Source organism: Rhinichthys klamathensis, unplaced genomic scaffold (genome assembly GCF_029890125.1).
Source record: "Rhinichthys klamathensis goyatoka isolate OS25496 unplaced genomic scaffold, OSU_Roscu_1.1 h1tg000135l_1, whole genome shotgun sequence".
Lineage (NCBI taxonomy): Eukaryota > Metazoa > Chordata > Actinopteri > Cypriniformes > Leuciscidae > Rhinichthys > Rhinichthys klamathensis.
This window is the reverse complement of record NW_026606670.1, coordinates 1-255,968: the sequence shown is the minus strand read 5'-3', so window position 1 is coordinate 255,968 and position 255,968 is coordinate 1. Positions and strand designations below refer to the sequence as shown.

General features: G+C 37.0%; 18 protein-coding genes and 1 long non-coding RNA gene across 44 annotated transcripts; 10 read left to right on the top strand and 9 right to left on the bottom strand.

Annotated features, from left to right (window-relative positions):
• The first annotated feature begins 4,758 nt into the window (after nt 1-4,758).
• Nucleotides 4,759-6,300, top strand: calhm2.1 (calcium homeostasis modulator family member 2, tandem duplicate 1). 2 transcript variants are annotated; one of them, XM_056257087.1, is made up of 3 exons: nt 4,759-4,815; nt 5,103-5,728; nt 5,844-6,300. In XM_056257087.1, exons 2-3 carry the CDS (start codon nt 5,183-5,185, stop codon nt 6,225-6,227), a joined length of 930 nt encoding a protein of 309 aa, XP_056113062.1. In that variant the 5' UTR covers nt 4,759-4,815; nt 5,103-5,182; the 3' UTR covers nt 6,228-6,300. The 2 variants fall into 2 exon arrangements, with proteins under 2 accessions (XP_056113062.1, XP_056113061.1); XM_056257086.1 differs by lacking the exon at nt 4,759-4,815 and having other exon boundaries at nt 5,077-5,728.
• A 2,106-nt stretch (nt 6,301-8,406) lies between these two features.
• On the top strand, nt 8,407-14,231 carry si:dkey-51a16.9 (RING finger protein 122). 4 transcript variants are annotated; one of them, XM_056257096.1, is made up of 6 exons: nt 8,407-8,970; nt 11,727-11,883; nt 12,527-12,569; nt 12,680-12,721; nt 13,131-13,210; nt 13,608-14,231. In XM_056257096.1, exons 2-6 carry the CDS (start codon nt 11,774-11,776, stop codon nt 13,726-13,728), a joined length of 396 nt encoding a protein of 131 aa, XP_056113071.1. In that variant the 5' UTR covers nt 8,407-8,970; nt 11,727-11,773; the 3' UTR covers nt 13,729-14,231. The 4 variants fall into 4 exon arrangements, with proteins under 4 accessions (XP_056113071.1, XP_056113068.1, XP_056113067.1 ...); XM_056257093.1 differs by having other exon boundaries at nt 8,407-9,444; nt 13,128-13,210; XM_056257092.1 differs by having other exon boundaries at nt 8,409-8,970; nt 13,128-13,210.
• A 6,161-nt stretch (nt 14,232-20,392) lies between these two features.
• On the top strand, nt 20,393-21,180 carry atoh7 (atonal bHLH transcription factor 7). The gene has a single exon (XM_056257091.1). The coding sequence runs from the start codon at nt 20,506-20,508 to the stop codon at nt 20,938-20,940; it is 435 nt and encodes a 144-aa protein (XP_056113066.1). The 5' UTR covers nt 20,393-20,505; the 3' UTR covers nt 20,941-21,180.
• Nucleotides 21,181-23,606: 2,426 nt separating this feature from the next.
• On the top strand, nt 23,607-31,631 carry pkd2l1 (polycystic kidney disease 2-like 1). Its single transcript, XM_056257066.1, has 15 exons — nt 23,607-23,944; nt 24,282-24,395; nt 25,268-25,395; nt 26,220-26,473; nt 26,566-26,790; nt 27,375-27,603; nt 27,763-27,933; nt 28,862-29,043; nt 29,204-29,324; nt 29,420-29,518; nt 29,667-29,788; nt 29,883-30,000; nt 30,113-30,207; nt 30,696-30,834; nt 31,006-31,631. Exons 1-15 carry the CDS (start codon nt 23,653-23,655, stop codon nt 31,174-31,176), a joined length of 2,460 nt encoding a protein of 819 aa, XP_056113041.1. The 5' UTR covers nt 23,607-23,652; the 3' UTR covers nt 31,177-31,631.
• Nucleotides 31,632-33,013: 1,382 nt separating this feature from the next.
• Nucleotides 33,014-39,548, bottom strand: tial1 (TIA1 cytotoxic granule-associated RNA binding protein-like 1). Of its 7 annotated transcripts, none has more exons than XM_056257074.1 (12): nt 39,386-39,548; nt 38,174-38,270; nt 37,699-37,851; nt 37,519-37,573; nt 37,337-37,424; nt 35,864-35,939; nt 35,450-35,558; nt 35,258-35,353; nt 35,072-35,156; nt 33,841-33,964; nt 33,536-33,675; nt 33,014-33,424 (listed from the first exon to the last, which is right to left on the bottom strand). In XM_056257074.1, exons 1-12 carry the CDS (start codon nt 39,412-39,414, stop codon nt 33,310-33,312), a joined length of 1,167 nt encoding a protein of 388 aa, XP_056113049.1. In that variant the 5' UTR covers nt 39,415-39,548; the 3' UTR covers nt 33,014-33,309. The 7 variants fall into 7 exon arrangements, with proteins under 7 accessions (XP_056113049.1, XP_056113050.1, XP_056113051.1 ...); XM_056257075.1 differs by having other exon boundaries at nt 37,699-37,848; XM_056257076.1 differs by having other exon boundaries at nt 37,699-37,797.
• Nucleotides 39,549-40,483: 935 nt separating this feature from the next.
• Nucleotides 40,484-47,242, top strand: bag3 (BCL2 associated athanogene 3). The gene is made up of 4 exons (XM_056257063.1): nt 40,484-40,783; nt 43,680-43,988; nt 44,843-45,136; nt 45,292-47,242. Exons 1-4 carry the CDS (start codon nt 40,592-40,594, stop codon nt 45,985-45,987), a joined length of 1,491 nt encoding a protein of 496 aa, XP_056113038.1. The 5' UTR covers nt 40,484-40,591; the 3' UTR covers nt 45,988-47,242.
• A 6,369-nt stretch (nt 47,243-53,611) lies between these two features.
• inpp5f (inositol polyphosphate-5-phosphatase F) lies at nt 53,612-69,792 on the top strand. 2 transcript variants are annotated; one of them, XM_056257062.1, is made up of 20 exons: nt 53,612-54,045; nt 57,315-57,395; nt 58,514-58,650; nt 60,155-60,283; nt 60,529-60,696; nt 61,472-61,528; nt 61,630-61,828; nt 61,916-62,095; nt 62,393-62,460; nt 62,580-62,704; nt 62,791-62,868; nt 62,985-63,105; nt 63,328-63,456; nt 63,873-63,990; nt 64,109-64,307; nt 65,214-65,285; nt 65,389-65,462; nt 65,551-65,679; nt 65,877-65,964; nt 66,415-69,792. In XM_056257062.1, the coding sequence occupies exons 1-20, from the start codon at nt 53,940-53,942 to the stop codon at nt 67,532-67,534; spliced, it is 3,378 nt and encodes a 1,125-aa protein (XP_056113037.1). In that variant the 5' UTR covers nt 53,612-53,939; the 3' UTR covers nt 67,535-69,792. The 2 variants fall into 2 exon arrangements, with proteins under 2 accessions (XP_056113037.1, XP_056113036.1); XM_056257061.1 differs by having other exon boundaries at nt 60,511-60,696.
• Nucleotides 69,793-70,423: 631 nt separating this feature from the next.
• Nucleotides 70,424-79,459, bottom strand: mcmbp (minichromosome maintenance complex binding protein). Of its 6 annotated transcripts, none has more exons than XM_056257054.1 (16): nt 79,278-79,459; nt 79,029-79,114; nt 78,538-78,678; nt 78,329-78,370; nt 77,733-77,825; nt 77,467-77,590; nt 77,192-77,346; nt 76,845-76,942; nt 76,592-76,761; nt 75,109-75,232; nt 74,746-74,863; nt 74,455-74,620; nt 71,946-72,079; nt 71,226-71,390; nt 70,952-71,040; nt 70,424-70,868 (listed from the first exon to the last, which is right to left on the bottom strand). In XM_056257054.1, the coding sequence occupies exons 1-16, from the start codon at nt 79,333-79,335 to the stop codon at nt 70,742-70,744; spliced, it is 1,890 nt and encodes a 629-aa protein (XP_056113029.1). In that variant the 5' UTR covers nt 79,336-79,459; the 3' UTR covers nt 70,424-70,741. The 6 variants fall into 6 exon arrangements, with proteins under 6 accessions (XP_056113029.1, XP_056113030.1, XP_056113031.1 ...); XM_056257055.1 differs by having other exon boundaries at nt 77,733-77,822; XM_056257056.1 differs by having other exon boundaries at nt 78,329-78,367.
• A 622-nt stretch (nt 79,460-80,081) lies between these two features.
• On the top strand, nt 80,082-89,053 carry sec23ip (SEC23 interacting protein). 3 transcript variants are annotated; one of them, XM_056257053.1, is made up of 18 exons: nt 80,082-80,276; nt 81,277-81,782; nt 82,634-82,841; nt 83,106-83,299; nt 83,392-83,481; nt 84,188-84,308; nt 84,495-84,584; nt 84,727-84,868; nt 85,556-85,764; nt 85,955-86,052; nt 86,178-86,345; nt 86,432-86,527; nt 86,608-86,781; nt 86,897-87,052; nt 87,230-87,332; nt 88,055-88,240; nt 88,335-88,500; nt 88,588-89,053. In XM_056257053.1, exons 1-18 carry the CDS (start codon nt 80,147-80,149, stop codon nt 88,667-88,669), a joined length of 2,919 nt encoding a protein of 972 aa, XP_056113028.1. In that variant the 5' UTR covers nt 80,082-80,146; the 3' UTR covers nt 88,670-89,053. The 3 variants fall into 3 exon arrangements, with proteins under 3 accessions (XP_056113028.1, XP_056113027.1, XP_056113026.1); XM_056257052.1 differs by having other exon boundaries at nt 81,277-81,791; nt 88,055-88,234; XM_056257051.1 differs by having other exon boundaries at nt 81,277-81,791.
• A 1,416-nt stretch (nt 89,054-90,469) lies between these two features.
• On the bottom strand, nt 90,470-100,077 carry csgalnact2 (chondroitin sulfate N-acetylgalactosaminyltransferase 2). Its single transcript, XM_056257049.1, has 8 exons — nt 99,973-100,077; nt 96,017-96,887; nt 95,494-95,710; nt 93,281-93,382; nt 91,847-92,028; nt 91,454-91,548; nt 91,281-91,362; nt 90,470-90,874 (listed from the first exon to the last, which is right to left on the bottom strand). Exons 2-8 carry the CDS (start codon nt 96,666-96,668, stop codon nt 90,582-90,584), a joined length of 1,623 nt encoding a protein of 540 aa, XP_056113024.1. The 5' UTR covers nt 96,669-96,887; nt 99,973-100,077; the 3' UTR covers nt 90,470-90,581.
• Nucleotides 100,078-100,901: 824 nt separating this feature from the next.
• ret (ret proto-oncogene receptor tyrosine kinase) lies at nt 100,902-164,115 on the bottom strand. 5 transcript variants are annotated; one of them, XM_056257046.1, is made up of 38 exons: nt 164,094-164,115; nt 163,814-163,840; nt 163,607-163,701; nt 163,249-163,367; nt 162,028-162,146; nt 159,620-159,689; nt 158,537-158,603; nt 155,582-155,661; nt 149,498-149,574; nt 148,282-148,312; nt 147,290-147,450; nt 142,965-143,077; nt 142,629-142,750; nt 141,230-141,353; nt 140,721-140,807; nt 139,442-139,519; nt 133,549-133,619; nt 130,755-130,867; nt 130,555-130,671; nt 114,165-114,398; nt 112,892-113,185; nt 110,523-110,761; nt 110,225-110,420; nt 109,075-109,274; nt 108,322-108,604; nt 108,052-108,183; nt 107,814-107,924; nt 106,842-106,952; nt 105,859-106,115; nt 105,575-105,722; nt 105,341-105,448; nt 105,026-105,240; nt 104,823-104,945; nt 104,597-104,667; nt 104,024-104,161; nt 103,644-103,743; nt 102,459-102,606; nt 100,902-101,480 (listed from the first exon to the last, which is right to left on the bottom strand). In XM_056257046.1, the coding sequence occupies exons 1-38, from the start codon at nt 164,101-164,103 to the stop codon at nt 101,323-101,325; spliced, it is 4,947 nt and encodes a 1,648-aa protein (XP_056113021.1). In that variant the 5' UTR covers nt 164,104-164,115; the 3' UTR covers nt 100,902-101,322. The 5 variants fall into 5 exon arrangements, with proteins under 5 accessions (XP_056113021.1, XP_056113019.1, XP_056113020.1 ...); XM_056257044.1 differs by lacking the exon at nt 164,094-164,115 and having other exon boundaries at nt 163,814-163,991; XM_056257045.1 differs by lacking the exon at nt 164,094-164,115 and having other exon boundaries at nt 108,052-108,180; nt 163,814-163,991.
• A 4,603-nt stretch (nt 164,116-168,718) lies between these two features.
• On the top strand, nt 168,719-171,886 carry pcbd1 (pterin-4 alpha-carbinolamine dehydratase/dimerization cofactor of hepatocyte nuclear factor 1 alpha). The gene is made up of 4 exons (XM_056257026.1): nt 168,719-168,763; nt 170,863-170,994; nt 171,105-171,185; nt 171,388-171,886. Exons 1-4 carry the CDS (start codon nt 168,761-168,763, stop codon nt 171,478-171,480), a joined length of 309 nt encoding a protein of 102 aa, XP_056113001.1. The 5' UTR covers nt 168,719-168,760; the 3' UTR covers nt 171,481-171,886.
• Nucleotides 171,887-172,786: 900 nt separating this feature from the next.
• Nucleotides 172,787-174,149, bottom strand: LOC130089630 (uncharacterized). The gene is made up of 2 exons (XR_008807595.1): nt 173,710-174,149; nt 172,787-173,670 (listed from the first exon to the last, which is right to left on the bottom strand). It is a non-coding gene; the product is annotated as an uncharacterized LOC130089630 (long non-coding RNA).
• Nucleotides 174,150-174,524: 375 nt separating this feature from the next.
• sgpl1 (sphingosine-1-phosphate lyase 1) lies at nt 174,525-186,450 on the bottom strand. Of its 2 annotated transcripts, none has more exons than XM_056257042.1 (14): nt 186,277-186,450; nt 182,515-182,680; nt 181,206-181,273; nt 180,392-180,539; nt 180,056-180,135; nt 178,976-179,104; nt 178,621-178,709; nt 177,564-177,672; nt 177,355-177,453; nt 177,106-177,252; nt 176,182-176,420; nt 175,861-176,007; nt 175,513-175,633; nt 174,525-174,710 (listed from the first exon to the last, which is right to left on the bottom strand). In XM_056257042.1, the coding sequence occupies exons 1-14, from the start codon at nt 186,286-186,288 to the stop codon at nt 174,546-174,548; spliced, it is 1,719 nt and encodes a 572-aa protein (XP_056113017.1). In that variant the 5' UTR covers nt 186,289-186,450; the 3' UTR covers nt 174,525-174,545. The 2 variants fall into 2 exon arrangements, with proteins under 2 accessions (XP_056113017.1, XP_056113016.1); XM_056257041.1 differs by lacking the exon at nt 186,277-186,450 and adding an exon at nt 182,997-183,093.
• Nucleotides 186,451-190,985: 4,535 nt separating this feature from the next.
• On the top strand, nt 190,986-191,877 carry neurog3 (neurogenin 3). The gene has a single exon (XM_056257043.1). It carries the CDS (start codon nt 190,997-190,999, stop codon nt 191,645-191,647), a length of 651 nt encoding a protein of 216 aa, XP_056113018.1. The 5' UTR covers nt 190,986-190,996; the 3' UTR covers nt 191,648-191,877.
• A 755-nt stretch (nt 191,878-192,632) lies between these two features.
• pdlim1 (PDZ and LIM domain 1 (elfin)) lies at nt 192,633-202,389 on the bottom strand. The gene is made up of 7 exons (XM_056257040.1): nt 202,155-202,389; nt 200,689-200,840; nt 199,643-199,730; nt 198,177-198,361; nt 196,870-197,015; nt 196,528-196,645; nt 192,633-193,358 (listed from the first exon to the last, which is right to left on the bottom strand). Exons 1-7 carry the CDS (start codon nt 202,245-202,247, stop codon nt 193,172-193,174), a joined length of 969 nt encoding a protein of 322 aa, XP_056113015.1. The 5' UTR covers nt 202,248-202,389; the 3' UTR covers nt 192,633-193,171.
• Nucleotides 202,390-212,293: 9,904 nt separating this feature from the next.
• On the bottom strand, nt 212,294-222,927 carry rel (v-rel avian reticuloendotheliosis viral oncogene homolog). Its single transcript, XM_056257039.1, has 10 exons — nt 222,811-222,927; nt 222,086-222,121; nt 221,079-221,218; nt 220,814-220,962; nt 219,985-220,076; nt 216,037-216,177; nt 214,391-214,495; nt 213,694-213,909; nt 213,218-213,361; nt 212,294-213,117 (listed from the first exon to the last, which is right to left on the bottom strand). Exons 1-10 carry the CDS (start codon nt 222,815-222,817, stop codon nt 212,342-212,344), a joined length of 1,806 nt encoding a protein of 601 aa, XP_056113014.1. The 5' UTR covers nt 222,818-222,927; the 3' UTR covers nt 212,294-212,341.
• A 4,995-nt stretch (nt 222,928-227,922) lies between these two features.
• papolg (poly(A) polymerase gamma) lies at nt 227,923-236,883 on the bottom strand. 3 transcript variants are annotated; one of them, XM_056257035.1, is made up of 22 exons: nt 236,725-236,883; nt 235,996-236,163; nt 234,533-234,599; nt 234,327-234,405; nt 234,078-234,187; nt 233,941-233,994; nt 233,745-233,856; nt 233,570-233,659; nt 233,204-233,342; nt 232,963-233,035; nt 232,755-232,875; nt 232,588-232,672; nt 232,456-232,509; nt 232,027-232,146; nt 231,203-231,312; nt 230,961-231,082; nt 230,702-230,865; nt 230,162-230,274; nt 229,831-230,033; nt 229,573-229,653; nt 229,325-229,384; nt 227,923-229,250 (listed from the first exon to the last, which is right to left on the bottom strand). In XM_056257035.1, exons 1-22 carry the CDS (start codon nt 236,739-236,741, stop codon nt 229,152-229,154), a joined length of 2,241 nt encoding a protein of 746 aa, XP_056113010.1. In that variant the 5' UTR covers nt 236,742-236,883; the 3' UTR covers nt 227,923-229,151. The 3 variants fall into 3 exon arrangements, with proteins under 3 accessions (XP_056113010.1, XP_056113011.1, XP_056113012.1); XM_056257036.1 differs by having other exon boundaries at nt 230,162-230,271; XM_056257037.1 differs by lacking the exons at nt 227,923-229,250; nt 229,325-229,384; nt 229,573-229,653; ... (8 more) ...; nt 232,755-232,875; nt 232,963-233,035 and having other exon boundaries at nt 233,200-233,342.
• Nucleotides 236,884-245,953: 9,070 nt separating this feature from the next.
• bcl11aa (BCL11 transcription factor A a) lies at nt 245,954-252,565 on the top strand. The gene is made up of 4 exons (XM_056257025.1): nt 245,954-246,482; nt 249,832-250,182; nt 250,681-250,872; nt 252,513-252,565. Exons 1-4 carry the CDS (start codon nt 246,428-246,430, stop codon nt 252,563-252,565), a joined length of 651 nt encoding a protein of 216 aa, XP_056113000.1. The 5' UTR covers nt 245,954-246,427.
• The last annotated feature ends 3,403 nt before the right edge of the window (nt 252,566-255,968 follow it).

Genomic DNA, 255,968 nt, shown 5'->3' with positions numbered 1-255,968 from the left:
TGACGTTGGTGCCTTGGAGGCCTGTCTGAAACCAGTATTATTAGAAGGTAGGCTACCGTCATGCTGATGCTGAAACATCTTGTGAAGTGACTGGCTGGGTACACCGGGCAGCTCAGGTGCGTCCATCAACACAATAAGAACTTTTCACTTTTTGTGTCACTCCACTTGCCTGTGTTTGTGACGTTCCAGAGAAGAGAACGTTAATTGTGCAGAAGACAGGACAGGACAGGAGCGAGGAGCGAGGAGCGGAATCTTTGAAAGTCAGACCATCGGCATCTGTCTTTCTCTTTAATTGGAACTATTTTGTTTGGCGAAAGAAAACAACTTGCCAATTTTTGCCTAAAATGAAAGGTAAGCTTCTCAATGTTAACAATAGTTTTTAACTGTATATATCAACTATATTGTTTATTGAACTATATTAAAACAGTAGCATATATGCCTACTTGCAATTGTGCTGTTCTAAATCAGCTTGGATTACCTGTGGTTGCTCACTGACAGCTGCTCTGATAAGCGCCAGAGGTGGGTAGTAACGAAGTACATTTAGGCCTTGTCCACAGGAACAGGGGTATTTTTATAACCGTGACTTTTTTTACGCGGTTCGGCCATTCGTCCACACGGAGACGCAGTATCAGAACACTGAAACCGAACATTTTTGAAAACCCCTGCCAGGGTGAGGATTTTCAGAAACGCAGTTAACAGTGTTGTCGTGTAGACAGTAAAACCGGGGTTTTTGCCTTGCGACGTCAGAGTGTGCTGTGCACCCGCGCTGCGCCGTTATCATAGACAGTAAAAGGCATAGACAGAAAAAGAAATGGACACAGCGACCCCATTGATTTCAACAGAGAAAATTGAAGCCCGTTAAAAGCTGATCGCCAGGCGTACTGCGCAGGCTCAAACTGAGCCTGTCACGTGAGCAACCTGTATGTCTTCTAATAGCTATGCCGAGTGAAATCTGAATAATTTCCTTCCGAATCTCACAGAGACAGAGAGAGTGAGTATTAGCGGTCCTTGATCTAGCAGCAGGATCAACTTTATGACTCTCTATGGGCTTCTCCCTTGACTTTAATCGGACTTTATTCCTCCACGTCCCCCCGATTGCCTGCGAGCTTCTCCTCCTGTCTATACGGTAATTTCTCTACTGTGCGACGGAGAGTTGATTCGTAATGACGCAATCGTTAGCCTATTTTTACAAAAACTGCTTCTACGGGGCCATAACGTAAGATACAAGGTAATGGAGCCTCTTATACATTGTCGTGATTTTTTAGAAATAAATAATGGACAAATGGAGTCTTTGGACGCCTCAGATGTAAAGTTATTTGCTGTCAAAGTGACGCCAAAATGAATGGGAGTCAATGGAATGCTAACAGGAGGTGAAGTTCTCCCGCGAGGCTTCAACTTCCGGCTGATGGATTACCCCCTTGGTAAAAGGCTGTTATCTGGCTACCGGAACCTGTAATAACTTTTTGTTAGGCTTCTGATTGGCCAACGTAGCTTTACGGTTAGGGTTATATCGCCACCTGCTGGTGTGGCATGCGCTTGATAGCGTGTTTTTGCGTTTTCATATGGACGGGATTTTTTTTAAACGCAGGAGGAAAAACTCCGGTTATAAAAATACTTGTCCGTGTGGACAAGGCCTTACTTCGTTACATTCACTTGAGTATTTTTTATGGAAAATTTTTACTTTTAAGAGTAGATTTAAATGTGGGTAGGCCTACTTTTACTTTAACTCGAGTACATTTCTAATGAAAGAACTGCGACGTTCCTCTCGTTACTTTATTTGAATGCAAATGTTGTTAATTGCGTAGTTTATTCCAAGCGCGCTGTATCTTTTTTATGAGCATGAGCGATGCTCAATTTACAAATGAATCACTCTTTTGAGTCGATTCTGTTCAAAGACTTCATCAAACAAGTAGGCAGATCTGTCTAAATCGGTTCGCGAATCAGTTTGAATGATCTCAGTTTCCTGCACGCACTGAATTGTCTGAATCGCTTTCAATTCACACTCGACTCGGAGTCGTAAGTTCGTAACAGGAAGAACATTCGATTTCATTTCATTCAGGAAATACATTTTACAACCGAACAGATTATTACGCCACGATAGCACTTCTACAAAGTATGACATTATCCATTTTTTGGACATTTATAGGTTTACATTAAATAAGCTTGTCCACAGTTTATGAAATGAACACCCGCCATCCCGCGGTAATGTGTGTGTATTGCGCAGTGGCGTGCGAACTCGACTTGAAAAATACCTTTGCCTGCCTTAGACACAGTTAAGTTTAAACATGCAGAAATATACATATGATTACATTTTGGAGAACAGACAGAAGAAGATCCGTCGATGTGCATTTTGATCGTTGTTTGTGTTCAGATCTTCACTAGCGGTCATGAGCGCGAGCACATGTGAAGAGTTTTAACTCTTTCTTCTCTGTCAATGGTTCCCTGTCTTTGAATGCAAAACTCTGCAGAGTAACTTTATTTCGACATTGTCTAATAATCCAAATGTAGTTGTATAAGTTACTATTATACAAACCAAAGGACTGGCAATGTTTTTTTCGGGCTACAGATGGCAGACATAATGATTGTCTCTTCTGTTTTTGTTGCAAAGATAGCCTATCTAATTATGATAATAATAGTCATTTAAATTAAAAATATCTTAATAATAATAATAATATCATGTTATATACATATATATATATATATATATATATATATATATATATATATATATATATATATATATATATTAGGGCCGGGACTTTAACGCGTTAATTAAGATTAATTAATTACACACTTTAACGCGTTAATTAATTACACAAGTTATTTTAATCGCACTTATTTTTGCACCCCGGAACGTTTCTCACTGGATGAGTTTCGGCGGACCGATTATACTGGCGGACCAACTAGCGTTCATGACGAAGAAGCTGACGAGATCGCTTTGGTTGGCCGGTGGCTGGGAAATTTTGTTACAAAAAACGAACGGATGGAAGCGTCGATAAGAGCATGGTTGTGTGCAAGGAGGGTAATCCATTAGCCGGAAGTTGAAGCCTCGCGGGAGCCGCCATTGTAGCAGACCATCACCTGCTGTTAGCATCCCATTGACTCCCATTCATTTTGGCGTCACTTTGACAGCGAATAACTTTACATCTGAGGCGTCCAAAGACTTCATTTGTCCATTATTTATTTCTAAAGAAATACGACAATGTATAAAATGTTCCATTACTTTGTATCTTACGTTACGGCCCCGTAGAAGCCGTTTTTTTAAAAATAGGCTAAAGATTGCGTCATAACCACGGGACTTTCTGTCGCACAATAGAGACATTACCGTATAGACAGGAGGAGAAGCTCGCTAGCAATCTTTAACTGTCTATGAGGCAATCGGGGGGACATGCAGGCACAAAGTCAAGGTAGAAGCCCATAAATAGAGAGTCTATAAAAGCAATGGGACAAAATATTTCAACAACGTTTTTGAGGAATTAGGTGATTCAGATTTGGCTTGGCACAGCTACTAGAAGATTTTCAACTGCCAGACTGTCGTCACGCTCAGTTTGAGCCTGCGCAGTCGCTCAGACATCAGACAGGAAGTGCAATAATCGGGCTTCAGTCTTCTCCGTTGAAATCAATGGGGTCGCTCTGTCCATTTCTTTTACTGTCTATGGTTGTGTGCAAGCTATGCAACAAGGAATTCGCTATTGCTATTAGTGTAGTGTAGCAATATGCTATTGCTACACTTAATGGCAAAAATTGCACTGGTCTGCTGGACTTGGTTGAACAAAAATGAACAATATGGTGTTGCTTAAGCTTATGTATTCAGTCATTATTCAATGGTATACTAAAAATCCATGTGAAAAAAATTACTTCTTACTGTTCTCAGGTCAAATATTTATGCGATTAAAATGCGATTAATTTCGATTAATTAATTACAAAGCCTCTAATTAATTAATTAATTTTTTTAATCGAGTCCCGGCCCTAATATATATATATATATATATATATATATAAACTACCCTAGCAAATTTCACATCATATTTTCCACCAAGATGGCCAGTCAATTTGAATGATGTCATTGCATATTGATGCAGTTGCAATGACATCACAACATAATTTTGCAACTTTTAACTACAAATCGACCTGTTTGTAGCAACTTCGCCTGAAAATTAGTTGACAACAGGGAATCTGTTTGTGTGTTCACAGTCCATGGGAATCAGTCGTTAAAGTGTTAGTTCACCCAAAAAATTTCCCAACCCATAAGACTTTTGTTCATCTTCAGATTGCAAATGAAGATCTTTTTGATGAAATCTGAAAGAATTCTGTCCCTCAATTGGGAACTACGCAACTACCATTTTTCGCTTCAAAAAGTTCATAAAGAGATTGTAAAACCGATCCATATGAATTGAGCTGTTTAGTCCAAAAAATTCTGAAGAGACACGATCACTTTATATGATAAACAGATTGAATTTAGGCTTTTATAACAAACTATTATAAATAGTTATATAAATAGTCTCGCTAGTTGACTTAATGACTTGTTTTGCTGGATGTGAGGAGGTTTTTTTGATTCATGTTGCCCAGCCTGTTTTAGTTAAATGCTCATACTTTCCACTGGGGCTGGAACCAGATGTAGTTCCTGCTGATGATTCACTGCTGCACACAACAGACAAAGCGAAGAAGGGATTTCACTACTTCCAAACAACATGAGCTACCTACAGAAATCTAATTTGTTTTAAAGACTTCTTTTGCTGTCTGCATTTGGTTGTCCATACTTGTAAAACTTTATGGATGTTCAGCAAGACCATTTGTACCTCGTTGCAATGGAATGTAAGTCTTTCTGTTTCTGGATGGTTTTCAGTTACTAATTTTGGCTCAAAGTGTCACGCTGAGACTTGCCCAAAGAGAATTTATTCGAAGAGCTTTTCTCCATGAAATCTCCATGAGTCTTTGAATTTAATGTGTATCTCATAATAACCTGAATTGTACACATGCATATTTCTTTGGGTCTATATTTTTCTGTTTTTTTTAAAGAGTTTTTTTAATACTGGTTCTGCTTTCTTGTATGATGGTGTCAGATAACAAAAAATAGGCTAACTCATTTACTCATCTGTCAGTGTTTCAGGTTTCATTTACAAAGACTCTCTGAAAGACTGTTTAATCGCCATTAAATTCACATTGAGAAAATCAGGAGAAGATGGCTTCTCTCATCTCAGAAAACTTCAAATTTATTGCACTCTTCTTCAGGAGTAAGGATGTCATGATCTTCAATGGTCTGATAGGTTTAGGAACAGTGGCCAGTCAGACAGCATACAATATTTTTGCATTTAATTGTCCATGTTCACCAAAGAAAAATTACCGGTACGGTCTGGCTGCCATTGGTGTACCAGCTCTGGCTTTTTTTGTGATTGGCTTGACACTCAATCGAAATACCTGGGACGTTGTGTCAGAGTGTCGGACCAGAAAATGCCGGAAACTATCGGTGACTGCTGCTTTTGCTCTTTTGGGCTCCATTGTGGGCAGAGCAGTCGTTGCCCCCATCACTTGGTCTGTTATTTCCCTCCTGAGAGGGGAGGCGTATGTCTGTGCTTTAAGTGAGTTTGTAGACCCCTCTTCTTTGGATAATTTCCCTCCTACTACAAAGATTCCAGAAATCATGGCCCGGTTTCCATGTAAGGATGTACCTGCTCCATTTATGAACTACTCAAGAGTGATTGAACGCCAGTTAAAGTATGAGTCCCAGGTACTTACCAATTTAACATAGTCTTTTTATCGTCCTTAATTGAATTAATACTTCTGATTTCATGAAAAATGTCTTCTGTATGATATATATAACCTCTTTTTTTTCTTGTTTATAGCTGTTGGGCTGGTTGCTGGTGGGAATCATCTCCCTTACTGTCTTTCTGCTTCTCTGTCTAAAACACTGCTGCTCTACCCTTGGCTACCAGCAGGAGGCGTACTGGTCCCAGTATCGTTCCAGCGAAGAAGCTCTTTTCCAGCGTACAGCTGAAGTGCATGCTAAATACAATGCAGTTGAATGTGTCAAGAGCTTCTTTGGCTTTGCAGCCTTAGAAGATCAGGAGAAGGAGCTTCTTGCAAACTGTCAGGGAATCAAGAATGTCATACCCAGAATGGAGTGGAACCGCGTCACTGGAGTTTACATGTACAGAGAGACTGGTGACACTCCCCTGTACAGCCGCTTGAACAAATGGGACATGTATACAAAGGAGCTCAGCGATTGAAAAAGATTTTGGGGGTAATAAGTTGGGTGTTTTATTCTGTCTTCAGTGGCCATTTTATACATTCTGAATTATTTTTTTTGCATGGTAAACATTATTTTAATGTCATTTTTGTTTTTCAATACACATTATGATATGTTTTAGCTTTGTAGATAGGCAATTGACACGTCAAAAGGTTATATTTTCATACTGCACAACAGACTATTTAGTGTCTGTTTTATGATACATGATGTACTCTCAGGTTGAGATGACCTCTTGTTATCCTTTGCTAAGCAATAAAGTGCATCTGAAAAATTTGTCTAATGAATGAATAATATAACATCTTTCGTAGTACAGCGGAATACCTTATCATTTTAACTAACACTGACATAATGAAATGTAATTTATGTACATTTAAGACTTTTAGCAGATGCTTTTATGCAGAATGACCTGCAAAAGTGGTTAGCATATGAGACCACTGCGATCAACAGATGGCAAGCGTGCAATCTGTAATGCTAATGAAGTGCTTCCTGTACAAATAAACAAGTGCTACACATAAATCTACTAAATTTAATGGAGATACTATACTGCCTACACTCTTTAAAATTGTTTCTTTATTGGCATCTGTGGTTCTGTTCTATGGAGTAACTTTAACATAGAACCATTGCACAAAAGGTTCTTTGTAGTGGAAAAACGAACTGCCTTGAATACTATCACAGTACTTTAAACTTGATTAGGATAGGGCGTGTAGCAGAGATGTGACACGGGAGTACTTGGGAAGGTTGAATATCATTTGGGCTGCAGCATTCTGCATGAGCTACAGAGGTTTGATTGCACACACGTTGCTGACCAGGAGTTACATTAGTTGAGACAAGAGCAGTCTAGTGCTTACTACAGTCTGAAAAATGTTCTGCAGAGGAAATCTGCATGGTATAACTGTGGTTAGTAAGTGGGTTGCAAATGACAAGTCATTGTCCGGTGTGAGGCAAAGATTTTTTTTTGCTTTCTGTGTGGGTGAGATGGTTGAGTTGTCTATTGAAATGATAAGGTCTTCTTGGCAAGGATGCTTCTTGGCTTAAAGGAGCAACAGCTTGGTTTTTGATCATTCAGCTTCAGGTGATGGGTGTTCATCCAGGCAGAGATGATTGCCAAGCATCCAGTGATTTGTGAGGGTTGTCAAAGGGTGGAAAAAGAGAGAATTCATTGAGTATCATTTGAATAAAATTGATAATAGAAGTCATTAGAGGCGATGCATGGTGTACAGAGAGAATAAAAGTGGTCAGAGTACAGATCCCTGTAGAATTCCATGGGGTTGTTGATTAGATGAAGTGGATATTTTCATGATATCACATATCTGATCATATGCCCAGTTAACTGAGGGCTAACTGGCTAAGAGAAAGATTTGGTGGCTCACATTCATCAGGGTTTACATCCACTGGAAGCAATACCAATTAAATTCTCAAATGCGCTTCAAAAAGGTCATGTGACTGCATCATTTGCTCAGAGAAGACAATGGAAGTGAATGGATCCCATTTGTAAACACTGAAAATGCTCACTGTTTCAATAGTATAGCCAGAAGATGTAAACAATGGTAACACAGTTATTGTGTAAAAAGGACTTATTGCTTTTCGGTGTAATGTTATATCCTATTTTTCCATGGTAACGCAGTGCCATAAACACTAACGCCCTGGACCAAAACGAACTGGAACACAAATAATTTAAATAATCCTTAAAGCACAAATAATATTCTTAAAATAATATTTTAAGAATAAGTAAGAATGAATTATTTAAATTAAGAATTATTGATAAGAATGGTAAGAATGTATTTAATTTAATTTCAACATTATGTCACAAATGTTATCAATTGCTTACCTTGAAATCTTTCTGCAGGAAGATTTAGCAAAAAGGGAAATGTAACATTGTATCAATTCACACTGATATTGCGCAACAGGAATCACTAGTTGCTTATTTCCTTTTACTACATGAACAAAACTGAGAAATTAGCTGTATTTTTGTTTGTTTATTTTTTGCTGTGACAAAATCACTGGCGTCACTGCTTCTGTCACATGCTCATTTTTTTCTTTATGGTAGGGTTGCTCCGAAATCCCCAGATTCTATTCTATTCTATTCACCCTTTTGCGTCACTCTCTCACTGTTTTTACTGTGTTGTCTCTTGCTGTTTTTGTGCCTGCCAGTCAAGCAAAGTGAATTAACCCTCATTCTCCTCCCAGCCCTGTCTTACACAGACTCATCAGAGAAAATCTGACTCGGCCTGCCTGCCTCCTCGCCTGGCCACTGTCACCTCCTAATAGCCTTCAGCTGGAGAGAAGTAGGAGGAAGAGAGAGAGCAAAGGATAGAAAAGGAGAAGGGGAGAGCGAGGAGGGGGCGGGTGAAAGGAGAGCTGTGATCCAGACAACGAATCACATGAGCAGAGATCTGTTTACAAACTGAGCAGGAGAGAAGTCATCGGCACCATTACGTGGAGGCAGGGCTGCTGGAAAAGGCGACAGGAAACACACAGGAATCTCATCACTTTGTCTGGAAAATGCATTATATCCTTTGTGTATTTGCAGCGGAGAACCCAGACCAGATGGTGTGAGGAAGACAGCATTGAATGGGCTGCACACACAAGCTCTGGCTCTGAGGGCTGTATGCCACTGCTCTTCCTCTTTCTTTGTTACGGGGAAAACCGTTGATTGTAACGTGAGGGCGACAATCTAGAGCGAGAAGACTAAAGGAGAGTGGCTGACGGCAACAGAGGAAGGGGTGAGCTTTGTGACAATGTTTTGAAGATAAACAAAGAAATCTGTGACTGTGTAATGTACATTTTCTCTCTCACTGCTTTGTTATCGTGACTCTACAGAGGTAAAAAAAAAACAGTGACAACAACTTCATGTCAAGCGGACGTAGATGGTGATCCATTGTTGATGTGAAAAACACATTGCAGATTTGACATATCTGTGCTTCTGCTTGATTTTGGATCATGTTGCTGGAAAAAAGAGCTGTTGGTTTTCTTTTAACTTGCCTGTGGTTGCACAAAACATTGTAGATACCGAGAAGTAGGTGTTGATATCTGTGCCCGTGTTGACACAGGTCTCAACAATGACTGACTTGTCTTTGTAAATGTTTCAACACAAAGAAAACAGAGTTGCCCTGCCTCCCTCCATATGTCAGTGAAGAGCTGCTGTGATCATAATGTGTTAACCAGATGCGCTGAAGCTTCAAAGCTGTGTTTTTGTGGTAAGAGTTTTGTAAGTGTAAAACTTGTATTATTCATCTGGTTTTGAGTGAGGGGATCGGCCCACACCTTTGGGCCGATTTCAGCGCTGTCTCCTTGGACACAAGTTGCTGGATCTTTTGGTATTGTGGAGCAATCTAGCACCTATCCAGTGGTGTAACGGTGAGTATGAATCATAACCCCCTCCTCCTTCTCTTCCCTTCATTTCTAGTGGCTACATAATCTGGACAGCTCCCTAACCATGTGTTGTGCACAGAGCCACCGACCCTCTCACTGGCTTTCTATCAATGTTTAACTAAAATGCTGCTTAAATTACTACCACCCCCTCCTTCACCTGAAAACCCAAGCCTTTTTACCTTTCTCCTGTTTGGCACACTCTTTTCCATGACCTGAACTTGAGCGCAGCCTAGAGAGACACTTTTTGTCTGTCTGTTGTGAGAGACACAACATTGTGTGGTTGTTTGGCAGCATTCAACCCGAGGTCAGTTATTTTAGTTTTCCCACAAATGGTGCTTCCTGCCTGGGTTGGTGAGGCCTTCACATCTCTTGCCTCCCCCTCAACCCCTCATAGATAGGCCAGATGGTGGCTCTATGGCAGAAAGGGTGCACCACTAGTGTTTGTCTTCATGAACAGACAATTGGCCAGGCTTCACTCTCGTTGCCAAATGTTCTCTCGCTCTCTCCTTTGAAAATGCAAATCTGTATACAATAAGAAAAATAATAGTTTAATGTTTTAATAAAGGGAAATAAAATTCATTACTTGCATTTAAAGGGCTTGAAATTCTTAAAAACAGTCAACCTGTTTGTTAACATGTTTATATTACATTGTCTCCCCCATTAGGAAGTACTGTTCCTCGAGCAGCATTTATTTCTTTTTCTTCTTTTTTTCTGAAGCATTTGAAAGTTGTAGTCAGCTCATAAAATTAAATTTGAGTGTTTTTAACCCCTTTTTACAAAAAGGAACGCTGACATCTTCTTTATGAAAAGTGCATTATATAAAAACCAATTTAATTAAATCATAAAAAGCATATACAGTATAATATTTGTAGCCAAGCACAACTACAGCATTTTCATTTACTGTCTCGCCGCTTCAGCACAATGGAGCGTTTCTTGTCTGCTTTTGTTTCATCCACAAGCACAGCACAATGAAGTGTGCATGTTTATTCTTTATGTTAACGGTGTTTTGGTCCATGGCAGTTGGAAAATATTAACCATCATGCTACAGAAAACACTACTTTGTCAGAAAGCCCAGGGCAATATTAAATCTATCAAATTATATACAACTGTAGCGTTTTGGATTAAGAGATAACCATTTTGCTCCCAAATACAACTAAAAGCCTTGTAACATCAGCTGAATGTGTTTGTGTTGCTATTTACATGTGTTGCCTCAGGATATAGGTTAAACCATTGTTGTCTGAACAATGGAAATTCTCCAGTGTGTGATGAAATGGCTTGAACCCTGAAAGTCAACATGGTGCAACAAGGACTTTTGGATGACTTCTACCAGACTTAAGTAAATAAATGGCTCACTTTTCATTTTGAGAAGTGTTTTCTATCACAACAAAGACAAAGATTCATGGTGTAAAGGCTGCATTACACTCCATGAAAGTTCTGTAAAAGTTTGAATGTGCACATTAATCTGTAGCATTAATAATATTTTGTTGTATTAAATGAACAGTAGTATTTTGCTGTGATTTGAAAAAACAAGTTGGATTTTACCCTGATACGTTTTGAGGGACAGAGCCCAGGTACGATCTATAAAAAACTATACAGTAGCCTAAATAAAGAACTTTAAAACAAAAATGATTGCGCTTGGCTGTTGAACACATCATTCGGCACCACTGTGACATCTCTTTTTTTTTTTTTTAAAGATGTATTACAGTGAAAAGTTCATGCTGCTCAGCAAGGTCCAACAATGAGAGCAGTGTTACATGGAGTTGAGAAACACGAGGACAGTCCGCAGGCTCACAGTATGCAATATGCATGCAGGGGCCACTGAGAAGAGTACACATGAGAATCACAGTGATGGTGTGTTGCCTTTCAAGGGTCTGACAGAAAGAAATATGCGACCCACTCACATAACAGATTCATGAAAGATGGGTGATCAAATCAATGTCTATGCTTTTATCACATTTGAATTTTGTATTCATTGTAATGATAAAAAAAAAAAGATGAGCAAAAATGAATGCTATAAGCAGTCCTGAGCTGTGAGCTCCCATGACTCTCACCATAAACTCTAACAAATATTTTTAACCAAAACATGGTTTTGTTTTGTCTCTTGCAGCATGCATATGTGACACAGACTAACAGATTACAGACAAGTTCTGCAAAATGACCACAGACATTACCGGTCGTCTCCCACTCAACGTCTATGTCATCATTCTTGGGATAGGCCTCTTCGTCTTCATGTTGAGCATGATCTTCTGTTGCTACCTGTTCAGGTATACCTAATAAGGTTACACTTTATTTCGATAGTCACTTTAGACATTCTACTAACTATAAGTAACTTTTCAACTACATGTCAACTAACTCTCATTAGAGTATTAGTAGGCTGTAGTAGACTGTCAGCAGACTGTTAGGTTATAGTTAGGTGTTAGGGTTCGGGTTAGGAGAACAAGTTGACTTGTAGTTGCTAAGTTACTTATAGTCAGTAGAATATCTGTTGGGGGATCAACAAAATAAAGTGTTAGCAGATATTAAGCAGACAGTCTATTAATACTCGAATGACAGTTAGTTGACATGTAGCTGCAAAGTTACTTATAGTTAGTAAAATGTCTAAAGTGGACTATCGAAATAAAGTGTTACCTGGAATGGCTATAAAATGACATAAAATTCTAAAAGAATTGGGCCATAGCTGTATTAAGCATCATAAGGCAAGTGTAGCACATTTTATTTCGTTCAGAATGGTAACTCATAGTCCTTTCCGTAGGCATAATAAGAAAGAAAAAATGTAATACAAGTCAATGATACAATAATAATGCAATAATACAGTGCAATCAGTAAGGAAAAGTACAGTGCAGAAACCGCAGTAGTGAACGATTGCAGATACAGGTAAAAACATACTTTTTAATGTATATTTCACAGACTGAGACGACAGGGCGCACAAGAACAATATGGATATAATGAGGTAATTTCTTTCCTTTATGAGGTAGTATGCAGTGAGTTTTGTCTGTTATGTAATATACAATATATGTGTACGATAGACATTATATTATTTACATTATTTATTTTTTACAGGTCGTTCTAAAGGGTCCAGGGAAAAAATTGAGTCTTCTTGGAGTAAGTACCTGTCAAAGAAATACCTTAAGTTCACTTAAACATAAAACATCTCTAATTTCTATCATTTTATCACCCTCATGTCATTCCAAACCTGTATGTTTTATTATTTTTTCTTCAGTGGAACACTAAAGGAGATTTTAGGCAAAATGTCCAAGCTGATTCTTGCTCCCCGCACCCCCCTCCCCTTGCTTCTATACATCTACATATCTTTCTTCTTTTTTTTTTGTTTTGTTCCAACAAGGTTTGAAATGACAGTGAGAGGAATGATTAAAATTTTGAACTATCCCTGTAACTCTATTAACAATGCCTTGAACCATTACAATTGTTTAGAAATCGCAATATAAATATAAAGCCTCTGGCTGTTTCTGTTTTTTTTTTTTTTCATTCATCATCTTTCATTTTGCAGCAGACCTGTGCGGTTTGCCTGGAAGAGTTTCGGAGCCGGGATGAACTAGGGGTTTGCCCTTGTGCTCATGCCTTTCACAAGAAGTAAGATCTCTTTCTCAACCTCACAACCTTTCTCATTATGTTTCCATATTCAGTAAATAGTGCATTAGGAGGATGCCATATTTTAAAACACTGATTGATGCATTACAATGTGAACATTTAAAACGACACATTCCTTCAAAAACTTTAAAGCATGCCATAGATTCATGACACACAGAATACTGGCTAATACAAGAATGTAAATATGTAGGAACCTCAAATTAAGCTGTCAAGGCATTGCCTCAAAGAACACCTGTCAGACTGTTGTTTCTCAAAGACATTCTGCAGTTTCAGCCTGTCATCTTGTGACGTGGCTATAATGCATAACAGCGCTTGAGTCTATATATAGCTGATGCATTACAGACCCGTCTCTCCTCTTTTCACCTTGTCTCCTGCTCAGGTGTCTGGTGAAGTGGCTGGAAATTCGCAGCGTCTGCCCCATGTGCAACAAGCCCATCTGCAGGCTCCAGCCAGACCCTCTGCAGGGGGCCGAGGGGCCCCAGAACCCCCTGGAGGTGTGACCGAAGAGGGACATCACTGCTCAGAGATAGGCAGGCTCTCACACACACCTAAGAACAGCATTAAAAATCACCACACCACTGGAGCGGGTGGACTAGTCCCAAATACACATCCACCGTCCCTGTCCACCAATCACCATTTCCCAGTGGAACTGAACTGATGTGCCGTGTTCTTGGTCATAATGTACTGTAGCATGCAGCAAGAAAAATCGATGCCTTGTGGACTCCAAACAGACAAAGAAGAATATTCAAACCAGGGGAGAATGTACAAAACATGAGGTCTGAGTTGACACTGTGCAATATGTGCAGTCATACAGTATTCCCCGTCTAAGAGAGACTCACTATTACTACCATAAAGAGTCAAGTTTAGGAATGCCCAGTTACAGAATCCAAAGTTAGGAGCTGCTCAGTGGCCCGAGTCCTGACCTCAAGGATCTGTGAGCTCATTGGTTTTTACTCTTGCCAATATTTTAACATTTGACACTCATAAATGTGTTTCTGAGTGTTCTGAGTGCTAAAGGGAGCTCTTGGTCTTGGTGAGAACCCATGCTGTAATCTGGAACCCTCAGATTTGGATGGAATTTGGCCTAATTTAAGTTATTTAAGGTGGATGTTTTGTATATGGCTCTCAATAAAATGTAAAGTTTTTGTGATGGAACCCATTTTTGTGTTTATTCATTTCTATGAAAAATCATGTAAAGTTTTCATAAATAGAAACCTGTTTTATTTTGGAACACCAAGGATTAATCCCATTGTTACAAAAAATCTCCAAATGAGTTGTGTATATAGCTGTCCGATTTTTATACTTTAATTCAGCAAGGATGCATAAAAATGCTGTTTGCACAAAAATATTCTGCACAACTGTTTTCAACATAGATAATAATAAAAAATATATTTTGTGGGCAGCAAATCCGAATATTAGAATGATTTCTAAAGGATGTGACACTGAAGACTGGAGTAACGAATACTGAAAATTCAGCTTTGCCATCACAGAAATAAATTACATTTTTCAATATATTAAAATAGAAAACAGTTATTTTAAATTTTAATAATATTTCACAATATTCCTGTTTTTACTGTATTTTGATCAAATAAATGCAGCCTTAGTGAGCATAAGAGACTCCTTTTACAAAAATCTTTCGCAAACTTTTAAACATTAGTGCTTAAATACAACAATCGATCCTACAGTATCCAGAAGAAAACAGGCTAGACTGAAGATGCCTCCATAACCCCTTTGAAATGACCTGTGTTGTTGTAACCTACTGTAGTCATAATATTAAATAATCAAAACATTTTAGTGTACATTTCCCTTTAAATCACATCTATCTATTTACTAGAACATTCTCCATGACTCAATACAAGTGACAAATGAACTCATGACTTGTGTGATAACTGAATTATCTTGTTTGAATTGCTCAGCATCTCCTATTTGTTGTGCTTAAACATGATCGTTTCCAGTGCAAGAGTCAACAAAACACATTAATGAAAGGCTTGTAATTTTAAAAAGCTAGGCTGGTCAGCTCATAATCTTTGTGGCCAAGTGTGAACTTGCTAGAAGCAGCTGAGGAACACAGGGACATGTTCTCTGAGTGTTGGACAAACATGTAATTCTTCTTATTAAAAGAGGTAAATAATATTTCTGAGCTGTAGGCCTACAGATTTGCTGACATGTTGTGATCTGCTGCAATGTGTTACTTGAGGATGTCTGACACTTTGAGGCCAATAAAGTGATAATATACACAGGGGCATATGTCAATATATTAGCATTTATATGCATAATCACTGGCTTTAACGTCATTAACTGTCACCACAAATTAGCATACTTACAATGCCATATTTAGGCTGCATAGCTGACTCACACAGAGGCTTCACTTCATAGTCCTCAAACGGAACACTTTTTGAGTCACTCTGATGGCTCGTGTATACTACATAGAAACTTCTCATCCTTAAAAGCATAAATACTTGTGAGGGAAGTTTTATCTCATCAAGGAGGAAATGAAGAAATGCGCGTGCTTACTAAATTATTAAATTAGGCCTTGTTTGAATAGCAAAGTGAATGACCTCAAATCAAATAACAAAAAATGACCTTAAGGAACAGCTTCGTCTTGGTTGTGCATCGCTTTGTTGTTTTCATTTTTTGCTTATGGTCTTTTTACAAGTAAAAGCAGTGAAAATGCATTGATAACTGCTAAAAAGAGTAAACTGAGCGCCCCCTGGAGGTCAGAATCACGTATGACTAGATTCAGTCAAGCTTCATTAAGTTCCTAAAGCATTTAATATCTACTAAAAAAGTAAATAAATAATTAACAAGAAACCTGTAGAAATGCATGAAAACAACAAAAAGCAGACATAAAATATTGTAGGCCTATTTGTATGTGTTTATTTTTTTAGAAGAGACCCATCTTTCTTAAAAAAAACAACCTGAAAATATATATATTTTTAAGAAGTGTTCTCGAAAAACATATAGGCCTACCCCAAAACATGTTGTTGTGTTTTTTATAGCAAGAGTAAGTGTGGTTATCTTGGCAGTTTGCGGTGATTTTATTGGACGGTGCATGGCGACATTTATCAAAAGGAAGTTAAAACGATTGGAGCTATACTGAATATGTTGTTAGTCTTCATAAAGTGTATTTTCAGATGTGCCTTAACATGTGACGCAACTGCATGGGTTGAATTAAGAATCAGATGACTGTCAATTCCCCTTGAGCCATTTGAGACAGTAATTGCAAACCTCTCTCAGCTAGACTGTTGCACGCATGTTTTTAAATTGGGATGTATTCAATAGTGGGAAGTATTAAAGCAAGTTCATTCACCAAAAGAAGATATTTTGAAGAAGGTTGGTAAATTGATGGCAGCCATTGCTTTCCATAGTATTTTTCCATTACTAGCCAACTAACTGTTACCAACATTCTTCAAAATATCTTCTTTTGTGTTCAACAGAACAAAGACATCCATGGAACAACTTGGAACAACTTGAGGGTGAGAAATTGATAAAAAAAAAAATATATGTTTCTGGGTGAACTATCCCCTTAATGAACACTTGACTGCAGCATCCCTGGATCAAAAAAAAAAAAAAGTGTGTCTATATGTGATTATTCTTAATCAGAGTAACAATGGTGAAAATTCAGTGTTAACCCTGGAGTGCAGACTTGGTGCGCCCAGAGACGGCAGGGCACAATTTACCCACACTTCCTTTGGCTTTGAGTTGCCAAATGGCTCAATGCAGATGACATAAACGTTTTCATTGTCTGAATTCTCGGAATCCTCACCACAGGCTTTTTCACAACTTATCTGTCTGCCCTGCCCTTCTTTTGAAACCTCATCAGCTCCTTTTTTAACACTGGTTGGCACACATCTATCTGTCATTCTTATCCACTATCTAAGCAATCTGTTAATTTTATTTTAAATAGTTGTATGACTTATTTGTATGTAAGGGGATTGTTGTAACAACCATGTAAAGATGTTACAATTTACCCCACCCCTGTCAGCCAGTGTTTAGCTAGCTGTATTAGCATAATGCTTTGAAATTAGCAGGTTAAAATGGTATCACATTTTGCCTGAGAAACTACAATTTAATCTAATATAAATTTTGTGATTTTATCTGCAAAAGATAAACAAAATTTAGGATTAGAAAAAATACATTCTTACCTAAAAATCTATTTTTTCTTTATGAAATCTGCATTTACCGCCTTGACAATGGGATCTGGGAGGAAGTGGGTACATAATGAAATGATCTCCTAGCTTATCCCTGATTAGTGGAATTCTCCCCATTTTACAACCATACCCGGTCTCCCCCACATATACTTAAATATTTTGGTTCCATAGATAAGATAGATTGATAGATAGATAGATAGATAGATAGATAGATAGATAGATAGATAGATAGATAGATAGATAGATAGTAATAATAATAAAACAATGTGATATCTAATTATTATACAAAACAAAAGCAACAACTGTTTCACAGTTTCACATATCGAGCTCTGATAGCATATAGGTTTGCCAAGCATTTTTGTAATTTGTATGTAAAGCTGATTTAAAAATGTGCTAATATGCATGTTTTGCTGCATCAAATGCAATTCCTGGAGATTTCTAAATAAATATACAACTAATCGAGAAAAACAGGAAACAACATGCGTTTCCATAAATAATAATAATTTAATATAAGTGGATTCTTTTGTCTGATTGATTTTCTACAATAAGACTCCATTGACCAGTTAAGATTAAACATAACAACCAGAAGGGAAAAAAGGGTTCAAATAGGCATGAAATTACAAGCACCTTCCTTGACCTAATTACAGTGACTAGCCTCATCTCACCAGATGCCCTATTTTGATGGTGGTGTTGGTGGGGTGGGATGGGGTGGTGGGGGTTCAATTCTCGTCATCTATGGAGGTCAATGTTTAAACAATATGCCTCACTTTTCTGAATGACCTCATTGGTCAATATGCCTTTTCTACAAAAATATCTTTAAATATTTGCATTTGAAGTCAGCGAACATAAAAATGCTCTCCAAATAAACATCAGCCATTGTCTTCTTCTTGGTGGTCATTTGTTTAATAGGTTACGTATTTAAATGACAGCAGCAGTTTCTAGCTCAGAGATTATATTGTCATATAGATGAACTTTGAAAGAATTCAAATTATTAATATTGGTCAGCAGTACTTATGCATACTCATTTAGGCCTATGGTTTGGCTGTCAGGGAGTTTAATCATATCAATAGATTTCACTTTTCCTTGTGTTTGGAGGATTACACATTCGCTTTTTAAGAACATTTTCTCCTTTGGAATCAATGGTAATTGCTTCAAGCTTTAAATGAAAATCAGATTTACTAAATCCTGGATTAAGCTGTTAAACTGATAGACCTTCTCACTTTCCCCTCTTCAAGACGGAGTAAATCTTTAATCTGCTCAACACTGTCTCAAAGTTACAGGACTAGCTTGTAACATATGGCCTTTTTGCATAGGACAGCCTCGGACTCCAGACAAGCCGATCATGTGAATGAGTGAAAAACAAGGCTGTTCTAGATGTCTGGACCAAGCCCTTTAAACAAGACAAGCAGCAGCTGGCCAGCCATGCCAATCTGCAATCAATGAAATCAAACCAGTGGATTGGGCTTATATGCCCAATTGAACAGCAAAATTACTTATCCAATGCAAAATGACCTGACAGCATGAGTTTATAAGGCTTGAATCGTGTTCAGCTGGGACATCAATTATGTACAAGATCCAGAGATTTATTATTTGTGCAAAACTTACTGATGGATGATTGCGTGTACCTGCAAGAAAATATGTAAAAGAGAAATAATTACATTAATATACTTCATATTAATGTTGTTATAATTAATATCATATTGTGCATTTTATATACTTATTATATTCTTAATTAAACTGGTTAAAGCAGCTTTTTTGATACATTAATATGGAAACTTAAAAATATTTAAAAATATTTTAAAATATCGGTACAAAAAATATAAGAAGTAAATATTAATACTAAACCATAAAAGGTAGAAATGATGATTTGTGATTCATGTTTATTCTTCAACAGGCTTTTGGGGCAAAACTGTGACTGTCTATGACCATCTGAATCTATCCCTGCTTTATTTGATTCACATTGAACAGATTGAGAAAGACAGCTTGTCGAAGTCTTCTGTCTGTCTCAGTTCCTCTGAGACACTCAAATCAATTATTTATCGTCCCAGAAATATTTTTCATGGTGTTGTCATCAATTTACTTATGTAGTTTAAAAACCTTTCTACTAAACATAGAAACTTAATTTAAGCTAAATGTAATTTCATTAAAGTATGAATTGATACTAATATATAATATAAATTACGTTAATTTTTAATATATATATATATATTGTTTATAAAATATACTAATATATCAGTGTAGTAATTTAACAATATAATGATCAATATATATATATATAATATTTAAATATTCATATTTAACACAATTAAAACAGTATATTAAACATTTATAGCATATGTTAAATATTATATTTTATATATTATATTAAAATAAATATTAAATGAACTACCTTAAATATGAATATTTAATACATCTAACATACATTATAAATGTATAGTAGAAACATATACTAATATAGCAGTATAGTAATTTAATAATAATAATATAATTATATATATGCAATTAACATACAGTACATTATATATTTATAGCAAAAAACTATTACTTTATTCATTCATATTGAAGATTATATTACAAGGTTAATGTCTTCATATCATATAATACATTTAGATTTTAAATCCTATAACACTGTAAAATAAATTGGCAAAATTGATTCCATGCAATGACTTGTAAACAATGTTCATGGCTAAGATGCATGCACTTTTAATTAGGTAATCCTTGTCATTCACCCCTGGTCGTTGCAGTGGCCCAGGACAGATGGTAAGTTATCTATGTTTTTAACGCATAGACCAGCCAAAGTTAATTGGAATGTCATTAAAGTTTGAGTTAATGGGGGTTGGGGTGGGGAGCTAGTTCGAGTGCACTACTCCTGCTGTTGGATATGTGTGTTTCATTAATAATAATGGATGTTTGGATGGAGCAATAAGGGTGGGGCTCCACCTGCTGCCACCTGTTAATACCAGAGCTCTATATAAGCATCAGTCATCCTTATGGCAGACCACAACCACTATCCTCAAGGACTGCACCACTATCTGGATTTTGTTCACTACAGGGACAAGAAGAAGACATTGTGTCTGAGGAAATTTTACACCTCAAAGGATCCGTTTTCAAGACCAACGTTGGCCTATGAGGACCTTTGGCCCAGAAGTCATGAAGTCCCGCAGACCGAGCTGTGCAGATTCAGGGTCGGAGTCTGACTCCAGAGACCCAGAGAAGTTTGAGAGTGCCATTCGGCGAAGGATGGCAGCCAACGCTCGAGAGAGAAAGAGGATGGAGGGCCTGAACACCGCATTCGACCGCCTCCGCAAAGTGGTTCCTCAGTGGGGTCAGGACAAGAAACTCTCTAAATATGAAACACTGCAGATGGCCCTGAGCTACATTATGGCCCTCAATCGAATCCTGACTGACGCCAGCAGACACACAGCTCCAGAGAAAGACTGGCTGAATCTACAGTTTGACGGCCTACAGCCAGAGACCTATTCTTGCTTTATGAGCTATAACTCCCCTGTGGAAAATAACTGTATGCATCCCTCCTTCTCCTACCACTACGAAAGCCTCTAAGCTCTCAGGGACTGATAAGCAATGGTGCATTCACTTGTATCTTTCTTTGCATAGATACAGGAGTCAGTAAATATGTATGTATTACTATGTAATATTTTATGTTTATGGTTCTGGAAATCAAGTGTTTGATTAGCTTTAATAGAGTCTAAAGCATTCTAGGGGTAGAGTTGCTTAAATTGTTGCAAAAAAAGGTATGTTTTTCTGTACAATTTTAGAAAATCTTCCATCATGCATGTTGTAAATGACTCGATAAAAACACAGATCACAGTTCATATTTTTTCATTGCTTTGTATCAAATCTTTGTGTTTAGTGTGTGCTCAGCTAAGTCAAAGCTGAAAAACATTCAAAAAATACACTGTGATCTTATTTTGCCAAAATGGCATCCTAAATTGCTGTTCCAATTTCTTATTGATTTTTTAGTACTAAACTCAATAAGGGAAAAATGAATTTGGACAAATAATAATAATAATGGATTTAAAATTGTATCTTGTAACAGTGTTCTATGTGATAGGTGATGTATTTTGAGCTGTAGTTTAAACAGGATTTAAAATGTTTTGTTTATAGTGCAGTTACAAATAAACTCTATCAAAGACTTTGTGTACAGTACATTAATGTAAGAATAACATTTTATCCACTATATATACTATAGCCTACCCTAATCTGTTTAAAAACTCATCTTATATCTGTAGACAAGACGAGAATTTTAATGTTAAATTTTGTATACTTTTAATGACATGCACACATTTTCCTCCATTTTGAAAGAGATTTGCTATAAAATAAAATTTTACTACAGCATTTTTTTTTTCTGTATAAAGGGCTAAATACAAATACCAGTTCTCATGGTGTGCACACTGGACAGATAAACACATTTCGGTGAAGCCCTCTGTGTCCCAAGATAAGCAGCACCAAACAAAAGTCTCTGCTGTCAGTTCAGTGAAGGAATAAATAATGTTTAAAGGACTGAATGACGTCACGGTTGAACTATGTGTCCCATCATGTGCTGTGTACAGACACTTTTAAAGATGAACGAAAATATCCAAATAATAGTAAAATATTGTTGATTTTTATTTTTTATTTCGATAATCATTTTTTCTTTTGGCTTGGCTAATATCACAAACCAATAGAATGTCCTTCAGAGTTTAAAGATTACTAGGAGAGTTTAATTTAGAGAGGAGATTAATCTCTTTGCTGTCCGATGACTGTGTATAACGTGTCTTTTCAGTGCTAATGAGGCGTGAACGGCCAGAGCTCGGCCGAAAGCGTGTACATAAAGCGAGATACACCCATCTTAATCCGTTTAGCTTCAGCTGTCATTATGACCATCATATCAGTATGTAGCTCCTAAACTCAAAGACACCCTACAATGATTTAAAAATTATTAGCCTACTAAATTAGGCAGATTAAGGTCAAGACATTGTTCATTTTATTTTATACTAAAGTCCATATTTCGTGCAATCATATTAAATCTTGCAAATGTTAGTTTACAAATGTTTGAATGAGAAACAAATCGCTGGTATGCCTACTTGAATACGAGTAAATGGTTGCTTATTATGTATCACAGAGGTTTTTAAACCTCCAGGGGGCCACAAGGAGGTGCTATGATATCTGGAAAAAAGGCAAGGAAAATTTGAAGGGGAAAAGTATCAAAAAAAAAAAAAAAAAAAAAAAAAAGTAAAGTAAATATAGCTTCACCTACAGAATATACTCTGTTATCTATTAACTCTCTCCCCGCCAACGGTTTAATTTTTATTATTATTATTATTTTTTTTTTTATGTTGACAGCCACAGCAGCATTTTTGGACATTTTCACAAAAATGTCATGCCCCCCAGAATATTTTGTTGTATGAATATCTGGACATGCAATATAGGCCTATATCAAAAGAAAGAACAGATCTGCTTTTTTTTTTTTTTTTTTTTAAATCAACACGTATGTGGTTAAGTTCAATAAAAAAGCAAAATTTTTAGCAAAAAGCTGAGAAAATCGCGTTTTTTGTCAAAAACTACATCAAGATCGGATTCAGAACGATGATCAAATCTAGATCGAGTCCATCAACACCTAGCCCACAAAGCAGTCCCAATCACTTCCTGTGTCGATATTTCAATGGAGTAGGCCTAACATTAGTCTGTTTTGATTTATATGCTGTTTATTGTTGTTTTGATTTATATGCTGTTTATTGTTGATGATGGCATTATTTTCATATGCATCTGCTTACATATGAGATTGTCGTTTCTGCTTCTTCTTTGCCTGTGTTTTGATATGGAGATACATACTTGTCCGGTCCAGGAGATAAAAACACGTGAAGCCGAAAAAGTAGGCTAAACATTTTCAGATATTATTTCAGTCATTTGTTTTAGATGTCTGCTGACAGCTAATAGTTTAATTCTCGGAATAATTGAATTACTATTTCTGTGCATCTTTACAATTAAAGTTTGATCTTTGTTTCAGCATGTCTAAAACAATGTGACGCAAATTCACATTAGCTGTGCATTGTCAATGATGCTGTTATAGAATCTTTAGCTGATGTTTCAGTTTCCCTAATGACATGGATTGTGTTTTTAATGGATGTGTAAACAAAAGACCAGCCCCTCCTTCCACAGAATCAGAGGATTCAAAGAGAAAGGTATAAATACAAGTTGAACCTATCCTCAGGCAAAAGCTTCACTTGAGCATTTCATGATACATCCATCTACCTAACCTCTCCATTTACCACAATGCAACACTTCAATAACCAGGCGGAAAATCAGCTGGGCAACACAGTATCGTGCGAGCTGGATGACTTTGAGAAAGGAGCCTGGGTGAATCAGGCCTACAGTGGCTCTCCTGCACCCATCAGACGCCCCATCAGCACCATCTACAACCCTCAGCCCATGTTTCACAGTTCTTTGGAGAACATGAACCAACTGAATCTGCCTAACCCCTATTTAGCCGAGGATAAGGTGCGAACCCACCCCACTGAGGAGAAGAAGTCTGGATGCTGCTCCTTTTTCTTAAAAGCCATCAAAGGTAAGGGAGGATCCATGCATCTTCCTATTTTCCATAATATGATTATTCTAGATTTACTTTAGCACTGTTAGCTTTTATTTATGTATTATTATTATTCCATGTTTACTATTCTATTATTATTATTCCATTTTGTTTGAGTGTTGCTAATATTGTTTTTTATAATTTATTATTAATGCAATAAAATACATATTTGTATTATTTAATAATAAATTAATCATTTATAATACTTTAAAAATACGTAATAATACATTACTTAATATTATTGTAAGTTAATAAAAAAAAATACAAGCATATATATATATATATATATATATAAGTGATTGTTTCGGTTTGGTAGGACTGTGGGGAACAGCTCTAAGAAAAGACACAAAGGAGAATCCTGAGCTCAATGTCAAAGCAAATCTCAAAGAACTGGTCATCTACATTGTTTTCCTAGTGGATTTGTGTCTGTGTAAGTATTAGGTCGATTGTTTGCTATATTTATCCCTGTCTGAATGCACTGTTTTTACCTGTTAGGACCACCTGTTGGAGTTGAAACCACTTAATGGATTTATTGATAACGGATCAATATGTAAAAAGTTCTTTTCACGATTTGTTATCACAACTTCTTTTCTTGTTAATGTGGTTCAGAAAACATATTTTGAGTGTCTGTTGATTAAACCAATCTCCTTCCTTCTATTAACTCATATTTTGAATGTCAATGTCAACTCAAAATTCTAAGGTAACCATGTTACTTACTAATGTTAAACCAACAATTTTTTTTAAAAAGTTTGTAGCTGTGGATATTAAGGTCATAGGTATATCCATTAAAACATTCGCATGTATAAATGTAAAACTGTTCAAATGTCATTAGCTTGCTCTTTTGTCTTTTTGATCATACTGGCTGTAATCTGAACTAATCCCATGGTTTCCCATTATCTAGTGCTCTATTATGATCAGAGATGTGTATCAGACTAAGTGCTTGTTATAAAATGTCCACTGCTCCCCTGTGTTACAACGCAGCATTGTCCAGGGGAAAATAAGGCTTTAAAGGAACACAAGCGGGACCCTGCTGTCTTTTACTGATAAGAGCTCAGGTCAGGCAATCGAGGCTTTGTTTGTGCTGGTCACATTGTTCAAGAGAGCTATATTTGTGTGTTCAAACAAATAACCCTCCCCTCATCCCTGGCCGCAGCATTCGTGACGTGAGCACTGCTAATGGATGAAACTTCAATGAATTGATATCCTTTATCTGTGTGAATGGTGAATGGTGTAGCACGTCTGTGCAAAGTTCAATAAGTGATGTGATTGTTGTTGACTGATTGCAATCATGTTCTCATGCAGTGACCTATGGCATGACCAGCAGCGCCACCTACTACTATACAAAAGCTATGACTGATCTATTTGTGAATATACCGAGTGGCAATGGATTCAGCTTTTACTACATCAGCAACGTGAATGATGTCTGGACAGTGAGTTTTAGCAGATTCTATTATTCTGATGTGAATAAAAATCAGCGTTAAGGTGTATTTATCTATTTATAATATTAAATTATTTTAATTATAAATATTGGTCTTGCCCTGGTATTTTTAAAGTACAATAAATAAAGTAGGCCTACAATTTATTCCAACACAAATTCCAATTTTTGGATGTTTGGATATATTTACTTAAGACTATATATATATATATATATATATAATGTGTACATTTAATAATAAATGTTATATATATATATATATATATATATATATATATATATAGATAGATAGATAGATAGATAGATAGATAGATAGATAGATAGATATATAGATAGATAGATAGATAGATAGATAGATAGATAGATAGATAGATAGATAGATAGATAGATAGATAGATAGATAGATAGATAGATAGATAGATAAATAGATAGATAGATAGATATATTTATAAACATTTAGTAATAAATGTATATAATAATTTATAATAAATGTTTGTTTTTGCCTGGCTGAATTATTTTATATAGTTAAGTAATGTATGTTAAGTATGTTTATTTTAATAATATTAATATTATTCAGTAATTATTTAAGAAAATAATTTCAAGTTTTTGCTAATATGATTTATTTGATTTTAATATTTTTTTGTAATATATTTTAATGTTTTAAAATAATATTATTGTTTGTATAATAGAATTTTTTTATGTAGTTTTAAGTATGTTTATGTAGTATTAACATCATAATAAATGTTTGTCTATTCGTGGGACAGATCCAGTACAGCATCAAAGTCCCTCTTGCTATGATTTGTTCTTTAATCTTTGCAGTACATGGAGGGCCCATTACTTGACAGCCTGTACTGGACTAAGTGGTATAATGATGAGCCTCTTCAGAATGAAAATCAATCCTTCATTTACTACGAGAACTTGTTGTTAGGAGTCCCCCGCATTCGACAGCTCAAAGTGAAGAGCAACTCCTGCAAGGTGCACAAAGACTTCCAGCAGGAGATCTCCGAGTGTTTTGATGTGTACAGCGACAAGAAGGAGGATGACAGCAGGTTTGGAATGATCAACGGAACAGCGTGAGTGACATTTATGATTAGCAGCAGTCGTATTTCTCTCTTTGGGTGTTGAAATGTGTTTATTTATGAAATATAATCCTATTGTTCTTCAGCTGGCAGTACCACTCAGAAACGGAGATGAAAGGGTCAAATCACTGGGGGATACTGACCACATACAGCGGAGCGGGATATTACCAAGACCTGGCAAAGACCAAAGAAGAGAGTGCAGCTATCCTGAATGACCTCAAAGACAACCTGTGGCTTGATCGTGGAACTCGAGTTCTTTTCATTGACTTCTCCGCATACAATGCCAACATCAATCTCTTCTGTGTTATAAGGTACTTGACCTAAATCAAGATCATATATAATGCATTTTTTTGCATTTGCATGTCCAAAATTACACATTTGGTTTACTAGGTTAGTGAATAAAATAAAATTTCTTCATCTGTTCTTTAACATAAGCTATCCCTTTCAATGTACAAGGCAGACAAAAAAAGAAAACACCAATAAATGTTTGTGTTTATATAATATGTGTGTGTGTGTGTGTGTGTGTGTGTGTGTGTGTGCACGTACAAATATATATATGCATATTATATATATATAGGCTACATACTGTATATATATGCACACATATACATACACAAATAGATATAGGTGTATGTGTGTGTGTATATATATATATAAAAATAAATATAATAATATATATACACACATATTATTTAAACAAACTTTTATGTTCGAATCGATTAATCACGATGACAGCACTAATTACATTTAAATATTTATTATATTTATATATTTATTACAAATTATTTATACAAACAATAAATATGAAACATATAAAAAAGTTCAATCTATAGAATTTTGTTATTGCATTATATTATTTATAAAACAATAAATAATAGTTTTCTTCTTTCTTCAGATTGGTGGTTGAATTTCCAGCTACCGGTGGAGCAATTCCATCCTACCAGATCCGTACTGTAAAGCTGATTCGTTACGTCACCACCTGGGATTACTTCATCATCGGCTGCGAGATAGTGTTCTGTGTCTTCATACTCTATTACATTGTGGAGGAGATTCTGGAATTCCGAATCCACAAACTGTCCCATTTCAACAGCATCTGGAACATTCTTGATTTAGTGGTGATACTGGTAGGAGGAAAGCAAATCATATCAGATATCAAAACATCCGATATCAAACATATTTGAAAGACTTTTTTTTCTAGCTATAATAATTAAAAATCATCATATAATTGGTAAACATTACTTGACAAGAGCAGACTCTAATAGTAAATGTGCTCTTTTTAACAGCTTGCTGTTGTGGCAATAGTCTTCAGTGCATTTCGGACCATCAAAGTGGACAAACTACTTGGAAACCTTCTAGAACAACCTGGCATCTACGCTGATTTTGAATTTCTTGCATTTTGGCAAACCCAGTACAACAATATGAATGCAGTAAATTTGTTTTTTGCTTGGATTAAGGTAATTTTTTATTAAGTTTTTAAAATGACATACTGTGAAGGGTAGAGTTTCAAATGGTCATACTTTGGGCCGGTTGCATAAACTGTCTAATTTCTTACAGAATAGTAAGATTGATTACTCCTAACTAACTGCTAGTTGGTCATATTAGTTCTTAAGACAGTGTTAATATCCCCCATAGCCAACTCATCTTTGATCACCAAAATGACATATTTTAACGTTTTTTCTTTGAAATGTTTATCAACTACACCCTTGCCTCATTTAGTATACGTTGTTCTATGAATATGCAAATTAGCCCCGCCTCCACTCACACCAGCTCAGAGATCCACTTGTTGACGATCACACATTGTTGTGATTGGTTACAAGGTAGTTTTTGACCAGCGATTTCAAACTGTGTTTTTCGAGACTGTTTTGGTTCACTGTAGTTTTAAGGAGAAAATACTCAGCAATGGTGTTGACTTAAAGCATGTTAAAAACACCACATAAACATACAAACAACATATAAAGCTTGATTTTCACCACAGGGGGACTTTAACATAATGACTATGTTTATGCAACTGGATTTTTATATATTATATATATTATATTTTATATTATACTTACATAAATTATTCATTTAAATGTTAGTTCATTCTCAGAAAAAAAAGGTACAATAAGCGGTTACTGGGGCGGTACCCTTTCAAAAGGTATACCGTTGTACCTAAAAAAGTGCATATTAGTACCTTGAAGGTACATATTGCTACCAAAAGTGTACATATTAGTACTTAAATTGTAAATATTAGAACCCTTTTAAAGGGTACAGTCCCAGTGACAGCTTTTGTATAATTATTTTTATAAGAGTGTACATAGCAGTTAAAGACACATAAAATAGGACCTCAAATTTTTTGTCTAGTAACCTGTTTTGATATTACGATGGCTTCTATCTCTGCAGATCTTCAAGTACATCAGTTTCAATAAGACGATGACCCAGCTTACGTCCACTTTGGCTCGATGTGCATTAGACATCTTTGGATTCGCCATTATGTTCTTCATTGTGTTCTTTGCATATGCTCAGCTGGGTTACCTGCTCTTTGGAATGGAAGTAGAAACATTCAGCACATTTAACAAGTGCATGTAAGGATGTTTTTTCTCTCCGTTAAAACATATTTATATATTTTTTTATGCTGTCAAAAATATTAATTTCTGTGTAAAAAAAAAACGGTTTAATTTCAATTAAAAAAAAAACTTTATTGAAAATAATGTCAGTTCTTTGCCTTGTTTCTCCACTCTGCAGTTTCACACAGTTTCGAATCATCCTTGGAGATTTCGATTATGATGCCATTGACAGGGCAAACAGAGTACTTGGACCAATATACTTCTTCTCCTATGTGTTCTTTGTCTTCTTTGTGTTACTGGTAAGTTCTTCAGACGTATATAATTTGCTTACAATTGTTTGTTCTAAATCATAAGTGCATCTTTATCAATTAACATGATGAATTGGCATTAACAGAACATGTTTCTGGCCATCATCAATGACACATACTCTGAGGTGAAGTCAGAACTGGCTTCTCAGAAAGACGAGTTCCAGATTTCAGATCTCATCAAACAGGTAAGTCATCCTAGACTGGAGCATACAGTGGATACGTCTGCAAATCTATTACATTTATGTGTGGAAAACCGTGTAAACTCCACGAAAACCAACACTGTTGTGTTTGCATTGTTTAAATGCATGTGGGAAAACTATACTTTAATTACAGAGTTATGCAAAGACCTTTATGAAACTGAAACTTAAAAAGGAAAAGATCTCTGATGTTCAGAAAACCCTGGATTCAGGCTCAAGTGATCTGGAGTTTAAAGATTTCAGGGATGCTTTGAAAGAGTAAGTTTCAGGTGGAACACTAACACATTTATGTATAGTAGCAGCGCTGATGCAGAAGAACTCATGTATTCTGGTAATGTGTCCCACATGTCAGAATGGGTCACGCTGACCATGAGATCTCAGCCGCTTTCTCCAAATTTGACCAAGATGGGAACCAGACTTTGGACAAGCAGGAGCAGGAGATAATGAAACAAGAGTTGGAGGAAAAAAGGGTGTGTTTGAGTTTTTTGGGGTTTTTTTTGTAAGTTAATGTTTCTAAGATGGATCTCCATGTTGACATTATTCTGATATGGATATCTATATTCTTTTTGTATTTTCAATTAGGAAGCACTCAATGAAGAGCTTCGTAATCTTGAAAACAATGTTGAACCTGCAGAGGACCACAGAAAGAAGACAGTTCCTCTAGAGGACTTTCAGAGGTTTGTGTACAGAAACATTGTGTCGCAAACTCTTAGTGTCAGTAGTAAAACCTGATGTTCAGTGTTATTTTAGTATTAATTATATGCTGTATTGTATTCATATTTTAGTAACTTTTATTAACCTTTTTAATGTTAGTCAATAGAATTATTCATGTTCATGTTATATTAATGCTAACAGATACAACTTTTGATCTTAAAAATGTTATTAATAAATGCTGAGATAAAAGTAATTTAGTTAACTAATGTTAAATAAAACATTTATTTTCAGTTCAATTTTTTTGTTTTGTTAATTTTGTGCTTTTGTCATTTTTTTATTGTATTGTTTTTTTTATTATATATATTTATTCTTTTTTATTATATATTATACTATTTTTTGTTATATTTATCTTAAATTGTATTTTTATTTCAGTCATTTAATTCTTTCTCAATATATTTTAGTTAGTTGCCAAGGCAACATGTCTCATTTTTAAGTTATTGTTCTATTCCAGGCTTATTCACAAAGTTGCTCAGCTTGAAAAATCTGTGACCACTATAATGTCCAAACTGGATGTTGTTATGGAGAAAATTAGACTTCAGACATTCAACACAGAAAACAGAGACATGGATAAGCAGACGACCAGAGAAGATGTGAGTTTTTAGTTCTATAGAACTTATGACATTGTACTTAAAATGATTTAAAATAATATATTTAATAAAATACAAATAAACAAATTGTTTTTAGATTATATATTACATAGAGGAATCATGGATATACTGTATTATAGCAGATATGTAAGCCATGCTGCTGTATTGTGACAGGAATCAAGACCGGGTTCAGGAGGGAATATTCAGGTAAACCTGGAAAGAGTCTTGGCTCAGGGAGCACCATCCTGGTCATTAGCTGGTCCCATGGGGAATATGAGGAATCGTTTGCACCCAGATGTAGGATGGCCAGTCGTCACCGAGAACAGTAGTTCTGCACGCCACTGATTCATCAAAACCTGACTTTAAAACTGACTAACAAATAGGCTTAATCTAAGCCTGATCTGTGGATATAGACTCAGATATGACAGTAAAGAGGAAGGTATTACTGTAGAATAGATGTAGTACTCTGTTACCAGCGGCACATGAATCTGCTTGTCTCTTCTCCATACTGACTGTTTAACATGCAGTCACTGTGGCTCTTATAAGAGGGAATAAATAGCAATATGATTGATGGTCTTATTATATTTCACTTTAAGGCTTGATTAATGTTTCAGCACAGTGTAATTAATATATTGTGGTGTTAAATACATTCCCTATAGTTTCTGGGAATTTTTCCAACTATATTAGGCCACAAACTATTCTTCTGACCTTCCTCCCTGTTTATGACTATTTTCATGATTACTATTGGTTCTTGTGAAACAACTTCTGTACAATTAAGATACAAGCAGAAATTAATATTTCTAATGACTATGAAATGTCATTAGACTTTCCAATTATATATGGAAACTGTATTTAGCTAAATTTAATGAGAATAGTCAGTTACATTTGACATGAAAATGGTCATCAAAGTGCAATGTGTATTATTAGTCTATGGAATCTTATTATATACTTTAAGACATTTTCCTTAATCTCTTTCTTTACTTTGATATGAACTACTTGTAAATGCTGTATTTTATAGTGAGAAGCATATCAGTGTATACTCGACCTACTATAGTTTATACACTAATCTTGGAACAATATTGCTAGTATATTTAAAAAGATATATAATATTTATCTTTTCTGATTAAAATTAATTATAGGCAAATAAATAATTGAAATTGCAAAACAAATGGTTTTATCATTTACTATGTTGAAACCAGACCTTTTTTTTTTTTTGAAAAAACAAAAGTGAGAAAACATTTCTTGTCCAATGGTTCATTTATTGAAACTCATTTAGACTAAAAAGAAAACTTGAAATGCTAAGTTGTATTCAAACATTTCTGCCTTGTACATTCAATGCTTTGAGCAACCTCAATATTACGGTTTGAAGCATGCAATTCCTTAACATCCCCAGAAAAAAAAAAAAAAATCCAAACCTCATCTCTGGCTACTCAAAAATGGCACGCATATTTGTTAAAACAGCAAAAGGACAAATTTACAGTAGGCTCTAAAATAAATCATACAGCTCTCTACGAGGTTCTCAAATTGTTAAACTGAAATTTGTGTGACTGAGCAAAAATTAAGGCTTGCTTGTAACTGTCAGTCACACATGTAACGTTTGTCTAACATACCGGTATGCTGCGTTAGTTCTACAAAGGTCTGTCAAGTAGAGCGCATGCTTTGAAACCCTTATTCCAGGCCAAGATATCAAAAGATATTTACAGGTATGGCCATCATGACCCTTTCTCCATAGTGAACGGGAGAGATTTCACTGTCTGTAAATTGGAGTAAAAAGATACATTATACACACCGTATCAAAGAGCTCTAGAATCTGAGGAGAACAGGGAGCTAATGTGGATTAAATATACACCACTGCACATAGAAATTCATTTACACGTCAACATTTACAAGACACAGGTCCAATGAACCCCCAAAAAAGTGCCTTTACTTACATTTGTTTGCCAAGTCAGAATGCAGAATGAAAGTTTTTTTTGTTGCCATTTGTTGTTTTTGTACAAAATTCAAAGTCCATACTGCAATGAACAAGCAAACGCATGATCAGTTTGGGGGGAGAGAGAGAGAGAGAGAGAGAGAGAGAGAGAGAGAGAGAGAGAGAGAGAGAGAGAGAGAGAGAGAGAGAGAGAGAGAGAGAGAGAGAGAGAGAGAGAGGTTTTAAAAAACCATTTACACCAAGGGCTTTCTCCAATGTACCTGTGAAGTTCCTGAAGCTGGGATTTAAGGGAAAATCAGCAGTTTTCCTCAAGATATGCAGTAAAAAATGGTGGGGATACAAGAGATATAATACATCTCCAATTCCACTAAAACAGGAACAAATCTCATGAATGAATTCAGATCTCCATTGAAGGCGCTCATCTCAATTGCCTCTAATCTAAATTTGCATCTTTACAATAAAGGATTCCTCCCCATCCAAAGCTTGTAGGGAAAAGATGATGTGCAATTATCAGTTTATAGTGTGTATAATAGAGAACGAAGGTCAGATCACTGTGTCTGGTACCCGGCCATGCCAAAGTTAGCCTGGTTCATCACTGGGCCAGGCTGAGCCTGAGAGGGTTGTGTCCCAAAGCCTCCCACCCAGGCAGGAGACTGTGATTGTCTAGAGCAGAGAACAACAAAAAGTGGATGTAAACATTTTCCTACATAGGCACTACACTCAACACAAGTAAACCAAGATACATTACACACATAGAAATACATGAAAACTTACTCTACACCAAATCCTTGCTGATTCCATGTTTGTCCGTACATTCCATAGGATGGTACTTGCCAGCCATTCGTCATGTACTGACCGTATTGTTGAGGATTGCTGTACATTTGATTCCAATGTCCCCACTGACCGTACTCCATCTGTAAAGGAAGCATCAAGAACTTGAGCTTGACTTTTCTACTGTTAGAACACTGAAGATGAAAAACACATGCTGGCCTATCTATCTATGGGATAGATTCAATGCCACATTAAAATGAGATTGAGATTAATAATACTACTAATAAAGCAAATTCACAAGCACTTACCGGTTGGACATTTTTGGCCATGTCAGGTGACTCTTTGCCCCAGTAGCACTTCACAACATGACCTTCGATGGTGGTACCATTCACTGAGACGATGGCATGAGCAGCACTTTCATGAGAGGAGAACCTGACAAAAAAATGATGCTGGTGATTGAAGAAATGGAAGAGCACAGCCATCCTATGGTTTACAATAAAATCAGAGGGACTGTCTTTGTCACCATCTTGATATTTCCTTTGAAATTAACAAGTATATGACAGAAATAATATATTAATATATAAATAATATATAACATCGTTATTACATATAATAAATTATACATGTATATTATACAAGATCAGGTACGGTTTTGTTTATGAAAAGGCTGCCTTCATTTGATCAAAAATAAAATAAAATCAGTAATATTTTGAAATAAAATTTAAAATAACTGTTTTTTACTTGATTTTATTTCCCCAGATGTAATTTATTCCTGTGATAGCAAAGCTGATTTGTTTTCAGACATTACTCCAGTGTCACATGATCCTTCAGAAATCAGTCAAATATGCTGCTTTAAAAACATTTATTATTATCCATTGATTTTTTCAAAAACAGCTGTGCTGCTTAATATTTTGTATGGAAACAGTGATACTTTTTTCAGGATTCTTTGATGAATATAAAGTAAAAGAAAACAGCATTTCTTTGAAATGGAAATCTTTTGTAACATCATAAATGTCTTTACTGTCCCCACCACTGATCTATTTAATGGATCTTTTCTGTATTATTTCTTAAAACAATCTTACTGACCCCAAACCTTTGAATGGTACTGTAATTAATAATAATTTATTTTAGTGTTTTTATTTCTTTCAAAGACTTAGATGTGTAACAAGAGGTTGTCTGATTGTTTTTTTTGTGTGCATTATTTTATGTTGCCCCCTTTTGGGAAATCAGTTTAATATTATGCTGATATTTGGCCTTATTGATATTGGTATTTTGCTGGCTTGGCTGATTAAGAGAAGTTGTCAATCTATATTACCCAAATCATCTATTTTTTTTGGTGAGAAAATAGTAAAAATGAGCAAATAAGGATTGATTTCATTTCAGCAACTTTGTGCACATCTCATTTTGAACCATTTAATTGCAGCTCATACTATTTAACCACAACAAGCAACCATTAACGTCTTACAGACTGTCCACATCATAAACCATCTAAATATAAGATGACTGAAAACATCAGAGGAATAGTTCCTTGAATGATACCTGATAAAAGAATAACCCTTCTCCGGGAAAACTCTGATCTCCATTATCTGTCCGAAAGGAGAAAACGTCTGTCGCATAAGGTGTTCTGTTTGAAGAGAGCAGTGTGAGTCACATCACAAAGCACTAAGAGCGAGCATGCCTACTAATACTCAGAACAGGTGATTAAAAGGGCAAATGCACACATACCTGTGAGACCTGACTGAATGCCCCCGCAGTACACTGTGCAGTTCTGAGGACTCGATTGGTTTACCACCTCATCAAACCTAAGCTGCTTGGAGCTGTCTGAAATTGTCCCCAATTACAGTCACATTAAATTAGCTCAACTCAAAGACAGTTAGCAAACCAAAGAAAGACAAAGTGGATTGAGATCAGACTTACTTTCTTGCACACTCTTGGGGGCGGGTGGTTTCCGAGTTGCCCAGTTAGTCCGGATTTGCCGTCCACCAAGCCACTGACCGCCCATGTGTACTATAGCATTCTCAGCATCCTAAAAGAGAAGACACTACAGATTTAACAAACACACGTAAAAGCAAAACAAAAAACACAACCTCTCAGCAGCACTACTAGTCTTTCAATAGTTCATCTTTATAATTAGGAACTACCCACATAAATGTCCTAGTTTTCTTTTAAGTACTATTACTAAACTGACTAAAACCTTACACTCAAACAGCAAACTTAACAGTCTGACTCATCCCAGTAGATTGAATATCTGTAATACTACAGCTATAATATGAATTGTAGTAAACAGAAATAGAATAACCTTCACTCTGTGTTCCTGTACTGGAGCCTTACCAGTTTGTTATAGAAGGACACAAATCCATACCCCTTTGATTTCCCTGTTGTCATATCCTTCACCACTCGTGCATCCCTGAAAGAAAAACGTAACAACGGAAAAGTCAGTCCATTGAAGGCTTGCTAGAGGATCTAAAAAAGAAAGGAACCACACACACATTGCACTGTACTGACACTGTTACAATATCCTAAGTTATTCTAACAAAACTTTACACTAACAACTGCATATTCTCTTGATTACTGGTACTTTAAAAATTATATAAAATAAAAAACAAGTACAAAGTCATGCAACCTACACTACTGCATGTGTTTAAAAGCTCCTGCAAACATTGCAACTTTTCTTAGACATCTCCTGTGACACAACATAATGGTCCAATCTTCATCTTAATAACTAGTACTTAATCTCTTATATTAGTAAAAGTCATCAATGTCATTACCATGCATTCCTAGTTTGAATTGCTGTCTCTAATTCTACTCAAGAATACATAGAAATATCAAAAGAGAAAAAAAGGAATTAAACGGCATACATGGCCTGTTAACAGATTTCTTTATTTTTCCTGGTCAATTCTTTACCACCAATATGGAGTTTGGGAAGCTGAAAATTTCGAGAAATTAACATTTTCAGAATTTTAGGAGAATCAAACTATCAAAACACAACTAGGAAAACCATCATAAAACAAATTTACAAGCAGATATTCATGAATTATCTAGGGATTGTTAAAAGTCTACACTACGTCAGCGTTAATTGAAAAATATTGCAGTATACAAATATGAAAAGCAAAGAGTAAATAGAAAAAAAATCTACATCTGAGTTCCCAGAGTGCACAGTTCCTTGCTGTTAGCCTTCAAGCTCCTGTCCAATCCTATGAGCATTTCTGTAAAATAACCAGAGCTCTATTAACTGACACTCAGAGCTAAAGGAGACTGAAATTTTTGCAGAGTAGCAGTGCATAATGTTTTTTTGTGTGTTGACAACTACAAATTTAATTTATGTAAATCAAAACTACTTACCAATTTCAGAAAAGCAGTGAAGTGATGAAAATTTTTAAGGTGCACTTTACAACAGATCGATCTGGGTACACAATATTGACTATACTGCCCTGTGCTTGCTGACAATATTGATTATGGGACTATTACATTTATCAAGGAGAAATAAAGCTTTCATTACTGACAGAAATGTGACTAAAGTGCCAGCTAATCCCAGCACAAATGACAAACGTAAAGTAAATGCTCATCTTTGCATCAATTTATTCCTAAAATTAGCAAATATGTTAACAACTATCAACAACCAAAGGTAACCAAAATAAAATAAATAAATCTATGAAATTGTTTCCACGGTTTTAGGGAAAACAGGGGTTAAAAAAGATAAAGAGCGAGGTCATATGACTCAAAGTAACCTCACACCACCACTCGACATTATTCAGACAAAAGCAAAACATATTCCATAGAAAGGTGTGACTTCATGGAACTTACGAGATTTTCCCAAAAGGTGCAAATGCAGCTCTGATGTCATCAGTTGTGATTTCAGGGCTCAAATCTCCCACAAAAACATGAAAGTGATCTGCAGAAAAATGACATTTAACACAAACTATTACATTTAAGAGTAAAAAAAAAAAAAACCTAAACCACAATTAATATAAAAGACAATAACTTACTAGATGTATCTTTCTTCTGACTGCTAGGAGTTGTCGCCCAATTTACCTTGACTTCCTGTCAATAGAAATACACTTATTGAAGCCATTAACATTATATTCAGGGTGCAACGAACCACAATAAACATCAAACCACCCAAATCTTGTTACACTTGTCTAATGAAACAATGCCGCAAGATGCACCTTTCCCAAAATCTTCCTTCCGTTCATGGCGGCTAAAGCAGCTGCAGCGTCTCTGTGTTCAAAGAATTCGACAAAGCAATACGGATCATTGCTTGTTTGCTGCAAAACAGAAAATCCAATAGAAGAGTTCACCTTCCTGCTGCTATCGGACTGCTGAGAAGAAAAGCCAGGAAAATATATTATTGCAAAGTCATGGGTATTGGGTGGAAGAATCTGTTTAATATTTTCTGTCATTAACATCATTTTGGCATTTTGGTTTGATTTTAAGAAATAAGAAATTTTAAGAAATTATGATTAGTTTGTTCTAGGATCATTTAAAAGCAAATTTATTCCAAATATTAACATAAATGTTGAGTTTGGCAGGCATTTCCACATAAACCCATTTCCACTCACAAACTCATAATGGAGGAGCTCAAATACAGAAAATTTCAGGGAACACTTGGAAAAACATAATTTGTGATGATTTTTTTTTTACCTCTGTTATCATTTTACAACTTTTACATGGCCCAATCTGAGTAAATAACTGAAGGATCAAGTTCTCCGTTACATCTCTTGAAAGATTCCCCACGTAGCTGAAAAACCAGATAAAACATACATTAATTTAAAAGATATAAACAGTAATTATAGATAACCCCCTTATAATTTAGCACATGTTTTTAGACTACATCATCTAGAGAGACTACATTAGATCTACATATGGGTTTTTAAAAAGAAAAGAGAACATGATAGATCACTGATATGGCTACAAATTAATCTTAAAACGCAAATATAAACTTGCTGAGGCCCTAATCTGGCCAAAAACAATCAATCTTCTGAGTGTCCTTCTGGGGTTATTAAAACTATAAATTATAATAAAATAATTCAAATGTATATTTCAGAGTCCGTATGGCTATGAAACTAAAAAAAAATACATATTTATTAGAGCAGAGATAAAATACCCTCCATGTGAAAGAGTAAACTGATGTTCAGTTTTATGTGTATATTTATAGATGAGCCAGGTATAGATCTGACTGCCCCCCCTCCTCCTCCTCCTTTTTTTTGCATGAGTGACATTAGGATGGGAACACACATTTGCCCTCATAACTGAACTACTGAAAATATGCGTTACAGATAATCATCCAGTCAAATCAGTTGACATTTTAATCTGACGGCGTTGTACAAAATCCACATTTCTAGAAAAGATAGCAGGCCTGAGATTAGATTTGGCCTTTACTAAATCAGCAGACAACGACATAACGTTAACTTACTCGTTTAAACACATAGATACTGAACATAGTTTATTAATTTACATATTAACCCCATATACCATAACTTAGGAAATGCAGTTCACATTTAGCTATATTATTTACATTTGATTGGATTTAATTATTTTGATGTATAGCCAATTTGACTACTTAGCCGCTAGCTTAGCTTAAGAATGCTACAGCTAAACATGTTTCTCACGCTCGTCGGATGAAGATAAAAGCTTTTCGATCTTTCTACTGTACGAAATATGAGCAATAGTAACTGACTGAACCCCTGTCGATATTAAACAGCGCTTACTAAAAGCCCTTGATGTCAAAAACGTTTGTAGGACGTCCTATTTGGAGCTAGCTGTTAGCTAGAACTATGTCAGTGAAGAGATTGTGCTAACGATTGAGCGGTTATTCACTGAGCACTGACTGGATTTGTGTTTTCCGCTACTTACAGGGTTTTTGGGTGGCTCTCGTCTTCCATTCTTGGATGCCGGAAGAAGTGCTAACAAAACTTGTTTTCAGTATCTCAAATGTGGTTTATTTTTAGGATGAACAATACTGGACTGGTGCTACTTTCAATCTTGAGTCGAAAATGGCGGAACCCGGGTAGTCAGGAAGACAGCCACTGCGCATGCGCAGAAGCAGACGATTGATCAGCCAGACAAGGAAAGGGGAGATTGATAAAAGCGTCGTGCTTGTATAACTGCAGGTGTCAATATATATCATGCTTCACAGGTATTTTACTTGATAATGTGACCTTGGATGTTAATGTATTTGTATGTTTTCTTTCAGCCAAATCTTTCAAGGCTTTTTACTTGTTTTCCAGTGACCACTTAAGTTTCAATGGATGCCTGGTCTTTGGCAAAAAGAAACACAGATAGCACTGATACCATGTAATAAATTAATGATGATTGGTAGTGATTGTAGATAGAGATTTTTATATTTTAAGAACCAAGAAAACGTCTGAAAATGTCATCACCAAATTCGATTCTCAGTACTTCTTTTGTAAAATATGTGTGTGTGTGTGTGTGTGTGTGTGTGTGTATTATGACAGAAAAAAATAATTTGTTGCAATGTATTCTTCATATTAAAGGGTGCATGAGATGAGTGTCTAAATATTATAAAATGTCAAATATTTAATTAATAATAGATTTACAAAACACTACTAAAGCGTACAACATGTTGAAGAGGTATAACTGCTATAACTGTCCTAGTATTACACATTATTTTGTATTAAATTGTATAGGTTATTCAATTTTATCTATAGAAAGAATCGAGGGATTATATGGGTTTTCCTTTACATCCCAAATATTTTAGCATTATGTGATAGATGACAAATGTGAAGAATAGTAGAATGACAGAGTATAGATCAGAGATATATTTTTTAAAGTATTGCTTGTCTGTCTTCAGAGGTGAACAAAACTAAAACGCAACAAGTGTTCTCGGTCCAATAAATCAGAGGGATAGGCGATTACGCGGATCAGAGCGGATCTCTGTCTGGACGGTCAGGGGGTCATTTATGGCCACACACGTGGGCGTTACAGTGAACCCTAGAACTTTCTCGGTAGTCTTCGGATGGACCTTACTGCTTCCAGAAACCCATCCCCATTTACAGTACGTCATCAAACGGACCCTTTAAAACGTCTGTAGCGGCTGTAATGGCACAATATTCGGGAGCGAAGCAATATCAGAGTATGAAAACACTGTCTCCAGTCGAAACGATGGCAACTAACGATCCTCTACCACCTGGGTGGGAGATCAAAATTGACCCGCAGACAGGTTGGCCGTTTTTTGTGGATCACAACAATCGCACAACGACGTGGAATGATCCGAGACATGACACGAAAAAGGTAAGATAGATCTTGATTTTGGTTTTGGAAGTTGCGCTGTCAAACGTGATCGGGTTTCAGGTGATTTAAAAAATGCAGATAGATGGCGCGTTTAATAGATTACTTTGGGTTACGGCATTTTACTGGGTGTTTCATCGAAAAGTCAATTTTGTTGAGTGCGTAGGCTACGATCCCACTCAGTATCCAAATCATACTTGAGCAGACTGTCTAGGGTTGAACAGCCACGCACTTGATATATTTGCTTTAGCTCGAGCAGTCACCTCTATTGAAACAGCGCTTCGCGTGCATTCGAACGGCTTGATGGAATATGCACAGGCGAAATATATTAGTGTGATGATCTCAGCTGAAGTGATTAGTGTGTGACGCACTGCAGTCATATGTGAGAGTGTTAGAACGACTCCACAATGTTTATTTAAAGCCCCGAGAAATACGCACACTGCGCTTGTTCTCCACGTCCCTGGAACTGAACAGCAAAACACGTCCCTCAAAGTTTCCCTTACATGGGATTTGAGAAAGATCCACCCACTCATGGATTCTGACATTACCAATGAATGGGCTTGAAAGTTACACATTGGAAGTGTCAAACTGTTCTGGAAGTAAAAAATGTGGGGTGGGGGGGACACGAGGGTTTGCCAGTTGGCATCCTCCATTAGGTAGATCAACACTTGTCCGAAGTTAGTGTCACCAAGAATCTACTGGAAAGACACAGCTGCCAGGAGATAAACTGGGCGCTACTCTTGGCGTCCTTGTCGAAGAAAAAAAAAAGCAGAGGGCGTGAGGTCATACTAGCCGTTATTCTCAGTTTACCAACTTGGGTTTGAATCAGTTTTGTAAAACTACATCTAAATCTCCTAATTTGATAACATTATAAACCAATCAGGTGTTTTAACCTTTAGGCCTAGGAGTCCTAGAGAAAGGAATCGGAATCAGTGTTGCATTTTAAGCTTGGCCGATAATAAATTGGTAAGTTGCCATTTTAATGTCTTTACATATTTGTTTTTATGTTTACAATGCAAAGACTTGTAGTTGTAGCCTACATTACATTTTTATTTGGGATGGAGAAACATTTAGCTGAATGTCAACATCTGAACTATCATTTATCATTTTCTGGTACTTGATGCATTGTCTGTTTTTCCTCTAAAAAACATGTTAAATTACATTCTCATTAGCGAAATTTAAATTTGAATTTCACAGACAAAAAACTCAATTGAAAATTGTCAGTAGTGAATCGATGCATGAGACACAGCTCAAACAGAAGTCACATTCAAACCAAGCAGCTTTCTGTTGCCCAACACAGCAAATTTGCTTGACTAACTTGAACACAAGCTGGGGAATTTTTTTTTGCCATCACGCGATACTCTCAATCACGTAGATTCCAATTGAGATGACTAGATTTCGTTGGTGAAATTTCGCAGACAATGAGCAAAAGTAACTGTGGCCGCACTTTTATTTAGCAATAATTGGCCCCCTGTTGAAAACTAGTATCTTTAAGTATGTATACTGGCAGTTCTGCGGCTTCGAAATCAGAATAGGTGTTTTGTGATAATTTGTTAGGGATATTATTATATCGTTTGATGTTTGTTGTGTCTGTGCTGATTTACATTGATGAGTAAGGGAGGTCCTCCCCCTCACAAAGAGTATTTTAAGACACAGTGTCAACAGCACAGGAACCCATTGAAAAATGCTGCCTAGAGTGAGTCATGGCATTAGAATCGACTGCATACTGGGTATATCCTGTAAGCCAATGCAGTCGCTTAACAGTTGTTGTGTACTGCTTGTTTTTACCCACTCATGTTTCTTGTTTGATCCTGGACAGCCTTGTCATTGAGCGAGGGCGGACTGACCTTTTCATGTCAAACGGATGAGAGAAAACGCGAGCTGCGTTTAAGCTGAGTTTTACATTTACAGTTGTGGTCAGAATTAATGGCACCCCTGGTAAATATGATCAAAAATGACTGTAAAAAATAAATTGCATTGTTTATCCTTTTGATCTTTCATTAAAAAAATGAGCAAAAATCGAACCTTTCATTGAAGTAAAAGAATGGAAAGTGGGGAGGAAATCACATTATGAAATAAATTAATTTATTCATTTGGCCGCAGTAACATAATAAATAATATAATTGTACTTTAGACAGATTTACAACGGGTGGAATTCGCATATGACTGAGTATGACAAGTCGTAAAATTCTACAACTTGACAGTGATGTGAAGCTAATAGGAAAAATTTAGCAGGTGTAAAACACTGTTAATCACATCACAAAATGTGTCATATGTCTATGAGAGTGACTTTCAGTTCACAAAATGCATATAATCATAACTGATAACACTAAGATAATACTGGAGTTTTTAGACGTTGTGCTTTGTAGTAAAGCTCTATTTGAACACTTCTTACGTTTGTCAATGTTTAACTCCCAAAAGTTTGTCCCCATTGTGGCTATGGTGTATATATACCCATTATTTTCCTTTTACAGTTCAGATTAATTATGAGAATAATGATCTAGGTACTGATTATGCAGGGTTATTACACAAAAAACATCTACATACCATTATCTCTGGGTTGTTCTTAATATTTTTGGCCTTAGCAAAGTCATTGGTGCAAGTCAAAATATTTTGTCATGCTGCTTGTTAATAATTGGAGCTTACTCAGTAACCCAGTCAACCGCATGCTTTCGTTATTTGCCTTCTCCTGCAAAACAATTTGCCGTATAGCTACTAAATACTTCAGCAGAGAAGGAATGAAGAGCATCATCAGAAGTGATGTTGTTGATCAGATCTATGTTTACCAGAGTATATTGCATTACTTGCATTATGGTGTTAAATTTGTCATCATTGCGTGAGGATATAACTAGTTATTTTTGAATAGTGTTTTCAACTGCTTATTTATTTATTTTTTCAGATTTTTTCAAATGGCCCCTCTATGTCCTCAGAGTCTCCTCAGGACATGCACAAAACCTTTATTCAAGAGATGAGGCAACCAATGCTACGCCAGGGCTACATCCCCATCCCAGTCTCCCATGAAAACACTGAACCCAGGCTGCAGCAGTATCCAAGTTTCTCTTACTTCCATCCAGCAGTGCAGCAAAACTTGAGAACAGATGGACGTACACCTTCCCCGACCCCAGCAACACACTGTCGGCCTAGATCTCCAGTGCAGGCCCCATCAGAGGCATGTTTGTCTTGCTCTCCTGCTTTACATGGGCCTGAGGTAAGCCCATTAGATCCTTTTAGATATGGCAGTTTCTGTCAGACTTTGGATACATTATGAAAGATTCACATTCATTTACTGACTATGCTTCTGAAGGATTTTTACTTGGAAATTTCCCTTGGTGCCCTGTATTTTCTTGCTAAAGAATTTGTGCAATAACAGTGGCCTTTTTAGCTGTGCAATATGACGCCCATCTACATGTTCTGTTCCACTGTATGAATTGTTTAGGTGAGATACATGTGATTGATTTTTATATTTATTCTGTGATTTGGAAATGCAGCATACACTGAGCCCAAGACAAATTTTCCTAAGGGGAAAATAAAGTATATTGTATTGTATTGTATTGTAAATTTGGTTAAACTTTATTTTAAGGTGTCTCAACTATACATTTAAGTACTGAGCAATATTAAGTAACTACATGTACTTGCTATAGGGTTTAGTTTAGGGTTCGTTGCATGTAATTATCCATAATTTATAGTTATTACTATAGTAACTACATGTAACATATGTAACAGTGACACTGTAAAATAAAGTGTTACCTTACATTTTAAAAATGTCATAGTTTTATAGGTTTCTGAAAATTAACACTTGCTAAAAGTGGTAATATAAACACATTATTGCTGATTCTAATGTTCTGTCTTTATTTACTTTGGCACTTCACATTGGTTTGTCAACCATTGCCCAAGTTAATGCAATACAACATTATTATTATTTTTTTTAAATAAATATTTTATATATATATAATCAATTGAATGCATCCTTGCTGAATAAAAGTATTAATTTCAATGGTAGTGTATAGTATAAAGGTAGTGCTAGCTTTTTCCAAAATCAAACTGTATTTTCATTTTCACTAGGTTCATCAACCACAGGGGACACACCAACAAATTAGTGGCCTTCATCAACAGCCCCGACCCAGCAGTACAGGTCTCCGGACAGGCTATATCCCTATTCCGGTGATCCATGAGGGTTTAGGAGGGGGCCTACAGTCCCAGCCTAGCCAAAGTTCTCATCCCACACGCGAAAAAATCCCAATCTACCGTGAACAAGTGCCCATTCAGATTCAACAGAACCGCGCTGCCAGTCCCATCCCGGTCCCCTTAAGGGCCCAGTCACCAGTCATTTCTCAGATCATGGGAGAGAGACCCCAGGTATGTGTGTTTTTAGTAAGATGTTAGGTATTTTTTGGCATAAGCTCAAGGCGTTAATGTTAATTTATGTAATATTTAATATTTATTTACCATTACTAAAGTGTTCAGAAGTAATATATGAAATTAAACAAAAGTAAATATGTTAACATTGCCAGATCCAGCAACACATTGGACATGCAGTAATACCACCTAAAGCTGAACAACCAGTTGAAGAAATTGTCAGAGCGTCGCCTGCATTTGAGTTTCCCATTCAGAGAGTTAGTGACGTTTCTCAACAAATATATCATCAGCCAGTACACCAACAGCAACAAAAACAACAACCTACACAAATACCTCAGCCAAAAGCACAACAACCTACACCGCAGTCACCGCAGATATCAGAGACATCCAATATTACCATACAAGTTCCTCCAGCACCAGAACCCCAGGAAACAGCTGCCCCTCAAACACCTCAAGACGTCCCACCTCCATACGTCCAGCCTGAGGAGACTCTGGAACAAGATCTGAGTCACCCAGGACTGATCAAAGTGCATCAGATATTGGAACGTGTGGAGAAACTGGCACAGGAGGTGAAATGTTTCGATGGGAAGAAGAATGATAAAAGATACTTGTTGCTGGAGGAGATGTTGACCAAAGAACTGCTGGCTCTGGACTCGGTAGACCCTGAGGGTCGCCCAGATGTGCGTCAGGCTCGGAGGGATGGTGTCCGCAAAGTTCAGACCATTCTAGATGAACTGGAGGTGTTTGGAGAGCAGTTGGAAAAGCTGGCTGGTGACAAGTGCCGCGAGGCGAAAGGAGAGCCAAGTATGATTTATCAAGCAAATACAGAAAAGGTCAAGGAGATTTCATAATCGCACAAATTTGAGAAGAACACTAATCAAATCCCCATTCTTGTTTTTACTTGCACAATTACTATTAGTTGCATGCACGAATAATTGAAGTTTTCTGTTGGAAATTAAATTATCTTATGTGATTTGTTTACTGAGTGCAATCATGTGTGCTGTTATGTGATGCTGCTGTTGTCAAATCTCACCATGCCAGTGTCTTATAGCAAAAGACAGTGGTGACACGTTTTATTCAAAAATACACATGAAAACGAGGCCTTGAACCAGAAGAAAGTATTTTAACGTCCAATAAGTATCTTTTATACCATGTGGAATGAATGTTAAAATGCTTTTTAATAATCCTCAAGAACTTTTTTTTTTTGAAGTAGTGGGCCATCACAGTGAAAAAGTTTTGATTTGATTTGATTTGTAACATTTTTCATGTGTGGACTAAAATAGAAGAAATGTATACATTTGAAATATAAAGGCATTCATTTTGGTTTTGAATTCTGGGAAGGTTTTGTTTATATATATATATAAATAATGTATAAACAATTATTGCCTTTTAATATAAATGTTTGAACATCATACAGGGAGAATAATTCGTTGTTGAGAGCGAGCTTTGCTGACAGAATTCCCTGAGATGGTTTGAACTCTTGTCAGTATTGTTGTTTGTTGAATGACAGTGACACAAATAATGCTATATTTTTATTCTATTTTTCTGTGCCAAAAAGAACATTTCAGATAGTAAGAATGTTCTTCTTAAAAATGTTGAATCTAAAAAAAAACACATTATAAAATTTTCACTGAATATATGGTCGCCTTATGTTTAAGGAACGGTTTGTTAAAGCAGTCAGGGTCGGTCCAAAGTTGTGGTGATTCATGAACTCAAGAGGTACCAAAATAATTATGTTTTATCAACATTGTGCCCTTGAGCAAGGCAACTTAATCACAACATGCATGAAATGGACTTGAAATGAGTGTACCAAAAATTACTTTGTATAATGTGTCAGCTCAATTCTGTTTAAAAGAGAGTGCTGTATGTCTCACATTACTGTGAGGCTTTTTTTTTATCACAATGACCTGTTACTGACTCTGATATCGTAGTAATAATAATGCGAACAAAACTGGTTTCAAAGTCTGTTTTGTGAAATAGTATGCAATGTTCAGTGTTCACAGCTTGGAAATTTGCTGTTTGTTAAAATGTCGACATGATATGGTCACATAAGCATAACTGCAAATAAATATTTTTTGGAAAATATAATAAAGCAATTTGCTTACATTAAGTTGCATGGTTTATAATTTTACACCCACAGTTTAAAAAAGATGTATGCTGTGTCCAGTAACTGTGTTTGAAGTGCAAAGGAACAAACAGGATCACTACTGCGTGGACTATCCAGTGGTTTATTAGGTATTATTTTTAAAGCGCCTACGGAAACGCTACAAAAAGAAGGAACGTGCGAGGGCTAATTTCTATAAAGACCCATTCAAATTCTTAAAGAAGTTATTCACCAGTGAGAAGAATGGCATTTTAAAAGCATCTAGGGTTGAGCTAGAGAGATATTTGAAAGAAACACATACAGATGCAAAAAGGCATGAGCCTATGTCAATTCCATCAGACATCCCACCTATCAATCCACCAGAATACCAAATGGAGGTCTGTGCACCTAAGTGGAAAGAGGTAGAGCAGGCTGTGAGAAAGGCAAGGGCTTCATCATCTCCAGGGCCTAATGGAGTTCCGTACAGAGTGTACAAAAGTGCTTCAGGAGTTCTACGAATTCTGTGGAAATTGATAAAAGTAGCATGGGAAAAACAGGTTGTACCTAGAGCATGGCGCAGAGCAGGTGGAGTCTTTATAGCTAAAGAAAAAGATGCTACAAGCATCAGTCAGTTTCGTCCTATTTCACTATTAAACGTTGAAGGTAAGATTTTCTTCAGCATTATTGCTCAGAGATTGTCCACCTACCTATTAAAGAATGGCTTCATTGACACCTCAGTTCAATAAGCGGGCATTCCAGGGTTCTCAGGATGCTTAGAACAATGTTATCTGGCAACGAATTCAATCAGCTAAAAAGGAGAGGAAGGAGCTCCATGTGACATTCCTGGATTAGGCTAATAATGCATATGGTTCAGTGCCACATGAGCTTCTTTGGGCAGCATTTGATTTTTTCAGAGTACAAATGTCAATAACAAATTTAGTAAAAGCCTATTTTGGAGATTTGCTATTTAGTTTCTCAACTCCAGAATTCAGCACTACATGGCAATGCTTAGGGGTTGGAATAATGGCAGGATGCACCATTTCTCCACTGGCTTTTACCTTGGCAATGGAAGTAATAATTAGGGCATCAAGATGGGTAGTAGGAGGAGAGCGATTGGCTTCTGGAATGCGACTACCACCAATCAGAGCATACATGGATGACATGACAACCATGACTACAACAGTAGCCTGCACTAATCGGTTATTGGGTAAGTTAACCGATAATATTGAATGGGAACGAATGCAATTTAAGCCCTCTAAATCAAGGAGCATCTCGATAGTTAAAGGAACAAAACATTCTTCATTAATGGTGAGGCAATACCAACAGTTTCTGAGAAGCCAGTGAAGAGTCTTGGGAGATGGTACGACGGGGATCTAAAGGACACAGTTCGAGTGGGAGAAGTTAGACGACAAGCAGTGCAAGGGTTGAAGAGCATAAACAGCTGTGCTCTACCAGGCAAACTAAAACTCTGGTGCTTTCAGTTTGGTCTATTGCTGAGGTTGCTGTGGCCACTGACTGTGTACAAGGTTTCTTTGACAACAGTGGATAAGCTGGAAGCGTTAATAAGTTCATACATTAGGAAATGGTTGGGAGTTCCACGCTGACTCAGCAGAGTGGGACTTTATAGTAAAGGAATATTGCAGCTGCCAGTCTCTGCTTTAACCGAGGAGTTTAAGTGCGCCAAGGTCAGACTGGAAATTACCTTAGAAGAGTCACGCGACAAATGTGTAAGGGAGGCAGCACCTGTGTTAAAAACTGGTAGAAAGTGGTCAGCAAAGAAATCTGTGGTAGAGGCAAAGGCTGCCCTTCAAATTGGTGATATCGTGGGACAGGTACAGCATGGAAGAGGGGGTTTTGGGCTCAGTTTAGCTCCTCCTATGGCACAAGGCAGGCCCAGCTGAAAGGAGGAAGCTGGTTGTCAACGAGGTGCGAAAGCAGGAGGAGAGGATGAGGTGTATAAAGGCCATTTCACAGGCCAAGCAGGGAGAGTGGATGAGATGGGAGAGTGTGGAACAACGCAAGATGTGCTGGCAAGACCTTTGGTCAATGGAAGAGAATAGGATCAGTTTCCTTATCAGGTCAACATATGATGTTCTCCCATCACCACAGAACCTAAACCTCTGAGTAGGAGAGGATCCCTCTTGTCCTTTGTGTTCATCGCCTGCCACATTATGGCACATTTTGACAGGATGTAAGGTGGCTCTTAGCCAAGGTCGGTTTACTTGGCGCCATGACCAAGTACTGCGATGTTTGGCTTTAGCATTGGAAGGCAAGCGTATCATGACCAATAAGTTGCCACCTGTTCTAGCAAAACATTACACACAGAAGACAATATTCCTCCGCCCAGGCGAGCAACCACCAAGAAAAGGTGTTAAAACCAATTCTCGCCCAGGACAACTGGAAGCTGCTAGGGACTGAAAAATGCTGTCTGATCTTGATCAACAGCTTATTTTTCCACCTGAGATTGCCACCACTAACCTCCGACCAGATATTGTTTTGTGGTCTGGATCAGCACGCATTGTTCAACTGATACAGTTAACAGTGCCATGGGAGGATGCGGTAGATGAGGCATATGAGAGGAAGAAACTGCGGTATGCTCATCTGGCCACTGAAGCAGAACAGCGAGGATGGAGAATCCAGGTTTATCCAGTGGAAGTGGGTTGTCGAGGATTTGTGGCACACTCTACAACCCGGTTCCTCAGAGACGTCGGATTCAGTGGCCAAGAGTTGCGTCGCACAGTAAAGAACTTATCTGAAGCAGCAGAGAGGAGCAGCAACTGGCTGTGGTTGAGACGGAAAGATTCTGGCTGGCTGTGTACAGGCCGCCACGCTACGGTTTCGTAGAATTCTTGAAAAACTCGAAGAGTCTGTTGGTTTATTTGTATAGTTTGCATAGTAATTACAGTTATTACGTTCCTGTGTATATTGCGTGAATAAGGGTTGGTGTTTGGGGAGATATTGTGTTTTGCGGTAGGTAGTATGCCATACGGAACCATTGCCACTGAACCTACTTTAACGAAAACAGTGGGGCTCGACAGCCTTAGTCAAACTGGTTGGCGCGTATGGTTGGGTTGCGGAGAGATTGTGAGATTGTGGTTAGGTCCCATGTGAACTACGAGGAAGGAGCAACCTCAGCAGCAGGAGGGATGTGAAGGTCAGTAAGCTGGGCTGAGTTGAGTGGGGGACGGAGGGGGGTGACTCTGGGACGCCAGAGTCACTGTCGAGCCCTCTTGAGGGGTCGTGGGCTAGTCGACGAAACACTGAGGATGGAAGGTGCCCACTTGAAAACCCTAGAGATGTCCCCTACTCGGCTCAATCCAGAAGGTTGTCGTGCTGGTCCACTGGGGAGACCACACTGTAGTTGCAGCCGTTGTGTGTGCTGCTGACGCGGCAAGTACACTGCAGCCGTTAACGCCGGACAGAAGGAGATTCACATCACCATATGGAAGGAAGCATAAATGGATGGAGAAGCATAGGTTACTGTAAAGCTACGTCTTAGTTTGTGCTTATCTTGGCGAAATCCGAGTGCAAATCAGCATGAGGTTTTAACATCTACTCACGTGTAATGGAAATTTTTTAAACATGTAGGTCAACCAAAACCACAGTAATTAAAAAGGTCAGCTATAGGAAAGTCAAGAAATTAGTCAGTGGTAAAGAGTCCTTTTAGACAAATTTGCAGGATAAATGTTTCTTGAAATCTAGAGTGAGACCACAGCATTATGTAATCAATTGGGGATAATATTACATCTAGAAAGCATTTTAATTCCTCTTAGGATGGGGATCAAAGACTATAATGTACAAAGGAGTTGCTGAGTGACGCCTACATGCCAACTACATCTTTACCAGCCAGACAACGAACATTTCACTGACCACTGATTACATCTCTCCAGTCATTTTAGGACGGACTTCAAAGACTATAAATTAATATAGTCTATATTATATTAATATTAATATAAAAGGGGGTCAAAACAAAAGGTTGGCCTTAAAAAAGTGTTTTACGTAAATGTAAAAGGCCTACGTTTCAGCGAATTTCAACCTGATCTCATGAAAATCAAAACGCTAAACGCGCCATTTACGCGCTAAAACTAATTTATTATGTGGTGATTTCGTATGAATCGTATGGAAACGTTCAAAAGGTCCACCCTATAACCCCAACCCTAAACCTAACCGTCAGTGTAAGTAGATCGTAAAAACATTCAGAGAGCGTATTTTATAAGAATTAGCTACCAATTCACCAAATGTAAAATAGCATGTTTTTTTCAGATGTTTCAAAAGTTAGTAGGGTGCTCATTTTCAGGTTCCATTGACACAGATTTAATTTAGCATGCGAGGCACAAACAGGAGTGCTGTAACAGTGGAATGTTAGGATGACTCTATATGGGGCCCTGATTAGACAGTGTCTCCCCACCCCCTGAAATGCAATTTTGCAAGGGGCCCAAGGCAATAAACTGTCAAGGAACTAGTTATAAACTGCTAGAAACTAGTGCTTGTTTACATATAAAAACAACGGAAACAGCAGTTCACACAGAACATATTTTTGCTTTTGATGTATATGCACTGCATTTTATGCATTCGATATAGCGTCCGATAATGCTTCTAACAAAAGTAGGGGTGTAACGATATTTGAACCGAACCGAAAAACCGCGATACACCACCCACGATACGTATCGCGATACTCTCATGGCGAACCGAACACGCCCCGCCCCCTGCTGCCCCGCCCAGCCCCGGCTCATTGCACCTCATTGTGTTATGTGTACACAACGAATACAGGGCTGTTGCCTAACCACCATTAACCACATATAATCGCAATAAGCTCAGTGTTTTGTTACTTTTGATAATAAGCAAGGTGTAATCTTTCAAATTATGTCTATTTGATCACGAAATGTAAACAATAAATGCCGTTTTGGCGCTCTTAGATGTGGCGTGACAGATATCACTGTATGCATGCGGCAGCGCGGAGCGCGATCATCTCTTCCTCAGTTACAGAATAAACATGAATGGACAACCGAACTAAGGTATGTTGAAAGATACAGTATACTTACTGAAAGGCATTATAACTCGTGTAAACACTCAATCAGTGTTTCAACAGCGGAAATACGTCAATAAAACGCTTAGTTTTTCACATAGCTTTATATTTACCTCAGGCAAGTCATTCAGTGTCCACAGTGTCCACAACTCTTTCACTAAATAAATGGTATATATTAGCCTATATATTATATTTTACTTAACCTGTTTATGATATCTTGATTATTTAATGTATGTTTAAAATAGTTGTCATGAAAATAACAGCAACTGTGTAAATTATTATATAACATTAACAAATTAGAGTAAAAACATGTTAATGCAAAAATTGCCTTATGTGTAGTTTACATGTTTTCATACAATTTGTCATTTGAGTGTTGATTATTATTAAATCATTTAGCCTAAAAGTCTAGGCTCTATTGTTAAGCTTTAATGTTATAGTAATGTGCAAGTAAGGGCTGTAGTTTACAGCATTAGCAGATAATTTTGTTATCCTTGAGAAACGTTTACTTGTAATTGAATTAATTTAAAGACAAGGACACAATTTGTTCATTAAAGCACTGTTTAATAAAAAATAAAAGAACCGAACCGAACCGAACCGAGACCTCAAAACCGTGGGACGAACCGAACCGTCAGGTTTGTGTATCGTTACACCCCTAAACAAAAGTGCTCAAGTGGTCTAATGTTGCTATGGTTTCCTATTCCTGCCCATATTTTTAAACATCACAGCAACATTACTGCTCTAGCGCTTTTATTAGAATCATAATCAGATGATACATAGACAAAATTGGAATACAGCAATGATTTATCAATTTTTTTAAACATTACATTTCCCAAATACATTCGATCATTAAAGGGGACCTATTAAGTGATATTCACTTTTACATGGTGTTTAAACATAAATGTGTGTCGGCAGTGTGTGTACACAACCACCCTATAATGGTAAAAATCCACCCACTCCTTTTTTTAATCCCGATACATCATAAACTGCGTCTCAGAATAAGACAGCAAAGCATTTACAACACATTCTGGGGACACCAGAGACTATTATTATATTATATTATATTATATTATATTATATTATATTATATTATATTATATTATATTATACATCTTGTAAAAAAGGGGCATAATAGGTCCCCTTTAAGATCAGTGTCCCCACAATGTCAAGGCTACATATATATCAACTTTTACAACACTTCAAATATCGAATCAGCAATATAATATTGAAACAGGTCAACAATTATATAAGGTTCTCTAAAATACAATGCAATACTAGTAACGATATAATATAAAACAATACATCAAAACAAGAATTGCATCTAGTCACAGATGACCTATGTTCGGTGTGACGGAAGAGGTCACGTGTGTGTATAACTGGAGGAAATCGTTTCATTCGCTGCTACTCCCCTCAGTGGAAAATATTAGACAGACCGGTACATTTCCGAACCACTACAACACTATTAAACTGACATTAAATGCGCAGCCATTTTCGATGATCGGCCAGTACCTGACATAGAGGCATGATGCTTTATCAGATGCTTATAAACGTTTACACAGGTACAGAGCTAGCAGGTTAGCTGGCGTCTATCTGGACTGCCAGTGTACGACAAGGGAGCTGCTGCTTCATTTCCTCGTTTCTCGGATCGGGAACAAATCCAGCGGTTTAGTGTCGGGACGCTCTTATGTTTTGGTATTATGATGAACATGGAGCTGTTTCAAGCTAAAGATCATTATATTCTTCAGAGAGGAGATAACGCGCTGTGGTGCAGCAGGAAGGATGGATCTGTGGCCGTGAGACCTGGTAATGGTTGCATTTTAACTTATACCGGTGTATGTGTTTCAATGTTTTCGTTTTCACTGTCTAACGTACATTGTTGCCATTCCTCGCGCATAATGTACACGACACGCTGCTTAAAAACAGAGACAAAATTAGTGATTTGTGCTCCTGACATGTGAAGACGGATCACTGAGTTGTATAAAAGTGAAGCGATGGAAATGTCAGTTTTTTTAATCTGTCGAGCTAGGCTGTTGTCTTGAAAGATGCCCAGTTGTGGTGTTTTCATTGCCCTACTTTCAAAGCAGCGTTCATGAAATGACTTTCAGTGCAATGTTGTTTTGATGTTTTGATCGGATGATGTCGTGGCTAAAACCCCTTTTACTAATTACAGACAGTATGTGGTTTGGGGGTCAGTATATTTTGGTCAAGGGCGTCTAGATGGGACAATTTACATGAAAATAACATTTCTGTCATCATTTACTCCCCATTTTATTCCAAACCTGTGTAACTATTTCTAACGTGGAACACGAAAGTAGATGGTACAGAATGCTAGGCACCGACAGATTCAGTTACCACTACTTTCATATCATGTTTTTCCCCACACAATAAAAGCGAATAGTGAAAGTGTCACTCCCTAATATTCTGCCTGACATCTACTTTCTTGTTCCATGGAAGAGAGCCATACAACACGAGGATGCACATTTTTGCATCAAAATGATCTTGGTTTGATATTATGACATCCTTTGGACCCAGTTCCAATTGTGCAGGCTAGATCTGTGAGTAATAGTACATAACCAGTTTACCGGGGTTACAAATGACCACTCTTTGGGAAGAAATGTCGGTAGTGAATAAATATTTAAATGTCCATCAACTCATCTTACCAGTGAGGTATTTCTGAATATGCTAGATAGTGCTGTTAGACGTCTCACAAGAGAATGATATTGTTACACAGTTAAAAGGTGAAGGTTAAAGTCAGGGTCAGACATGTGACTGTTCTCCTGGAGAAAGTGGTGTGTTCAGGCAAGGCATAGCCTAGTAGTGCTAGATAGTCAAATGAGAGTTTTCTGCCCAGGCATTAAACCAATAAAGTACTAGGTACCGATCTGTTTCTTTAACCTCAGGCAGTTTTGACATCGCTCTTGTGTCATGTCTGTCATGTCTGCTCATTGTATGTCTTTTATCAGAAAGGACAGTGTTTTGCAGATATAATTTTTTTCGTTTAGATTATTTTTTTACCAAAAGGTTTGCATACTCAACCATCACCGGCGTTTTATGGTCACACAGACAACTAAAAATGCCTTCTCTCACACTTTTTTCTTTCCATCTCGCCTTTGAATGTTTACCTATCCACACCACTTCTATCTCTTGCCAACTCTAAAACTAGATGGGCAGCTAGTCCGTCCTGCAGTGCAGATTATCGGGAAAATTGCAGCCTGCGAAGATTTGAATAAGTTCTAGCTGTTTTTAGGCTGTGTGCAGCCGAGCTGATCAGGTTTAGGTTGCAGTCTGTTTCATTATTTAACTGGATAAGGGTTTCCACTGTATTCATGATGCATAGATACAGCCTCAGTTCTTTTTAACAAATTCCTTAGTTGCCAGCATGTCTGGGTGAGTTTATACCACCGTGTTACTTAACAGTTTGCTTATTATTCAGTCCGTCTGTGTAGTGTGGCAGATGAATAGATCATAATGTCAAATTAAAGGTTAGCCACTTCAAACTTCAATTGGATAGTGGATAGCCTACTTGTATGAATAGATCACAATGATACTTTTAATTACAAATTATATTATCACCGTAACAATTTGAGTGCAATGTTGAATTGAATTTAGTTTCAGAATTTCTTGGTATTTGGTAAGTAACTGCTGCTACCAAGATATCATTCATCTCCACGGATCCAGCTTCCATGGCCTAGTAGTTGGAGAACTTTCCTCAAACTGGAATTATGCCCAATGCCAAGCTCATGGTCATTATGGAGGGTTTTTGGCAACTTCATGATGCAGCTCATCCAGCTCCCACCCATCCATCATCAGACTGTGAATGTCTCTTCCCAGTTAGTCAGGAGATGGTTGAGTGCACGACAGTGGCAAATGTGCTAAGAGTGTCCACTTCCAAATGGAACTATGATATCTGTCAAAAGATAATAGGAGCTATTAAGCTACCATACTCTGTCTCAGATACTCCATAAAATGCTGTCTTTGCACATGACATCTCAGACCAGCTCATCATTCCTAAAAATGTAGGTGATGCTGATCAATCATCTTAAGAGGAATTACTCTGCAATGAAATTGGTGACTTAGGTTAGCAGTCATCTTTGTGAGGAACCTGGCTTAAAAATGCTTTTGATAGTTTTTTTTAGATCAATTGTGAGCAGCCACATAACCTTAGAAAGTCGAAGGAAGCTGTGATGGTTCTTCTGTCCCAGATGCAGCAGTGCAAAAAAAAGAGAAGAATTTATGTAAGACAAAAATTAATAAAAATTATTTGTGTGTGTGTAATTGTAAATAAACAAAAATATACACATTAAATGTAATGATAAAATAAATGAGCAATTAATGAGAAAAATTATTTTAAAAAACACTCGAAATGAACATATATTGTCCAAAATATTTTTACCACAAAATATTTCAAAACAAAGTGTGCTTTATCTGAGGGCAAAAACTGGCAACATTTGAGTTACTCCTGTTTTCTGTAGCTTGAAGTGCCTTCAGTTTTCTAAACCCTATTTTAATCCTGGGTAGAGAAACGTTTCACGTGCAATTTATAATGGGTTTAGCACCACTTTTTACCCAGGGTTATGAAACTTGTGCAGTGTGAAATGATGTGGTGTTAGAATCTTACAGCTAGATGCTTAACAACAGACACCTAAACGCATACCTTATATTCATAGGTGTTTTGGACAGTCATGGAAACACATTGCATTGTATAAACAGTCGTTTCGTAGTTTCAGGAGAAACATGTCAAATGGTGATGGAAACATTGAAGTGAAGAAGAGACAACTTAAATCTTGACTTTATAGTCCAAATTCAGGAAAATTCAGAAAGAAACTGCATAGTACAGTGGGCAATGTATAATGTGATGATGTGCAATGTTAGAGCCTGTAAATAGGTTATGTAATGCATCCAGTCATTAACCCAGGGTTTAGAAATGTACAGTTTGAATCTTCAGCATATGAATACCTATAATTAATTGTTAATCCCGGGTAAATTGTGAGCAGTGTGAAATCCGAAGCAAGATTATTAGGAGCTGAAAAAATGTTTTGAACACTTGTGACTTATTTTAATCCTCCTTTCAGCAACCGACCTCCTACTAGCATGGAACCCTGTCTGTCTGGGCCTTGTCGAGGGTATTATTGGAAAAATACAGCTTCATGCCGGTAAGTCTGATCGTAAGCCTGGTATATTTTGTGTATAAAGGATAAGAATTAACATTTTTAATTCACTGTAATGTTTGCAATGAATTCAGTGGCTCTAAAGCTTATAGTCTAATGTTGTTATAGATAAAATATCATTCAGATCCTGATTTAATAGAATACGTGATTGTTTTTTTTCTCTGTAATTCAGTTTGCAGCAGGAAGAAACTGGGTACCAGAGACTCATAATTAACATAATGAAAGGCAGCTCCAGCATCAGAAATGTCAGATAAATTTGGTTTATTATTTTTTTGTAATTGCTAAATGTCTCTCAGTGCTTTGTAGCCCATCTGTTCTGATGTAGCTTTAGCAGATTAAATAGAATGGCATTGAATATTTGCCTTATTCACATGCTGTGGTATTTACAGGATACGTAGTTCAAAGAATATTGTCATGAATGATCCATGTATAGGAATCCATTTCCATTAAACAAATGCCTCTTAATAGATTAAAAAGGAAGCTCTTGAGGCATTATTGGTACAGAAGTGAAATGATGGCATGTATGATACTTTCATTTCATCATTCGGTGGCTGATTTGAGAAGTCAACCTCTGTCTATTGTTAACAGGTTGACATTATGTATAATGCCAATCTCTCTTCCTTTTTCAGAGAAACACTTGCTTTGTCTGTATATATACATATATTTTGTACTATTATTGATGGCTAAAATAATTGTTCGACTTTTTTGCAGTTTTTCAGGATAAGGCTACACAGATGAGCCATATCATGAGTATCTTGCTACATACAGTATTATACATGCCTTACTTTGTAACATAATCCAGTGGGCAAACCTGATATTTCCTTGCACCGTTCCTACAAAGAGCCCAGGCTGTTCTCATTAAATTTTCCACCTAAAAGATCTCAGAGTTGTCTGCTGCAGGGTGCACTTTACGGCTTTTATCTGTTGATTTACATTGAGTTGTCAGTGAAAGTATGACTGCATCTCGTCTCAATGCAAATGTCTTTGAAGTCATTGTTATGAGAATGCTTGCCATTGGAATGAATCATGCCGGATAGAGCAGGAACATGAGGCGTGGAACTCTGCACTCATGACACATTCCCTTCCTCCCCCCTTTTGGGCAGATCTTCCTCTGGGTCTGATCCTGATTCGCCAGAAAGCACTGGTGGGCCAGTTGCCAGGAGACCACAAAGTCTACAAGATCACCAAGATAGTTGTCATTCCACTCTCAGAGGATGAACCACAGGATCTAGAATTAGAGGTGACTAATACTAACGGTTTTGTGCAAACGTTCTCCATTTTGGATTTAATTAAAGTTAGTATAGAATCAGACAAAGACATAATGTAAAAATTGGCTAAATTAACCATTACATTTCATTACATAGATTTGTTGCTCTAACATATGAAGAGTTATTTCTTGTCATTATCCATGTTGGTAGAGAGCATTCATTGGATCTGATAGAATTTTCTGGTCTGTCTACCCGAATTCCCACTTGTTAGTGTGCCTAGACACTTAGGCCAAGACTTTAGGTATTTTAGCCCCCTTGTGTAGTAAGTGGTTGAGGTGCAATTTATGAATACCCAGGATTAATTGTAACCCTTGGTAAATTGTGAGCAGTGTTGTGAAATGTTAAGCAAGATAAAGCAGGATTCCATTTACCAGGGTTTAGAATGACCCAGGGTTAAAAAATAATAATAGAATGACCCAAGGTTAAAGGGGCTATATGTAGAATTCGGAAACCCTTGTTATTAGCGACACAGGTCTGGATATGTGAGACTATAGCTTGAATTAATCAAATTTCTTTGGATTACTCCGTGACATTACAGTACCGAATGGCTCTTTCTGCAATATCCTGAACATTGTATAAGCATTCATTTCATGTCTCATTGAATTGAAGAGAGGCTCTTGGGAGCGTGCATAAACGTCACATCTTTTTGATTTTCCCGGCAAAAATGTCTTCAGGCTTTCATAGACAGCCTAGGAAGTCGGGGAAGGTCTCTTCTTTTTAAGTTTCGTTACAAGCTGTTCACATATTGGCAATAAATAGAGATTAATACATGAAAATTCTTACATATAGCCCCTTTAAGTTTTTGAAAAACCTCATTTGGAATTGAAAAACAAACAACAAAACATTAGAAGACTTATTTCTTGTAGCAAGCATTTGATCCTGATAGAATTTACCCAAATTCCCACTTGTTAATCCGTCCATTTGATGCTTAGACCACAACTTTAGATATTTCAGCCCTCTCGTGTAGTAAATGGTTGACGTATAACTAGTGCAAGAGTAGTGGTGTGTGTTTCTAAGGGTTCAGAGGAAGCATGATGTTTCTAAGGAGTCAGTCTCTCAGCAGAGCATCTGGGATTAAAGGAGATGTTTAACCATGTAAGTGAAACAGTCAGAGGTCACTGTTATCCATTCTCCTGGTGTGCTATCTCTGCTTGAGTAGTTTATCACAGAATAATTGCCTTGAATTACTTTGAGATAGCAGCCTGCCTATGTAGTTTGACTCTAGTTGTTCTGTCTATTTAATGGGCACATGAATCTGCTCTGGCATCAGCAGGCTAGTTTTAGTGTCCATCTTGGCACCCTTTTGGTTTTAATTTAACCAATTACTGTAGCAGCATTTTTCAGATGGACTTTGAGCAGGGAAACAGAGATGTTCATGTACTATATATGGATATAGATTTGTCACCAATAACAGCAGATTGTTAGCAATAACACTAACTCTTTATCAACTATTATTTTTCTTTCATTCTCCTTCAGCTCTGTAAAAAGCATCATTTTGGAATCAACAAACCAGAGAAAATCACCCAGTCACCGGACGAGTCCAAGTTCCTGTTAAAGACCCTGAGTCAGATCAAATCTAATGTTGCTGTTCCCATGAAGAAAAAGGTTTATGGGTCATTTGGAAATTTTGATCATTGAAATCACTTTAAAATGACAATAATTTTGAGACTAAATATTCCCGTTTTACCTAATCGGTTTGATATGTTAGCATTGTTAATATAAATAAAATCTGAAAATGTAAAAACAGAGCCCTCTGATTCACACATAAATGTACTTCTCTTTAACTTAGTATTGTCTCTTTAACCTCCTTTTGTTTGTTCACTCCCATCCAGTATTCCCCTGCCTTTCAGGTCAAGGAGAATAAAGAGAAGGAACGTCTGGAGAGGCGGCTGTTTGAAGAGCTCTATAAGATATTCATGGACTCGGATTCATTTTACTATAGTCTGACCTATGACCTAACCAATACAGTCCAGCGACAGGGAGCGTTAGGCAAGTCAGATCAACCCCTGTGGAAAAAGGTGAGGGTTTATGTTTTATATATTTTGAAAGTTAAATGTCTACTGAATGAGTGTTTTAGCTTTGTGGTTTCAAATTATTATTTTAAAAAGACCGCAAGTATAAATGTAGCCATTAGCCATTTATTTACTTCAACTCCTTCGATTTTCAATGAGCAACGGGTTAAAAAAATGACAAAATACTAACTTGAGGATAATGACATTTTAAAATGTCTTTTAATATTGATATTGGTGCAGATACTTGAGAAAGCAGGAAACTGTTGAGTTTATTTGAGTGATGATGTTTCACACTCTTTTGCACTTGTCCCACACATACAGGATGCAATACATTTATAGCCAAGCTTCATTTCTCTTTTTTTTATTGAATAAACCATTATCTCTAGAAACTTCCTGGATATTGCACTAAACAGTAGATCTCTGACAAATTTGTATCAGTTATTTCTTAAGATATAGCTAACAATGAACAATGACTGAAGGGAAAAAGCGATGGTGGGTTCACCACAGTGTTATTGTTTGCTATATACGTATATATATATATAACAAAAAAGAATGACAAAAACCCATAACAAACTTATTAAAACGTTCTTAAGTCAGTGCTTTTTTTGTTGGGCTGTGGTTGCTGTGTCATTTTCCAATCCCATTCTGCATTGCCCCTGCAGTCATTTCCCGTCTCTCTGTATTCCCTAATAGAAAGTCCATAAAACACAAACATGAACACATTCCGTCTGACAAACTCACAGAATACTGATGCCCATATTATGTTTTCTTTTTCTTTTAGGTGGATGATAGATTCTTCTGGAACAAGCATATGGTCAAAGACCTAATTGACTTGCAGGTCCAAAACTGTTTTCTCAAATTTTCCAGAATCGTAATGGGTAATGTTTTAATATGTAAACAAGCCCTGAATGGTGATGATAAAAAAGCCCTGTTTTGCAGGTGCCTCAGGTGGACTTTTGGGTGATTCCTATCATCCAAGGCTTCGTGCAGGTGGAGGAGCTCGTGGTGAACTACAACGAGAGCTCTGATGAAGAGAGAAGCAGTCCGGAGACGCCTCTGCAGGAACCCACCTGTGTGGATGATATTCACCCTCGCTTCACCGTGGCCCTCATCTCCAGAAGAAGCCGCCACCGTGCAGGTACAGTACATAAGTAAAAAAAGAAATTCAAGTTTACTTTGCATGCCGTCAATATGATAATACGTCATCATGTGCTTTCCAATGAAGGAATGCGCTACAAGCGGAGAGGGGTGGATGCAGACGGACATGTGGCCAACTATGTGGAGACGGAGCAGCTAATCCACGTGCACAGTCACACGCTGTCCTTTGTACAAACGCGAGGCTCTGTCCCTGTGTTCTGGAGCCAAGCTGGGTACCGCTACAACCCCAGACCTCGGATAGAGAAAGGTGAGGCGGATCTGTGTAATTCTCTCTTCAAATCATACATGTGATGTAACTCGCAGCGCAGTCTAGCACTTCTGTTTATAGACGAGCTATTACTGTGATTCATCAGCTTAGTCACTGTCCTGTGAATGGCATCAGGTGTGAAGCAGGTGTGTTTTTAAGGCTTCTTAGTTGAACAGAGAGGATGTTGGGGCTCATTGGTGATGGCTCAGCACTTTACTGTGACTTTGATTCTGTGATCCACCTGCAGCGTTGTGTGTTTCCTACATGATGTGTTATCTCAGATGTGTTTTGTTGCAGGAGAGAGGGAAACTATGCCTTATTTTGCCTCTCACTTTGAACAGCAAGTTGAGATTTACAAAAAACTGGTAAGGTGTGTTTAAAATAACAATACTAATATTGAATCAAATACTAATATTTATTTGAACATATTAACAGCCCTTACAAAAAGCAATAAATATCATCCTTATATTTTTTTCACCATCAGGTCATCATTAATTTAGTGGACCAAAATGGACGTGAGAAGACAATTGGTGATGCTTACCTCAAACAAGTGCTGCTGTACAATAATCCCAACCTAACATACGTTTCATTTGACTTCCATGAGCACTGGTAAGATACCCAACCTTGTGACTTTTATAAAAGAGCCTTTTATGGTCAAACCTCAACAACAGATTTTCTCATTTGTCACTTCCCAGTCGAGGGATGAAGTTTGAAAATGTGCAGACTCTCACTGATGCCATCTATGACATCATCACAGACACGAGATGGGCCTGGTGAGTCTTTCATTGGCGCTTTAGTTCTCTCATAAAAACTACTTTTGCTCCAGAGTTAGTCAATGTCAGCTGGACTGCTGGTTGATTCTAATCAATCTACTCTGATTTGCAAATAGGGTGGACCAAGCAGGAGTCATCTGCCAACAGGAAGGCATCTTCCGGGTTAACTGCATGGATTGCTTGGACAGAACTAATGTGGTACAGGCCGCTATCGCCCGTGTGGTCATGGAACAGCAGGTATACAAATTCACATTTGAGATTGGAACATGCTACACTGATAAATTCACACATACAAATTAAAGTCGTTTTTGGATAAGATCATATGATAAATGCCTTAAGGTGTAAATAAAATGGTGGTTTCTAGGAGCGCTGCCATACCGCACCCACAGAACAGTATAGTGTCAGATGCTTTCAGTGTGCCAGTACATTCAAAGAGTCTTTTCATCTGTTTGGTTCCAGCTGAAAAAACTTGGTGTAATGCCACCCGAGCAGCCACTGCCCCTCAAGTGTTACAGAATCTATCAGGTGATGTGGGCCAACAATGGAGACACCATTAGCCGTCAGTATGCTGGCACAGCTGCCCTAAAGGTAAATAGACTGAATGCCTGCCATTGATTTTATGCTGTCCTCATTGCCCATTTACACCACCAACTGTCAGCATATAGTATCTAGATTGCAGATTGACAAGTCAGTAATCTTTTGACCATTCATCTTATCTGCCTATATTATATAAATCATCTAAATATTATGTAAATAATTTATTTACTTAAGTAAATTCATGATTAATTTATTTGTTAATAATTACTTTAAGTAATTAATTTTTTGAATGGTTTTGTAATTAAATTTGGGCATCCTACAGGAATTCCCACAGCATCTTTTTAAGGACGAATAATAGTAAAAATTTAGACTAAAGCCTTTAGTTTCATAACATAACTGAAGTAGTACAATGATGACGACCCAATAAGCTTGTCCGCTTAGTCTGATATGTGCAATCTCTTGTGTAGGGAGATTTCACACGAACAGGAGAGCGAAAGTTAGCTGGGGTGATGAAGGATGGTGTGAACTCAGCTAATCGTTACTATCTGAACCGCTTCAGAGATGCCTACCGACAGGCCGTCATTGGTGAGCATGGGAGATTGTCATTTGAATCCTTATTATGTATTTTTGATGTTAGGCACACAGTGCTATTAGCACAGCTTAGTGCCTCATCTGCCATGTACTGTATCTCTGATCCTCCCAGACCTCATGATGGGACATCCAGTAACAGAAGATCTGTACTCCATCTTCAGCAAAGAGAAGGAGCATGAGGAGAAAGAGAAGGAGAGCCAAAGAGGAGCTCAGGAGCAGGTCAGCCTCCTGCTGCAGACGTACATGCAGATGCTGTTACCTGATGATGAGAAGTTCCACGGTGGATGGGCTCTTATAGACTGTGATCCAAGGTGGGAGCCCTCAACTTCATCATGCAGTGTTTTTAGGAGAGTTCTCATTCCAAGCCAGTTGTATGATGCAGTTTCAGAAAAAGATGCTGTATTAGGGGGCTGCACACACAGGACGCATTTTTGCATTCAAATACGCAAGACACTTCTTGTGAAAAATGTTTCTTTAACTTGAACGCCATATTTTTAGAATGCTGTGTAGATGTTAGTCTAATCCATATTTACAAAGAAAAATGATGAAAAAGCAGGAGAGTGGAATACAGAAATGCGTTCTGCGTGAACGGCCCTTAACTGTGTAATCACTTTTTTTCTTTATTGGGAAATATTCAGTTACAACCGAAGAATAAAAAATTACAATAATACAAAAAATTAATTGCAATAAAAATTACTGTAATAATGCTAGGATCTATTATAAAGCTTTATTAAAAAAATTCATATGTTTAGTGTATTCTTCCTCCTACAGTTTGTTGTCAAGGGCTCAGAGGTACTTGTGCATATTGTTTTTTCATATTTGTACAATTATTGTTTGGGTGAAGGAGCCATATTTCCTCAAATCTTTTGAGCATCTGTTGGTGGTAGGCCATGGTGATAGATGCCTGAAAACTGTTTCTGATTGGGTTGGAATTCTTCTTAAATCTTTGCAAATTGAAAGAGGTTAGCTCTGACCATCATATGTAATGCTTATTTGAGTAAATCTTCATACAAGATATGCTCGAATAAGCATAATATATTATGGTCAGAGTAAACCTCAGATGATTAAATACATTCTAGTGAAATGTCATGCATTTTCAATTTCCATTTGTTTCTTTTTCTCATATATGCCCAGGGTTTAATGGTAATATTCATGAGCCTCACTTTGAAGATTTTGACCTTTTATTGTGCTCCTGTTGCTTTTTTCCACACTTTTAGTCTCATAGATGCCACCCATAAAGATGTTGACGTTCTTCTGCTGCTGTCCAACTGTGCATATTATGTAGCCTAGTAAGTGCATTTTCTCTCAAAGTTTGTGTTTTTTAAAATAAGAAATCCTTTTTTTCTTGTCATTGATTTAGTAATGCCACTTCAACAAATTGTTTCTATTTAGTTATGATGAGGAGGCGGACAAAGTCAACCAGTACCAGAGACTCAGTTTAGAAGGTCTTGAAAAGATCGAAATTGGTAATAGCTTGTAGATAAACTTGTGGGTGTAATTTTTGTCAATAGAATGTTCTGTGATATGACAGTTAGCCAATGTTGGTTTTTGTAGGGCCAGAACCAACTCTTTTCGGAAAGCCTAAGTACTGCTGCATGCGGCTGCACTATAAGAATGGGGAGATCAGCGGTTACTTCCATACGCTGAGGGCTGTCACACGGAATCCAGAGGATGATGGGAAAGGTTTGTGCTGGGATACCATGATTTGTTGTGGCACTAGTTCAGCTTCTGTATTGCGTAATTCTGTGAATGACATTATGGGTTAAGTTGGTAAAATATATAACTTGGCCATGTGTATACTGGTGTAGCTTGAATAGTTTTGTGTTTGTGTTAAATAATTGATCCTTTCCTCTGCACTTGTTGGGTTGTTTGCATTTCAGACACACTCCAGTGCATCGCTGAAATGCTTCGTATTACAAAGCAAGCTATGGGGCTTGACGTCCAGGTCGTTGAGAAGAAACTAGAGAGGTAAAAAGAAGAAACTTTTGTATGTGGGTTTCTTCAGTTTACACTAACATTTTTAAGGTTTTTACCTTATTTACAAAGGACACAAAGGCTTTGTTCACACTGCAGGGGAAATCAGATTTTGTTCATAAATCTGATTTCAAAATAAGTTATGTGTCTGGATATGATTGTTTTGTATGGTTGTTGTAGGTTACTGTGAGACTTAAGTAATGGATGTTTCAACTCGCTGCACAACAAATGACAAAAAGATAAAAGAAAAAAAAAGAAATCCAATCTGATCATTTAGACTGAGACACATTAACAAAAATCTCATTTGTTTATGGTGTTTTGGATCAGGTTTAAAAATAGATTTAATGTTATTTTTTCACATTAAGACTACAACAACTTTTTTGGGGGGGGCTTTTTTTAACATCCAAATTGTTGATGAATCTTGCTTTAATTGCTTTGTTTCAGGAGACACAGCAAACCACATGAGGATATAATGGGAATTCAAGGAAAAGCTGTGGACCAAGTCCTTGGGTCTGGTTTGGCTCAAGGCAAAAGTTTCCTTCTGAACAAGTTCTCATCGCTAAACCAGAAAGTGAAGCAGACAAAGACTAACGTCAACATTGGAAACTTCAAGCCCTTGGGGAAACTGGGGACCTTCTCTAAGCCTGAGGTGAAAGTGAACTTTCTCAAGCCCAATTTACATATGAACCTCTGGAAGTCAGACAGCAGTTTAGAGACCCATGATGGCAATACTGGTTCGGCAGCCCTGAAAGACCTTAAAGACAAACATTCGGATGAGATTTCCTCTGATTCCGATTCCTACAACTCGGATGAGCTGCCATGCTCGGGCTCTCGGGAAAACGTAGACTATGTGCTTCCTAGCTGTGGAATTGTAGCATCTGCACCACGACTTGGCAGTCGCTCGCAATCAATTGGCAGCGTCGAGCTTGCTGTGCCCTCTGTCATCCGAGTCACAGGCTGTGATAATAAGACTGCGGATAGCTTGTCAGTTGGCCAAGATGGCCAGTCTCCTGGGACAGCCTCTGAGGCAGAGGAAGCCATTCTGATTGACTTCGGGACACCTATTGATGCTTACTGCCACCAGTTTGTCCAGGATGCCAAGACCAAACCAATAGAGGTGTTCGAGGAAGTGGCTCCAGCACCCAAACCGCAAGCACCTCAAGCCCTCTCAGCTCCTGACACAAGACTGGGGACTTCAAATTACCAACAGCAACTCCCTCGCCCATCTCAACTTGAGGTGGAGACCACCGTCCGAGGGGCAAATCTACTGACTGTCCAGCCTGTGGGCTCAGCCACATCATGCGGGTCACAAAAGAGTTTGGAAGGCATCACAGGACCCTCGCCGGCAGACAGCAACGGAAGCCGTGTGGTGTCGCCCTTTGCGAAGATCAGGAGCTCCATGGTGCAGGTGGCTAGTTTTACCCAGGCCGGACTTACCCAAGGCATTAACTTTGCTGTAGCTAAGGTGCAGAAAAGCCCAGAGACAGACGCTGTCAACGAAACCCAAGAGAACGAATTGCGAGCGATGTTTACACAGTGCCAGACCAGGATCATTCAGATATAGCGTGTTTAGCAGATGCATTTTTAGTGTTAGATCGTGACTTCCTCAAAAGTAATGGTAGCATAAGCTCACAGAAGTCAAGCCACACCACTAGTTTCCCCTCCAGTTAACCAAAACCAAAGTTTACAGCAAGTGTTTAGTAGTAAGTAGTACGTCTAAGATTAACCCGACTGTGCCCCTGAGTCCAAATCGAATCCTAAACATCTATATATTGCTGGTTTGCATGTTAAGAAGCAGGTAACTCTGAGGTATATTAGGACAGGCAAGTTGTATTGCATGTCAAGAAGACCCAATACCTAGATATGTCATGTGACCCCATTTGTGCAGTACAATTCACTGGCTGTTGTAGCTGTAAAACCTTTTTCGATTGGAATATCTATCAGTGGGCAGCTTAGACAACCAGACAATACAGTTATATGGATATCTTTGATGTGGTGTTTGTCATAAAAATATACCAAAATAGGACCACAATAGTTGTGTAGGATCTATGGTCAAATTATATTATTCAACTAAGTATTATATGTAAGTACTGTAGCAGTTTCCTTTAGTACTCAACAATTAAGATGTTTATAGAGAGGGAATTATATTTACATGCTCTTAAGTTTATAATCATAGCTGATGGAAACAATCCATCTCCAGTTCTTTTGGGCTCTGTAGATGTAATCACGCAGCTAAATAATTTGACTAAATCATGACTTAAACTGATATTTATTGTCACATGTTGGTTTTGAGAAAAGCTTATGTCTTAAAATCCGTTTTATTTCATGTTTTTCAGTTGTATGCTGTGGGATAATGTAACAGTGGTCTGCTGATATCTTAAAATGCTTAAAACGTACGTTGGGGAACGACCTGTTTTAAGTACCTGTAAAAACATCAAATTTATTTGCAAAGGCATTGGACTTCTGTATGCAAATGACTTTTGACTGGTATTTGACACAGGTCTGATGCAGGGTACCCATGACACAACTTTTTTGCACTCTTAAATGGCAAGAGCAAGCCTTATCAGATTGCTAAATGCCAAGTCTACCTATAAATCTGTTTTCATTAAAGTCATTCAGGTTACATTTATGTTTTATCTGTAGTATCCATGTGATGTCTTTAGATTCGCTCTGGCCATTTGGTTCAAGATCAAGAAGTGATACAGATTACATCATCTTTTGAGGCTGCCTTACCCAATATATTCTAGATGCAGAAAGAACTTAAAGCCTTACTGGGTGATATCCAGTAGAACCTAGGTTAATTATGCATTATTTAATGATGTTTAAGTGCAGATCCTGTGGGATTGATCTTTGTGTATTAAGCGACTTTGAAATAGTTCAAAATCTTATGGGCCACATGATATCTAAATAAGACAATGTGATTTCAAGTGAACATCAGTGAGAACATTATATTGGCTTTGAGGGCTGGTTTATAAGTTCTTTGGGCCGCAGTTTGTTTTTCAAACACGTCACAAGCTTTTTTTCTCACACACTATTTCTTATCTTTTTCTCACATGTACTGTAGCATAGAGTGCTGTGCAAGACACTGGTTTACACAATGCTGTTGCAATGCATACACATTCAGACATTCCTGGAGCTGGTACGTGATTTATTAACCTTATGAGATTGGAACTGTCTGAGCTTTAATATATGGTGGCTGTTATGCAATAGTGATAAATACATGCGCAGTAGGTTTTGGTGGTAAGTGGACTTTTTTGTTACGTTTTTTTTTTTTTTTTTTTACTATTTAAGACAGCATGCACTGGACTGCACTCTGTTCTTTTGTTTTGAACTTGAAATGCTCTTATTTGGTGGAGGATCTTGATAAACATTCCTCTTGGTTTGGAGGTGGGGATAGATTGTTTTTTATGTATGAATTTTTAATTTTCTATGCATAAAGACTTGCACTGTCTCTGTGGTTGTTCCCCAACATCTTATAATGTTGCAAATGGTCACAAAGTGCTTTTGAATCCACTTTTTATTTTCAATGTTTGTAACTGAACTGACATGCATCGTATTATATTTCGTCCAACAGTCTTTTGTTTCAAAAACACATTTCCAGCTTCTTCCCATTTAAGAGAACGTCCTCCATATTTTTTAGTGAAATGTTTTCATCTATTGTACCCCCCAATGTTTTTTTGCAGATTATTTATTCCAAATTCATGTTCTCAAGTGTATTCCCTAGTATTTTTCCTATGTTAATAATAATTGTGTTAACTGCTGTATTTTAAAATATTATGGGCTGTACCTGGGAGGCTTTTTAAGTAAATAATTAAAAAAGATTGTCATTTTGATTCATTTACAACTTTGATGACAGATTAACTAGAACATAAGCTTTCACTAGTTCTCTTTCATCACCAAATACTGCAGATATCACTTGCGAAATGTTTCTTCCTAACACACCGCTCACTGATCGCACAGTAAACTCTCCTTACAGTGTCGGTATGTGGTTCCTCCCAGTGAAGACCTTTTGATTGCCCAGAGCTACACTGCAAAGCTACATTCTTTGCATTCAGATGCAGTGTGAGAGGTTTGTGGCTCCTTCACTCAGGTTATAACAGAGAGGAATAGGCTGGTGTTGCATTGCCCGAGACATTTAACATTAACTTGTAAGCACTGGCACTTTCAGGCTTTTGCTATTTTTAACTCTAAACATGCTGATGAGCCTTCTTGTAAGGCTTTTCAATTGCATGATTAATATTGATGGTAATACAGCAGAATAACTGTTGTTGCCATTCTTATATTTGGTAATACTAAACAGATACAACTTTTCATTTTAATCATAGATTAGTAAATGTTGAAATTAACATTAAGATCAAAGTATTGTTCATTGTTGTAGGTCATCTTAACTAATGTTAACAAATGGAACCTTACTTTAAATCGTTACCCCATATTTTAAGTAAGACTATATAAATGGAGAGTATTCACAACTTTATTTTTCCTAATACCCCTGTGCCACAAATGTACATATTTGCTGTAAGGCAGTTAATCTTTGTCACATGTCTGCATTTGCATATAAATGTTAATATACAATGCAAGTACCAAAATCAAAATTTAACAATGCATTCATCAAAAATCTACTTCACCAGTGTCTGTAATTGACCACAAGTTTAAAATAAAGTAAAAAAAAAAAAAAAACTGTACAAATCAAATGCTATATGAAAACTACATTTGAATCCAAAATATTGACACGTATGGTTCATGTTGACGTATTTGAAAATAGCAATAGATTTTAAGGCTCGTTTCCGTTCACACATTTCTGCTGCTGTGTTTGACTTATTCTCAAGACCTCTAGCTGCTTGGCTTTCATCCAGCCATCTCTAGAGAGTGTGTTCTGCCCGTGACTTAAAGACAGCAACCTGAAACAGAATACAAATTGGCATTTAATTTGGGTATGGTTAACAGAATTAGATTAGCTGTGAAAGAGCAATTAAAACTTCACCTCGCAACAACCAGCAATCTATGAAGATCTTCCGCAGACATACTCTGAGGGTCATCTTTTCGCATTTCTACGAAATCCTCTTCTACTGCCTACAGATCAAGACCACCAACCATGAGACAAGTGCTGAATTAGGAACATCATATTAGCATACTACTCTTACCATATCTTTTTTTTAATGGTAGAAATTGCAAGGGGGAAGTACGCGGTTCTGAATTCAGCAAATAAATTAAATCACCATAAAAATTTGGACAATCATATCAGACAAAATTCTGACCTTTGTGATCTCATCCGAAATGGTGTAGTTCAGGGCACGTGCCATGCTCAGATAGATGCGATACTTGTTGATCTGAGATGGAACCTGCGCCACTTGCACAGCGCTCAGGTACTCCTCCAGGTTAGGTGGATTAAGGGTGGGCCGTAGGTGAATCCGACAGTCAGACTGAGAAAGCAAAGAAGAAAATCTCTTTAAATGTTGCTTTTTCTACTCTGCCATGCGTTTTCGAAACGACTGAGCTCTTGATATTGTAAATTCTCATTTGTAGAAATGTCAGAAGCCATTAAAGAATCATGAAACTACCCCTAATAAACCTTTAGTGCCTTTTTAAACTTTGTAAAATACTGTGTACCGAGCTTCGTGCCATTAAATAAGTGGCTTGTCCTGCCCTCTCCCTCTAATGTTCTTGTGATAGAATTGCCACCATGGCAACTAGAGAGCTGACGTACAGGAATAGCACAGCACATTCCACAGGCTGTTAGCATCACAGCAAAGCCACGATATGAGCCCAGCCAGGGAGCTGACGGCAACCCTGTGGACTGTAATGGAAATATTAGGCTGTCTTTACAACTGTCTGATGGAAACAACTCCCATGGGAGAGGCAAATCATTTTCACCTGCTGGAAATTAAGATGCCGGTCTCTCTAATTCACCCCCAAATACACATGGGTAATATTTTAATAATAAAACGCTGAAAGAGACTCAGACCTGATGTTCTTACCGGGAGGAGTGATCGGCCCTCGGATGCGATAAGCACGTTAATATTGCAGGGGAATTCCATCTGGTGGTAGTTGAAGTCGTAATCAACCTTCTGCCAGGAGATCAGGTTCCCCAGTGCAGTGATATTCTGCACACCTACACCCAGAACAGACAAATTATACAAAGACTTGTGTCTCTATGAACAACATGTAAGATAAATACATTGATTAAACAACAGAGCAATGCAGTCTAAAAGGAAAAGGCTTCAGAAAAGGATGTTTACACTTCCTTCAAGCATGCAACTGTCTCTGACAGAGGTTGGATGAGTGTGCTGATATTAACGTAGAACGTCAAGGCTATTGATGGAGTTGGAGGCAATCCAATTTAAAGGAGTCTCAAGTGTCCCCAGAATGTTTCTGTAAAGTTTCAGCTTAAAATGCCCTAATTATGCTCAACTTTTTTGCAAATCCTGCGTTGTACAGACCCCCAATTGCAAAGCAGTGTGGTGTAAAATGATTTGCACATACAAATTTACCTATTTTCTTGGGCACATTCCCTTCATAAATAAAATTAACCCACTGCCTCCCTCAGTGGCTCAAGGAGACTTACTTAAGACTGACATTATAGTGAGGATATAAACATGGCGGACCGTGTGTGGCTCACCCAGGACGGGATCTATGCTAATAGGGCAGAGGGCAGTCATGGCCGGGGCTTGGCCTAATGTGACGTCACATTAGGCAGAAAACTGGGACACTCTTTCTGATTTATGAGGGATTGTAAAAAAATAAATAATGAGTGGGTAGATTTTAACTATTGGTTGCTTACACACCAGACACAAATTTATGTTCAAAGTACACCATGTAAAAGTGAATTTGCATAAATGGCAGACTTAATTGTGCCGGCTCTGACCTGCCTCATCCCTGAGTATTGTTGCAATTGCTGTATAAATGCATTTATGCCACCTCTGGGCAGCATTAAACAGTCCATGTAAAGACACCTAAATACCACTTCAGAAGTTCTTTCTGTTCCACATCTGCAGTGTAAAATTGGCATAAGAACAACGAAGTCTATGCACATCTCATTATGAATAAAAAAGGCTTTTAGAAACAGAAATACATGAACGTATCAAAACCACAAGCAGTCACTTCCTGACAGACACTAAACTTACTGCTCCTGAGTCCAAAAGTTTAAGAACATAATTTCTTGGAATTAATACTTTTTACATTACACTACATTATTATTTATTCAGTAATGACATGAATTTCTGAATGTCTCAGAATTGGTTTTATCTCTCTCGTCACTGACAACAGCACTTGAGCTCTTGTAGAGCAAATGGCTTTCCTAAGAATACAAGTTAAGTGCACTAAAACTTAGGCCTAAGCATTAAATGACTAGGTTGTAAATAGTTGGTTACTTTTAAAATGAAGTATAGTACAGTGTGCACTTTATATGCTTCTTGCTTGTTGCTACTGTGTGCAATAGTGTAATTATTTTCAGAATTTATTTTCAGAATTTTAATTACCGGTATGCTTAAATATTTATTTTCAGTATTTTCAGCACTGAACTCTTTTTTTACTTGTTCTACCTCACCGGTTTTTACTATTTGGTAAAATATCGTTTTTTTTAATAAATGTTCCTTTTTTAAATTGAGACTTGTAACATTTGTTATCATCATTGTGTCATTTTTATGATGTAAATTGAGGGAGCAAAAGCAGTATCGGCTCCAAATATCGGCTCAAGAAAATCGGCAGCCCGTATCGGTCATCGGCTAAGGCTGATGAAAAAAAATCGTATCGGCACTAAAAAACCATATCGGTCGATCCCTGTGTCGCATGATCAATGTCACATTTTCTTTTGATTAGTGACAGAAATAGTGCAGAACATATTTGACATGAATTTTATGTCAATGTTTTATTGTAATCTTACAACTGTTTATTACCATGTTCACATAATTTCCAGTAGGTATGTTTACATGCACTCATTTTTGGCAGTCCGAATGAATGCATCTAATTTCAGAGGCTAAACGTTTTTTTTTTTAAGTTCTAATAGTTAATGTAATATAAACTTTGCATTCACATATTCATTTAAATGTGCATTACATCCAAACTAAATTTCAACATATTTGCATTTTCTAGTCATCGCATTCAGAAATGGCAAGAGCCACTGCGAGAATTTTGTTTTTGCTTTGATGTCATACCAAAAACATTGTCAAAAAAGCTTTTATTAAGTACCTAAATATGTAGCAAATATTCTGTGTCCTTTACGTAATGAAACGTATGCATGTTTGTAAGTTGCATATTGTCACACATTACAGCACTGTGCATGTGTGCAATATATTTTTTAATCCAAATGTATCCGAAAGTACTCAGATTCAAAGGTTTAAATTTGCTAAAAATGTCCCTGTCATACATTAAGATCTACTCCACCCCTTTCAATAAAAGGATTATAGGTTGCATGTAAACAGACTTTTGGACTCCTACTGTACATCTAGGCAGCACACTACTTTTCCCAGCTATAATCGGTGCTCTCACCTGTGGTATCCAGTTGGCCCTGCCCCAGCTGCGTCTCATCCAGAAACAGTGACGTGTTATTGGCCAGCTGAAGAATCCCACTCATCAGGCGGTTAGCTGTGTAGTCTTTCCGTGGCACCATCCGTTGGTTGTTCATATTATGCAGGCTCATGCATAGCCTGAATGACTACCAAGAAAAGGGAATCAAGCTGAATAGTAGTAGCAATGGCAGCTTCTAATATTACAGTATTTAATCAATTATTTCTATAAGATATAAGTAATATAATTCAAAGATCCATCTAGATGACTAACAGATGGCACAAGCTGTTGGATGACATTGTAGAGATGCTCAGTGTATGGAGAGCTGAGAGGACAGCCACTGAGATTCAATGTGAATTTGCCCAAAGGAAGAACATCCCGTCTGCTGTATCTAAAATAAAGACACAATGCAAACTTCATGATGTGTAGTCTGAAGGACTGTGGGTAACTTTTTTTGTGTAAGAAACATGTCACTCTCTTTAAAAAAAATATCTTAATACGTCTGGCAAATAGGTGGAATAGGACTTTCCAAAGTATACAATATAAATGCTTAAATAAGGGCAATAAATTAAACAGGAACTCCATGCAACAGAAAGTTATACTTCAGACATGCAACACTCGAAATGAGAAACGTACACATTGGAGATGAGATGGAGAATGAGGTACTCAGCAGCGAGTGAATCCCCCATTAGGACATGTGTGAGAAAGGTGAGCAGCTCTGCTCTGACTGAAGCCAGTTCTCCAAGAACACTGCTTAAATCTGAAGACAGCATACATACATCCGAAGTCAACAATCACTGGGCTGTCACGATACAAAATGTCTATAGTCAATGCCAAAAATTCACAACTCTAGCTACCAATTTTGATACCACAAAAGATATTGTAATAATATTAAATAATAATGTCATAATTTCTTAATAAAAGTATTAGTACTTGTTCAAGTAAATAGTCAGAAATTAAGAACAATGATTTTCATCTCATCAATATCTTTTAATATTGACAAGATTTTAATCTTCTTGTCAAAATAATGTCATTAATATTAAAAAATAATAGACAGTTGCTTGCAGCTCTATTCAACTGTTGTTATTGTTTACTAAAACTATTAAAAATCACTTCGCGTTAAAGGGGAACTTGGCAACTCTAACCATTTCTTCGCTGATTTTCACTTTTGTTGTCGCATGTTTTTTCATCGAGCTCCCCCCACAGCTGTGGGGCGTATATTTCACAACACTGCCGTAAAAAAACTCACTTGCGGCACCCTCCTCCCCCTTTCTACCTCTGCTCATGCGCATTTGTTATTATCGGAGCCGGGCAACTTTATCGTGTGGAGCTATGTCTACCGAGGTGGGTAATACATCATACACAGTATCATAGAATTATGTCGAATTGCCATAAAGCAGTTTGTGTTTCTCGCTCGTTCTCGCTTCTCACGAGACTTCCTATTTCCAACTTACCAGGACGTTAGTCCCCGTGTTGCAAGGATGGTTTTCCGCCTGGGAACGCTGGGGGGAGCGGGGAAAGTCACCATTTTCACCAGAACAGGTTATTTAACCATCCAAATGATTTCTAAACGGTTTTATTAAGTTGAAATAGTTGCCAAGTTCCCCTTGAATTGAAAAACCACTGATTTAATAAATTATTAGATGAGAAATGAAAACCTAAAAAATTTAAATTAGAAATGTTGCTTAATAAAATAAGTGCAAGTGTAAGTAATAAATTAATAAAAACTGAAATGGATATAAATTAAAGCTAAATAGAAATAAAAATAATAAAAAGACAAAAGCACAAGAGAAAGATAAAGAAGAGAAAGATGAAGAGTGTGATGAAAAGGGAAGGTCTCCATAAAAAAAATCCGAATGCAAGTGTTCAAAGGAGACGCACGAAACGCATTTGAAACGCACGAAAATACCAAGTGAAAACAGCATTCTCTCTCGCTCACTTGATTTCCTGGATATTGTATTAAATTTGCGGGCGTCAGGGAGCCGCTATCAATACACGGGAGACTCACAGAACTTCCGGGAGAGGTGGAATGTCTGCTATAATAGTAAATAAATAATACTAAAACAACGCTGATGTACACTGCAAGACCTAATTCACTGATCCATAAGTGATGTCTTACGGTTACCATTATTCTCCAAGGCACTAGAGGGCAGTAGTGGGTTGTTGTGCACTAGAGGCTGGGCATACAGCATGTGCAGTCGTGGTACAAGGGATGCTGGCGGGCTGTGAACTCTTTGCTCCTCCACAGTTTCCATTCCCTCCGTGGGGTCCAGCAGTGAAGACGCCTCTCTGAAAACATGAAACAAACATTACAGTTTAAACAGAGAACCTTCTATTGCAATTACAACCATCCCAAAATCATTGCAGATTACCTTTCATCTGCAATCACACTCAAGGCAGGGTCCACAGAAAGGATGCCAAATACTTCCAGCATGTCATTCAGTTTGAAACTATCCCAGTTCTCATATACCTGCCAATTACAGAGGATGGCCGAGTTACATGGCTGTCTGTGTAGGTGGGGAATAATTCAACGGAGCAAACCATCATATTATAGCAAGCAAATTACAATGTTAACATGTGCCTGCTCAAGACAACTTGATTATAGTGTTAGTCTTAAAAGTATGCATTAAAAATGACAAACTACAAAAAAACAAAACAATTTAATTGAGTGTCTGTCAAGAGGATGGTTTAAGAGTTTAAAATGAAGGAACAGTTAAACCTTAACAAGGCAGGCTGGGCCCTTTTCTCCAGGCAAAGGGAAGTTGAGGTCCAGACTGGATGTGCAGTGTGACGGGGACGAGTCCTGACTAGGGGCTTTTGTCTCCTGACGCTTCGGCTCCATGTTGCCATGAGACTCAGCAGAGCTGTGAGCTCCTGTTTGAAGAGAAATATATTTTAAATCTTGAACATGAACCCATATGCTTGATAGATTAAAAAATGTCCACATACTCACTGGAAATTTATTTTTCAGTTAAGTTAATTTGTCCTTCTTACCTTGACTGACATCTTTCATCTGTTGGGGCTGTGTGTCCATCTCATCATCTTCCTCATAGCTGCGCTTATGCCTGTTCGGGACATAGGATGTGGAGGGCACCACTCGCGCTTGACTGGTGCCTGCATAGCTGTTCCGAGTCGTTAAGAATAGATGAACTATCATATTGGTCAATAAGGACAAGGGAAACCACCAAAACTATGCTGTGAAAATGCTGGTAGAATCTGAAGTGTAAACAAGATAATTCTTTGGTCCATGTAAAGGATATTTCCTTGACCCACTGAGATTCTCCAGGGATGGGGACACAATAAAAGGTCTGTCTCTCTGACGTCACTGTTTTTTTTGAGTTAAAGTCCACCTGCTGATATAAAGTCCATTTGATTATGTCTATTTAAAGGCAGCTGTACAGACCAAAATAGCTTTTATGTACTTTGTCATGTCAGTTTCTCAACTACTCTCTGAGGGCATTTACATTTATGCTGTTAGGAGACACTTTAATCAGAAGAAACTTACACTGCATTGAAAGCATACATTTTTATAATTGAATGCATGTTCAGTTCGTAGGGATTCGAACCCATGATATAAGTGTTGCTTTGCTCTACTTTTTGAGCTTCAGGAAAAAATACAGAAGAAGTGCTTTTTCACACTTCTGTTTAAAATGTTTAAAAATATGAAATATGTGTGATAATATTCACAAGTTTATGGAAAAATAAATATGTATTAATGTTAATTGTTTTGAATCAAATTAGGTTCAATTTGACCCCAACCAACCATAAAAATCGTACCCACATTTTATTTAAGGCTTAGTATATAGATGCATTAGTCTATGCAATATGTTAGTGAACAAGGCAAACATTTACTCACCCCACACTCTGTGACATCTTTGTATTTTCCACATTTCACCTGCTGAGAGTTTAGGTTTAAAGTTTAGAAATGACTCAAAACAGGCTTTTTATCTCAAAATTCCTAAAGGTGGTAAACAGAATGAATAGACTATATTTATGTATACCATTGTGTTAGAGAAAAAAAAAGTGCTAATGGGTTTTTAATCAGACAGGGTTAGTAGTACTTACTTTAGAGTTTGATGTGGGATCATTCATCTCATAAACACCCATGAAAAATTCTGGGTCAAACATATCTTGGACCATGCAACGGAATTTCACAAGACTATTAGGCTTCATGTAGTGCAGGGGAACATCATTCAGAGATGGAACCTAGAGAAAACAGCAGATGAATGACACCAACGTCAAACGGATGAACTTGAGGACTGATCCCTCATTAAAATATTAATTTTCTAGCTAATAATTATGACTGTCATCAAAAACCCGAGAATACTCAAGTCAGGCCAATATGCATGTCAAATGAATCGGTCTTTTGCATAATATTGATGTCATCTGTCAAAACAAACCGCTCCTCATATCAGTAACGTTACACAGTTGACTGGCCACTATTCTAAAGTAAGCACGTAGATGAATTTACTTCTGCAAGAATACTGCACTAATAGCTATTAGTGTGTCAAAATACTAAAAATACCAGAACAGATACGATTTTAACAGTTAGTTACCCATGCTTGAGCATCGTTTAGTTTCAATTTCTCTTTGAAATACTCCACAACTTTCTTCTCCCAGTCTGGACTGGAGTGACTCTGGGCTGTAGGAACAAGAAAAAACATAACACAAAAGCAGTGAAATTCAGGTCAGTACATGACAAGTAACAGTTAAACTTTAAAAAGCATAGCAAATAATGACGATCACATGCTCCTCTTCAAAAAGTAACTTAGTAGGAAATACACATTTTGACTGCTGCTTCTTACCAAACATCCCATCAACAACACCCAGTGGATTATTGATCCAGTCGTGAACCGTAGGCATTGCTGCAGGATTAAGAAACTCACAAAAGTTCAAACTTAATACTCCTTTAACAAGAACTAGCTGCTACAACATGCACGTTCCAGAGTTCAGCACCGCACAATACACCGTGGCGGGAAAATTGCGTCATAAAAACTACCATGTGACCAGGGCGCATGTTCGCCTCGCTCCCCGGTCAAGAAGACTAGACAGTAGTTCACCGATATGTACAGTGGCTTTGGTAAACAAACTAAGTAGTAATGGGTCAAACCCTTTCTACAAACATTGTGCAATAATCATTGTTATAAAGTAAATATTGAATAATTATATATTACATTAAAAATACGTAAAATTAATTTATAATATGTTAATAATAAATAAATGACTAGTTATGTTCAAGTACCAAGATGAATTTAGTGTTCTGCTTGAAATTTAGCATTTATTCAACCATTTAAGTAAGAAGTTCTTGTACATGTTTGTAAATATTTTAATTTAATATTTATTAACGGTTTAAATGTGCTTTTGCTTTCTTGTATGACAACTGGTTTTAAAAGAAAAACGAAAGAAATTAAAATATCGACGTTGTTTGTCGTTGATTACTTTGGTCTTAGGACGTCAACGTGACGCTAATCTGTATATCATGCACTAGGCATCATAGTTAGATTACCGTATGAACCTTTCAGACTATCAATGAAGCAAAGATCTGTGAAAATCCAGAGAACCCCTTTATCTCTACAGTGACGAACCAGGAAGTGTTGAAAAAAAAAGAAAAGAAAAAAAAAGAAGCTCTGCCTGTTCGACTGGAGGACAAGCTACGTGTAATTTGTGATTGAAAATGGCTGATAGGAAAGCCAACATCCCTAGCAGCAGCGCAAATCTGCTGTTTTCAGGAGCCCCGGAGTTCAACTTCAGCCTGCCGTTCCTCCCTGTCAGTCAGGCCACCGGCCCGGCGGTTTTATCAGGAGGTGAGCTTATAAATTCTTCAAATGAGCTGCTTTAGTGGCTAGTGATGTTAGCTTTCCTCTGTTTTTCTGCTCAAAGGTCTCTTATCTTTATGACATGACATGCTTTCTGTAAGATTATTAAACTCTTAAATCCAGTAAACAGAGTTTCCCGTTTTTAGTGATGTCAAATATTCTCTGAATTTTGTATTGATTTTATTTGCTTGATTAGTAAAGGAGAACAGTTGACGTTACACTTATATACAGGGCAAATAAGTACTAAACGGTAACATTTTCAGTGTGAAATTAATCAGATTTCTTTGCTATGGTTTTAATTCAAAACTGCCATTAGTCTTCATCAAAATTATGAGATTGCATTGCATTGTCACTCAATGTCCTTAAAACCACCTGTCATCACACCAAAACGTAATGTAAATTACATTATATAGTATAGGAACGCAATATACATTTGTGTCTTTTTCAGAACTATTACTGCTATATCCAGAAATAAGGACAAGGTTCATTTAAAAAAATGCTACGCATTTCCCCCATATTCTCCAACTCTTATTAAACACTGTCAGATATGTATGAAAACATTAATAGAATCAAGCAAATATCAAAGTCCGTCTTCATCCTAAAGCTCTACCGTTCATATTCATCTTTTACCGGTGAATAGTTTAATGGATTATAATTTTAATAATAATTTTTATTATTATTTATTTTAATAAAAAATATATATATTTTAAGAGGGTTTTGAGGCTTTCTGTTAATGCAGGGCGACCAATTAAATCCAGGGAAGTATTTATTATAGCCTGAGTGCACTCTGATTATTCTTTATTTTTTTATATATATATATTTTTATAAAATGCTTACCATTGATGATATGCATTTTTTTTATTATATTCTAACTAACTGATTATATTATGTTTCTCTATGTTATAAATACTAATATATATTAATATTTTATACTAGTATTATAAACTATAAATTTCCTTTGCATTTCTTTATATCATCCTCTGTAAAGATGATGCCAGTGAAGTTGGAGAAGAAGACAGTTTTCTTGGTCAGACGTCATCAGCAGCTCCTCAGTCCTCCACGTTCAATTATTTCTCAAGCGTCACCAACAGCAGCGACCCGTTTGCTTCTATTGGGCAACAGCCATGCCCGCCTCCAGCCGCCACTGTCGTTCCATCAACAACTGGCCCGTCGCCTGTATCCATTGCAGCTAGTCTGCCTCTGAACCCGCCAGTATCTCACATGAACCCCAGTCAGCAGTATGGCAGTGTTGCTCATCAGACCCCTGTGGGTACATACACTCCTCCGCCTAATGCACCGACTCCTCCTCCGCAGAGCTCCCAGCAGTCCTATAATCCATACCGGCACACAGCTGCCAGTAGCAAAGCTAATCCCTATCTCATGGCTCCTGAATTACAGCAGCAGACCCCAAGCCAAACACCCCAGCATCTAAACCCCTATTCTCAGGCGATACCTGCTCCCTCGTTCCAGACTCCACCCACAGTGTTCACCAAGGTTGCTCATGTAATGCCATCTTTGTCTTTAAATCACTATGAGCTTAAATTTATAGTTATAAGAAGGATTTTACTCAAAATAGCATCTGCTGCCATTATCAGAGCTGTTAATTGTCTACTGAGACTGACTGCAGTTAATGTTAGAAATGCATGATACCATATTGGTTGTCGGGCTTTATTAGAGATATTAGTTTTTATTGGTATATCAATTGATATTTGATTCATATCATTCGATATTGATATTTAATTGTTGATGCTAAATTCCTATATTTTACATTTAGATTACCTTTGCCATCATCTAATGCTCATTTCAAGTTAATCTTTAAAAACACTAATAATACAATAACATCAAATAGAATCCTAATTTTACATACTGTACAATACAGTGTTATTTTAGTATTTAGTATTAATAATATTTTGAATTATTATATTTTCCATTTTAATTTAGTTTGTCATTTTAGTACTTCAACTTAAAATGATTTAACTTATTTCATTCTTATTTCATCTTATTTATCTTTTATTTTATCTTTCAGTTACCACTTATACATTTTTAATAGTTTTAGTTATAAATACTGATACAGCATAATGTTGTAATAACTAAATTCACTTTATTAAAAAAAGTTTTTCATAAAAATAATTAGCAGATTTGTATCGATCAGAATATTGATATTGGTGAATCCTTATATAATGTTAATAAAATCGAGAAAGAAAAAGCTGTTTAAGTTTATTCATTTAAGTGTGTTTTTAAGCATGCTTAAGAAACCTGCCATATTTTGTTTATATATATATATATATATAACTGTTTTAAAAAGGGATTGCACTTTGTTCTTATACTGTTTTGCTCTTCCCCAGCCTCCCCCAACACAGATTCCACCGCCCCCTGCAACTACTAGCATGGCTGGACCGTTAGTCCCTGCCAACTCAATGGTGCCATACACATATAATGTTTATGAACCTGTACAACATCACTGGTTCTACTGTAAACAAGTGGAGTCAAAGATGGTCTGGCTTCCCTTTAGTATTCTGGATTCCATTCGCTTGGAAGAGACATTCAACTCTGGTAAGACAGAGTGTTTTCATGGCAGAAAAATTGCACAAGGTGCTGCCAAAATATTGGCATTAGTTCTCTAGCTTATGATATATAGCCGTGTGTTTACTTTTAAGATAACTAAATTGAGTGAATGTTAGGCTAAATGCCTCTGTCACTGTAACTTAATTAGTTTGAGATGAACTGATTTAAAAGTGTTTTTCTATGTATGCTAAGAGCATGTGGCCACTCTTAGTCTATTTCACAACATAGTCACTTCGCAATCTGTTGCTTCAGTTCAGCCAGATCCAGAGAATGTGATTGTGTGTACGGATGGAGGGCGCTATGACGTGCAGCTGTACGACCGCACACGGACCTCTGTGTACTGGGAGGAAGAGCCCACCGAGGTCCGCCGCTGTTCCTGGTTCTACAAAGGAGACGCAGACAGTCGCTTCATCCCATATTCAGAAGAATTCAGTGAGAAGCTGGAGGTTTGTGCTTCCCTATACTTTTTTCTCATCAGTACTCAGAACAGACTATTAGGATGACATTTTAACTGCTCAATGGTGTCTGCTGTAAACAGGTCGAATATAAGAAAGCTGTTACCACTAATCAGTGGCATCGGCGACTGGAATTCCCATCTGGTGAGACCATCGTAATGCACAATCCAAAGGTACAACTTTTTAAAATGCTCTAAAGGCAGTTTACATGACACCGTTTTCAACTAAAAATGGAAAACGTTTTATGCATTTTGGCCATTTATTTACACAATAACAGTGTTTTGATGGGCATGAAAATGGATTCAAAGTGGACGTTTTTCAAAAAGATACAGTTTTGGTCTTTGTGTAAATTACAAAAACATGAATTTGTGAAAACGGTGAGGTCATGCGCATGCGTATTACATGTTCAGTCTATTGACCTTATTCACATCAGCGCTATCTTTGTTTTTTAATGGAAATGAAAGCGAGGCTGTGAGGGAGACATGCATCTTTTCAGTGGGGTAGTACTGTTATTTAATATGTTTTTGGATTGGTTTGCTGACGAAACGCTGCAAAAAAATATCTTTCCGAGACAAAATTTCTGTAGACACAATATGAGCTGTGGAAATTTATAAGTGATCTAGGAGCTTTATACAACTTTTTATAGCTGATTCCATTGAAAGCGCGGTAAATCTATCCCTCACAGCCTCGCTTCCATACCTGTCAGGGCGCTGCTCTGAATAAGGTCTATAGATGGGTAGTGTTTCTTTACAAAATGACATAGAAAGAACGTTTCTGGTTTTAATACATCGTTGTCATGCAAACGTATTATCATTAGATTAGACACTAGATATAGTAAACACTTTTTCTTGTAGCTTAAATGATTGTTTGGTTCCTCAGGTGATTGTGCAGTTTCAGCCGTCTGCCATGCCTGATGAGTGGGGCACGACACAGGACGGTCAGACCCGACCTCGGGTTGTCAAGAGGGGTGTGGACGATGATCAAGATGAAGTTCCTGATGGTAAATCGTTTTTTTGTTCTCAGTTTCTCACTAAAGCCAGACAAAAAATAAGTGATTTTGTTTTGCTTTCTCAATCCCCCAAGTTTCAAAATACAACTTGTCAAACAGCCTTCAAACTCGGTATTATTTGATGGTGAATGCATAGCATGGCAGATTCACTGAAGAAAATTGTCTTTTCCTGTCTAGGCGAGATGGCTCAGGTGGATCATCTGGTGTTTATGGTGCATGGCATTGGGCCCGTCTGTGACCTGAGGTTTAGAAGCATTGTGGAGTGTGGTATGTGTTACGCAAGTTATGAATACAGTTTTCTAAGGCTTTTAGTCAAACACTTCCAGTAAAAACGAATCCTACTGTTTTGATGTGAATTCTTGAACACAATATATTGCGCTTCAGTCAAACTGTGTTTGTGTGTTTGCAGTGGATGACTTCCGCAGTGTGTCCTTGAAGTTGTTGCAGAGTCATTTTAAGAAGGCTCGTGATGATCATGTCATTAGTCGTGTGGAGTTTCTGCCTGTGCATTGGCACACGGCTCTGCACGGTGACGCTACAGGGGTTGACAGGTAGAGACACAACCTTCAGCCACATTCAGAGGAAGTCTTACTTGGGTGCTCTATATTAGGCCCAAAACTAATGGTCCCGGTTTTGCTTTTGCTGATTACTTTCTTTTGTACTGACCCTTCAGCCACCAATATATCATTTAAATATAAATATAATATTGTCAATTCTATTCAAAATATACATTACTGTTCAAAAGTTTCCTTTTTTTTTTTTAAAGAAATGAATACTTTTCAGCAAGGATGCCTTAAGGCCAACTCACACCGCACTGACAGACAGCAACAGACACTTCGTCTTTTTTTTTTTTATATCAGTGTGTTACCCATGTCGTGTCTGTTGGCGTCTGTCTAAGCTTGATTTGATCATATTGTGATCAAGGAATAAATTACATTTTAACATGTATAAAAATAAATAGAAAAGTTATTTTAAATTGTAATAATATTTCACAATATTGCTGTTTTTACTGTATGTTTGATCATATCCCTCTCTGAAAAAAAAAAAACGGAAACTGGTTGGGCAGAAAGTTTAGGAAACTTTTTTTTTTTTTTTTATTATTATTGAAAAATAATTCTCATTCCCCTAACAATCGGTGCTCCTATGAACTTTTTGCCCAAATTATGTTGTCTGTTATATCATAAACGTTTTGTTTTGTAATTTAGTTCTTTCTGTCTTTTACATTTTGAATCATGTAGGAGGATAAAGAAGATTACTCTGCCCAGCACAGGTCGTTTGCGTCACTTCACTAATGAAACCCTTTTAGACGTGCTTTTCTACAACAGCCCAACCTACTGTCAGACCATTATGGACACCGTGGCTTTTGAGATCAACCGCTTACACACACTATTCATGGAAAGAAACCCAGACTTCAAAGGCAGAGTGTCCGTGTCTGGACACAGCTTGGGTGAGAATCCTTTCCTTTTACATGCTTTAGCTCTGAATCATTGTCCTTAAATGATTTAGATAAAGCTTGAACTAAAGGGATGCACTATTAGAGTACATTTAGTGTTTAACAACACCATGTATTGAACTAAACTAGTATTCATATTTGTATTACAAATTTCTTTCAATTTAATATTTCCCCTAATCTATAGGCTCTTTGATACTTTTTGACCTGCTGTCCAATCAGAAGGTCTGCTCACCTTTATCAGGTCCATTAACCAATGGAAATGCTCTGCCTAATGTGAAACAGGTATCAGTACATTTTGGATGAGGATGATCTTAAAATGCTGCACATTAATTGAAGTAGTATTATGGCATCCCTGGAACACACAACCTTTATGGGTTTTTAAGATGACCTCATTTTAATTATTGTAGGGAAGTCCCGTCGTCCAGGCCAATGAAGTGGCTACTGTAGCAGCTGCTGAGGAAGAGGCCAAAGAGGAAGAAGAAGAGATTGGCAACCTGTCGTCTGTTCTGGAGATGCTGAGTTTGTCTGAGTATCTGAGTGTTTTTGAAAAAGAGAGGATTGATATCGAGTCTCTGGTGAGAGCATTTTAAATTTGGTTTTACACCTTTTATATTAAAACAATAAGCAACTCATCACTGCTATTCCTCTATCTCTATTACAGCTGTTATGCACAATAGATGACCTAAAGGAAATGGGTATTCCTCTGGGGCCACGTAAAAAACTTGCCAACTTTGTCAAAGAGAAGTCTGCAAAACAGGCAAATTTTCAGTTGTTTGCATCAGGTTTTTATTTGTCCATTCTGATGTGATGCTTTGAAACTCATGTTCTTCTCAACAGGCTGCACGAAAGGCTGTGAAAGAGAAAACTGTAGAAAAAGAGGAACCAAAAGAGACTAAACCTCCCGTCCAGACAGAGCCCACACCAGATCCTTCCATCAGCAAACTGCCAGTAGGAAGGAACATGTCCTCAATCCATGTAGATTACAACTATTTCGAAATAGGCACAGGACAGGTAAAGCTTGAATTTACACCTTCCCAAATTATCTATGGACCAAGATGATTGAATGGTCATTTTGTCAGAAGCTGATTGTGGGTCTGAAACGTGAATATGCTCTGTTCTCCTCCAGGTGTCGGTGGTATATCATGCTCTAGACTTTGAACCGGTGAATTTCTTTGCTCTCGGCTCTCCCATCGGGATGTTTCTGACAGTACGTGGGGTGGAGAAAATTGAAGAGTCTTACCAGCTTCCCACCTGCAAAGGCTTCTTCAATATCTACCATCCAGTGAGTTGTGTCTTAGATCGTCTACTGCTTCTCTACAGCTGCATCTGATCTTTTGGGAATCATGGTTTACGACTAAAGTGTCAGTGTAAATGAAGAATAATGAACAACACGATTTGGAAATGTAACATTCTCAGTGTTAGCTGTGTCGCTAATACATTAATGATATTGTGTTCTCAGCTGGATCCAGTTGCATACAGGATTGAACCATTGATCTTACCAGACATTGAAATGGAACCGGTTTTGATCCCTCATCATAAAGGGAGGAAGAGACTTCATCTCGGTATGTATTAAACACAAGGTTCGTACGGTCTTTAAAAACCTGGAAAAGTCATGGAATTTTAAAATAGCCTGAAAATTGCTATTTTAAAACGTTAATTCGATCTCTCTGACTGCGGCATTCCATCAGATTTTGTTTTGCAGCAATGAGCATTATAACCAATCTCACACATTCCTGTTGAGCTTATGATTGTGATGGCCAATCAGAGGCGTTCAGATTAATCATCGCTGAAACTAATAGTAAATAATAAAATAAATGTTTATTTTGTATTAAACCACATAGCTTGTCATAAATTATTTATGATCTGCTGTGATTTGAAATTTGAATATGGATTTTTATTCTTATTTTATATGTATACACAGACGTTTCATGAAACGTTAGGTCATGAATATTTGCCTCAAAAGTCATGGAAATTTATTGGTAGAAATGTTTATTGGTAGAAACCCTGTTGACAATTTCTTTGAATTTTATCAGTTAAAAAAAATTATATAAATAATTCTATATATATATATGCTATATAAAAGTTAGGTTATTTAAATAATTTATTATTATTATTTTAAAAATAATGTGTAAATTGTACAGGGCAAAATCTTCTGGTGTTGATAAAGCAAAGAAAAGTAAAAAAAATAATTAACTATTATTGTAATTTAAATGTAAATGTAACTTATAATAGAATGCATTAATTTTCTTGGTTACAAAATAAATTTTTTGTGTCTTGCATCCAGAATTAAAAGAGAGTTTATCCAGGATGGGCTCTGACTTAAAGCACGGCTTCATCAGCTCTCTGAAGACTGCTTGGCAGACTCTGAATGAGTTTGCGCGTGCTCACACCTCTTCCGCTCAACTGCACGAACAGCTCGCCATGGTCGCCAGTCAGATCAAAGCACAAGAGGAAATGCAGGAAGGGGAAGGTGAGTCACCCACAATGCATATCCTCTTAGTGTCGTCAGTTCACTGTGCACACTTCAACGCAAACTGAATCTGAATCGAATGCTTTGTTTGCAGAGGAGAGTAAGATGGTTGAGAGTCCAGAGCCTCAGAAGGAAGAGGAGACGCACGTAAAAGTGGGCCTGCTGAATGGAGGGAATCGCATTGACTACGTCCTGCAAGAGAAACCCATCGAGAGCTTTAACGAATACCTGTTTGCACTCCAGAGTCATCTGTGTTACTGGTATGTGATCTGCCATAATGTCATTATGTAATTGTATTATTGTCATTCTGTGAAATACAATAAAGACTATTTTGTCTCTTTCCTCAGGGAATCTGAAGATACAGCTCTGCTTCTTCTCAAGGAAATTTATAAGTCCATGGATGTACGGCCAGATCATCCAGTGCATTAATGTAATGGGTCGCTAAAACTCCTTATTCATCAGAAATCATATTGCTTTGAAGATAAATAAATATTTTAAACCGTTTTCAACTCTTCAACTGGACTGTCCCAGCAGTTTTTGTTATTTTATTTTCCTGTAGTCTGTTGTATAAAAATGAATACACTTGTATTATTCCATGTGTCTTAAATTAAGGAATGAATAGTGGATTTCAATACCACTGCAACAGTTTAAAATACATTTTTTATAGCTTATAGAGCTGCAAATGTTTGTGTGCAATTGCAAATGGAATCAAATGGTATTAATATAAACTTTATCTAGAGTTAGAAAAGAAATATTGACTATGTACTGTGTAAAAACTACAACCAAGAATCATAATAAACTGAACTATTAGTAGCGGTTGTGTTGCTCTTGCTTGTTATAGTTATGTTAAATGTATCTTCTGTAAATTTCAATACCACTGCAACAGTTTAAAATACATTTTTACACAGTAAACTGATATTTACTGGCACATAAGCTTATGTTTTGGAAGCAAAATATATGACAGAACTGCTGACAATCAAATAGCAGGTCTATTTTTCAAGGTTCACACTGCTGCATCATTTCCCATAAATCCTAAAAGAGTTTCTGTTGATTTCGATCAAGCACTAAAATCGAATCACACACCTTCATGGTTTATTTTGGGGACAAACATTAAAGATAGCTTGTTGTATTTATTTTATTTGTTTTAGAAAATGAGCAATGGAACTCAACATCCTGATCAATTTGAGGCTTTACAATAGATAGCAAAGGTTATTTTCAATCCACCTGCCAGTGGAATTAATACATAATGTCCTCAACAGATTAGTCAGAGAATTTTTTTTTAATACCTCAACATTGACTATATACCACAGATTCATTTCAAAGTGGTTGCAGAGGCCAAAGCATTTAGATCCTGTTTACCCTCTTGACAGATAACACTATAGCACTGACCAGTGTCCTCACACATGGTGCAAAGTAAAAGTTTGACACATGCATCAAAATGCATATCAGGTCCATGCTATTTCACACAGCAAAGACGTGGAAGACTTGGGGGAAAAGTCTGAATACTGTTCCAGCAGAAACATGACCTACAGTACAAATCCAGCATGGCAAATTTAACTACATCCATATGTGGATGATTGTCCCTTTTAGCAACGCATCTCCCTTTTTATCACAGCGCACCGATTTTCAACAGAAATAATTAGTGCTGTCAAATCGATTTATCAAAAGTTTGTGTGCATATACACGCGCGCACACACACACACACACAAATTATATATTTACAAACTTTTATGTTAGATGCGATTAATCAATTAATCTATTTGACATCACTAGAAATAAAATAGAAACTAATGGCTTTGTCAATTAATGGCAAAACAAAAAACAAAAACAAAGGCATGCTCTTTACATGTCTTCTCAATGGCCATTATTTAGAAATCATGAGCAGAACAACTGTGCAAATCATTTGTATAAAACATTTATGCAAGCTGTTGCATTCAATTCAATGAGACAATTTATGCAATACAACTTTGCACAAACTTCATGAATGAGGCCCAAACAATTTCTTCAGTAACTCATTTCCCCAAAGGGACTTTTCATTATTCACATACAGTACGTAATAAACAAATCTAAAAAGTCATTTTAGTGCTTAACACCTAAACCTAAATTGGCATTAAAGCAAACTATTCCAGAACGTAAATCAAAGTAAATGGTTTGTGTAGTACCAATCAGTACCATCCTCCCTTAACACTTAGTCTTCTTTGTTGTCATAAAGTCTTCTGTAATCCCAGGATAATTATTTTGATTTGACTTCAGTTCAAATAATACAAAAAAAAATAAACATTTTGACCCATTCCTTCATTGCTGTTATCAACAAAGTTGTGCTCATTGCTGCATTGTTGATTCATTCGGCTGGTTTGCTCTGAGTTTTGTAGGCCTGCTTTCGAAGGTGAGTCTCAATCTCCTCCCGGAACACAAGCATGCCCAGATGAGAGTGTGACGCCTCATTCATGGCTTTGGACTGGATGCACATGCGGTACTGTTCCGGGGTCAGCTCGTCTGCGCACAGCTTCTCGTGCCAGAGGTGGAAGAGGCCCGACACAGGGGTCCGGATCACAATCTGTTCACTCCGTAGGTACTTCCTGTACAAGTGCACATCTTCTACACCCCAGCCTTTCACTTCCAGATCAAATCCTCCTAGAAAAGAGAAACCGGGAGTTTATTTATATATAAAAAAACAACAAGCAGCAAATTATCTCTTATTAGTACTCTCACACATGAATTCATTTACGAAGGATTTTTTTTTTTAAGTCATTCATAAGTCTCTTATGCTCACCAGGCAGCATTTATTTCAGCAAAAATACGGTAAAAACAGCAATATTGTGAAATAACATTACAATTTAAAATAATTGTTTTCCATTTAAATAAATGTTTAAATTTTATTTATTCCTGTGATGGCAAAGCTGTCACATGATCCTTGCTGATTTGCTCCTCAAGAAACATTTCCTATTATTATTATTGAATCAGCATATTAGAATGATTTCTGAAGACTGTAGTAATGATGTTGAACATATACAGTATATATAAGTCCACATTAACTTACCAATGCTAAGGAAGTCAGAGCGATACTGACAAGTCATGCCAAATCCAAAATCCCTCCAGAATCCAGCATCTTTTTTATGAATCTATAAATGGCATACAATTGTCTTATTTTCTTTTGAATCACTAGAAAGCCATACGTTCAAAAAAAAAAAAAAAAAAATCTTGGTTACATACCAGCTGACTCTCAATTGGGGGTGGAAAATCAAGATTTCCATAAACTATAGCGGGATTGTACAAACTGAAAACCACCGGATAGAAAACTCGTTTTCCTGCAAAGGAGAAAAAAGAAAATTACATAGAGGATTATATTTTTAGTATACAAATGATTCTTGATGAAGAATTTATACTGTTCTGTCAACCATGCATAAAACCAGTAAATGTCATTAATTTATTTGCTACATATCCTATTATCCCTAATATTATTACTGCTTAGATGGAAAACAAACTGAAAGTACACGCATCATATAGTGCAATCAAAAACAAGTGCAAAATTGGAGAAATATGGATGTTTTTTCTAGTAATGTGTCCATGAATTTTCAGATAGAAATGATTGTTGAGATGACAAACCTGGAGCTGTATTGAGACGACAGGTACTAAGAAATTCCAGTGTGAAGTAGATGTCAACGTCACAGAAGAACATCAACACGTCACCCCCTTTCTCCCACGCGTGAGCTCCAATGTCCAGACCACGGCCACGCGAAAACTCCTCATCCACAGGGATCAGAGTGTAGTTACTGAAGTTCTCCTCACTGGAAAGGATCATGAATAACAGTGTAGGAAATAAAAGGAGGCTTAGAAGATTTATACCAACCATATTGGGTAATAACACGTGTTTACAATCTCTACCTTCACACACTGCTGTTTATAAGTCTGGGGGTGGTATGATTTTTTTGTAATATTTTTGGAAAAAAAAAGTCTCTTTTGCTCACCATGGCTACATTTATTTGATAAAAAAATACAGGAAAAACTATCAAATTAACTGTTTTCGATGTTAATATATTTTAAAATGTAATTTATTCATGTGATGGCCAAGCTGAATTTTCAGCCTCATTAATCCAGTCTTCAGTGTCCTTCAGAAATCATTCTTATATTCTGATTTGGTGCCCAAGAAACATTTCTTATTATTAATGTTTATGAAAGCAGTTGTGCTGCTTAATATTTTTGTGGCAACCATGATATATATTTTTAGGATTCTTTAAAAGGAAATTCAAAAGAACAGCATTTATTTGAAATAGAAATCTTTTGTAATGTTATAAATGTCTATAGTGTCACCACTGATCTACTCAACGCATCTTTGCTGAATAAAAGTTAATTTCTTTCTAGGGCTGCACAATATTGAAGAAAAATGAGATGATGCTTAAAATGCGTAAATTAAACTTAAATTATATAACCAACATACATTTTTTTCACATTCTTTTTGTCAGAAGAAAGCATCACTACAACTTCTGAAAGTGAACACCAATGTCTTACTGTATCATAAGTGTCATTTTAACATGTGTAACCAGGGGGTTTAGGTTTCAGGTAGGCCTACATTAGATTTATGTAACAACAGAAACTGAATAATCAAATGTAGAAATAAAACACTGCTTAGTCTTCACTGTATGAATTAATGTCAACTGATTCTTATTAAAGCTACAAAAGCTATTCAGTCAAGAGCAGTGTCTGTCTTTTGTTTATGACCCCCGTTATTGCAGTTACGATATGCATATCACGATATGTACATTTGCGATATTTCGATATATTACACAGCCCTATTTCTTTCAATAAAAATCTTACCGACTTTACATTTTTTAATGGTAGTAGAGTACAGACAATGTGAATTACTATAAGAGCTCTGGGCACAATAATTATGAAAAAGGAAGCTTAAAACCTGCTATTCCAAGGAAATTAAATTACAGTCTCTACTCCCCCATTAAGATGGGTAAACAGCAAATTCCTTTTCCTTGGGTTTCATCCATTTAGGATCAGTGCAATATCACAGAACATTTGCAAAGCTCAAACCTGGACATTTTCCTCAGAGACGCCTTCACCTCCTGCAAGCCCGTCTGACCAAAATACACCACTGTGAGATGCACTCGCTTGTCCTGCTGTACACAAACCTCCCTGCACACAGAAAACACCATCTGATCACAACATTTCCAAAACTACCAAAGAGAAAACTGTACTGGAAATCATTCCCTTGTAAAACTGTGTAACATCTGGCTGCATCCACACATCTTTAGAAGGTTCAACTGTATGATTTGCAGCACACAAGAACACACTGACACACACATTCCCAGAATCTCTTTTACATGCTTGGTGAAATTTTGTTTAAAATCCAGTCATTTCAATAGGAATCCACATGACCATCGGGAGTTTTGTGTGCATGAGGGCGAAACATTTTGCACATTCCCAAATGTTGATGTTAGTCACGTGAATTCATCATGTGTTGACTATCAGAAAGCTACTTGGATTAAAAGCAAGTTCTGTGTCATCAGTGCTTCATATATCGCTATTGACAACGAACAATGAATCTAGATCAAAATTCTTTCACATTTTATTCTAAGACATAAAATAAATCAGTCAAAGATATATATACATAGATGCCTCATTTGCGGCTGTTTCTATGGGCCTCTATACATATCCCGTCCGCCATATTGGAACAGTCAAAGCTGACCGTTGACTGCGCGTCTGCAACCGACAGTTAGACATGTTTGAATCTGCAATAGACTTCAGCAGTTGATTTTGCAAAACTAACCCAATACAAGAAAAGGCATCATCTAACACGATATTAAAAAATACCATAGTAAAAGCCTGTATTACTGAGCTGATTTAAAAACACAACCCAACACATTCTCACCTGTGAAAGGTTATCCCATTTCTTCTGGAATTGAAATCTCAGCGGTTTGACAATCAAAACCTGCGCAATGTTGTGGCATCATTGATTCTTACTGTGAGTGACGACACGCTGACTGTTCCAAGATGGCGTCTGGAATCTACGTATACACATATCTATGACTTAAGTAATACACCACTCGTTGTCCTGAAAAGGCCGGTTGCTAACAAGTGGCTAAATTGGACTACATAGGTTGTTGGGTTAAACGTTATCAGCCGAACAGTGTAAGTCATCTACTCACTATTGGGCTTTTACAGCCTCATTGAGTTCATAATCACGATCTTGCAAACGATTTGAACTCAAAGTGACAAATGTTTTTAAATAATGACTGAAAGAGTTTTCAGAAGCTTAATGGTGGCGACCCTTATAGCCAACGTTTAGCTCTTTTACTTCTGCCGATTGTATTTAGGCTTCAAAATTCATAAAAGTTATGTTCATGTGAGTGTTTGTAAGAATCATGTAAGAATCATAAACTTTTGTTGGTCACAGAGCTTATTTTCTACAATAATCCAAAAGCCAATGGAAAAAAAACCCCATCTTTTTGTCTAAAAAATGGTAATGGTAATGCTAACTTTTGGGTTGGCCTACAAAAATGGGTCATCACTGCAGCACTCTATAAAAGTGCACATTTACTAGGGCTGTTGGAACGAATTCCAAAATTCGAATATAATTCAAATATTAAAAAAATCAATACTATTCGAATGCTGAAGTTACTATTAGAATATTTTTATATATATTTTTTTTATATGCAATCTTGTCTTTCTCACCACCTTGGCTTACACGCATGTGAAAATGAAATGCTTTTGTTTCGTCTGATGAACAATAAAGTTTTTGAATCGTAACACAATTGTGCACGTTATACACGTTGATCATCATAACAATACTGTCAAAAATGGTAAATGTTTAACGACGTAAAAAAGCGCCCGTGAAGCGCAAATATCTTGGCGAATACTCAACGGATTCGGTGAGCACCAAACTCGCTGGAACCATCTAGTCGAACTGAAAAGAACGATATAAATTTCAGAATGTTTGGTGGTGTTTTCGCGGAGATATTAGCCGAAAACCATCGGAAGCGCTTCAACCATATTCAGCGTGAATAAAATGTTTATTGTAATGTTAGATGTCCCTCTAGTGGACAGAACGTGTAACAACAACCACATGCTATAGTGGCATTGGCGATCCATAAGCCTGAGTAATGTTGTAAATCTTAATAATAGGATGAATTTGAGCATTTAATATTCGAATATTAAATAAAACAAGGAATGGAATTCGAATAGTATTATAGAGGAAGATTGACAGCCCTAAAACTTCCTGAAACCTTCCACAGTGACCTTCTCACCTGAAGTTGTGCAAAAACTGAACAAAGACTTCAGTGCGGCCTGACAACGGCACTATGATGTTAATGATGGTGCTGGCGGCGTCTACAGACATGCTCCTCACTTTCATGAGAGGCCCAAATGGACGAAAGAGGGTGACGTGACGGTACTCGTGGGAATTCTCTTTAGCGAAGTAGAGCTCATACAGTGTGCCTTTGTCCCTCTCGGTCCTGTAGAGTCCTGCCAAGAATAGCAAATACACAAAAGCAGCTAGAGTTACTTAAATTTTGTGCTGTGCAAAGTTCACACCACCTTTATTATCCTCAAATACAAACAATACTATTAAAGGACAAGTTCGGTATTTTACATTTAAAGCCTTTTTTTAAGATCGTTTCTGATGAAATAGAACGGTTAAGATTGAAATTTGGACACATGCCTGCTTAAAACAGGGCTTTAAGTGTAAAATACCGAACTAGTCCTTTAAGTACACACAAACCCTGAACACACGGTACGTAAAGTAGTATACCTCATCTGAACAGCTCTTACCCTCAAAAAAATGGCTTTCGGTGAACATCTGCCGCTGCATGGGGATGTTGTCCTCCTGTCCGTCATCGTCTTCCGGGTTATTAATAATTTCCAAACCCGCTTCTATCACCTCCACCAACTCATCCCTCCGGTCCTTCCGCACAGGCTTCTCCTCGGGATGGCGTGTCAGGCCCATCTCCAGCTGGTACACCTTCGTGGAGGTGAAGCTCTCAAAGGGCACAAGCGCGTACTCGCTCGGTAGCCTCGCTCCCGTATTCACCTCGGCCTTTTCGATTTGTGAGTGCAGGTACTCCAAGAGGTCACTCGGCTCTTGATCTCTTCCATCGATCAGGCTCTGTGGCCCGGGGCCCTCCTTTTTTTTTTGAAGTACCCTCAGTTTCTCGCTCATCTCTTGGAGTTCTTGTTTGAGCTGCGCAATCTGCCTCTTGAGGCTGGCCGCTCGGCTGAGATGTCGCTCTTCCTGCTCCTGCAGGAGGGCCTGGTAATACTCCTTCCCATAAGGATCTCCTCCCAGGCCAGGCAGCACCTGACTCACATCCGCAGGCGGTGTGCACTCCAGGAGGTAAGCAAAGAGCAGCAGCACCAGGATCAAAAATATTCCTAGTAGAAGCCAGCGCGCCCGCCCCTGCAGAGGAAGCCCCCGTCTGGGCATATCTGAGAGGCAGGGTGCTCTTTACCAGCCACTTTCACATTAATCCATTCCCAAGCAAAGCGGAGGAAGTATGCTAGTGTCACATTTCTCTTGTAATCTTGCTCCTCTCACACTACAGCACATCGATCATGCTCAGATTCCTCAGAGATGTGTGCATATACCGTTGACAAACTGTCATCCTGCTTGCACAATATTCCTCCGTTTAGAGAAACACCACATCTAAAAAGAGATTCAAATCATGAAAAATATATTTTCTATTCAGTATATTTAGACCAAACCAGACAAGAAATAGTCTAAACAAATTACTATATAAACTATATCAAATAATAGAACAGCCTTCAGTGCCTTGCTTTTTTTAAACTTTAAAACACTCCACAAATGGGTCAATGACAAATAAGATTTTCAAGATGAAAAAAAATATATTTTAAGCAAAACAGTATTAAAATGCATTTTTATGTCCAAAAAAAGTATGGTGTTGATTCATACTGGTTTTAAAGCATTTTAGGCAGCATTAATTCATTATTAAACAAGATTTCTGATTTTACCACCCAGAAAATGTCAGGTGGTGCGACCATATATTAATTTAAAATAATATACATTTAATGTACTTAGCACTACTGGCTGGGACTTGTAAATATGAATCGTAGTGTCTAAAATGCATGTCACATGGTAAATTTCCTTTCCATTTCTTTATTTATTGCCCTTTTATTCCAAATTATATAAACGGCTACTTTTCTGTGTTCAAACACCCATTTTTCCATAAGAAATTTTTATGTTTTGTTTTTAACTGTAACCATTTTTTGTATACATTATATAAAGGTTTAGAGTTATATTGCTTACTTCATTTTGCAATTGCAGTGGTAATTGAAACATTTAAATGTAAATTTGCTGGTTGCACCACCTGACCATGACCGGTCGCACCACCTGACGTTGTGATCAATAATGATTGATATTCACAAAATAAAAAGAAAGATATGTCAATTAATTTAATTCGGGTTTCAATTGGCTTTTTTATTTTAATCCTCTGACCAATTTATAGTGTATCTCCATCATATAATTAAATTTCATGAACAAGAAAGTGCAAAACAATACAGCATGTTATGAAAACATTTGATCATCTCATCAAGTGAGATATTTCAAGCCTTTATTTGTTATAATTTTGATGATTATGGCTCACAGCTTATGAAAACCCCAACAAAGGCTTGAAATATCTCACTTTGCATGTAATGAGTCTATATTAGTTTCACCTTTTAAGTTGAATTAGTGAAATAAATGAACTTTTGCACGATATAATTTTTTTTTTTAGTTTCACCTGTACTATATCATTTGTAAAATAAATTATTTTAGTTCAAATATTGAATAGAATGGGTAGTGGTTTGTTAATTATGTAATGGTCTCTTCTGTAATTCTGTATGACACTGCTATAAAGTATGTATTATTAACAAGTAATAACTGTAATTACCACACAAAAAATAACAGAACACCATATTAACTTAAGTTGTAATTTATCTAGATATTTTTACAATGTACTCTGCCCTTGCAACTGGATCACTTTTTAAACAAGCTCTGTGTCGTGCTGTTTTATCCTTGCTTGATAATGACATACACAGTATACAAAAACAAATTAAAATAGATTAATTTAAAGATGCAATTGTGTTAGTATCAATGTTGGTTATACAGTCCTATATTCTTGAAGAATAGGACTTTAAGATGGACAATGTGCTCTTTTAATTGTCACCCATACCATAATAAAATAAAAAAATATATATATATGCATATGTAGATCACACCTTTAAACAAATTAAAAGCTTTATATATTTATTAAAATGTATTTAATATATTTAAAAACGTGAATTAACATGACTTTTTTTAGTTGGTTTAACTGTAACTCTGGTCGCGACACCTGACATATTGGTCACGCCACCTGACATTTCAAACTCAATTCAAATCTAACAGGCATTAACTTGGACACCTATACAAATGTTTGACCATGTGCTCAAGGTTATACATACATTTTCTAAATCCAATACATATTTTTATAATAACAACACATTTTCAAAGTTTTCCAGGGGTCATACCACCTGACATGATCATTTGAATCAGCCTCATCATTACTCCAAAATGTCAAATTATCTAATATTTATGGGAGGGTGATTAACCTTGTTACTGCATCAAAGGGGTCCTTTGGGGTCTTCTGTGTGATGTCATATGCTGTCACATGGTTTTATTAAAGGAACATTGCATAAAATTGCATTTTTATGTCGGTCGCCCTCCCTGACATTGGTAGAAGTAAATTTTTCGGACAAAAGTTGTTTAAGTAATAGAATAGTTTTGAAATAGGACCGATACACTATTTCCCCTCATTTATAAGGAATTTAACATAAAATTATGCCAAACTTTTTGATTAAGAATTTTATTGAGAAAATTAACCTTTTTATTGCAGTTTTTTTCTCTGCTTGTACGTTCGGACGGTCGCACCACCTGACATTTTTGGTCTTTCAAACAACAAAACTCAAAAAATCTATTGAATTTCAATAAAATGAAGAGGGTTTCTTATAAAGGAGATATTGTAGATCCATTTGATATATGACATGTATTTATTCAAATTCTTTTTAGGAAAATAATGCATTTGGACACAAAAAATACATGTCATGTCATTGACCCACATACGAATGATATTAATTTTTATTAAAACGTTATTTATATATAAAACGAATATCCACACACACAAACAAACAAAAGTAACTTGGACTGATAATATGTATTGTAAAACTAGTTTCTAGGCAAGTTTCAGGTTGTTGTCTACGTAGAAATAGACTAACTTATAGTTTTAAGCGGATCGAAATTTAGATAATCCAAAAATAAGACAATAAAAATTTAAATATATCAACAATAATAATTTAATAATCAATATTTTAGATCAATGTTTTTATCGGCCGTGTGATAAGCGGATTCGACCTAACGTTATCTGTTTATTTTGCCTAGCAGCTACTGGCTCCATACGCTGTATAAAACTATTCATATTCACCGCAAACAACTGTATATGTATAACGGTAGCGCAATTTATGTTTACACTTTAATATAAACAAACAACTAAGACTCTGAATAATATTAAGTTTGTTTACAGATCAACAAGGAAACACAGCTTTATGCGCACAGGGAAACATCTGGCTGTTTGATCAATAGCACTAAGCATGATGAAAAGACATAATGGCAAATATCTAGTAATCTAATTTGCGGAAGAAACATCGAGGTTGCAGTTGTTTTCTTGGATAAAACAAACACGGAAATGTGCGACACTTACCTCGGCGGTTGTGATTGTATGTGGCTGTCGGTAACCGCTTCTTCGTGCAACTGTTCAATAGAATACCGAGCATAATAAATGTGGGAACACAACGCCACGGGGCAATGAAAAAAAGGAAGCATGTTCCTTCCGCTATGAGCCGCAGAATTTCAAAATAAAAGCCAGTATGTCGTCTTTAGATGTTTTACAAATTGTTAAAAACAAACTATGGTGAACAAAATAACCTATAATTAGGACACTTTTGAAAGTCTGCTTTGAAAATCAACCCACTTCCTTTTTAGAGTTGCATTTCATGTCTTTTTTTAGTTGTATTTTTTGTGTTCGTGCTGCTGCTCCACTTTGTGTACATGTCAGGAAAAACTTTTATTGTGTCTGATTTAAATAAATCTCCCCATTCATAGGGGAACAAAACAAATTGAGTGATCTCAGGCCAATTTAGTGTACAAAGGGTAGGCTATTTGGGCTTGCTTTTCAGATCATTCATTCATTTTGTGGTCACACAGTGTATGAATCATGAATTGACAGATGTCATAACATTTTAATCTTTTTATGTAAATAATTATAATTATTCTTTCACTCTTTCATAAAGTCTGATAATGAAATAACAAACACAGAAATTAAACCTTGACATCTTCAAACAGTTTTATTTATTGAAATGTATTGTTTTGACAACATAATGAGGAATCACACTCAGCTTTATGCATTGTAGGCCTAGTTATTGTTGAACAAATAATGTCTTTACAAGGAATAAAAATTAAACCACCATATGACATTAAATTAAACATATTCATACTCTGTTACGGGAAATATTCATAACTCGTAGTTAGCACAAGGCGAAATATGAATATTTAAAAAACAAAAAGTAATTGTTTCTGTCATATCCTGATGCATGATCAAGAAGAAACAAACTTGGCTTCTTCCCCCCCCCCCCATCCCATCCCATCCCATGTCCAGTCTTTGAGGCAAACATCTGCAGTTGGTGATGGTAAAGAAGCTCCCTTTAATTCCTGGAGTGGGACCAAGATTGTCTCGGCCATGCATTTATAACTGGTGTTCTCTAACAGAAGCGGCACAGGCACTTAAACATGGACATTAAACTGTACAGAGTCATGCAGTGACACAACATGGCCAACAGGGCCTTGTGGTAACAATCGCCTATGAGCTGCTTGAAGCATGTTTTATGCAATTCCAGCCAATTTGAAATCTTTTACCACCCTCCCATCTTCAACACAACAGCAGAAATAAAAGGGAACCGACTTTATCATCATACAACATATATACAGTATCATATAAATATACACATCTCCCCACCCCCCACGTCTTTTCCACCAATGATTTTGGTTTGCGTTTTTAACTATCGAGCGTGTCCACAATTTTTGCGGGAGAATGCAAAGCCATCCAGTTTGCATAAACACTATCATTGGCATATCTTGTAAAGACAGGGTTAGTGGCATCAAGTCTGTTGAGAGGTACCGGGCTCTTCTCTGGCCAGTTCGGGTATGACATGCCTAAAAACGAGAACATATCATTTTTCTGCACCGAGGAAGCATTAAGTCTAGACAGTAAGGCTCTCAAACCAAACTCAGCTCAGCTTTTGAACATAATTACATAAAACAGCATGAAATCATTCTTTGGTCCTTTTTGAGTGCTTTTTGGTCATTCATGTCAATATTCCACTGTGGTGACATCATACAGTATATTCTATGACGTCATCATGACATCAGTATTGTGGCTCCTGTTGTCTTTGGCATTCTATGTACATGCTTTTAACTGAAACATAATCGGTGCTCTACTAAAAGGTTGTGTGTGTGTGTGTGTACTCCCAAAAATAATAGACATCAAAGAGCCCATGCATAGAAACTGTCTTACTGCTGGCCATTTTATTGCTTTTTTATTCTACTATTAATGCCATCATTTTAGGGAAAGCTAAGAAAGTCTTGCATATTATGCTCTAAAAGAAGAGTTTAATTCAAAAGCCTTACTGATTTCAGAATGGACTCCATCTACTTTAAACATTAATTTTCTGTAATATGTTCAGGATATTACAGAGAGCGCACATCCAGGGCACACGGGACCTGTTTCAAATGTAAAATTCAACCTAAAGCGCTGCAAACCAATAAAAATTTCACATATGATGTAAATCTTAAACACATCTTAAAATATATTTTTCTCACTGAACATAGTACATTTTAAGTTGTGTCTATATGTGTAAAAATTGATTTATTTTTTATAAATATTAATAATACTTGGAAAATTAAAAATAATATTTCAAATAATAGAGTACATCGGAAGCAGGTCCAAATGAAACATCTGATCCCTAGATCCAGACACTACAGCTCTAACTGAATCTATAAAACACGAGCAGTATTCATAAGTCACTGGCAACCATGCCGTTAGCACAATCACAGCACTTCCTATGGAAGGCACAAACAAAAACTGTTTTTGTTCCCTGTATTAGAATCGAGTAAATGCATGGGAAATTCTACCATAGAGCTTGTTTTCAATCCAAGTGGAGGGGAGGGTTCGAGGGAGAGGGGCGTTACTACAGTCCACTAAGGGTGTGTCCTCTTCAGAGAGGGAGTCGTCATATAGCAGGGCGTCTGCTGGTGTGGAAGCCGCGAGATCCAGATAGTCCTGATGAAGTGAAACAGAGTTATTAAATGTTATCACATATTTCATAAATTTTTTTTTTATAATTCTTGAGCAGGATTTGCATTATGATGACATTTGTCTTTATTCACTAGTGAACATCCCTCACTAGACAGTAGATTTTCAAATGATAGTAATTGTGAATTGTTAGCATAATAAAATGTATGATAGCATATTAAGTATAAATAAAGTCAGTTTGACATTTAATTTATTCTAAGTTATAAGTACATTCGGTTATGATGGTTGAAAATGGACGAAAACCTTTACTCTCTGCAGGAGGGTTCTTCTGTGTTCATCCATTGTTTTACATTATGCCTTACCTTGAGGAATTCTTCATCATTATAACAACAAAAGAATAAACATACATTGCTGTTTAAAAGTTTGCGGTCAGTAAGATTTTTTTATGTTTTTGAAAGAAGTCTTGTATGCTCACTAAGGCTGCATTATATGATACAGTAAAAACAGTAATATTGTAAAATATTACAATTTAAAATAACTTTTCTATTTTAACAACTATTTACTTATACTAACTATTTGCTATATATTTCTGTGACGGCAAAGCTTAATTTTAGGCAGCCATTAGTCCAGTCCTCAGTGTCACATGATCCTTCAGAAATCTAATATGCTGATTTGTTGCTCAAGAAACATTTATTATATTTATATAATATATTATATTATATTTGTTGTGCTACTTAATATTTTTAAGGAAATCGTGATACATTTTTTCAGGATTCTTTTATGAATTGAAAGTTCAAAAGAGCAGCATTTTTTTTTTGTTACATTATGAAAGTCTTTACTGCCACTTTTTAAAAAAAACAAGTCTTACTGGCCTCAAACCTTTGAACAGTATTTTATGTATAAGGTAATAAGTGTGTAAATACTTTTGAACTTGCAATGTTTAACTTATACATGTGAAGTCAGGTTCAACTCAGGTTGTCATTTCATCCGGAAGTGTTTTGATTTGCTTGGATTTGTGCCTGTGTGTGACTGTATGTGAGAGGAAGCGCTCATTCAGTTCTTACTCGGCTTTTCACCATCATCTTCTCAAGTTCTTTGCTGATGTCTGAGAAAGTGGGGCGCTTATCTGCCTCTTGTTTCCAACAACGAAGCATCAGATTGTACCTACATCACATAACAGAGCATTCATCACCTGATACACAACATCTCTGATTGTCACACCTAAATAAATGATACAAGTGAAATTTAGAAAAAAATACACACAAAATAAGTAAATTGTTGTGTCCATAAGATTGCATAAGACATAATGCAAAATTTTAAACTTAAATGTTAAAATGTTATAATCTATCCCATGATGACATGGCGGTTTTGGAACATAATTTGTTCATTCTGCTCTTAATTCTACAATACATTCAACTGATGACATGATGGCTGTTAAACACACATTTCATCTGTGCAGTTCTCCGGTTTCTCCATCCTGTAGCCTGTCTTCAGAAGGTTGAAAAGCCGTTCCGGAGCAATGCCTGGGTAGGGGTTTCCACCCAGAGTCACAATCTCCCATAAGAGGACACCAAAAGACCAGCTAATGAAAGGAATTAGAGAGAGATTGTATTAAAAAGTTGTCATGGAAGAAATCCCATTCCAATAAACGAATTCTTCAAATGTAAAATATGAAGTGGTGATTGTTTGTAAAGATATATGTTAGCTACGGTTAAGGCCCGTTCACACCAAGAGCGATAACTATAAAGATAACCATAATGATAACTATACTAGCGTCCATCAACGCACAATATCGTTCTGTTTTTTTTCATCAGATGGCAAAATCATTCTGAAAGGGGGACTATATTTCGTTCCTCTGTGCCGTTATCTGGTGTGAACTCTGTGGCGTCAACTCTGCTATTCTTTTATATTTAGAACAATTTTTAGAACTACTTCTTTTTCATCATCGCTACAGTTATCGTCCTTGGTGTGAACGGGCCTTTAGAGTTTACGGGTGTTGCATGAAACCATAACTTACACATCGCTTTGTGTGGTGTAGATGTGATCGAACAAAGACTCTATAGCCATCCATTTGACAGGAATACGACCCTAGAAATTGAGAGCACATTATGACAAAGTCTAACACATGTATAATTGCATTAAACCATATTTTATTTTACAGAATGATACTAATATTCAATCATCTCTGAACGATAGAATATAATAAGTTTGATGTAGTTAATTAAACTGAACAAAAGTATCACCTTGCTCCTCTTCACATATGAATCTTCCTCATAGACATCTCGAGATAAACCAAAGTCCGATATTTTCATCTTCCTTCCCTCTGCCACTAGCACATTCCTGGCAGCAAGGTCTCTGTGCACAAGCTAAAGACATTTTCTTACATTATAACATATCTTTAAAATGTGATATTCTGTGATGGATATTCCCGAAACCGCTGACATACCTTCATTTCAGCCAGGTATTGCATTCCTCTGGAGATCTGCCATGCAAAGGAGATGAGGTCACCCATAGTCAGAGCTCTCTCATCTGGGTTTTCCAAGTAGCTTGAGTTGCGGTTGGCATCATTGCTCATGTAGCTTGGTCCAACTTTCCGGCTCTCTCTCAGGAAGTTCCGCAGTGAGCCGTACTTGGCGTATTCAACAATTAAATGTAATGGACCTGAACAGAGGAACTTGTGTAAGCACAAAGCAAAGCAAAAACAAATGCATGCCAAATTGAACATACAGTTGTTGTTGTTTTTTTAAATAAAATGTCTTACCATCCTGGCTGCAAGCTCCATACATTTTTATTACATGAGGGTGATTAACCTGCTTGAGCAATGTGAACTCTGACAGGAGGTCTCGAAGCTCACTGTGAGATGCATTTTCTGTGGTGAAAAAAGATGGATGCTTAAAAGTCATTATAGACAGATTTGTCCAACACATCCAGCTTTTAAAAAGTGATTTGATCAAATGCAAAACTGCATCTGCACCATGGATTTTCAGTTGCATACCTTTTAACATCTTTACAGCAACTGTAGTGTATCCAGCTTTTCCTTTGAGCCGGAAAGCTGTGGCCTTCACAACCTTTCCAAACTCTCCCTCTCCAAGAGTCTTACCCAGCACTAGGTTTTTTCGTGGGAACTCCCACTTTGGATCTTCCTGTTAACAGAAATTATTAAAAAAAAATGGGTACTCTTCATCAGAACAGAAACAATCTCATTAATGCTAATTTCATTAATCAGTTAAAATTCATATAAAAACTGAAAACTAAGTGAAGACACTGAGCAATACATACGGGTATTTTGAAGGTGTCAATGGCCACTTGATTCTCCATGGAATCGAGAGAAGCTCGACGAACGTTATTGGCTGAGTAACTGATTGGGTAGGACTGGGCCGGCCGGCGGAACGTCATTTCAGCTGAGGCGATGGGCGGCTTAGGTGTGCTCTTGTGATAACGGTGGATAAAGTACGAGGACAGGAGGATGGAGACAATGAAGGATAGGAGGACACCAGTTGCAATGACGGTCTTGCACATGTCATCACAAATAGCTTCTGAAAAACAATTAGAAACAAAACATTGCAATTTTTTTTCTTTCTCTCTCTCCCTCTCTTTCTATATATACACAATTCTTCTGCTCAAACGTTTACATGCCCCTTGCAGAATATGCAAGAAGTTAATAATTTTTTACAAAATAAGATATCATAAATAATGCATGTTATTTTTTTATTTTGCAGAGTCCCGAATAAGCTGATTCACATAACAGATGTTTACATATTGTCCACAAGACAATATAAGTGAATTTACACAAATTAACCAGTTCAAAAGTTATTAATCTTAATCTCTGATCCTAATCCCTGTGTCTTTACCTGGATGATCAAGGACTGCTTTTATGTTTTGTGATAGTTGTTCATGAGTCCCTTGTTTGTCCTGAGCAGTTAAAATGCTCACTGTTCTTCAGAAAAATCCTTTAGGTCCTGCATATTTCCTTCTAGATTTTCTAGCATCTTCTGCATATTTTAATCCTTTCCAACAGTAATACTTTTGAGATCTGTCCTTTCACACTGAGGATAATTGAGGGACTCATACACAACTATTACAAAATGTGAAATCATTCACTGATGCTCAAAAAGGCAACACACTGATAAGACACGGGGGGTGTAAACTTTTTGAATTGAATGATCGAGGCAAATTGTACTTACTTTGACTTCTGGGAAATGGAAACATATCTTATGTAGCTTCTGATGAAAAATTGTATAAAAAAAAATCATATAGCTCACCTTCCGATTCATCCTTTTCACAGAAGCACTTTCCTGAAAAACAGTAGCAGGTCCCATGTCCAGCTTTGATTCCATACAGGTCCCTCTCGTAACCCCCAATTATGGGCTGACCTGACAAAAAGATAAAAGAAAAAATCTTACACATCAAATATTTTTGCTATTTAGTTATTGCTATTTTTTATGTAGACATATCTATAGCTAGTCCAGACAACAAGAAAATTTAAGTTTATTTGTCCTCAACTAGGTTGAAACAACTGCACTAGGTTTTTTGCTGGCTTTAAATATTTTTTAATTGTAGTAAACTAAACTTAACTCTTTCCCCGCCACAGCTAGCATTTTTTAATCAATTTCACAAAATGTTCATGCCCCGAGAATATTTTGTAGATGATTTAATTTTTCTTTAACTTTAGGTGGTGACATACGTTCTTATTGCTTTATTAAGACACATTGAGGCAGGCGTAAGATACCTTTATATGTGCTTGTTATTGCAACAAATGTAATTGTGTATTGAAATGTATTGCTGTGATTTAAATTTGCCATAATTTAAGTCTAGTCAAATGTAATTTACAAATTAGTATTCTAGTACTAATACATTCAAAATAACTGTGTATCGATTAAAGCAGCTTTGCAGCTTCAGTTCTTAAAAGTTCAGCTAATTAAAGTGAAGTCATAACTCTCCAATTTAAGTTCAGCTAACTAAAGTGAAGTTTATGTAACTATCCAATTTATGTTCAGTTTTCATAACTAAATTTAACCAGGTCAGATTACTTTATAAGTGTCAGATAGACTTTTCTAAATAAGTCAAACTCAAAAAGCCCATGCAAAAAAAGAAACAATATATGAGTTGAGTCAACAAATTTTTTTATAGCGTGGTTGATGCACTTCCTAAAAGCACAACTGCAGAATTATGCTTAACTTGACAGTAATATATGGAAATCCACAAAGCACAATACAACTTTAAATTTGACTCACTGGAGCAATCCTGAGGACATATGGATATGTTTTTGCTCTCAATGGCATCACAGTAACCATCTGGACACGTACGGAGGTCAGGGGAACAGGTGGAGTATTTTTTAGATATTCCTGCAAAGGTAACACAATGACAAAAAATGTGTCCTTTCGAATGATAAAAAACAGCTCCACAGTAATATGGTAAGTGCAGTGAATTTGATTCTATGCCACTTTAGAAGTCAAGGGTATTGTGGGTAACCTTTATCTTTGCCTTGTCTCCACTGGCATCTGCCTGTAGGGGCTCCCAGGCCTCGAGACGCCTCACACTCCCCTCGCTGCCTCTTCTCTGCACAAGCCAAAACCCGCAGCTCATCCATCCTCATGAGATCTGCTACACGGCACAGTCAGATAGGAAAAAGCGGAGCACAAAATCACAATCCCACTAGCACCTGGATCAACACTGTTGCTTTCACACCTATGGTTCATGACCGGTTTTCATGGACATATTCTTGCAAACTTTTGACCTTACCTTCACCCTCAAAAATGATGACGAGCTGAGTCTTGGGCTGAAACTTGTTCTGCTGCTCCTGAGCAATAACCACGTACTGCAGCTCTTGGCACTCTGGTCTGCGTAACACCTCAGTGTCATTCACATAGAGCACACCGGTCTTTTCATTTGGGTTCTGTGCAAGGCTAACTGCCATGTAACACGACTGAGCATCAGCAGAGATGTTCCTGTCTGCGATCTCTAACTGATATGTGACATCAATGCCCTTAAACTTCAGACAGTTGTCCACACATACTTCTCCAATCTAATAAAGACACAAATGACACATAAGTGGGGATCATCTGGAGTAATATGTGAAGGGAATTGTAATTTCACTTATTATATGAAAATTGTCAAATAAAATAAAAAAGCACAAACAACAACAAAACATAATTCCACATGCACTTGAAAACAGGGGTATCGAAATGTATTGATACAAGTGAAATGTGATTGATTTAGTATTTCTTGTCACAGCAATAGGGATTAAAAAGCCGTATTATGTTATATGTACCGGTACTGAATTTGTACCAGCTTTGACATGACATTTCATAAACTCTAAGCTTACCTAAAATGTTTCTTTTCACTATATAAAACAGTGTTCTTTTGCGAAGACTGGTATTTTCTTCAGGAGTCTGTTTCTTTAATATTTAATATTGTGTATTTTAATATTTATAATAGCACTTCTCTACTCCTGCTTGCACATGTTCAAAATGAATAAAAACATCATTAAAGCACCTGGGAGTATGTCGTTGCTTTCTTTGAGACAGTGAAGAAGTAGGTGATATTGGAGAAGCGAATAGGAACCGACAGGATAGTCACATTGAAATGTAACAGCACTGTTCCCTCGGGGCCCGGAAAAGTGGTGTCATTGACCAGGTAGTCCAACTGAAATGAACGTTGCTCCGTCACAGACAGATTCTGACTGAGTTTTAGCTCTGAGGGCAGACAGAATAAAGCACAATGCTGTATATTATGTTTAAAAAAGCTATTCAATTATTAAAAGTGCACTCAGTAATAGTTTCATCGGCTCAAATGACAGTCGTTTTGGACTTATAGGTCAAATTCATACAGCAACAGTCCTGTATTTCAGAGCTTTAAACAGTTAAGGATGGAATACACTATGCATGACTGAACAAATTTCAAAACACTAGGCATCAGAAACTTCATATACAAAGAAAAGCTGAAGGTGCATGACAAATGAAAACAATATGTGATCTAAAATCAGCTCAAAATATCAAACGTGTTTAATATCCTCAGACTGGATGGAATCAAAGTCTGAAGCTAAACTACACATCACACAATACATGATTTTCTTTAAATCTCAATTATGACTGGACATATTCTGCAAAGTGTCTCTGAGTCGACTAGCGTTGACTCCTCCAGACTGTAAATCAGGGCAAGAATCTGGAAAAAAATTGTGTAGTGTTTTTCAGCCTTAGGTTCACAAACAGTTTGTTTATTAAAGAGAGTGACAACTGCATCTTTTAACTGAACACACACCTGTAAATTTTCAGGACTCACAATGGCGTTTTAGTTTTAGTGAGTGGTTTCGGCCATTTACAGAGACGATATGAAGGTTTTAGATCAGTCAGTTGTGCGGTCTGCAGCAACTAAAATGCTCCGCTCTCCACTCAGGAGGTATAAAAGCTGATGTAGGTTAGTTACTATTTGGCGGATCCATGGCCCCAATTAGGCGATCCACTCCATATAAAGTTAAACTACTTTCATTAGGCTACTGGAGGCTTCATCGCATGTATGTGTACATGGTTTTTCACATTGTCAAAAAGTTTTAAATTCAAATTTGAAAAAAAATAATTTTGTAACAAAAAAATCAATAAGGAAAAATTACTCTGTGCAATGTTAAAACTATTTTTTTTTTACTCACTGTATTCATGAACCGTCCCACGGACATTGCCAAAAATGGCCCTTTCTTCCCTAAATTTGTGTTCAATAGTAAAAGTGTTTCTGATCCAGGAGTCATTCGTCATTAAGGTGCCCACCAATTTGTTTTGAATTTGGTTTGTGGGATAAACAGGCGTTGTGTCCCTGTCATATACAAACAGAGTTCCATAGACAGTACCCTATAAAAGAAAACAGATTACCATTATTAACTCACTCTCATACTTCATATATAAACTCAAAAAGTCTCCCAGATAGTTGTGGTTACAGTGCCTGATACACACCTCGCTGCGGTTGAATTCTATTATGATGTCCTCACTGTCAGTCCCATTCACGTAAGGAGGATTATCATCCTCATCATAGATGTTCAAGTGCAGAGAAGTAAAGTACTTCCACACCTCTTCTTCTGTCTGTACCATACACACAATATCCAGATGGTACACTTCCTTCTCCTCACGGTCCACAGGTGCAGTGACCACCAGTTCTGAAGTGGAGCTGTCGACCGCAAATGGAACTGGAGATTCTGAATTGAATACAAGCAATAACAGAAAATTAATCTCACTGTGCTAAGACAGATCAGACACATAGCTATTTGTTATATTTGACAAATAATCCACAATACCCCTCACCAAACGAGCACACCATGAGGTAGAGTTCTATGGAACTACCCTGAACTGCAGCTAACACCATATTCTGTTTACCATGGTAACAAAGACAAATCTTCAAAATAAGACTGGTTTACAAATCAAAGGAATGTAGTTTCACTCTAAATATACCATTTGTCTATACAGTCCATCCTAATCCTACAGCCTCTCTATATATGAACACTTGAAATATGAATAGTCATGTATCCAATCGTCCTATGTAATCATGTTCTTTTATAGTGTTTTGTGTATTAATCTAAACTCTTTGAATGAATGTTTTAGCCTTACTTAATCAAGATCACATGTATACCATGTTTGGTATCTATGAGTTTCTATTTTAAATTCCTGAATGATCATTTAAATCAGTGGTCTCAAACTCGCGGCCCGCGGGCCATTTGCGGCCCGCAGGGTGATATTTTGTGGCCCCCTACTTGACATTAAAGTTTAATGTTAGTGCGGCCCGTCGTTGCGTGTGCCGCGTTTTAAAAATATATATATTTTTTTATCCCTTATGGGCTACCATAGATAGTCTCGTGACACGTTGGGTTTGTTGTCAATAGTTGTCATAGACAACCGCGAAGTACAAACATACTGCGCCTGGAAAAAATGAGCGCGTCACTTAAATTATGAGCGCGCTTACCGCGCGCCTACATTTGAAATAACGAACTTGAGCGCGCAAAATATGTGAGCGCGATATGTGAACGGCCCCTTGGCGAGCTGCCACCAATCAGACCACGAGCTACTGGTAGCTCGCGAGGGACGTGTTGGAGAGAGACCCTGCTCTAAACCAATGTGAGAATAATCATTTTGAGCTTGTAACATGTGTCCAACAGGTTGATAAGAAGGTTTGCTTTGATTTGTGCAGTCAGTAATTTGAGACACTATACATGTGTAGAAAGAATTCAATAAGACGGGCAGACATGACTGCAAATATTTGTATTTCAAAAGCAATAATTGTTTTTCTAAGTATAATAAAAGGAAATGTGCCTTCCAAAAAAAAAAAAAAAACATTCAATATCATTAATGTGTTGTATAAAGAAAATAAAAAGGACATAAGCAAATATAAATATCACAAATATGTGTTATAGACAAAGAAAGTTTGTAAAATGAACTTCAACTGTCAGAAGGACAGCTCATGAAGAACCAATCATGTACAGAAAGGAATGTTCAAATTCAGAGGAACAGTTCAGAAGAAACGTTAATAATAAATATTGAGAAGATTGGATCAGTTGTGCTCCTTTTTTGGAATACTTGAATACTATTTTTTTGTGGAATACTTGATGCGGCCCAGCCTGACCCAGACTCTACCTCCAGCGGCCCCCAGTTAAGTTGAGTTTGAGACCCCTGATTTAAATTATATGTTGATACCTATCCAGCATATTAGTATTATAAGAATCTTTAATATTTTCTCAAAGCAAATTCCATATGCAAAACACCCTGCTAGAAGACCAAGGATCATAAACTTTCCCTTTCAAAAGTTTAAGATACCATTGGCTCACTGACCCACAAGAGGTGTGACATCCTTACGGTTTAAATACCACTGATCACAAGATCACAAGGATTCTGAGAAATGCTGTTGTGATGATGACGCTGAGCTATAGAAGTTCTTTCTCTATTCACCAAAGATCCTCTGACTCAAACTGGTTCTCTCTCATCAAGACAAATTCAGCAAAGATCAACTGGAGCCTCAACAAACTGCATCAATACACTTTTATTCAAATGGGTGAGACATGCAAGTATCAAACTTTGTCCCATTATTTCACATTAAGCATCCCACATTAAGCACATTAAGCATTAAGAATTCATAAGGGGTATGAATTCTGCTACATCAAGTTAATTCTTACAGCTGATCTAAATATTTATAATGAAATTTAACTAGTTGTAATTATATAATATTATATATATATATATATTATAATATAATTATTAATATTTCCTTTTGGGCTAATTTGCTACAGTGCTGTGATATGCAGAAAAGCATTGACATTTACACTGGGTTCGGTTTGTACCTGCTTCCACTCCATAAGTGATGGTGTAGTTGGGGCAAATGCTCATGCGTGTATAGCGCCGGAGCTGCCGCAAGGCCCCTGCCATACGGTTCTCTGTGATGTGGGGGTTTGAAACCTTATCAGGGTAGCACAACGTGCTCAGATCGACCTGACCACAGGAGGGCGCTGTGTCATTAATGAACACCAGTTTGACCTCCACTGTGGGAAGGAACGTGCACATCACTTTCTGCAGGGGCACTGACGAGACTCCGACCTTCAGGTTGAGATCCTTCTTGGACCTGCCCGAGCTGCTACCTGGAGGAGAGATATCACGAGGCATGATTTTGAGTCCTTTAGAGTGTCATTTATCCCACTGTTCACATGACAAGGCTCTCTATAAACACTGTCTGTAAATATACATAGTAACATTACATTTGGCTACAAAAGTAATTTTCCTAGAAAAAATATCTACACGTCCTTAAAACAAAATAAATGGTCACAATTTAGATTAGGGTCCAGTTCTCACTATTAACTAATTAACTATGACTTTTCCCTCAATAAACTCCTAATTACTGCTTATTAATAGTTGAAAGGTAGTTGTAAGTTTAGGTATTGGTTAGAAATTGGATTAAGGGATGTAGAATAGGATCATGCAGAATAAGGCATTAATATGTGCTTTATAAGTAAACAGACAAAATCGTAGTAATATGCATTAAGCAACTTTAATAGTGAAAATTGGACCCTAAACTAAAGTGTTAACAAATAAATTACTTTTGAAGCAAAATTGCTTAAGAGTTGTAATGCTTAATAAAGAGAGTAATTAAGACTTAATAACTCAATGGAATTTTATTTCTTGTTTTAAGCATGAATCTAACACATTTTAGTTTAGTGAGATACACATAAAGGAGAAATGCAATTTGTAAACTTAATGAAGACATTCTCTAAAAAAAAGAGAGATTTATTATCTTTTTGGATCTCAAGTAAATTTATCTTAGTTAAATCAAATGAAATATGTTTTAAGCATGTTTAGATATTCTTACTGGGGGAAAAAGAAAAAACCTTTATTTGCAGTATGTACACGTTAAGCATAAAAATTATGCCTCAGTCTGCTTTATTTTTTTGACATCAAAACAATGTTCTGTAATAGATGATGTGATTATGTCAGCAAAATATTGAGCAAAAGTACAATAGTTCACACTCTGAAATAAAAAGTTTGTATATAAATTAAATGTATACAGACGAAACTGCTATATAAGGAAGCATTCAAGCAAATAAAGTTGTATGTCAAACTTACGTATACTACTGAAGTCGCTCCACTCCAGGGTTTTGTTCATTGAAAGGACCCCAGATGCCTCATCCATGTGAAACCATGATGCATAAGTGTCTCTGTGGGAGCACAGGAAGAAATAGGGCCTCTCTGTAGAGCTTTCCAGCATTGAATGGACCTGAAGCACTGGTGATCCCTGCGGCTGACCCACGTAGATGCTCTCAATGTACACCCTTTGAGGAAAATACAGTCCAAGTGAACCTGTCCAAAATACACATCAAATGTGGAGATTCGTCAGTTCAGTTTGATTCCAGCCATTGATAACTTTTGACTAAAGCCTACTTTTAAACATTTCTTACTCATCCTCAATACACCCGTCACCAATGAATAAATCTGAGTAATTTAATCACTCCCATAAACATTAAAGAAATGTGTTCAATAAATGCTGAGCTCAATCGACTTGTTCCAACTTTTCCAAAAAAAAAAAAAAAAAAACATTATAATAATTAATTGCTTGCATAAATAATTAAAAGGTTTGAAAATCCAACTTAACAACTTTGTTTTCATAAAACTTTACACCAAAAATGACCATAAAAACGACAACAACTTTACAGCTCAAATAAAAAGAATGAATGGAAGTGTAATATAAGATTATAAACTTCACATTTCTGCTTTAAAAGAAAATAATACATTGCCAGTGCATTTGGTAAAGCAACATTTGGCTGTTGATTCTCTCTAAATGATAAAAGAGGACCATTCTCTGGCACTCATGATGCCTTCAATAGTTTGCAATTAACTCCATCAAATCTTCCCTTATTGATCTGCTTCTTATCTCAATCTGTTGTACAACAGAAACGTCCATGCAAGTAGGAAGGTTACACAATGAACTCATTAAACACATCCGCTTTTCTGTTGAAATACCCCACGCTCCTCTGTCATCGAAAAATGAAACAGCGTCTCATATGACATTGACACTGGTCTTTTAATGAATTTCTCACATGGTCAATATGATGCGGTCTCCGATTCTCCTTGGGTTCACCTTGAGAAGTTTAATTACAGTGGATAACATAATACTGCCTAGAAATGAATCATTACCTGCAGGACGAGTGTGGATAGATGGGGGGAAGGGTAATCTATAAAACACTGTAAGATCCCCATGTGTTTTACCAGTAAATGGAGATGCAAGTGTTCGGGCTGTAATTATATCTCTCCTGTGTTCCTGTCCGACGACGGTGGGCGGCCACTTAGGAACGTACTAATATCATTAGCAGACAGCAAAACTAGATTTTCTATTTCTGTTGCTGCAGTTGAAGCCTTGTCTCTGGTTTCAGACATTGATTTAATTTAGCTGTGCTGGGATGACAGGAGGCCGGATTGATGGATACAATGTGGCCAACCTTCCTGAAGGATGGAGACACAGTCAGGAACACGGCAACCATTTTTATTAAATGCCTTGTCAAGACACAAAGACAACACAGAACTGGTTTGTGTTCCTTTGCTATGGGGTCACCAGTCACATTTGCAGACATAAAACATTCTTTAAAGACCTCATGAATTCAAAATTAAACTTTTGTGGTTTTTGGTGCTTATCTATTCGATTTGAAGCCATCAATATGCTAGTGTACAGCTAAAAGTTTGCACAAATCCTTACAGTCTTTATCATCTAGGCTAGGGAAATGGACCAAAAATGTTGATGACACTCACCCCCAACTTTTTATCCAATCAAACTCTTTCTAGAATGAGAATGCCTCTCCATACCACCTTCCCGTTCCATCGTCCTGAAGTCAATATGTTTTTAAAAGGGTTTTGGTTAAATGCCTGAAGTAGGGTGTGTGGTGATGGTGATTACAAGCTCAAGATATTTTCACGTTTTGTTCTACAACATAAAACATATCAGTAATACCATCTTGTGACTTTTTAAAGCTTTGAAAAAGGTGGTTGCTAACATGTGGCTAAATGGGACTACAGAGGTTGTCAAGGAAATGAAACATCATCATGCCGAACAGGAAACTCATCCATTCACTAGTCCGCTTTTACATCCTCATTGCGTCTCATAATCTTGGAAATGATTCTAACGGAAAATGTTTTTAAATAAAGACTGAAAGAGTTGTCAGAGACTTAATGGTGGTGACGTTGAAGTCATGTGACCGTGATGTAGTTTGTTTATAGCCTAAGTTCAGCTCTTCTACTTAAGCCGATTGTATACGCTCAACTAAGGATGAGCCTTTTGACATGTCCCACCCTCTCTTCCTGTTTCAGTACAAAATATGTCTATTCAAGAAAGAAAAGTCAAAAGGCCATATAATAGATTTTAAAGTAATTTCAAATCTTTAAATGTTAACACCTAAAAAATGACTATTTGTAATAAAACCATCCATAAAACTGTTACAGGTGTGCCACGACCAGGCTCTAAGCCCCCCAAAAAACTCTTGAAGATTCATTGCTTTAAAAGAAGCTGTCTGAGCAGTGTTAGGTGAGATCCATGTTGTATTTCAGGTGCGTTTTTTAGAGAAAGTCAATAGTACAAAGAAAGGCTTGTGCGCTTGGCTCATAAACCATGGCTGCAGGAGAGCTGAGGGATGGCAGCATTAATCTTAGCTGATGCAGATACTGTGTTGAACAAGCCACTGGATTTGCTGTGACACTCATTCATCATCCTGTATCAGTGTATCAGGTGGAGTGCTTAGCAGCGCTATGTCACTCTGAGATTTAGAGCAGGCCTGATGGCATTTACTTTCATTTGGACTTAAATAAATGCATGAAATTGGAGTAGTTGTGTGGTCCTCCTGGGACAAGGATTCCCAGACTAAGAACATGGTAATGCAAGCAAAACTCTTTGCCTTGTTGCTCCACTGCAGAATTCAGGGATTGTGACTGACAGCTTTAGTTTATACATCTAGAAACTGCACAAATTATGTAAACATACAAGCGGGGGTGATCACTTCTCCAAATATTTCTTAATATCAAAGTATACAAGTATGCAGTATACAACAGAGCACACTGAAACACTGTATCCCACGATGTAATACTCTCAATTTGACCCACCATTTCCTGTGTTATGAATGAATCATATATTTTAATGGCTTAAAAATGGCTTAAAATGCAATATAATATCAGTCATCATCAGTCAACATAAATCAATCACTATTAAAATACATATTGGCCAAAATTGGATATTTAATTGTGCATTGTAATTTCCCGTATGTTTACATTTAGATTACCATCACTTAAAATAAATCTTTAAAAACACTCATAATTTAATGACACTGTCATCTTTAGCAGGTCTCATACCAATTTTCCATACTGTACTTCATTACAATGTTGTGATGCCTAATTTTATTTTAAATTATTTGAGACAATTATACATAATTTATCAGTTATCAGTGAGAAAATTATTATTTGATTATGAGTATCCGCCAGAATGTCAATAACAGTGCATCCCTATAAAATCATTTTTATTTCTAACTAAAACAAAATATGACACACCTTAGCCTAAAAACTCTTAAAGACGGTGTCCCGAACACCATTATATTAGCAATAGATTTACCGTAAAGATTAGGACCATGATCTTTCAGTAGTACTTCAGAAAACTGTGAGTGTATATTAGCACACCTTTAACCATCCTTTCTTACCATAAAAGATACCTAAATCACTCCACGGACTGCAGAGGGGTTTTGAAAGTTTTTTTTTAAATTTTACATGAAGAGAAAGAACACTGCTTTTATAATAAGATCTTATTTACATTGTGTCTACAATTTATTGCTTACAATGAGAGCATTTGCAAGAGAACAAGAAATTAGCATGCGCTGAACAAAACTATTTGTGAGCAGGATCTGCTCTGATTGGCCATTCCTTTATGTGCTAAACAGACACGCTTGTGATTGGCTATAATTCTCAATGCTGAAAAAAACGTTGTAAATAGAAACCATTAATGCAGCAGAAGTACATCTAAATATAATACACTCTACTTTATGTTTAGTTAATCGCGGCACATTTTTTTGTGCGGGGAAAAGAGATCCGACTTGTTATCTGGTTACAGAAGCTAACTGATGTGGACAAATGTAAACACAAGGTAATGCCGCGTGTAAACAGAACCAGTGTAAACCGTCCTGTATTCAGTAAGCAGTAAGCTAGTATTCCAATCTGAAGATAGTAGAAGACAGAGAAGTCTTGGCAAAAACCAAATGCTTCCAGTGATTAATGATCAAACGTTGACAAGGATCCAACAAGCATGAATAAATTGCTCTAACAACACTGTTTAAACGGCAATTTCAATGTATCGATCTGTTTCTCTCCTTAATTATTCACGTAAATGTTGTGTGATTAAATTTAACGAAGAACAAACAAAGTGATCAGGACAACAACTTTAAATAGAAAAGTCTTTTTCAGGTTCAAAGCATATGCACATTCATTTTACATTCAAATTGAACAAAAACAATAATCTTCATAATTTTGACACTTTTCAAGACCTTTTTTGAACATTTTAAGCACAATAATCAGTGTTGTTCCTAGTCGAGCTAAAAGATAATCTTAAGCAAACATAAAGTCCTTTGAGTTCTAAACTTTTACGGTGTGGCAGCTGCAAACTACAGTCTATCCAACTGATTTGAATCATTCCAAATTCAATTTATTTCCAGGCCGGAAGCCAACAGAAAGCAGTTTATATCAAGCTAATTAACTCAGAGAATCAAAAGCAGTACACAGCAGGAATGACTCTGTGACATCCCAAGATTGACACGAGGTATTCAGTGAGTCGAGTATGACAGGATGTGACACGTGGATGAGCATTCTGTGAGAATTAGGATGACGGCAGAAGGACGGATAAAAGGAGTTATGGCTGATCACTTGATCAGACAGAGCTCACTGCTCTGACCTCTCACAGCCACATCATGGATCATGGTTGTAAACACTATGATGCAATATTGATTTCAGCTCACAGGCGAATCGACTTTGAACTTAGCGCACACATACGCACAAACAACAGGAAAAGCTTAACGAGTGAAATCACACGTCATATTAGGAATTATATGAAACATCTGCACATAATTTCCATTAGCGATTTGTTCATTGTTGTTATGGGTCAAAAGAAGGTGTGCCAGCTCTCAGTCTGCTACTTGAAAACATTTCTGATGATGCAACAAGCTATTCAAATAACAAGAAACCAATCAGTTTTGAATATAAAGAAATCCACAGTAGTTTCAGAGTATTCATTTGAAATCAAATGGACATATATAATGTCCTGAGTTAGAGTCAATCACCACTTTGGTGAGGTCTGCATGTTTTCGTGCAAGATCGCTCAGCGAGAGAACAGGTTAATGGGGGGACGACCTCTGGACCGGACTGCTCAAAGACAAGAATTCAATTAGCTCAACATGCACACCGCCGCACAAATGTACCATCTATGAGATCATGGGAGCTGGAAGAGCGCATGGGTCTTTCTTGCCATTTCCTTGAACTCAACTCAAAGGCGGAAACAAGCTTGCAGTCAGAGCAATCCACTTTCCATAATCCACTTACTCCTCAAAGGCCTCCATTCATGACATGCTGTATGTAAACACAGGGATGTGTTTGTTGGAATCACTAAAGCATTCCCATCTAGCTTCATGTCTGCCGTTACAAAGGCTGTAAATATCACTACAGTGCAATCTTGATAATGATTCGGTCTGACAATCCGAACTTCTTTCTGTTGGGATCCTCGTAAAGCATGCTGATGTCGACCCCTTGGCCCCTGCCCTTCCAGCCAAGGTCAATGTGGAGAGCATCTGTCCCCAGTGATGACCAAATTGAGAAGTTGCAGGACAATCAATAGCGATATTAATCAACAGCTGAGCACATTCAGCCGATGACCGTCCTGCATTAAGCGCGTCATATTAACAAATATGCAAAGGATGCCACCAGACTCTCATGTTAAAAAAGCCACTTAGTTCAAATCAGCAAAGTTAAATGTAAGTATAGTAGCAGCATCCTAAACCTATGAACATATATTCATAATCAAATATGATAAATAAAATGATAAACTATAAAATAATAATAATTATTATTATTAATAACAACAATAATAATAATTGTTCTTGTTATTAATAATAATATGTTTTCACATAATTAAAGTGCATTTCTAATAAATAATAAAGAGACAAAAATACATAATACATTAAAATTAAGTATAAAAATTATGCCGATTATTCGGAGCAGCTAATGTCTTCCATATGACACACTACGAGGACTAATCAAAGTAAACATAATTACAAAGCAAAATGATTAAGACTCCATCTCTATAATATAGTAATGAGAATCATTACTCTGTGACCACAACGTTTTAATTAACTAAAAGGCTGCCAATTACGCTATAATTCAATACGGGACTATTATTATTGATTATTATGGTTAAATTCGCCCAGTCTAATGTGCACGGGTTTCTTATTCTTTAGTATGCAGCACTGAGAAGGTTTGAGATGGAAGAGTGATTTACAAAGGACAAGAATTGCACAATTATTACAATTTTATTGAACTAGCCAAATGCAACCGGGTAGATTTCTATAATAGAATCAGAAAAGAGTACAATTAAACATATCTAAAGTGTACATCTAAAGCTGTTATCAAACAACCGTATTATAGTATCCATCATCATCCGAAATTCAATGTCAGAAATGTAATTCAGCATCCCATCAATGTAAGCACGGAATGGACGTCCGTCATTAAGAAATCTAATTTCACATCTCCTGTGGGATAAGGAAGTATGTTTAAATTTACTTTATAATCTCTTTTGGGATTGGATGGGACATTAGAGCTCATAAATGAGGGACCTTTGAACAACATGTTCTCTTGGATGGTATCATTACCATAGCAATTACCAACATTATTCACTTAATGTTCTAATATAAGCCAGAGACAGAGACAAAACAACAATTTTAAGATTAGACTAAACACAGAAACAAAACCTGAAGGCTTTTCTTTCCCTTTTCTTCCCCATTTTGTGCAATATTTTGAAATAACCTCCCGTATGATTCATTGCTCAGTATATTCCTCAGCACTCCACTGCTTCAAACTGCACATACTGATGTTTTTTTGTGGCTTTTACCTGCTGAGTCTTAAAATGCACAGTGCACGGTTGAAATGGGCCAGTGGGTGAATTTACATGGACTAGTGAGTTTGAGTCATTAGGTCATCAAGAACTCACTGGCATTTCCTAAATGCTAAGTCTTGAATTTTAAGAGGGCAATGTAAAGCCACCCATGCACTGAAACATATTTTAACCTTAAATGTAAATTTATTGACTTTATTCAGAATATTATTTAAAGTCAATGATGCAAATAAAATATATTGGATTACACCAACAAATCTAAATTTAAAGGTTAGATCTAATAAGGTAACAATTGCAGGTTAGCACTTTTCACAGTGAAAAGGATTTCAGCATTATGATGGGTTTTTGTGTGCATTTAAAAAAGTCCTGCAGTTGTTTTAAGAAACTCCACTGACTCATTTTCAGGAAATGAATGAATCTCAAAATGACAGCCATTCACAATCCAGCACCCTTCCCCCTCCAAACGCACTCAAGAAAAGACCGAACGAGGACAGTTAAGTCCTAACTAAGACGTTGTGTTAGTGGTTGCTCATTGTTGTAAATGATCAGTCAAACACACCATGCATCAATGACCACTAGAAAATAACATGTAAAGATCCATGTAGAAATCGAGAGCCCCAAACGCCCTTGGGACACAATTTCAATCAATGTCTTCTTGTCCTTCCACCAAAAGCAAATTAGATTCCACTGATGCATGGGGTGGAAATGTGACCCATAACTAACTGAAGGATCTGGGATATGACTGCAATAGGTACAAAAGCTGAGCAATTAGCCTAAATAAGGTTTTGGATAAATTCATTATTGTCCATGTATAATGGATCATCCTGAGGACAACAGCCTTATGACAATACTGACACAAGAAGTGGCACCAAAGCACTGAAATTACACTTAAGGAGCTATTTCTACCCGATTAACCCTTAATTTTAGTTTATAATGGTGTACCTTATGCATTTAGATTGATTTTGTGATAAATGATAGCTAAATAAGTATTCAGATAAATAATATATTTAACTTATTATTTTAAATGTTACCATGAAGCCTTTTTAGGTTAGATGTATGTATCAGTATCCAATGTGCATAGATACAATACAACATTACATATGGTTTCTATCAAACGGTTGCCTTAAAAAGTATGCCTTTAAAGGCAATATAGACTAATTGAACTTCATTAAAGAGTTCAAATAAATTAAACTAAAGAGAGATCTTTCTTTAATGTATAAACAATCGATGATAATTTGAAAATGAAATACCTATAATATCTGTTTTTAAAACCATGCTGAAAGTAGTGATGACAGTGGGGAAATTTGCAGGATTTACTGTTTATACATTGCTAACGACAAACTAAACTAAACCATTTAATGCAAGTCCAAAATAAAACAGTGTAACGTAATGAGATTTATCGTTCTGCATTGACAGTTGATGAAAATGATTGTCCTAATGCAGAGAAGGATTGTGAGGTGGTTTGAACTTGATTCCCTAATGTAACTTCCCATCGGATGGGTGATCTCCTGTGGCCTGATCATGAGGAAATACCTCTTGGTTGAGGGTTTCAGAGGTCAGAAGCCATGGCACTCCAACAGATAAAGTAACAGGGTCAAAGCTGTGTATCCACAAATCAATGCCTCACACACAATACATGACATGGGCTCTGAACTTATTTAATGCAAACAACTAGCTTGATGGAAAGCTATGGACAGCTGTGTGACTTTAGAGGTCAAAGGATATATTTGATTATCAATCACACATACTCTCCTTATTCGCCTTATTAATCGTCCATTAATTACATTTTTTTTATTGCTTTATTTAGAATATGCAGCATATTGCTAAAAAAATATGCGCAGAAGATATCAATACATTTTTTTATTGTTGTCTACCATATATTTGGTGACTATACACCTGTTTTTCATGAGACAAATAAAGATAAAAAGAGAAACGTAAGACAAGAGAGTAAACTTGAACTCTTAACATGAACAGCAAACATGAGGTCTTGCGTCACTACTAATAACGCATTCAAGGACAAACTGTATAATACGGCCAAACAAACTGTATTTTAAATGTCAAACCATCAAAGCAAGTGTGGCGACACCAGACAGAGATACACAATTACATGTATCCCCAGCATGGACAAAACCCATTGCTTTTGTCATCATCCATTTTCATGGGAAGGCTTGTCATAAAATAGATGAGATCCATTTTGCGGGAGGCGCTGCCAACCATCCTGTGTCTTTAATGAGGGGTTTTAAGCCTCATCTGTTATCAGAGCTGTGTACTCTATTATTTTACTGGCAGTATTTTCCTTTCGGAAGACAAACACAATGTGTTTGCCCAGAGCTAAGCACACCTGCTGCACACCTGCCCCCTGACCACCTCTCGGCTCCAGGCTTTTGTTTTTCCTCACAGCAAAGCATCAAGGTGCTTCCGCATCATCTCGAACAAAGGTTAAAACAAGAGCCATTCAGGTGGGATCTAATCGTATTGTTCTTTACCACCTGGTGAATACCAATAAAATATTCACATAATTGTTTAAGGTAAATTCTGAAAGTTCGCGTTGAGAACGATCAATTCAAATGTAAACTCGTATTGAAAAAGAAGACAACATGAGCAACTGCCCACAGAGAAGAATGGATGGAAAAATGAAAGGGATAGTTCACCCAAAAATTAAAATGTTGTCATAATTTACTCACTCTTTAAAGAATGTTGGTAGCCAGATAGTTGATGGAACCCATTGACTTCCATAGTATTTTTTTCCCCCTACTATACTATGGAAGTCAGGGTGCTGTCAACTGTCTGCTCACTAAAAAATCTTTAAAATATCTTCTTTTGTGTTCAAACTCAGACAGGTTTGGAACAACTTGAGTAAATGATAACAAAATTTTCATTTTTGGGTGAACTATTCCTTTAATATATAAATAAACAGACCCATACAAGCACACATCAATATATAAAAAGTACAAATTCTCCCTAAAATGATTTATTATAATTTAATAAGCATTGCAATCGCCTTTCAATCATACCACACTATGTATTATGTATTATTCTATCTAATATGATAATCAAAAAGCACAATGAAGTCTGTAATGCACCTTGCACGACAACATGCACCTTTAAAAAAATTACATTCATTTTAGGAATTTTGTATTTAACTGTATAATTCCTGTAGTTTACTGGACAGATGAATACTTGATGAGTCAACAAGACTTTTAAAATTCAATTTCCCTTTATCATTTAGACTGAGAGATTCAGCAACTTCAGAATGCATCTTTGGTTGTTTTCTAACTTTTGACTCTTTCAGTAATGACCATTCAGTCACCACCATCATTGCATCCAAGAACCACTATTGAGCTGAAACAAACGCAACACTCATGCATTCACACACTGCCAAATGTCTTCCGAATGACCAGAATAGCTGTGAAACCTTTGCCATGTTTCACTTTTGTCAGTATTCAAGCTGTTGCGACGTGACCGTTCCTTTTTAATGCAACAGGCCACAGGATCTATTCAGGAACGTGTTTGACTAGTTAACTCCAGTTATTTTGAGAGAGGTGTGTTAGTACAGTTGGGCAGAGAGGTTTTAAATGGGATTACAATTTAATGATGTATATAGAGACATGCGTATTCATTGTACGGACCATGTGGCACATTAGGGTTGCACATATTTTGGCTTCAGCTCCAGATTGCCTCTATGAAACTGTCTGGTAAATCTCTCCAGTAACATTCAGTGGCTCATGTGTTGGGGGGCAGATGCAGACCCCCTGGATATACAGATGAATTCTGTTGTTTGTAGCCAACGTTACAGAGAAAACAGGATGCAAAATGAAACTAAATGTAAGATAGTGAAGAAAACTGATAAAAAAAAAATGTGTTTTATAAAATGTATAATTTATGATAAAATGTAAATTGTTATTAAAAATGTGAAATACATTACTTTGCTCTTCATTACTCTAATTAAATCCATAATTTCCAGAAAGCAAAACCAAAACAATTAAGAGAACACAGTCTCCAAAGGTTCTTCTTGGCTTACTGCGTTTCATGATTTATAGATTTATGTATATAAATTATGAGGCCTCATATTTTAATATATATATAATGACATTTAATGATCCAAAGGAAAAGCATGAAAAGAGCAGTTGTGTTATGATATTGCATTGTCTCAAAAACTAGTGAGCAACCTGTCTACACCCATAAAAATAGAGCTTATTTTTCTCAGGACCTTGGTTTCAGCAAAGCACCCTCTTATAAAGAACAAGTTACACTATCGTGGTTTTTTTTGGAGATTAAAAGAAGTACATGATGTCACATTAAATGTTCTTCAGATCTGTGGATCTAGAAAGACTTCTGAAGAACAAGGGAATAAAAATGTATTTGATGGACTTAAGATTCGTTGGAGTCATCTGAAATTCTACAGACAGTTTGGGTAGGCAGCTCTCTAGGTTTTGACACACAGTCCCTGTGTTGTCACTACTTTCTGAAGGATGCACACCAGAGGCGACAATTCTATTTAAGTTAAAATACAAGTGTACAGCTGAAGTATTGCTTTTGAACAATAATTCACCAATTCTAGCTCTCAACACAGTTTATCTCACACAAAGAGGGCTAGATAGCGTAGACTTCGCGCGAGGTGACATCAGACTGTTATGGAGTCAATCCTTACCTTCAGATAGGAGAAGCAGGAGCACAGCGATGTCTCCCCAAACGATTCCACCCGTAGTTCCCATTCTTGTCAATCATAAGTGTAAATTCACAATGAACAGGCAAAAGTAGGCTATTTTGATTCCCAAAATAGAACTTAACAGTGTTTATGATTCGCGCGAAGGAGCCACAAAAGTCCTTAACGTGAGTGTCCCATTGACGGGTGACTGACTGCAGCGCGAGCTGCTGGACCGTCAGCGCGCGCGCGCACACACACACACACACACACACACACACACACACAGAGCGCAGCAGGGGGAGGTTCACATCACATCCAGCCAATTTCCTCAGATGTGTGTTTCCGTCCTGAATCACATCGGCGGCTGTCCAATAACTCAAAGAGTTCCTAATAAATTAAATCTGCATTTTGGGGACATTCAAATAATTTGCGTACCCTAACATAGAAAAGGTAACTGGGTAATATAACTTTTTGATTTTCCTTTATGTTATGCATTAGGCTGTATTATTAATTATTGATAGTTTTTATAAACACACTCATTTCCCAGTCAATCCTTTTAAATATGCAGTGCAGACACAACCCACGCAGTAAGTAACTCAGTATAAAATTATTAAAGAGATATAGATGCAGATGCTATCTGCGTTATAAAAAGGGAACCCATTGCCTTAACGGTTATTTTCTCCGTGTTTATAAGGTTTCCAATTACACACATGCAATTTTTGACAGTAGGCTGGCTAATAATAAGCTGTGCTGGTTTCAAACAGCATATGCAAAAAGTTCTCTCTCTCTTTCTTTCTCTCTAACCGTGATTTCAAGAAAAGTGTCAATATCGGTTGACCAAAGTTGTCACGTGTTTTAAAATTTTGTCTGTTCATGAACTGTATTGTTTCACAATTCTTTTATGTTCTTTTCTACTGTTTTTTTTGTGCTTGTTTTTGCAAAAAAAAAAAAAAAAACCCTGTTTCATTGTGACAACCTGTTCCATGTAGTATGAGAACTTGCTGCAATTTTGGCATGTTGTCACAAAAGATCAATGTATGTTACATACATTTTCTTCTCTTCAAAAATTAGCTTATTTATCCAAGACTTTAAAAAATGTGTTGATACAGTAACTGACTTTCAATTATGAAAAATACTTCTTGTGTGACAACCAGCCCCACTCTCCTCTATAAGCCTAAAAATTTAAAATGTGAACTGTTTAAAATCAAGCACTATGAAAAGAACAGGTCAACACAGAGGTGCAGGGCAAACGTACGAGCGAAATAAGATTTGTCAAACTAATTCACAATGAAATAAATAAATGAAAGTACATCAAATATCCTTGCAGGAACATTTTGTTTGCTCCACAAAACAGTTTAATAAGAATCAGGTGCAGAGGCACTATAATCAACAAACAGGACAAACCACACCCAAACCTATTGTTCCTCATATCCTCTGAAGTGTTCAAAACAAGTGTTCTAGAGAATTTAACACTGTCAGTAAAAGCCAAGGTTTAGGAAGGTTGTTGTGAGTTCAAGATGGTGTCTGTCTGTTTTGGCCCTGATGTCTGGCAGTGTCTGTGCCGGCCGGGGTGTTCTTGGACCAGCTGACTGCTTAGCTCTCTGTGAAGAGGGGTAAGCATGATGCATTACTCTGCCTCTAGGGCAACCCACCAGTGCATCACAGGGCAATCACTCCAATCAACGTCTGCCCTGATGGATGCCAAATGAAACTATAGTGGAGACCTCAAATTAAGCATGGGAGAAAGAGGGCAACCAAAAATGCTTTGGTTTGGTAACAAAATAACTTATCTGTTGCTTTGGATCCAAAAGAATTATTGAGGTATTTTACATTCATAAAAGCCTCCAATACTGGGATATTATGGAAATAGCAAAAATGTCTGTCCTATAGAAATAAACAAACAGAGGCAATTGCCAGACAGTGCACTTTAATTGAACATACAATACAAATAATTTATATATAAATAATTATATAATTAATTTAAACGTGAAATATTCATTATTCAAATATTTGTGGTTTATTATTAAATATTTTCAATACAAATTGTATTTAATTTAAATAATAATTAGTTTATAATTGTCTAACAGAGTTAAATGAATTGAATGGCAGTATAGAATTGGAATCGTGTAATTATTTTGTAATTTATAAAATAGTTTTAAATGCAAATAAATTATGTTGGTCAACCAACAACAAAACACAACAATTATAACTATGGCCCATCAAAATACAAAGAGCAAAAATGTGTTGTTTCCAGCTCCACCTTTTTGTTCAGATGTTTGTTATGCTGTATAAATATTTCACTTACTCTGCATATTAGCCACAGGATGGTTTTGTTTACATAGCAGCATGTAGAGTCATAACCATATACATGATGCAGATTTTAAAAAGCTCAGGTTACTCTAAACCAGACACACAGTGGTATTTTCAGACATATGGTCAATGTAAATCAATGTAGATAGGCAATGCATAGGCAGATTCATGACATATACCTCTGCGCAAGTTCTTTTTGAAAGTGGTTACTGGACGAGATCATTTTCAGATAAAAGCTTGTCTTATAGTAGATAAGATCACAATTTTTACTGTCAGATTCTGTCAAAAAGATTCTCATTAGTATTGCACAAGTAGACAATAGGAAAGCTTTGTTTACATCAAACATGGTGGAGCTATTCTCAGTGGTATTTTGCTAATATAGCTTTGCATCACTATGCCTTGCATTAAATAATAATGATGATAAGTACTTGATTAATAAAATATTGATTCAAAAAGTGCTTACTGTGGTAGATAAAGCTATAGCTCTTAAAATAAGTCCATATTCCCACTGGGACATGGAGTGGCACAACACTAGTCATTAGTCCATTCCCAAAATCAGTTGACCAGTTTGCTTCACTCATAGGCTCTACTTAGTTTAAATGGGTAATATGATCCTCAAAATGAAAACCTTTCTCATTAACTAACAGAGAGAAAGGGGTTCAATTGAATTTCATGCAGAGTGACAGCCGGATTTGGTGATACTCTTCTAACCTGATATTATATCAGAGTCAAGCAATGGCTAATTTGTGAATTTATTATTGTTGAACAGGTAGGTAATGACCCAAAAATGCATTGCAAGTCTGTTTGAAAGTATAAAGGAAAATTACAAAATGCAACTAGCCAAATTGTTATGCATAGTTAAGATAGCAAAGTAAATACACTTATCACACGGTTCACCAAATTACAGTGACCTCAGAGTCAAACACCATGAAAAAAACTTGTTCAAATAAAAAGTTCTAATAAATAATAAAATCTAATAATAAATCTTTTTAATTTACAAATCTAGTAAATTTAAGTCTAAGCCTAGTCCCAGACTAAAATGCATGTTTGAGCTGTTTTAACTAAAAGCAACTTGCACTGACATATTTTAAAATTGGTCAGTGCCATTGTTTTATCTCAAGATGCACACTAGTAATGTTCACACTTTAGATTAGGGTCCAGTTTACACTATTAACTAACTATTGACATTTGCCTCAATAAACGCGAAATTACTGCTTATTAATAGTAAGGTAGTTGTTAAATTAAGTGGGTAGGATTAAGGATACAGAATATGGTCATAGAATAAGCATTAATATGTGCTTTATAAGTACTATTAAACAGTCAATATCTTAGTAATAAGCAACTAGTTAGAAGTGAGAATTGGAAATATACATACAGTATATATATTCTGTTTAGTAACAGAAGGGTACACTTAGAAAAGATGGGGACTTAACCAATCATTACGATGTAAACAAGTGATAGTGTCTTCTGAGCATGGGATTCTGCTCAAGTTAATAGGTGCCTGGACACCAGGATATGATCTTTAAGGGACAGTTCACTCTGACAAATATCATTTAATATATCATCATTTACTCTGTCTTATGAACAAATCTCGGGTCAGGATCTTAATGCAAAACCAGCGGAGAACCACTACTGCAGAGCCTGCAAAGATGTGTGGTTGTGACTTTATTCGATCTCATGAATACGACTCGACAGAGAACATCAGGGTTTTTTGCGTTGCATGATCATTTCCGTATGTGCATGAGATCTGCTGGTGTAATTTCCCTGATTTTGCATTAGTGTGAGCATGAAAAGTGCTGGCCCCAGAAACACTCCTCAGTGAGCCGTCCAGCTTGACCCCTATTAAAGGGCTGTCAGTTGAAGAGCAGATGGTACCCACTCTCTGTCTCACAGCAGCGAGGGGGGGTGGCCATGGCAACCGAGATATAATGGCTACCCCTCAAGTGGCGGAATCGCTTGTTCTAATTTGTTAAGTACCACTTCAGCGAATTTGATTTAATCACTACGTTCAGGTCTTAACACAACTGACATCAAATAAAACATTGCAGGTGTCCATGTAAGACAGTAAATCTGATCCCCTGGTCTTAGTCCTTATGCCTATTAACTAATTGAACACAGGAATACACCAAATTCAGACACTCACGAATATAAAAATATAAATGTACCCAAGATGGTCCTGTTTAATTTACATCAAATACTACCATGCATAATACTAAATACCTAAACATAATGTTGTACTTATTTAATAATTTAATTTAATAATTAAGACAAGAGAAATCAATGGACTTTTATGAGACAAAAATCCCAGCAGCATCAGATTTTAAGAAAGAACTTTTTGCGGTAGAGCAGGTAGGCAATGAAGACCCAAAGTGCGGTACCCCATATGTTCTGGAAAAGCTTCTCCCAGTGACTGTCCTGGAAATGCATCTCCCAGCTGAAGGGGAAGTAAAAGCCCAGCAGAGAGTGGCTAACATAGACAAATATGGAGTTCATCCCTGTAAAAAAAAAAATGCACAGTAAGTTTTTCTGGATTGGATTGGCTTATAAAACATTGCTTTAAACAAGTGAATACTCGTACCGGGATAAATGAAAGGTTGGCCGCCCCACCATTCCTTAACGTCCATGACAAAATACATCACACCCAGCAGCAAAAAGGACAAGCAGCCCATGCAGGTCACAAATGACAGGGACCTGAAGACAGACAGAAAATCTGTGTTGTACGATCTGAACCATTTGATGAGACAGAGATTTAAAACATAGAGTGCAGACACATATCTTTAAGACCTTTCAATCCACAAATAAGCTCCGGGAGATAAAAAAGCATAAAGGACCAGAGGTGCATTGCGCTATTGAAAAACTTTGCCAAACTTTTCTTGAAAACACGAAGACAACAGTGCAGAATTGGGGACTAAATAATGGATGGACACATAGTAGTTTCTGTGCTTAAGGTAAGCCAATAAGAAACATAAGCATCTAAAGTGAAGCCTTGGCACCTGCTCAGTACAACCATGTCAATAAGTCATGTGCCTCTGTGTTCCTAAGTGCCAGGATGCTCGATGGAATTTTATCTAATGTAAAATGGCTGCATCCCAGAGCATCGTTTATGTCAGCTGAAGTCGTGCCAAAAAAGACTCTTGGCTGGGAGTTAATTACTTTTAGGGATGAAGACAGACATACTCAGGGGCTCAATAAGCAGGCATGATGAACTGTCCATAAAAATTCAAGCAGGTATATGCCTGTACTCAAACAGGTACAGAGAAGGGTCACAGAGACAGAGCACATACAGCAAAGACAAAGGTCATATTTAATGTAAAAACCATAACGCAAGTATCATATGCAAAAAGATAATCTGTGTTTTTGCCTGGTTTCCTAGTTGAAACATCCTTAAAACAGTGTTATTGTTAACTAAACATATTTAAATATTTTTAATTAATTGAAATAAAGGGGAAGTAAAATACAATTATAAAATAAATATATTTCAAAAATGTAAAAGGCAAAAGGAAATTGAAATTGAGTAAGTTTTAAGTAACTAAAACTGAAATAAAAAATAAATGGAAAAATAAAAAAAATTAAATGACTTTAGCTAAAATGAAAATAAATGTAAAAATAATAAATATACTTTAACATACACTCACCTAAAGGATTATTAGGAACACCTGTTAAATTTCTCATTATCTAATCAACCAATCACATGGCAGTTGCTTCAATGCATTTAGGGGTGTGGTCCTGGTCAAGACAATCTCCTGAACTCCAAACTGAATGTCAGAATGGGAAAGAAAGGTGATTTAAGCAATTTTGAGCGTGGCATGGTTGTTGGTGCTAGACGGGCCGGTCTGAGTATTTCACAATCTGCTCAGTTACTGGGGTTTACAAAGAATGGTGTGAACAGGGAAAAACATCCAGTATGCGGCAGTCCTGTGGGCGAAAATGCCTTGTTGATGCAAGAGGTCAGAGGAGAATGGGCCGACTGATTCAAGCTGATAGAAGAGCAACTTTGACTGAAATAACCACTCGCTACAACCGAGGTATGCAGCAAAGCATTTGTGAAGCCACAACACGCACAACCTTGAGGCGGATGGGCTACAACAGCAGAAGACCCCACCGGGTACCACTCATCTCCACTACAAATAGGAAAAAGAGGCTACAATTTGCAAGAGCTCACCAAAATTGGACAGTTGAAGACTGGAAAAATGTTGCCTGGTCTGATGAGTCTCGATTTCTGTTGAGACATTCAGATGGTAGAGTCAGAATTTGGCGTAAACAGAATGAGAACATGGATCCATCATGCCTTGTTACCACTGTGCAGGCTGGTGGTGGTGGTGTAATGTTGTGGGGGATGTTTGCTTGGCACACTTTAGGCCCCTTAGTGCCAATTGGGCATTGTTTAAATGCCACGGCCTACCTGAGCATTGTTTCTGACCATGTCCATCCCTTTATGGCCACCATGTACCCATCCTCTGATGGCTACTTCCAGCAGGATAATGCACCATGTCACAAAGCTCGAATCATTTCAAATTGGTTTCTTGAACATGACAATGAGTTCACTGTACTAAAATGGCCCCCACAGTCACCAGATCTCAACCCAATAGAGCATCTTTGGGATGTGGTGGAACGGGAGCTTCGTGCCCTGGATCTGCATCCCACAAATCTCCATCAACTGCAAGATGCTATCCTATCAATATGGGCCAACATTTCTAAATAATACTTTCAGCACCTTGTTGAATCAATGCCACGTAGAATTAAGGCAGTTCTGAAGGCGAAAGGGGGTCAAACACAGTATTAGTATGGTGTTCCTAATAATCCTTTAGGTGAGTGTATATAAATAATACTAAAATAAAACTGCCTTAAAATATATATTATTTTACAATTCTTTTTAAATTAAATTTATTTTATTTTTATTTTTTATTTTTAGCTTAAACCTCACAAGATCCTTTTTGCATACACTGTAAAATAGATCAACAACGGAATAAATCTGTTTTGAATACTTCTGTTACATACCATTATTTATCCTGAGGTATTAGGTGACAAATAATTTAATGTGCACCGGTCTGAAGATGTAGGGCTGACCTCATCCTGCTCAATTTCCCAACAGGCGGATGAGATAAGCCAGATTTTGGCAAGATGTATGGTTGGGAAAATAAAACTGCTCACTCTCTCTTGGCTGTAAAGAAGAGTGATCTAGTTGGACAGTGGATGTATCACCCGCTGCGTCTCACTCCTGTGCCAGTGGGGGTGATTATTTACAGGACGTTCTGTCGTTAGAAGTAAGTAAACGCGTGTTTTAGCAGCCTCTGATTTGTGCCTGCTGGAGTATCATCCCTTCTTTTGTGGATTGAGAAGTGGCTGGATTTAGAGGGTTAGGAAGCACTTACCAAAGGTTTTTATTGACAGGTATAAATCCTTCGTCTCTTGTGCACTTAGAAAGGATGGCTGCAGAGATTCCCTGAGGATCAGAATAAAACAGATTTCAAATCAATGCAGACCTGTAAAGCAAGCATTATCAGACAACCCAAATGCAGCACCGCCATGAAGAATCAAGCAGATTAGCTGACACTCCCGCGAGGTGAAGCCCCTCGAACTAACACACGAAACACAGATCCATCTCCTCATGCCTACAGCAAAACTCTCAGTCATTTCACGTTTTACACGACATTTCGTTACATTGCTTTATATTCCGTTTTTAACCCTTAAAGGCATCTGAAAAAGTAAATGATTTTCTTCCACAGTATGTTTGTCTTGTTTTCCAATTAAAATATTTAAACATCCTTAAATCAAGATACATTAACTTGAGAAGCAAAATTACATATCAGATCTTGTTTTCTGAAAAAAAAAAAAGATCAAAATTAAGTGACTTTACGCTTAGAACAAGAAAAAATATCTCCAATGGGTAAGAAAAATAAACTTTTAAACTAAGAATTTTCTTATTAGCAGATATTTGTTTCGTGTTTTAAACATAAATCGTTCTTTTTTTTCTCTCCAGAAAACAAGACTTAATGGTAGCACTTTAGGTTAGGGTCCAATTCTCACTATGAACTAGTTGCTTATTAGCATGCATGTTATAGGATATTGGCTGTTTATTAGTACTTATGAAGCATGACATATTCTACATCCTTAATCCTACCAATACCTAATCTTAACAACTACCTTACTAACTATTAATAAGCAGTAATTAGGAGTTTATTGAGGCAAGAGTCGCAGTTAGTTGATAGTGAGAATTGGATCCTAATCTAAAAAAGTGTGACTGACTTAATATCTTAAGTAATTTTGCTTCTAAAGTAAAAGAATCTTGAGGATAGATTTATTGTCTAGATATTTCTACTGGAAAACAGGACAAAAATACTGAGGAAGAATTATTTTTATTTTTTTTGCTGTAAAAGTATTATTAAAACAGGCTCATTTAAGAAAAAGCTTGTGCTTTTGTGAGGACAGACAGTTCAGCATCCAAACCTGCTTGTTAGGAGGATATCCATCATTTGTATAGATGACAGAATCAATGGTGTGGAAATAGCCTGGCTGGCTCTAGATTGAGTCTCCAGGCTATGCAGGCAGGATGTGGGACAATCATTGCTATGTGGGCCAATCGCTCAATTTTAATCTCAAACTGCGGAGTTGTGATCGTTGAACTTTAATTAAATCAGGGGCCTTGTTTATTGGGATGCCGAAGCACAAACAGCTTCAAATCATCCCACAATCTGACAAAGGATTCATGCGACAAGACAACCCCTCGCTCTCTATACGTGCACCGTTTTATGACTCTTGATGTGGTGGGAGGTAATTTTTGTTTAACTAGGATAACATGTGTGAAGAGCACATTAACAACACAAGAGGCTGTTCGAGATGTGCTATTTCAAACATTCTCAGACCTCAGAGCTCTCCAGAGATGTCAATGATAATTGATTGTTTGCTTGTGTTATGCAGTGTTTATCGCGAAGCATGAAAGCCTGTAACGGTCTTGTTGGTCGCCTGAATCCTTGGTTATATGCTCTGTGGTCCAATCCATAATAATCCAAAATAATCTATATTTTTACTGACGTCAGAGTAGGGATGAAGCATTGGGAAAAAGTGAAGAGGAAAAGAATAAAACATTAAAACAGACACTCTTGACAGCATACAAAATTAAGGAATCTTTCCCAACAGCTAATATTGCTATTCTGTGTATCTAAAAACATGATACATCTGAATAAAAAAAGAAAAACAGATTTCAATATTATGCCTGTGCTATATTATACACAAACCATTTTTGTGTTGCACAATCAGAGGCTGAGGCAGTGTGTGAACAGAGGTGGCATAATTTTTTGCCTTTGGCTAGTTTATTTTATCATGCTGCTCCTCTAGGTAAAGTGAAATAGATCTCTGTTCATTTATTTCAGCACCTCGAGCAGTGTGGCCTCATAATGCTGGCCAATATGATTCAACATACAGCTATAATGGCCCTATTTGTCATAGGCCTTGGGAATAATGAAATTTAAAATACTGGGATCAGACATCTGCGTACTGCGGATCTGGGTTCACAACAAGCACACCATCGCAATATACTTCACTGTGAGAAGAGGAAGGGATGTGTGATTAGGGTACAAACTAAATAAATGTATATGCAAATGAAAGAACAAAGACAGAACAAGTTACCAATGGGTTAAGAAAAATAAAATGATAACCTAATAAAATATATTATATAAAAATAAATATATGTAAATGTATGTTTCAAATCAAAATGACTGTTTTCAAACAGGTTTCCTCTGTCTCTCATTATTCGGATTAACAGATATCCCCGCTCCCAATTCACACCATTGTATGAACCGGTGTTGCTGTTGGGCAAGTCAAACAAACAGAGCAATGTTTTGAAAGTGCCAAAGTGTTCATGCATTTCCGGAAAGTCAACGTACAAATGGCTTACTCATAGTTGTCTCTACATATTAAACTCAGATAAGCATTATAACACCAAAATAATTACATAACAAAAAGCTCTCAAGTAAACATTAATAAAGTATTGCTATAAGGATATATATTCTATATACATTTGTCTGTCTTAATTGAATAAATAATTAATTGAATTGCATCATAAATCATAAATGAATTGCATTCATAAAACAGATGTCGTAAGGGACATTTAGAGAAATGTGGATTCATATACACTCACCGGCCACTTTATTAGGTACCCCATGCTAGTAACGGGTTGGACCCCCTTTTGCCTTCAGAACTGCCTCAATTCTTCGTGGCATAGATTCAACAAGGTGCTGGAAGCATTCCTCAGGGAGTTTGGTCCATATTGACATGATGGCATCACACAGTTGCCGCAGATTTGTCGGCTGCACATCCATGATGCGAATCTCCCGTTCCACCACATCCCAAAGATGCTCTATTGGGTTGAGATCTGGTGACTGTGGAGGCCATTTTAGTACAGTGAACTCATTGTCATGTTCAAGAAACCAATTTGAAATGATTAGAGCTTTGTGACATGGTGGAAGTAGCCATCAGAGGATGGGTACATGGTGGCCATAAAGGGATGGACATGGTCAGAAACAATGCTCAGGTAGGCCGTGGCATTTAAACGATGCCCAATTGGCATTAAGGGGCCTAAAGTGTGCCAGGAAAACATCCCCCACACCATTACACCACCACCACCAGCCTGCACAGTGGTAACAAGGCATGATGGTTCCATGTTCTCATTCTGTTTACGCCAAATTCTGACTCTAACATCTGAATGTCTCAACAGAAATCGAGACTCATCAGACCAGGCAACATTTTTCCAGTCTTCAACTGTTCAATTTTGGTGAGCTCTTGCAAATTGTAGCCTCTTTTTCCTATTTGTAGTGGAGATGAGTGGTACCCGGTGGAGTCTTCTGCTGTTGTAGCCCATCCGCCTCAAGGTTGTGCGTGTTGTGGCTTCACAAATGCTTTGCTGCATACCTCGGTTGTAACGAGTGGTTATTTCAGTCACTGTTGCCCTTCTATCAGCTCGAACCAGTCTGGCCATTCTCCTCTGACCTCTGGCATCAACAAGGCATTTCCGCCCACAGAACTGCCGCTCACTGGATGTTTTTTCTTTTTCGGACCATTCTCTGTAAACCCTAGAGATGGTTGTGCGTGAAAATCCCAGTAGATTAGCAGTTTCTGAAATACTCAGACCAGCCCTTCTGGCACCAACAATCATGCCACGTTCAAAGTCACTCAAATCACCTTTCTTCCCCATACTGATGCTCGGTTTGAACTGCAGGAGATTGTCTTGACCATGTCTACATGCCTAAATGCACTGAGTTGCCGCCATGTGATTGGCTGCTTAGAAATTAAGTGTTAACGAGCAGTTGGACAGGTGTACCTAATAAAGTGGCCGGTGAGTGTAAATGACCCATCTTCAAATCTTTAGTCCTTAGTAAGTAAAAACAAATGAGATGCAACATTCTTGTGCATACTAATAATAAGCCAATGGCAAGCAAAGCGATTGCTGAGAAATTAAAGTCATTTGCCCCCGTCATCCACAGCTTTATGTCTTGAGTTTGCCAGACAAAACCCCTCCATCAGCACCTGTTGTCTCTAGAGAGGGCATTCCAGCAGCTCTGCCTCCAGAAGTCCAAAACAAAACACAGCAGCAAGGTCTTTCATGGAAAAGAATCCTGCAAACTCCCTTTTTGTGTAGATCCTCTGATCAACATATGCTGCGTTGTGCAGAAACATGATTCTCCTATAATAACCTTGAATAAATGGCTACACAGTTCGCTTTAGATTAAACACGCCATATAACTTGAGCTTGCTTAACTTGTCATGCTCATTAAAAAGTGGAAATGCAGAGAGGGTAAATTCACCCCACATGGTGCAATCAAAAAGCTTTTCTGCAAGGTACTGGCAGCATAAGTGACCTGTGCTGCTTTCTTTGCCACTGAAAAACATTTCTAGTAGCACATGGATATTTCCCATGAGACGGGGGTTTAAACATCCTCATGCACTTCCCACCCAGCTCAGCTTCTGCTCCTTTTGTCTGTGGGACCACCCAAATGGAGCACTTAACCCGCAAATCTGCCACCCTTTCACTATCGTCATCTCAATCTAAGATCTAATCACTTTTTGGTTTCACCAGAGCAAATCTCCGCGCCAACCTAGCAGAGGTCATAGTTTAGTTTAACTCTTTTGTTCTGCTGAGACTGACTTTACATGTTTGGAGTCCCAGAGACCATGCTGATGAGTAAAATTATAATTTTTAATTTCTTTATTAACCCTTAAAGGTTATTAAATATTCACTATTTCAAAAATAAAAAATAAATTTCCAAACATCATACATTATACACCTCAAAATTTGGGGTCGGTAAGATTATTATTATTATTATTTTTTTTAAATTAATACTTTAATTCAGCAAGGTTGCATTTCATTGATTAAAAGAAAGTAAATACATTTTTAATGTTACAAAAGATTTCTATTGCAAATAAATGCTGTTCTTTCAAACTTTCTATTCATCAATGAATCCTGACAAAAATCATGGTTTCCACAAATATATTAAGCCAACCATTCAAACGACGTTTATAAGAAGAAATGTTTCTTAAGCACCAAATCAGCTTATTAGAATGATTTCTGAAGGATCATGGGACACTGAAGACCGGAGTTATGATGCTGAAAATTCAGCTTTGCCATCACAGAAATAAATTCCATTTCAAAATATTAGTGTTAATTAAATAATTAAATCAGCTATTTTAAATTGTAATTCCATTTCACAATATTAGTGTTAACAAATAAATGCATCCTTGGTGAGGATTAGAGACTTCTTTCAAAAACATAAAAAAACATACTAACCCCACATTTTTGAACAGCCGTGTACAGTAACAATTTTCATGCAGGACATCTAAAGTGTGCTATCAAAACATTTTTTTTCATGAGATTAGCAAACGTCATTAAGTATAAACATGATTCTTTAATGCCTATATGTTTTTAAAGTTATTAAACATGATATAAAACAGTTTTTTTTTCTGTCGTGCAAGTTGAACCAAAGAACCAGTGGAAATTAATATGTAATAATAGCGGTAACAAAAAACACCAGACATCCGTGAGCCGAACAAGCCATCCGGTTCAGTCCCGAAAGGGGTGTGATAGCAATCTCTGCCTTGGAATTCATTCAGTGCATATATACACATATCATATGACATCTACCTATTTCATAAACTGTCTACAACTACAAGCAATATAACACTTACAGGGAGGACTTTGCTGCATTGCGCAATTATTGCTGTTGAAGTCTGTTTTTTTTTTTATTTCCTATATAAGTGTGTGCGTGCACGTACCAGGATGAGGGCCCAAATCAGGAATCGTGTCAGGATACTTTTATTCATTTTACGAAAAAACAGAAGAATCTTTCCAGCCTGTGGAGACAAAAACAAAGATTATTCCCAACGTCAGACTTAATGTTTTTTTTTGTATGGCAAAAATATGTGTATTAGGCTAGCACTTCAGGCCTAATAGGTCATAATCCTCTAAGCAAACTAAAATAATTAATAGCAAATAGACTGCTGGACAATAATGCCCATTATACGTCAGACTACTGATATCATGTTAGGACAGAGAGAGAGGATGTGAGCGGTGGTTGTGGCCCTGAAAAAGAGCTCAAGTTTCAACGCTCCCTGCGCAGCCATGCACGGCTGTGAAGTTGGCCGCGCTCACTGATTAATTCGGTGATGACGAATGAGCCTCAGCCGAGGACGCTGGAGCGGACGGACACAGACGGAGAGGCCGACACCTGCCGTGTTCTCAAAGACATGTTGATTGACGGGCTTGGCTCTAACTGTTTTTTGCCTCCGCCCACAGGGATTTCAGCAATGCAACCTTAGTTTGCACGGCTAGTTCTCACCGGTCACCGGGGCACTGTCACCATCAAAGGGTGAGAAACTTTTCTGACCTTTGCCAGAGACGCACACACATCTGTCCACAACAGCAAGGACCAGTGAGGTAGAACAGCTGTTTGTCTAAGAGTGTTGCCAGAAAATCCAGTTCAATATTATAGATTTGTCATTGCTAGTTGAAGTAAAAGTGAAATTCATCAATGAGTCAAGAAGAGAAAATGCTGAACAAGCCAATGATCTATAGTCTGTCAACTACACGGTTTGGATAAGTCACATGTTGGGCTTTGGATTAGGTTTGGGTTTTCTTTCTCATTTGTCACTGGTTCACTTTTGTTCAGTTATTTTTGGTGCATGTCCAGCAATAAGTGAATTTATTTTTATTTAATTTATTTACAATTTTGGACTTATACAGCTAGATCTGAACCTTGAATTTGATTGGACAGCATTCCAAGTGTTTTGCATTTTTTGTTTGTATCACTCCAATTGTCTGTGTTTGTGGCATTCCGGACAAGCTGTTAGGTTGCATTCAGAACTACTTTTGCTGAACTATTTAGAACAATTAAACCAAAAAAATTGTCCATATAGTACCTAAAATGAAAATGACTTAATATTAACTTCTTGTTTATATAAATATTCTTGCAATCTAGCAATCTATTCTTGCTTATAGCAATATCACAATTGCTCATTTGAAATTGCTTAACAACTGTACTATATATTAAATTACCTGCATACCAAAGAATCCCATGACTATGGAATTGATTGTACCCAGAACACCCTCGGGATCGAAGGGCTCTGTTGTATGATACAAGACCTAAAACAGAGAAAGTTGTGAATGAAGGCAAAACAGTACCTGAGAACAGAATTTATACACATTGCATTTACTGTAATCCCTACAATACCAATTTAAATGCCATTTTAATCATTTTAACTAGCTGTACTTCCACTTAAACAAGTGAACAATTAGCTGGTCATTATCGCTAAATAACCTCCGCGTGAATCTTACAACATGTCTACTCGTTACATTTGTCAATAAATGGACATATTGATTTGCAAAACCATGGATTGATACAAGAGACACAAAACACAGTGTAGGAGATTGGTTGCAGTACAACTATAATTTTTAGATCTAATTATGCACAAATATTTTCCACACAAACCCAATTGGCAAGTCACAATCAAGGATTAAGTTTGATGCATTGAACTGGTTAAAGATGATCAGTATGTGATTCTCACCTTGCATGTTGGATACCAGAAGATATTGTCTCTAAATAACCACCGGTCTATATACGCGGCTGCTCCTCCTGTGCAATTGGGGTATAAACCATCATCTCCAATACCACCAGCTCCTAAATATCCGCTAGCAGAGGAAACATAACGCAATATACAGTTCAAAAGTTTGAGGTTTAGGGATATTTTAATAAAGGAAGTCTCTGAAGAACACAGAGGCTGCATTTATTTGATCAAAAATACTATTGTGATTTATATTGTGAAATATATTATTACAATTTAGAATAACTGTTTCCTATTTTTAATTTTCAGCAGCCATTACTCCAGTGTTCAGTGTCACACGATCCTTCAGAAATCCTTCAGGATTCTTTGATACATATACAGTTTAAAAGAACAGCATTTATTTTAAATATAACTTTTTTTTAAACAATGTCTTTACGCTTGATCAATATATTGACCCCAAACTTTTGAATGTTAGTATATGATTTCCTTGTCATCAAATTATTATTTAACAGAAATGTAAAATAATGTATCATTCACCAGCACTGTTCATAGCACATATTGTTCCGAAAAATCTCAACAAAGAAACAGCCAAAGGTGACAGAGCACGGTAAATCAAGATAAATCAAATGTTTATTTGAGGAGTCTTTGGTTTAATTATTTAGATGGAAGTGTGTTTGGAGGTAGCAACATTTGAATGCAGCATTGTGCTGCAACACAAGGACAATGATTGTGAGGTCAAAATGCTTTTTATTCAGGCAGAATTATCGGTGCTCTGCATGTGATCGTCAATGTCATGCAGGGTCAGACACATTGAAAAAAAATCTTGAAGGAGAGGAGAAGGAGGACATAAATGGAAGGTTGAGCGGAATCAGGGAGAAAAACTGAGAGAGGCAGAGAAAGGATGATGAATCCTTTCTCTCTGCCTCCTTTTAGTCCACATGACAGACTGAGATTGGCTAATTATCCCCTCTAAACCGGCCGCCAAACACTCATAAATCACAGATCTCATAAGAGCCGCACAACACGGGCTTGTACGGCACAAACCCTTGAGCATTCGAAGACTCACAAACACAACAGCACACAAATGACCATATTGCGATGCATATATATGCACATTCTTGATGTAAATGTCCAACATTACCTCCGCCCTACATATATTCTCAGCGGCACGCTTGTGTAATAATGCTAACATATATGTCACCCAAGGAATTAGCTTGATGTATGAATGACATTATTATTATGTTAATAAAGGGATGAACTGCAGTTAATTCTAGCTTGACAGACACATTACACATTAATTATTGAATGCACAGGATTTATATTCCATATCACAGTGTTTGTATTGTTCAGTGCAATAGCTAATCACAATTCATCACAAAGCCTGACGCTAATATGAACTCACGTGGGGCAATTTGGAACAGGTAGTAAGAAAGTGAGACACAGCCACATGGTCTCCAGCAACACAATGATGAGCCATTCTGGCCAGTATAAAACCACATCTTGAATGGGGTTCCACCATTTATGCTGAGGAGAACATGCAGAAAACATACAGGGTTAGAAATCATTCAGTATTGCACGTTATTAAACTCAACAGTAATAAGCTAATATAAAAAATCACTGTCAACACATTGACTTCATTTTACTGTAACCTCTGGAAATTAATCATTATTTCAGAACAAGTGTCTTCCTGTACAGATGTCTGATCTGAGAGAAATGTGAGCCATAGAGTTCAACCCACCTCCATCAAGGGAATCTCTTTGTGGGGAGAGAAAGTCTGCATCACTGCCAGAACAAAATAGGTGAAACCCAAACGCTGGAGCACTCCGGGTATCCGTAGCCAGGACCAGGATACTAACAAATTTAGGCGCACACACACATATAAACATACAAGATTACAATTACAGACTATTGATGGAACACTCCTATATTATGTATTTTTAATAGGTTTGCATTTAATAGGAGTCAGCAAGCAGGTCAATGGTGGGCTTGTGTGTCTGTAGCTGTACAAGTGATTTTCCTATTAAGTTTGAATCTTTCTTTGGATTCAACTCTGTCATATCAGATATTACAGGAATATACTTTATTCAGACCTTTGCTGTAAAATCAGTGCAGGCAAGTTCATTTTCTGTCATAATTCAAATCATTGAAAAATACACTGCATTGTGGGATAATACTGTAGGTCAATTAGTTCAAACTCAATTGTGATATGCAATTAAACAAAATTTGAAATTAAAAGACATTTTTAACAAATAAGTAGCCAATAGTGACAAAGAAACAGTAAAGTAAAAAAAAAATCAGCCTATTAAAATGATTTCTGGAGGATCATGATGTGACACTGAAGACTGAAGTAATGATGCTGAAAATTCAGCTTTGCCATCACAGGATTAAGTTACATTTTAAAATATTAAATAGAAAAAAATATTTTATAGTTAGTTATTTAAATTATAAGAATATTTTACAACAATACAGTTTTTAATGTATTTTTGATCAAATAAATGCAGTCTTGGTAACTTTTCTTTCAAAAAATCGTAGCTATCCAAAACATAGCTGTATATATTTACACATATATATTTCCTGATCAGTTCATTAAATCCCAATATATGACTGTCATTTATTTTTCCTGTAGAACTACTGTGTATCTTATACAGTGAATATACAGCAAGGAATTTTACTGTACATCTAAAGTCTGAATACTTATACAGGGTGTGTTGTTTTTCACTGAAGAGAAGATTTATGTTTATAACAGGCTAATGATGGTTATGCTGACACAGACCCAGGCTGAGGTGAGAAGTCTTTCACTGCAGGACAGTAGAGGTGTGATCTACCCTGCCGGAGACTAATAATGCTTATCTGAAGAGATTCTGGCGGGGAGGGTGATGTGAGGGAGCGATATAGAGCGAGAGATTGATGGTAATCTGCACATTAGTTAATTGAAAACCTCTTTGTGGCACATACGAAGGGCCACAAGAAACAATATAATACTGATCATTGATCTAACAAATCAAATAAAAAGCGGAAACACTCCACCTCTGCACGTAGAGACAGGAAGTGGTTCGGTGACTAATGGTATCCGTCAATTAAAACCCATATACACACACTTTCTAGAGCAAATCTGCTCTGTAATTTATCAATCAAAGAATCGACAATCAGGAATTTTGCAAAAAGATCCGTTTTACAATCAACAATGTAATGATTTAAATGTGTTTACCTGTAAACGATGAAATTATGGAACGAAAAAAAAAAGGGTACACTATGCAAAACTGGGACTGTTTTGGTAGATAAAACCATTAATGCACATCTTTCCATGATTACGCTTCTTTAAATTAAGTTCCAAGGATGATAATGGCTTCAGTGGCCAAGCAGAGACAGACTGACTAAAATCTTCACTGGTGCCATGTTTAAATAGATCATTAAGTCAAATGATTTTCAATGAATTGTAATACATTTTGTTGCATTTGAATGCAGGTATATTGTGGGAAAATGGTTTCCAAACATCATTCTGAGTGATTCACAGGCTGAGGTAATTTCTGCAGTTTAGGGCAAAAGCTGTAATTACATTACATGAAGTTCCATAAAATCCACTGTGCAGCTGGCATGATGAAACCCTATCTGTGATAATTGACCATTAACGGCAAGCTTGTTTTTGCTCTGCACACCTCTGTTCAACGGGCCCAGATATTATGATTGCCACTGGATCACTGGAAAGTATCACAATATTTTTGTTAACTTAGTTACACATCCATCTAGCCAGACAGCTAATACTGCTTTGGCTAATGTATGAGCACTGCTCTGTACTGACCTGTCAGACAGTCCTCCCTGCCCTCCTTGCTTAACCCCGACAGTCCTAATGTGCTGCTCTGAGGCCCCCGATTAGACATTTTGGCTTCTCCTCTTCCATCATTAACAGAGGCTAATGGACTTCATTTGTAAAACGAGGATTTGGTGACTTAGATATGTAACGCTTTTGTATTACGTGAGGAAAAGTTCACAGTCAGATTGAAAGGTGCAGGTCACTCTTTGTTTGGTATCAGTCACTGCCACCCAGAATAGAACAACAGTAATGAGATTTATTGCTTTCTATTGTGCTATGATAAATCCAATGCAATACAAGATGATGCATCATGTCAATTCAAACTTTGTGCATGTGCACCATTGACTTTTTTGGACTTTCAAAGAAACTTACTAAACAAAACAATATATACAGTGTGTATATATATATATATATATATATATATACACTCACCGGCCACTTTATTAGGTACCCCATGCTAGTAACGGGTTGGACCCCCTTTTGCCTTCAGAACTGCCTCAATTCTTCGTGGCATAGATTCAACAAGGTGCTGGAAGCATTCCTCAGGGAGTTTGGTCCATATTGACATGATGGCATCACACAGTTGCCGCAGATTTGTCGGCTGCACATCCATGATGCGAATCTCCCGTTCCACCACATCCCAAAGATGCTCTTTTGGGTTGAGATCTGATGACTGTGGAGGCCATTTTAGTACAGTGAACTCATTGTCATGTTCAAGAAACCAATTTGAAATGATTAGAGCTTTGTGACATGGTGGAAGTAGCCATCAGAGGATGGGTACATGGTGGCCATAAAGGGATGGACATGGTCAGAAACAATGCTCAGGTAGGCCGTGGCATTTAAACGATGCCCAATTGGCACTAAGGGGCCTAAAGTGTGCCAGGAAAACATCCCCCACACCATTACACCACCACCACCAGCCTGCACAGTGATAACAAGGCATGATGGTTCCATGTTCTCATTCTGTTTACGCCAAATTCTGACTCTAACATCTGAATGTCTCAACAGAAATCGAGACTCATCAGACCAGGCAACATTTTTCCAGTCTTCAACTGTTCAATTTTGGTGAGCTCTTGCAAATTGTAGCCTCTTTTTCCTATTTGTAGTGGAGATGAGTGGTACCCGGTGGAGTCTTCTGCTGTTGTAGCCCATCCGCCTCAAGGTTGTGCGTGTTGTGGCTTCACAAATGCTTTGCTGCATACCTCGGTTGTAACGAGTGGTTATTTCAGTCACTGTTGCCCTTCTATCAGCTCGAACCAGTCTGGCCATTCTCCTCTGACCTCTGGCATCAACAAGGCATTTCCGCCCACAGAACTGCCGCTCACTGGATGTTTTTTCTTTTTCGGACCATTCTCTGTAAACCCTAGAGATGGTTGTGCGTGGAAATCCCAGTAGATTAGCAGTTTCTGAAATACTCAGACCAGCCCTTCTGGCACCAACAATCATGCCACGTTCAAAGTCACTCAAATCAACTTTCTTCCCCATACTGATGCTCAGTTTGAACTGCAGGAGATTGTCTTGACCATGTCTACATGCCTAAATGCACTGAGTTGCCGCCATGTGATTGGCTGCTTAGAAATTAAGTGTTAACGAGCAGTTGGACAGGTGAACCTAATAAAGTGGCCGGTGAGTGTATATATATATATATCAATGAAAATTAAGTTTTAAATGTAAACAAATTTCTCACACAAAATAAAAAAGATGCTCTTTTTCATTCAACAAAACAGCATCACTGGCAGATCAGATGCAGCTTGTTAGGTCAGGATTTAAACCTGAATACCCCTCCCTAAACAAAAACTGTATCACTATTCCATCTGACATTTATATAAAAACTATTAAGCAGTTAAACATGTTTTATCTGTCCTGGGGCACCAAGTGATCCAATGTCCCTAGTGTCCCTCAAAAATAAAATAAAATAAAATGAAAACACTTTACAATAAGGTCCCATTAGTTATAGTTATGCATTAATTAACTATATGAGCAAAACATTTGTTAAAGCATTTATTAATCCTTGTTAGTGTTAGCTAGAAAAAATGCAACTTAATAGTTCATGTTAGCGAAGTTAAAATTAACATTAAATAAGACTAATAAATGCTTTTTTTCAGTTTTAATAAAAGTATTTTTCATAGTTAGTACATGTTAACTAATGTAAACCAATGGAATCTTATTGTAAAGTGTTACCAATAAAATAAAATAAAACAACAACTGTTGTAGAGGAAGACTGAAAAATAATGTATGTATAGCCTACTCACAAAATCCATCTCTTGGGCTGTAGTTCATGAAGCAGAACCCGATGAGTATCAGGACGATGGTTCTCCAAGTAACCTTGCGAAGAAGCTGTAGCCATGAAACACCTTTTCTATGCATCGAGTTGAATGCTAGCACTACAGAAGTACCCATGATGAACACAAACCTTGCCAAAGGATTAAAGACAGTATTATTGTAACATACAGAAACATACTGTGTCATTTCAACATTGGGCATCACTACTGATATGTGTGCTTTTGGGATATTTGCCCTGGTTAATGCAATATTTAAAGCAGTTCTGTTTTACTGGTTTTTGTATGTCAAAAAACATTGAAGGAATAAATGGTAGAGTGTGCACAACTTTCTATGAACAACCTTTGTCCTTAAACATTTCCATAACAATTAAACCCACAATTTAAAGTGATAGTTTGCTCCAAAATTTTGTCATCATTTACTCACCCTCATGTTGTTCCAAACCTGTATGAATTTCTTTCCTCTGTTGAACACAAAATAAGATATTTTGAAGAATGTCAGTAACCAAACAGTTGTGGGGCACCATTGACTTCCATAGTATTTTTTTTCCTACCATGGAAGTCAATGGGGACCAGAAACTGTTTAGCTACCCATATTCTTCAAAATATCTTATTTTGTGTTACAGAGGAAAGAAATTCATACAGGTTTGGAACAACATGAGGGTGAGTAAATGATTACAGAATATTCATTTTTGAGTGAACTATCCCTTTAAGGCTGATGCGGCATTTGGCCTTTTTTAAAGAAGTAACCGGGTATTACAAGCTTTATACTCTCAGAGAAAGAAAGATTTATCGGCATAGTCAAAGCATTATAAATAGTACTGGGTTGGAAAAGCCTTAAATCTGAATGGTTTTGAAGGGAGATCCAAACTGTTGGACTGAAGTCCCACTCTTTTCCATATTAATCTCCAAAATGGAAAGTAATAATTCTCCATCGATTCGTTAAGTACATGCTGGCAGCTCACCAAGGCATCACAAGATCAGCTACTGTGAGACCTGTAACGTACATGGAAAAAGACATTCACGCATGAAAACCACACACACTTCTGGTGCATGTCTGTCTACAGTTGCTGGAAAGTTGGCTGTTTGATTGACACGTAGTAAATGCATAATCTAAATGCTGAATGACTGACAAAATAAGTTTTATCCATATAATCACACTTAATTGTAAACAAATGGTGTCATTAAGAGCATAATAACTGATGATAAAAGATTGTGTGCCCTTAAAAACATTGTTTTCTCATTATTTTTCGATTTTCAGACAGCAATGATTTATAAATGCTCACACAGCCATGACAGAGGAGGCCTCACAGTAATATGAAAATCCATCTGCTTTCCCTTATGATCAATACAATTCTGCTGATATGATGAAGAGGCCATTATGATCCTTAAATTGAGTTCATCTGTGAATACTCCAGGAGATGTGCTTCGTAATAGACCCCCATTAAAATTAAACATGCAACCCCTTCTCATCTGCGTCCTTTGAGGATGTTCATCCAAACGACATGCTGTAGATTTGAAGAATAAATTTCATGCTGAATTAAGGTGCAATAAAGCACTTTAAATGTAAGTATTTGATATCATTGGGTCTTTGGTAGTCTGTATAGATTTATGATGTATCATTTTGCCTTGCATTTCATATTGGAAGCCCTTAATTAGTGGTATTTATTTATATATATAAAAAAACATTTAATATCTTAGAACACATAAGTGTGTATTGCAAGCTCTGTTCCAAGCCAAAAAAAGAAAGAAAAAAAAGAAAAACAAGCTACAAGGGTTGCACATGTTACATGTTAAAATGAAGCATTTAGGAGTCAAATAATTTTTTTTGTCAAAAAAATTACAAGCCTGCTCAACAAATAAGTACTTTTGCTCATTGGGTGAATGATTATTTGGTTCATTTCAAACTAGACAAAAGCAAAAATCACATCACGATTCACTGTTTTGTGAATCTCATTGACTGACTCAATAATACAAATTCATTAGTTCACAAATTGGACATCACAGCTCAGAAACACAAGAAGTTGATATCTGACAAAACTGCCTATAGATGCACACAAAGTTTTCCTGATTTTTTGTCACATTTGCAGTCAGTTTAGTTGCAATATGGAGCCCTGTATAGAGTAACAATTAGAAAGCTCATCATAGATCATTATGTAACCTATCAGCAAAATAACCCACCATTCCATGGTGCATGTTGGAAGAACCAGTAACCACCTCCTCCATAGTTCACAAATACCATGACCGTCAGGGAGAATCTGTAAACACAAACGACACTGAAAATAGAATACAGAATACAGAGTAAAGATAGGCTATTAACCAAAAAGAATATTAAGCAAATATTAAGTCTATTAAAGGGGCTATGTGTAGGTTTTTACTTAAAAAATCTTTAAGATAGAGTCTTCATTTGTACATTGATGAGCCAACCATAATGTAATAGAAAGAATGACACCTTGGGCCCTATCTTGCACTCGGCGCAAATGACTTTGTACACTGACGCATGTATCATTCCTATTTTGCACCCGCGCAAAGCGGACTTTTCCCTCCACAGACGCACGTCGGTTAACTAAGAAATACACTTGCGCTCCCCGGGGCGGTTCAGCGCAAAGAGGAGGCGTGTTCCGGCGCAAACTTTCCCTCATGCTATTTTGCTGTTCTATAAAACAATTGCGCCACTGACCAGAAAAAAAGTAGTCTAAAGTCAGTGGCGCGTTGCGCGTTGTTCATCAAGCTATTTTAAGGGCGCATGCTTGACCATAATCAATGTAGCGTGTGCACAACGCGCATACACTTTGATTCTCTCATCTAAGCAGCCGTTTTCATTTTTGCAAATCATACATTATTAGGCTACGATAGATAGATAGATAGATAGATAGATAGATAGATAGATAGATAGATAGATAGATAGATAGATAGATAGATAGATAGATAGATAGATAGATAGATAGATAGATAGATAGATAGATAGATAGATAATTTATTGTAAAAGCATACATGAAGCTTACACATTTACGCAAATTATCATACGCCTGTTTAACAGAAGTTAATTTGGGTGGGTTTCTCCATCCCCAATGTCACTTCTCTGTGTTTTACGGCCCTGACGAGAACGTTGCTCTCCTCGGCTGTGAACCGCTCCTGGCGCGCGCCTGGCAAATCCGCCGTTATAATAGGAATCCGCTTTAGAACAAGCGCGCCTGCTCTTAAAGGGAATGTGAGATGACGCTCTGATTGGTTTATTTCACGTTACGCCCAAACCACACCTATGAATAATGAAGCTACTTCGGACCAACCCCTTTTAGATTTGCGCCAGGCGCAAGAGGCATTTATCCCGCCGGGAAAATAGCAACAGCGCCGGGATCCGCCCACAAAGTTACTTGCGCTTTGCGCTTTGACACTTGCGTTTCAGATCGTTAAAATAGGGCCCCTTGACTGTCCACCACGGTTGCCTCTATCAGCCTGTAGGCTCAATTTTGTGTGGAGGAGTCGGGTCCGAATTGGCGTGAAAATTCACAAAATGTGACGTCATGCGCGTTCTCGTCTACTTGGGCTTACATCCGTATGGCAGCCATTAGTAAGCAGCACAATCGCTAGGAGTAGTGTTTCAAATGGACTCTGCGGACGGAAAGAAGCGACCAGCCTCCAGCACAATCCAGACACCCACGGAAACTCCTCGTAAAAAAAGAAAGAAAAAAAAGCCTTATCTAGTGCGGCCAATGAGCGTGCGAGCGTGTGCACCGAGAACGAGCATGAGACTGGCTGCAGTTTCTCTAACGGCCACTGGTGTCAGTAACGGTAAGAAATTTCAGAACTTCCGCAATGCTCCTTTAATGTTTCATATCCTCCTGAGACCCAGAAAAAAAAAGTTTTTTGAATTTAGTTTTTTTCCATGTCATCACACTGTTTAGAGCACAATAAACAAATGGTAAAAAAACACATATATAAAATAATATTTTATTCATACGTTATGCTATGTCCTCTGTAGTGGACGCCAGGACTAAGTTGTTTAAAAAATAAAATGACATGAAATTATATGTATAGGCAAAAACAATGGGGTTTTTTTTCAATCACCAATAAATTTTGGGGTTTCAGGATTTTTTCAACCAAAATTTGTATAAAGATTATTCTCAACTATGTTATGAAAGAAATAATGGAATGAATTGATACACCATTTTACTTTTTGCAATATGTGGGTAAAATGGCCATAAATTAATATTCCCATTCAATGCAATGTATCTATACACTGTATCTAATTTGCACATTAATGTGTTCTTGGAGCAACATTTAATGAAAAAAGAAGTGTAAAAATTGGAGTAATAATTGGCAACATTTTAATAATAATATCTAATATTTCATAGGAATATTGATGTATAAATTATTTCCATATTCACTTGTTGTGTCTCCCAGAATGCCTGATAAACATGATTTTAGTCCTGATGTCCTCTACAGTGGACACGTTTGAAATCAATGCCCTGTTCTGTAACAGAAAGTTTTTTTTTATTTGAAACCCCTTAACATTTTCCTGAGATGTTGTTTTATGAAATACAATTTGAAAAAGTAGTCCAATTTAAATATAATTACAATATATTATCATATTTCCATAAGAATGCTACATTTGATCACTAAATTAATGTCAGACATTTTTAAAGACCAAGGAGAAGTTGTTTTCATGGTGAAACCTCCAAACATTTGGTATCTCTCAAAAGTCCTGGATGTGCTCTTTACAGGACACCCAGGTTCTGTCATGTGACATGTATGATGTCAGAGAAATTCACTAAAATATAATGTCCACTACAGTGAACAAAAGTCTATTCTTGGGTCCCAGGAGGATATTGTTAATGATCAGAATTCAAACAAGGCAGTCAGAAGACTTTTGACGTCTTATAATTTATAACCTACAACACTACCATTCACAAGTTTGGGGTCAGTAATATTTCGTTTTAACAAAATTTCTAGTTTTAATTTGTGAGGATCCATTTAATTGATCAAAAGTGGCAAATAAAGACATGTATAATGTTTCAAAAGATTTCTATTTAAAATAAATAATGTTTATTTAATCAAAGGATTCTGATAAAATTGTAATATGGTTTCCACAAAAATAAAAAGTAGCAGAACCATTTTAACATTGATAATAATAAGAAATATTTCTTGAGCACCAAATCATCCTATTAGAATGATTTCTGAAGGATCATGTGACACTGAAGACTGCAGTAATGGCTGATGAAAATTCAGATTTGGCATCATCAGTAAATTACATTTAAAATATTAAATAATATAATAGAAAACAGTTATTTAAATGGTAATTATAATTCTCAAGATATGTTTACTGTATTTCTGATCAAATAAATACAGCCTTAGTGAGCATAAGAGACTGACTCCAAAGTTTCAAACTGTATATATGTTTGTAAACAAACAAACAAACAAAACATATCTTTATAAAATATCATCCGGTCCCTCAACTCTCACTTGTACATTTGAGGTAAACTGTATCAGTATTATGCATCATAAGGCAAGAGGGTTTAGCATTTGTTTTATATATCAAAGACGAAATGCTGTGTAAGGTAATGCAACCTAAGCATTATGAATCACTCAGGAAATGAACGGTTGTCCTCTGAATCGCCCCACCCAGAAGTGCTGACTAAAGCCATCGGCTGTAATTTATTGTAGACGTGTAACTTAGAGCAACGAAGCCAAGCTGCAACTTATTGTGCATGATGGAACACTACATTGAATTAGCAGCAGCAGCAGGAGATGTTTTTTATTGCATGTCAGAAAATGCATGTTTGCACTACGCGGCATAAAATATACCTGTGGACATGAAACTGATTTTGGTGATCAAACTCAGAGATAACCCCTCAGCTATTAAACTGACAACACGTAAATCATGGTGTTGAAGTGTGTTCTCTATGGTTTCTCAGTATAAGAACATACTGAGAAACCAAAGCACTGTATAGACCTTCAGATAAACTTCACTCTATCTAAACGATCTAAATTTTTCCTCACCAAATTCAATTAGCAGATCAGAACAGAGACCATTACTGCTCCTTTTAGGCCTAACCTGCTGATACAAGATTTTAATCACATGCCATCCTCTAAAGAGCACTATTAAAGTAAGCATGTCTTTGTCTTTCTTGTCTCTCTCTCTTTCACACACACTTTGCGACTGCATCCATTAGTATCCATAGTAACAAAGACAAAGGTGAAGTCATTTTCAAGATGAGACTACAGCACAATGTTTGCTATATAGCATGTTATAGCCAATCATTTTAATTAAAAAACCCTCAGTGTTAGGGAGGCGTTCAATCTTCTAAAAAAAAGCCTTCTAGTGGACATTAAATATTTTATAGCTTTAAGCTCCCTTTGTCTTAATGTCATAACCTGAATGTAATCAAAAAACTGCAGCAGACAGTAAAACAATGTTGTGTTTTTGTGTTGCTTCTCATTATCAATTGTTGTTAACCATAGTAAAAATATATATATTTTGGCAGTAACTCCCAGAGTATATTTGTCATTGTCATATTATCCCACAGATATAGCTCTTTGTAATCCCTGAATGGGCACATTTGTGATTTATATATGTACTGCAGTTCAGTAAAAAGCCTGAGATATCAAATAAAACTAGTACAGGTAAAACATAATTATGAAAAATTATTAAAACAGAAGAGTTGCAACAGAAGTACGATTTACATCCAAATCACATAGTAAATGCCAAACATCAAAAACAAAACTAAACCCGTTATTAAAAGTAAGGAGTTTCCTGCTTAGGAAAGTATTGGGTATATTTAACTAATTGGGAACATTTTGTTGTGGTACATTTGCTGTTAGTGTAACTTATCATTATTACAAAACCACCAACCTCAATTTGTAATCACAAATATGAGGAAACTGGTTGCAGGCTTTTGGCTGGCGAGATGAAAAACCAGATCCTTTTAAAAAAATTAAAATGCAAACAAAGTCTACAGTTATACTATATATCATGTTGATGACATCTGATGAATTGAGGGCGCTGTTCTTCAGCTCTGAGGAAAAACGTAGCCGCAACAATTTCACCAGGGCGGTGGGCAGATGACAGATGCTTCTTCTTCAGTGAAAAGTTTTGACTCACTGCTGGACAGGCCATATTTCATGTTATACAGCAAGGGAGTTGAAACACTACGGGCTTTCTCTGGGTTGATATTCTCACAGAGAGCCAAAGACATCTACCGACATTATTAAGTTCCACGTATAGCCAAATCAGGGATCCCATGTGTACTTTCCACAGTGTTGATTTTGTTTTGGATCTGCAATAACTGCAAAGCTCTTGTGAAACATCATGCATTTGTTGCAGAATCCAATATTACTTCGACATCATGAATCAACAGACCTGACAAGCCAGCTGTGATGTCATCCTCTGAGTCTATATGTATGAGATGATGTCTATATCATATTCAAATTCAGCATTAGTTACAGATTACAGAATACGTAGGCTGAAATGAAGGAAACGGTGAAACAAAGAACGAGTCTCCAGCCACACTGATAAAACCATTAGGCTTAACAAGGAAATGGACTGTTTCATATACAAGAGCAAAAGCAGGTGTAGACTGAGTGGAACATCTGTTTTTATCAGCACTATGGTTTACAAGGAATATCATTATGGATATGAATGGAACATTTATGAAAAGTTTCACATATAAAGGTGGGGAAAACATTATGGTGACGGGCAATTCTAAGAAACATAAAAGCTTACTGTCATTCTTACTGTCATTGATAGTACAAATTGCCACTCCTGATTGCTATCTGAAAAGCACTTTTGCAACACACATGGATTATCCATTACACAAATCTCGATCTGGAAAGTCATATCCTCCACAGCTCCAGATCTACAGCCTGCTGAATATGTGCTGATATGATGCCTGTATTATTACATCAATTACTGGGATGTGAGAGGTCAAAGCCACAGCAGCTTCCTGTTTCAGGAGAGGCGTGCTTATGTGTTTGCCCCCAAGCCACTATCAAGCCCTGCTGGGCTTCCCGATTAAATCACATCACCCTTACTCAACAGCAATCCACTGTTCCCCACCATAGAAGCAAAATATATTAGAGATGATGCCTAGAGCGACCACTAGAAACAATGGCTCGAGTGAGTGTATGTCCAGCCTGTGACCCCTTGCAATCTCCTTAGTCTCACAATACATTCTCTGAGTGAATGTGGCCAACTGATAAATATTAACAAAATTAAGTTGTTACCGTTTTAGTCAAAATAATTTTTTTTTTTTTTTTGGCACATACCCTCGAAATGTGTCCAGTGACTTCAATCTGGATGACTTTGTTTTGCTTTTGTCCACACAATGTTCATTATTTGCCTCCTCCTAAAATAAGCAAAAACAACCAATTTAGTATGAATTTTAAGACCCAGGTTTTATGTAAGTTTATTAAGACGCATTTGTAAATGAGCCTTTAAATCTATTTTTTCCCCACTTAATTAGCATGAAAACAATTTAAGCTAAGAATGTTTCAGTTAGAAAATTTTATAATATACACTCACCTAAAGGATTATTAGGAATACCTGTTCAATTTCTCATTAATGCAATTATCTAATCAACCAATCACATGGGAGTTGCTTCAATGCATTTAGGGGTGTGGTCCTGGTCAAGACAATCTCCTGAACTCCAAACTGAATGTCAGAATGGGAAAGAAAGGTGATTTAAGCAATTTTGAGCGTGGCATGGTTGTTGGTGCCAGACGGGCCGGTCTGAGTATTTCACAATCTGCTCAGTTACTGGGATTTTCACGCAGAACCATTTCTAGGGTTTACAAAGAATGGTGTGAAAAGGGAAAAACATCCAGTATGCGGCAGTCCTGTGGGCGAAAATGCCTTGTTGATGCTAGAGGTCAGAGGAGAATGGGCCGACTGATTCAAGCTGATAGAAGAGCAACTTTGACTGAAATAACCACTCGTTACAACCGAGGTATGCAGCAAAGCATTTGTAAAGCCACAACACGCACAACCTTGAGGCGGATGGGCTACAACAGCAGAAGACCCCACCGGGTACCACTCATCTCCACTACAAATAGGAAAAAGAGGCTACAATTTGCAAGAGCTCAACAAAATTGGACAGTTGAAGACTGGAAAAATGTTGCCTGGTCTGATGAGTCTCGATTTCTGTTGAGACATTCAGATGGTAGAGTCAGAATTTGGCGTAAACAGAATGAGAACATGGATCCATCATGCCTTGTTACCACAGTGCAGGCTGGTGGTGGTGGTGTAATGGTGCGGGGGATGTTTTCTTGGCACACTTTAGGCCCCTTAGTGCCAATTGGGCATCGTTTAAATGCCACGGCCTACCTGAGCATTGTTTCTGACCATGTCCATCCCTTTATGGCCACCATGTACCCATCCTCTGATGGCTACTTCCAGCAGGATAATGCACCATGTCACAAAGCTCGAATCTGTACTAAAGTGGCCCCCACAGTCACCAGATCTCAACCCAATAGAGCATCTTTGGGATGTGGTGGAACGGGAGCTTCGTGCCCTGGATGTGCATCCCACAAATCTCCATCAACTGCAAGATCCTATCCTATCAATATGGGCCAACATTTCTAAAGAATGCTTTCAGCACCTTGTTGAATCAATGCCAGAATTAAGGCCTGAAGGCGAAAGGGGGTCAAACACAGTATTAGTATGGTGTTCCTAATAATCCTTTAGGTGAGTGTACTTTATATACTGTAATATATATATATATATATATATATATATATATTTTTTTTTTTTTTTTAAATATACTTTAAAAAATATATATTTTACAATAAAATGGTATTAAATATATACCCCCGGTTTCACAGACAAGGCTTAAGCTAGTCCCAGACTAGAATGCATGTTTGAGCTGTTCTAAATGAAAGCAATTTGCACTGACATATCTTAAAATTTGTCAGTGCCATTGATTTGTTTCAAGATGCACACCAGTAATGTTTTTTTCCTCTAAAAGATACTTAAATGTGCTATCTTAATCTAAGCCCTGTTTGTGAAACCGGGCCATAATGTAATATAATATATATAATTGTTAATGAGGAAAGGTGAGAATCCAAGTGCAGCAACAGTTTATTAAAAAACACAAACCAAGATAATCCAGACAGGGGAAACCAGAGGAAACACCTCCAAAACACTTGAAGAAACCTTCCTGCAAAGCTACAGTACTGTGAAAAGTTTTAGGCACTTGTGAAAAAATACTGTAAAGAGAGGATGCTTTAAAAAATAATGTCCAAAATAGATTTTAATTATTAAGTAACTACTATTAACAAAATCAAATGTTTGGTGTGACCACCCTTTGCATTTAAAATAGCTTTTGTCCTAGGTATACTTGCACATAGTTTTTCAGGTAGCTTTGCCAGTAGGTTTCTTCAAGCATTCTTCTGGATTTTGTATGTCTCTGTTTTTTCTGTTTCTTTACGTAATCCCAGACGGACTCGATGATGGTGAGATCAGAACTCTGAGTGGATCATACCGGCTGTTGTCAGACTCCTCATCTTACTGGATTATTACAATTAATGGCAAAAAGGATGTTTGGAAATGTAAACTGATATTTCCTACTGACACACTACAGCAAAAGATATACTGTAAAAATACTGCAAATAACTGTCTGTAAATAATAATTTCACACAGTACTATGTATATACTGTATACAAACGATAATAGCATATATATTTTTAAGACAATGTTGCACAGAACTAATAGAATAATGATTAGAATTGGTGTCAAATGAGGAAATTAAGATTTCTGGATTAAGAACTCCAAATAAATTAAATCTAAAAATCAGTCGTGGCTTTGCCCATTTTTGGGTAGCGTGAGCAGCCTCAAGCATGTTTGGAGAGCATGAATAGTTTCTCTCATTTCCAAAGGAAGATGTTCCCATTCACCATATGGTCTTACGATGGCAGTGAGATCCATCAGAAAGAAATTAGCATTACCCTCTTCCTGCTCTGGCTCTCCAAACAACTGCATGATAGGCCACAGACAAAGCTAATCAAACTTTCAGACCAGGACAATCAAGCAATGCAATACCACAGAAAATTAAACTATATCCACTACAAGGCTCCATAGACGTCTCAATGAGGCATTTTCATTTTAGATGTGATCATCCTGGAAATTGCAGATTAGGATTGCTATGAACTAACCATAAACAAATTCAGTGTTTGACGCATAACATATGTTCCTATTTTATGATGCATGAACCGTTTTGCCCTCACCATTTCCATGGAGTTTTGAGACCTGTGACAGCAGATTCGATTCTTTAGCCTCTGTGTACAGCTGCATCTGTAGAGGTATAAAACATTCATTCAACTTAAACAAATGTTGTGTTCAAACATGAAAAACACACACACACACACAAAAAAAAAAAAAAAAACGGTTTACATACACTGCCATTCAAAATTCAGTAATTTTTTTGTGTGTTTGAAAGAGTCTCTTATGCTCACCAAATCAGCATTTATTTGATCAAAAATATACAATTAAAATAGTAATATTGTTTTCTGTGATGACAAAGCTAAATTTTCAGCATTACTCCAGTCTTCAGTGTCCCATGATCCTTCAGAAATCATTCTAACATTCTGATTTTGTGCTCAAGAAACATTTCTTATTATCAATGTTAAAAACACTTGTGCTGCTTAATATATTTGTTAAGGTTATCGCTGTGTCTGAATATGCCTACTTCCATGTACAGTTAATAGTAGGCGAAAAACAGTATGTGAGCAAAGTAGTATGTCCGACACTTTACTATCCCATGAGGACATAAGAGAGGATTTTTGAATGGAGGTGAAGCGATGCAACTGATGCCAGAGGTCACATGATAATGAAAACATGGCGGATATATTACATTCGAATTTCATTCATACTACACACTTTCATATTATAAAACTTTTTTTTTTTTTGGTTGCAAAGTAAGTTAAAAAAAAACTAAATGTAGTACCTACTATACAGTATGCGATTTCGGACGCAGCATGATACAGTTTTTTAGGATTTTTGTAACATTTGAAAAATTATAAATGTCTTTACTGTTGCTTTTGATCAATTTAATGCAGGGTTCTCAGGGTTCGTGTCGCAAAAGTGGATCAGTAACGTGAGAAATACACGGTGTGGAGTGTGAGCGTGTGAACTGGTTGAATTGCGTGTGTCTCACGGCCAATGCGTGACGGTGAGACTTGAGAACCCTAATGCATTGTTGCTGAATAAAAGTAATAATTTCTAAAAAAAACAAATCCTACTTAACCCAAACTTTTGAACGGTAGTGCAATTACTCAAATTTGAAAGAGAAAAACAGCTAATATTGTTACCTGAGTATACAAGGCAAAGAGGCCCAAAATACAGCGACAGAAGCCAGAACCAAGAATGCCGCCAACAGCGCTAAAGAATCAATACCAAACACATAAGAGCAAAGGTTATACACACTTTTTCTGCTGTTTCTGCAGTTATTGTGAGGAGAACTTGTTTTTAATGTTCAGCAATAAGGATCCTGTGAATGTTCCTTGCAGACAGTAAGTAGTCTGTTAGAGTAATTAAAAGTAAAGGGTTAAAAACATGTTCAGTTTATACGATTTTCTCAGCCTTTGCTCTGAACAGCCTCTGTCACCCATGCTATGCCACAAGGGAGCTCTCAAGAATCCAGCAGTGTCCTTTTATGTAATCTGAAACCAGTCTATAGGCGTACAATCAATCTATGAAACCCTAGCCTTGGGTCTCCAATAATGCCATGTACTGAGGCAATATTTTCACAGTGCATGATGGAATGGATCATATTGGCTACCAGAGGCCGCCCTCCATGATACTGGCTGCTTAGAGGAAGGTGTAAAACAGGAAGCATGAATGTATTAGGAAGCTACAGACGTTTTTATTGAGTTTGTGTATACTGCAAGATAAAACTGAAAATCATACTGAAGTGAGATCAGGAGCATTTGATATACTTTTTCACTTTCCATAAAACCAAATTGAGTTCAGCATTGTTACATATTGCTTACATAAGGTCTAAATTGGAAGCCCACCGTTTATCATCTTTTACAATCAAAACATGGAAAACACAGAGTATCATGGCTAATCAAATGGACACGTTACACCCGGTGATCTCAAGCGATCACTGTTTAGTGGAACAGTGGAGTCCTTTTGCGGAAAAACAAACAAAGAAAGCACCATTTGTTCAAAGTGTGAATACACTTGATGACATGAGGGGAAACAGTGAAGCTGTGATGATACTATAGTGACGACTGAGTTCAGGAGCCTGGACAAACAGATAAATAAACACGCCGTGTACATCTAACACTGCCCACTTAAGAGTACTTTTAAACATGTCATGTTTGTCATGCCTCAAATGTCCTTTAACTTGAGAGGTCAGAGAAGAAGATTGGTTGCTACTAAGAAAAATACAGAAAACAAACTAACATCTTAAAACAGGTACTTTAATTTAGCATGGTTTGTGTAAGTTCAGGGCTGTCAAAGTTATAATTGTATTTAATGCATTTATTTTAAATATAATTTGATATTATTATTATTATTATTATAAGATTATCTTTTTTTTTATAGAAATATTGAGATGAATAATTTTTTTAATCCATTGACAGCCCTGGTTTTAACAGTAAGAAATAAGAACCTAATCTGCATATACAGTAGTTTAGTCGGGGCCAGAATTTTGCTGGTCTATTTTAAGGCGTTTTTAAAGTTTAACACTTAAAAAATAATTATACGGGGGAGGGTGGCGTTATATCTAAACATACAATTTGCTTAATTACAACATGTAAACTAATTATTTCATTTTAGAGGCATTTATATATATATTTATAATGTGCAAGATGTAACCTTGCTGTAATCAAGAGCTACCAAGCCTCCTTTGTAATAAAATCAATGGTGATCATCACTGTCTAATAATCCTCAGTAAATTATACTCTTATTTCAAAGTAAATTTTTTTACACTAATTGCTTAAGTTGAGAATCAGCAACACTTAAATTTACTCTAATTTGCACAGTTCAGTCTAAATGTTAATTAGTATCTAAGGTTAAGCAGGCCAATTACTACATGTTTGTATAATTTACTGCCTGTATTCATCATAGAACCAAGATTGAGGTCAGAGTTTAAATTTTTCAGGCCAAGACGAGCTTAAAATAGTGTCACTCTGGTGCAGTTCATTTGATAACAGCATTTTTTGTTTTGGTTATTTTTGTTCAGTGTCCCCTCATCAGTTCTTCTTAACATCAGCTGATCACTAGCACCATCACTTACGTTGTAAGAGCCCTTTGGAGCTGGAGTGTAATCACCAACCAGTCCGGCTAATGGAAGCTCATCATATAGCCGGGAGTTTAGTCACACTGGCCATATATCTGACAGATAATGGCTACTTGCCCTTAAAAGTCTGATCTACAACATAATCTGCACTATTGCAAAGTAGACTGTACATTATAGAGCATGGTGCTTTCAAAACCCCATTATGCTTTAATCCTTCACGCTCCTCTAATGTATTTCCCACAATGCTCCCCTCCCGGGGCATCTTCCAAAACAAACATGGCAGAAAAGCTTTTCTTTGAGCTGTTTTTTTCTTCTTCTTTTTTTCCAAGAAATTAGCAGTTCATCGGATCAATACAGTCTCAACTGACTCCTGGGATATGAGGGAGGCACTTCCCTGCTGAACTTTGGAACACAATACATGCCTTTTGGTGACTTATTTAATGTTGTTAATTACACAGTATGTTTACTTACGCAGGTATGCATTATTCGGTCTCCTATCCACAGTGAGAGAACAGGTTACATCATTTAGCAAGCTAGGCTGCCTCATCCAGAGAGAATAATGGCCAGCTTCCCCAAATGTCTGACTCAGACTAGGGAGGAAAAATAATGTCATCAACATGTAATAAAACACTGATCCATCCATCACATCCTGATAGTCATGATGACGGTTATTGAATTTTTTATGTTTTGTTTAAAAAGCTTTCCTCTTTTGAAATGTTTACATTTTCTGTTACACATCATCACCAGCATTTTCAAATGTATGAATTTGTTGTTTTCTTGTTAACCACAAATTGTTTGCCGACTGATGTAAAGTAGCCTGTCATGTAACTGTTTACCTAAAGTAGTCCAAAAATCAACTTTGTCTTTATATTTATTAAAGTCAAAATGATTTATATGGTTTATCACCAATATTTTTGTATTTTCTGATTGTATTGTATATCCTCTTTGTAGCAGCATGGAGCAGAATTATAACAATGACATACAAGAGGCTGAAGGGGGCCATCTAGAGGGCAACAGAGAAAACTGCAACTTTTGAACCCAATTCACCTTTTTTTTATCCCCCAAAATGTGCACTATAAGCCTTTATTGATCGACCTGGGAATGACATAGTGGCCAGCATGTTCTTTAGGGGAGAAGGTAAATCGATAATGGCTCTGTCTGGAAAGGGACCTCGGTATCGATCTTAAAGCAGCCCAGGACTAGACTTCAGCCACAGTGTGGGAGAGATACTGTGACTTGCCTTATGAAATCAGACACCCTCGACAGCTCGTTTGAAAATGGCCCAAAACTTGGCCTTGTTTGAGGCCCAGGTTGTTTGTAAAAATGACTATGTTTTCCTGCTGGAAACATCCCAGCTAGGGTTTGTGAGAGGACCACGGGCTTTGATGTCTTAATGGTCTTTTTCATCATTATTTCAGTGTCAGCTTGTTAACCCCAAAATGCAGTGCGATCAATGCACAGTGAGTAATTCTCCAAAGGGCAGCACTAAAGCCAGGTCACATTCAAACACATGGTCATAAATAGTCTCACTGACTGCAAATGCAATTGGCTGCTATTGGGGCTATATATCTAGCCTATATGTAGGGTCCTTCTGTACCAATTAAAAGAAAAAATCGTAATATTCAGGATGATGTTAAATAATATATTTCACCTTAATTAGCAAGTTGAGATGCAGTTCAAGGTGATTCTTACCCGCACAGAGTGCTGTTTCCATCCACAGGTGCGATTCTCAGAGTCAGAGTGAATTGTGTGCTCACCACCACAGAAATATTAAGACCATTCCCAACTGTGGCAAGGGGCTGATAAAGACACTATAGAAGACGTAGATATCTGTTATTTAACATTTATTTAATATAAGCCATTTTGACAGTTCAAGCAGGCTCCACAGGTTAGTATGGGGAATTACATAAAGGTTTATATTGCTCACAAAACACAACCTGTATTGTAAATGGAACAAATTTATTTATATTTCTGTCACTTTCTTTTTGGTACAAAAATGCTTGAAACACTCATAAGTCACAATCAAGACAATTAAACAACTTTGAAGTACCTTATAACAGTAATCTGAGGTGTAGTAAACACTAATGTTGTATGGAAGTTCATTATGGAATATTAGCAATGCCTCATCCATTTTCAGCTTGTAAACTAAAAAAAAAGGACAGAGGCACTGAGATTGCAGTATCCTAACAATACAATGAATACATTTATTTCATCAATACACATTTTAAACAACTTGAATATCATAATTATGACCTACCTGTATGACGTCTTTCACACATCCCTGCTGAGAGAAGAGTAAAAAAGAGAACATTCAAGATATTGATTATCTTCATTGTCGAATCCAAATCTGCTGTATTTCTTTTTCTTCTTTTTGTGCAAATGAAAATAAAAGGAAGCTCAAAGATCACTGTACGTGTGATTACAGTGATCTTTGAGATGTGTTGGAGTTTTATTACCAGAAGGCACAACAAGATTGACGGAAGATATAAGGTTAAAGGGATAGTTCACCCAAAAATGAAAATACTGTCATTAATTACTCATCATCATGTCATTCCAAACCCGTAAGACTTTCGTTGATCTTTGGAACACAAATGAAGAAATGTTTGATGAAAAAGATTTCTGTCCCTCCATAGACGCAACTACCACTTTGATGCTTCGAAAAGTTAATAAACAGATCGTAAAACTAATCCATATGAATTGAGCGATTTAGTCCAAATTTTCTTTAGAGACTCAATCGCTTTATATGATGAACAGATTTTATTTAGGATTTTATTCACATATAAACACTGATCAGCGAACACAAACAAAAGCTCAAACGAACCTTCTTGACGCACGAGAACAAACCTCATTGGTTCTTGCGGAAGCTCAAACATGCTGCGTAACACACGAGAATGAACCACATTGGTTCCTGCAGAAGCTCAAACGTTCTGATTAACACACGAGAATGAACCTTACTGGTTCCTGTGGAAGCTCAAACAAGCTAATTAACACACGAGAATGAACCTCATTGGTTCTTGCGGAAGCTCAAACTGGAGAATGAACCTCATTGGTTCTTGCGGAAGCTCAAACACAAGAATGAACCTCATTGGTTCTTGCGGAAGCTCAAACTGGAGAATGAACCTCATTGGTTCTTGCGGAAGCTCAAACTGGAGAATGAACCTCATTGGTTCTTGCGGAAGCTCAAACACGAGAATGAACCTCATTGGTTCTTGCGGAAGCTCAAACTGGAGAATGAACCTCATTGGTTCTTGCGGAAGCTCAAACTGGAGAATGAACCTCATTGGTTCTTGCGGAAGCTCAAACTGGAGAATGAACCTCATTGGTTATCGCACGTCAAGCGAACATGCTTTTACCACAACTGATGTGTGAGTTGATATTTACATGTGAATAAAAGGCTAAATTAAATCTGTTCATCATATAAAGTAGGGCTGCCGCTGCACGATTAATCGCAATTTACATGAAATGGCACTTAAAGGGTTAGTTCACCCAAAAATGAAAATTATGTCATTAATGACTCACCCTCATGTCGTTCCAAGCCCGTAAGACCTCCGTTCATCTTCGGAACACAGTTTAAGATATTTTAGATTTAGTCCGAGAGCTTTCTGTCCCTCCATTGAAAATGTATACACCGTATACATTGTCCAGAAAGGAAATAAAGACATCATCAAAGTAGTCCATGTGACATCAGTGGGTTAGTTAGAATGTTTTGAAGCATCGAAAATACATTTTGGTCCAAAAATAACAAAAACTACGACTTTATTCAGCATTGTATTCTCTTCCGGTTCTGTTGTCAATCCGTGTTCACGGGTCCGCAGTGACGCTGATGACGTAAGACGCTGCTGACGTGTATCTGGTGCGTCCGTGTATTCGGGTTCAAGTAAATATGGCTGGGCAAAAAAATGCAAGTCTTCCTCTGTGTCGAAATCCTTAGACATGTTTGCAAAGATTGTTTTGTTTACAGTGTGCGTCTCCCTCAGACTGTAAACGAAGCTTGGGCGCACCAGATAACACGTCAGTAGCGTCTTACGTCACCAGCATCACTGAACGCGGCTTGACAACAGAACCGGAAGACAATACAATGCTGAATAAAGTCGTAGTTTTTGTTATTTTTGGACCAAAATGTATTTTCGATGCTTCAAAACATTCTAACTAACCCACTGATGTCACATGGACTACTTTGATGATGTCTTTATTTCCTTTCTGGACAATGTATACGGTGTATACATTTTCAATGGAGGGACAGAAAGCTCTCGGACTAAATCTAAAATATCTTAAACTGTGTTCCCGAAGATGAACGGAGGTTTTACGGGCTTGGAACGACATGAGGGTGAGTCATTAATGACATAATTTTCATTTTTGGGTGAACTAACCCTTTAAACCGATTTGGCTTATCACGATTATGAAATCGCAAAAGCTGCGATTATTTTTTAATGCGCATCTTATCATTGATGTACGGCTCTGTAAACGCGGCTCCACCTGAAATCACTGTGAGTTTGAGTCACTTATAACGTGCATTTGAAAAAGCAATACGCGTCAAACATCTTTCCAAACATGAGAAGCATTTATGAACCTCTTGTCCAACAAAAGACTAATTTTAAAGGGGTGGTATAATGCCCTTTTCACAAGATGTAAAATAAGTCTCTGGTGTATTTTTTTTATAGCATGTTAAAATTGTCACTTTTTGAGGGTGAGCAAAAACGCTCCGTTTTTGTGTGTGTCCTTTTAAATGCAAATGAGCTGCTACTCCCAGCACAGAGGTGCTTCAAGAGCTTGTGTGTCAGCAGCTCCGATTACCTCACACAGACACGCACTGAAAATTTCAAAGACTTTTAGCCTTTTATGTTCAAATGAGTTATTTGAAATGAGCTAAATGAATTATGAGTTTTGTTTTTAATGTTTTATGAGTCAGACAAACATGGAGAGACTCAAGAAGAAGTGACAACATGTAGAATGCAACAGGATTTCTGAATGGTTAATGATGTATTTATGTAGCTGATGTGGAGTTGACTATCTTCTAGTCATTGATTAGCATATTCTGTCATGATAATCTATAAATGTGTTCCCGGGGGCGGGGTTTATGTACATTTTATGGTTTGTGATGTCACTAACCCAGGAGGAAGCTTGTGTAGTCCCTACCAGCCGTTTGTTGTAGTCCTTAAAAAGTGATTTCTGTAAAAGAAAATATCTCCCATTGCTATTGCTTTGAACTTTGAGCGTCAAAACTTTGCAGATGTTGTTTATGCTCAAACAGCAACATCACACACTAACTAAAGTTAATAAACTGAAATCATAATCAACCACCCCTTTAATAAAATGCTTTTACTCCAAACTCACTTCATAATGACAGTTGAGCATCCTTCTGTGAGATGATGGCTTCTTACACAGAATAAGGCAGTTGTGTTTATTCAGCTACACTACAGTGAAAGTATGATGCCCATAGGGATTTCCTGGAATGACGTGCGTTATAGGCTACTTCTGCGGAGGGGCATTTCTGGCTTTCAGATGGAGCAGAATTTACTACTTATCAGCCGTGCCAAATAATCTCAGCCTTTGCCAAATCGCGTGCGGTTTCATTTAGATTAATCGTGCAGCCCTAATATAGCAATCGTGTCTCTTCAGAAAATTGGGACTAAACCGATCAATGCATATGTATTAGTTTTACGATCTCTTAATGAACTTTTTGAAGCGCAAAGTGGTAATTTACTTGCGTAACGTCTGCCAATGTAGAGACAGACAGACACATCTTTCAGATTTCATCAAAAGGATCTTCTTTTGTGCTCCGAGGATCAACGATAGTCTTACAGGTTTGGAATGACATGAGACGGTGAGTAATAACAGAATTTTCATTTTTGGGTGAACTAACGTTATCCCTTTAATTGACTAACGTTAGTCGACTAGGCCGTCTTAAGATAATATGCATCTTATCCCAAGCCTAGGAGCTCCGTTGCTAATTCCAAAACGTCATTTTAGAGCTAGTAACAGACAGAGCCATATAGACATAGAGTTGCGAACGTTTTTTTCTAACTTATATGGCTCTGGTAACAGAGAGAGATAGAGAGTGTGTGAGTGTAAGCGTGTGTGAATTATACCTCAGTCTGTGCGTCTCTCACTAGCGTCTACTAATATAGCGAAACCAACTTTACGTTTATCTGCACCTCGCTAGTGAAAAACGTAATTTTGTGGCAATTTTCCCCCCGTTTTTACTCTCCATCGGTCAGTGTCGTTGTGGGTTTATGTGGGGGAGCTGTAAAGATTCAAGAAAGACCAAATAACTGAAATCATTTGGCGAAGTGATATGGAACGCGGTCGAGAGACCTGCCTGGAACTACTTTAGCCGTGAGTTTCGTCAACCAATCAGAATCAAGCATTCAACACTGCTAAAAACTGCATGCATATGTGTGCGGAATCTGAGGATGATACTTTATTCATAAAAGGCACGAATAATGATCAGCATCCAAAATATGTTATAACTTATAAGTGTATTTAAGTAGAAAAGAGAGGAACAGAAATGATCTTCATTAAAATAACATTATCTTATCTTAGGGGAAAAGAGAACTCATGTTTGTACTCTCTGTCATGTTAATTATTCCGTTTTTCTGTGTTTTTATTTTATTAAGGTGTGTGTGAGACCCTTGATGAATCTTTTCACTTAACAGGGATAATTTCCGGTTGTGCCAAATTCATATCTTTTTAGGCATGAACAGCAGTCGTTACAAATAATACGAAATGCCCATTTTAACAAATGAAATGGCTTGCATTTTCCCGAACATATGCTTGATGCTAGAATCCCTTTTTTAACCGTTTTTGTCGTCTGGAGGCAGGTAGGATCCTGCTGTTATTATTTGTTCATGGTGTAATTGTATTCTATTCTCTCACTGTCTGGAATTGCAAACGCCTTTCTGTTTTCCCCATAGACTGTAAAAAAAAGATTTTTCACACTGATCTTTTGTTCAGGCTTCTGCCAGGGCAGCAGCAACAGGGCCCCTACTTTAATATTAAATAGTGCGTGCTGACGTAACCTGGTAACCTTTCAAGAGCGTCCAATACGCAACTTAGTTAATATTCATAAGACGTCCCTTCACCGTAGTAGGATTCGTACATTCGTGCTCAAGCTACAGGTTGAAATCATAGAAAGAGGTTGAAATCCAGCTCTGCATGCATGTGCGCGAGACCATAGCAGCACTACACGCACAGCACCTTCAACATGGTAAGAGAAAACATATATTTAAAAAAAAAAGTTTTTTATTCTTATTATTCCATGTGGATTAACAACCACTTTAGTGTCTTTGTACATAAGTCAACTTTGCAATTAAATGCATAGCATTGCCACAAACGAGATGCTTCAAATAAAACTGGAATGCGCTGGACAGGTATCGTGCTATTTTTATATTAACACAGTCATTTTTAAAATCTGACGTTTTATTTCGTATTATTCGAACAGTTTTTTTAGACACAATCAAGTGTTTTCGTGTTTTGCCATATACAATTGTTCATGTATATATATATATATATATATTTAAAAAACACATAGCATAGTGCTCAAGTTACCATTAACATATCAAGGTCTGTTATTGATTTGATAGAACTGCCATGGCTTTACTTCGCCTTCTTTGTTGTGGCGTGTCTGTTCGTGCAGCAGCATTAGCTCAGCTGATTACACTGTTGCTAAGAGACCTGTTGATGTCAGTCTGCTTTATCAGTGTTGGAGCTTCATCATGACTGACATGTGTTTGCACAGGCTCTCTGACGCAATTCACTGATGGTTCATTCAGGGATTATAGTGTGTGGATAGTACAAAAGAAAATGCTGATACAAATCAACTTAATTTCCCTTTCATTCAATGAAAAGTCCACAAAATGTATCACAAAGCATATAGAGAAAATGCAGAAAAGCTACATTTTCAAGTCAGTTACCTTTTTATAAATGCACATTTCAATATATTGTAATAATGTCTTCTTTTAACAGACCTGTGTTTAAAGCTCATGTGATCTTTACTTAAAGGGGAAAGGGCGCGAAGGGTTAATTTGCTTAGGAATTTCATTGCCCCGACCACAGTCATATGGTGGAAGCTCCTAGAATTGAAAATGCAAGTCATCATTGTTTCCATATGGGGCTCACAACAACCAATCACAGTGCTTTTTTCTGAAACATCCCCCTCGGAATGGTTGCTTAAGAGTGTGTGCAAAACTGTTCAAATGATATTTGTTCTATTAACAAATAATGATTATATCTTAGCATGTAAAACATTTACAATTAAATACAGTACTATTTGATTTTTATAAATAATTTTTGTTTAGTTATATTATTATGCAGGTGCACACACACACACTCCTGGAAATGGCAAAAGGCAAAATATGTAGTGGTCTTTTAATGGTCTTAACCATTTTAATCACAAATCATTAGTCAGGACATTAGCAATTGCAAAAATAACTGTAGATAAAGTAACTTACCATGGGATATCCTTTCCATTTGTTTTCTTTAAATATTTAAGCCGTGTGGGTAAACTTGCAGACTGCTGTTTACAGGAAGAAGAGTCAGTGTTGTTCCACTCAATGTTAATGGCTTCAAACAGTTCATGAGTAGCCTAGTTGAAAAAGGTCTCCCAGTTAGTTTGAGTTTAATGTGAGATCAAATATTCACTATAGGGTTCAAATCTGGACTCTGACCAAAGCCAAAACATGATCCTGATGAACTTGTTCTCAAGCTACTTCTTGGTTGTCTTTGTAATTTGGACAGGAGCATTGTCTTGCTGAAAAAGAACATTGATCATTCCTCTTTAGAAAACAACTTTTCAGTTGTGGGAAGCAAGCCATTCTGTAATATTCTCCTGTTACACCAAAGCATTAAATGACTTTTGACAGTGAAGTAGCTCACCAATCCCAGTAGCCAAAAGGCTCCCTACACAATGGCACTCTTCCTACATGCTTATCTGTGGTAGAGATTTTCGAGGACATCGCTCTGAAGCATCACCATGCAACTTGTTTCGTTGTAATTCATCACTAGTACACACTCACACACATATTCCCAAATTCTGCCAAAAACATCATTCTGTCTTTTATGGTTTTCTGAGACATCAATGTTTTTTTTTTTAAGTAGTGCATTTTCTTCTATTTTGCTAATTTCCTGACCAATAATTTGTGATTAAGACAATTAAAACCTTATTGTTCAGCCATTTTTGGCTTGAACAATTTGCCCAGGAGTGTATATAAACATCTTACTCACAGAGATGTGACACGCTTTGTAACATTCATTCTTATGAACTTCACTTTTAGATATTTTCTAACCAGAACTGTTTTAAACACTAAGGCTGGGAAGATTCAGACTCTTACCATGGAGGAGAGGGAGCACATCCTGCCCATGATGAGGAATGCTCAGTGGGTGGAGGTGGTGGGGAGAGATGCCATTTACAAAGAGTTCCTCTTCAAAGACTTCAATCAGGTAATAGTCTCTCTTGGCAGTTTTACATAGTTTAAGGCAATACAACTATTTAGAGTGACAAACTTTACAACACATATAGCCTACCCTATGACATGCACTTTTCCCTTTAGGCTTTTGGGTTCATGTCCAGAGTAGCACTACAGGCTGAGAAAATGGATCATCATCCCGAATGGTTTAATGTGTATAACAAGGTAAATTGATAGGCCCATCATCAGTAAGGCTAGCATGGTCATCGCTGTGATTGCAATAATGCCTAAATAAGGAATTAGAAATTGTATTGTAATAATATGTAGGCTAATGATTAATCATTAATAAGACCATGAATGTGTGTGAAGAACATAAATGCGGCCAATTTTGATTTCATGCCCTGTCTGCCTGTTTTATCTCTGGTAGGTTCAAATCACCCTCAGTACTCATGAATGTGGAGGAATCTCGCAGCGTGACATCACCCTCGCAACCTTCATAGATCAGGCCTCTGTCTATTGAATGGATCCTCTCTCTTGACAGCTTGCCAGTCAACCTCTCTAGCCTGTAAAACTGGATCAGAAATATTGTAAATCTTCATGTATCACAGTTATCACCATATAAGTTTTGACTGTGTGTTGTCTGCCTGTTACACTTGATCTTTTCCCGATAAGTATTAATAGTACATTCAAGACTAATTTCATCTTTTAAATCATTTCACTTTCACAGTACATGAATGATCAGAGAATTACTAGAACACCACAGAGACCGGTGAAACACTATTACATTACTGTATTCTATGGCTTATAGTATTTTTTTTTTTTAACTAAATGTATGGTGCCTTAATTTGCATTTGATCCAATGATGAAATGGTTAGTGCCTCAATGAATTAGAATAAATTGAATGTTTTCAACTTTGGCATGTGAAATCAATGTATTCATTTGCTTCCCATTTAATCAATGATGGACCCCAAAAGCATTTTTGGTTTTAAAAATCGTACTGCTTTTCAGCATTCGAGTTTTAAAAACTCATTTCAAGTCTGTGTTATTTTTCATTCAGTAGTAGTGTTGCATCTTGCACTTTAATACAGGCATTCTGTGTGATCGACAAATGCGGTTTTGTTTTAAAAAAAAAAACAAGGATTAGAAATAAGTTATGTTTTGTAACCTTAGAATGCATAAACCAAAAAACCTACATAAAGGGTTCAAAATGGGCCATATTGGAATTAATAGTTTTCTTCAAATAATAGGTGTCCTATTAATGAAGTAATTAAAATGATTGACGATACACAAATGTTTTTAAATTTCCTTGCATATATACACATTACAAAAGATGAAATTTGTTATTTTTAAAATGCAGTTGTACTTTTTTTTAAACTACTTCCAGTAGCCTTGCTCTACTGCATCTGAAATCGCATACCGTCTGAGAAGGTTCTACTTTTGATGAACTTCATGACTGTTAAAGTATGCATGCAATTAGTATAAATAATATATATATTTATTTTTTTAAGTAATCTATAAAGTCCATAAAGAAAGTAAATATAATCATTGACAAATTTTGAACAGAAATACTGAAGGTTAAAAATACGGGTCAATTTGACCCCTTTATCCATTCTAGGGTTAAAGTTTAATTTTTAACTTGAGCGCAGTGTTTTAGAACGTGAGACACGATTGCATTGGTCAAACATCAGTCATGTGCATGTTTGCATAAATGAACAATGGAAAAGTATCAATGAAATTTCAAAAACACGAGATTGAGGGAAGTGGACCCAATCAGACATGTCATTCTGTAAAACAGTGAAAAGTAAATATATTATGCGACCAGAATATTCATATTTCTTTTAGGACCATGTTTATTGATTTATATTAGGAACAAGAAAACATTACAGGACAAATTTGAAACGAATTGCATGATGTGGTAAAGGCCTAGTCCCTGAGGCATATTTAGCTACTATGTTAACCTAATAGCCCACACCCTGATGACTGTGAAAGGCATTTAGGTGAATGCTGTTAGTTTTGTGCTTCATACAACCATAACCATAGAGGTCATGTAATGCTTCAAATATTCAGATCAAGGTGCCTCAGTTTCAGTAGTTACAGTAATTACAGATTATTGCATAATGACATTAAAATGCTTAATTTAGGCAAGAAGGGTAACTTTTTGAAGACAAAAATCCACATCTATGTCTTAGCCTAAGGCATGTTACAGTTCTTGAGAATACACTGTACTACAGTGGTATCATAGAAAAAAAACTATCCCGCCTCCTACTCGAGTCCCCAAAAGAGGTTTAAAAAAGTACATGGAAATTACTGAATTAAAAAAAAAACCCATTGAAATATGAGACATTATATTAGTGATTTAAAATATTAAAAGAAACACACAGTGGTCACAAATATTATAAATGCTTATGGGATTATATAACTGACAAGATCTGATGTGATGTTTCCATGGTACCATGTCATCACTTCCTCATATCACTGACTTCATGCACAAATTAATTTCCCTTGTTGTTCCAGGGCTTAGCTGTCATTCAATTGAGTTAAGCTGGAACAAAGAAACCAAACAAATACAACACACAAATATAACTCAAAGGAAAACTCATGAATCAATTGGAACGACAGCTGAAAACCTTCAAACCATACTGTGAAAAACTTTTGAGACTCTGAAAACCATAACCTGGAGCATGGCATTGACTTGTGATAAAAATGTCCACTTAGGTGACATTTCTCAGAATTTAGACAAAAGGGAAACGATCAATGATTAAGTTTACAATTATTTGAAATAGATTTGAGGTAGATAGAGTGAAATGTGGTCATTAAAAACCCATATGATGGGAATTTCAACCAGGTAATATTGACTACACAACATGGTCAATGGATTTGTTACATTTTGCCCTGATATCAGGTAATTTAAAAACAGTGAGATATCTTTTCAATAAGATGGATGTTTTACGACTGGACTAGCAAATGTCTACTAGATATGGGGAATTTCAAATAAATAAAACTAAACATTTGTAATATAGGTTCACCTGAGCAGCCCTACCATTCTAAAATGGTCTGTTATGTTTTCAAGTTTCTATTGGGAATATTTAAAAAAAAACTAACAGTGTGGTTTTTCCATGTTGATCTGATTATGGATTTTATCCTAACCTGCATTATTTAACTCTCAGAAATTGTCCAAACTGTTTGTCAATAACCAGATGTTAAAACATGGTGACAACATTATTCCCTGGTATCCTGAGGTTTAAGTGTCAGAAAACACTTCCAAAAATAACAGTGGGAGTGTGATCAAATACATATGGTGTGCACCGGTCATAAAAATAAGAAATGAAAGAAGTAAATCTGCACTCACTACAGATATCCCAGACCCTTCACAGATTCACATAGATACTTGTGCAGCTGTCTCCATAGTCTTACAGACAGGATACCGTTGCTCCTCAGTCACGAATCCCAAAATATCAGGTGACTATGGCTTATACATAAAATCGTTAGTTGTAAATAGACGACTGAATGAAGTAAATGAATGATTAGATGATTGTGGTGAGCATCCCTTCGGCCAGCTAAGGGTGGAGACCCTGGCAGTTAATCTCAGTGCACTTTGGAGTTGCCATTCATGTGGTTCTTATGGTTTTTGTGGGGCTTGTTCTGTATCTTGGGCACCTCAGTGCTATAGAGGCAGTCCAAAAAGCCCTGTGAGACCTCAGTCACCATCGATCGGTCAGGAATGGACTGGGCCATGCCATAGATGGCTCCCTACGACATAAAAGAGGAGAGTTTACAATGGTAATTTCATTGTGGTTTATTAGATGAAATTATACGTGTACAACTTAACTGAAGTGGACTTATTGAAGTGACCATTTTGCCAGAAAATATATAGTATATAAAGTACTCGAAATGTGAAGTTTGCACTTTTGATTGGACAAAAATCTATTTAAATATATCTCTTAAAGGTGAATTTGGTCAACATCTAGGAGTGCAACAGAATAGGAATTATGGATCAGAAGTTTGAGGTCAGTAAGATTTTTTTGTTTTTGTGAAAGAAATTAATACTTTTATTTAGCAAGGATGCATTAAACTAACTAAACTAAACTTTTGATATTTCAATTCATCAAAGAATCCTGAAAAATGTATCAAGGTTTTAACACATTTTTCAACATTGATAATACTAAGAAATGTTTCTTGAGCACCAAATCAGCATATTAGAATGATTTCTGAAGGATCATGTGACACTGAAGACTGGAGTAATGGCTGCTGGAAATTCAGCTTTGCCATCACAGGAATAACATACATTTTAAAATATGTTAAAGTATAAAACAGTTATTTTAAATCATTATAATATTTCGCAATACTACCGTATTTACTGTATTTTTGCAGCCCTGGTGAGAATACTGTTAAGAGACTTTTTTCAAAAACATTACAAAATTTTACTGACCCCAAACTTTAAAACAATATTGTAGATCGACTCAAAGTTGTACGATTTTGACCTTTTATTGTTAAGCCAAACTTATGAGTAAAATTGTAAGTGAATGGTTTGTCTAATAAAAAGGAAACTCACCATTCCCGTGGTCTTCTCTTTAGGATTCTTCATGATGATGGCTACTTCTCTCTTCACATCACTGACGAACTGCTCTGCTACACTAGGCTGTGTGTGTAGCATTGTGACACAAATATGAATGCTGAAAGGGAACAACGAAAGATGTATGAACAATGATCTAAGAAACAACTTTTCTGACCAGTACCTAAAACGTAAAGTAAATATGGTGAAAATGTATAAACGTTTATTTTTTTGTTGCATTATTTAATTGTGGCATTGAATTATGACTAACTTTCATTCTGTTTCAGGGACAGTACATTAATTTTCATAACTTGCACAAGTAACACATTTCTCTTTTTTTAACCATACCTAGATGGGAACTGCAGAGAGTTGAGATTCCAGCCCTTTGAAGTCAGTGCATTAGATAAGCGAAATATATCAAAATCATCGGAGCCTAATGCCACCACAGACACCTCTGGATCCCCGAATACAAACAGCCCATCTATTTTACGGATTCTGTGGGAAGAGAGTTTTTTGAGAAGTTGTTTCAGCACACAATGTCTTTCCTGGCATGTAAATGTTACCTGCCATGCAAATTTATTTGGCACAGTTGATATACATTCAAAGAAAACACTTCGCCTGTGTCTCATTTACTATTATGTGTTATATTATAAATGACATTATACTGACCCTGCTTTGATTTTGCGGGCAGTCCCAATGATTTTCTTGGTGGCCTCAACGTATCCGTTCTCACCCATGTGCATCATAGTAGCCCAACAGGCTGCAATTATGCCTCCAGGCCGAGACCCAGCCATGGATGGAGACGCGTAAATTCCTCCCTGCCAATCTGGCGCTACAAAATACTGGTAGTGGCGATATTTCCTTTCACTGTAGAGCACCACTGAGGAGCCTTTGGGAGCATAACCATACTGTGGAGACACAATGATTAAAAATAAAAATAATAATAATAATTATTATTATTAAGTAGACTGCATTTTTACTGTAATTTTCATTGCAATTACATTTGGACAGATTACTCTCAACAGATTAGTAAAAATATCAGTTGTGAAATTTTTTCCTTTTTGTTTTTAAATCCCAGAATAAGGGTCAGGAGTAGCTCATTTGCATAATTGTTTTACTCATTAAAATAATCAAATGTACCTCTTTTTCAAATACACTACCACTTAAAAGTTTGGGCTTGGTAAGACTTTTTAATGCTGCATTTATTTGATCAAAAAAAAAAAAAGTAGAAACCGTAGTGTTGTAAAATATAATTACAGTATTTATATGCAATTTTCAGCGTCATTACTCCAGTTTTCAGTGTCACATGATCCTTCAGAAATCATTCTAATGAGCTGATTTGGTGCTCATAAAACATTTCTTATAACTATCATTATCGTGGTGCTTAATATTTATGTGAAAATTGTGATGCATTTTTAAAGATTCAGGAGTTTCTGTCACTTTTGATCAATTTAATGCATCCTTGCTGAATGTATTAATTTCTTTCACAAAAAAAAAAAAAAAAAAAAAAAAAAAAAAAAACTTTATCGACCACAAACTTTTGAACAGTAGTGTATTTTTATTTATTAATTTATCTCACTATCAAGTTCTCACCTTATGTGTATCAGCTGAGATACTGGTCACACCTTTGACCCGGAAATCAAAGGGATCAAGTTTGAAACCCGCTTTTTCCATAAATACTATCAGGAACCCACCCAAGCATGCATCCACATGGAATGGGATGTTGTATTTTACAGCAAGCTAAAAGAAAAAAAAAAAGAGTTATAGAATATATTTTAGATTAATTTATACAATGATACAAAAGCACTGGATTACATGTCCATTTTAATAAGCAAATATTACCGTTGCCACTTCTGCTACAGAGTCCATTATTCCATGCGGGAACTGAGGAGTTGAACACACCAGCATTGCTGTGTTTCTAGAGATGGCCCTCTTCATGGCCTATGGTCAAAAAAAGTAGTCGTTAAAGTTAGATGGATGTTAATATCCACAAAAACACTGAATGAATTAGAAATGTACCCAATTACTGTGAACAAACCAAACAGCAGTACCTTCACATCAACTTTCATGGTCTTCTTGTCCAGAGGTACGTGAATGAGCTTCATCCCAAAGTAATGTGCAGCTTTGTCAAACGCAGCATGGACGCTCACGGGAGCAATGCTACAGCATAGACAAAACAAATAATATAAATCAATTTTTACAGAGGATTTGAAGTTGCACTGATTAAAAAAAAAAATTTCTTCAAGTAAAATAAAACAGTAAATAGAAAAATATATAGTGTACAGTGTTGGTTGCCAACCACTGTTTATTGACCTAAGCAGAAAGAGAGCATTATAACTGTGTGATGGATTTTTTTAATGAATAAAATAGTAAACTGTATATTAAACTAGCCATGTTTCTAACAACTAACCTTACTTCCCTTTTAGGCCTCCTAACAGGCTAACAATTCTAACACAATGTACTAAAACGTTCTGTCCTGTGTTTTTGAATGTTGTATGTTGTGTTGCCATACCCCTTTAACTCTGGTTGTGCGAGTGTATAAATAACAAATATGGGAAATGAAAGTAGACAGAGGTCTAGTTTAATAATTTGTGATCATGAAGTAATCACAGAAACAGAGTTTGTTTTACCTGGTAACAGAAGGGTTTGCATATGAAAACCAATCAAATTGTGGGGAAATTATGTAATGTTTCATGTCATTTTTGCCATACCTCCTTATTCTATAAAAACTTGTATTCGTGTAAACTGGTGGGATTCTCAATGGAATTTGTCTGAGATCCCCCAGCCATGCGACGGAAATGTCGCATCTCCCTCCCGGCCGTGATTAAAGCATTTAGAGGACATTTGAAGTCTGAAGTCTGTCTGTTTCGCACTGCTGCACAGCAGGTAAGTTTAGGGAAGCAAGTCAGTTAGGAGACCCAGGTATACTAAACGTCGTGGACGTTAGGGGACGTCGATTTGTAGACAAGACCCAGCTAGACTTAGGAAAAGGCAGAACTAAAGGGACATGATTTGGAAACGAGACCCAGGTACGTAGTTAGGTTTAGGGAAATATCTACAACAACTGCAAAGGCTGGATTTCTTTTACTAGACCGAGACAGTACATACATCTCTGGGTGTTTGATGCCACGTTCATGAGCCATGTCTCTGTATGCCTTGCATGCCATCAGGATGCTTTCTGTTCCACCTGAGGTAACCTTTCATGATAGGAACACACAAAACAAATAATTCAATTTTAGTGAACAGTCTTCTAATGAAAAACGATGGACTGACAAACCTATTCTGTTGCTGTGTGAATGTAGCCCATGTATGAGACCCTCATAGCATTCTACAGATTTGGTTAAGGTGACATTCCCCACATTTAGCTATTTTCTTAAGTGCGAACAACTGTATTAATATGGAATTATTTGGAACTTCACACAACCACATTATTCCATCAGGGAAGATAGTGAGAAGAACTCACTGTGCCACAGGAATCTGGCCCTCCATTAAATAGAGCGCACGCCATCCGCACCACTTCTGCCTCCATCTTCCTAACCCCGGGGAACAGGTCTGGGTGGAGGGGGTTTGTCCAGGCAAAGTCACCATACACCTGCAAATCAGAGGAACACAAAATCCATGATTTATTTCTCGTTTCACAATGCCTTTGCTAGATACAAAAGTAAAGTGAACATCTAAACAAGTGTTTCCCAACCTTGTTTGTCACATGTATCACTACAACCCCATCAAGTAGCACTTCATCTACACCAAATCAAAAATGTCCCATTAACTCTTACACTACCATTTGGGGTCAGGGACATTAAATTATTTAAAAGTGACAGTAAAATTACAAATAAATGCTGTTCTTTTGAACTTTCTATTTGTCAAAGAATCTTGAAAAGAAACGCATCACCCTAATATCCACAAAATATTAAGGAGCACAACAGGTTTGAGCATTGATAATTATCCAAAGCACTAAATCAGCATATTAGAATGATTTCTGAAGGATCATGTGACACTGAAGACTGGAGTAATGATGCTGAAAATTCAGTTTTGACGTCACAGAAATAAATTACAATTTAAAATAGAAAACTGTTTGTAATAATATTACACAATATTGCAGTTTTAACTATATTTTCCATCAAACCAAGTGTAGCCTTGGTGAGCATAAGACTTTCAAAAACAATTTTTTTTAAATCTTAACTTTTAAATGGAAGTGCATATTAAATTAAATTAGATATTATACTGGATGCAATTTATCACATTTAATAGTTACGCTATTATTTTTATTTTTATTATTCATTATTATTACACTAAAAGCAAATCAATACTTTGGGTGAAACAAAGACATCAGATAGCACAAATATTCTGCATGTGATCCACAAAAAAGTATAAAATCCTTGCACACATTTTCCTTGAGAATGAGCTGAATCATGAGACTAATCTTTTTTTCTTTTTTTTTTTGTCCAGTTTTACAGGTTAAAGCAAAATCAAAAACAACCCCTTGAACACACATACCCCTGTTTGGGATTTATTGATCTAAATGATTTAAAGGCCATTATACCTTCACCAGGAGATCTGTGAGCTTCTCATCCCCCCAGTAGACTGCACCTGACACTTTGCCTTTCGCCCAGTCTACCTCACCTGAAATCAGAAGTATATAAAAAAATTGATGACAGAACAAAAGTGGGACACTAACTTGTAATATAAACCAGCTGCAATGCATTATATCCTAGTAAATAAACTTGCTTGCAAAGAAACTGCACCCACACTACTGCAGGGCAAATTCAGTCTGAGAACATCTAGCTGACACTTTAAGAGTTTCTGATTTATCTTTGAAGCCTTTGGGCTCTCCATCATTATAACAGATGGGAGTTGGGACAGGCTGAAGGTGACTCACTCAGTGTCTCATATTCCCTGATCTTGTCAAGGAGCTGTTTGTGGGTGAGGCCTTGTGCTGGCAGGTGTTTGGTGTAGCTCATGCCTTCCTTCAGGGTGCACAGACTCACTGACATGTCATCCAATGCTTTGTTGAGCTGAGTCTGAATCTGATGAGGGAAAGATTAGGGAGAAAACAAAAAGTGTCAAACAATCCTCTGAATATTTAATTAAAACCAGAAATATAGTGGACAGTATTTAAAATATTTACCTTCAACAAAAAACATCAAGGTGTAAACAGAGTATTTTACATAAAAAAAAAATAATATATATATATATATAAACTATTTAATTGCAAAATGTAATTATTATAATTATTAACAACTATTATTTTATTAAATAATCTACAGTTCTTGAAACTTACGGAATCACAAAAATAATTAATTTAATAATATATATCAAAAGTCACAAACTGTTCAAACAAATAAAGTTAGGGAAAAAAAGGTTAAGAACCACTGTCTAAGGGGCGTTTAGGTTGTAATAATTTGTAATGTTAAGCTGATTAGTTGCATCTCAATAAATATCATAAAGAAGAAAAAGCAGACTCAAATCAAAATCAACCTGCAGTCGGTTCTGACTGGAACCAGACATATTACAATGTATTCAGGTTTATGGCCTAAAGTAAACCCTGGTATAGTCACAGGATCATATTATGAAAGTGTGATAAAAGCTTTATTTCCACTTAGGCATTGCAATGGTGACTTAATCATCCATCAGTGAGTCAGAAAGAGAAGTCTGAAGGAAGAAAGGGAACTATAAAACCACTAGATGCTTACTGTTGCTCCGACAAATGGGATTTTTCTGATGATTTTAAAGAATTGCTTCTTTACTCTTGACGTCAGGCCTAGAAAACACGAACAATGAGCAAATTGTGGTGAAGATGTGACATGAAATGAGTCCACAGAGACATTTTTTCAAATCGGAGTTGCTTTACAAGATTCCAGCCTGTCAATGCAAGAGACTTTCTAAACGATCTCTTATTTTAGACGTAGAGTCAATAGAAGTTTGGCATGTAAAATTAAACAAATGAGAAAAGTGTAAACGTTTTTTTTTTCTCAGCTTCCTCAGAACCCATTGTTTCTGGTTGATGACACAATGAATTAAAAAAACAACTGCCACAGATTTTGTTATTTTCAAGTGGCCTTGACATTTTGCAACTTTGTTTTAAGACTTCCTGACTCAGATGAATAGCAAAGAGGGACAACATGATTATTTACCTACGATTAGCTTGCAACATAATGATGTTTCAGATTGTTTCACAGTAACATAAAACTGTAGCTTATGACTATGAAAAGACTGTTGATAAATCAACCAATATATGCACTGACTATTAACCATATTAGAAAAAATATTTGAAAAATGAAAACACAACCAAAATTCATTGCATTTCATTGTTGTTGTTTTTCTCTTCTTTATTGACTCTTGGAAAGACACCTTCCAGATCCTGTACACATTGCCATTCAAAAGTTTGAAGTCAGGAAAATTGTTTTAAAACAATTTTCCTTTTTTTTTAAAAGAAAAGAAATTAATTTTATTCAGCAGGGAAGCATTAAATTGATAAAAAGTGACAATGAAGACTTTTATAATGTAACAAAATATTTTTTAACAAAAGATAAATGCTGTTCTTTTGAACATTCTATTCAAGAATTCAAAAAAAAAAAAAAAAAATTATCACAGTTTCCAAAAAGTATTAAGCAGCACAACTGTTTTAAACATTGATAATAATAAGAAGAAATGTTTCTTGAGCAGCAAATCAGCATTAGAATTATTTCTGAAGGATTATTGATACTGAAGACTGGAGTAATGATGCTGAAAATTCACATCACAGGAATCAATTACATTTTAAAATATAAAAGATATTAAAATATAAAGTTATTGTAAATTGTAATAATATTTCACAATTTTACTGTTTTATGTTTGATCAAATAAATGCAGCCTTGGTGAGAATAAGACACTTCTTTCAAAAACATTTTTAAAAAATCTTACTGACCTCAAACTTTTGAATGGTAGTGTAAACCTGACCACATATTTAATATGCCTGATGCATTCAGAAGTTCAAAGACATGAATGATCAATAGCACTTACTATCTTGCTGGAAAAGGAAGCCCTTTAGCCACACCGCACCGAGCGTGGACAGCAAAGTGGCCGCAATGATCTGCCATGGCTCCAGACCAGCACATTGAGAATTCACAAAGCGCCGAGCCTCCTCTATGTACAGCAGCACCATCTCCTTATACACCTCCAAGGCACTCTGCATGAGGAAAGGAGACAAGTTATTGTCAATCAAGGCAACTTGACCAGAAAAAAAACCCAATCCGATTTCAATAAACAGCTGGAAAACTACAAAGCTCAAGCAGATCAAGACAGACTCAACACATAGACCAATAATTGGCTACTTACCAGCCTCAGCCACATTAATCAATCAATAAACATTGATAGAAGAGTCAATAAACCTAGTGAAATTCTTCAGGGTTAAAAACTACTATAAAATTCTGGCTATGTCAGTTCCCAGATTAGCAAATTAAAATCTCAATAAAAAACATTCAAAATTATACTTAAATACTTACTGTAGAGAACTGACTCATACTTAATTGTCTCAAGAGCTTGGCTTCACTAATCACACTTAAGACAACTGTGGCAGGAGAATGTCTAACTTCAGCCACAAGAATCAGAGAGAGCTTAGTAGATAACTACTTTCACAGATATTGTTCCTACTGACCACACCTTATTCATTATGAGAAACTGGCCGCACAAAACCCAAAGCAAAGACTTAAAATAGGCCTTTATATGGGTGAAATAAAACAAAAATCCCCTAAAAAAATACTAGTTCAAGTCTATTATACTGAAAAGTACATATTTATAAATGGCTAGATTATCTCATTTAAACGAGCGGGGAAAAAAGCATATCTGGTGGACGCATTTCACAATCACTATTTTTTACAGCACAATGTGGTCTTGCTTGATAACAGCGCAGATTGTGTCCCATAACAGCATGCAGGAAACCTGGAGGTCAACAGAACAAAGTCTTAGCCAACCATATTCATGATGTCACCTCCTAGTAATCTGCAATGCATGAGCATCTCATTTCTTCTTCAAAAGCCAGACTAAAAGCTATAATTTGCATTCTGAGTATGTAAAGAGCACTAAGCACATATCATCTTGAATGTAGCACAATAAATGACACATAATTAGACATATTAAAACAAAATTAAAAGGTATTAATTTTGTCAAGGAGATAATGAATAAATCAGACAGGAGCTAAACAACTCCCCCTGAATGGAGTTCTAAGTCCGTGACAAGCTCTCCAACAGGTTTAGCAGGGTTTGCGAAGTACAGCGAATGTAGAGGAGCAAAACAGGTCATGTTAGTGAACAACTGAAACTTTGACCAGGACTGAGGTGCATCATACGTTCAGGATCCAAATATAACAAAAGCATGAAATGTGGAACCTCAACTGCACTGAAACTAAATGTTTAAAGCCAGCATCCCATCAGTCAGTGAACGTGATTTCTCCAAGTACAACATCTTTGCTGATCCTGGAACAACATTTCAATCAACCAATCAGATTTGAGAGACAAGATTACACTTTATGTCAAGTTTAGACTTACAACCCGAGTGCTTCTACATCAGTGTTATTTACCTATCATTTTCCTCTGATTTTAGGGAGAAGTTATGGGTAGGGTTAGGTTTAGGGGTAGTGAGACGGGTTAGGACTAATTGTTGTTCCAGGATCAACGGAATATGTTGATACAGGAACATGTCTTACTTGGCAAAACCACGGTGACCGTCAGTCTTATGTAACAAGCCCTACACACAGCTTCTCAGTGCATAACGTGCCATAAAATGCTGAGATTATGTTATCTTGTAAAAGGGGCAAAAGGCAAAGACAGCAGAAACACATTGCAAAAGAGATGTACACGTCTGCTATGTTATACAACAAGTCTTCTGAACATGACAGATAACACAATTGTGATAAAAGAACATGTATGAAGCACTTGGATGGGTTTAGTTTGAATCAATACGTTTATAAATAAATATGCTGTGGCCCCTAAACGGTTGCTTTCAGGTCCTAGTGTACTACAGACAATCACACCCTCTCTACTCAAGCTTCGATTATTTGTCCGTTGTTGAGTCAAAGAGCTCATGATTCCAACATCTTAAAGAGGATCAGACAGAAAGTGCTATGTGGCAGCTTTCAGACAATATGTCTATGTTTATCTATGATAAAGTGTATATAGTAAATAAAAGTTGGAAGTCTACATGAAAAAAAAAAGGTTTAATTCAAATAGCTAAAAGTATATACACAATTGCTTTTATATGCAATCACCCATATACACTGACTATACCATTCAAAAGTCTGGGGTCAGGACGAATTTTTTACATAGAAATTAAGACAATTATTCAGCAATGATGCTTTACATTGATAAGAAGTGACAATACAGACATTTATAAGGGCACAAAAGATGTATATTCAAATAAATGCTATTCTTTGGAACTTTGTATTTATCAAGGAATACTGGGGGGGGGGGGGGGGGAAGTATCACAATTTCCACAAAAAATATCAAGCAGAACAACTGTTTAACATTGATAATCATACGTTTATGTTCATATGTTATGTTCAAATCATATGTTTCTTGAGCAGCAAATCAACATATTAGAACGATTTCTGAAGGATTATGAAAACTGGAGTAATGATGCTGAAAATTCATCACAGGAAAGAATTATATTATATAAAATATATTACCAGAGAAGCCAGATATTTTAAATGTTTAATAATATTTCACAATGCTACTGTTTTACTGTATTTTTGATCAAATAAATGCAGACTTGGTGAGCATAAGATACTTCTTTCAAAAACATTTAAAAAATATTACTGACCCCAAGCATTTGAACGGAAGAGTAACCTACATTAAAGCATTAGGAAAAAAATAAACAAACTCATATAAACACACATATACATTATATATATGGATGAGTGAGGCTGTGATTCTTCATAGTATCTTATTTTGTGTTCCACATAAGAAATGACATACGGGTGAGGTGACTATATATGATGACAGACTTTTATTTTTGGGGTGAAAAATCCCTTTCATAGAGCCCTGAAGTTAATTCACACACATTAAATCACTAGCATTCCCACAGCGTCAGACGAGCCAAAAACAGTCTCAACAGATGCTGCTAAACCGTATTCAAAACAGATCTTGCCCCCATTGTACACCCTTGTTAAGAATAGCACTTCCTCTGGGTTTGAGCCTGTCACAGGAAGGTTTCTGAAGAACACATACACAATGAAACATAAAATTTCCCTCTCTGCACCTGGTTGTTCCACAAAGACAAGTGATTATTACAGAGAGTTGTGTAAAGGAGAAACGGTTTTATAATAGCTCTCCTCTCACCTATATCAAACTGTGCATGATGTGACTCCTTTACACAGCAGCACAGAAGACATAGGCTACACAAAACTTGATATAGAACACGATAATAAACATGAACGGTATGACATTTGGGCCCAGACTCTCGCTCTCTAAAAAACAACAACACTTCAAATGGATAATAATCTTTCTACATGATAAGATCACCTGAATTCCCCAGTGAACGTGAAAAAATGTTATATCAGATGAAAGTGTCACCTATAGATCTGATACACTGACACTGAACCATCATTCCAGCTCTTCAGAGTAAATTAAGTATGTCGACTAACAAAACAAAGTAACATAATACGATTTACCAAAACATGCTTATTTTCTATAGTCGAAGCTTTCGTTGTGACATAACCATGGCTTGTTTGGATAGCTGGAACAGACTATTTTTAACAGCTGATTTCTAATTGCCATCATACCCACTCACCCTGTAGTCCATTTTGTTTGCCAAGGTTACAACCCGTCTGGGAAAAAGTCGCTTCTTCAACTACTCCGTGAGAAATGGGGAAGACAGCCTGAAAGATCTTTGTTTGGCTTGTTTTGAGAGCGGATGCCCCGTTGCATGACACAATCAGAGGAGCAAGCTTATATCAGGAAGTGCCGTATGAGAAAAAGAGGACGCGATTTGCTTTCAGGGGAGACTCCGCATTCGCTGATCTTCATATGCTGCAAGTGTCCTTCATCACAGTGATTAGTCCAGCACACATATGTTAGAATCTGTGAGAGTCACTACCTCCTGCTGCCGATTCGCAGATTCGACACGGGTTACATGGTATTTTCCAGGGAGGTCCATGTGTAGAGTATCTTATTATTAGTCTGCGAAATGATCTTTTAATGTAGCCTACTGTATTTTTATTTTTATATATTGTATGTATGTATTTATTATTATTGTTGTTGGTTCATATTTAATCATTTTATGTCATGTTTTATTTTTTAAATTATTAATTAAGTTTTAAGCACCACATTAACGTGTTTTTTGTTTTGTTTTGTTTTTTGACAAAGGAAGGGACAGCCTAGAAAACTTGATTAATATTCATTGCATGAATAATTTCATCATACAATAATGATCTACTGATTTGGGCTGCATTGATATTTTCTAGGATAACTCAAGTCAAGTCACCTTTATGTATAGCCTATAACGCCTTTTAAATACAGATTGTTTCAAAGCACCTTTACAGTGATGACAGGAAAATAATGCAACAAAATTGGTTTCGGCTGTACAGCAGATCTAGAGAAAATTGCGTTATAGTCCAATTAAGTTCAGTGATGGTTCATTTTTGTTGTAAGTTATTAATTTCGTTCATTTCGTTCACCGCTCTGGAGAAAACAGGGATGTCATCGTCCAGCTCAGTTCTCATAATGGTGTCAAATTCAATGCAGGCAGATCAGTAATATTGTTGAATATTAAGTGCCCCAAACTAAGCAAGCCAAAAGACAAAGGCGACAGTGGCAAACTTATGTGTTGTTTTTATATGGTTTCATGCACATGCAGTGCTTTGAATGGTCACTTGATGGCGCTATTGGTGTTTTTAAAGGACAGACTGGGTATTTTGGTAAAATGTTTCTAACCTGGATTGTTTAACCTTTTATTTAAAAAAAAAACCTCAGTTAATAGGTCGTTCATATAGTAAATGGTCATTTACATTTATTACAGTTCGTCAGTAGGCTACACGTAAGAAAGTGACGGATTAAAGGCACTTTTTATAGTAGCCTAACGATTTTTTTATGCAAATGCCTATTTGTGTGTCTGTGTGATTAAATGTTTGTTTACCTATTTAAAGAAAGGTAGCCTACATTTACATGTATTCGTGTATTTAGCAGACGCTTTTATCCAACAAGACTTACAGGAGAGGAACAAAGCAATTATCAAGAAGCCAACACTGTAAAAAATGATATGATCAATAAGTTATGGCAACATAATGTTCACATCGTTTTAACTCGTCAAAATAAGTTAAGCAATTTTCAAATATTTAAGTTAGCCTATAGATTCAACAATTTTTTTCAAGTCAGTTTTCTGTAGGCCTAATTTAAGTTAAAATGACTTAAACATCCAAGTTGATTGTAGGCTACTTAAACATTTCAGACAGCAACTTTTTCTTTTTTACAGTGCAGGTTTATTAGACAACTAGATTAGAAAGCAAACGGATGAATTAAGTTTTTTGTTGCATTGGTTTAAGGGTGTGGGGTGGTTAAGTTTTTTGTGGAAAGTAAAAATATACGACCAAATAATACTTCAGCAATATCACATTTTTCTTCATTATAGCAGATTTCTTTTTTCTTTTCTGTTCTTTTCTTTTATTCAAAGAATAGACAAAAACTTAAATTACTTGGTAAAGATGGAATAAATTAAATTTATTCTGTGGGGCTTAAAAATATTGGTAACCAAGCATGTAGGCCTATACGCTAAATGATGAATAAAACTATAGGGAAAGATTGTAAGTCTGGGTATGAGATGAGGAAAACACAACAAAAATATAGGCCTATTAAATTAAATTCATTTGAAAAGTCGAAATGATGAAAGCAAGGTAAACGTTTCTAAGACAGCTTTACAACAAAGTTGAAATTCTGCTAACCCATGTGACATAAAAGTATATACTGGACTAACCCATACACCTACACATGTAATAATACAATACAGGTAAAAAAAAATAATAATAAAAAAATTGGAAATTGTTGAACAGTGAAGTTCATAGATAGTTTTTCAAAATTATTTGCAACTCTTAATATGTATTTATTTACTTTTTTTTTTAAATATATAATTTTAGTCTATTTTCATCATGCCAATGGAAAATGTATTTCCCCCCAAAACTTGGCAAGTTACAGCAATAGTAAGATAAATTCGATTCAAGTCTGTGCTGAATGTGGGTACAATTTGGAGAAAAGCTGCAGTTGAACCCACGCATTCACAGCAGCACCAAAGCTTAATTATTGAGGGTGACCCCCGATTGCTCAAACCAAATAGAGTTTTAGCAAGAAGCTCTTGCCTATTCAATTATAATTGGTGTATTCGGTCATAACAAGCATATGCGTTTTAGCACAATGGGTAGACTCTAAAAGAAAGCTCAAAAGCACATTAAAACTGCATTACTTCTTCCAAGAAGTGTACTCAAGATCTTTCTGGTCTCGATGCGCACACCGTTCCAAAAGCGCACACGTCTCCAAAGGTGCACGTTTTACCACACAAAAGAGTTGACATTGTTTGAGTTTTAACAAGAGGTGTACATATGGCATCCGGGTTGTAATTAAATGTTTTTAAGTTGTTGTTTTTGTCTTCTCAGTGAAGTTTCCTTTTCTTCTTTATGTGCAGCCTTTTCCGCGTCTGAACAAGAGAGAAGAATTAAATAGCTTTTCTGCCAGTTTGGGACAAATGGATGGCAAAAAGCTGGTCAGCGAGTTTTGGTCCTTGATTGCCTTCTTCAGATGCCCTTCAAACAAAGGCTGGGGAGGAAAATAAAGCCCCACCTGGTACTTCTGTTTGTTAAAATAATAAGAAATAGATTTCGTTTCATAAATAACTACAACAGATTGTAAAGTGCAGCAGTTGAAGAAGTAGCCTATCAATCAAGAGAGCGAGGCCAGGTATCACCTGCTCTTCAGTATAGGGCGCATTTATTGTTAAATCATGTTCTTTGCGATATCTATGATTTCCACAGCAACAGGTCGCCTATGTTTGCCCATACTTTGCATAACAAGCAAGATATTACTCTGCACTGATAAAAATCGGATGACAAATCGGACAGTCCCAAAACCACACCTGTCCCGCGATATCCCAATATGGGTCTGGCATCAAAAGTTATTTGTAAAGCGGTAATATTTGGTTTACTTTGGATTATTTCGAGGACTTTATAACAGCACGACAACATTCCCTATCTCCTTGCTTTATTTGTCCATTTTATTGAAAGCATATGGTTATCAGATGTCTTCCAAAATACATATTTAGTTAGACTGGCGATGAGTGCCTTTGTGGACACTTGGGAACCACGGTAAATATTTTGCGCCCATAACAGGGCTCTTGGTCACTCCAATAAATTAAGATTTATCAAGACTTGGGGCCAAGTGTAAACTCGTGCTATCCAACCATGTTAAAAGTCTTGTTTGCAACTGTGACTATATTTACAACGCGCACTTATGTACCTAATAACGGACTCCATTTGGAGACATCAGTGCGCACGCATTCTATTTTCTTTGCAAATTTTGTTGTGCATCATTTTCTGTGTTTTCATTGCACAAAGGAACTGCTCCTGCACATAGACACACGTTGTTCCACATTTTCTTCGCTTAAATATACATTTCCCAGGGTTTTGCGCACTACAACACAATTTACGCACAGGAATATCACAAGAAGGCGCACAACTGCAATGACACTAAAATATATTGTTTATCAGTAAATATTTTCAGCTCTGGTTATTGGAAATTACTTGTTAAAAAGTATATATAAGTGCCACTAAAAAGTCCCCGAAGCACGTATGTTCATAATACCTACATGGTTTTTAACGCAGTGACAAGGTTACCAAGTCACCTGCTGCGTCTATTCCTGCTCCAGATCCATTAACTTTTTATACCACCCATTCCAGACGCTGTGTTTGAGAAAACTTAATGCGTATTCAGTGCCATTATTAACTCAATCGTGATGATATAGCATTCATTGTGGGGAAAAAAGGCTTACATGCCACTATATATTTGCAGTAGGCTGTTTCGCGTGGTGAAATTATGACTCTTAATATAAACGAGAAAAAAATGTCTAAGATAGAAAATGACAGACAACTATACTTCACATTAAATTTTCTATCCTGTCTTAGTTTATTTCTGAAACTATGAATGTATTTTTTTGGAAAGGACCGTCTCAGTTCTGATTGGCCACTTGACTCCATTTGTTTGTCCAAGAGCGCAGACAGGATAAAGGGACATAAATGACGAATGGGCGCATCACCCTCTATTGTCCTCTTGATTTATATATTAAGGGGATGAATAAAGAGACTGCATGTTGCTCACTGATAGACTCCTAGTGCTCTAGACCAACACCCTCACGGAACTTAGCCTCACCGAGCCAGTCTGCAAGAGGTAAGCATCTAAAGTATGATAGGTTTCTTATAGATTGTTATTCGAGACCTTGGACTAAGGATGTCCAGTTGTGTTTTGTTTACAGAATGACTCCAAGATCCACGTGCGCTTCGGGAGGAAGGAATGGGACCTTTAAATCTAACTGGAGTTCGGCATTAGATCTCAAGTCTGGATCCACAGACATTACCAAAGGTCAACTAATTAAATACAACAGAGAATATGAGCTTGGCAACACAGACTCAGCGACTAAAGAATCCTCATCTACCTTCAGCGAAGATAATGCAAGAAATAAAAGAATGAAGAAAAAGATGCCAGTTAAATCAGCAAGCAGACAACGTGGGAATCGCAGAGGGAAGGCAAACGATAGAGAAAGGCACCGCATGCATAAGCTGAACTCCGCTCTGGATACTCTGAGAAGCGTGCTTCCAACTTTTCCAGATGACGCGAAACTGACTAAAATTGAGACGTTGAGATTCGCGCACAATTACATTTGGGCATTGTCAGAAACACTGAGAATTGCAGACCACGTTCGACAAATTTCAAATCACGTTCGGGATCAGGGGAACCTCACGGTGCCAAGCGCTTGCTTGGAAGCGCGTTACAGCGCATCAAGCACATGCGCGTCCAAGTGGCACTCCACAAACTCAACATCAAATTGGCAAGAAACCCAAGGCTACTACACTGATTTGTTGCTAGAGGAATTTAACTGCAATTTTCAGGACAATCTGACATTTTGATTTGCTGAGGAAAGTCTAATCTGCGAGTAGCAAAACAAATCTGGCAAAAGTTAACTATTGCTATTAGGACCACGAGTAGCCTAGGCCATGACACGTTTCAGGGCAGCTCATGTGTATTAATTTTACTTTTCGTTAATGCCTGAAAAACAACGACATAATGATTTGATCATTTTAATTATTCAAACGGTTTATTGCATGCTTCCATTTATATGTATATGACGATGACAGACAAATCAATGTTGTAGCCTAAATATTGTTTCTGATATTTCCTTCTTCCTTTTTTAATTCAAGCAAATAAACAAAAAGGTATTTTATTCATTCGAGTGCTTTTGTAGAATATAAATTGTACAATCAAGTATAATACGTTCATATAAAAATGCTTTAGTGTTTCGTGAAGCAAGCTTGCATGTTGTAATTTTACTGACAGGGTTCTGCGCATGCGCTGTACTCCAGCTGAGCTTTCCAGAGCAACAGGTGCTCACACTCGGGGAGACCGTGGCGTGCAATATCTCTAGTGGAAAAAAAAAAACATAAAAAATGACACCTTAATTTCTTAAGTTAAAACAAAATCCATCCAGACACATTGAATGTCTCTAAATATTTAATTTCGTAAACAAGCCTTTTGATCATTATGCTTGGTGTGTGTAGGCCTATGTTTTTCCCTATGCATATGCTGTGTCAAATAACCGTGTTTCAATTAGTATTTTCTTGCAAGAACTGAGTCATTTTGATTAGGTTCACTTTTGAGATTTCTTACAGCTGCAGAAACAAAAACTATTGCACTCTGACTGAAGTATGAGTGTGTTTGTGCTTTCAATGCAACATTCAAATATTCAGTCATTTATTCTACTATAATTATGCTTCTGCACCAATCTGCAGAAAGGCTTTTATTGAAAGGCCAGCGCGATTCAAATGAATACACATTCCTAATCAAAAAAGCATGTAAAAAGTCAATATTTTAATAAATAAACAAACCATAAAGAAATTTCACAATGGATATGCAACATTTTATTTTTCTAGCATGGCTGAACAAGTTATTTCATAAAAAAATATGGAGAATCCAAAAGACAATATACATACAGGGAATAGATTTTACATACCAATGTGTGTGAGAAATATGACCATGATAACAGAATACATTTCAATGATCAACTTTTTATGAAAAACTGCTAATGCAGTAAGTGGTCTTAAGATACCCTAGCACCAATAATATGAGCCTTTTATACAAAGAGATACATGTATGGAATGACTAAGACATTGGAATGTATGATAACAATAGCACTTTATCTGGATAGACCCTATATACACATTTAGGTGATGTCGAATCACATTTCCTGATTATTGTTGCCAAAGTCCATTTAAATCTATGCACTTCTGTCTGAGCATGTAAGAGTTGTTTCAAACATTCATGCTGCCAACAAAGCAGCCTCATTGAAAGACTATCCAAATAAAGTGGTACAGATTTCTGAAGGAATACCCCACATAAGGGAATGTGCAGTTTTAAAGTAGAATGTTGGTAAGATTCTACTTTGGAAAAACCGTGACAACGTCATAACCCTCTGGAGGAGTGACGCGTTCGCGTGCGTGTTTCTCGCAGTAAATCTTGTCCTCAACAAAAAAGTGTCCTTTCTGCTTAAGATTGATCCCGCAGTCTGTGCAAACGTAGCACTCTGGGTGGCGAAACTTATCTCGAACTTTGACAATCATTCCTCTTTAAAACCAAAACAAAAAGAGAGAGATCAAAGTTAGTCACAGTATAGGAAAACATGTTTGGGAAAAATTCCTATTATTATGAGAGGCTGCTCACTGCAGAACCAATGGGTGGAGCTTGACATCTAGGTCCCCTTCTTTGGATGCAATGGGTGGAGCGTGAAGGTCTAGACACACCTTAGCCCGACCCAATCCATAAACACAATTAGGTTAAGCCCCACACATTAGATCAACAGAGGTGGAGCCGGACAAGATCAAGCTCCACCCATTATGTCCAAAGTGGGGGAGCCGGACAAATACCCACTTGCGGTGGTGCACGTGCTCGCGACAGGAAGTAAGTGCGCAAGACTGTCCCATGTTTTGAAAATGCCAAAGTGCAGTGCCCTTAATGTACACTAAACCCACACTATCTCAAATACCGCTTCGGAGCGGTATTCGAAGCTAAGCGTATCCCATCATGCATTATGTTCGGGAACTCATGTGCCCCGAAATCTCGAGGAAAATATTCCACTGTAATTTAAATTAATTCGATTCATATAATTTGGTAGTAAAACATTTTAACGGTGCAAAGATGAGTGTGGTATGTGTAGGCCTTTTGCACCTGTTTTTATCACTTAGAACCACAATTTTAAATTTGTGTCTTCTGATAGTTACATAGCGACTACTGAACAGACATGCAGAAGTTTATTTTAAAATGCAAAGTGTTGGAAATATAATAAATAAAAGCTCTGTAAACACTTGCATTTTTTTGCAACACTATAAGTGGTACTGTGTCCCATCAAGTAATCAAAAGTTCTACACACACTTGCAGTCTTTACGCCATTTGAACACTTGGGCCAAATAGAGGAAATACGTCAAGCAAGTACACAAGTGGTCAAGTGCAAAGATTGCAAGTGTGTGTATTTGGACAAGGCAATCATTTGGCTCTGCAGTAAACACCACTTGATTATTAAAGCTGCAGTCCGGCGTTTTTCCTCTTTGTCGCCATCTCTGTTCGAAATCTGCAATTGCAGTCATTCGCGGAATTATCAACTTTACGTGAATTGTACTTCAACACCCTCGACACGGCACAGTGCGGATGAACCAGTGTTGTAGTAGAGTCACCAACTGTCGAGTCCGAGTCGAGTCTCGATTCCCAGTGTTCGAGTCCGAGTCCAAGTCCGAGTCACCAAAGAAGAGTCCGAGTCGAGTCACCATTACCTGAGTTCAAGTCCGAGTCAGTCTCGAGTCCCGTGTTCGAGTCCGAGTCGAAATTATATACACTTAAGCCAAATCAAGCAACATTTTTCAGGCACTCTTTCTTGCAGCTAGAAATGTGTATGATAGCCTATCACTAGAATTGCCTTTGACCTTATCATATCATTGTCAACTACCTGTGGCACGATTATATTTATTTAATTGTTTAAATACATTTTTGGATGATCAGTCAACTGGAATGGATAAAGAAAACAAAAAAGAAAGCCTAATTGGACAGAGGAGAAGAAATGCATTCTTCTTGACGAATATGGTAAAAGAAAAACAATTTTGAAATTTTGAAAAGCAAACTAAATCCCAATGTAACTGCGGCAAAAAAAACCCCCAGAAAATGCAGTGCTATAAGCAGTTGTAACTCCGCAGGAAAAGAGTGGTTGCGATGTGTGGCATAGTCAAGGTCGCCGTCTAGTTTGTTAGCTAAAATAATCATAATTGTGTTATTGTATGATAAGCGGGATTAAGCGCTGAGCGCGTCCGACTTTGGCTCAGCGCCAGCCATAGCACGAAAGCATAGTTTAAATCTGGCAGTTATGTCACGTCACTGTACGTTCGCTCCTTACGTGGTCAGCCCAGCTGCTGCAAAGTGTGCCAAAATCGAAATTGCTGATTAGATGTAGAGGAAGTTATCTAGTGTTAAATGAGTGTTGCGTTATCTCTCTCACGAGAATGCAGCGTAAAGTGAGTGACGTCAGTGAGTGTGTTGTCAAGCAAGGAGAGCGAGCGGTAGCAGTGTCTGTGAGGGAAAAAATAGATCACGGCCGGTCTTGGACCCCGAAACAGGAAAAGTGTAACATCTTATATCAAATTTTTATAACCTATTTAGTCAGAAACAACGTCATTCATTTGATGAATGCTCAAGTCCGATTTTATATATTCTCGAGTCCGAGTCCAAGTATAGTCATCAGTCCGCGAGTCCAAGTCGAGTCACGAGTCCAGAGCATGGAGTCTCGAGTCGGACTCGAGTCCGAGTCCAGGACTCGAGTATCACTGGGATGAACACAGTGTTTCAGGAGAGTGTGAGGCTGTCAGTCACCGCGCTGGTGTGGATCATAAACTGTGTGGATACTGTCATTCAGAATCATAGATTATTCTTTTTGGAAGTATGACCAACATAAGAATGTTCACCGGAAAATGTCATCTGAACTAGTAAGAAACATCCACTTTTGTTCTGGTTCTGACATTGCAGTAAATTGCGCTGATTAAATCTAACAATCGCTTATAAGTTATCATATCACGCAAAACCGTGCAAATTATTCTTTGTTCTCAAATTGTTAATGTTAACAACGTAAGCAAGCATTGCGTGACTACATGTAATGTCCTTCCGATATTTATCATTGTTTTCGCATGGGTCCGGTTGCAGTCTCTTTTTTCTGTAGCCACTCCGAAGTCCGAACGAAGTCTTTTGCATTTTACAGCGGGTGAATCTGTTGTCACTGGTGATTGTCGTTTGAACCTTTCTGGATCCGCCATCAAATCGATAAGTTTAATCATATCAAGCGCAGTGAGAAAAGGCTATAAATCTCCATCTCCAACATCCTCACACGCAATATAGCCTACTAGCCGAGACATCTTCTTTATGTGTACAGATGTGACGTAATGACGCAAAGACATGCTCGAATCTCACGCGGAAATCCACCAGTACCACTGAAATTAAAAACATTATTACAAGTTTACCGTTTTGAATCGAGCTAAGGCAAGTAGATAGTTTTGAACACTGTTTAACCCAAAAAAAGCTACGGACTGCAGCTTTAAGGAGAAATCCAAATCCAAAGAAGATAATATAATGAGATTCAGTTCCAAAATGTTCCACGAGATGGCGACACTGGACATGAAACTACAAAGTACTTGCAACTGTTCTTGGATGCATGAATTTCCTTAAAACTCCTAAAAAGATATACCAAAACAGAGAAACTTACACAATCCCTGAACCGCATTTGTCACATAGTGAGAGCCTTTCAGGATTCCCAACTGAGGCTCCAATTTTTGGGGTGGGGGCCTTGACACTTCTGAAGCCAGAGGGTTTATCTACATCACCTGACACAAAGAAACAAAGATAGGCTTTTTTAATAGGCCAGATCATCTGATGCCATTTACACAACGTGTTTCACAGCTGAGGCCACAGGCATGGAGTTAGAAACTAATGATTATGAATGACCAGAATTGCAGATACCCATTTTGTCAAGAAGCTAAGGGCTGGTCACCTTCATGTAATTCAGATACAATGTAGTAGGGTATATACAGTGCGTTAGATATAATACCAGTTTCCAGGATCTCCTGCAGAACTTTAAAAGAGGCAGACTGGCGAGGAGGCTCATTGGATTCTTGATTGTCCTGCAGCATTTTGTACACCTCTGAGTCTACAGGTAATGCAGGCTTTGGCTGGCCAGGTTTACAGGGATCTGAGCTATAATACAGGAAGAAGGTCACATATGACAGTCACAAGACAAACAATGTTATCTTGTATTGTTATTCAAGCCAATCCCAAATGGCTCGTTTCAGCCCTGACAGCCATAAATTCAAATAGCTATACTTATACAGCACAGAACTGGAATGAATATTGCATAATGTTGACTTATAAGAGTGTTCATGATTAAGACAAACATCTTTTAAAAATCTAGTCCAGAACACATGTGGTTAATTCTTAAAACATTATATTCATGTTGATTTTGCATGGTTTTGTTTAAAGTTTAAATTTAATCAAGTAAAAACTAATAACATATTTTCCTTACACACTGAATAAATGTGTGTACACATCTCAATCCTTACTTAAATAATAATAAAAAAAATATATATACACAACTGTTCCAAAGTTTAGGATCAAGATAACAAAAAAAAAGTTTTACCAGTATTCAGCAAGGACCCATTAAATTGATCAAAACTCAAAAGTGACAAAGACATTTATAATGTTACAAAATATTTCTATTTCAAATAAATGCTGCACTTTTGAACTTTCTATTCATCAAGGAATCCTGAATAAATATTACGGTTTCCACAAGAATATTAAGCAGCACAACTGTTATTGATAACAATAATAATATTAAGAAGAAATGTTTCTTGAGCACCAAATCAGCATATTAGGATGATTTCTGAAGGATCATGTGACACTAAAGACTGGAGTAAATTCAGCTTTGCCATCACAGGAATTAATTACATTTTAAAATAGAATTATTTATTAAATAGAATAAATTATTTAAAATTTAATATTATATAATCACAATGTTACGGTGATATTTCTGCAGCTTTGGTGAACATAAGGGACTTCTTTCCAAAAAAAATTAAATAAATAGACCCCAAGCTTTTGAATGGTACTGTATTTTTCAAGGTACAATTATTTTTAAAATATCATAAATTATTAATTTATTAAAAACCATTAGGTTTTTGAGGAGTTGCCCCACGTGACATTTGACAACCTGTATTAACCTTGCCTTATAAAAAGGTCAAAGTATTTGCTATTTTGAGATAGATGGCTATTTTATAGTCATGAAGATGTCCACTTTTTCCTACATGTTGGTTGCACTATATGGCTTTGTGACAAGTATGTCAGTGTGGTGTGCATCATGCTTACTTCCTACTGGCTTCATTGGAGACAGCAGAAGTCTGGACATCATCCACTGCGCTGTTGAAACTCTTAATGTTCTCAGAGGAATACAGGCCAGCGGGGTTATTGTAAAGGTTGGTGACCACCCTGGGACTGCCAGAATTAAATGGCATAGCACTCCTGTTATGAGCAGAGCCTATTTGTTTTACGTCCTACAGAAAAAGACACCAGGAACTATGAGACTACAAATCTCAAAAACACGGCAAACAGAGGAGAGAAGTGTAGCTTTAAAAGCATAATTCACCCAAAAATGACATTTCTGTCATCATTTCACAAAACTGTGTGAATTTTACCCTTACATTTATTTATAAGAACATTACACATTATAATTTCTGTAAATATGCCATTTTAGCCAACTGAACTGAATATTTCCAACTGTAGTTCTTTGCTCAGATGCTAAAAGAACATGACAATGTACATACATAAATACAGACAGACAAAATATAAAAAAAAAAAAAAAAAAAAAAGTCTTCTTTTGTATTCCACAGAAGAAAAAGTCATAAAGGTTTGGAATGACATGAGGGTGTGTAAATGATGACAGAATTTCATTTTTGGGTGAACTATACCTTTAAGAGATTGAAACAAAGCCAAAGACATAAGGGCCCGGTTTCACAGACAGGGCTTAGACTAAGCCAGGATTAGGCCTTATTTCAATTAGAAAATTTAAGTAGCTTTTATAAACATGCATCAGAAAAGGAAAATAAACATTACTGGTGTGCATCTTGAGACAAAACAATGGCACTGACATATTTTAAGATATGCTTGCCTTTCAGTTAGAACAGATCAAACATGCATTTTAGTCTGGGACTAGCTTAAGCCTCGTCTGTGAAACCGGGGGTATATCATTTAATAAGGAATACAGTAATATATAACTATTAGACCAGAAAAAATATCTGATAATTAATCATTACTTTTTAAAAATAAATGTAGATATTTTAACCAAGCTGATGTGATCTAAGACCATTAAACAAAAAACAGACATAGAAAAGTTTTGCCAAAGACTGAGGTTTTAATGACACTGTGAAAGTTTCCTCTGTTAACAACATATTTAGCAGTTGTTTTTTATTATGTTTCGCTCTCTGCTTGAATCAGGAAACATTTATAACACCCAAACTATGTAGTCAAACTCCACACACTTCCTATGATCACTCACATTCTGACCCTAAGTTTCCAACTTAGCCTGCAGGATGTGGGTCTTGCGTCATGGCTTTGGCTGATAAACTCACCGGTCTCCATGGATAAGGCTTGTTAGGACATAAACAATGACTTCACTTTGGCAGCCTATAAGTGGCGTGCCTTTATTTGTTTAGCGGCTATGGTCCTGTTATGTATGACAGCCTCAAGCACAAGTAATGGCTTTAAAGCTCAGTGAAAATGATCAGGGGTCCATTTAAAAATCCCTCAGCTACCAGTTAAGCAGAGCTGGAACGCACCTGTGTATCTGTGTTTGCCAGATTCATCTTGTATGGATTGGGCTTTCCTTCTTCAGTGACCAGTGGGGACCACATTTTTGTCTCTGATCTAAATAAAAAAACAAACCAAAAAAAAAAAAACTGTCATGCAGTGATTCAAATAATTGATTAAAATAAAAAGTATAAAATCAAGGCTTAAAAGTAAGAATGGCCTGATGACCAGTGTGAGAGAGTTTTGGGCAAGTTGATGTAATTGTACTAATCTTGTATTGTGTAAGTTTGCAAGGCATAAACACATTGGGTTTTCTGTCATGTATTGAACAATGTTGTTGCAAATTCTGCCTTGCCACATAGGTAGCGTTTTCTAGCTGACTGACACAGATGAGGATATGTCGAAATTGCAAAAATGTCTTTTGACTGACTTCAGTAAAAACGAGCTGAAAATTACACCTAGCAACATTTTACAATGTATGCCATTGTTTTCCACTGTGTCATTGAATTATATTATACTTTCTAGCTATTCTAGCTTTCTAGCTATTCTAACACATTAAAAAACTATTGATTTTTGTAACATTTAATGAAATGTTCTTGTACATATAGAAATCCTCATTGTTGAGCCCATTAAAAGGTACATGGCCAATCTCCAACTTATAAAATCTCCACTTCCAAAAAGTCAGCATTTGTCGCAAAACCTTTTTTAAAATGGGGATCTCTACAAAAGGTACTAAAAACTAAAAGAGGACCTTAATACAGGGACCAGTGGAGTAATGGCTCCCTAATGGTTCAAAATATTAAATCTAGATTGTCTAGAAGAATTTATAAAAAAACGATTTGTCCATTTGTATTTTTTTTTAAAGAAAGTTTTGTTATATCACACTTTTTGTGTGCATTTAGCAATTTACCTTTTCCAAAGTGACTTACAAATAAGGTACTTTTTTTTTTTAGCAATTTGTCAAAGAGCCAATATTCGTGATAAACAACACCTGGTTTATTAGTCAAGGCAAGATTACTCATGGCTAATGATATATATTTGGTAATTCAGACAAACCACAGCATGTTCCCCTCACCTGTCAATGGAAAGTACCATTTCCTCAAGGCAGGCTTTGATTTTATTCTGTGCTTCCAGGTGAGTCATGCCCTCTGTTGACTCTCCATCTATGGCCAGGATCATGTCCCCAATGCAAAGGTCAGCCTGAGCCGCTTTACTTCCTGGGGTCACCTAAAAAAAATCCAAAAATGAGTATCATCATCATCATTGTCTAAAAAGAAAAAAAAAGGCTTTTTAGTGAATGAAGACAAATCACCCTTTGTTACTTTAAAATGAAAATGTGCCATTTTTCATGCCCAAACAGAAAGAAAATATTGAAATATTTTTGCACAATAACTTTGGATCAGCTTGTGCATTGGGTGTGCATTGTTTATTAGAAGAAACTTTGTGGTTTAAGGTGCAGTCAGCAAGTTTTTATTTACGGTATGTTTAGCTGACATAAGCTAAAGTTATTCATCCCAATAGTACCAGTGGTTTATATCAGCCTGAATGCGTGAGGTTTGTTTTAAGAATATCTGCAACTTCATGCTGAAACCCTTTTTGTCCGTTTCTCTCATGAAGCACACATCAATATACACATTCATCAATATACACTTACAGAACTTTTTTTCTAGCTGATAAAAATCAGCCAATCAGATTCCACTCTGCTTTAAAAGCTGGAGCATTTAATGTGGCATATGCCATAACTGCAGTGCCTGCTTATAATGAACAGAACATTATCATGAATTGTTTTTGGAAGGTAATAGCCTAGTTATTGTTCTTGATGTGAACGGGCCTTAAGTTTTCTACACAGATCGCTGACAGGAAGTGCTATATGAAGCAAACTTTAGGTGATTTCAACATGGCAGCGCCCATGATGGGGGAGACCCACTCTATGTAAAACAACGTATTCTAGAAAGCTGATGTCTGGAGGCCTCTTCTAATGTAAGTGAATATAATTGTAATACTATTTCTTTATATGTAAAATATTTTAATTAACAAAACATATTGAGTGCAAATGAGTTGACAGGCAGCTTGTTCCAGTTGAAGGTAGCCTACACCTTTGAAACTCGCGCGTCATATTAAGGTAAGTGTCATATTATTACCATAGCGTCACTTATGCCACGAATTCTCGTAATGTTTTGATACCCAGCTTCAGTCTACATTTCTACGAAACTGGAATCACGTATAGTTCTATTTAGAGAAATCGTCTGATTTCGTGTCCAGATCTAGTTATTCAATAATTTGTTAGTTTTGGCTTCCATGTTTTACGAGAATGGCAGTGGCGATTTAATCCAAGTGCTCTAGTCTAGAGTAGAGTCTAAAAACACGATACGGTCTTGTTCACGTGCGTTTCGGTTGGATGCTGCGGCGGCATGCAGGCGTGGCACGTTCTTGAGAAAGTTTATCCGTTTTATGAAGCATAATATTTTAGCCTAGTTGTGTCTATGAACGCCACCTTTTCTCTGTGCTAAATTATTAACAAATCTGAAGTAAATGTCTTACCCTCGAGATTGTAAGAGGCTGCTCGAAATCTTTCCCTCCGACCAGACGGAATCCCCACGGTCCAGGGCCTTGTAAAACAACCCGGACAGGCATTATACTTCCAACACTTAGCCTAAACGGCTGGCGTAAAGTTATTCCTGAACTGGTGCACTGTAACTGTGCACTATAAAGTCTGTAGTTTCGTGTAACTGTAGCGGGACAGGGCGTTCACTTTGAAGAGACGATGCCTGGGCGGAGCTTCCTTAGAAGTGAGCGAATAATGTCAGGTCTCTGTGCTGATAAGAGCTTATTTCCTATGTTTGTTTAGGGGTGGACCGTTACGTCATCTTATATTGAAGTTTACCATGTATGGAAGAGACAAATCCTGGGATTTGCTGTGCCACTCCCAATCCAGTAGAAATCCTGGCGAATTCCTGTTCGCTCAAAACATATGCTTTCCAGAACTATGGGTCACATTCCCAGCATTCCCCAAAAGTGGAGCAAGTGCAGACAAAACGGGCAACGCGGTAGCAGCACAATGTTTAATTTATATCAAAGGTGTGTGTAGAGTTATATAAACTTTATAAACAACATAAGCACGTTCATGGATAGGCTAATGCACAAGTGAAGACATGCTGCATCATGATTTGTGAGCCGTTGAAATACTGAGGAGGACATTTCAAATGCTCCTCCAGTCAGTTTTCAACATGTTTCAAAATCTTTGTGAAGATATTTTCAAAGGTTTGGCCATCAAAAAGGTTTGTAACCAAACTTGGACACAAATACTCTCTCTTTCTACATTTAATCTAGTACATTAATTTGCACAATTGCTGGCATAGCTTAATACATTATGATTGTTTATGCAAGTGCAACAATTGCAAATATGGTTTGAGATTATGGGAGTGCATAGGCTACTCTTTGATTTATCTTTACCCAGTTCAGGAATAAGTGTACATTGAAGTAGACAATTATGTGTTTGTATTCACTTTTTCAGATAAACTGAATTAGTCCAGAGGCTGATCTCTTACTTTACAATTTAAATATATTCCAAGTAAAATTAAAATGGTTGCTAAAGAGATAGGATTCTGAGTCAGGATGGTAATATGGTGTAATATGGTCCCAGGGGCCTATCTTATCTATTTAGTAACCATGGTGATTTCAGTTAGGATCTCATTTAGAACACTGGACTTAATGATCTTAAGACTTCAGATAGGATGTTTCTGATGATTTAACACCCTTCCTGCAGAGTTTAACCCTGCTTCGGCACACCTGTAATTATCAAGGAGTCCGAAAGTCTTTCAGTAACAGTTTTTCAGGTAAGCTATATATGCTTAACTAAACTATACAGAATGGAAGATTTTCAAAATGTGATCTTTGGCCCACACGGACTAATTTCTAAATGTGTCCCCTCCTCAAATTCAATGCGCTTGCACCTTCTTCACATTTCTGGGTTAGGGATGTGCAATGTATTAGGGTTAACTTTTTAACTTTAAAGGTAAATGGAAGACTGGTATATTCCCATAACTTTCAAAGAGGAGGGGAAATAGAGAAATGGATTATATTAAGAGAAAAGATGTCAAATTGAAACATATCAGAAACCTCATCACAGCTGTGTTGACTATTGTTTTTGTTTATATATATATATATATATATATATATATATATATATATATATATATATATATATATATATATATTTTAATGCCAGGCTAATAACGTACAGTGATATAAATGTACATTAAAAAATTTTAATACATGGAAATATAAAAAACAAAGTTAATTATTGCAGAAATGTCATCACATTCTGTAATAAAACCCATACAGTATATGTCTTGCAATAAGAAATTGTACAATGTAAAATACAAAAAATAAGCTAATATGAACAAATAGAAATATCAGTAGTGCAAAATAAGAAAAAGTAGCCTAAATGAAATAACACTACGGAGTAAAAAAGCGATGAATACACACAGTAACGGTCAAAAGTTTAAACATTTATTTTTTATATTTTTTATATTTTTGAAGTAATGTCTTAATCTCACCAATGCTGCATTTATTTGATCAAAAATACAATAAAAACAGTAATAATGTGAAATATTATTACAATTTAAATGATCTGGTTTCTGTTGTAATATATTTTAAAGTGTTATTTATTCCTGTGATTGCAAAGCTGATTTTTTTAGCAGCTATTACTGCAGTTTTCAGTGTCACATGATCTTCAGAAATATGCTAAATTTGGAGGTTTTGATGATTTATTATTATTATTAATGCTAAACAGTAAACACAGTTGTGCTGCTTAATAATTTTGTGTAAACTGTTTTTTTACAGGATTTATTTGATGAATACAAAGTAAAAAATAACAGCATTTATTATAAACAGAACTTTTTGTAATATTTAACAATTTCATAAAAGTCTTTACTGTCTTTTTTGATCAATTTAATTTGCCTCTGCTAAATAAAGTATTAATTTTTCTTCCTTTCTTTTAAAAAATCTTACCCCAAACTTTTGAATGGCAGTGTATCATAAAATAATAATAATGTAGACAGCTAAAACTGTTTTCAACATCATTAATAATTATGTTAGAATGAGTTCTGAAGATCATGTGACACCCACACTTACGAATGAAATAGTGGCTGCTGAAAATTAAGTTTTGCATTCAATTTTAAAATTTATTACAACAGAAACCAGTTAATTTAAATTGTAATAGCCTAATATTTCACAATATTACAGTTTGTTTTTTATCAAATAAATTAAGCCTTTGTGAGATTAAGAGACTACTTTCAAAAACATTAAAAAACCTTAATGTTTCCAAACTTTTGACCGGTATATATGCATAAAGGGCTATATGTAGACCTATTTATTCAGAAGGATTTAATAGTTCTATACAGGTTTTACAATAGCTTTGTATTCAATAGTTTTAGTCTAGCCTACTAATAAATAGGCCTACGTCGGTCTATCAGTGGAAATTTTGCCTCTAAACATAAATAACAGAGGACTAGATTAAATACTTTACTTTATCCCTAACAAAGTTCAGTTAAAAAGCAAATTTGTCTTTCGATTCAAAGTTGAAGGCTACATTTCATACAACCTGTTGGCGGCACCACCGATAATAATACGAGGTCGGAGTTGAATCAAATCAGATGTGATGTAAACTCACGACCAACAGAGGTCATCCTCAACCCTTTGCACTCAAACACACGGACAGTTTTGAAAAGTCTTGTTTTCGTTTCCTCTTCTTTTTTCCGTGATGATAGCACAGTGAAGGACATAACCACAAACACACTGCTCGTTCACAAATTATAAGCGCATATGTGTGTTTTTGTTCTACCTCAACAATTAAAGCGTTTGAGCGCGAGATCAAAACATTACTGTAGTTCTGAATGTTTATTTTTGTCTTCAAGAGAGTGTAGCCTACCTACATTACACGAAGCAGATACAGTTAAGTGCCTTATAAAATCATTATTTTAGTGTTTGCATCAACAGTACAAAGATAGAGAATATCTAAGTTCCCTTCTTTTTTTAGCATGGTTCCTCTTTGTCAGTGAGCTCTACTGAAAAGCAGAAGTAAAGCATGTGACCTGCTGAAACTAGTATCAGTACGAGTCGATGAGAAGTAGTCTAAATCTTGTGGTCAGGCCCCTCTGCCCCTAGTCTACCCCTCAATATGGTCATGAGCGCAGCTAGAAAGGTGTCTTATGATGTCATTGTGTGGGACTCAGTTCACCAATGACAGGTGAAGCTCGAGAGCATATATGGAAGACGTCACACATCGCGTGGGAGCGGGGCTATGGCTTTGTTAAGTACGGGGCCAACGGTGACATTTCGAGCTGTTAACACCTTCTCTCTCTCGTCACACTCCCCCACCCACGGCTGTGACTCAGTTCGGCTTGACCAACATAAGAGAAGGCGCTTCTGTGTGGCCAAATCCAGAGGGTGGTGATGGGAGCATTGTAAAATAGAAAAAGAAGAAGACCCCTGAATAATGGAAGCATTTAATACAAGGCTTATGATATTGATATATGTTATTACATAAAACCATGTTAAGTAAAATGTCATTAAACTGAAATCGAAATGACAATTTTTCTTTCATAATATTAAATTAAATTATTATTATTATTCATTGTCATTTGTCCTTATTCAACATGTTTTGTTGATTATTTTCTAACACTATAATACTTTTTAGTAAACCATTGTTTTTTTCCTATTAAACCAATGAACTATTATTAAGATTAAAGTTGTATACTTTTAAAATATTTCATTAAATATTTTGCATAATATTTAAGTAAACAAATAAATAAATGCTCATTAAAATTGAATTGAATTTGAAATTACCATAAATATTTGGCATAATCGGCCTATTTAATTAAATATTGTTGTTTTTGTCAGCTGTTAATGTACAAACAAACTTTTTGTTGATCATTTAATAACGCAATGTATGTTTCTTTATTAAATCATTATTTTATCTTAAAAAACGTATTAAAGTATTTAATTATGTTGTGAAATGTTACGTTTTACAGTGTAATCCTTGAGTAAAATATATGCTGCTTTGGGGGAAAATGGTCTGCCATATTGCTCTCACAAAAGCACACATCGCAACCTGGTTATGTCAGGTGTGTAAGGTATAGGAATCTGTACAATGTGTTTTTGTTATTTATTCAGAGTGAGTGTTCGAGTGTGTATGAGAGCAAGTGTGGAGATGTGGCATTAAGTGAAGAAAAGACATATGGATGGAATTTAAGAATTGAATGGTGATAAGTTCAGTATCAAATTCAGCTCAGATCTGAGGCAGATAATTTGCAAGCACACTGTGTTAATGCAGTTCTCTCTGAAGGGTTATAGGGATTTTCCCTCTGTGCTGAAATCTGAGATTCACTGCACATGAGGTAAGCATTTCAGTCAAACACACAAGCAATATGTAATTAGACAGACCTTCAGGAGGACAGTTACACATGCCTCTTTTTCTCCAAGCAAAACTGTTTAATGAGTACCCTTGAATTTGCAGATGCATAAGGTAGGTTTTCTTGTAGCGAATCCGAATGGTTACGTTGCTTTGCTTGGTGTCCTTTATTAGAGATTTAGATCAGATTAGTTTGAAAGAGGCATGTTTTTTTACTATGAGTCCATCTTTTTTTAATTTTTAGGGGGGAAATCGTATTATCATTCCTTTTCTCTATCTTTACAGAAATAAATCACTGTCTCTCATCGGCGCCAGACAGCAAACTTTGGCACTGAAGCTTTCATTCAATCATTCATAAACATCCACATTATTAGACTGTAATGTGATATTTCCTTCAGAACTTCCTCATTCTCCTGGTGAGAGCAGCAGACAAGAGAAGGCAGCTCTGTGAGGCGTGTCATCCATTTCCCATCATGCAATGATATGTGTGTGTGTGTGTGTGTGTGTGTGTGTTCGTGTAGGTGACGGAGGACGGGGGAGGAGCTTGACTGGAACTGAGAAGTTTGGTTCTGTTGTGTTTTGCCCTGGCTTTGTTCCAGGGCAGAAATGCTCTGACCGAACATGCATGATTCTAAGGTAGACTCACTAATGACAAATAACTTTGGAATCCCTTTTTACTCCAGCTCAGTGTTGAATGCAGGTAACGAGATAATGATATTGTTGTGCTAAAGGTTTATATGCTCTGGCCAGGAGCCAGAAATCTAACTCATGTTAAACACAAAAGCACATATAGATATGCCATATACTGGAAAATAAGTAGGAGTATATTAGGATTATACAGCAACTGCATCACTGTGGTCATTTCAACCCAACTTCTTGTTTTTGATCGATATGCTTTGCAAATATCAGTTGATGTTATAGCGTTGGTGGTTATTATTTTCATCTTTTTCATTAGTTCCAGGAAGGTAGAACAAACAAACGTCACTTATTTAATTCACTGACATCTGCTCAAGTATTTCCCCTCAGATCTGTGCGATTATTAGGCTACCTCATGATGGTAGTTATGACAACATCAGGTTTTTGATATGATCAAAGGAACTCTATTGATACATTAACCGTTGCCCTAATTAACATGCATAACAGTAAACATGTTCTAATGACGACTAACTTATTAAAATCCTACCAAAATGCTTGTGCTTTCCCTGCATATGACTGAATTGTTTCTGTTTAGGAGCTGCATTGTGGTTTGCTACGGATAGACAGACAGGAAGCCACAATTTTAAACGGCATTATCTTCCAGATAAGACCATATGATGAGTCTGTCTTCAAGTGTGTCCTGTATTCACAGGTGTTGACGTCTCGATGAGGAAAGCAGCTCTTGTTGTCTCTGGTTCACACTGGGTATAAACCACATAATTTCAAGAAATGTTGTGAGCATTATTGGAATATAGAATACGATTATTATAAACTCCATGTATTGACGTATAAATGTTTACCTGAATGACTTAAGGCCTACGATTGTTCCTGTTCCTGTACAAGATTCAAAAGCATTTTTCTTTGAAGCTTAAGTTTCTCTTGCACCAGTTAAAGGGGTGGTTGATTGATTTAACTTTTTTAACTTTAGTTAGTGTGTAATGATGCTGTTTGAGCATAAACAGCATCTGTAAAACAAAGGGAGATATTTTCTTTTACAGAAATCGCTTTTTAAGGACTACAACAAACGGCTGGTAGGGACTACAATGAGCTTCTTCACGGGTTAGTGACGTCACTAACCCTAAAATTTACATAAAACCCACCCCTGGGAATGCGATTTATTAATTATCATGACAGAATATGCTAATCAATGACTAGAAGATAGTTAACTCCACAACATAAATTCATCAACTAACCATTCAGAAATGTCCTGTTGCATTCTACATGTTGTCACTTCTTTTTGAGTCTCTCCATCTTTGTCCAGCTCCGATTTGAACATAAAAGGCTAAAAGTTTTTGAAATTTTCAGTGCATGTCTGTGAGGTAATTGAAGAAGCTAACACACAAGCTGTTGAAGCTTTGCCCTCTGTTCTGGGAACAGCAGCTCATTTGCATTTAAAGGGACACACGCAAAAATGGAGACAATTTTGATATGCTATAAAGCAGGGGCGTCGCTAGGCCCTTTTTAGGGGGGCTAAACTTCTGCCTAGCCCCCCTAAAAATGTGAGATTAATGTAGGCTACACAAATTCGTGTTCGCTTCAGTCTTGTTATAATCAGATTCAGCGTGTTCTTCATCTTCAATCCACAGTGGCGCCGAGCAGAGAGCACGTCAGAAACAGAGGACAGGGTGTGTGTGTTCATGTGTGTGTTCATTTGAGCCTCATTGGTCTGTCACTGCTCGTCAATGTCAGAATATTTGAGATGACCAATCAAATCAAAGTAGGCGGGCTTTATGTTCACAGACGCTGCTGAGCGCGAATTTTAACAGTGACTCGACGCGTACGGTCAAGTGCGAGATAAGATGTAAGAAGCTAAACTTAACATTTCATATTTTACTTTTTTTTAGATCATAAATGTTAAACGAATGACAAAAAATAATCAGGCAAACTAATATAGTTTTGTCTAATTTCGCCATTTTGAACTGAAAATAGGCCTGTAACGTGACTCATGTAATGTAATAATTAGTTAACAAGAAACATTAACAAAGCCGTTTTCATCATGTTAGGCACAAGATAATAATGAATGTGTACATATTGAGAATATAATACAAATTGTAGCCTTTAATAAATTAAAAAAGCTCAGCTTTAGGAGGGGAAGAGAAAGGGATGAAGAGACTGAGAAAAAAGAAAGAGTGATGGAGATGAGAAGAGAGCAGGTATTGACAAATAATCTACTGCCCACTGACATGGTTTTAAAGCTATTTCTTATCCTTTTTTTGGTCTTCAAACGTCTTGAAATGCACATATCAGAGAAATAAAAAATTTGAACCCCCTATACCACCTCAAATTTAGGACCTCTGTGATTATAAAGCCCTGTCTACGGCCCTGTATTAGGCATAAGATCAATAATGAATGTGTAGCCTACATATTGTGAATGCATTTAATAAACTTAAGTAGCTTTCAGTAAATAAACGCGTCTGAGAAAATGATTCATAGGCAAAATCCACCTATCAGTTGACCCTATGTTTACTTTCTTCACTGACAGACAAAAATGAAAAGCCTATATCAGTCACAGCTCAGCTGGGCAAGATAAAAACAAAGAGAAAAAGAGTGTGATGCTGATGAGGAGAGAAAAATAATCAGCTGCCCACTATCCAAGTTTTTTGGCCTTCAGAACATCTTAAAATGCACATATGTAGATCAGAGAAATCAAAATTTTCTCGGGGAGACCCCGAACCCCCCTATTTACCCTGCCTCGCACTACCTTTGTGTTACCTTTTTTTTAATAATTTTTAAAAAAAGTAATATTGGGGGCTTAGCCCCCCTAAAAAGAAAATCCTAGGGACGCCCCTGCTATAAAGTATAAACAATTATCTGTGTGAGGTATTTTGAGCTAAAACTTCCCATACACACTCTGGGCACATCAGAGACTTATTTTACATATTATAAAAAGGGCATTATAGGACCCCTTTAATCACACTGTTTTATGGACGTAATTCGTCCATTTGGCTATTGTTATTGCTGAAGGATGTCTAGTTTTTTGTGCTTTTAGGTTCATTTAAGTTTATTTAGCATGTGTGGATGTTATATATAAAATACAAAATAACCTGCTTATTAATTTGACATTCATTCCAAATTAAATCAAATTATAAAACAGATGTTACTTTATTACCTAAATTTTATATTCTGGTTTCACCAAAATATTAAACAGCACTGTTTTCAACATTGATAAAAAAAAATGTTTCTTGAGCAGATAATTAGCATATTAGAATGATTTCTGAAGGATCATGTGACACTGACGACTGAGTAATGATGCTGAAAATTCAACTTGCCATAACAGGAATAAATTACATTTTAAAGTACATTTAAAATAGAAAACAGTTAGTTTAAATAGTAATTATATTTCTCAGTATGATTGATTTTTCTCTGTTTTTGATCATAAGAAACCTTTCAGAAACCAATACTAACCCCAAACGTTTGAATGGAAGTCAGGTGGTAGGGTGGTGGTCATTTTTTTTTATTTTTACCCCTGTTGCTCATTTCTAATTTATTATCAATTAAGTCATTCTAATAGTTTTACTGATGTTGTTTGAGTTACAGTTACAAATCATGCCCTGTATATGCAATGCCAATATCCCTGTATATATGCAAAATATAAAAACCATCATCATTATTTTGTAATCAAACAGTACTGAAATGACATAAAAAGAGAAACAAAAAGTAAAAGACTATATTTCCAAATTGTGGAAATAAACAAAAAAATTCCCATGTTTCAAAATCAATGGAGTAACTCATCAACATAACGTGTTTCTATTAGGGATGCACCGATGTGAACATTTTGGCAGATAACCAATTATTCTTTTTAGTTGAAACCAAAGACACAATGACTGCTTTATTGGTTTTCATATTCTCATTGTTAGGAGCTTATGTCGGTTGCATCACCACTGCATGTCAGATTGAGAAATACGAAAGCTGGACTGGACATATTCGTATCTAAAGGCCCCTCTAAGAAAACAAATATGTAGACCCAAATTAGAGTTTATTATTTTATTTACCTGAACTTTGGAATGTGAAACAGAAACATATGCAATCAAATGAATGAAAACAAACATGTGTCTTCTCCATATAACAGTAATGTAGCCACAATTCAGCTCAGAATGTAGCAAATACAAAAACAAAATCAATGTTCAGTAGTATAAACTTTAATTTTATAAAAATACAAAAAATCCACAGAAAATGTGATGTAAAAGCAAATAAAGTAAAAACAGAACGAGACATTGGTAGTAGTTTTCTAAAGCCATAATATCACTTTCGAGTTACCAATGAAAGACCTTGTTTTAACAATTTGAGAACCTTGGATAAGAAGCATGTTTAAAATGACATAGCCATTACCCAGGGAGAATTCCCTGCTAGTTCCCACGTTAAGGAACACAATTACCCTGCCATACTTAAGCGTTTGTGGACAAATGGTCCCAAACTTTTCCAATATGGCCATCAGACTGTTATACATAAATGTTTCATCAAATCTCACTGCTTTACCAAATTGGCAGAAGCATCTTACATTATTTCCAGGACAACGAACTCTTCTGATCTTCAGAAAAATACATTCAGTGAACATGAATCCGAGCCTTTGTTTAAAAAACAAAATCATGAACATGTCGAAGACTTATGGAATTCAAAGCTATTCTGGGAAGTACTGCCAGGTAAAAGATTCAAGATGGCTCTCCTGCCCCATGCCGCTGGAAGGGTACGGTATCTGCGAGACCATCTGATTGGGCCCACTGGCCTCCATCTGTCTCATGGTCTCCGGAGTACTTCCATTGGGGTTGGGGCAGTTCAGGAGGGCGGTGAAGGACTGCACACAGTCTGAAGACGAGGTGCAGGCGGGCCCAAGCGCAGCAATGTTGCTCGGCCCTTGAGTTTCCTGTTTCAAGTGGTGGTTGACCATGAGGTTTTGAAAGAACTCTTCGTCTAAGCTGCTTGGATACGAGTACCCCGTTCCTAGTGACCCACTGGTGCCTGTTGCTCCGTTCTGTGTGCTTTGAGGCTGTTGGGAGACATAGTTAAACCAGGTATGGGCTCCTTCCAGTCCTTGTCTTTGAGATGGCTGCTGGGATTGCTGGACCTGCTGGCTTGGTTGGTCCTGTCGAGGCTGGCTGCTGGTTGGGCCATTGGGTTGAAGAAACTCCAGATCCAAAGAAGTCAGTAAGGGGAGGCTGTTTCCACTTTCTCCTGTGGTCGGCATGCTGGGACTTGGGTTGACCTGCTGTAGGCCCACCCCATTACTAGCTCCGTTGCTGTTGAGTTGACTGGGCCATGGTTGACTGAGGGTACCTTGCGTTGCGGTTTCTGATAGGGGTGGCGGCATTGGGCAGGACGAAGGGGCTTTGTTATAATAGACTGACTGATTTGGGCGCACCCCCCCATGGTTGGAAGGACGATAATAATTTGGTGTCTCTGTGAAAAGAGTATGTGTTAAATAATTATTTTGTCTGTATAAAGAAAATCTTCATGTATTATTTATTATGGGCTACATGGAAAGTGACATGAGTCTTACCGATTTTGATTCTCTGACTTATTAGGTTGGCTGAAGGCACGGCTTTTGGTCTGTTCATGAAGCTCATGGCTCCTTGAGAGAAGCTAGAGAAGGATTTCATCTGGCTTTCAATTTTACGTTTCTTCTCTTGACAGCCATATGGATCTGAAAAAAAAATTATGCTCATTTTTTTGTCTGCCAAATCGACCAACACAATCATTTGCTGCAATCAACATGCAGAAAAAAAATGGTATCATGATCTATTTATGACAAGGCAAGGTTAGTTCAGGTTGTGCAATGTCATGTGGGGCAACTTCTCAAAAATGGTATTTATGAATCCATAATTCATGTTAAACCAGAATTTAAAAATATTTTCCCATCTCTTTATCAGATACTCTTAATTGTCATTGGCCCACTTGTAACAACAAAGAAGACATGGGCCAAAATCAAACAATCCATGATGTGGGTACCATGACACTGTAGGCTGATGTTTTTACCTTTGTCGTCGGGCAGGAATCTGAACTCCATGGGCTCACTGACCTCCTGGTCTGTGGGACGACGCAGCTGCATGCGCACTGTGACCGGGGCTGTGATGGTGGTGTCACAGTAGGCGGGTGTCTTGAACACTATGGCCACTTGCCTGTGTACGTCTGCCTGAGAGAAAGCGCCTTTGGCCTCCCAGGTCTGAGTGAAGAACCTCACCTCAATGTCATCTAGAATGAGGTGATGTTATGGTGTGAGAAAGGGGTTAAACGAAAGAATGGCAAAAAATAACTGGCGATGGAAATGGAAAGATGGGTTTCAATAAAATAAATGATAAACATAAAATAAAAGGATGATGAAGAGAAAAGGACACATGAGACTGTTTGAATGAATGACTTAATAAATACCTAAATTAATTTCAGCTTTCAATTTTCTTTAATAAAGGTGCTGTAAGCTATTTTTTGAAGGGAATATAATGCACAAAATGTAAATATCTACAAATCTCACTAGCCTCTGTGACAGATTGGTGAGTTTGTAAAACGGATTTTTTTTTTTTTTTTTGCCGTTCAGAAGAGGTCTTGTCAATCATTCTGACTGTTTGGGTTTGCTGTGTGATTTAAGGGATGAGGGTGTTCTGATTCTAGTTGGCGAAACAGCTGCAATTGCTTAAAGCACCTTGAAGTGTTCTAAAGATTTAAAACGGTCCCGTACCTTTCTGCACTTTATCGCAGAGGAGGAAAATCTCATCGCCTCCCTTCACACTGCCACTGTTCTTGTTGACCCGGCAGATTCGCAGTTCGGCCGTGTTCGGGGCCCCTGAAAAAAGAACAGGGCACTGAGATTGAAGATTTGAAAAACCAAGTAGAACAATCTTGAAACACAGACATGCGCTGCTATTAGCAGTAGGAAATAATCTCTCATATTCTTTGACTTTATCTGAGTATCTGCAGGCACAGCCACACTTGCAAACATTATGTGCAGAGACTAAAAAAAGCAGTCAAACCTGTCATGATTTAGACAGTGAGGGCGAGGTTGTTTATTGCTTCCTCTTTTCTGTGGCTGAATTCATATTTATGGTTAGATTTAACGGCTGACTTATTAGTACTGGCTGCAAATATATCAAATATTTCAGGTCAAACATACCTACATATGCTTTTTTTGAAACAGCTACATGTTTTCAAGCTCGCTTTTCTAAAAATAAGTCTACTTGACTGCATTGTCATGAGAACAACATGAAAGACTTGAGAATCAGCCTTTGCAAGCAGATGAACGAATTGTAACCCATTAACCAAGCCATGGCAAGAGCTTTTTTTATCCGCTCTGACTTATTTAGAATCGCACAACCGCACAAAAACACTCTGCAAGCACTGCTGTTTTGCTCGCCCTGTACACAACTATCACGTGAGGAAGTGTTGAAATGGACCGTGCTCACTTCCTGCAGTGAGGGATGTGGCCACTGACAGCTCTCTGTCACCTTAGCAATGCATTCCCACAGCTATATCTTCATGCATGTGACAGTAACTTGCATCATGTCAAACAGCTAGTCAAAACTGTTTCGCCGAACCACTTTCTTTTAAATCTAAAATATAGCAGATACTGAAAACCAATACCTGTATTAAATGCAAAAGTTTTGTTTTCTCTGTACAAAATGTAATTATTAATATCCAAAGCAAAAATAGGCCCATTTGTTTTTTAATTAAATTTGTTAAATTATTGTTCTATATCATGTTCTTTAATTAATCTAATGTCCATACTTTAAACTTATATAAAACTCCACAAAAACCTTTTAGCTTATAATAAATGTCACATATAGCTTGGAGTGGAGTGAAATTTAAATGAATAAAAAATACTATCATTATTTTATTACAGTAAAAAAATACTGTAATCTTTTTATTTATTTATTTAAATCAACAAACTAAAAACTAAATATATACATAAAATGTTAAAACTAAATAGCTTTTCTCATACACATTTGCTAAGAAAGTTGTTTTTTGCCACATCGTTTTTAAAAACATATGTTGTAAATAAAATATTATATCAAATAATAATGAAAATAAAATATGTTCAAGCTAAATAAATATGAAAATCATCAGAAAACAAAAACCTCCTTCTTCTCAATCCAACATTGTTATTGAAATCAACTTCCTCATCCCTATTGAAGTGTAATTCTGTGTGACTAGTGGCATCAAACACAACCCAGGTCTTCCACTGAACAAAAAACAGGTTTCCCCGCCCCAAATTCACATCACTGGCTGAGTCAAAGTTATGTTGTCAAACAAACAGTTTCAAAGTTTGTTGCCATGCAGAAATGACACTTCACATTTAATGCCGTGTGCTTCTTATTTGTGCCAACTCACTGTTGTCATAGATGGGGTTGGAGACGATGGGAGGCAGCATGGTGTTGTACATCCCGGTCTCATCTTGCAGGTAAATTTGGAAGCATAGACGCACCACGTTCAGATCATACTCCTCAGTCTGTAGCAGCAGTTCCCGGCCAACTGTGGACACAAAACCAACGTTCAACAATTGCAAAACAAACATATCAACACATTAATCATAGGTGTGTAATTTGTGTCAAAACTAAACAGGAGATATTCAGAGAGTCATGTGAATGAGGTAAAGAAGCGGAAGAGGGAGAAGAAAATGAAACGGGCACGAGAATGAAAACCAGGTCAGTTTGTTTAAAACTAGCTGACACACTTGTGATATGTTTTTAGAAATGTTTTTTCTCCATGATAATAAAGCATGCTTACCATAATCCTCATTACCAAAAACTTTAATGCAACAAAATAAATAGTGGTTTATTTACATTTATTTATATCATTATTATGGTGTTTTTTGCATTGTCATCAGTTTGAAGATTTAAATAAACTAAATAATATATTACAGTGTGTTATCATTTTTACAGTATTTTGAAGTAATTTGTGCAAAATACATACATATTTATAATAACCCATGCACCAAGAGAGACAAAACACTGTGTAGCCAGCCACTTGTGATCAGATTTTGATGTATATTTAGTAGGCTCCAGTCTACTAAATAAGCATGATATATTATTTGAACATAGTAAAGTTGATTTATTTATGTTGCTTTTTTGCATTGCCTTTAGTTTGATGATTTAAATAAATGAAAAAATATAACAGTATTTGTTTTTGGTAAATTATAGTAATTTATACAAAATATATACATATTTATAATAAAAAATAAGTCATTTATATAGTCATTAGTAAAAAAACAAAGGGTCTAATTTTCCGCACCCACTCTGAGCTGACAATCTGAGGCTCTATATATTGTGTATTCTACATACCAAACACAGTGTGGCCGCTTGCGAGAGCCTCTATATTTAGTTGCATCCACTTCGGACCAACCGCAAAGCATCTTAATATAAAGCGTAAAAAGAAAAGCAAGCGGCATGTAGTGCTCTTGCAGTGTCTACACAGCAGCATCACCACCAGAAATGCCACTGACACATCACCCTATAAGCACACAACCACCCACACGAGTGCATGTGTAGACATTTCTCTGTGTGCATCTCCACTCTCCACCCACTCTTCACTCTCAGGAGTCTGTCTCTTTTCACCCCGCGGCTATCCCGCCCACAGCCGTGACGAGCTTTGAGCGCTCTGAGGTCACAGCAGGTGGAAACATCGCAGCGGGTTAGAAAGGGCTCGAGCGACAGAGTATCGGTGACGACTCTGTAGTGAGGGGGACGACCCCCTGACGTGAAGAGACACCTCTGTGCACACCACAGGCCCAGAAGTGGGAAAGAAAGATGGAGATGGAAGCCGAGCAAGTGAGGAGCACAGCAGACAGATGTAAAACAGACAAGATGTACAGCGAAGGAACAGAGATAAAGTGGGAGGAGATGAGTGGGTGCGGAAGATAGCGAGAGGTGGAGTGTGAGAAAGGCAACTGCGAGCAGTGGTGTGGTCATGTTTATTTGCGTATATGTGGGCCTCTGGTTCTGCGTTCAGGGGAGTCAGAGAGCAAGAGGAACGAGTGGACAGCAGTTGCAGGTGGGGGATGATTTAGGTTAGCGTGGGCTGGTGGAAGGTGAAGCAGAGGGTGAGAGCTGGAGAGTGAGAAATGGGGGCAGGGAGGTGAAGATTCTCCATTCTGTGGGTATAACACCATTCCCAAGCCCGACACTCATCTCTCGCCACCTGTGCCCACCGTCTGCGATATCTAACACCATATTGAGCAGAACGCCTACTCAGTAACCATCATGGCAAAATCTGCTATGGGCAACCTCACTTTTTTTTCCGCACCATGACAAATGCCTGCTAATTTAACTAATTGTGAATTAGTGTGATCTTGATATTCTAGTCACATATTACCGACCAAATAAGAGAATTGTAAGCAAACGTCGAAATGTTCAAATGCACATATTGATGCAGAATTTGAACGCTCAGACCAAACGACAGAATAAATAAGGTTAATAACATGAACATGTAGCGCTCTGGATTCAATGGCAAATATTTTTGGATGTTACAGTTTGGACCAACATTGGCACATTACATTACATTATATTGTCTGAATAAGAATGGTAAGGTATAAATGGAAGGAGAAATATTTATATCATATATAATAATATTTTCTCGATTTTTAGTACATTTGAAAATATCATATAAGTCATTAAAGCCTATAAGGAAATATTATATTTTAAAGAAGTCCAATGTGAATAAATTATTTCCTGTTACATTTTCAAAGTTGTAAACAAAACAAATTATTGGAGTATGTTTTACAAGAAAATACTAGTCTTTCTACTTCAAAATTTCACAGTTAAATTCAATGTGTTACTTGCAGTTTCTTTGTGATTGTTTGTGAAATTTACTAGCAATTTCTGAGTGAAAACTGTTTCAAATTAAATCATTCACCAAATGATTTTCAGTGTATGAGTATTAAGCAGAAAATGAAACAATTACATCATTAATCTCTATTACTGGTATGACAATTCACCATCAGCGACACTTTCATGTTTGTGACAGCCCCAATCGCAAAATGAATACCTCGCCGCAAAAACAGTCTATTACCTACTCAATAATAGAAATGAATGACAATATATACTGTATATGCATGCGTCATCATTGAAATCATAGTGGGATAACGTCAGTGCAGATGAGGTCATCGCTATAGCAGGTCATCCCTTCAACACAAGACCAAACTTCAAAAGTAATATCAAAACTCATCACACTACGACTGCCACCATGACTAATCAACATCATTTCAGGGGACTGTTAGTGTTATGCAGCCAAAGAAGGAGATCTTTATATGGTTATCACAGCAGAAGTGAGAGCATTGCCTCAAACAGCCCGTCACCACAGAGAGCAGCGGAACATGCATGCGGAAGCAAACACCGATCCGAAGTCACAATCTCATATTCCCTTTGTGACGACCGGTTGCAAACACTTTCAGAATTTCTCAAATATTGTTTGGGTAGACAGTGGAATTAAACTACATATTGATTCTATACCAAACTGCTAACATAATGTGACATGATTGTTGAGTCAATTTATATATAAAAGAATATCATCATAACCGCATTTCAAAGTACAATCAAATCAACCAAGTCATTTCCAACAGATACTCTTTAGGTCAACTACTATGTACTTCCAGTGGTTTCGGGGGCTCTGAACCCTTGAAGGGGATCTTTATAGAGACTTAACACTTTTAATTCAAATGTTTCAGTGACCACAAAAGCTACAATACAATGCTGACGGTGCCAAAGAAAATTACCTAGAGAAGTTGCTTTAAATATGTCGACCCTGTTATAATTTCCTCCCACACAATAGTTTGCATGGAATTCCTGAAATATTTGGCTGTTTGCATACTCGAGGCAGAGTAATTCAAAGGTATCTGTTACACAAAAACGTATAGTTTACAGTTCCTCTTGACATTCCTCCCTATCTGAATAAGTTCCCCCTGATCATATGCCGCTCAATACCGCAGCCAGTTTTGTAACATCTTCACTAAATAAAGAGAAGTGATTCTTTTTCAACTCTACCTGCATTGTCAGATGCTAGTTTGTGTCATACAGTATTGAAGGAAGGAAAGAGAGAAATGTGTGAGCATTTGTGTTTTTAACAGCGTGATGTTGTTGACCATCACCTAAACACTGTTCGTCAAAGAAACAGGCTCAGTAATAATGATAAGACTTTTTAACATAAAAAGGGTGATTAGAAGGCCCAGATGGAATCTACTTTTTTTTAAATGAATTTCCCCTCAATTCAGGGAAAATTTGCAGAATTTTCTGCATGTGCAGACTCTATTTGGGCCTGGAGAGAAAACATGGTGTTGGATCTCACCACTGAAGGGGTTGATTCCTCGTGTAACCCTCTGCATTATAGCATCTCTCACTTCTCTTCTCCGCACGCACTGGATGCCCAGGTTCTGGAAACTAGGAAAAAACAATAAACAATCTGTTAAATTGTGTAGTCTGATTTTCAATGCCCAGATTTGTTTAGTTAAATGTATTGTCCATCTTGAACTCTGATCCCAAAGACTAAAGCTTACAGGAAGAGTGAGGTTAGAATTAACCATACTGACATCCTATTTAAAATTGAGGGCAGACTGGAGCTCTAAGGCTCTCATTTTCATACTGGGGGAATCCCCTGCATGGCTCCCTACTCTGAAACAACATGTTTCTTTAAAAAAAAAATACAAAGAAGAAGAATGGACAGCCCTTCGGAAGAGAACTGTGGTAGTGTGTGGGCTGGAGGAATACGGAAAGCACATTGGAATGGCTTTGATATGGGACACAGAGATGTTTCATTTCATTAAGAGGAAAATAGTAACAGGACCCAACGAGATTAGAGCAAAGCATGCAGATAATATTAAATAGAGCTGACAAATCGATTAATCGCGATTAATTGCATCTGACATACAAGTTTGTCTTTATGCAATATGTGTGTGTGTGTGTGCATGTCTGTGTGTATATAGATATAAACACATACATATATTTATATATATATATTATGCATACATATATGTGGGTATAAACACAAACTCTTATGTTAGATGCGATTAATCACGATTAATCGATTTGACAGCACTAAATCAAAATGTTTTTAACCTTTTGTTTTCAAGTGACATCAAAATGATTTTGACATTTTAACATTAAAAGCATCAACTTACGCGATGACCCTACGTTCAGGTCCAAACTCTGCCTCGTAATAACCATCCTTACAGTCTTTACCCACTAGGTCATGGGGATGGGGTTTATATGGATCGCTTTTGGTTACCAGCGTAACACGTACTTTTCCTTTCCCGCTAACATTTAGTATCTAATAGAAAATGATAGAAAGAGAGACACAATTTATAAAATCTCTTAGTAAGTAACTAAGTTTAATTATACAGTGAATTTATTCTTCAGTGGTGTAAGCCTTTAAATAAAAGGTACCTGAATGCTTGGGTAGGTTCTGTTATTGTCAGAGCTTCTTTCTCCCGGTATGCTGCCCGCTGATCGACCCTCACATTTGTACCTGAAGCGCATGCCTCTCTGTTTTGGCTGCTCAAAGATCTGAGCACAGGGCTCTCCCACTGCACAGAAACCAGAAAAATGACATCTGTCAGTCTCAGAGATCTGAATATCATTCATTTAAATATTCAAAAATTATTTTACAGACTACAAGCATGTTCAAAATTTGAATTAGTTCTGTGGCACCGGCGGAGTTGTGTCAGGCAGAAATGCCCAGCAGGTATATCTAGGCTACTGTTGATTAAAATGGCAACATTGAAGATGCATAAGAACATGACAATGGGCTCAAAACACCTGCAGAAGAAACATCTTGTGTTTTTCACAGAACCTGACCATAATCTGACCACAAACAACGCAGCCTGCTGGTAAATAATTTCCCGCTCTCTGCACCTGTCAGCACAGACCCTTTACGAGCCCATCCAGGTGCCATTATGCCAGTAAGCATATATACTAATCATAACTTCGTCAGACACCTGCACACACAGCTGGATTTGCCATGCAATATAGATTTGGTTGTTTTTAACACACTTGCTTCTGACACCGACACAAATAGGTGAGATCTATCCGCATAGGCATTCTTACACTGTGAAATATAAAAAAAATAAGCTGGGGAAGATATCAAATCTATGGTTATTATGGATGAAATAGATCCAATGATATAGTGTAGTGAGCAGATGTCACTCACTACTGCCTGCTCATGAGATTTGTCACATACAGGAAGTCATATCTTTTTCACAAAAGAGGAAGTAATGTAAGGAAATCTGAACATTACATCGGTTTTACAAGGGCAACTGGGTGACGTTTGAACATATTTGATGAGTGATTAGTCAGAGTTTATGGTCCACCCTAAACTTAACTCTAAACATGTTACTAGTAACGACAGAATGTGTTTCACAGTTGACACAGATGTTTATATGTAGGCTACTTACTTAGATTGGGATCCCTGTGCATTGAGAGGGGATGCACTATACAAGAAAGCATGGATAGAAGAACATAAATCAATATAGAAAATCAGCTAAATATATATTACAATGCATTTTATATTGAAAAAGAATTAACAACTGTTCAAACGAGAATAAGAGAGCTGAAACAGCTTTTAAAAGTTCCCCATTTTTTTATTTCCTGGTGTTACTTTGTCCCTCATATATTCATGTACTGATTAGTCATTCGATTTGTTTAGTTTACATGATATTTATCTTAAGTTTAGAAGACTTAACTTTAGAATTTTGTTTTCAGGTAATGAAAATCTTCTTTCGCAAGAGCTTTATGTGATTGTACACTTGCACAAATAAAACTCTGCTTTTCATTCCCTATAATATATAAAACTACAAGCCTGTATGTTTCCTTAAATAGATTTTTGATAAAAAAAAAAAAAAACATGGAACATGTTACATTGTAAAGATTACAAATTACCTTGTGAAGATTTACCAACTCAAGACAACAGAAGAAAACAGAGGTATTTTTATTGAGACGGATTATATATAATAAAATTATGAGTTAGCAGATTAAGTATCTTTATTTTACCTGAAAAACTCGACTGTTCCGATTCGACTATCACACAGATATAGACTGGTAGCATAATTGAATTAAACCGCAAAGAGCAAGAAAGGGGAAATAAAAAAGACAGTTACTTGATTAACTTAATGGTACTCACCATCCATATTATGCGAACACCCTTGACTTAGGTTTGCCTTATGTCCGAGCTCTAAAGTGCTGAACAGATATACAGTAGCACTTCAACACAGAAGAGTACTGACTGGGAATTCCCCACTTTATACAATACGCCCGCCCACAGAACAAACACACACGCCCCTCTATGGCAAGCCGGTTTAACATTTGTATAGTTTGTGACTTACTAGTAATAATTTTACAACACAATAATGATTTTATGTTTTCAATTCCTCTAATAACTATTTATTAGTTGCTAGTATGTATTCCTTTGCTACTACTCACTATTTCAATGGTAACAAGTAATTGTTCCATTGTAAATTTCACATTTTGCCTTTATATTTTATGTATTCTGTATTTTATATCTTCTGCTGATAGGCCATTAATTGCAGTTTCACTAATAACTATTTATTATTTATGAATCTTTAGCTATACATTTACGTACAGAGTAGGCCTAATATTAATTAACAACATGTACTTACAATAGGGTTAGTTGCATATAACTATGCATAATTTACTGTTATTACTGCAGCAAGTACATGTGACATAACAAGGACACTGTTAAAATAAAGTGTTACCCTATTTAAAAACAGTTTTCCTACTAGTTGAAGAAGCACTAGTTTCTATTTATTAGACATTTATTAATTAACTTTGTTCTGCAGACGAAGAAAAAAAAAAGAACGACAGTGGCAGTGCTAAAAATAATATTAGCATTCTTTTATATCAATCAACAGAACAAATAAAATGTAGAAAAATAACTTCAGCTGTTTCGGAAGAGGCCTATTGATTGATCCAAATAGTGTAGATAAAGCAATATTCAGAAACAGGTGCAACGAATAAAAAAACAAACAAACAAACAAACAAACAAACAAACAAACAAACAAACACAAAACTTGTAAATAAATTAATTTCTATACAATTTAATAACATAAAATTGGGTGTTCTTCAACTGAAGGCATGCTGTCTTCTTTTGTGTTGACAGCTCCGTTAAATAGCCTATATACTGGAAGCGCTGTAGTTTTGCTACCATATAGCCTATGAAAAGTAAAATACAAGAATGACATTTTAAGTAACTTCTGTTTCTAAACAAAAAAGGCAGTAATTGATGTCATAAATAAATACACAAGCCTGATTTTTGTTTTAATTGTCAGAATGTATCCTATGACGATTAAAAAAATCACAAACATGATGCTTAGCCTAATAATTTAGGCTGTAGCCTATTTTAATGAATAAATAATTCAATAGTAAAATAATATATGCAGTTATATTTTCAAACAAATTATGAAATTAAAGTGGGATGAATCTGGAGCTCTAAAAGAATTTTAGAATCGTTATCTGAAGCTAAAGGCGGCATCCGCAACTGAAGGCACACCGCCCGCACTCCTTTGGTGACGCTTGCTGTAGTAGACCATTAAAAATGTTAAATAGCTAACCAAATAACATGTTTAGCTGCACCTGTCTCTGACTCTGCAATTTTTATAGTTATTTTCAAATATTAGCCTATTAGCACAAACTCTCATTAGGCATATAAAGTGAATTAACGTTCTTTTATTTTGCTCTGGAACCTGACTAAACGGATTTTTTTTTCTTCTAAGAACGAACCGAAATTAAAAAGTGGGAAATCTTCACATACTCTCTTGTACTTATTTTGAATAAGCAATTACTTTCCAACTGCTAAAAAAGTATGTTCTATGTAGTATATAAATGTGTGTAGTACTCACCTAAAGGATTATTAGGAACACTATACTAAAACTGTGTTTGACCCCCTTTCGCCTTCAGAACTGCCTTAATTCTACGTGGCATTGATTCAACAAGGTGCTGAAAGTATTATTTAGAAATGTTGGCCCATATTGATAGGATAGCATCTTGCAGTTGATGGAGATTTGTGGGATGCAGATCCAGGGCACGAAGCTCCCGTTCCACCACATCCCAAAGATGCTCTATTGGGTTGAGATCTGGTGACTGTGGGGGCCATTTTAGTACAGTGAACATATTGTCATGTTCAAGAAAGCAATTTGAAATGATTCGAGCTTTGTGACATGGTGCATTGTCCTGCTGGAAGTAGCCATCAGAGGATGGGTACATGGTGGCCATAAAGGGATGGACATGGTCAGAAACAATGCTCAGGTAGGCCGTGGCATTTAAACGATGCCCAATTGGCACTAAGGGGCCTAAAGTGTGCCAAGAAAACATCCCCCACACCATTACACCACCACCACCAGCCTGCACAGTGGTAACAAGGCATGATGGATCCATGTTCTCATTCTGTTTACGCCAAATTCTGACTCATCTGAATGTCTCAACAGAAATCGAGACTCATCAGACCAGGCAACATTTTTACAGTCTTCAACTGTCCAATTTTGGTGAGCTCTTGCAAATTGTAGCCTCTTTTTCCTATTTGTAGTGGAGATGAGTGGTACCCGGTGGGGTCTTCTGCTGTTGTAGCCCATCCGCCTCAAGGTTGTGCGTGTTGTGGCTTCACAAATGCTTTGCTGCATACCTCGGTTGTAACGCGTGGTTATTTCAGTCAAAGTTGCTCTTCTATCGGCTTGAATCAGTCGGCCCATTCTCCTCTGACCTCTAGCATCAACAAGGCATTTTCGCCCACAGGACTGCCGCATAATGGATATTTTTCCCTTTTCACACCATTCTTTGTAAACCCTAGAAATGGTTGTGCGTGAAAATCTCAGTAATTGAGCAGATTGTGAAATACTCAGACCGGCCCGTCTGGCACCAACAACCATGCCACGCTCAAAATTGCTTAAATCACCTTTCTTTCCCATTCTGACATTCAGTTTGGAGTTCAGGAGATTGTCTTGACCAGGACCACACCCCTAAATGCATTGAAGCAACTGCCATGTGATTGGTTGATTAGATAATTGCATTAATGAGAAATTGAACAGGTGTTCCTAATAATCCTTTAGGTGAGTGTAAATGTAATCTGGAAGTACTACATTCGCCATGTTGTCATTATCATGTGACCTACAAGCGTCAAGTTGTGTTGCTTCACTGCCATTCACAAATCCGTGGCCTCATGGGATAGTAAAGTGTCCATTATGTGCACACTTCAGTATCTTGCTGGAAGGAGGTCATCAAGGTAATTTTTGCCTACTCTTTTATGAGTACAGTGAACTCGGACATATTTAGTCAACAACTGTATTTTTATAGTAGGGAAGTACACGATTTCGGATGCAGCCCTTGTCTGTAGTCCTGCCATTACTTCCGTAATGTAGCTACATCACCCTACATTTGCATAATGTCGCCTGCTTGCTAATTTGGCTTGCCCTAGTTGTAAGGGCATGGAAGTTTATCACTATATCGAGGAACTATTTTTTTCACTGCAGGGGCAAAACATCATTACATGGACTTCCAAAGACTAGACCAGACTATTGGGATGGTGACTAGAAAGAATGAATACTGACTAACTGAAATAATTACTATTGGATTACATATTAAATAGAAAAGTATTAGCAACTAAAAATAGATAGGGTACAACGGGGCTAAAGGCTCTATGGGGTAAAAGGCTCCTTTGATTTTATTTTCCTCTAAACCACTAGATGGCACAAAAACTTGCAGCAGCGCGTTCCAAAACATCATTTGCATGTGGAAATTTGGCTGATACTTGATGCAATCACGGGCAGCAGTGCAAAGTTGATTCTATGTTAATTTGATCTAATATTTGATGTTTTTAAAATGTTGTAGATTTAGAATCGCTAAAATTATTGTATATATTTTGAGACAAAGGTTTTCTTAATGATTTTGGTTAGATTCAGATGGTAAATATCATATATTAAGTTGGGTGTTTATAATGAAACCATATTTAAAAATCTGATATTAATAACATCAAATAACAAAATATGATTTTATGTTACTACTGTAAATCTATATTAAATTATGCAATCTCATTGAATGCTTTCAGAACATTTACTTTAAAAAAAAATTGTGTTTGTATTTTTCAATTAACATTTTAATGACAGTATATTTATTGAACAAAAATGAATTATTTTATCAAAATAAACAGAAAATAGTCTAAACCTTCCTAAAGTGATTATTTTAAACAAGTATTAAATTAGACAAAACATTTTAGTTTTAGCCTATATATTTTTTATAAATAACGTGTGATTTATGATTTTCACACAAATCTGTTGCTCTATAAATGTTCAATAACATTTTTTATTTTCCTGCAATCATGCACTATGGGAATAGTAAAAAGCACTTTTTTTTTCTAAAGGTGTGCCTTTAGCCCCGTTGTTAATATGGCTTGCCATATTATTCAGCGTCTGCTCTGCATCCAATCCAACGAGGGAAGTGCATAGTGCGCAGTCAAATTCAGACAGAAATGAAATGAGAAATGTTAAGGTAACTTGTAATAATTAATGTTTTTACTTTTTCTTGGTTGAAAAGGAAAGTAATTACACACTTTTTTGAAATACCACGAAAATTTTAATTTCACATTACGAGTTTCACTTCAGTAAGTCAGACACTTGGGAGTTTCTTCACTCTTGATGTTCACCTGCATTTTGAATTGAGAGCCGTTTCTATCTCTTTAAGAAACAAGAACCGACTTCTGACAGAAAAACTACATCAGCTCGTTCTGACACTGTTTAGCTCAGTGTGCATTTTTTAAGAGATTGAATGACCAGTATCAGTCTTTAAAATGGACGTCGCTTGTATTTACTAAAAGTTCATGCAACTGATCAACCCATGAAAGGGTAATCCCCTGCACGCAGTGGGAATCTCCCATGAACAAGGACGTTTATTTCCAACAACAGAGAAAGAACAACACTTCGAGAGAATTTACGCTTTGAGTATATATGGGTACATATTTTTTTTGTAATTAACAGTTCAGTTATTCGTAGCTTATTAGTAAATATCCTGTGAGAGTTGTGGTCAACGCCACATGAGTGTTTACAATTTCACTAGTAATAACTACGTCACAGGGATGGCCCATAGGAGGTGACGTCATCGTAAGCTGTGTAAGAAGTTGCAACGTAACCTACACTGCATGTAAAGAACATATCCCGTTTTCTCTTTAAAATCATCGTTGTCATGAACAAGAACGTTTTGGAAAAGTGAAAAAAAAGGAGACAGGAGCCACTTGGGGTTTTGTGAATTTTATGTTCTCAAATGTAAAGGCAGTTTACATTACATACAAAAATACCCTTTCAAATACAACTTTTGCCCTACAAAAGAATATGACAAGTAGATTTTTTTTTAAATTGTCCTAAAGGTAACAGGAAGATTCAAACTGAGCGATGAAATGAATGTCTAGAAGAAAAAGATGTTAAACTGCAATACCTGTGATATAAAAAAATTATAAATGGTACAAATAAATAAAATGTTAAGAAACCCCAAAATGAATAGTAAGTCTATGTTCTCTGTACACCCCAACAGGGCAGGACAGTAGGATGTGGAAAGGAGGGGGGGATGAAGGAGGAAAAATGGAATCTAAATGGAAAGAGGGCAGAAATCTTATTTAGTCTCTGTTCTTAAAGTTCAAGAGACACTGCCATTCAGACCTCCATGGGAGGCGCAGGGGGTGACGCCCTAAACGCAGGAAATTACAATCATGCACATGCACACGCAAAACCAACATGGACTCGTTTATCATTGAGCAAACTTATAATAAAAGCAAACCTGCTTCGAAATGTAGGCCCAACAAACCCATACCTCAGATCTAATACTGTTCTTTTGTTCTGAGCTGATAACGAAACTATGGAGTGGCAGCAGCGTTTGTGACCGGTAATGGGAGTCATGGTTTTGAGTTACTAATGCTGGTCCATATACACACTCGCACACATACGCACCCCACACAAAAGGTCCTCCCAGAAACTGTACCAGAACCTATACAGCCATTACAAAAAGACTGCAAGGAAAACCTTTGGACAAACAAAGAATCTCATTTACAGTGACAAACAGGACAATTTTTTTTTCAACTTTTTTTGTTAATAAAAACTACATTAAGGTGGCATAGAAAGACTAACAATGATTTTTAAAGTTATTTACAAACTAATCTACTGTACAAGTTGTTTCAAAAGCTCAAAGAGATGTCTAAGCAAGCATTCGGACACAGTAAGGCATAAAAAAAAAACTACTTGGGAAGAAAAAAAAATCTATACTTTACACTAACTCTTTAACAAGCAGGAATACCAGCCAAATATCAGTAGCAGTTTAAAAGCAGCACTGCTGTTACACAGGTGTGGTTCCACTCTTTAAGGGAAAACCTGTGTAGACAAATGCTCAAGAAAAGGGGAAAAATAGATTAAAGGGCAAACTCAAGAGTGGCAGCAACAGTAACAATTCATGTCACCTGTAGATAGCTCACTGTTATCGGTTAAGGGTGAGCCTGATTGAATTTTTAATCACACGGAGGTTGCTTGTGGGGATTGGGGAAGATGCATCCGGAAGCTCTTTGCTGGATAGTCTCTGAAAACATAAAAGACTATTAAATTAATTTCAATTTTGACATTAAATTACAATAATAATTGCATGTCAATTACCTGTGACCTTGATGTATCGATTGTTGGTATTGGCATAGGTTTGGTTGCTGCAAGATCCTCCTGTGTCAAAGAGGGGTTTTTTTTTCAGGAAATTTGTTTTTGCACAAACATTGCGTGAGGTCTTATTGTGTTGATGCAAGAAAACAGTTTCAGTTTCAGTGAAATGATCCAATTGTGGTGTACACCTGTGGTTAATGCAATAAACATGAAGAAAAAAAATATATATATATACACACACACTCACTCACCACTGTTTGCGCATCATCACCATCCAAGCCATTGCTAGTTGGAGGGTTTGGTTCTTTAAACGCACAGTCATCAGAAAACACCTGAAGCATATTCATTCACATATTAAGGCATGCTTGAAGTTAAGACTGTATTGGATTTTTCCATTTTTATTAGTGTTCCTCAGAAATGAAGAGGTTGACCATTCATAATGGATTTCTTTTTTTTTGTATGTGCTTTTGAATGGCATAAATTAATGCAAATAAAAAGCTTTGTGAGACCTCTGTATCTTTGTGCCTCTTAGGTGGATCCTCCAGAGATGGAGAGTGAGGTCTCTTTGGTGCTCCATTGACACTGTTGGGCAGGTCAGTTGGGCTAGGGGAGGAAGAGGTAATGCGTGGTATCACACTGCGGCCCACCACTGTAGGAATGGTGTTGCCAGCGGGAGGTGTTGGGGGCTTGGCAACTGGACTGGCGATGGCCTCTGAAAAGAAAAAAAGTACTAAATGAGTGGAATCAAAATGAATTGCAACTTACAAAAACACCAACAAATGCGTTTCCCCATTAGAAAAACAGGAACAAGTCCTTAACAGAAGATATGATGGCACTTACTGGAGCCGATGACTGGAATGGACATTCCCTGTTCTGGTTTTGGAGGCGACAATTCTGATGCTGGTGGGCTGTCCATGAACACAAGGACTGGATGACTGGGTGGGCTGATACTACTAAAAAAAGAAAAGAGGGAGATAAAAGAAAGGGTTAATACAGAAGAAGCAGAAGGTTAAAAAATACTGTCAATGTTGAAAAATGAGGTAATTGTAAATAATAAGTTAATTATGTAACAGCATTTTGACACTACGGCCAAGTCATATTTTGGCATTTCTTGTGCTTGAGAACGAGGCCATAAAATTAGCTTGACCACAAAAAAATAAAAAACCTGCAATTTGTGACATTTATTATTTGTGCACTGACAATGTGAAAAGTCATGTGTGATACAGTTAATTAAAAATTGCCATTTCAGTCCCTTGGGAAGGTATTTGAGATTCACTTAAAAACTCAATCTTTCAGGAATCCCTTAGAATACTTTGGTGTAAACCAGCTAAATCAGGTACAATAAAATCACAAGTATTTCATCCCAATCAGTGACACTACCTGTCTTCAGGTGTGGATACAGGTTGGCATGGTTGGCTGACTGGTGTAGGCGAGCTGAACGGGGTGCCGATGTCTGTGTCCCTGGAGCTGTCCAGCTGACTGCTATCCAGTGAGCAGCGCTTCGACCCACCACCATTTGAGCTTCGGTTTATATCTCCCAAACTCTGCCAAGAGATAGAGTTAGGTTACAGCTATTGCTTCTTTAGAGACCAAGAACATTGATCATTGATGTAAACACTAGAAGACTATGTGGTTTTACCTTTTTCTTCCTCTGCACAAGTTCAGGAGGCAGGTAATGATGCAACTGTTTCTTCTTCACATGTGTGGCCTCAATAGTCATGCCATCCTTCAGCATGTTGATGTTGCTGGCCTGCCTATAAACTACAAAGGAAATCCAGCTTTTAGACATTAAAAGACCCCAAGTGTCCTCTACATCCAAAATAACCAGTAACTTTAACAGGACAACGGAGGAAAACAAAATGCACAGGCGGAGCAGCTAACCAGTATCGGTGAAGGACTGGATGTCATAGGTCAAGTCAATATTCACACAGTCAGAATTGTCCAGTTTTTTGAAGCTGATTCCAATAAACCACATGGAAACAAATTCATTCCTGTGAGAAAAAAAAAAAAACAGCATGCAAATTTATAAACTTTTTAATTTCTCTTTAGTAGTCCCTATATACAGGCCATTAGATATCAGCAAAATAAATGTTGGCATTGTAAAATGGTGATTAAAGGTGGTTGTATGAAGCAGAAGTTGAAACCCTGAGAACAAATAAAATTAAAATAATAATCGGAGCAAATCCAATAGTGTCCTCGCATCATCTATCCTCCTGCCTTAATGAACAAAACATTAGCCTCATGTTTGTTCTTATGGCAGGATGACAATACAATTGATAAAGTACAACAATAGAAATGTCAACTGGAAGAGATTTTACCATACTGTCTGCACCATGATAGATATAAATCTGTGCAGGACTGCTTTGCATTTACAGGAATCATTACCTTACTTTTAAGTAAGGTCTTTTGGTCTTTTAAATAGGCACTTCGTATGATAAAGTCATAATTTGCGTCCAACAAGTTCCAGATAAAAAAAAAGAAAAATTACTACATTAAATACATTTCACTTGTAAAAGATTTCTTTCTATTATTATGCAAAAATGGAACCACATGTTTATTTGAAATGCAGAGCATTTTCACTATGAATGAATATATAATTTAAACCCGACAAAGAAAACAAAAACAAACAAACATTATATTGTGATATAAAATTACTCATACCTAGACAATTTGTTGGTCACGCCACGCACCTATCTATTACTTACTCATTGCGGTTCTCTTTTGAACCGGGAAAAGACTGTGGGTTGACATGAGCAAGGGTGATGTACTCATTGCGCTCCAAATTTCCAACCAACACTCTTATCTTTGACTCCACCAGTCCAATCCTGTGGAGGCCAGAACATCATTATTTGAGGAGTCTGTGGTTCCAGAAACAGAACCCAATGAACTGATTTCAGAATGTAGATCGTGAATTTGAGTTTAAGTGTAGCCTTTTCTATTATTATTATTGTTGTGATGCTGTTTAAGTGGAATGAAAACATTTTAGTACAAACCCATACAAGCAAGTCAAACTATAGTTCTTTTTTGGGGGTTGAGGGGTACGTTTTAAATTTCTGACAAATATTACTAAGTCCAATTAAAATTAGAACAATTTTTGCAGACACACAAAAAAAGCAGCAAGAAATGAATTTTACCACTCTAGATGGTTTTCCTCAGTGGATGCACTGGCAGTAAGGACAATGTAATGCCTGCAATAAACAAACCAACATTAAATTCAATTTTTACTGCAATTGATCTCTGATATGACACTATGGATAACCCCTTACTTGTACTTCTGGAAAAAGTTGGGAGGTTCAAATAACTTGGACCAATCGGCTTTACCCAGAAGAATTTCATCTGTAACAGTGAGACCTTAAAACAGAAAAATTGGAAACATGAGCAATGGTCAAGGGAGATGGCCAATATCTGACCTACTTTGATTTAAATTACATACCATTCTTGAACTCTTCACTCATGATGGTGCGTGTGGAAGTAGACACGTTGTAGGTAGAGTTCTGTTGCGGGTATGCAGGCGTGATGATTGGCATCAGGTGATACCTGTCTGATGGATTCACCTGAAAGTAAAACAACAGATGGTAGAGTGAAATGAGAACACTTTCATAAAGCCTAGAAAAATTGTATACAATGAACATAATACTAACCCGCGGATCCCAAACTGGCAGATTCAAATTGCTGTCTTCAGGTTGTTTTAAAAGCACAGGGTTTGGCCATTCCCTGAAGTAGTAAAAAAAAAAAGAAAAAAAAAGAAGTTTATGCAGTGAAGAGATGAGAGGGGGAAAGCAATGGACATTCCATGACTACAGGACATGGACTAGACATTAACAACACACAATACGTGAAGTTCCAGTTCCACCATATGGACTACATGTGCTGTGACCTCACCATTTAGAGAAGACCAGAAAGAACTTGTGCACAAGTGTGGCGGCAACAGCATTTGGGTAAAGCTGACATGTCCTGGCCACCAGCATAGCCCAGGACACGCCACCCAGAAAGCCTAGCATGTTGGAATAGATTCCACGGCCTAAAAAATAAAAAAAAGTCACTGAATTGCATTCTTAGCAAAACCAAGATTTAGAATAAAAGAGATCAGAATTTCAACCCAGATGAGTGTGAAGCATTTATCAAGTCATTTCCCTGTACCATTTCACCCTTTTCTCCCCATCATTTCTGTCCTCCTCTACTCGATCAATAATAAAAATAAAAATAATAATAAAATTCTCAAAAGGCAATAATTTAAATCACACTTACGTTTGGCCCACAATTTAATCGCTCTCAATGTTAATCTGAAATTCTCTTTATTAGGCACCAAATATAGGATCTCATCCGTAACACGGCAACCTGGAAAATGTACAAAACAACAAGTAAATCTATGAAATTAAGACTGTACATGTGACATAAAACATAAAATCTTGAAGGTTATTACCGTTTAGACTGCGAATGCATCTGATGTCCAAGTTTCTGAGGAGGGAGTCTCCTCTTAGGTCCAGGTTATCAGGAATGGACTGTAACGCGAGCCTAGCAAACAGCAGATCAATCTGAGGGGGTGAAGAAAAAAAGTAAATAAATAAATATCATGCAGGCTTATATCATAAACAATTCGTCATCATCAAATGCTTTACCTCAATGCCATCAAACTTGAATTTGATCACTGGCACAAAAGCATCCTCCACAGCCTAAACAGGAATTATACACAAGATAAAGTCACTCTTAAAACAAAGCAGTGGCATAAATTATGAGTAATGGAAAAGGTACTCACCCGTAGATCCTTAATCTCATCATGCCGTTTTAGTTTTTCGAAGAAAGATGAGAAAAAGTCAGTTCTTTCAACATGACGTGGGGCAACACACAAAGCATCTATATCAGCACCTAAAGGAAAAAAAAAACATTGATATGCAAAGGGTACAAATATTCCTCTTTATAACTTAAAAATATCTGCAAACCTTAAGTTAAAGTCTTTTAAGAATTTTCAGCTGCTTTACAGTACAAGAAAGCTCATCAAATGTACCTTTTGTGTGCACTCCCAACCTATATGACCCAAAAGTAAAGATTTTGCCACCAACATTCGCTACTGCAGGTGGAAGATTCTGTGAGGCAAAAGAGACGATTTAGAAAAGCAACTTATACTTCTTGATAAAAAAAAAAGTAACTTCTTGTCATAACAGGTGATGTGACAATGACATAACAGGCCAAGAGACCTGTAGTAGTATTTACCTTTGTTTCACTGATTTCTGAAATCCACTCCTTAACAAATGAATTCAGCTTCCCAAGAACTGCAAGCCTATACAGACACAAACATATCTCTCTTACTCTTAGTCATTACAAACATAGAAGACACTCTGCAAAAACTAGTTTGTAGAAGGCAAATTATACGCCTAATACTGTATTAAAAGTCAAAGGATTTTTGCTTAACCAGCAACAAAACAAACCATGTAAAAATTGTTAGAAGTTCATGACTTTAGTTAAATATGGAATAAAAACAATTTTTTTTCCTTTCAATTGTGTGCATGCAAAAATCTGTAATTTCTTATTGTCTCGACATTAAGTAAAGCAAGTAAAGTGAGCCAGGGTATGGCAAGATTGCAATATCTTTTCTGATTTTATGCTTTTATGTAAGATAGAGCACCACTGCCATGAGAAATCAGGTCTTGTGTCTTGAAATCGGGTCTCAGGACTCCAATAGGTACTCTTTAGAGCCTGCTTACAATTCCCACAAAATCATGTTTTATGTTATGTTTGAACTACGTTTTAAGGACAATTAAAGTTTGTTTAGTTCACTAGAATAGCATACAGATAAACAATTAGCCTGATAGCTTAACTTATACACTATGCATTTGAACATACATGCATTTACAATAAGTAATTAAGTAAAATATTCAAATACTCCAGTTATTAAAAGAAAAATCTAATTCTATATAGAATTTAATTATTTTATTATGCACTTGACTACATGGTAAGCAAGTACATACATATTTTAAATTGTATGTTCCACCAAGGAACAAATCTCTAAAACACTCAATAATATGTTCAGGGTCAGTGCTGGTCTTATGATTATTAAGTGGTTACTGCTATGTCACAGTGACACCTACGCCAAGCACACACCACATAACTGGAGGCTGCCACCCTGCGTTTCAATTCCAGGGCACTCAAAAACTTGTCAGCAAGATTTTAAGCAAATCTTTGGTTAGTACTTCAACACATATAATGCACAGGGCTTGTTGCCTGTCCAAAACATACAAAAATGCTGAAGTATGATCTGTAGTTTTAACAAATATTTCCATCCATCTGACGGACTTAGCTAACAAATAAACAGGGATATCTGGATGAAAGTAACATGGAGGGAGGGAGAGAGAGAGAGAGAGAGAGAGAGAGAGAGAGAGAAGAGAGAGAGAGAGAGAGAGAGAGAGAGAGAGAGAGAGAGAGAGAGAGAGAGAGAGAGAGAGAGAGAGAGAGAACACGTTGTCAAAAATAATAATAAAAAGTTGACATCACACTTTAACCAATAAAGAACATTTTTGCATATACAGATAGCTCCAGATATGTCGACTGCAAAGATCCTTCAAAGGTTTGCGTTGGTACTTTCATCAAGGACAGAGATAGCAACAAACATGTGGCAGTCTGCAATGGACAAACCCCGTCTCTAACCACTGGAAAGATACATAAATGAAAGTTCTCACCTGTGATTGAGTTCATCTTCACCCTCAAACACTCCAAATGGTTTCATAGCCTCAGTGAGCTTTTGAGTGTAGATATGGTCTATCTCTCGGGGAAAGGCCAGGCTGATTGAAGATGTGATGCCATAATGTTTCCGAGGCTGCTGCCCGCCAAGCGTACTGTCACCAGTCCTGCAATTGAAGACATAATCATGACAATAATAATAGGTTCATTCTGCACTGTAGAGACATTAGATATTAAGATTAATAACAAATCAAATAGTATTGAGCTAAAAAAAAGCCTAAAAGCTTTTTAAAAATTAAGGGGGGCTCTAATCATTTGACAGTACAAAATAGTAATATGTAAATATGTATGTTCACACACACACACACACATAGGCAAATCATATTGTACATTCAAATAAGCTTCGTTTCATGAAACGTAAACAAGCATTGAAAGAACCGTGCATTGCCCAATGTTTGGTGTAAACAAAGACAAGATTACTTGGCAAACACCACCAACATAACGTTACTTTTTAAATGCAACGGACTAAACCATGCGTGTATTTAACCACTGTCATGTACTCATTTATTAAATTAAAAACACACAATCAGGCCGTTTATCAGCTACAGTCTGCATTCTCTCACCGTTATCTTAATAAACTGGCTAAACTAGCCTAGCATGGCATTTTTTTAAATCAACAACTAACCCGTTTAGCCTACTAAAATCACTTTGGGGCATGGAACACTTACGTTGACATCTCTTTCATGACCTTGCGTATAAATATCCACTTATTTTCAGAACAAACGCGCAGAAAACATGTAAACTCAGCCAGCAGCAGCCTCGTCTCAATTTATAACAATAGTTGTTGCTCCAATATGGCGGCCACCGGACAGACATCTCCCGACATGCTTTGCGCCCTGACACTAGCAGATGAATGTGTTCAAATATCAATAATTTTATTGGACTACAGTGAGCAGAGCAGCAGGCGAAACGACTATACAATTTTTTTGTCATTTTGTAAAAATTATTATTATTGAAGAAAATCCGCACTCTCTGGTAAAAAGTAGAAATCCTGAAGAGATCTGGGCTTGTTGTTATTCGGTTGGATATTTCTCACAGTAGGTTTATTTTTGAAAGTCAAATCATAGACATGTATTTTAAGATTATTGTTACAAAAAAAAGCGAATTCACATTTCCTCAGTTACTGGCCTGGACAAAAGAAGTATTTGAATACATGATGACCATTTGTGACAACGTGCCCCTCGCTATCTGGCAGCATCACGTGACCAAAAGCTGCGTAAGTAGCCCTACAACCGACTGCATGACAAGTTTGGTCCTTTTTCAACATAATATGTGAGATTATCGATACTGAAACTTTATTTGGACAGTACTGATGGGTGAAAGTGATGTAGTTGAACTAATAACAAACGACATTAAGCTTCCCAAGAACTAGCCTACAGAAATCTTCTGTGGAAAAATACACAGAGTCTAGGCCTACTGCTCTGTATTTTAGCTGGTATTGAACATTTGGCAAAAAATAACTTCTTATTGTTTATAATACTTGTCTATCCGTATATTACACTCACAGGGATACATTTTTATCTGTTATACGGCCTGCTTCATTTTTAATGTAGCCTACAGTGGAGTGATACATTTTAAATAGTTTGGAAATGGCTTTAAATCCCCTTTCAGACTCAAAAGCCTCAAAAACCTTCCTTCTGAGTGACCTAAAATTGAAAAGGCAGCTTTATATTTTCGTGTTGTATGAACGTGCAGTTTATACCGTGATAAATACATTAATATTACAAATATGTGTAAAATATAATTTGAAAAATATTTCGTTTTTATTAAATTGCATTATGTTCGTTTTTTATTCATTTTCAGTCTCATTTATTTATTTTAATCTTCATTATTTTAATATATATATATATATATATATATATATATATATATATATACAAATTAAATTAATTATAGCCTAATATAGGCTATATTAAATTAATATATATATATATATATATATATATATATATATATATATATTAATTTAATATAGCCTATATTAGGCTATAATTAATTTAATTTGTTTATTCGAATAACTGTATTTATTTATTTTAATCTCATTTGCATTGTTTTTATATATAGCCTATTTACTTTATCTACTTAATAATTTATTTAGGCTAACTTTATTTATTTTCTTATTACTAATATTTATTTATTTATTATCTGTTTTCCCTAAACATTTCCAGACCCCCTACCACCCCCTTGAGTCCACTTGGTTTGAAAACCCCTGGTATAGGGAATACATTTATTTACGAACAATTTGGACATTCATTCAGGGTTATAATGGGCTGTATCTGCTCCATTTGATGAAGCGTAATAGTTCTAGTTTAATACGAGATTTGGCATATGTTGTGATTGAATCGATTAGACACAAGCCAGGCTTCGGTGAGATTGTTCCAAAGAATGTGTGAGCCGTGCGTAATCGCTTATCCACAGCACCATCTAGTGGCTCAATGCCAGTGGTGTGGCGTGATGACGTCCAGCAGCTCTCCAATGAAAACCAGAACAGGAAATGTTGCGTGAGAGTTATTTGACTATGCCCAATACTGTTTTGTTGTGGTATATGGGGTGTTGTAGTAAATTATTATTATGTTTTTTTTTGTAGAGTTGTCACCATAATATAATCCTGCACACATGTGTGTGAATAAAAGGCTATTTTCACATAGAATCACACTGTTGCTGTATTCTATTTCCTTTATTGTGCAAGAAAAATTTACACCATTTACGACTTGATGATAGATAGATAGATAGATAGATAGATCGTAATGAACCATTCCCCCCCAATATCTTTTAAAGAATCATTTAAGGAAATACTAATGGAAATAACTTATTTTAAATAGCCTAATATTACAAAGTTTTATAGATGATAATGTTACAAATTCACAATGAGTGTGTTCCAGTGACTTGAAGAATAAAATTACTCGATCATTTAAAATAAATGATGGCTATATTTATACTGGCTCTTTTATTAAAGGTGTATAAAAGCCGCACAGCTTTACACTGTTAATCAAGCTTTCTGCTGTGCTTTCATATTGACATTCTCAAATCGTTATATTTCATTCAGTGTGATTTATCACACTTTTCCCTCAAAACCACGTTGGTCAACATTTCAACATTCTAGTGTATAATGTCTTCCTCCAATGTTGCAGTCGATAAATTCTTACTTTAATGCGTTTTTTATATAGGATGTATGTTATTGGCTCATTTGAGACCAAGAAACGACCCTCACAACGACATTTTCTTTATTAATTACAACATTTTAACACCATTTTAAATTTCAATTAACATCTTTATTTTCAAGAACACTTCATTTTAGATGAACAGCGTTTACAAAGAAAATGTTCGAAGCAGAAAGTAAAAGGTCCGAATGAACAATGTAACCGAATAAATGAAACGGTAACAAAAAGCACTTTGTGAAGTATTAAAATGAATGTTACTGCGATAAATGCAATACAATGCAAAACAATATTATATTAGAAACCACTGTATATTTAATTCTGTATTTTAACATGGCATTGATGGCAACATAACACTTCTAGGCTGTAGAGTGAAGTCTTTTCTTTTCTTTTCTTTTCTTTTCTTTTCTTTTTCTTTGCAACAGGTAAACAGCTGAACGTGTTCCTCGTTCTCTTAACCAAGGCATGTATACAGATAGCCTCAGGCTGCAGGAAAGCATTTAGTAATGTAATCCGAATCAGTTGTCAGATAGAAAGATATTGTTATTTTTTTTTAGCTGGTCATCCCGCTATGGTATAAAGATCATTGAGTGAATTCTTCAGCAGTATCGTGAGCCGTGAAACCAACGTGTTTCCTGAGCACGTCTCCCGTGTTTACAGAGAGGTTTAATGGCAGAGTTTGTGTGGCTGTGAGAAGCATTTGCAAGAGTTGTTTTCGTGTAGTTGCTGTCCATGGTTCTGAATTCAATTATAACGACCAGAATTCCTCAGTCTGATTATAGTGAAATCAAGTCAGTCAACTAGCCAAATTATTGCTGGATGCAAGTGGTAAGCAAAGATATTCGGACCAAATTGCAAAAATTGCATCTCTGATTCGTGATATTAGAAATTGTGTTCTTTGTATGTCAACACTAAAGTGACTGATAATGTTCAGATTCTTCATTTTAAGGCTATCGTTGAAAAACAATGCAATGCAGTGCAATGATTTCTTAATACAAAATGCATTTAAATGACAAAAATATACGAAAGATTCTTTAATGTTTGCCTTGTTTTGGACGATTTGCAGAATTTATGTCTAATGCAATTATAAAAAGCTTCAAGAAATCTACATCTTACTCATCTTTCATTGAAAAATGTTAGAACTGGGACCTTTTAATTTTCATATTGTCTTATTATAACAAAAGATGATCATCCTCCTCTTTGTCAAGAACAAAAACAATAATTGTATAAACCATCAGGACACGTCCCTTTCTCCACAATCGTCACACTGCAGTACGTTTATAGCCTATAGTGTTTAGTTTTAGCAACTCGTAAAATCATAAACAGAATTGCAATTAAATAACAAACCATTCCTTACAAGTAACTCAACTAAAAAAAAAAAAATCAAATATGAGGAAAAGAAGCTTCACAGTGTAATGAAGAACCGTTTCAGTTTTAGATCCCAGACGTATATCGCTGTAAAAAGTTGTGTTTATATTTTTTACTCCGTTGTGTTTAATTTAATGGCCTGTAATGCCATAAAATCAAGTTGGTTCATTCACTTCTCTCAATAGGATACGTTCATTTCTTTTTGTCAAGTCCTCTTAATTCTGAACAGCAGAGGGAGCCTGGAACACGGCACATTGCTTTTTCTCTGACTGCGTCTCTCAAAGTCCGCGAATCATGTCGACCATCAGAAACCTCTTTAATGACTCCAATGTGTATCCTTTTATCCCACTTATATAATTCACTTTTATTAATAATAATGCCATGTTTATCCCGCTTATTTTGTTGCATTTAGCACATTACAGACAAAGCCATTTAACTTATTTAAGCCTACCAGTTTTAATAATACGGGTTATAGTAAAAACTTTAATTTCTTCAATGTCATTGATAACTAATAGCGTGAAATCTAAGTTTAGCATGAAAGCAAATATGACAGCCATCCTCATGGGGATGTGAGCTGTGTTGTTTATTTGTTTGTCGTATGGTTAACGCATGGCCTATGTGTATGTGTTGAATATCCCCATGCCTTATTGTTTCACAAATTTTTTAAGTTAAGCAACAACATCTCTTGAACTTATACTGCCTCAATGCGCAATCTATGAACATGAAAATAAACGAAAGACTAAACTCAACAGATAAACGACTTGCGTCCCTATAGTTTTGTTCCATTCATCATCCTATTTATGTAAGATTAACAACAGTATAAACACCGACTGGCATGAACTTGTGAAGCGCGTCACCTTGAAATAACAACGATTACGCAATAATATTTCAAGGATGTGTTTTACTTTGTCTTTTGTTCTATTAAAGCTTTTTTTTTATACAATAAGTGTAGTCTTTATATCTTACAGCATGTGTCCCCATATAGTCAACAATCAGGGGTAATCTGATTTTATCTGTCTCTCACTCATACGCCGTTCCTTTTCGCAGAATAACCAGAACTCACGTTTATAATTTCGCCCACAGAGACGTAATCCCTTTGATTATATCTAATACCTGCCAAAACCCAGATGGCATGCCCACCCATCGCTCGGTGTGATAATGCCACATTGTGAAATCTAGCCATTAATATTAATTTTCAGTCTGCGAATGTGCCTGAACTGCTGAAGCTTAAAATTCCTCAAAGAAGGCAAGACTTGACTTACCAGGGATTTTAAAAGCATTCCCATTTCGCCTCTTTCCGTCCTTTGAGGTGAAACTTATATTCAGTGGGATATGTAGACTTAAGGTGGTTACAGTCGACACGACAAGGCCTATAATTAATCTTGGTCAGTCAGATTTCCTGTCAAATATATATTCGTCTTTGCGACAGTGGACAAAGTGAAGTAATGTTGTTTGCACTGGTGTGTTTTGTGGTGATTCCTGTGCTTTTTAGGGTCTTTTGTGCGAATTAAACTTTCGAAGAAAATGGACGGAGACAAAATTATTTCGTTTATAATGCTCACATTTCTTGAAATTTTACATGAATTACTCAACAGCGATTTGCAGAGACTGTCCCAGAGGAACGCGTAAGAGGATCATGATTACAACCATATCTGAGAAATACATGCCATTTAATTTAGAACTATCATACAAGGCAAGAAAAGCGATTTTTTTTCCATCCAGGTGTTGGGTCAGTGCATGGCCTTCACTCTTGATCGGTCGGTACATCAGTCCAATGGCATCCACAAAGATCTATGTGAACCAGAGAGTATGAGATCCTAGCATCTAGTCACATCTGGCTACCAAAACGGGCAGATAAAGAGGCAAATAAATAATATGGCAAATATTTTTTGTTTACTTTTTTCATTTACATTTTGCAATTGGCTCTGTATTTGGATTAAAGCAGTAAAACGTGGCTCAATTCTCTGTAACATATGTGCACTGTAGTAGTCGTTTAAGAAAGTTTCCATAAGAGTATAAATGGCCACTTTTTTAATTAGAAAAGACATTGTGCAATAATAAAAAAAACTTTGCAATTGATATAACAAAAATAACAATAAAAAATGAATAAATAAGCAAAATTTTATTAAGTAGCCTACGTAATTCACAAAACATTAAGAAGGATGCACAAATAGTTTTTTTCTTTTGCATAATAGTTTGTTTAGCACTAATTAACACGAATTAGTGTTAGAACAAGTACTAGTAGTGTTTACCTTAAACTTTTTTTTAATAAAAAATGCTCAATACTGAGTGACAGCTGCTCTTTGAGCATAAAACTTTATTTGAAAAGTTTTAATAAATTTGGCAAGATAACGTATTGGAACAGTCCTGTCACGTTTTCAAGTGGAATACACGCGGAAAACCTACTTTTGTAATAATAAATAAATTACAACCAGAAAGACACATAACGAGCATATCTGTCCTGAAAAGTCTTTACAGATAAAGTTGGGTAAAGATGAATGAAAACACTAAAGCGCACTCTCTCCATCATACGCAAACTGCACGCGACGGTTTTTACTCAGTGCTAATCTCTCTGGTAAAACATAGATGCCAATAAAGCCCCTCTTTCAACATGACATCAGCGCTGGACAACAGTTGCAGGAAAACAGATCTGCTGATGAAGTGCCAGAGCTAGTGGGAAAATGAGAGGAGTGAAGCATGAACAGGGCGTTGGGCGTTGATTTATCGCATAAACCCTTGGTCATTTCCATATATTAAAATGTGCCCAAGGGGCCAGTCAGTCAATTTCCTTGAGCCACTACCCGTGGAAGGCAAGCACGTGGCCAAAAGAAATGTAACTTTCTTGTTTTTTCCTTCTCTGACCTATGGACCAATATCCATTTCCCCCCTGTAGTCCTTAATAGTGAAAACCTATACTATTAAGAAGGTAGCATTTTAATAAATTGATCTTATAGCAACAGTCATAGGTTTGGTAATCTGGTTTTTGTGTCATCCACAGGGCCTCGCGCATTGAGCTGAAACGTTATTTTAAGCATGAATCTGTCATCGCACTTTCCTCTCACTCTCATTTCCAATCGCTTCGTCTGTCACTCTCTAACACAAAAGCACCTTTTCTGTACGAGCGAGCGCGCCTGACCGTGCATTGGAGAGATGGATATTGCTATGCATTTAACGTCTGGCTGATTTATGATGGGATCAGTCGCATTGTCATTTACATATTGAGATTCTGTTTGTACGCGGCGTTTTGTTGTAGGCTGATAGCTTTCATTCCTGAAGGAGGTGTACGCTCCGTTTGCGCTGATCAATGTCCGCCTGCGGGAGCAGGGACAGACTCTCAAGAAAAGTGAAAATGTATATCAAAAAAAAGAAAAAAGAAAAAAAGGTCGTCCATCAGCCAATGGCCTGAGTGGGTAGGGGCCATTGTTAGTGTTACAGAAGTGCATGAACGTCCTCAAAATTGTCCAGCAGCACCAAAAGCTACACAGCGACAGATCAGTCAAAAGTAAACGCTATTTCCAGACGTTGCACTCTAACCTCACCAATATTTGCTATTCACGCGCGGGGAAATAGTCCTTCAGTTTCAGTCTACAGCAAACCTCATACACCATTTCTACCCTCAAATTTTAAGTTTATCTCTACAAAGTTTTTTTTTTAATATATATATTTACGAAATATTCCGAGCCACGTTTAACAATGCAATCCTTTTGTGGGATGAATGAAATACAGAGCACGATCCCTCTCGAGAGGTCCTAAAGGAATCCGTGGTGCATTTCTGTCAATCACGCTGCACGGTTGCAGAAATATTAGACACTTAAAAATAAAGGTCCTAGTTAGAGACAAAAAGTGTGTTACAGCTTGATTCCGCATGATAACCTTTTTATGATACTTTTTTTTATACAGAAACCAATCTGGTGTTTTAAACCAATGCAATTATCTCTAAGCTTTTATAATATGCAAATAATAGCAAATGCAAGAACCCTATGTTTCTTTGATTATATTAATAATAATAAGAATTACATGTTTTTTATACGCGCTGCACTCACACAATTGCTGTAAATGTAGCTCTCTTTGTGCATGCTGGAGAATAGTGCGCTGCAATGAAACTAAATCAAAGGCTTTATATACCAAATTCAGATCGATACGGTGCTTTTTCACTTGTTGAGAACAATGACCTGAAAAGCATCGGCACAGTCAGTGTGATACAGTCGAGCGAATCCATTGGCATTCCCAGATAGCCTTCGCGCAGAGTTGACCTTTTTACCCAGCGCAAACCTGACTCAACTTTTGCGTTAAGATCTGACACCTCGCACCGAGAAAAAAAAAAAAAAAAAAAAACCCCACACACACGCATCAACACAGCGATCAGTCTTGGTCCAGAAACAAAGATGTCAGCGTATAAGCCTGCAAAGCAGTTTCACTCACTCGCTCGCTCGCTCACGGGTCACATTATCTCCAGCATTCGATTTCAGTTCCGATCGGTTCCCTATTGAATTGTGCCTTTTCCCCGCAGACTGTCACTTGTTCACGCAGCCTCTGCTTTGAGTCTCTGGAGCAGTCGCTATAGTCTAGTCGTACTTCTACTAGTTCGCTGGGGTGTCTCTCTCTTCCTCCCACCTCATGCATTGAACAAGCTTGTCATCGCGCTCGGTTATACGCTTCATGTCTCTTTAATTTCAAATGCATCGGCGCTGTTTACAGCATCTTTATATTTCTAAATCCACGCGGCGGTTTACTGACACCCCCCTCCTCCCCCCAGTCGCCATTCTCTATAATCTGAACACATCTGAAAGTTATTACCCCGTCCCCTTTCTTTCTAGTGGGCTGCTCCCACAATCTATTCGTCAGTGTGTGTTGTTATATTTTTACAATTACACTCTTGTAGTATTTAAGTCCCACCTACATCGCTCGCAAAGCGCGCGAGCTAGTATCCTATCCCGCTCAACGTGATGTCCCTTAAGTTTCTCTGCATGGGCTTCTGTTCTGGAGGAATGTGGTAGCGCACGCGGCGGTTGAACCCACATGCCCCGACTCGGAACCTGTCTGTCCTGTTCATGCAACCCGATCGTGTCTCGCCGAGAAGCAGCTTGCGCGCTACCTCTGACTGTTTGACCAGGAGTTGAGTGACTGTGTTTGAAGCACCATCAGTGTCCACTACGAAACCTTATATGCGAGGTCCCTCTCCCCTCTCTTTGTATATATAGCATGGCCGGCCCCCTTGAATCTCCTGTCCATTGGCTTTTCGTGCTCTGTTTTCCTGCGTCCACCCCCAGCGCGCGCACGCACGCACACACGCACACACACACACACACACACACACATATACACACGCACCGCAGCGCACATTGCTTTCATTAAGCATATCTCCCCCCTCTCTCTCTTTCAGTGTGTGCGTGTCTCTCGCTCTCTCTCTCTCTCTCTCGCCTCTTGTCCGGCCCCCTGATCTTTCTGTCCATTGGCTTCTTCGGGTCTATTTTTCATGTCCAGCCCCTAATGAGTGTCCATTGGTTTTGTTATTTCCACTCCCTCCTCCCACTCCACGGCTTTGCCCTGCCCATGTTCTGTATGTCTATGTCCATCCATCTCCTGACGTTCAAGTTCGCAGGGACGTCACGTCCGCACTTGAACTTGCAGCTCAGGGGGGCTTTTGCCATTTTTTCATCTCTCTCTCTCTCTTTTCAAAAAAGCCATGACGGCTATCCCACAATCCATCTTCCCTGCGCCATCTTTGTATTATTTCTAATTTATTTTGGATGTCAAAGGCATTGATGAAGATATTTTCTCTGGAGTCTCCCTTCTAACCCGGCTCTCCCGATGTGAACCGAGCTGAAAGCCACCACCAACCACCATGTCTCGCCGCAAGCAAGGCAAACCCCAGCACTTAAGCAAACGGGATTTTTCGCGTAAGTAAAGACAAATATATGTTGTTCCCGTTCCGTTTACCTGTTTTTGGCTCCGTTCTGTAGTGTTGAGTTGCTGGAGAGGAGCGTAATTCTCAGTGAAGACACACTGGACACTGGACAGCGCAGATCAAGTGGACTTTAGAGAAGAGAGCGCTCCCATCTCTGAAATGCCTTTACGCGCACCTTCGTCCGCCGAAATGCCAGAAAAGTTTGCTTTCCATCGCTATACTTGGAGAAGTTCATGCCGACTCTGTGTTTAGGCGCATATGTCTTGGCTCTCGTGCCCCAGTCGCTTTGACCACTTAAGAGCAAGCGCTCACATATACCGGACTGTGGTGGGTATATGCACGCTGGCTTTCGCTCGCTTATTTGCGCTCACATCTCGTGGAATGTCCCGTAACGCTGTCTGTCTGTGATTCTGGGCAGGATTTCCCCCCTCACGCACTATTTTTGGAAGATTTTCAAAGAGTGGAAGTGAATTTTGATTGGGAAAAATCTCGTGTCCGACTGTTTACAAGCGCCGCGTGCGCGTACTACCCACTGCCAGCAAATAGAGCACGCATAGTCGCCTGTGTGAGACTAACATTGCAGAGAAACCCGTCTGCATATAAAATCTGCTTGAATTTGAAACTTAAGCTTTTCTTACATTTGAAGCAAAACGCGATTCTGATCTACTCGTTTGGGCTTTCGCTTAAAAGCAGTAGGAGACGATTTTACGCTACGCTCTTTGCCGTTTCGAGTGCATTTGCAAGGATAAATTCGATTTCACGTAGGCCTGATTTTGTCTTAAATGTCGGTGGCAAAGGTAAGACGAAACCTAAATGTAATAGGCTACAACTATTTAGATACAAATGTATCGAGAAACCCAGTCAGTTTAGCTCTTTTTGAATGCACACATTTGTAGCCTACTGCTAGGCTACTATTCTTAGAATTATCTTTATAATTATTTCATTTACTCTAAACATGTCTTGAAGTTCTGTGGTAAGTTGCATTTTTGTAAACAAAGTGTGCTTTGTATTTTATAGACCTGAAATGTTGTCAGGAAGACGACGAAACGAAAACGTTTTAGCTCCAGTCTTTTAGATATTTACCTCAAATGTAAAGCTACAAAAGCATCAGTCCGCGTTTTATTAGATAAACATGTTTGACACAAATCCCGAGTTGTTGTAACATTGTAAAGTATCGTGTAACATTATTGGGTTTCCACACACAGGCTGTGGGATCTGAGCGCGGGTTACTCGTGTGCTCGCTGCTGCTGCTGCTGTACATGGCAGAAACCCACCGCTAGGGGGCAGACGACGATCATAAACTAGACTCGAACCCGATCATTTACACCGCTATCTTTATCTATTTTTGACCATATGTTAGCAAGCGCGAAACGTATTGTATATGAACTGGTAACTGTTTTTTTTAACCCAGTCCTGACCTGGCATGACATGTATAATTTTTATACCTTGTATTTTTGTACCCTAGTAGTTTAAGCAAACTAACAAATGAGGATTAGGCAGTAAACCAAATGTCAGTCATGAGACACTTTGCTATCTAATTCATAATTACACATAAGGCAGTTATTTTTAAAGCGAATGAGACACTAACGAACGAGCTGTTATTAAAAATGTTTTTATTATTTTATTCAAAACCAGCTTTAAATGTCCACGTTTATACACAGAGACAGCCTCTATCTCTGAAATTTGAAAATATTATCATTGTTTTTTTGGCATTTAAGCTTCTTTTGATTTCAGACACTTGAATTGATTTGAAATATCTAAATATATTCTCGGGTTTAAAAACAGTTTGAATGTAATATCTTTGCCAACGCTGAGTGGAATTTAAAACAGTTGGGAAAACTCAAAACACTTTTCCACAGTTTCCACACTTTCTGAGCCAACTTATTATTATTATTATTATTATCATTTTTTTTAATGTCTAGATTGTCGAATATTGGCCTACTTTGCAACATATTTACAAAATCGTTGTTTATTTAGCCTATAGTACAAGACCAGTCGTATACAGTTAATATAATTAAAAAGTATGCATATACGGATATCTTTATATTGCAGCTGCGATAGTAAAATAAGTATAATTGTTATAGCTAAATGAAGCGTTGAATATAGGCTGTTATTTTATTGTGACGTATTTTAACTGAAATATATATTTTGTAACTTTATAATACTTGCTCGGTAGGCTATTATTAAATAATGTCTGATGTTTTGCATATATCGATTATCTCTGTTTTATCACAATCACATTACGAATCAATATCACTATGAAGAATCACTCTGCATCTATGCGAATTTAAATAGTTTGAGTTCACTTTTGATCGCTTAGGCTTTCTTTTATTTATTTGTATGGTGAGCATTTAAACTTACAAAAATGTCAAAAAGCATTGCAGAGAAGGGAGAATTATCACACTTCGTCTTTGTTATTTCATGTGCAAATGCGTGGGATATTTTCCTGATAAGCACGTCTAGGAGGTTCTCCACATCTGCCCCTGATAGCTGCCCCAGACTGGGCTGAAGTAAATTTATCCGACCTGCTCATGATCCCAACACCTTTTTATCAAAATCTGTACCAATCATCACCCACTAAAATTAAAATCTATTTTTTGATTCTCTGTGGTTTTAGGTTCATTAAAGCATGAAATTGGCAGCTTATAAAGAAGGTCAAGATTCTTAACCGTTAGCAAGCTAGTGTAACCTCTGCGCAAAAGCTTTCACTAAACAATCACAATCATTATAAAATACCTGAATGTGTGTGTGAACCTTCTAACTTTGTCGTGAGGGGAAAAAGCGTGAAGCATGTATTGCTGCAGCTGTGCCTGTGTTGGGTTTGCTGGATATCTACACGTGTTGTCCATGCAGTCATTTCACGATCCAGATGTGTGTATCATTAAGTGAAACAAAGAGTCAGTCTGAGATGAATTTACTGTAGTTTTAGACACAATGTTAATGAACCAAAACAGATATAACAAAATGATGTTACTTTTACCTACATTTAATAAATTAAATGTTAATAAAATGTCATGCCCTTGCTATTAGTTATGGGAATCTTATGTTTTTGTATATGTTCATTGAAGTTCAACTGACAATGACTAATTGATTTTTTGCATGTTTATTATTATTATTATTTATAACTTGTGTGAGGTAATTACATTTAATGGATCTGAAATTAAAAACTAAATTAAAATGGTGGGAGTTTGATGTGGAGCATAACATGTTTTTTTTCCCCTTTTTATCCTGATATATATGTGCTCCCTCATCTTGCCTGCGTTCATAACAGCACCCAGTCTCTAATTTTCCCTCTGCTTTTCGTTCCCTCTGTGTCGCATATGGATTCTTCCTGTGTGCAGCCGAGCCCCTGTCAGCCGTGGTCTCGGAGGAGAGGCAGGAACAGCGCGGGCTGGTACAGGTATCTCCAGAGGGAGACCAGGACCTGCTCACCTGTGGCCAGTGTCAGATGAACTTCCCTTTGGGAGACATCCTTATTTTCATTGAGCACAAAAGGAAGCAGTGCAATGGCACTTTGTGCATGGACAAAGCAGTGGATAAGCCCCCCTCGCCCTCGCATGGTGAGCTGAGGAGAGCGTCCAACCCCGTGGAGGTGGGCGTCCAGGTCACGCCGGAGGATGACGACTGCTTATCGACGTCTTCTCGAGGAATCTGTCCCAAACAGGAAAACATTACAGGTAATCTCATCCCATGTGATTTTTTTTTTTTTTTTTTTTTTTTTTTTTGTGTCTGTGTGAGGAACATTTGTGGTGGAGCCGAGTTGTTGCGTGGGCTACATATCGTAGACACATGTCCTTCCTCTGTGGGGCGTCTCGTTCCCAGCTCTGGAGACGTATCAGAATGCTGAATATTTAAAAGCTGTGGGGCAGGAAGGGGAAGGGGGGGTATATTCAATCAAACCTCAGAGTGATAAGCTATTAAGACCAAAAGAGGAACCGGCATTACTTCATACAAAGCTAAAAAAAAACAAAAAAACTTTTAAAATCTGCTTTATTATCTCAAGATCATCGCTGCTTTGAATCAAGCTTCAGTTGGACTCTGTGGGATTTCGATAATTAAGCTCAGACTCTAACCGTAGATCACACATTCCCACCACCGTCTGTATGCTTCGGTTTAGCACATTTGCACTTTGTGTTTTTTAAATCCCTTTTCTCTGGTAACTTGTCGTTTACTCCCGTCGAGGCCCATAGTTGCAGACTTTGACTTAAAAGTTGCAGTTTTGTTACTGGCCGCCAAAGTAGAGTGCAAAGGGTGTGTTCTTAATGGCACGACGGGCCGCTCATCCCTACTGGGAGAAAAAGAGGGATTGAGAGGGGGAGAATTTGGCACTGGAGGGGCGGTTCGAGGAGTCCTTGCTGTGACAGGAGAGGCCATCCCCCTCGGTGTGTGTCCACAGACTCATGGGAAATGCCTCTCTGTGCTGCACAGCCTCTCTCATGTGGTCTCGACAGATGTATCTTGATTTCGTTGTGGGTTCTTGCATAGCCACATCTTATCCGTATAAATGCACGCCTGCACATTTTCACTTTCTGTCAAAAAAAGGAAAGGAAATGGAAGGCCGTTTGGTTATTTTGGTTTGTCAGGGAACAATAATACAACTCTAATTATTTGTTTGAGTTTCGTGGATGTGCATTTTAATTAGAGGTTGACTTGCACTATATAAAACAGAAAATACAGTCATAAAAAACAAGCTCCTAATTTCCTCTGTAAACAACTTTATAAAAAGAAAAGAAAACGCTGGAATCTTATAGCAGCATAAGTCTAATCTTCCTTAAGCTGAGCGTTAAGTGAAATTAAGTTGTCGGCGTGCTATTATGTGTCCATGAGTGTCTTGGGCTGGTGGGGCGATTTAGAGTGGCTGTTTTTTAAATGTAGAAAATGTGAGAGTGAGACTTTCCAGTCTGTTTTTCTGCCCTGGCTTTGCGTTTGGCCATTCTCTGGTCTGCCTCAAAGATCAGGTTCCAGGAAGCGTCTGGGTCCGGTTAGCCCCATCAACAGTCATTTGGACTTGACCCTTTGCTCTGGGCTAATTATCGGCGGCTGAGTTCAAGTATCAAGTTGTTTTTCAACAGTTCCCACTTGCATATTTTCAGATAGAGAAAATGCATTTGTATATTAGTTTGTGTGCATATAAAATGTATTCAATAATCTGCTGTGGAACACAATGCTGTGCTATAGTACGTTTAAATTTGATCAGATATGGAGGCTGAACTGGGTCATTTGTGTCTGCTTGCCCTCTTTGTTTTAGGCATGTTGATGCAGTTTCAGCACAAATTATACAACCTTTATGCGAGCCGGCTATCGCACACGTCTCTTGTTTCTGTCAGACGCTAAACTGGGTTATTAAACTCATTTACATCATAATGTATCAGGGTTCTGCTGATAGCGTTGGGTCACTGGTATTATGTGTGCTTGTTATTATTATTTTTTTTTAAACAATTTTGTGAGAAGGACCATAACAGCTTCTCAGCATGTTACTGAATATGCTACCAAGGCAGGTCAGACAGGGAAGAGATATTAATTAGCCATATTATAGATGATTTCAGACATAACACATTCAAGGTTAGTTATGACTGCAGCTTACCATGAATATGTAAACTATTCTTTGTGATAGTGTGCGTGTATCTGTACCTGGGTTAGAGGTGGGCTAGAACATCACAAAACTGAAGGTGATAGAATATACGTCACAAAAATCCATACATAAATAGCAAAATATAAATGTTTTTCTTTAAAGTGTTAAACTATCTATTATTTATTTTGTTGTTATATATATTTTTTTTTAAAGATTTTTTATGTACATTCTTTCTATGAATTATTTTAATATATTATTTGAATTTTTTATTCGTAACTTTTATACATTATTTTTATTTTATTTATTATTTTTTATTATTAATGTTTAGTTTTATGTATTTTATTTATTTTATTTGATCTATTTTAAGAGGGATCATTATGGTGTAGTTCAGATGACCAAATAAGGAAATTGTTATGTGTGATGTAACAACTCCATTTCCATGTTGAGCAGCTCAGTGTGAGGAAAAGCAGTACCTGTCACAGAGGAATGGACTTGCTGTGTGAGCATAGAAAGTGCCAATACACACATGTGTGTGGCTGTCTATTAAATAGCACAATGTATCCTGGTGAGAGGGCCTTAGAGAAGACTGAGACCCTCCCCTCTCCCATGCTGTGATTTGATACAGACATAATGTATTTATTTAATTTTTAATCTCTAAATGAAATTTTGGAGCCGCCAATTCCCTGAAAATGGCCAAAAATTAGACAGGTTGTCACAAAAGTGTCTAGTTGAATTAATGCTGCTCCCAGAGCTTTGAATACGCTCTCTCTTGATATAATCTGCATCGTGTCCTTTGCTTCACAATGTAAGACGCCTGATGAAATGTAAAAATTATGCAGAGTAACATCCTATGATCTTCTGTTTCGCAGCGCGTTGTCCAAAAACATGTCGATGGAACAGATTGAATTCGCTTTGGCTCACGATATGGGGGCCATTTGGAGCTCTGAACTTTTTTTTTCAAGACTCTGTCTTTCGCTATGGCAGCCCTTCAGAAATTATGACTGCTCTCCAATAAATCGGCAGATTAAATCGGACTAACACTGCCGCCATGCAGAACGGACCTCAATACAGATAATTGTTTTTTAAATGGCCTTTGCTGGGTGGGTTTTTAATGCCTCTAACTCTCCTGCTCGCTCGCTCACCCATTTTGTCACTCTTTCCCTCTCTGCTATGCATATGGCTGTAACAGTCAATGTAAATCAGGGGCATCCAATTAATATTGAATCAATTACACTGTGTGCGATTGTCTGGCATGTGAGCTGCCTGCAATTTTCTGTGCCAAAATGTGACCCAAATGAGTGGCTTAACAAAGACCCCAGCAATTTAAGCTTTTTTTCCCCTTATTGTTTTTTTTTTCTTCCTCCTTTTTTTTTTAAAATCACATATTATCTGGAGCTTGACGATCTGTCATGATCATAATTATCATCAAAGCGCCCTTCTGGAGTTCAGCTGCGAGTGTGCTGACACTGATCGTTTTTTAAGAGGACTTGTGAGGAGCAGCGTTAGCTGACGTTCAGTCATGAATGAGAGCCGAGGCTACCCCTACACAGTTGCTTTTATTTTATAAACCGCCCCGTGTAGCATGGCAGTGTGTGTGACAGACGTAATAGACGGCACATGTGGAAATATGCATGTATACAGAGGCAGCTCAGTGTCACAAGATCATTTTATTTGTGCAGGTGTGTGTGTGTGTGTGTGCACGCTGTCACGGCTTAACATTGGGGCAACACCCAAACCTTGCATGTCCTTTTTTTTTACAATCAGTAAAATGAATTATAAGGACGAGACAAAGAGACATGTCTTACCCGAACGGCGATGGTGCCTTGAAAGAGACTCTTTATGAATATGTATTCGAATTTGAGTGGGGGGGCTGGTCTAATTTTCCAAACCTTTATTTCCTTTCACCGACAGGATTTCTTCACACACAAGACCCGTCTTCCCTTTCAAAGAAAACCGTGCTGTTGTATGCCCATGTGTGTTTGTATGTGTTTGTATCCAGTCCCTGCATACATACCATCTCATGTCTGATCTTAGAAAAATAGCATTACTGAATATGTGAGTGAGTGTGTGTGTGAGAGGTGTGCAGCTTTTCCAGAGGGTTGAGGTGTAATAATAGCACAGAATGATGTTTAATTCTCTTGGAGCGGTTTTGCTGCATGTGGAGATGTGTCTCGCAGCATCCCTCGCAGAAACATTGTGATATTCTGCATCCTCGGGCTTGATTTGCATGATACAGTCGGCTTGGTGCTGTGGGGGTGGACGGCTTCCTTTCATTCGCCATTCTCATCTAATGGGCTACAGCACACATTTTTTGTTGGGTTGGGAATTTTGTGTCGCCTGGAAAAAAAATGAGAAACGAGAATATATATGTTTTGTTATCTGTGCAATACCATTGTTTTTATATTCGCTTGAAATTGAGAGATATTCAATGAAAAAAGTATATTTGAAGTCTTAAAACCCTACAAATCATGTCCGTTTTACCTGTTTTTTTTTTGCGCCAAAGCTGGCGTGCAAGGAAACAAAGGTATTTAGCAGCCAGACGGGCACTGCCTGGCACGGTGCCACCCGCTCCGTCTCAGTTCTCCCACCCCCGCACCCCTTCATACGCTCTTAGCACCCAATGACGCTCTCACCCCCCCCCCCCCCCCCCCATCCCTCCCTCCTGCAGACAATGGCATCGCCTCCTCCATCGCAAGAGGAGAAATACCCAGCTCTCTCCTTTCTGTCTGTCCTCATCTCCATAATGCCACCCGATCACGGCGTCTTTCCTGGACTACCTCGAGCGATCGCTTTGTCTTTCTTCCGGATGTTAGATGAAAAATAAAAGTGATTGTCTGCTCGATGTAAAACGCTGTTATTGTTCGCAGGTACGTGCAGGTCTAGAAGGTGTAGGGTTTGATTTTAGGTTCGTGAGAACTGTGATTATACCTCTACGGAGAGATTTTGTGATAATTTAGCTGATATTCAAGCTCCCCTCTGGTCTGATCTCCTCGTTTTATTTGTGCCAACATGAATGCATGTTTTGTATGTGGGTGGACGCGCACAGACCCACTGGGTCCTGTCGTTTTGCAGCTCTCAAATTGTGTCAGATGTTTTAGAGGAACGTGTCCATAAAAATGTTTATGTACAAAGCATATTTATAAATCTCTGCGGATTACAGACAGCTTCTATAAACACAGATAGGAATGGTGCCGAATTACTAGGCCGCGCGCGTTCGTGTGTGTGTGTGGCTGCAGGAGGCCTGTGAGTTTGTTTGTGGTTTTCTGCAGCCGTGCATGCGAGGTGTGTGTGAGTTGGCACCAGTACTGCAGGACATCCCTCAGTGGCCAATGCCAAAGAGAAATTGGCACAGAGCAGGGCTAGAGGCATCGGGTGGGCTTCAGGAGGGGTGTCCTCCACTACTCTGTTTACCTTTTACACACACACACGCTGTCAGACACATGCGATGGCCTCGTCACTGCTCCAGAGCTAGGCTAGTACATTTTTTACTTCTGTCTTCTTTCTTTTTGCTCTATCTCTCCTGGTATCACCGGGCGGACACAACTCCACTATGAGGTCACCTTGACCAGCTTTGCCCCCGCGCCAGCCGGGTCGCTCAATACGATCAATTCATCTGGGCTCTAATGGTTACAGATGGCAGGACTTGAGTCTCTACAGACACCTTGAGCGCTCTGTGTTTTTTTTCTTTCTTCTCCCTTCCTGTCTGTTTTGTCGCTCCTTCTATCATTCTGTCTCTCCTAATCTCTTAAGGGAGGTCCGCTTTCCACCTGTAGGGAAGAAAAATCCCAAATGAGATCGCTTTAGCATCTCAAAAGTTGCTTAAAACGACAATGTAATTAAATTTAGATTTTTTTTTGCAGAAATTTTGTGCTTATCAGATTTTTCTATTCAGAAAAAAGGGAATCT

What these genes read in the sequence shown, in the direction of transcription:
- calhm2.1 (XM_056257087.1), top strand. Translation starts at nt 5,183, where the DNA reads ATGGCTTCTCTCATCTCAGAAAACTTCAAATTTATTGCACTCTTCTTC. An exon ending in AGTTAAAGTATGAGTCCCAG is followed by an intron (nt 5,729 to 5,843) that starts GTACTTACCAAT and finishes TCTTGTTTATAG; the next exon opens with CTGTTGGGCTGGTTGCTGGT.
- si:dkey-51a16.9 (XM_056257093.1), top strand. Translation starts at nt 11,774, where the DNA reads ATGACCACAGACATTACCGGTCGTCTCCCACTCAACGTCTATGTCATC. An exon ending in TTCTGTTGCTACCTGTTCAG is followed by an intron (nt 11,884 to 12,526) that starts GTATACCTAATA and finishes TATATTTCACAG; the next exon opens with ACTGAGACGACAGGGCGCAC. An exon ending in AAAAATTGAGTCTTCTTGGA is followed by an intron (nt 12,722 to 13,127) that starts GTAAGTACCTGT and finishes TTCATTTTGCAG; the next exon opens with CAGACCTGTGCGGTTTGCCT.
- atoh7 (XM_056257091.1), top strand. Translation starts at nt 20,506, where the DNA reads ATGAGGACCTTTGGCCCAGAAGTCATGAAGTCCCGCAGACCGAGCTGT.
- pkd2l1 (XM_056257066.1), top strand. Translation starts at nt 23,653, where the DNA reads ATGCAACACTTCAATAACCAGGCGGAAAATCAGCTGGGCAACACAGTA. An exon ending in TTTCAGATCTCATCAAACAG is followed by an intron (nt 29,519 to 29,666) that starts GTAAGTCATCCT and finishes CTTTAATTACAG; the next exon opens with AGTTATGCAAAGACCTTTAT. An exon ending in AGCAGACGACCAGAGAAGAT is followed by an intron (nt 30,835 to 31,005) that starts GTGAGTTTTTAG and finishes GTATTGTGACAG; the next exon opens with GAATCAAGACCGGGTTCAGG.
- tial1 (XM_056257074.1), bottom strand. Translation starts at nt 39,414, where the DNA reads ATGGAAGACGAGAGCCACCCAAAAACCCT. An exon ending in GAGAGCCACCCAAAAACCCT is followed by an intron (nt 38,271 to 39,385) that starts GTAAGTAGCGGA and finishes CTGGTTTTTCAG; the next exon opens with CTACGTGGGGAATCTTTCAA. An exon ending in GCACCTTTTGGGAAAATCTC is followed by an intron (nt 35,940 to 37,336) that starts GTAAGTTCCATG and finishes TTTTTCTTTCAG; the next exon opens with GGATGCACGAGTGGTGAAGG.
- bag3 (XM_056257063.1), top strand. Translation starts at nt 40,592, where the DNA reads ATGGCACAATATTCGGGAGCGAAGCAATATCAGAGTATGAAAACACTG. An exon ending in CGAGACATGACACGAAAAAG is followed by an intron (nt 40,784 to 43,679) that starts GTAAGATAGATC and finishes TTATTTTTTCAG; the next exon opens with ATTTTTTCAAATGGCCCCTC. An exon ending in TCATGGGAGAGAGACCCCAG is followed by an intron (nt 45,137 to 45,291) that starts GTATGTGTGTTT and finishes TAACATTGCCAG; the next exon opens with ATCCAGCAACACATTGGACA.
- inpp5f (XM_056257061.1), top strand. Translation starts at nt 53,940, where the DNA reads ATGATGAACATGGAGCTGTTTCAAGCTAAAGATCATTATATTCTTCAG. An exon ending in CAGACCTCGGATAGAGAAAG is followed by an intron (nt 62,096 to 62,392) that starts GTGAGGCGGATC and finishes GTTTTGTTGCAG; the next exon opens with GAGAGAGGGAAACTATGCCT. An exon ending in GTTGAGAAGAAACTAGAGAG is followed by an intron (nt 65,965 to 66,414) that starts GTAAAAAGAAGA and finishes GCTTTGTTTCAG; the next exon opens with GAGACACAGCAAACCACATG.
- mcmbp (XM_056257054.1), bottom strand. Translation starts at nt 79,335, where the DNA reads ATGCCTACGGTTCACGACTGGATCAATAATCCACTGGGTGTTGTTGAT. An exon ending in AATCTCAGTGGGTCAAGGAA is followed by an intron (nt 77,591 to 77,732) that starts ATATCCTTTACA and finishes CGGAACAGCTAT; the next exon opens with GCAGGCACCAGTCAAGCGCG. An exon ending in GGGCCAACTGGATACCACAG is followed by an intron (nt 72,080 to 74,454) that starts GTGAGAGCACCG and finishes TTCTGGGTGTAG; the next exon opens with GTGTGCAGAATATCACTGCA.
- sec23ip (XM_056257051.1), top strand. Translation starts at nt 80,147, where the DNA reads ATGGCTGATAGGAAAGCCAACATCCCTAGCAGCAGCGCAAATCTGCTG. An exon ending in TGTTCACCAAGGTTGCTCAT is followed by an intron (nt 81,792 to 82,633) that starts GTAATGCCATCT and finishes GCTCTTCCCCAG; the next exon opens with CCTCCCCCAACACAGATTCC. An exon ending in TCAAGATGAAGTTCCTGATG is followed by an intron (nt 84,309 to 84,494) that starts GTAAATCGTTTT and finishes TTTCCTGTCTAG; the next exon opens with GCGAGATGGCTCAGGTGGAT.
- csgalnact2 (XM_056257049.1), bottom strand. Translation starts at nt 96,668, where the DNA reads ATGCCCAGACGGGGGCTTCCTCTGCAGGGGCGGGCGCGCTGGCTTCTA. An exon ending in CAGTTTTTGCACAACTTCAG is followed by an intron (nt 93,383 to 95,493) that starts GTGAGAAGGTCA and finishes TTCTGTGTGCAG; the next exon opens with GGAGGTTTGTGTACAGCAGG. An exon ending in TCTCTGAGGAAAATGTCCAG is followed by an intron (nt 92,029 to 93,280) that starts GTTTGAGCTTTG and finishes GATCCTTTCCAG; the next exon opens with TGAGGAGAACTTCAGTAACT.
- ret (XM_056257044.1), bottom strand. Translation starts at nt 163,889, where the DNA reads ATGAAGATAATCAATATCTTGAATGTTCTCTTTTTTACTCTTCTCTCA. An exon ending in TGGGATTCTTTGGTATGCAG is followed by an intron (nt 139,520 to 140,720) that starts GTAATTTAATAT and finishes TTGTCTCCACAG; the next exon opens with GCTGGAAAGATTCTTCTGTT. An exon ending in TACACCACACAAAGCGATGT is followed by an intron (nt 104,162 to 104,596) that starts GTAAGTTATGGT and finishes TCCTTTCATTAG; the next exon opens with CTGGTCTTTTGGTGTCCTCT.
- pcbd1 (XM_056257026.1), top strand. An exon ending in TCTTCAAAGACTTCAATCAG is followed by an intron (nt 170,995 to 171,104) that starts GTAATAGTCTCT and finishes TTTTCCCTTTAG; the next exon opens with GCTTTTGGGTTCATGTCCAG. An exon ending in GGTTTAATGTGTATAACAAG is followed by an intron (nt 171,186 to 171,387) that starts GTAAATTGATAG and finishes TATCTCTGGTAG; the next exon opens with GTTCAAATCACCCTCAGTAC.
- sgpl1 (XM_056257041.1), bottom strand. An exon ending in GGCATCAAACACCCAGAGAT is followed by an intron (nt 177,673 to 178,620) that starts GTATGTACTGTC and finishes TCTATGCTGTAG; the next exon opens with CATTGCTCCCGTGAGCGTCC. An exon ending in GCCCGCAAAATCAAAGCAGG is followed by an intron (nt 176,008 to 176,181) that starts GTCAGTATAATG and finishes CTCTTCCCACAG; the next exon opens with AATCCGTAAAATAGATGGGC.
- neurog3 (XM_056257043.1), top strand. Translation starts at nt 190,997, where the DNA reads ATGACTCCAAGATCCACGTGCGCTTCGGGAGGAAGGAATGGGACCTTT.
- pdlim1 (XM_056257040.1), bottom strand. Translation starts at nt 202,247, where the DNA reads ATGCCTGTCCGGGTTGTTTTACAAGGCCCTGGACCGTGGGGATTCCGT. An exon ending in ATGGTACTTTCCATTGACAG is followed by an intron (nt 199,731 to 200,688) that starts GTGAGGGGAACA and finishes TTTTTTATTTAG; the next exon opens with ATCAGAGACAAAAATGTGGT. An exon ending in GCAGGAGATCCTGGAAACTG is followed by an intron (nt 196,646 to 196,869) that starts GTATTATATCTA and finishes TCTTTGTGTCAG; the next exon opens with GTGATGTAGATAAACCCTCT.
- rel (XM_056257039.1), bottom strand. An exon ending in CCTGAACGTAGGGTCATCGC is followed by an intron (nt 220,077 to 220,813) that starts GTAAGTTGATGC and finishes GTTTTTTCCTAG; the next exon opens with TTTCCAGAACCTGGGCATCC. An exon ending in AAGTCAGAGAATCAAAATCG is followed by an intron (nt 213,118 to 213,217) that starts GTAAGACTCATG and finishes CTCTTTTCACAG; the next exon opens with AGACACCAAATTATTATCGT.
- papolg (XM_056257035.1), bottom strand. An exon ending in TTTCTGGTCTTCTCTAAATG is followed by an intron (nt 233,036 to 233,203) that starts GTGAGGTCACAG and finishes TTACTACTTCAG; the next exon opens with GGAATGGCCAAACCCTGTGC. An exon ending in GTATCCACACCTGAAGACAG is followed by an intron (nt 230,275 to 230,701) that starts GTAGTGTCACTG and finishes TTCTTTTTTTAG; the next exon opens with TAGTATCAGCCCACCCAGTC.
- bcl11aa (XM_056257025.1), top strand. Translation starts at nt 246,428, where the DNA reads ATGTCTCGCCGCAAGCAAGGCAAACCCCAGCACTTAAGCAAACGGGAT. An exon ending in AAGCAAACGGGATTTTTCGC is followed by an intron (nt 246,483 to 249,831) that starts GTAAGTAAAGAC and finishes TCCTGTGTGCAG; the next exon opens with CCGAGCCCCTGTCAGCCGTG. An exon ending in AGGAGAGGCCATCCCCCTCG is followed by an intron (nt 250,873 to 252,512) that starts GTGTGTGTCCAC and finishes CATGTTGAGCAG; the next exon opens with CTCAGTGTGAGGAAAAGCAG.